At 39.2% G+C, this 288,358-nt stretch overlaps 3 protein-coding genes across 5 annotated transcripts; 2 read left to right on the top strand and 1 right to left on the bottom strand.

Moving 5' to 3' along the window:
• Window positions 1-45,603: 45,603 nt before the first annotated feature.
• Window positions 45,604-69,683, top strand: TSGA13 (testis specific 13). Of its 2 annotated transcripts, XM_071215031.1 has the most exons (9): window positions 45,604-45,692; window positions 49,302-49,475; window positions 49,613-49,726; window positions 56,010-56,088; window positions 58,586-58,657; window positions 59,584-59,790; window positions 65,010-65,152; window positions 65,568-65,695; window positions 69,327-69,683. In XM_071215031.1, exons 2-9 carry the CDS (start codon window positions 49,453-49,455, stop codon window positions 69,494-69,496), a joined length of 936 nt encoding a protein of 311 aa, XP_071071132.1. In that variant the 5' UTR covers window positions 45,604-45,692; window positions 49,302-49,452; the 3' UTR covers window positions 69,497-69,683. The 2 variants fall into 2 exon arrangements, with proteins under 2 accessions (XP_071071132.1, XP_071071133.1); XM_071215032.1 differs by lacking the exon at window positions 49,302-49,475 and having other exon boundaries at window positions 45,628-45,692.
• Window positions 69,684-69,800: 117 nt separating this feature from the next.
• Window positions 69,801-265,333, top strand: COPG2 (COPI coat complex subunit gamma 2). 2 transcript variants are annotated; one of them, XM_058297360.2, is made up of 24 exons: window positions 69,801-69,966; window positions 71,154-71,206; window positions 71,741-71,821; window positions 74,420-74,491; window positions 106,818-106,897; window positions 158,522-158,597; window positions 160,622-160,714; window positions 161,667-161,753; window positions 162,840-162,997; window positions 176,946-177,079; window positions 177,611-177,678; window positions 180,041-180,229; window positions 212,108-212,203; window positions 213,373-213,616; window positions 216,512-216,587; window positions 217,448-217,551; window positions 218,130-218,255; window positions 219,046-219,108; window positions 219,831-219,970; window positions 220,570-220,741; window positions 262,828-262,925; window positions 263,722-263,860; window positions 264,151-264,249; window positions 264,714-265,333. In XM_058297360.2, exons 1-24 carry the CDS (start codon window positions 69,930-69,932, stop codon window positions 264,842-264,844), a joined length of 2,616 nt encoding a protein of 871 aa, XP_058153343.1. In that variant the 5' UTR covers window positions 69,801-69,929; the 3' UTR covers window positions 264,845-265,333. The 2 variants fall into 2 exon arrangements, with proteins under 2 accessions (XP_058153343.1, XP_058153344.1); XM_058297361.2 differs by having other exon boundaries at window positions 69,878-70,377.
• Window positions 265,235-277,920, bottom strand: MEST (mesoderm specific transcript). Its single transcript, XM_058297362.1, has 12 exons — window positions 277,649-277,920; window positions 274,723-274,877; window positions 272,762-272,841; window positions 272,287-272,364; window positions 272,020-272,156; window positions 271,782-271,840; window positions 270,728-270,768; window positions 270,147-270,217; window positions 269,803-269,904; window positions 268,458-268,534; window positions 267,435-267,498; window positions 265,235-266,548 (listed from the first exon to the last, which is right to left on the bottom strand). The coding sequence occupies exons 1-12, from the start codon at window positions 277,672-277,674 to the stop codon at window positions 266,431-266,433; spliced, it is 1,008 nt and encodes a 335-aa protein (XP_058153345.1). The 5' UTR covers window positions 277,675-277,920; the 3' UTR covers window positions 265,235-266,430.
• Window positions 277,921-288,358: the final 10,438 nt, after the last annotated feature.

The following is a 288,358-nucleotide window of genomic DNA, read 5'->3' as shown; positions in this document are numbered from 1 at the left end:
GCAGAGGGAAGAGTGCACTGTCCGGGGCCCAGAAGGGAAAAGTTAAGTGGAGGGTACTACCTAGAGGAAAGCTGTAGAGGTGACTCAGTAGGGAGGGAGTCAGTAAAGTAAATAATTTGCCTTCAATCTCCTCCTTTCCCTTGTCTCCTGGTGGGGCTCCCATCTACCAAACCCAGCCAGAAGCCAGAGGACAAAGGATGTAGATGAACGAGATCAGCATCCCAGGGCAAAGAGCAGGAAATGGGCAGAAAGGCAGAAACGAATGAAAAGTAGATCTGGAAGGCAAGCAGGAGATATCCAGCACACATTCCTTCAGAAAATATTTAACCAGTACACCTAGTATGTGCCAGACACTATTCTAGATTCTGGGGACACAGCAGTCAAAACCCTGACAAAAAAACCCTTACTCTCACAGAGCTCATAAGACAACTAAAATATGTATGTAAAATATATAGTATATTAAATGTTTATGTGTAATAATGAGAAAATAGAGCAGGGAAGGAAAATAGAAAAGTTTGGACAAGGAAGAACATCACTAACTTAAATAATATGGACAGGGAGGGCTTCAGCTGAGACCCAAAGAAGATAAAGAAGTAAGCCTATAGATGTCTGGGAAAAGGAAACCATGCATAGGGAATAGCAAATGGAAAGGCCCCCAGATCAGTGTGTCTGGGCTTTTTGAGGAACAGAGAGGAGGCCAGTATGGGTGGGTGGGTTGAGCGAGAGGGACAGTGTTAAGAGATATCAGAGAGGTGAGGGGTGGAGGAGGCAGGGGAGAGGCCAGACCATGTTAAGTGTTTGTAGGATGTGGTAAGAAATGTGGCTTTTACTCTGAGTGACATGGGAGACCACTGGAGGGTTTTGAGCAGAGGAGTGGCATGACCCGACATGTGTTTTCATTCTGGCTGCGTGCTGTGATAGATGTGAGCGGAGAGGGGAGCAAGCATGACAGAGGGAGACCAGTTAGGAGGAGATTGCAATAATCTGCTTGAGAGACAATGATGGTTTAGGCCATGATGGCAGGAGGGGTAGTCAAATTCTGGATATATTTTGATGAGAAAAGTGACAGTATTTGGAGATGAGAGAAAAGGAGAAATAAAAGTTGACTCCTGGATTTTTTGGCTATGGCTGCAATAAAGTTATTGTTATTTACTGACATTGGGAAGTTTGTAAGAGGTCTGGATTTAGTGCATGTGTATGTGGAGTGGATAAAACTGAGGAGCTCAGTCCTGGACATGTTACATTAGATATTTAAGTGGAGATATGAAGGTGGCAGGTGAATATAGGAATCTGGAGTTTAGGAAAGAAAGAAAGGTTTATATATGCAGTCGAGTGTGCCTACTCTGGAAGCCAAGGTGAGGTTGTGATCAGATATAAAAAGTGCTGTTGGTAGGTTAAGAAGTCATGCCAGTGAACCTTATAAGGGCAGATTTAGAGAAATGTAAGTCAGTTTGAAATGGCCTTAAGAAAAATGAGAGGGGAAGCGGACTTGGCCTAGTGGTTAGGGCATCTGTTTACCACATGGGAAGTCCGCGGTTCAAACACCGGGCCTCCTTGACCCGTGTGGAGCTGGCCCACGCTCAGTGTTGATGCGCGCAAGGAGTGCCCTGCCACACAGGGGTGTCCCCCATGTAGGGGAGCCCCATGCACAAGGAGTGCGCCCCATAAGGAGAGCCGCCCAGCACAAAAGAAAGTGCAGCCTGCCCAGGAATGGCACCGCACACACGAAGAGCTGACACAATATGACATAACAAAAAGAAACACAGATTTCCATGCCACTGACAACAACAGAAGCGGACAAATTAGGAGATGCAGCAAATAGACACAGAGAACAGAAAACCGGGGTGGGGGGGAAGGGGAGAGAAATAAATAAATAAATCTTTAAAAAAAAAAAAACGAGAGGAGAAATATTGGAGAGAGTAAGTACAGAAAAACCTTCCAAGAAATTTTGCTTTAAAGAAGGACAGAAATGGGGCAGAAGGTAAAGGGACAAGTGGGTCAAAAAAAGTTTTTTTTAAAGATAGGAGAAACCACAACCTCTTTCCAAACCCTTTTGTCACCGCTCCTCCAACCATGTTCCTTCCAAGTCCATGACCATGTCCACCTATGAATCAGTGCGAATCCTCTCCTCAAGCCATCATCAATTCAAGCCTATGAATTGGCCGTCTCACCTTCGAGATAGACTAGACAGTGAAATAATGAGACAAAGGGTTGTACTGCTTGAAGTTCCACCCAATGTTCCCCTATTCGTTTGTCCTTCAAAGTGACTCCTGAGAGGGCCTATAATACTGCCACATTTCATTTCTTGCTAGTACCATTGTGAAGAGCCATCTATAAACAAGAGTAGAATTTTGCCATCTTGGTCAACTGTTTATAAACAATTCCTCATGAGAAGAAATAGTATGGGTGAGATAGGGGTACCAGAGTAGCAGAAATTTGTGATACATAGTTAAAGGAGTTCTTAGATGGAACTTGGTAGCTATAAATACATTTATCAGAAAATAAGAAAGGTTCATAATAAAGAAAATATCTAAGTGTCCAAGAAACAATAGACAAGTTGCTCAGATTTATAAGTTATCAAGGGAATGCAAATAAAAACACAGCCAGATGTCACTACAGATTTATCAGAAGAGCTAACATGAAAAAGATGAAAAACACCAAGTGTCAGTGAAGATGTGGAGCAACTGGAATTCTCGTACATGCAGTAGTCATTAAAGCTGAACATATATATAACCTGTAAGGTGGGAATTCTACTCTGATATATAGCTAATATAATTAAATGCATATGTTCATTAAAAACTTGAACTAGAATGTTCATAGCAGGGCACTTTGTAATTGTCCCAAACTGGAAACTACTAATGGCTATAGTCTCAAAATAGAAGACCATAAAGCAATGTGATTGGAGGACATACAACTATACACAAAATATGATTAGTTTTCAAAACATAAGATTGAACAAAAGAAGGCAGACACAAAAGGATCTGTACTTTATAATCTGCTTGTATCAAATGCAAAAACAGACCAAATTAACCTATGCTGTTAAAAGTCAGGAATAGTGGTTACTCTTGGAGGTAGTTAGTAGGAAAAAATAAATGAGCTAACGATGAATTTCAAGAAGTTGACAAAAGAGGAAAACAGTAAATCCAAAGAAATAAGAATAGGAGAGTAAAGATAGGGGTGGAGATGAATGAATTAGAGGACAAAACCATAGCTGCTTATTTGAAAGCATTATTGAGATAAATCTCAATAAATCTGTGGCAGGCCTAACCCAGATAAAAAGACAGAGGATGTAAAAAATACAGAGTAAAAAAGGAGAAGTAACTACAGACATAAAAAATTTTTAAAGTATAATAAATTGTTTATACATTTATTAATTCCTAGTATATAAAATGTCAATATTAGCACAAGAAGAAATATAGACCTTGAATAGATGAGTAAATGTTAAATACATTGAAGTAATAAATGCTCCCCTTCTGTGCAAAAAAACCCACAAATCAGAGTCATTTCTACAAAAACTTCAGAAAATGATTAATCTCTGTCTTTATGTCTGAAATTTTTTCCAGAAAATAAATAAAATCTTACAGTTCACCAGAAAAGTACAGGCCCTTTTCATTCATGAACATAGATGAAAAAAAAATTTTTAATAGTAAAATTGATCTAATAGAATATTTAAAAAATAATACATCATGATTAGTTAAAATTTATCTCAGAAATTCAGATATGATTCCTTATTAAAAAATCTATCAGTGAAATTCACCAATAAATAGATTAAAGGGAAAATGCAGAAAAACAACATACCAGTAGGCAGCAAAAACATTTCATAAGGTTCAACACCTATCTGTGATTTCTTTTTAAGTCTCTCAGAAAATAGAAATAGAAGGAAATTCTTCAGTTTGATCATTTTAAATAGCAAAATTCTATAGCAAACATAATGAATGGAGAAACTTTAGACTAGTTTCCTTTAAGATCTGGAGCAAGGAGGATGTTCCCATCTCTGCTGTTGTTTATGTTCAAGGTCCTAGCTAATTTTAAGAAAGAAAAAGATATAAGAAACTGAAAGGAAGGGAAAGAGATCGAGCTGTCACTACTTGACCATCTACCTAGAAAAAACAGTAAAATCAGCAACCTATTAAAACTATTGTCTCTGAATCAACAATAATCAACTAGGAAAATGTAATAAAAATAAAACTATTCAATTAGCAACAAAACTTATAAAGTAGGGAGGAATATATTTCACCCAAAATACATAAAACGTCTATGAAGAAAACTTTAAAACTCTATTAAAGGATATAAAGAGCATCTAAATAGAATTTTGTGCCCTTGAATGGTACAACTTGATATTATAATGTTTTAAATTAAATTAAAAATTTTTAAAGGAAGTGCTAGGGATTGAATCTGGGACTTCATACATGGGAAGTAGGCACTCAAACCACTGAGCTACACCTGCTCCCAGATAGTATAACTTATTTTTGAACCAAAAACTCTAATAAAGGATCTAAAGAGGCTCTAATAGATAACATTTCATGCTTCTGTATAACACAACTTATATTATAATAATGTTTTTCACGAAGTCATTCTATAATTTTAATATAATCCCATTCAAAATTCCAGGTGGATATTTTGAGAAAGATGATAAACAAACTCTTAAGTATTAAATAAAACTCAACTTTAAAAAACATTAAATCTTACAAAATAAAAGTATAGGATTAGAACTTGCCCTACCTGATATTAATAGACTGTTAGCTCTTAAGGCCTGGTAGTAATAGGTTTTGTCTCAAGAACAAACAAATAGATCAGTATAACAGAATAGAGAATTCAAAGGCAATCTTTTATGTTGGAAATCTTAACATATGCTAAATAGGGCATCAAAAATCCATTGAAACCTAAAGTACTTTTTTAATAGTATATAGTGTTGAGGAAACTGGTTTACTATTTGGAGTAATATAAAGTGGATTATTACCTAACATCAAATTCAAAGGGAAATTCTAGATGGATTAAAGACTTAAAAGTGAAAGAAAAAATAAAACGTCGATAGAAGAAAAAGTCAGAGAATAATTTTATGTCCTAGGAGCAGACACAGACCATTTTAACTGAAATACGTCAGTGAGGGGTGACTCAAATTGAGTCCCCGCCCTCTTGCTGGATCTAATAAAAATGAAGACACACAGATGGGCACAGAGAAAAAGGGGAATTGCCATATTATATCAATCCTGCCATGATGAGAGAGAGAACTGCAGGAAAATAGAAGCCCCCGGAGAAGCTCAAAGCACTGAAGCCCAGGGAGAGATAAGCCGCATGCCTGATAGCTTGCAGCTGAATGCAGGAAAAAAGCAGAGCAACGGAGACTGATAGAGGAGACCTGGAAAGAAACAAGCCCTATGCCTGATAGCTGACAGCTGAGCTCCGGGACCTGGGCTCCGAGAGATGGTAGATTCTGGAGAAGAATTCAGAGACCTTGGAAGAGATTGGAGGCCATGTTTGCCACATGACATCTGACCTTGGTGAGAAAGTATCTCTGGTGGGGACTTGGTTTGATATCTCACAGCCTGGGAACTGTAAGCTTTTACCCAAATAAATCCCCTTATAAAAGCCAACCTGTGGACTGGCCATGAGCCTCAGCAGAGTTGCAAATCCTACTCTCTGGTTTGTTGGACTTGCACAGGTCGGCTAACAGGGAGGTAAAGATGGTCAACCACCACACCAGGGAATCAAGAGTGCCTAAAACTCTAAGCAGGAGAATCACATCCATCAACCATGTGGGATTTAAGCCCCCGCTCGGTATAGAGGTAGAGTGGACATCACCAACCCAGGGTCCACAAGATGGAGGAATAAAATATGGATTAGAGTGAATTTACTGTATTCTACTATAGAAATGTTGTGACTAGTAATGGAAGAAACTATAGCATTGATCTGGAGAAAGTGGCCATGGTAGTTGCTGAGCGCAGAGAGAGGGAAGAAGAGATGAGATGTGGGGGCATTTTCGGGACTTGGAGCTGTCCTAAATGATATTGCAGGGACAGATGCTGGACATTATATATCCTGCCATAACCCACTGAATGTACTGGGGGAGAGTGAAAACTACAATGTAAACTATAATCCATGCGGTGCAGCAGTGCTCCCAAATGTATTCACCAAATGCAATGAATGTGCCACAATGATGAAAGAGGTTGTTGATATGGAAGGAGTGGGGGTGTGGGGTGTGGGGTATGTGGAAACCTCATACTTTTTAATGTAACATTTTTTGTGATCTATGTATCTTTTTTTTAAAAGACAATTTAATGAAATTTTTTTTTTTAAAAAGGCAACCCATTTCTGATACTTTGCATTGGTAACACTTTGAAAGACTAAAACATACTCCATGGAGTTGTTGTTTTTTCATTTCTTTTTTTTAAATATACTTCTAAATTTTTTAAATAAGATACTTAGATTACATAAATACTACATAAAAAATATAGTAGATTCCCATATGCCCTCCTCCGTCCCCTCCCACATTTTCCCACATTAACAACATCATTAGTGTGGTACATTTGTTACAATTGATGTACACATTTTGGAGCATTGCCATTAAGTGTGGATTATAGTTTACATTGTAGTTTACACTCTCTCCCACACAATTTTGTAATTTATGACAAGATAAATAATGGCCTGTATCTGTCATTGTAATGTCATTCAGGACAAACCAAAGTCCTGAAAATGCCCTCATGTAACACCTGTTTTCTTTCTCCCTCCCCTTAGTACCTCCAGTGACCACTGCCTCCACATCAGTGATTAAAGTTCTTCCACTTCTAGAACCAAAATAAATCTATAGTAGAATACCAGTAAGTCTACTCTAGTCCATCATTTATTCCCCAATCCTGCAGGTTCTGGGATGGTGATGCCCTTTCCACCTCTAATTAAAAATGGGCTTGAATTCCATAGGGCAGATGGGTGGAACTATCTTGCTGCAGTTGCAGACTCTCATTCCTTGGGATGGTCATTGTCCATCATCACATCCTTGTTAGTTGTCCTGAGTGAGTCCAAGGAACTGGAGTGTAGGTGTTGCAACTCTGAATCTCTCAAATCTGTTGAGAGTCAGGGCCCAAAATTTAAGTTGGCACATGGACAGCCCAAAATTTAAGTCTCTTGGACGTACATCTATCAACTCTATCACTAACTATAGGTTCAAGTAGAAGGGGCAGAAGAGCCATAGCATTTTAAGCAGAAACCAGAAGCAATAAATTAATGTGTAAGTAGTTAGATGGATGGATCATAAAAAACAATGATGTATGAAAATGTAAGATAAAATTAGCACAATCTGGGTTCTATAAAACATTAACATTTGCACTCATTTAAAAATCCATGCCCATAAAACACAATACCTATTCTATAAGAACACATATCAAAAGATTAACATGTCTATCGTGGGGCAGGGGGAATGGGAGTGAGGTATGGTAGTTAAAAGTATATGTTCACTAGGAATGGGAACCAACTGGGCATATAATTTACTTGGGTCTTTAGAACATGCTTGGTATGAAAATATATAGCACTTCTACTTTAAATGAAACGTTACCAGGAATGTTCAACTTCATAGCTTGATGGATCAGATAAGACCCATATTGTGGCTGAAGCAGTTGAGTGCCTGCTTCCCATATGGGAGGTCCTGGGTTTGATTCCCGGTGCCTCCTAAAAACAAAAAGCAAAAAACAAACAAGCAAACAAATGAAAATATCAACTCAGGGGAGCTGATGTGGCTTGGGGCTTGAGTGCTGACTTCCCACTTACGAAGTCCTGAGTTCAATCCCCAGCCCTGTTACCTCAAACGACAACAACAACAAGCAGCAACAACAATAAATCCCTTATTTTGGTTGCATAATCACTGGTCATCTAGTCCTGTAGTCAATCTCTACCATGGCCTGTTAACATGCCAATAACTGTTTCTAAAATGAAGATTAGTTATTTGCCTACAAGGGCATGGCTTTTTCTAAAACTGTGGGACCACTAATGTGACCATAATCATAATTGGCTTTATATAGGTGCCTTTCATCATCTTGACCTTATAGCATCATTGAATCCGTGGGATCATAAGAGCCAAAGTGACTGAGCTCTCTTTTGTAGCCTGAACCTTTTGACTTTTGCTTTGGGACCAAATCAAATTTGGCAGTTTTTCAAAAGTATCACTGGATGAATATATCAAAACAACATGTCCAAATTGTCATTTGTTGCCTCCAAGTATTCTGACTTTTTCTTAGTGTTAGACAGTACAGTCCTTCACTTTGGAAGTGATATCTTCTTACAACTACAAAACTGGAACTTCTAGAAGATACATGGACGTAAAAGTTCTCATATTCCTCACTTCCTGGCATATATGTGATTACCAAGGCTTTTAGGATACTTCCTGCTTACAAGTCCTCAATGTAGTGGACCAGCATAATAATGTTCTTTGGGATGATGTGATCCTTGTATGAATAAGGATACAGTCAGAAAAGCAGAAGCAATGCTAGGTATTTAAAACAAAAGGCATTTAATAAAGGGAATTGTTTACACAGGGGTTGAAATACTGAACAAGCCAAATGCATACAAAAAAAAAAAAACAAGACAAAAAAAAAAAACCAACAACAACAAAAAATGGAGGTTGAAGCTACCACTCCTAGAGCTCGGGGAACAAAATGGTAGAAGCATATTACTTCTAGTAACTACCTCTAGTCCTTAGACTGCTGAGGGAGTGTAGCCCAGGCCACTTAAGAGCCATAGCCAAATAGGTGAAAGAACATGGTAGGCTTGGCTACCTCTTGTACCTCATTGGGTCATAGTGAGGTTAATGCTAGGAATGCTCAAAAAGCAAGGCTGGAATCATAACTTCTGCTGCTGAAGTATGTGTGGATTCAAACTGGAAACTGGGAGATACTTCTTTCCTTCTCCATTTTCCAATCCCTGAAAGTAGCACCACCTGCCATTGGCAGAACTTAACCAGAAGATTGCTGGCAAGGGAATCTGAAAAATGAAGTTTCCATAATACAATTCCAGATTCAAAGTGCAGAGTATAGAAAGATAATAGGTAAATACCTGAAATGCTTGCAGCAAGCTAGTGAAGGTGTATTGTAGTCCTTGCCAGATGAAAGCAAACAGCCTCTGATATTTTTCATCCTAACCAAGATAACCCAACACTTGCCTGAACTCACCTGTGGCTTCACTAAGCTGCTGTTTGTGGCTGTTATTTTGTTGGGTTTTACCTATAACAGAAATGTCACAGGAAGCAAAGGAGAAGGAGATGGAGGAGATGTAAAAAGAAGAAAAGGAAAGAGAGTAGAACACTCCCTCCTTGGACTACATTCCTTTGTTTTCAGCCATTCTGTATTGTTACATTTTGGATTTAAGTAGGTAAATAGTACATGCTGGCCTTTTTTTAATCCAACCTAAGAATGTCATCTCATAGGTGAGCTCAATTTATTTATTGTAATTATTAATTTATTTTTACTTAGATCTACCACCTTATTTTGTGTTTTCAATTTAACTTGTTTTTGTCTTTCCTTTTTTCCTTTCTTGACTTATATTGCATTGTTTTTTCTTTATTCCCTTATATTTATTTGAAAATTATCAATTTATTTTCAAGTATTTCCCTTTTAAATCAATAATCCTTTCCTGAACTAGATATTCTGTATAAAAATTCTAAACTGGAATGCGTTTCCCATTATTTTAAAATAAGAGAATATTATAGTATGTAACATGTCAACACAAATCTCCCGATCAAGTTCCTAAAACATAACTAAAATACAATAAAACCCCTATATATCATTAACTATGTATTAGGGGGAAAATGCTTTAAAATTTCTTTCTAATTGAAAGTAATTAATACAGTTGTTTTGATGCAATAATTTGGCATCCCTAGTGATGTGCAGTGGCATGCATACTCTTTGTTAATACTTGTTGTGCTTTATAAAATGACTACACATGATTTTGACATTTTGCTCATTTCATTTCAAAGGTAAATCAGATCCTTACTTGCACATCTTTAAAACACACATTGTTAAAGTTGTATGAGTTTTGGGGACACAAATGTAAAATATTCTTCAATAAACAATGGATGGAAAACATTTGTATTGAGGGAATTACTTCTATAAAATTGGCATTGAAAAGCAAGAATAGGGAAGTGGACACAGCTTAACTGATAGAGAGTCTGTCCACTATATGGAGGGTTCAGAGTTCAATCCCCACGGCCTCCTGACCCACGTGGTAAGCTGGCCCACACGCAGTGCCACCGCGTGCAAGGTGTGCTGTGCCAGGCAGGGGTGCCCCTGCATAGAGGTAACCAGTGCAAGGAGCGCACCCCTTAAGGAGAGCCACCCTGCATGAAAAAAGCACAGCCTGCCCAGGAGTGGCACCACACACATGGAGAGCTGACGCAGCAATATGATGCAACAAAAAAGAAACCCAGTTTCCCAGTGCCACTGGACAATGCAAGCAGACACAGAAGAACACACAGCAAATGGACACAGAGAGCAGAAAATAGGGGAGAAGGGAAGAGAAATAAATAAATCTTTAAAAATGAAAATAAAAACAAGAATACATTAACAACATCAACAAGCAAGATATTCTGCAGGATTTATATATTCTTTTAGTAATTACACTTGAAAATCTAACATGTAATGTTTATAAAATTAAGTATATATCGAGAACTACAATGTAAACTATGGTCCATGCAGTGAGGCAGTGCTCCAGGTTATATTCACCAAATGCAATGAATGTGCCTCATTGATGAAAGGGGATGTTGATGTGGGAAGAGCAGGGGTGGGGAGTGGGGTATATGGAAACTCTTATGTTTTTTAACATAACGTTTTGTGTCATCTATTTATCTTTTAAAAAAAAAAGACAATAAAAAAATTTAAAAAGAGTATATCAACCTTCCAAAAAGAAAATGCAAAAATAAAATAAAATCGAGCATTTCATGCTCCTGAATAGATGGAGTTAAAAAGGAAGACTTAAATTCTGAAATCTCCCCTACCATCTTCCCTTGTATTTACAATATTTTGGTCACATTTGGTGTTTTTGGAAACAACTTGTTTGATATAACTTAACACTTATAGAAAAGATGCAAGAATAGAATGTAACTTAACCCAGATTGAACAATGGTGTACATTTGCCCAATTTTCTTTATCACTGGTTTTCAGAAATTTGAGTACAATATGCCTTTGGTAATGTTTCCTTCCTTCCTTCCTTCCTTCCTTCCTTCCTTCCTTCCTTCCTTCCTTCCTTCCTTCCTTCCTTCCTTCCTTCCTTCCTTCCTTCCTTCCTTCCTTCCCTCCCTCCCTCCCTTCATCTCTCCCTCCCTCCTTCCTTCCTTTCTTCCTTCCTTCCTTCTTTCCCTCTTACCCTCTTATCCAGTTTTGGGTTTGATGCGCTTCCTGGATCTATTGGTTGGTATTTTTTTTCAAATTTGGAAACATTTTGGCCACTATCTCTTTAAATATGATCCCCTTGTCATGGCTTCCAGTTACACATAGGTGAGACCACTTGGTATTGTCCTTTGGATCACTGAGATTCTGTCATTTTTCTGAGCTATTTTTATCTATATGTTTTAGTTTGAGCAGTTTCTTTTATTATGTCATTAGGTTCCCTGACATTTTCTTCTTCAGTGTCTAATCTGCCTTTCAGTGAAATCAGATATATACATATATATTTTTACTATGGAACATGTTAGACTCATTAAATTAGGTAATAAAAAAGCAATACATACATAAGGGGTTCCTGAATATTAAAAATGTGGTGGCAGTGAATGTTTTAATTGTGAATTGAAGGAACTGACCAAACGATTTTTAACAGAATGATGTATTCTTTTTCAACTGTGAATGTATCCCCCCATCCTAAATGAGGTTTTGAGTAGGTGAGGGTTTTAATCTAATATAGTATATGTCTTTGATTTTTTTCTTTTTGTAAATTAAGTTATGAAACTGCCCAGGAGAATTTTCAAAAGGGCTCATGAACCAAAATAAAGTCTCCCAGCTCTCCTAAGTGATATCTGTCAGCCAATCCTGGCAACACTTGCAAAATGGACCTTTTTTCTAGAGGATAAAGTCTCAGGTGAAGGTTAAAGTCTGAAAGTGTTGAGTAGATGCCTAAAGCTACGTAGTAAGAAAGAAAAGGGAGTATTATCCCTTACCCCAACCTCCTGGAAATTAATAAGTCTGAAAGACTTTTGGACATATAATAGTTAAAAAGGGCAGGTCTTGGAGAAATAGACTGGACTCTTTGCAGATCCAAATATATAAGTTTCAAATGTAACACTTTTAGTAGCATTTGAGAGGTTATTTGTCACATCCAAATTATAAGTTTGGATACCTAAAAACTTATAATTATTAATTTGATCAGCTTTCTAATTTTCATTTACCCATATTGGTTCCTTCACATCCAATCAATATCTTTTTCCCTTCCTCATGTTTAAACTTGCCCCAAAGCCTAAGATTCCTCTACATCTGCTTAGAGTGGCTGAATTATCCTCTCCCAAAGCTCTTTCCTAGCAATGAGAGATTAACCATACTAATTGCAGCTCCAGTGCCACTAATAAAGACACCTATGGACAATGACTTGCTCAGTTGTGCCTGACTGCCCTCGTCCTGGCATAATGCCAGTGCCAGGAGGCCTGGACCTTCCTAATCCTAGCCTGTACTTATGCATGGCATCAGTGGTCCTTGTCTATAATTTTCTCATTTTTCTGATGAGCTGCTTCCTGAATCGGTTTCATATCCTCTACTTTTCCCTGAGAATAGAGAGGTACTTACCAGTAACAGGAAAAATTTCATGATTTTTCAATTTTGATAGTTTCAATCATTCATTCTGCTATTGGTGCCCTGATCCTGAATTATGTATGATTACTTTTTGTTTTCTACATTTCATATTCCAGGATAATTTTGTTGATCCTTCCACATTGAGCACTATCTTTATTCTTTTTCTTTGAGACCCTCTGATCTGTAAACTACTGGTTATTGTTTATAAGCCTATGTAAGGAACCCTGCTAACTTTCTCTTACTTTCAGGTCCATAAATACTTTTCCTAGCATCATTTGCCAAAACAAGCCTAGTTGCGCTCTGCTGTAATGTGGCAGGTTAAACTGAAATTTCTACCTCACAGTCATTTTTTCATTTCGTCAGCACATATTGAATACCAATTGTGAAACTGAGAACTGTCCACTTATTCATTCTGAGATATGAAATGGTTCAGATAGAGGCATTTTCAGTTAATATGGGGGGCCCTTCACAATTAACAATAAACTGGGAAAGACATGAATATACCTTTAGCATAGTAAGTATAGGGCTTTTATTTGTCAATAAGTAGCGGTAAAGTCATAGTAATAAGAATCTGTTTCTTATATGGATTATATTGGTTGATTTGGGGGGCGGGGAATTTTATTATAATGGTGAACTGTGTTTACCATCAATACTTTAGAAAGAAATTATACCATTTCAGGGAAAAGGCTTCTCATAGTGAGGCAAGTTAGTACAGGGAAACGAGAAGATGAGCCACAACTTGGCCAACAGACAGCATGGTCAACAGATAACATTGCTGTGAGACCCCTGAGAACTTGAGCTCCCATTTGGGACTTTCCAGGGCCAAGAAGAAGCCACAGATATTCCAAACAGGCCTCACCATTGGCCCCACCACTGGTGGGGTAATCAATAACAGCTGGGACCCCTTCCCTTAGCAATAGCCAGGGGAGGAATAATTAATAACTTAAAAGGTAACCACATACGCCGAATCTTGCTCTCTCTACCTAGAGGAGTCCACATCAAATCTTGGTGCCTATTTCCATCCTTCTCTCCCATTTCACAGCAAGCTCAGTTATTTTCCCCCATTTCCCAATAAATTCTTTTACTGGTCTAACTAAACTGGCATGTTCTTAAATTCTTTTATGCAACATAGCCAAAAAACTAGAGAATTCAGCACTTCCCTGGCTTCATTTGGTGAGTCAGCCAGGAGTTCTAAAGGCAGTAACCCTCCTTGACACCCAGCAAGGACTGGTGAGTCTAAACTTTTAATTATAGCCTGTTTATGCCCTCTTTAAAGGGGGTTCCTGAATAGGCTCCCACAGGACATAAACTTGGTCTGCCCAGACTTCTGGCTCCCTCTTCAGAGGTGGGAGGGGTCAGCCCCCACACTATGTGGATCCAAGGAAGTTCTGGGTGGTGGGTGAAGCCATCCTTGAGACCTGACTGGACATGTGGCCTAACTTGAGCAGGCATCTGCTGAGAGTTTACCAGACCCTCTCTGTGAGTTCAGAATGGTTATCACCCATTCTATCATGTCCTTAGACCACTAGTTAACTCCTTTTAATTAGAAGTACCTTTAACGTTCTAACTATTGCTGTCCTCAATTTGGGTCTGTGAGATTTTTTAGAATGGCTTAGAAACTGAAAATGCATTTGTTAGCAAAGTATGAGTCCCATCCTTGGTAGTGACCTGAGGCTTTGTTCCTTCTGAGCCTTGGGAAGTCCCTGAGATTGTCTTGGGGGGTGTGGGGAGGGTGAGGCTATTTGCCTCTAAGCTGTAGATCAGTCTTTGCTTCTTAATTGTCTTTTAATGTCAGGTTTAACTGCGGGATTTGTACCCTGGGAGTCGCCATGAGATGAGCTCACTCAGGGTTAACTCCTAAGAACTCTGCAAAGTAGGCAAAAGAAGGGTCCCCAGTCAGTCCCTTTCCTAGGGTCAGCCTGGCTTGGGAGTTTGGTCTGAGAGCTGGACCCAAACACCCCCAAGACCTCTAAGGCTTTTGAGAATGCCCAGAGACAAAAGGCTCCCGATCCCCAGAATGTGGGGACAGCGAGCAGTTCTCCCTGATTTCCATGACACTGGCTCGGTAAGCAACCCATTCAGTCAGTTCTAGCAGTGGGATGCGCCCAGACTGACGAACACATTTTATCCTGCCTTAGAATAATGGAAGGATCTTCCAGCATTCCAGCTGACTCTCCACTGGGGTGCCTTCTCAGAAATTGGGACAACCTTCCTACTGATAGTCTAAAAAGAAAGAGGCTAATCTTTTCTTGCCATAACACATGGCTGCAGTATGACTAAGAGTGGGCTCTCTATGGGACCCTGAATTGCAGGTAAACATGTGTAAGAGAGAAGGAGAGGGCAGACAGATCTGAGGGCCAGAGTCCACATGGCCATGACTCCTTAAAGGGATGATGAAATGCACTCCATTTGCTAAATCTCTCTACTGTAGAATAAGGAACCTCCTAATGTGCCATTAATTAATATTAAAAGGTTCCTGACTATTCCTAGCTCCCTGCCTATTCCCTTGTAACACTCCAATCCTTCCAGTGAAAAAGGCCCTTGCAAGGCTTTACCCCTTGCCAGTGTGTAACTATTGGGATATAGCTCCCAGAACAGACCCAATTCATGTCTTGTCAGGCGTGTGGCTTCTCTGGAACCCTTGCTCTGAACTTAGCAGCTGCCCAGGGATTTTCCTGGAGGAACTAAGCTGGAGGATCCAGCATGATGTTTCTGCCATGGACAGACACTGGGAGTTTTGCATCTGGGTGACTCTCAAAAGTCATTCCCTAAGCTACGCTAAGTGTGTGAAATTCTCTCTTCTGTTCTAATCTTTGCTTGCTTTAACTTTGTTAGTCTGCTCATGCCTAGAAACTCATAAATCAGATTTGGGGTTTGCCTGTTACAAATTGGATAAAAATGAATCTTTAAATGTCAATACTATTGAAGTGGGCTAGTTAGATAGGAAATCAGTAGATGGATCTGGAACCTGGCCAAAAGTCCACACAGACATCAGTATCCCCAAGATGGCTGCTGGAAGACCCTCTCCCCAAGATTCTGCCATTCAGAACAAGATTTCCTCCAGAAGCTGGGAGAAGCCCAGATATTCCCCAAGGACCTTATCGTTGGGCCCTCAAGGGGGATTGATGGGTGGGGTAATCAGTCAAAACAGCAAACAGCTGGAGCTCCTCCCCTGCCATTAGCAAAGTGGTGGAATAATTAATGGTTGAAAAAGCAAGAGCCTGAAAGCAGCTGCGGCTCCATCAGTTCGGCCCCTGTCTACCATATGGGAGGCCCTGGGTTTGCATCCTGGGGCCTCCTTGTGAAGGCAGGCTCATGGGTGCACTGCAGAGAGCCGCCAGCCTAGGTGCTGCGGAGTGCTACCAGCCCACAAGTGCCACCGAGAGTCAACTCAGCAAGGTGACACAACAACAACAACAAAGGCAGACAAGCAAAAATGCAGAAGAGTGAGTGATGAATGGACACAGAGAACAGACAGCAAGCAAGTTGCAAGAAAGGGGGGGAAATAAACAAAAATAAATAAATAAATACAGATGCAGAAGAAAGCACAGCTAATGGACACAGAGAGCAGACAGCACACACAAAAAAAAAAAAAAAAACCCATGGGGGGGGTGGGGGGGGGGGAGGAAGCAAGAGCCAAGCTTTTTTTCTCTCTTGTCTTCACCCTGACACCTTGTGTGCCAGTCCCAGTGTCAGTCTTGCCCTGTTCCTACCTTCTGTGCCCTGCTCATGCCATGTGGTGAGATCCCCACATGGATCAACATGCAAGTAAAACCTGGGCATTTAAAATCGATAATGGGGAATTGCAGTCTGTAAATCAGCCTGCTTTATCACTCTTCAGTCCCTTTCTCTCTACCTGGGACCCATGATCTGTTATTTTCTCCCATTTCTCTTCCCTTCCTATCTTAATAAATTACTAGCCTAACTCATCCAATGTGCTCTTAAAATTCATTTCTGCTGCATGGTCAAGAACCTAGACAAAACCTGGTAACAATGCTGGGGTTTGGGTAGGACACAGCCCTTCCCAGCATCGTTGTCTGAGGTGAACAGGACAGGACTTATTAAATCCTGCAAGAGCCAGAAGAGAAGGGGCCCACTCAGCTCGTTTGGCCTGGGTCTGGGCAAAGACTGATGAGCAAGCAGTGTTGCTGGGAGGCAACTATTCTGGAAGGCTCTGCCAGGCAGCAAAGAAAAAAGAGGTGCCAGAATTTCATCTATCTGATAGGATTTGTTTTTTCCCCTACAGGAGAAAAACCCAATCACACCTCCTCCCAGTTGGAATATCTGCAATTACCCACCCCAACCCCGTAAGTGGAAAAAGAACGCCAGGGCTAATCAAATGACATCACTCTGGGAACCCAACGCATCCCAGCACCAATCTTTTTGAAAAGCTACAAATTCAATTTGTCTTGTCTAGGGGGAAAGTGAGTTTTAAATATGTTGTCCAAAATGCTATCTTATGTACCAGATATTAGTGATCCAAAACAAACATCTTGGGAGAAAAATTACTCTGCAAACTTCAAGTATGCAGGCTGCCAAAGAATTGGGAATTTATGCCACAATCCAAGCACAGAGAGTCCACACTGGACACCCACATGTTCCAGGCTGGGCCCCAGAAGACTGGGTGCCTCAGGAAGAGCTCTGGTTCCTGAGGGTCCAGCTCGGCAGCTTCCCTCCAGGACACCCCCGGCGCAGCTCCCCAGACCTGCAGTGTCAGCTTCTTCCTCCTGGGCTGGGCTGCCAAGGCCTGAAGAACTGTAACTTGGGTTTGCCCTTGGAGCCAGCCTGGCCGGAGAAAAAGCTCAGTTTCCACTGGGCTTCCAAGCCGGACAGACACTGATGCTGTTAGAAGGACAGCTTACAAACCCTGGAGGGCACTGGATGTTCTCTTCCAGGACAGCCTGGTGGTGTAGAAAGCTCCTGGGATTGGAAATTGGGTTCTAATCCCAACTCTGATGGTAGCTGGCCAGTGCCAAGTGACTTAGGCAAGTCCCTTCCACTCTTTAGACCTTAGTTGATAAAACAGGGAGTTGGATTTAAATGACATCCAGAGTCTCTTTCAATTTTATAACTAATATCGTTGCTCTCTTTCAGGAGTCTGTAAAGCATAGTGAATTATAATAGTCTTTCAAATAAGCTAAGCATTTTCCCACCAGAAGGGGAACAGCAAAAGAGGTGGCTAGGACCCACTTCAACTTAGCCCCTTTGAGATGGTCCATAGACAACCTTTCCTCACCCAGGACCTGCAAACCAGGTTCTGATCAAAATATGGCAAGAAACAAGCCTCACTCTCAATTAGAGCCAAAATGTAAGGAACTTTACTCTGTAATTCTGATTATTCCCATAGCTATTAAAGTTAAATGAATTTCCAGCTTGGTGCACTAATCCTGAGTGAAACCTGCTGCCCAAGGAAGTACCAGCTCACCAGAAGCACCTATGAGATGTACATGTGCTAGTCATGGACAGCCTGAAAACCCTCTTTAAGAGAAAAAGCTAAGTAGTGTTTATGTCAAAGTCAGCTGTTCCCTCTAGCTGTAGCCCAAATGCTTATTGCTAGGGAGAGGGCAAATCAGACATCCCTTTAAGAAACTTTGTCTATTTCAGTCTCTTTTAACTTAACTAAAATGGGCAATGCCTCTTTCATTCCTCTCCTCTACCGTAAAAACTGGGATTGGCCATTTATACCTAACCCCATTGCCTATTGCAGTCTCTCCCTAGAGTTAACCAATAGCATAAAGTAACTGAATGAAGAATACTGTTTCCCATCAATTTTAGGAAAATGCAACCTTTATAGGCACCTGATCTTTTCTACTTTTGTGGTCCAGATCCTCTTAGTAAGACCATATATTGTCAAAATTCTAATCAAGTTTATTTCTTCCAGAATGAACATCTTGTTAGCCAATGGCGACTTCATCCAGCTGTGCCCAAGATGCCGGATCCATCTTCCTCTAACCTAGGTAGAATAGCAGGAGGATTTTACACCTTGTCAGGTAGGACCTACTACCCCAAACCAGCAGGAAGTAGCTACAGAAGAATGATCATCATCCTTCAGCACCCCTTAAAAAATAAAGGTGCAAACTTTCTGAGGGGGAAATGAAGCCGGCTAGTAAGATAAGGAATCAATAGATGGATCTGGAACCTGGCAAGAAGTCCATGTGGACATCAATAACCCCAAGGTGGCTGCTGGAAGACCCCCCCCCCCCCCAAGATTCAGCCATTCAGAACAAGATTTCTTCCAGAAGCCGGGAGAAGCCCCAGAAATTCCCCAAGGACATTATCATTGGGCCCTCAAGGGGAATTTACCAAAACAGCAAACAGCTGGAACTCCTCTCCTGCCTTAGCAAAAGGTGGAATAATTAATGGTTTAAAAACCAGGAGCCAGGCTCTTTTGCCCTCTTGTCTTCACCCTGTCCTGGAGACAGTCCCAGTGTCAGTCCTGCCCTATTTCTGCCTTCTGTGCCCTGCTCTTGTCATGGATCAACACGTATGTAAAACCTGGGCATTTGTAATCAAGACTGGGATATTGTAGTCTGTAAATCAGCCCACTTTATCACTCTTCAGCCCTTCCTTTCTTCCTGGGACCCATGCTCTGTTATTTTCTCTCATTTTTCTTCCTTCCCTACCTGAATAAATTACTGACCTAACTCATCTGATGTGCTCTTGAAATTCATTTCTGCAGCATAGTCAAGAACCTAGACAAAATCCGGTAACATATTCTGTGATATATAAAAGAAAATCACAAGTGAGATTAATTCAGCTGCTGAAAAGTAGAAAAACTTGGCAAATTTGTTACTAATAAAATTGTTTTAGTTGCGTAGTTAATAAATAGAAGTGCCCAAATTGTTTTTAAATGGAAACTTAATAGAAACTGTAACTAAGAGGTAAGATCATCATATAGATGCCTTTATATTATAAAACAGCAGAAGGGTAATATCTAAAATTGCTATAGCTGGGTGAATTTAGCTTAGAACCAACTATTCTGTTGATAATTCTAAACTAAGTTTACCTTTGTTTCTTAATACTCCAGGTCTAGCTACAACCTTGCTTTAACTCACTAGCTTCACCTCCCCTTAGACTTCAGTTATTGTGATGGTAATTACAAACTGAGTTTGCCTATGCTCATGGTTACCTCAGGTCTAGCCTCACCCGTTGCCTTTGCTCCTGGTTTTTTTTTTTTGTTTTTTTTTTAAGATTCATTTATTTATTCCCCCACCCCACCCCTCCGCCCTTGAAGCTTTTTTTTTTTTTTTTTTTGGTGTCTGTTCTCTGTGTCCATTGGCTGTGTGTTTTTTCTGTGTCTGCTTGTCTTCCTTTGTGGCGTCATCTTGCTGCGTCAGCCATCAGCTCTCTGCTGTGTGGGTGGGGGCCATCAGCTCTCCATGGCATGGCCACGGGCCAGCTTGCCCCCACAAGGAGGCCCCGGGACATGAACCCAGGGCCTCCCATATGGCAGATGGGAGCCCAGCTGCCTGAGCCACAGCTACTTCTCTGCTCATGGTTTTTTCATGACAACTTTTGCCCCATTTGGCTCAGGAGAAAGCCAACTTGAGACACCCCTGTCTCTTGTCCTTCCACTGGTGCCAATAATTCTGCTTTCTCTCATGACTCCAAGTATGGACTAAATTGCTGCCTGGTGGAAGAGTGAACGTCCACTCTCCAGTCCAATGGCTGCTAGAATCCTGTTATCTCCAAGAATGGGGGAGGCCTCCCACCTCAAGTGTCAATGTTCCTAAAAGCAGCAATTCATGAGTGAAACCAGTTTCCCTAAGGCTTCAATGACCTCAGTTAGTATATACTGGAACTCATGTTTTTCACCCAGTTCTGCCAAAGTCAAAATTGGAAATAAGCGAAGTTCTGAAGTAAAGGAAAATTGTATTTTAAAGCAATGGAGACAACTTGGTTATAAGCCAAAAATTAAAAGGAACAAAATTCATGTGTAAAACTGCATGGCCATACTACAAATTACAGTAATTAGAAATAGCCTTCAAAGAAATCCTTTAAATGTTACTAAAGCAGGCTAGTGAGATAGGGAATCAATAAATGGATCTGGAACCTGGTAGAGAGTCCACATGGACATCAGTAACCCCAAGATGGCTGCTGGAAGACCCCCGCCCCTACCCCCAAGATTCTGCTATCCAGAACAAAGAATTCTTCCTGAGAGCAAGCAAATCCCTGGATGTTCCCTAGGGACTTTATCATTGGGTCCTCACTAAGGGATTGATGGGTGGGGTAGTCAATCAAAACAGCAAACAGCTGGAACCCCTCCCCTGCCATTAGCAAAGAGGTGGAATAATTAACAGTTTAAAAAGTCAGGGACAGGCCTGAGCTCATGCTGGCTCTGCTCTTGTCCTGCTCTTTTGCCTCTGGACCCGTCCCTTTCCTCTGTGTACCGCCCTCACCATTTTTCCTCTGCCACGTGGCCACGCAAGTAAACCTGGAGATTTATAATCTATAATGGGGAATTGTAGCTTGTAAATCAGCCCTCTTTATCCCTTTTCACCCCTTTCCTCTCTGTCTGGGACCCCTGCTCTGTTATTTTCTCCCATTTCTCTTCCCTTCCTACCTGAATAAATTACTGGCCTAACTCACCCAGGGTGCTCTTGAAAATCATTTCTGCAGCATAGCCAAGAACCTAGATAAAATCCAGTAACATTATTTTACAGTTAAACTTATTTTGTAAAAAATGCAAATTATAAGTAACATCAGTGAGTTGTGTATTTGTATCCAGCTCTATTTGAGTCTGCCTGTTTCATACATTGGAGTGGTAATATCAAATTAACAAATGAAAATTCTTAAAAGAGCTCTATTCAAATTGCTAAAACTTAAATATGTGATTATATCATGAATGAAAATTCCTGAAGCCCAAATTAGGCTCAGCAGGATGGAAAGGTCATATAAAAATCTGAATATAGAAATTATTGGGAAAGGGAAATGATTTTCCTTAGCTCTTTGACCTACCCAGCCCCCAGGGCCTTCTCTCTGCAAGAGCTCTGAGGGAGGGGCTAGGTGTGGCAGATTAAAACTCTGTCTTCAGGAACACAGGGATACATGGTCATGGCAGACGTTCTGGAGCTCAGTACCATGTCAGTGGGCCCTACTTTGGAATTTGTGCCCTCAGTGTGATGGAGCTGGACTCAGATGTGACCTTTCTACACATGCCTCTTCTGTCACTTTTACTGAACCTTTGGTTGATGCTAGCGTTGGTGTATTCTCAGGAGACTTGAATCTCTGGACTGTCCATGTGCCAGTTGGATCTGAGCCTACTCCTACTCTCTGGTTAATTGGACTTACGCAGGTTAGCCAACAGGGAGGTGAAGATGGTTACTCACCACACCAGGGAACCAAGAGTGCCTACAGCTGCAAGCAGGAGAATTGCATCCATCACCAATGTGGAATCTAAGCCCCTCTCAATACAGAGGTGGAGTGGGCATCACCCTCCCAGGGCCCACAGAATGGAGGAATAAAATATGGATTAGAGTGAACTTACTGATATTCTACTATAAAACTTTTGTGACTACTAATACAAGAAATTGTATCATTGATGAGGAGAAAGTGGTCACAGTAGTTTCTGAGGGCAGGGAGCAGAAAGAAAAGATGTGATGAGGGGGTATTTTTGGGACTTTGGAGTTGTCCTAAATGATATTTCAGGGACAGATGCTGGACATTATATATCCAGCCATAACCCACTGAATGTACCAGGGGAAAGTATGAACTACAGAGAAACTGTTATCCATGTGGTGCAGCAGTGCTCCAAAATGTGTTGGCCAAGTGCAATGAGTGTGCCACAATGATGGGGGAGGTCGTTGGTGTGGGAGGAGTGGGGGAGGGGGATGGGGGTATACAGGAACCTGTTATGTTTTTTATAATGTAGCCTTTTTTGTGATGTATGTATCTTAAAAAAATACAATTTGCAAAAATGATTGGGGTGGGGAAGTGGGGTGTGGGTTATATGGGAACCTCTTATTTTTTTTTTTTTATGTAATGTTCTATGTGATCTATTAACTTTAATGAAAAAAAGAAACAGTACAAAAAAATAATGAACATTTAATGCAGTGTGAGAGGATATCCCATTGTCCTTTCTTATTTTTTTTTTCACTTATTTTTATCTTTTTTGGGGGGGATACATGGATCGCATGGAGGGTTGTATTAAAAAATGTGAGGTTCCCATGTGCCCTACTCCCCACAACCCCCATACATCCCATATCAACAACTTCTTTCATTAGAATAAATTCAAGATAGATGACCTTTAAAAAAAAACAGCCCGGGATTGCAAATGAAGGCCAGAGACAGTAGCATTTTGCTGCCCTTTCCAGATCTCAGAGGAAGCCAGGAGCACGTGAGTGAACCCCAACCATCAGGGTGCCGCTGGATTAAATTTAATCCAGAAAAGATATGGGCTCCACTGGAGTCTTCCTAACAAAAATCGAGGGCAATGGAAAGTCTAAAGGAAAATTCTGAGAACAAAAAAGAAAAACTCCGGATGCAGAGGAAGAATGAACACCTTATTAACCATATGAAAACTTCATCCAGTTTTGTCCAGAATGCCAGACCCATCTTCCTCCAGTTAAAATAAAATAAGAGTTTTACACCTTGTTAGGAAATGACTACAGTGCAGGGCCAGCAGGAAGCAGTTATAGAAAAGAGATCATCTCCCTTCAGCACTCCTTTAAGACTAAAGGTGTAAACTCTTTAAGGGTAAAATAAAATTAATAGATAGATCTGGAGCCTGACTGGAAATACGCATGAGTGCCGGTGGCCCCAGGATAACTGCAGGTGGGGCCCGCCCCAGGATTCTACTGTCCAGGATGAAAACTTCTAAAAACAGGATAAACCCTTTAACAGGAACTTTATCTTTAGATCCTTACTGAAAATGGATAAGTGGAGTAATCCATCAAAACAGCCACCCACCTCATACCTCCAGCAATAATTATGCCAAAGCTTAGCAAGTTAAGCTTCAGCATAAGCGGGGAATGATGTAGGCTATGGGGGGCAGGCGGGGGACTGTTCATATATTCGTAACCTGAGCAGTATGTTTTTTGTGCGGTGCATTTGGGACAATGAGAACTGCAGCCCTGCCCTTGGTAACTATGACAACATCTCTAGTCCCCGAGAAAAATTTAAAAGTGCAAACTCTATAGAAATGCACACCAAATATGCTAAAAGCTTATCTAGAATGTATGAAGTCCATGTAAAATCTTACCTAGGATGTGGAAGATATATGCTAATTCAAGCCTATTGAGCACTGAAACAAAAGAGCCATTTGGCCCTTCCTCTCTGTATAAAAGGAAAAATCTGGTTCAGAGCTCGGGTTTGAAACAGAAAGCTCCTGTCTGGCCGGCCATCAATAAATCATTTTTTCCTTCTCAAAATCAAAAACAAAAACAAAAAAAAACCTCAATCTTCTAGGCTGGGGAATTAAGAATTAGTTCGCCTATTCCCCAATTTAAAACTTTTATCAGCTGTATTAGTCAGCCAAAAGTGGTGCTGATGCAAACTACCAGAAATCTGTTAGTTAATACAAAAGGGTATTTATCTGGGGTAAAAGCTTACACTTACAAGGTCCTAAAGAGTTCAACCCAAGGTTTGATAAGAGGTACTTCCTCATCCAAAGTCTGATGCCATGTGTTGAAGCAAGGTGGCAGGCAATGTCTGCAAGGGTTCAGCCTTCCGCTCTTAAGGCTCCATGGGCCCAGCTTCTTCCGATTTCAGCTGTAGGCTGGCATAGGCATCGTCTTTCTTCCCAGGGTTCATTTCTTTCTGGGATCAGTGGCTCTGGTCTCGTCACAATGTCAGCTGTAAACTATCAGGTGAATGGCTCATTTCTCCTCATCTCCTTGATTGTCTGTCCTTATAACCCACAAAGCGGGTGGTGGACTTGGCCCAGTGGTTAGGGCGTCCGTCTACCACATGGGAGGTCCACAGTTCAAACCCGGGGCCTCCTTGACCTGTGTGCAGCTGGCCCATGCGCAGTGCTGATGCATGTAAGGAGCACCCTGCCACAAAGGGGTGTCCCCGCGCTGGGGAGCCCCACATGCAAGGAGTGCGCCCCATAAGGAGAGCTGCCCAGCGAGAAAGAAAGTGCAACCTGCCCAGGAATGGCTCCGCATACATGGAGAACTAACACAACAAGATGACGCAACCAAAAGAAACAGATTCCCGTGCCGCTGACAACAGAAGTGGACAAAAGAAGACGCAGCAAATAGACACAGAGAACAGACAACCGGGGTGGGGGGGAAGGGGAGAGAAATAAATAAATAAAATATAAAAAAAAAAAAACCCACAAAGGGGGCAAGGAGTCCAACCAAGCCGTCCTAATGATGTGGTCTAATCAAAGCCCCAACCCCAACATAAGTTAATAAAAGGCATCTCAGCTAAATCTAATACAGTCAAAGGGTATTGTTACTGGATTTTGTTCAGGTTCTTTGACTATGCTGCAGAAATGAATTTCAAGAGCACATTGGGTAAGTTAGGCCAGGAATTTATTCAGGTAGGAAGGGAAGAGACATGGAAGGAAATAACAGATCAGAGTCCCAGGTAGGAAGGAAGAGGTTGAAAAGTGATAGAAGCCTGATTTATAGGCTACACTTTCCCATTATAGGTTATAAATGCCCAAGTTTTACTTGGATGGCCACATGGTGAATGTTGTAAGTTCGTATTTAATGAAATTAAATTACAGAAGGAAATGTAGATCTGTCCTCTCTTAAATGGATAAAATAAACTTCATTGGTTGCTAAATGTAATTTAATAAGCTTGTTTAAAGGTAAAGTGACTTCCAGGTATAAGTTTGTGAAAACATCTTCTAAACTGAATATTTGAATGGCTAATTAAAGGAAGTCATTATTAATTAGAAATCTAAATTGATGTTAATAACGAAAAAGTAACTTCATAACTGGGAAACCTGTTGGAGGCCACCTCAATCTGCATGTTAAAGTAGTAGTAAGGAAATTTAATCTTGATTCCATTGGGAATCTTCAGTTCTCATAAAATAATTGAGAAAGTAGTTTTTCCTGTACTGCTAAAGTAAAAAACCTATTAATTAACATCGTCACGGTAAAGGTGTAGAAGTAAAATCAAAGTACTAAAAAGTTAAGCTCATTTGATATGTTATAAATTGCATTGGAAGTGTTTAGAAAGTGTATGAAAATCAAAAGTAATAGACTTCAGTATTGTCAAACTCTTGTGCATTCAAATCAGGCCCAAATACCTTGTGTGATGGTTAGCTAATGTGTCAGCTCTGCCAGGTAATTGTGCCCATTTTTTTTGGTCAAGCAAGCACTGGGCTAAGAAATACTAGAACATTTATGGGCTTTAGTCATCTGTGAGTATACTGCATAGATGGCTGATTACATCTGCATCAACCAGGAAGATTGCCTTCAGCAATGAATGATGCTTTATCTAATCAGTTGAATGCCTTAAAAGGGGATGATTTTAGCATTCACAGAGAATTTCCCAGCATGTCTTTGGACAGTCAACGTCTCCAGGAAACTCATCAAGGACCTTCATTGGACTTTCATCTGAGCCCCTGGTTTGCAGCCTGCCTGCGGAACCTGGACTTGTGCACCCCCATGGTCTCATAGGAGACTCCTATAAAATCTCATACTATCTACAGATATTTCCTGTTGATGTGTTTCTCTAGAGAATCCTGACTAATACACCCATGGTGCCTCTCCATTTGAGCTATTGGCTAGGTTGGTCTCCAACCCCTAAAACAATAAAGGTATCTCCTACATCTCTGGTTAAGCTCCTAAAGTGGATGGAGGCTACGTTGCAGTTTCAGTCTCCTGCAGCAGGCATCAATGGCTTGATATGGCCAGAAGTACAATGGACATTGCCTCCAGACCAGCTCTGTTTCATAGGAACAGGTCAGTGAAATGTTGTAGCCTTACCTTCCTAGTCTCTGTCTAGGGTCAAAGGTGCTGCAGCATGCTGGTTGTGTGAAGGGGATACCAAGTGGAGCAACAATTACCAGAGTACTGTGAATAGAACTTAAACACAATTGGCATATTCTGCTCCCACGGAGTGATAACATGTGTGATACTGCAAACCTGAAGCTTAGATCTATTAATTGCAGCTCAAAGAGGAACTTGTACATTGATTAATATTAAGTACTGTACCTGTATGCCTGATGATTATGATGATATCTTTTCTTTTCTAGATCATATGTAGAGGGATACTGAACATGTTTAAAGTCCTGGTAAGCTTCATTCATTTTCTAAGTAGTTAATGAACATAACTCTAAGGTAAAGAATGACTGTCCTAAGTACTGTATTTATTTTGTTTGTCATTTGCTTGTCTTGTTGCCTATACTGTCTTTGTGAGTTTCTCCTAGCTGTCCTAAGCATAACACTACTGCAGGAACTGCAATTGGCGGTTTATACCCAAACCCAACAGTTCTACCACAATCTCTCTATAGAGTTAACCAACAGCATAAAAGAACTCAAGGAAGAATGCTGTTTCCCATCAACTTTGGGAGGATACAGCCTCTGAAGGCACCTGGTCTTTCTTACTCTTATGGTCCAGTATGTTATGACTGGTCCATTTTTGGGCCTACCTACCACCATTGCCTTTATCCTTTTAATAGAATCATGTATCTTCAAAATTCTAATTGTTTATTTCAACACCTTATTAGTTATGTGGGGATCTCATCCAATTCCAATCAGGGTGGCTGGACCTGTCTTCCCTCAAGCACAATAGAATAGCCAGAGAAGTTTGAGCCCTGTCAGGCAGGGACTACTGCCCTAACTAGCAGGAAGTAACTGCAGAAGAATGACTATCACCCCTCAGCACCCCCTTAAGAATAAGGGTGTAAACTCTCTAAGGGGGAGTTGAAGCAGGTTACTACAGGAAAATGAGGAGAAGACAAGCCACAACATGGTCGACAAACAACATGGCAGTGTGACGCTCCTCAAACCTTGACCTTGAGGTCCCAGTTTGGACTTTATGGGGCTGAGGGGAGGATCTGATTATTCCAAACAGGTCTCACCATTGGCACCCACCATTGGTGGGGTAACCAGTGATGGCTGGAGCCCCTCCCCTGAGCATTAACAAGGGAAGGAATAATAAATAGCTTAAAAGGTAAGCACACAAGCTGAATCTTGCTCTCTCTACCTAGAGGATCCTGCATCAAATCTCAGTGTGTATTTCTGTCCTTCCCCATATCTCAGTGAGCTCTGTTCTTTTCCCACATTTTCCACTAAATTATTTTTACTGGCCTAACTAAACTGGCATGTCTTTATATGCAACATAGCTAAGAACCTAGAGGAATCCAAAACTTCCCCAGCTTCCATAGCACATGCTAGTCATGCTTCACCTAAAAAAAAACCTGTCACCTTGAAACTCACCAAATAATGCCTGAAGTGTCATCTGATAATTTTTCCGATATTCTCTTAAACCTGCCTAAATTATCTATAACCATCTGAGGAAGCTGTCCCTATCATCAAGGAAAGTCCCGCAATTTTTCTTTCTCTCTGTCATGATCAGAGGGAGACTTTCAATATTTTCCTGGATTTACTTCCCTCTCAGGGTATAATTCCAAATGCTCTCTGATAACATTCCTTTCTTCTTCCATTAAATCTCTTTGCAATCCAATCATTTTCCCAGACCTACTATCTTAAAAACACCTCCCCAACCCTCTTCTGGCCTAATGTAAAAGCACAGGCAGCTGCTCACATGACATACAAACCCCAAGGGGCCCTGTATCAATTTGGTGGTGTTTATGAATTTCAAAAATAGATAAAAGGATTATGTTTGTAAATTGGTCTGTTCCTATGAACATATTAGATTGTATTAGGTTCAAAGGTTCACTTTTACTTGATTAAGTTAAGATTGGGGTTTTGATTTGTCATCAGCAGGACATGGTATGTGAGGACTCACAGAGAAAATGACATGGCAGAGGAGAGAGTTGGGAGTGTTGATGCTGGAGCCCCAGGGACAGAGCCAGCCTGATAGTTTGCAGCTGAAGAGACCAGAGTCCTGAACAGCTGAAAAAGCCTGGAAAGAAATTAGACCTTTATGCCAGTCTACAGCTGAGAATGGAAGAAGCTGGGACCAAGGAGCCTTAAGAGGAAGAGGAAGGCTGGAACTCTGTAGATATTGGCAGCCATCTTGCTCCGACACATGGCAACAGACTTTGGTGAGGGAAGTAACTTATGCTTTATGGCCTTGTGACTGGAAGCTTCTATCCCAAATAAATACCCTTTATAAAAGCCAACAGAGTTCTGGTGCTTTGTATCAGCACCCCTTTGGCTGACTAATACAAGCACCTTCCTTCTATCTAAACTAAACCTGACATTCTGTATGGGCCTGCCACATGGAAGAAAGGAGAACAAAGAAAAAGGGAACCAGAGTTTGAATAGAGGAGTGAGCCAAACCTATTTATATGTAAAGTGCTTTTAATGTGCAGCAACCTCCCCAAAGAGCAAAGGAAGCCCTATCAGGTACACGAATTTCATCCTTGGGGAAAACCAAAGAGGCTGCCTCTCAAGAACTTCTTCTTCTACATTGCCCCTCCTCACCACCCTAAACTTACTGATATTGATGTTTCCAGAGCATTGGTCAGCATAGAAATTGGTATGAAAATGTAATGTTTGGGAATGTGTGGGAAGATATATAGTTTGGTACAACTAGTTATTATCCTACATCACTGTTGCTGATTATTAAAACATGCAGAATCTGGTGTGATTTGCATGGTTTGACTTGCAAGGACAGAGAAAATAAAGAGTAAGTGGGTCACAGGAAGTCTCTTGGTTTCAGCCTTACCAAGATGCTAAAAAATTAGTGCTAGTTGCGCGAGTCCACCTGTTTTGCTTTTTTGTGGGTAGATTCAATTATGACAGTTGTGATTCAGTTGAGACACAAGGTCTTCCACAATCAGGGTAGAAATCCGTAACAATAACAAATTGCCTCCTTTCTTGTAGAGAGGCATCTGAACTGATCACCTCTTTCCTAAATCTTGGTTTTAGAACTGGGTCCTTGATACCAGGACTTAAAGCTAAGAATCCGCCACCTTCATTCTCTGTTTCTACCAGTAGATTTGGGAAAAGGCTCCAGAAAACAAGAGGATGAAATATGTGTCAGTGGGGTGGGAGGTGTGGTTGATGGGAAAGTACATCCACTGTGGCTTCATTTATTGCCCACCGTACTTGAACCACTTAGAAGGTTGTCATGGTGGACATCTCCGGCCCCAAGTTTTTCCTGACACCTTTTCTATCCTTTGCTATTTTGTGTTTTTAAACCTCAACTTTTTCCTTTTTGTTTTTCCTTTGGTCCCCCTATACCTGACCGTCCAATGCTAAAATAAATGGAAGTTCTGCAGAGAGAGACAGCTTCCATTCATTCTTGGGAATAGATTTAAAAAAAAAAAAAGAAGATAATTTAAGTAATTCACATGGCTGTGGGTAGATCTTCACACAGATACTGTGCTATATGAAAAGTTTAGTTAAACTCTTTGATATTTTGTATAAAGCTTTCCATTCAAGCGCCTTCTGAATAGCAACCTATAAGGCAGAAGTAGTAAAGAATATGAAGTAATGACAATTTTATGATGGCAAGGTTTTTAGGTATTTCAGATTCTATGCACAAATGTATTTGAGTGAAGTTATTCTAAAGTTTTTTGCACATATACTTTACCACATTTGTATTTCCACATTATAATTAGAAATGGTCTGTTTTTACCTAGACAGGCATCATTTTTCAACACAGTGGTCTATTTTCCACAACACTCCTGTATTCTTCATTCTTCATAGCCCATCTTCTCAGAATGAAATTGATTCACACAGGATGCCAGCCTCCCTGAAGCAGCTACTATAGGTGTTCAAGGAAGTATCAGGACCATAATAGGATCCTGTTGAGAAAGCTTAATTTTCCTATGGGAGAAAGATCTTATGATGTATTCAGAACAAACCAAGGAATTCTGGTACTGGTGGTCTTTGCCATGTATCTGTTGGATACGTATCTATTTAAATGAAACCTTATATTTGAAAAAGATACATATATTCACAAGAAAACTTCAGACCATTCTGTATAGTTTTCTGTAAAAAATCAATTTTATTGATACATATTAATAAAACATAAATTCCCCCAAAAAAATATATCTACAAATCTCATGGCCTTGAATTTCACAGATTCCCAACCCCCTGCTTTCTCTCTGTATTTCTGTATTTCTCCATTTCTCCATTTCTGACCGTCTGTAGCTCCCTATTAATGCCAGGGTGACTATTACTGCTGCCACCTTTTCTTCCTCATAAAATTCATTAAGATCTGAGAATCATTTTTATTAATTCATCTCTGAATAATGCTGGCTCTATTCAGATTTGGTATTTGACAACAGATGGGGTGAATGAATATATAAACCCTGGTGTTACTCTGCTCACCAATGGGGAGCACGTTGTTAGGCAAAGCTCCCTACCCAGTCCCCAGCTTCTAGCAGGCTTTAATTTTGACTTTGCTCAGCAGATAACTTCCTGAAATGCCTAATTCCTGGTTCCCTGGTATCTGAACAAATGTAAAATATTAAAATTTCAGCTGCAGTATTCATTGCAACCAGGATGCACAGTATTTGACGTGCGAGTCACATCTCTCCCTACCATGGATTCTGAAGCAACTAATAAAAATATGCAAGAATCAGATAAAATCAAATGATCCATTTTTGTTTTTTGGTTATTTTTGCTAGAAGCTGGTTTGGAGAGTCTGGCTTCCTAATACATCCTCCTGAACTGGAAAGACTTACCTAGTCACTGATAATCTATAGGCCTTTCCCTGACAAAAGAAGAGCCACTCTGGATAACTTACCATGTATTATTGACAGTGTTTGAGAAGGAAAAGCCAAAAATGGGATGAGCTACCCTTGCCTAGCCACTATGTTCTCATTGCAGAAGGAAAGAAGGGTAGATGGTACCACACCAATACTTCCAAAGGGTAGATGTTTCTGTTTTATAAGCAGTTAGAAATGGCAGGAGAGGAAGTAAGTGGTTCTACAGACAGTTCTTCCTCTTGTGCTCTCACCTACTGCTATCTGCTCCTGTGGCCACAGTTCTGAGAAGCATTGTGCCACCTTTAGTACTCATCCTCCTTTGCCACTGTCAGGTGGGCTATGAAGTCTCCATCTGGATGTAGACAGTTGTGGAGGTGAAGGCATGAGGAGGTACTGTTCCTCAGCCCTATCCTAGCTCAACACTCGAGGGGTCAAGGAATGGGAAGACCAACCTATGTTTTAGTTAATGCAGCCCTATGTCCCTAAAGAATACAATCGGGGGGGGGGGGGGCGGTGTGTGTGTGTGATGGTGTGATGTGTTCACATTCTCTTTTATCCGATGGCCTTTGTTTCTTCCAGCAAATCCTGGCTTTGCCATGAATTCAACCCTAGTAGGTTTTTCAATCTAGATTTATCTGCCTTATAATTTGTAGAACGGGAGTTTTAAAAATTAGTCTTTTGGCCATTTTTGTGTGTGTTTTTATCTTTTTCTATACCTTCAAAAGTTACTGATCAGAAGCTACCTTAAGCCAGAAGTTCTGCTGCCTTTTTCATGATACTGTCTCTTCCCAGGATTCCTGTGACTACTTTCTCCTGTTCTTCTATCTCTATGGCTATTCCTTCTCAGTATCCTTTACATGGTCCACTTATGATATCCTTTTTTAAGTGTTTACATAATCCAGGTCTCTGTCCTATGCCTTATTCTCTTTTCAGTCCACCATTTCTCCTCTGTGATCTTATCTTCTGTGGTTTCCACAAGCATATTTACTTGAGGCTGACCCTGAAAAATGTGATTCTATCCCAAACCTCTCTCTCTGGAGCTTAAGACCCATATTTTTTTCCATTAAAAAATATTGGAGTATATCATTCATACATGAACATACATAAACAAAAAGTATGTAGTAAAAGTTGTGAACTTCCTAAACAAATATGAATGAGATCATACAGTGCTCCCACATATCGCCCTACCACCAGTACCTTACATTATTGTAAAACATTTGTAACAAATTATAAAAGAGCATTGTCAAAGTATTACTACTAACTATAACTCATAACTTACATTTGGTATATTTCCCCTCCAACCTACCCTCAATTTTTTTGTTCCTAAACCATACAACTATCTAAAGTATAAAATCAATGGCATTTGGTATAATCACCAAGTTGTGCATTCATTACTTCCTCATATTAAAGCATTTTCATTATGCAAAACAACAACAACAACAAAAAAGACTAACCACTATCATACCCATATGTTAGGGCTACTAATTTCATGATGTGTTTTTGCCATTTCTATTCATTTCCAAACATTTACAAGCAACTTTTTACCAAGTCTTCACAGATTAAACCTCAACCTTTCATTCTCTGGTGACATATTCTAGCTATTAACTCCATGAGTTTGCTCACTATATTTAGTTCATAATAGCGAAATCATACAATATTTGTGCTTTTGTGCCTGGCTTGCTTCATTCAACATAATGTCTAGGTTCATCCATGGTGTCATATGCCTCATGACTCCAGTTCTTCTTACAGCTGAATAATATTCCATGGTATTCATCTACCACAGTTTGTTTATCCATTCATCAGTTGATGGACACCTGAGTTGTTTCCATCTTTTTGCAATTGTGAATAATGCTACTATGAGCATCAGTGTGCAGATGTCTGTTTGTGTCAGTGCTCTCAGTTCTCCTGAGTACATATTCCTAGTAGTGGTATTGATTGCTAGGTCACTTGGCAGATCCATATCTAACTTTCTTAGGAACTGTCAGACTTCCACAGTGGCTTCTACATTCCCACCAACAGTGAATAAGCATTCCTATCTCTCCACATCCTCTCCAACACTTGTAATTTTCTGTTTTGTTAATAGTGGCCATTCTACGTTCTAGTAGGTGTAAAATGACAAAGGAGAAGATGCAGCAAGTAGACACACAGAACAGACAACTGGCGGGGTTGGGGCGGTGGGGGAGGGGGGAGGAAGGGGAGAGAAATAAATAAATAAATAAATCTTTTTTAAAAATGATCTCATTGTAGCTTTGATTTGCATTTCTCGAATAGCCAGTGACGTTAATCATTTTCTCATGGTTTTGTTTGGGTTTTTTTTGCCATTTTTTTTTTCTTTAGAAAAATTTCATTTAGGTAATTTTTTAATCAGGTCATTTGTCTTTTGATTGTTGTAGCATCTCTTTATATATCACAGATATCAGACTCTTTTTGGTTGTGTGATTTCCAAGTATTTTCTCCCATTGAGTAGGCTGCCTTTTTACCCTCTTCACAAAATCCTTTCAGGTGCAGAAGTATTTAATTTTGAGGATATTCCATTTATCTATTTTTTTTTCTTTTATTGTTTGTGCTTTGGGTGTAAGGTTTAAGAGATCCCCATCTACTTCAAGGTTTTGTAGATGTTTTCCTACATTATTTCTATGAGTTTTATGGTCCTGGTTTTTAAGTTTAGGTCTTTGGTCCCAGACCCATATTTCAAACCACTTACTGAGACAGTGGCCTCATCTATATCTCATATTCAATGGGCCAAAAGGCCAAAAACATAATTCATCAGTTATACCCCAGACTTGCTCAACTCCTTTCTTTCGTAATTTGATAAATGACATCTCCATTCACTAAGTCAGGGTTTCTCAACCTTTTTTGTTCCACAGACCCCTTTGCCAGCCATGTGAAAACCACAGATCTCTTAATAAGCCCACACAATACTGTGTATTATTTAATAAATATATCACACTGCACCAATGTGTCCCCACAAGAATAATGTTTTTTTTTCATTTCAATTCAAGCTCACAGACCCCTTATTAAGAACACTTGCACTAAGGTAACCAGGCCAAAAATGTGACTATATCCCTTAGCCAAGTCCCATTAATTTTACCTTCTTAACATCTTTCAGATATCCTTCTTTTATTCCTCTCCACTGCTAAAGCCTATATCCATTTAGGTTTTTTTTTTTTTTTTTGGTTGTAAACAAGAGAACCAAACTTTGGTTATCATAAGCAAACTTTGGCTAACATAAGTAAAATAGGTGGCCTATTTGAAATAATATTGGGAAAGTTCACAGAATTGAAGGGAAAAATGAATAACCATGTTCCACAGAGGACTAGATCTAGGGCAGCTCTGAGGACTTTGGTAGGTAGTATTCAGAATCCTACTAACTAGAACAGTGCATAAGATGACTCAGCTATAGTAATCTTTCATCTCTATGTGTTTCTATAAACTTTCAAATTCTTAGTCAAGAGATTCTGGTTGGCCGCCTTTCAACCAGTCATCCAGTGCTAGGACAGTAATGAGCGGCACAAATCTGTGACTACTACAAACTTTCATCATTTCTTAATTATTACTCCACTATTGCCATAGCCTTCTCATGGGCCTCTTCCCCTACAGTTTTGCATTTCCAATCTATAGTTCACACTATTATCATTTTCTTATTTCTAAAATACATATTTTTCATGTCATCTCCTTACTTAAAATCCTTTGGTAGCACTTCATAACTCATAGAATAACCCACAAATCCTATCAGGGACTTCACTTTAGGATTTGGATTCTCTCTAACTCCCTAGTTTCACCTCTTGCTACCCTTCCCTTAAATCTTGTGTCCCAGTGTGGCATAGGTAACTTAGCATCCCCCAACTCTTACTGGCCTTTCCTTAAATTAAAATGCAAGCTAGATTCAACTAGTCATAAGACATGCCTCAGGAAACAATTGCCTGAGAATTAGTAGATCTTAGAGTCAGTAAAATTATAACTATCTGACCTTTCCTTCCATGCATAAACAATACAAACATCTGCTTCTTTGATTGTTATCAAAGCATTCTGTAGAAGTCAAATGCACCACCACATGCCTTGAAAAACATCTTTAAACATGTGTACCTTTAATTTTAAGCAAAGTGCTGCATTCTTTTTATTTATGCTTATGCCCCCTCTACACATGGACATGTACTATAAAAGACCCTTCTCGTTTTGTGGTAAGGGCGGACGATCAAACTTGGAACTGTCATCTCTCCTCCCATTGCTGAGGATGAGAACCCCAAAGAAGACCTAAGAAATGCCCATTTACCCACCAAGTTGTACTTGTCTGAGTCATTCTTTGGTCTGATGTATACTCACAGTTTGGTAGGAAATTGTCATTTTATATAGCTACTTGCTATACTCAGAACAATTGGCATGGAAGGCAGGATACATCAGACCAAAACATGAGTTAGGATGGGGAATCTGCAGGGTAAATCATGGGGTTGTCAGCTGCTTCCATGTGGGGTGGGGTTTCCCACTTGCTTAACTGTTGTGGACCTCCACCGGATAAAATTGCAGGAACAGAAGATTATGAAATTCAGTAAAGATAGCAGGCACGCTGCCACAGCAGTCACTTGGCCATTATTATGGGCAGTACAGTTAGCCACAGCAGATTGTCTCTATAAAGACAAAGAAATCTGCCATTTGAGGGAAGAGTTACATGTATATCAGAATATGTGGATTTCCATCTCACTTTAGTGACTGGTCTCTCTGAGCCTGTCTCTCTGAAGACATAGAGATGCTATCCTGTCATGTCTTAAAATAAAGGTTAAAAGCAAACATGACCAAGGGTTCAGGCTTGGTAACTAGGAAAGGTTGAGATCTGAAAACATGGAACCCTTGGGAAGATGAAGATAGTGATGCTGATACAGAAGTTATTGAAGATGAGACCCAAAATCCATGGGTCCAGCCTCTTATACAAAATATAGCTAAATCCTGGGAACATCCAGCACAAGAAGGAGGGCTAAATCGTGGACCTATTAATAAAACAATAATTATTAGAAAATATTCTGCCAATGAATTGATTGAATTAGGAAAAACCTGCTGGCCACAACCTAAGGAATCCCTAAAAACCTGTGTGGTATAGTTATGGGACAGCAGGGTGGATGGGATCAGCTTAACCATTGGGGAATCAGAAAAACCACCAATACCACCTTAAGGCAAAACTCACATAATTTACAGAACACCCCAGGGACATATTCCCTCATGAATGGCTGACTCTCGCATGTTGAGATATTTGGATGACACCAGAAGAACTCCCGAACCCACCCACTGGGTAGAAGATTATAGAGGAGAGCTAAACCATGCTATGGGAATTAGGAATTACAGAAGCAATTTATGATCAGACTTTTACAGGGCCTGATCATAGCATGTTTGCAGAAGAAATTAGGAAGAAAATTATAAATTCTGGTCCTTGGGATTGGTATGGCCCTCAGGTAATCCTTTTAAGCCCATAAGTGACCCAAGAAATATATGTAGTGGGTGAAGCATAGCTGATTTGAGTGATTTAGGCAGAAATAAAGAGCAAGTAATAAAGATAATGAAATGACAAAAGATAAAAGACATGAAAGGAGAACAGCCCTTCTTGGGATTCACATCCATGGCTAAGATTCCCATTAAAGGAACTCGAAAGCAACTGTGAGCTGATCTTTTGAAAGCAGACATTGCTCAGGAGAACACAGGTAAGAAACCAAATGTTGTGCCAGTTGGTTTATGGAAAACCTTAAAAATTTGAACAGTAATTTACCAAACTAGCTATCCCTGAAAATGGGGTGACCATAGTACTGTAGGCTCCATCAGAAACTAATCTCAGCCCCTCCCAGCCCCTTCTCTGATGGGGAAGCAAAGGTTACCTACATGTCTGAGCCCTACAAGGTAACTGGAGGCCATATGTGGAGCTCATTATTTATTGCACACCCCATAACAAACAAAAAACATGGGCATTAGTAGACACAAGAGCTGAATGCACCCTACATTCATTGGTTGGTATTTTTACCAACCCTATAAACCCACAGGGGTGGGACTGATAGAGGAAAAATGGTTTGCTAAAACAGCAGATAAGGAAACTCACTTCAAACCACACATTTGTGGGGTTGGAACTTGGTGTTAACTTACTCTTTTGTGCATTTAAACCAGGCCCCAACTACTGCACATGGTGTCTCTCCATTTGAGTTATTGGCACAGTCAGTCAATACAGCCTCTAAAATAATAAAGGTATCTGCTACATCACCTGGTCATGCCCCAGAAGTGGATGGAAACATGCTGCTGAAGACTCCTGTAGCTTTACCAGTGGTGATGGCTCAGTCTCTTTAGCCCTACAGTGGATATTTCCTCTATTTCATAGGGCTGGAAGGTGCTATGCAACAGGCTGGCTATGCAACCAATGGTACTAAAGTATGTAAACTGCATGAAAGGCATACCAAAGGGCAATAATTGCCATAGTGATGTGGATAGAACCTAAAGAAACACAACTAGTCCATGGCCTGCTCCTACGGAGGGTCAACATGTACAGTATTGTAGGCCCAGGTCACACCCACTCTCAGCAAAAGCCCTGGGACCTATTGGAGAAAGTTCCACTGTTATTTTACTCACCAGAGAAGGCCTTCCCCTTCAAGTACCTACTAAACATTTGTGCTTGTGCTCTAGGCTTCTCTTCCTGATTCACATGACTTCATCACATGTCTTTCTTGACTGAACCACCACCGTGGCAATAATCCACAATTAATCGAATTGTTGGGTATACAGATACATGCCAGTGAACAGCAGCTCCAGTCTCCCCTGGAATATCCTTCCCTTATCATTGATGAATTGGAGTCATTGGCTAAAGACTGCACATAAGAGCTGTCCTTGTAAGTGGCAATTCCCAGAACCCATGACTCCTACAATTACTAGTAGTTATTTGCCTGTCTTCTTGTTTATATTGTGGCTGTGGCTTTATATCACAGTACCACCATTTATAAAACCCCCATTCCATGCTCGGGTCTTCATGAAAAAATTTGGTGGAAAGATTGTTAAGAGTTATGGGATAGGATTGTGGCATAGGTAACTTAGCATCCCCTAGTTTTTACTGCCCTTTCCTCAAATTAAACTGCAAGCTAGATTCAGCTAGTCATAAGACATGTCTCAGGAAATGATTGCTGAGAATAAGTAGATCTTAAAGTCAGTACAATCATAACTATCTGACCTTTCCTTCCTTGCATAAACCATAAGAACATCTGCTTCTTTGATTGTTATCAAAGCATTCTGTAGAAGTCACATGCACCACTGCATGCCTTGAAAAACATCTCTAAACATATATATCTTTAATCTTGAGCAAAGTGCTGCATTCTCTTAGAGTCATGCTTATGCCCATCTGCACATAGATATGCACTATAAAAGACCCCTCTCGTTTTGTGGTGAGGATGGACAATCGAGCTTGGAACTGTCATCTCTCTGCCCACCATTGAGGACAAGGACCCCACATAAACACCTTAATAAATATTCATTTACTCACCAAGCTGGACTTGTCTCAGTTACCCTTTGGTCTAACATATTCCTCTCATTTCAGTGGGAAACTATCATTTTATACAGCTCCTTGCTATTTTCAGAACACCCAGCCATACTGCCATTATTTGCAATTCCCCTAAACAAGCCATGTTCTATTGACTTCTCATGTGTTTGCTTGTGCTGCTCCCTCTTTCTCAAATGCTCGTTTTCTCTTCTCCTCCCTGATTAACTCATACTTATCTCTCTAGGCTCAGTTTATATGTTACTTCCAAATCTATTTGGTCTTTTCTTGGTCTGGGTTCGTGCTCTTCCTCTTTGCTTCCAGAGCATCCTGAACTATTGTCCAATATATCCATCACAGTCTGTTGCAAGCTATTCTTTTCTTGTCTCTCTTCCAAGCTAAACTGTGAGCATCTTGTGATTGAGGACAACATCTAATTATGCTTGGCTTCTACTATGGATTGAATCATGTTCCATCCTCCACAGATGGAGTCCTGTGTATATGAACCCATTTGTAAATGGGATCCTTGTAGATATTATTAGTTAAGGTGATGCCAGACTGAACCAGGGTGGGCTTTAATCCGTTACGGCTGTAGGTAGAGGAAATTTGGATACAGTTGGTAGGAGATGAAGAGTGAGACAGCCATGTAATGGAGGCAGAGATTAAATTACAGATAGCCTAAAAGCCACAACCAGAACACTACAGACATCAGAGAAAGCATGGAATGCTGATACCTTGATTTTGGACTCTGGCCTCCAAAACTGTGAGATAATAATTTCCTATTGTCTAAGCCAAGTTGACTGTGGTGCTTTGTTATAGCAACCCTGGTAAAATAAGATGATTCCCATCACCCGGGATGGTGCTTAATAAATCATAAATGTTTGGCTAAATATATTGAATTAAACAAATACTGATTTTTAAAAAAATATTTTACACAAATATTTATTAGTCAACATATATTTTTATATAGTGTTGATTATAATATTATGCTTTAAAAGTGTATCTCTTGTGCCTACAGCTCCAAGCAGGAGAATCACATCCACAACCATGTTGGATCTAAGCTCTCTCAAGTTAGAGGTGGAGTGGACATCACCAACCCAGGGTCCACAGGATGGAGGAATAAAATATGGATTAGAGTGAACTTACTGGTATTCTACTATAGAACTATTGTGACTAGTAATGGAAGAAACTGTAGCATTGATCTGGAGAAAGTGGCCACTGTAGTTGCTGAGGGCAGAGAGAAGGAAGAAGAGATGAGATGTGGGGACATTTTCGGGACTTGTCCTAAATGATATTGCAGGAACAGATGCTGGACATTATATATCTTGCCATAACCCACTGAATGTACTGGGGGAGAGTGTAAACTACAATGTAAACTATAATCCATGCTGTGCAGCAGTGCTGCAAAACATATTCACCAAATGCAATGAATGTGCCACAATGATGAAAGAGGTTGTTGAGACGGAAGGAACGGAGGTGTGGGGTGTGGGGTATGTGAGAACCTTATATTTTTTAATGTAACATTTTTTGTGATCTATGTATCCTCAAAAAATTTTTTTTAATTAAAATAAAGAGAAAAAAGAAAAAGAAAAGAAAGTGGATCTCTTATTTTCTCCTCTCACTTTTTGTGATGTGTGGACAAAACAGGAATCTCTTCAATCTTACACACATTTTATTTTCACATACATTCATAGTTTGATAATAATTTTAGTTTCCTTCTCCAGGTTCTTTTAGAGTAACTGCAGTGCCTGAATTTTTCACAGGACAGATACTCAAGGATATTTGAGTATATTTTTAAAAATTTTGATTTTGAAGGGGCAAAGAATGGACACAGTCACTCAGACACAGAAATTTTGGAATGTGAATATATGGGATCCATCATTCACATTGTAAAAAGAAATGATTTCCATGTCCATATCCAGGAAAATCCCCACTTGGGTAGATTCAGGGTTCACTCAGAGAGCAGTGTCTGGAACAGTGCTTGCAGAGGAGGTATCATTTCTTAAACTGACAGTCCAGAATCCAAGTTCTGAAGACAGCTAGACCCTCCCTTTTCAATTAGCAGATTCTTTGCAAATACCCAGCGTTCATTCTTTACTGGTTCCCATATCCACCTTCCAGTGATGGTGGCCAGAGGTGAAACAAGAGGCGCCCAAGACACAAAATGAATGGTTGAATCTATCTGCATGGTTTTGCTGTTTTTGTATATTATCAATTTGTACAATATGAATGCTCCTCAGGTCATCAGAAATGATGAGGAATTCATTGGCTGTGTCAACATCCATGGTCATATCCACTTGAAACTTTAGCATCCTTGGGTTGATCTGGAGAATCCCTGTCAGTTGTGGTTTCATTTCCTTGACCTTGGAAACCAGCTTCCCAAGGTTCCAATTGGGCTTTATTTCATTCTCCCGAGAGATCTCAGAGCATGTGGGGCACAATACAGAACCCTAATGATGGTTTTCTTCTTCTTCTTCTTCTTTATTTTCTTTTAAATGTTACATTAAAAAATATGAGGTCCCCATATACCCCCCACCCCAGCCACGCCACCCCTCCCACATCAACAAACTCTTCCATCATTGTGGCACATCCACTGCACCTGGCGAATACATTCTGGAGAACTGCTGCAGCACATGGACAGTGGTCCACATTGTAGTCCACACTCTCCCCGACCCAGTGGGCCATGACAGGACACACAACATCCAACATCTGTCCCTGAAGCACCACCTAGGACTTCAAATCCTGAAAATGCCCCCACACCATATCTCTTCTTCCCTCTCCCGACCATCAGCAGCCACCATGGCCACCCTCTCCATATCACTACTACAATTTCTTCCCTTACTAATCACAATATTTCCCCAGCAGAACACCAGTAAGTCCACTCTAATTCATACTCTATTCCTCCATCTTGTGGACCTGGGTTGGCTATGTCCAGTCCCCCTCTACATCAAGAGGGGGTTTAGATTCCACATGGATGATGGATGTAATTCTCCTGCTTGCAGCTGTAGGCACTCTTGGCTCCCTGGTGTGGTGGTTGATCCTCTTCACCTCCCTGTCAGCTGGCCAGGGTTAGTCCAAGAAACCAGAGGGTAGGAGCTGCAAGTCTGCTGAGGCCCAGGGCCTGGCCATCACATGGACAGTTCAGAGATTTAGGTCTCCTGAGTATACACCAACCCAAACTCCAACCACAAGTCTGGTAAAAGTAACAGAAGAGGCATGTGTAGAAAGGTCATATCCAAGTCCAACTCCATCACACTCAGGAACACAAACTCCAAAGTAGGGCCAACTGACATGGCCCTGAACTCCAGAGGCATCTACCTTGACCATAGAACCTGTAGGTCTCTGCAGCCCTCAGGAGAACCAGCACCTGGGTTTCCATCTACCTTGGCTGTCTCTGATATCCTGCTGAGGCATGCATAAGCATCACCCTCTGATGACCTCCTGACTCTTTTTTCGAGACTCATAGCCATAAAAACTCATTTGTCTTTTCCGTTTCCCCTTTTATCAAAGGTCAAAATGCAGTTTGTAACACTTGATATTACATGTAGGCTGAGATATTCGGCTGGTCTGAGTTGTCCTCTTTGTTCATGGTCTTTTTGTAGTTACATCATCAGCTGATGCTTGGTAGTAATCCCTTGATGCCAGGGAGGCTCATCCCTGGGAGTCATGTCCCACACTGGGGGGAAGGCAATGCATCTACATGCTGAGTTTGGCTTCGAGAGTGGCCACATTTAAGCAACATGGAGGCTCTCAGGAGGTAACTCTTAGGCCCCCCACAGCTATAGGCCTAGTTCATATTTAAGGCACACAGGCTCATAATCGGAGCCATTAGTATCAAGGGCTCATAGTTGGACCATCCATCTTTATTGGTCTTTGCCATTGCACTTGGGGAATTGTTGTTCCATTGGGGAATATGATAGAGCTCCCCTGGTCAGGAATTCAGTACTCTCTCAACTGTCATTTCCAACTGAAACCACTATGAAAATATCCAAACCTTTCTATGTACCCTGTACACATGCCCTGGAGGACTCCCTCCCAACCATGTGCCCCCAACTAATGACACCCCACACAAGTGCTCCTTCCCCACCATAGTTGAACCTCTCTGTAGTCCAAAACATCTTCAAAAAGAAACCCAATATATTGCCAGGTTCCATTAGTAGAAAAATGGAATATAGTGATGGGTTTAAAGATTAGATATAGGATACATAGAAATTTAGAAAAATTAAATAAAGGAAAAATTAATTGGGTATCAAAGAAATGAATAAATGAAAAAGCTTTGTTTTTGATATTTTGCCTTTCATCACTGCTATTGGTGTTGCCCTGTATGTACAGTGGCAAGGCAATTTCTTCCATTTCTTCCTCAGTGTCTACCTCCTTTCTTTTTTTTCCCCCTGATATTAAATTTCTCTTGACATAAGTTTTAGGTCACAGTAATTCACATATACAATATATGGTGCTCCCACATATCCAACATCAAACCCTTTGTCCCTTCCCCAACAGTGATCTTTTTACATGTTCATATAATATTTGCTGCAGCTAATGTACAGATATTGATATGATAGCTTTCAAACATGGTTCCATTTGAGTTTACATCATGGTTTATATTTTAGACTATACAATTTCCTAAATTTTTAGTTATCTTATGTTTTAAATTATGTTTTACATTTTAGCCTATAGACTTTTATACATTTTTGGTGTAATTTAACATGACCTATATCCATCATGGCATGATCCTGTGGAACACTTCCATTGCCCCACAATTACCCTGATTCCATGTATTCAACACCTCTTTCCCCCTCCTCTCAGGGCCCACCATGACAATCGATCTTCATTACCTGAGGGACCATATTCAGAGATACTTGCAAAAATGTTGAGGGCTTGACATACTTGACTGCCCTGACCCATTGGGAGCCACCGATTCTCTCAAGAGATACAATTCCCTCTGTTTGAGAACATCAGTCCTCCCCAGGATGTCGGTATACCTTCACTCCCGTTGTATGGTTCTCCACCCAATGATATAATCCACTATGACAAAATGAGCACTCACATACTCCCCAGAAGCTTGCCCTATGTCAGATGCCCCCCCTTAAGCATCCCAAAAATGCAACCTTCCATATTACATTCTCTAAAGAATTTTCTCTGCACCACAATTTCAACCACATACCTGACAATCTCCCATGATGAAATGTTCCCCTCACCCTCTCCCCAATTTCTTGGGCAATGTGTCCCATCCTCCCATCTCTAGCGCCCCTAAAGCCCATGCAGCCCCACCCTTATCCCTATGCCCCCATTTTATCCCTTCCCTGTACAAATACTTACCTCCAGCTTATCGTAGATTTCACCCAAATAGCTGTCAGCTCACAACCTTCCTCTGATGGTTTTTAGGTAGCAAATCAATGCATCAGAGATAACACATGTCCACATTTTAAGACTTTGGGTTTCTCAAGATAGGACAGGCAGACAGAGGACATCTGCTCAGTTTTAGAAATTGTTCAGCCATGGCCACTGTCTTTCCTGCTCATGGATTCTCTGATTTCCTAACATTATGCAGGTATCTTAGTTCTGGTCTGAAATACACAAACATTTAGGCTTTTATCCAAATACTGATTTTTCTTTTTTTTTTTTTAAGATTTTCTTTATTTTTATTTTATTTCTCTCCCCTTCCCCACTCCCCCTCCCCCACCCCAGTTGTCTGTTCTCTGTGTCCATTTTGCTGCGTGTTCTTCTGTCTGCTTCTGTTGTTGTCAGCAACATGGGAATCTGTGTTTCTTTTTGTTGTGTCATCTTGTTGTGTCAGCTCTCCATGTATATGGCACCATTCCTGGGCAGGCTGAACTTTCTTTCATTCTGGGTGGCTTTCCTTACGGGGTGCATTCTTTGCGCATGGGGCTCCCCTACGCGGGGTACACCCCTGCGTGGCAGGGCACTCCTTGCACACATCAGCACTACACGTGGGTCAAGGAGGCCCGGGGTTTGAACTGCGGACCTCCCATGTGGTAGACGGACGCCCTAACCACTGGGCCAAGTCCGCTTCCCTAAATCCTGATTTTTGATCTAACATAAAGAAGAGTGACACAAAGATGTATAAAATTTGTATTTTCACTTTCAAGGAGATTACTGATTAGGATGCAGAAAAGACCTGCACATAAAAAAGTACAAGCAGAAATACAAGATACTACATGTTACATGCATTAAAAAAAAACAATGCCTAGGGTTTGGGGTTAGGTTGATCTGGAAAGCCTCTGAAGAGGAAAGACCAGAGTAGGACCATAAATAAGGAAGAAGTTTGAATGTTTGCAGACATTGGGAGAGTGTTTTAAGTATGGCAAATAAGAGAGAAATCCTGTGTTTGAGAAATGGTGTGAAAACACTGGCTAAGGTAGAGGTTGATTAAGGGATGATGAAAAGGTCAGAGTGTATAGAGAAGTCATTGGTTAGAAAAACTAATTGGGTCAGATCATAGCAGACTGGAATATCCAAATATCAGGTTAAGTATGTCTTTGTGCTTTTCAGTCTCTGTTGCCAACATAGAACACCTCAGCATTCTAGATTGCCTGATCATCACAAATCTCTTTCATCTCCTTCAGAATCAAGAGAAAAACATTAGGATATTTTCAAATGGATCATTTCCATACTGAGGAGTTTCTCCCTTCTTCCCTGAACTATGGCTGATATTCTGATGTCTTTAAAGGTATTGTATACCAGAGCTTTCCATTCTTATTTTTTTGTTTGTGTGAGTTTTCTTTTGGCCTAGGCTACAAACAAACAGCACAAAACCTGGACCTCCCAATTTGATGTCTCCTTCTTATTTTAGTTTCAATATATTCATGAAATGGACTCACAATTCTAGAAATATTAAAGGTAATAAAAGGGTGAAGAAAGCCCATAAGTCTATTTCCCTGTAAGAGAATTTTCAGCATGTAGCTCAATCTTGTCAGAAACCATAGCAATCATATTTAGAGTTCATGCCTAGACAATCAAACTAGACGTAAGCCCTAAACCACAGGTTCTTAACAAGGGGTCCATGAACTTGAATTGAAATTCAAAAAAACATTATTCTTGTGGGGGTGTATTGGTATGGGTGTGATATATTTATTAAATAATATTAAATAATACATGGGATAGTGTGGACTTAATAAGGAGTCCGTGGTTTTCACCTGGCAAAGGGGTCTGTAGAACAAAAAAGGTTAAGAACCCCTGCCCTAAACAGTCATCTTTCAACACTATCAATCCTCACACAGACCTTAACTCCAAACCAGTTGATTTCACAGGAATATGAGCTGGTAGGCTTTACCAAAGTTCTACCTAATTTCAGGGCCCCCCAAAACTAACCGCATTCTACCTATCTGTTTTTATTTCTTACTACATGAAACAAGAACAAGAACAACAAATAATTTCCCTCCAGATAGGCCACTTCACACAACATCCCGTAAGATCTGGCCCAAGCACCACACACTTTAGGAAATATCTTCCCAAAGACTCACTGGTCTTTCTTTTCTCTAAATGGTGGGTTCCACCTCATCAACATTTATCTACCGTTTGTAATTTTCTATATCAAACAGTGTAGCAACTCTCCTTCATTCCCTTATCCCCAATACATACACACAATTTTCCCAGCTTCTCAGGCTTAATCTATAGACAAGCATGGTCAGTTGAAAGGGAAGGGGAAATAATATATGGCTATTCCTCATCGTTCTCCAACTATTGCCACTTTCCCAGCCCCAATACTACTTTTTCCTCTACCCAATTATCTCTTTAACCTTTAGATTAAAGGCTGAGGAAAGCTTAAATCTGATCTGACTTTTCTCTGAAATGTAACCTGAGAGTGTGGCAGGGTTTGCTTTTTCAGTCCCTCAGGGCATGAGAAGGAGGGACATTGCTACCCTATAGGGGTGTTATAATCTCTCTTTTTTTGGGGGGGGTGTGACATAAGCTAGTCTGTAGGCTTCTCCACCTAGCTAGTTCATGAGGGGGAGGGAAAAGTCTTAGCCTGTCTCATAAGGAGCCTCAAGATGACCTTGAAAATAAGCAGGAAGCCAGAGCTGTGCATCTTTCCTCAGAGTACTGTCAAACTTCTTTACGAGGTGAAACATATTCAACTCTGGTTGGTGGAGGTTTAAATAGAACTTTGTTCTCTCATCAAAGAGTCAGATAAGTATCCCAAATCAGAATTAAGTGGCTCTCAGAATTATGATCTTAGCTAATTTTTCATGTGTGTTTGTCAATGTATGTGTACTGGGGCAAAGACGTGGAAGGAGAGCATCACAGTTTAGTATTGCCCATTCTTCAAGTACCCCTTCCCATAGCAAAGTCAACCCAACCCAGCCACCCACTCACTGGCCTACTCACATGAGAAAGTGGGCTTTTTAGCCCTCTATCCTTGGGTTCTGACAAGTTAACAATGAAAACTCTCTTTTAGCCAGGCTCTACTAACTACAAAGTGGAAGGGATGGGCATTGGGTCACTGAGTTAAGGTCAGAACAGATGCTGCTACAACCAATCTCCCTTCAGATTATCTGTGAGCAAACTGAGCTCACCATAGAGGCTCTTAGTCTTTTCAGAAAGACAATTGCAGCCTAGTTTCACGTTAGAAAAGCACATTTCTCCTGATAACATGGGTTGATATGGTTTTTACGTAATAATAAGCATGCATATTTGAGTCCTTTTTGAATCAGCTTCCATTACTAAAGGCCCTCATTTTCTGAGAAGAGTGCTAAGGCACTTGGAACAGATGGATATTGTATTTTTCCCAAATAGAATCTTTGTTTCACAAATTTATATTCCTTTTTTAAAAAAAATGTGATTTTTTTTTTATATCAAGCTACAAATTACTCAGTTAACACAAGATAATGAAGCTAGGGAAGTGTTGGATTCCTCTAGGTTCTTGGCTATGTCTCATAAAAGAATTTAAGAACATGCCAGTTTAGTTAGACCAGTAAAAAGGATTAGGAAATGGGTGAAAAGAACAGAGCTTGCTGAGAAATAGGAGAGGACAGAAATATGCACCAAGATTTGACACAAGTTACTCTAGGCCGACAATGAGATTTGGTTTGTGTGGTGACCTTTTAAGTTGTTAATTATTCCTCCCCTTGCTAATGCCAAGGGAAGGGGCTCCAGCTGTTATTGGTTACCCCATCAATGATGGAGGCCAATGGTGAAGCTGGTTGTGATATCTGAGGCCTCCCCTAACCCCAGAAAGAATGCCAACTGGGACGTCAAGGTCAAGGTCTCAGGAGGGTTTCACAGCCATATTGTCTGTCAGCCATGTTGTGGCTCACTGTCTCCTCTTTCCCTGTGCTAACCTGCCTCAGTAATAACTACAATAACAATAAACCCACTTTAGTCAGCGGTTACACCTCCTCAACCGCCTTATTTTTGTTCATTCCTCAATCTTGAGGGATTTGGGAAGATGTGCACTCTCCGCTTTAGGCTGAGAAAGGATGTAGATATTGTGGGGCAGAGGAATGGAATTGTTTTGCTTGTGGTTGGAGATATTCCTTGCTCTTGGGAGGGGCTCATTATTAGTTGTCAGTTTGTTAGTTGTCAGGGCAGCAGGCCCAAAGAACTGGAGAGTGGGAGCTGACTGCAAACTTGCTGGGTTTTAGGGTTCAGCCAGCATAGGAACAATCTGGAGGCCTTAAGTCTCAGAGAAATAAACTTAACAAGTAGAATAAAAATTATAGGTTGAAATGAAAGAAGTAGAATTATGGTTAGGGGATTTATAAATGAGTATAACAATATTATATTGGGGAAATAACTTTTAATATAGTCCCAGATAGAGCCTGCTGAATGGATGCCTATTTCATGTAGCCTTGTGGCTTGCCTATGGTGTCCAGACTTCACAAATTTCTTCCCTTATAAAAAGGGGTTTTAGAGAGCAGATGTAACTCAAGTGGTTGAGAACCTGCTTCGCACACGGGAGGCCCGGTTTCAGTCCCTGGTGCTTCCTAAAAACAAAAACAAACAACAAGCAAACAAATGAAAAAACCAACTCGGGGGAGCTGATGTATCTCACTGGTTGAGCACTGTCTTGCTGCATACAAAGTCCTGGGTTCAATTTCCTGCCCCAGTAGAATGTCACCTTTAAAGCCTTTGGTTAATTCCATTTAACAAATGAGGAAATTGAGGCCCCAGGAAATGAATATATTAGCATATATTTGTCACTATCATTTCACATTTAATAATCACTACTCCTCCTTCCCCATTTAACTACTAATTTCTTGTGGGGAAGGGTCATCACATCTTGTGTGTTTTCTACATCCACAACAGCACCTATCAGTCTTCTTTTTTTCCCACACAGGACTAAGGACGGGGCTGGGCACAGAGAATGTACTAAGGAAAGAATGCTTGGATTGAATTGAACCCTACAGAATGTGGACTATTTAGAGGCATCACGTTTGGCCTCTGGGTGATTACCTGCATTGGGTTGACCCACTTAGCAGTGAACAGCAATGGGCCAAAAGAGACAGGCCAAGTATGTAGCCTTTTTTGCCCAAATAAGTTATAAATATCACTTATTCTAACATTTTGTAGCCTATAAAGCACTTTGAGCAGTACCAGTCACAGAACAGACCCTCATTAAACACATTTTGATTGACTGACTGTCCCCAGATCAAAAACCAGAACTTTGTCCATGTTTCATCAAGGAACAAAAGTAGCTTTGCCAAGAGGAAAGCACCAGGCCGTCCAAGATGGGCACTCATGTGTTGACAAAACACATTCCAGGTAACTCTATGCTTTACCATTGGCCTTAAAGAAGAGTATTTGGGTCCTGTGCTACTTTTTAGATATCAAAGTACTGCTATAAAGATTATATTATACCATTAATTATTAGATAATGTAAGGTAATAGGACACATCAAAAGAACACAAACTTTTAAGATGTTCAGTTGGGATGAATTTATTTTGGACTATCCACATTATGTCACCTGCTTCCTTTGTGACCATTTTTAGGACCTCTGACTTGAGATAGGGTGCAGGTGGTGCACAGAAGCTAGACATATGTTAGGATTTGATCCTAGATTTGGGACTTTTTTTGTACCATGCTATAGCCAGCAGACCTACCAACTACATGACGGGCTATTTCTACTTTCCTTATTTTGGTCCTTACTCTGCCACCTTCTTTTTTTTTTTTTTTTAATTTATGGAAGTATATTTTTACCAGATTTTATCAAGGTTCTTTGACTATGCTGCAGAAATGAATTTCATGAGCATGTTGGGTAAGTTAGACCAGGAATTATTCAGGTAGAGAGGGAAGAGAAATGAGAGAAAATAATAGATCAGGGGTCCCAGGTAGAGAGGAAGGGGCTGAAAAGTGATAAAGAGGGCTGACTTACAGACTACAATTTCCCATTACAAGTTATAAATGCCCAGGTTTTACTTGCATGGCCACATGGCAGAGGGAAAATGGCAAGAGCCATGCACAGAGGGCAGGAACGGGTCCACAGATGAGAGAGCGCATGAGACAGAGAACTTAGACCAGGCGCCTGACTTTCAAACTGTTAATTATTCCACCCCTTTGCTAATAGCAAGGGAGGCGTCCCAGCTGTTTATTGTTTTGATTGCTTATTTCTCCCATCAATCTCCCATAAGGGCCCAATGATAAAGTCCTTGGGGAATATCCCTGGCTTCTCCTGGCTTCTCGAGAAAGTCGTCTTCTGAGTAGCAGAATCTTGGGGAGGGTTTTCCAGCAGCCATTTGTGGGTTATTGATGTCCATGTGGACTCTCGCCAGGTTCCAGATCCATCTGTTGATTCCCTATCTTACTAGCCGGCTTCAATATCACTCATACATCAACATACATAAACAATAAGTATATAGTAATAGTTGTGAACTTCAAAAACAAACGTATATAACATCATGCAGGACTCTTATAACTCACCTTACCACCAATACCTTGCATTGTTGTTAAACATTTTTAACTAACAAAGAAAGAACACTGTCAAAATAGTACTACTAACCGAAGTATTTTCCCCCAACACGCCCTATTATTATCTTTACATCATTTATATATGAACATACATAAACAATAAGTGTATAGTAAAAGTTGTGAACTTACAAAGCAAAGATGCATAACATCATACAAGGGTCCCATACATTAACCCTCCACCAATATCTTGCATTTGTGAGATGTTATTACAAATTATGAAAGAATGTTGTCAAAATCTTACTACTAATTATAGTCCTTATCTTACATTTGGTGTATTTTCCCCCAACCCACCCTATTATTATTTTTTAAATATATTTTTTATGACAGCAGTTGTAAACTTATAAAACAATCATGCACATGTGCGGAATTCCCAAAAAACACCCCTCTATCAACAAACCACACTGTGGTGGAACTTTTGTTACAGATAAGATAGTATCACCTGATTGTTACCATGTCCATGGTGTACATTTGGCACACATTTTCCATACTTCCCCATTATTAACACAGTACATCTTTGGCACAGATGCAAGAATATTATATTATTACTGGTTACCACAGCCCATAATTTACTCCAGTTGTATTTTTCCCATGCTTTTCCACATTCCCACCACCCTGCGATAGTGATGTACATTTGCTCTAGCTAACAAAGTACACTCTTGCATCTCTAACATCAACCACAATTCTCATCCACCTCTTGGTTTACTGTGCTATTCAGTTCCTCGATTATTCTCTAGCATTCTGTCAATTAGCATTTAGATACCTAGACTACCATTTGCAGTCACATCTCCATTTATAAACTAGCTGTTACTCACTGTGTGTTACCATCCACTCTATACATTTCCACACTTATATGGTAAAGCTAATTGAAACTCCTACATACGTTAAACATCAGAGGTCCATCTCAGTCCTCCTTATCTCCCTTAAGAATCCACTACCTATTACTAGGTCTTGAAGATATTTTCCTACAATTTCTTCTAGGAGCTTTATGGTTCTTGCTTGTATTTTTAGGGTTTTGATCCATTTTGAGTTAATTTTTGTATAAGGTGCGAGACAGTGGTCCTCTTTCCTTCTTTTGGCTATGGATATCCAGTTATTTCAGCACCATTTGCTGAATGGACTGTTCTGCCCAAGCTGTGTGGGTTTGACAGGCTATTCAAAAATCACTTGACCATACATGTGAGGGTCAGTTTCTGAACCATCAATTTGGTTCCATTGGTCTATGTGTCTATCTTAATGCCAGTAGCATTCTGCTTTTACAACTATAGTTAGGTAATATGAGTTAAAGTCTGGAGATGAGGGTTCACTTTTCACTTTTAAGATGTTTCTGGCTATTCAGGACCTGTTGCCCTTCCAAATAAATTTGATAATCATGTTTTCAATTTTTCAGAAAAAATGCTGGTGGACTTTTTATCAGGATTGCATTGAATCTATATATCAATGTGAGTGGAACTGACATCTTACTGATATTCAGTCTTCCAATCTGTGAGCATGGAATGTTCTTCCAGTTATTTAGGCCTTTTTAAATTTCTTTTAACATTGACTTGCAGTTTTCTGAATGTAAGTGCTTTACATCATTGGTTAAGTTTATTCTTGACTATTTGAGTTTTAGCTGTCATATTTTATTTTCACCAATTTTTTGGTACTTTTAGTTATTTTTATTGATATAATCTTCATTTCTAGACTCCCTTTCAGGCCTCTCTCTCTTGTCTTTTCTTTTCAGGCTCCAGCACACCCTTTAGTATTTTCTGAAAATCTGGTCTCTTGGTTGGAAATTCTCTCAGTTTCTGTTTATCTGTGAATATTCTAATCTCGCCCTCATTTTTGATGACAATCTTGCCAGATATGATTCTTGTCTGGAAGTTTTTCTCTTGTAGTATCTTAAATACATCATACCACTGTCTTCTTGCCTCCATGGTTTCTGGTGAGAAATCACTGCTTAATCTTATTGGGTATCCATTATACATTATGCATTGCTTTTCTCTTGCTGCTCTCAGAACTCTTTGTCTTCGGCATTTGACATTCTGATGAGTAGGTGTGTTGGAGTTGGTCTATTCAGATTGTTTCAGATGGGAGTACATTGTGTTTCTTGGTCATGGATATCCACATCCTTTAATAGGGTTGGGAAATTTTCCACCATTATTCTTCAAAAATTCCTTCTGCCCCTTTTCCTTTCTCTTCTCTTTTTGGGACACCCATGACATGTATGTGTGTATGTCTTCTGCTATCATTTAGTTCCCTGAAACCTTGTTCAAATTTTCCCACTCTTTTCTTCATCTGTTATTTTGTATGTTCACTTTCAGAGGCCTTTTCTTCAAGCCCACCAATCCTTTCTCATGCCTCCTCAAATCTGCTATTATACGATTTCAATGTTTTTAAAATTTCATTTATTATACCTTTCATTCCCATAAGATTTGCTATTTTTCTATATATGCTTTCAAATTCTTCTTTGTGCTCATCCAATGTCTTCTTAATATCCTTAATCTCTTTAGCCATCTCATTGAATTTATTAAGGATATTTGGACATCTATGATTATTTCTCTCAACTCCTTTATGTCACCTGGAGGCTTATATCTTATCTTGTTCCTTTAACTGGCCATATGTTCCTGTTTCTTGGTGTGGATAGTAATTTTTTGTTGGTGTCTTGGCATCTGGCTCACTAGGGTATTTACTCTGGGTGCAGTATTTCTCTTTAGTTTAGGCTTCCTGCCTTTCTCCCTTGCTGGTTGTGCAGTAGTAGCCAAGGATGTAGTTGGTAACATAACTTGAGTCAGTGGACACTCAAGCTGCCCTAATTGCCCCAGATACGGATGTAGCTTCTCCCAACTTTCTCCTTTGCTGAGGTAGAGACAGTCACAGCTGTGTGAATAACGCAAGTCATGCAAGCCTCGGTTGTCATTGCCCAGAGAGACTGATGAAGCTTCCTCCTCCTTTCTCCAAGCCTGGGATGGGGATGGAGCTGCAGGTGTGGGCAGCAATCTATGTAGGGCGGGTCCTCAATGATTGCAGTTGCCCCAGTAGACTTCTGATTATTCAGTCTGTGCCAGCCAAATGTACCTGCAATTACCTGGATAGGCTGGCGCAGGGCCCACCAGCCTCCTCCCTGCCAGAGGTGGGGCTGAAGCCTAGGCTAGGGCTGCAGGCCCATCTGGGTGAAAGAAACTGGTTCCTACCATCACTGTGATTTTCAGTCAGCCTGGCTACTTCTCATGCTGGGGGCAGAGGCAAAATGGTAGCCACTGGCCTTTCTGCAACCTGGACAGGTTCATACTCTAGCTGTTCCTAGGGCTATACTCCAGCCAGCTGAATTCACCAATCAGTAGCTGAAGCTGGTGCCCAACTGTCTCTTCCTCCCTTGTTTTGGGAAGTGGAGCTTTCAATTCCAGCTATAGAACAGTTCCTAAGATGGCTTGTGTCTCCAGTAGAGGATGGGCACTGGTCTTCATGGCTTGGAGCACTCTACTTCCTGCAGATGGGCTCTCTCTTCCTTCCATTCCTTCAAGGATGTTGCAGGATGCTCTTCTGGTCTCCTGGAGTTTCCAAACAGGTGCTTCAGCTAGCTCTGGGTGTTTACTAACTGCCCTGTAGCAGGAGCTGACTCTAGAAGATCCTTACTCCCCGCCATCTTGCTAATTCTGCCACCTTCATTTTTAAAGGAAAGAAGTCTAATTCGTGTGTTTGCAGAATCCAACCTCATTTACAGCTGGTTTAACCCTTAAAATGGAACTCTCTCCAAGGAAAAAGCAGGTCATTTATTTTCATCATTAACTCAATCTTAGCCAATAAGCATCTTTCACTATGTTCCCACAATAAATGTGTTTAATAAAAAACATTCAGTGAGTCTAAAATACTTGTAAATATTGTGATTTCTCTCCATTCTCCTCTTTTCCCCCCAAGGAAAATGGTATCTGGTGGTGGATGGTAAAGTACATGAAAGAGCAGTATATGAGAATATTTGCCATTGATGATTATTTTTACTTCCCTAGGAAATTAACATTTTAGATGTGGTTAAGAAGATGAGGGGGCCATAATCCAAGCATGGTCAATAAGATTTGGAAATTCAGCTGTAAAGTTCCACTAGCTATATTCCTTCTCACGGAGACCAGTGCTTATCATTGGTGAAGTCAAGGCCATCTTCATTTGTATTGAGAGATGGCAAGTAAAGAACAGTAGGTGTTCTTTAGGGGTATCGTGAGGGTCCAGCTGCCCATAAGAATGCTCTTAAGCAGTCTACCAAAGCACTTCTTTAAGTAGTCTAAAACCCTATTGTTAGTGGAATGCTCTGGATTTTGGGTTTCTAGGTTCTTGGCTTCATCACAAGAAAGAATTCATAGATGTGCCAATTTAATGAGGCCAGTAAAAGGGTTTATTGAGAAATTAAGAAAAAGGAAAAAGTAAATACCCGAGGCATGGGTACAGGCATGCTACAGGGTGAGATGCTCAACATGGGGTCCCGTAGTAGGTCTTTTAAGGCCTTTCCTCCTGCCCCCTCCCCATATAAAGGTGGGATCTCAGCTATTTGCTGTTTTGATTAGTTGCTTTTCTACCTTCACTCGTTAGCTTTCAGGGAACCAATAGGGAGGCCTTTCTGTTTGGATTTATCAGAGCTTCTTTTGAGCCTGGGCATTTCAAATGGGACCTTGTGACCAGGGTCTTGCCTGACTTTTCGAGTGTAATGGTTATGGCTTTGTTCTCAAGCATTTGCCTTCCTCAGTGGGTTTCCAGGTGGGGTCTTGGCTATGGTCTGATCAGTGGGGTCTCAAATGTTAAGGCTTTGTTCTGATCAGCCGCCTTACCTCGTTTCCTATAATAACCTGCCTCACTATTTTAGAAGAAATTAGCTCTCCAGATGTCATCATAATGGTCCCAATTGCTTAACGCTTCAAGTTGAGGTTTTGTTTTCTCCCAGCAGGCAGTTAGATAATGCATCCTATTCTTTGCTACCATGCATGTTCAAATAATGATCATATAAATTGGGCTACTTCTAAGTCAGACTTCCAAACATTGTTGAGGGTTTGAGAACATGCAGAAATCTAGGCCTCTGAGTCAGAAAATGCAACTGGCTGTTCTACTTCTTTTTCAGGTTTCATGATAACAAACCAAAGACTTCAGGAGTCAAATCACCTAAAGTTGCAAAAGGAATAGCTATCGATAGTGAAGAGGTGAGGAACATTAGCAAATGGTCATTTGTAATCTTTCTTTGGAGTTGCTTAGGGCACTTCATAAGCTGGGTCTCACAAACTACCCATTGGAAAGCAAAATGGGATCAATGTTTATATATGGAGCCAGGACAATTTATCTAATTTCTTGAAAGGGAAATAGACATATTGAAGAGAAGAGAGGGGGATACACCAGTAACAAATGAGGGCATGTATCTCAGGAACCAGAAGTCTATCTTGGGACATGAGGGAGTGTGAAACTCCAACGTACCTAGACTTTGCTGCTGTATCTTGCAGCAAAACTCTAAATTGGTTGTTTTCCCAGGTTTATTATATTTGTGTAAATTTTCCAGGACAACTTTTATGTTATAAAAGTTATGTTATGGAGATAGTACAATTCAACATACCAAAACTAAAAACACATTCCAATTGGACAGTCTTCTGGGCTTAGTTAATTACTAGAGACTAATTTGGAATAGAGATGCAATACCTCAGAAAATTACAGGAGTAAAAACATTTTCCCCAAGGACTTCCCCCCTAAAAACATGTATTTTAAAATCTATAAAAGAAAAATGTCTTCACGCCTTTCCCCTACATACATTTCTCCTAGACTTCTATGATTCTAAATATATAATACATGTTATATCTGTGAAGCAGGTTTTCATAATATATTTTGAACACTTAGACTTCAGTTTTCCAAAAGGTAGTAAAAATTAAATTTTCCTGTCTTTGTATTTGTCCTATATTTCATACCATCCTCTCTAAAAGAATGCATGGAGTAACTGTTATTCTACCTCCTGGTCCTTTCCCATCCCTCCAAAATTGCCAATGCCTGTCATTTTCCTCCTAGAGCATAATAACATCTCTCCACCTCTACTGCTGTATCATTCTGTACCATTCTTAATACTTCCCTCTTCTCCCTTCACCTTCTAGTTTTATTTACCCTTTCAGAGCATGGTCCCTTTCCTCTGTACTTCTTCACCACCTCCTTGGAGGAGGGCAACCTTTAGAAATGCTGATCCGAAGATTGGATGTGTTCCCTTTCTCCCATCCCTTTTCTGAGTTCTTATTTTGCCAAACCCAAAGAGCTTTCATCTCCTTGTGCTCTTACTCTCTTTGGTTCATCCCTGTATAGCCTGGCAAGAGGATAGGCAACAATGCAGGGGGCAGCAGGAGTGGAATGAAGAAGTTTGGCTCCTCTAGTACCAAATGTGCCACTTAAACAAGGCACAAATAATTGGCATTACCACCAGCTTAAAAATTAATTTCAGAGGAGCAGGTATGGCTCAGTGGTTGAGCACCTGCTTCCCATGAATGAGGTTCTGGGTTCAATCCTTGGTACCTCCTTTAAAAAAATAAATGAGTTATTTAAAAAATTAATTTCACTTAATTGTGGCAACATTTCTGGAAGAATCATATACTGCAGAAATACCCCAAAATGCAAAAGACACAGTTTCTTCCTCTTTCCTCTTTGAGTAAAGACAGAACCCTTCTACTCACAACCCTAAAATTATTGCCCTTTTGTAACTTGCTTTTCTTCTTAAAGATTTTCCTCTATGTTGATATTCAGCCTGATTTTACTCTGATAGAAAATGAAAAGGCAGAAGAAAGGAGTGTGCTGCCTTGGAATGATTGCCCCGGTCTCAATGGTGATGCCCTTTGTTTACGTCAGTCTCTAACACTTTTTCTGACATTTCTTAAGGCTGTCCACATTGCAGTTTACAAGTTTCGCTGGCAGGATGTCTCAGAACCCAGTCTTCCTCACTGAAACCCACACTCTTGAAACTCAGAGTGATACTGAGCAAAAGTGGGTTCTTTTCTCCTGATGAGTCTTTAAAGTCAATTTCTGAGATAACAGAGTTTAAAGAGAGGAAAAGTTTATTGGTTGTGCACGCAAAGGATTTCAGTCACCTTAGATAGCCCCAAAACTGCCTTCCTGATCTGCAGATGTTCTAATATTTTATAACATCAGGGTGTTAATGAATAATTGGGGTGGAACTGGACACAAGTTCCTTCATTAATAAATGAGGGGGTTGAGCAAGCTGGGGGTGGACCTTAACCAGGCAGAGTTACAAAGTTACAATCAGTTTAGGAGATCAAGCTTCTGAGATTGGAAAGTCAGAGTAGAAGTCAGTTGCAAGGGTTTCCATATGCATATTAAACAGAGGAGGGTGGAGCGGTTACCAACCCAACAGTAAGCATACGAAGGGTGAGCTTAAGTCTAGAGTAACCAGAAACAGGGGTGGAACCACTCTAGTCAGCTTCAGCAATTTCAGGTATTAACCTTTTGCTATTTTATAATATAAAGTTATCTATATAATGATTTAATAATCATGACTATTAATTCTTAACCCTCAGTTACAACGTATAAAACACGAAGCATAATGTCCTTCTCACTTAATTTAAACCTGAGACCAGTTTTTAGTACGGTGATGCGAGTCATTGAGTACTGTATAGGAAGGATGCAACTTGAAACCACTAATTTTGTTATTGTTTCTAGATGTTTGATGCAGGTGGGCAATCAAAATTTGTTCCAGCAAACCTTCAGCATTACATGGTCCATCCAAATTTGGTAGGTGGAATAAAACACTTCCCCTAGATCTCCAAAGACAAGTTTCAGCAGCAGTGCCGAGGCCCACTGCTAAATGTCCAAGTACCCCTAACTTCGGGGTGTGTATTCTGAGGAAAGGAAGGCAGAGGGGTTCTTTGGGATGCTCTATCCAAAGCAGCTCTGGGAATAGTGGTGATAAGAGGGAATGTGGGGTGGGGGTGCTGGGAAGATGGTGGTCCCTATAGCTTAACATTTTTTTTTTCATTTGGTAAAACATATTTATGATAAGAGATATTATTTCTCTCCCTTTCCCTTTCTCCCTCTCTAACCCTTTGCCCTCCTCCTATTGGCAGAAAAGTAAATTCAGCGAGACTGCCCTTTTCCCATCCATACCTTAAACGTCACACTGTCTTTGGTAACTGTTTTCCCTTTTTAAGGTTGTGCTTATCATGCGTTTTAACGGGCTTGTGCCTACATAGAAACCTTGCTGGATGGGAGGCTATAGATAAGACTTGCCTTGGCCTCTGCATACTACTGAAGAACTCCTTGAGTAAGGAGGTTTGGTCCCTGGTAGTTTTCCTTCTCTTCCTCAGAGAGAGTTGTAGAGAAAACCTCAGCTAGGTTTTGCCATATAGAAAACTAGTGGCATTTTCAGTTTCTTTTACTATATTGGACACTATGTTATGCTTTTCTTAGAAGAATTTAGTCATCTTGCTCCTTTTATTCTGGAAATCTTTCAAGCCCATTAGTCTACTTGTAAGAAATACTCAGGAGGAAAAAAAGGCATGGAGAGCTTTAGACTTTTCTGATAAACAAATTTTGGAGTTGATTTATCCACACTATCCTCTCTCCCTACCCCGAAGAGGTAAAAGATTAGCCCATTGATTGGTTACTCTTTTCTACATCTAATCCCTCTGTCTCTTCTGGAAACCCTTCTGTCTGCTCAGGCCCAGTACTATGAGTCTTCAAAGCCTACTGCGCTGCAGATATTCCTGGCTCGAAACAGGAGAATCACAAGCTTCATGTTAAAAGTAACTGAGTATGATCAGGATAAGACCTTACTGATCATGACTAACAACCCACCTCCTTGCCCAACTGACCAACATGGAAAGGACTTCACACCAAAATTCTTTCCCAAGGAGTTACTGCTCGAGGTAATGGCCCATGGGAAGTTTTCTGGCACCCTAAGTATGGAGCATAAAGAGTTAAAGGTTGGTTGGGAGAAGGGAGACAACTTAACAGGGAGAATGGTATTCAGGAATTCACCTCTTCTTTTTATTCCAAGTCATCTGCATTACAAAACAGAATCTAGAGAGCCGGAGAAATACTCAGAGTTCTACAAGCCTGGTCTTAAAACCTCAATGCAGGAAGAAAATGAGGTCTTAATTGGAAGTTATCCCTCTTCAGCTGAAGATATTTAGTTTGTAATTAACTAAGGTTAAACCATCCATTGGCTTCCTAGTTGAAAATAAAGTCGTAAAAGATGAATCAATAAATTAGGAATAAGAAACAAATGAATATCTAAATAGGAAAGGGATAAAGGGTTATGCTTTACATCCGTGGCTCATGGGTGCCAGGAAAAGGAAAAAGGAACAGAGCAGGGAATTTACTATCACAGCAGCCACATACGTATTGCTCTGTTATAAACTATACAAGTTCAAATTACATTCAATAAACAATTACTGAACATACACTAATAAAGATATTATGAGATGATTTCTTTCTTGAAGGACAGATAAGATTATATAAAATTAATCATAATATATAAGAATATATATATATATAGATAAGAAGAATATGCCAGAAACAGAAATAATAAAAAGTAGAGACCATATCTCTCTCTGTTGGGGGTAAAAGTGATAGTCAGGGAAGACTTTTCAGAGGAGGTATCACCTGACAAAAGAAAAGGAGAATATTCTAATCAGAGGAAAGTGCAAAGGGATAGAGTATAAGAAAAATGATGTGCATACAGGGAAATTTAAGAGAGTAAATGGCAGGAAATAAAAGGTTATCATAAAACTTTCATTTTAGAAAGACCATTTTGAAGGTTGAGAGGAGGTACACTAGTGGTGAAAGAGATGAAAACCAGAAAGATTAGTTATGATATAAATGTCAAGGTGTGAGATACTGAAAACTTGAACTAAATCAGAAGCAGAGGAAGTAAAGAAAATTTATTTGAGATATTTAGGAATCAGGATCCAAAAAGGACCCTGACAGCCTTGAGAAAGGACCTAATTAATGAAAAGAAATTAAATGAGTGAAAGTGCAAACAAATTTAATTATAATAGAAATTTGATGCTAAGAGTGGGATTAGGCAAATTAGATCCTTATAATAAAGTGGTGAATTTGCAATTAATTTTTGCTTAGTTGCTAGAGGGAGGACAGTGAAAGAGACCTCTTTAAACGTAAGATAAAACGTTCATATTCAATGGTATATTCTGCCAGAGGAGTTAATTGCCCATTATCTCTTGGGTCTCGGATTTTGTGGCCTTTGAAGGTAAGCTTTTTAGGATATTGCCAGAGAGTAATTTTAATAGGATACATAATATATGAACAAAAGCAGTCAATGGTTGGCGCTTCTCATGGAAGTTGGCAATATACATTGAGAGAAGGATTAATACCAAGCCAGGATTGCCTTGCTTAAGGTGGAGAAGGAAATACATGGCTATCATGTAATCTTGGTTCAGGAAGAACTCTCTTCCAACAGCTAGTGCTTTGTGAGCCCTCAAGATCAGGTGCAGGACTTGACCATATTCATCAGCAAATTATGATATTAACCATTTTGCATTAATGGACAGAATTAAGGCTCTAGTTGTCAAAGACTGGCATCATGGTATTTTTAGGGCGCTATCTGGAACAAGCCCAGGAAGATGGAAATGTCCAATAGCTATGGTGCCTCTTTAATATTCATACTGTATCTCTTCCTTCTTTTGCTGGACAAATGTGGCAATCTCTCCTGAGTCTAGGATCATATGCATGAAAAGAATCCTTCTGGGGGAAACGGACTTTGGCCCAGTGGTTAGGGCGTCCGTCTACCACATGGGAGGTCCGCGGTTCAAACCCCGGGCCTCCTTGACCCGTGTGGAGCTGGCCATGCGCAGTGCTGATGCGCGCAAGGAGTGCCGTGCCACGCAAAGGTGTCCCCTGCGTGGGGGAGCCCCACGCTCAAGGAGTGCGCCCGTGAGGAAAGCCGCCCAGCGTGAAAAGAAAAAGCAGCCTGCCCAGGAATGGCGCCGCCCACACTTCCCATGCCGCTGACGACAACAGAAGCGGACAAAGAACAAGACGCAGCAAATAGACACCAAGAACAGACAACCAGGAGAGGGGGGGAAATAAAATAAATAAATAAATCTTTAAAAAAAAAAAACAAAACGAATCCTTCTGCTATGCTGAGGCATGTTCATACATAAGAAGAATGTGGGTACAAGTAGTCAAGTTGTGAAATGAACCAGGCATGTCTGTGAGAGTGATTGTATACTCACAGACTCTTCTCAGTGAAACTGACCCAGTCACAGTCTCCTGATGAAGGGGATGCCCTAAGAGGTCCTACTTTGTACAATTTGATCTTGTCCTTTACTACTAGCTGGGATCAGAGGAGAACAATGGACAACAGAACAAGTAAAGGCAAAGTCATAGGATGGATAGTGACCTGTGGTATAAATTGGTAACCCCCTCCCAACCTCAAAAGACAAAAACCAATCCCAGATATAAACCAATCAACCAACCAATCAACAATCAAAATTCCTGAGCCAATGAGATTCTTGCTTTCAGACATCTGAATTGAGAGATGAAAAGATTCAGGCAGTGGGAATTGAAGCTGAAAGGATTAGAGAGAATATAGAAAGGAGCCATAATAGAATCAAACCATGAGAAAAGAAAAATAGAGTAGGGACCAAAGAAGTACAGTAGGAGCAGATTGTAGTTGTGAGGATTAGCAATATATAAGCAGAAGTCAACTTTAGGAAAACATATATACAGAGTTAAGGTATGGAGTAAGCAAGGTAGGGAGAGAAGAAGGAAGCATGCAGAAGAGAGTAGAAAAATGTATGCAGTACTAGGTGCCCATAGCTAGTGCTGTCTTTGATTCCAAATAACTTTTCCATTCCTGTTTTTCTACTTTGAGGACGATTTCTGCTAAGATTTATGCTTTTTTGGGGGGGCCATATTGTTTAGCTATATCTTAGTTCCCATGCACATATGCTCTTGCAGTAAAACCCCTATTATTTGAGGTAACTTAAATGGGCTCCTGTTCTCCAAACTGGGAGAGTGAGAACTAGTTCAGAATTAGAAAGACATGATTCAGCAGCAGCAAGTTTTTGTTTTGTTTTTTGTTTTTAAGGCCTTAAAGTTTTGGCAGGAAAAGCTCAATATGTGTCAGTTTGGTCTTTTTTGTTGTTAGTGTTATTCATTCACTCTTCGTTCTTTCATTTGGCAAATATTTATTGAGCACCTATTTTGTGCCAGTCTCTGTTCTGGGTGCTAGGTTATACCAGTGACTAAGCCAAAGACTTTGCCCTAATGAAGCTTATCTCTACTTAGGTAGACAGAGCATAAGCAGGTAAGTAATCACACAGGTAATGTATAATGTGATTAAGTGCCATGACAAAGCAGTATAAGGGGATAGAGCATGATAGGGTGAAATTGCATTTGAGGTAGCATATTTAGGGAAGGCTCCCAGAAGAGGCAATAAGATTTGAATAGAGATTTTAATGGGATGAGGGGATATGCCATGCAATTATGACACCTGGCATACTGTTTTCATTTCAGGTTGCCACACATTAGGAGGAATATAAATTGTAACTTATTCAAATGAGATAAATCAGGAGAATTAGGGAAACCAAAATCATGTCATATGAAGAAAAGTTCAAGATATTGGCAATGTTTAGCCTGGAAAAGAGAAAACTTGGAAGGAATGTAATGGACAGTTCCAAATTTTTAAAGTACTCTTATGAGAGAGGGCTAGGTTTGTCCTGTTTAGAGTAGAGCAGGAAAGTAAGAGGCAGATAGTTATTGACTGATCAAAGATGAAGTCATTTAGGGTTTTTAGGTATAGGAAGATTAACCAGTAGATAGCAATATTGTAGAAGAGATATGAATAGTTAGACTAGATGACCTTTAAGATTCTTTATGAAAGTCTTTGATTCCAAGACATTTAATAATGATGAAATTATTACCTCACAAAATATCCCATTTCATAGACAGTTTGGCAGTGCCTCAGAAAGTTAAATATAGAATTACCATATGACCCAGCAATCCCACTACTAGGTATATACCCAAAAGAACTGAAAACAGGGACTCAAACAGATATATTCAAGCCGATGTTCATAGCAGCATTATTCACAATTGCCAGTAGATGGAAGCAACCCAAGTGTCCACCAAGCGATGAATAGATAAACAAAATGTGGTATATACATATAATGGAATATTATTCAGCTCTAAAAATGAATGAAGTTTCAGTACATGCAAAAACATGGATGAACCTTGAGGACATCAGGTTGAGTGAAATAAGTCAGACACAAAAGGACAAATATTGTGTGATCTAATTGATATGAAATTATTAGAAAAATAATTTCTATCTAGAGATAGAATCTAGAATACAGGTTACCAAGGGGCAGAATGGGGTCAGGAATATTGAGTTAAGGTTTAAAATGTACATGATTTCTATTTGGGATAATGGAAAAGTTTTGGTTTTAGATGATGATGGCAGCACAATATTGTGTTATTTATAGCACTGAATTATATATTTGAATGTGGTTAAAAGGGGAAATTTTGGATTGTATGCATGTTACTGGAATACATTTTTAAAAAATTCATGGAACTGCAAAACACATACAATGAATGCTAAGTTAAACCATGAACTATAGTTAATAGTACAATTATAAAAATATACTTTCATCAATTGTAACAAATGTACCACACCAATGCAAGGTGTTAAATAAAGGGTGACATATGGGAATGCTGTATTTTATGCACGATTTTTCTGTATACCCACAAATTCTCTTTAAAAAAAACCAAAACACCCCATTCCATTGCCTTTTCACTGCAGGTAGAGAGTGGCATATGGATGAGGCAGCTTCTCTGAGAAAGCAAAGTAGAGCCCCATGGATCCACTTCCCAAATTGGTTTCCCAAGCAATTCATTGGCTGAATCCTCAAAAATGCCATTCAATCAATTACTTAGGAAACTGACCAAGCTTTGGACAAATCATCTGGCAATGAAACAGATAGGAACTAGCCCACTCAAGAAAAGGCTTTCTCTTGTTCTGGTTTCTGAGTTTCCACTTCACTATCTGACATGTTTTGTTGCATCATTTTAAGGGAATTGGAACTTAGTCCAGGTACTCCCTCATTTGCTGCTCTTCCCTCTGCTACAGGACAGTCAGTATCAGCACAAACCCACTGAAACCTTCTGTCTGCCCCTGATGCCTCAAAAAGAAAAGTTAAGACCTGAGCTGAAACCAACCTTCCCTGTGACAATGTTGGACAATTCTACATCCAAGGGAGAACAATGGTTTAGGTGAAATGCTCTTCATTTACTCATTTTCTTTTTTCATTCATGTTACTCTTTTCAATATAATTTAATACTTTTTGATTGCAGGAAATATGCACAACTGTATAACAGTAAGACACAGCTTCCTTACGTGACCCCCAACCTCATGCTCTAATGAAAGAGAAACAGTAATGCAAGGCAGACCAGATTATAGCTAATTTGGAGAAAAGAAAGGTTTCAGAGTTCCTCCAAAGGTTTTACAGTGCTAAATTTTAGAGCATCCCTTGCTAAAGAACAGTACTTTCGCTCTGAACCAATCAATACCCTGTAGTCATTGTCCCTTCTTCTCTCCCCAGAATCATAAGAATGTAGCTGATTGTAAAGTTACTGGTTCCATTGACCCCATCCCCTAGGATCTACTAAATGAGCTTTCTTTGTTAAGGTTTTCCACCAACGAGGACTTCAAGAGTGAAGGGAAGTATTCAAAGCTGTATGCTATGAGAAAACAGAGCAAAATGTACCCTCAGCTCACCTTTGTTCCAGTCTGTAAAAGAGATATGAGGAAAGATGGTAAGCTCCTCTCTTTAAAGCAATGGTTTACTGGGTTGAGATGTGGGCAGGAGGTAGAACCTATGGGGCCTAGAGATATAGGAAAATCAGCATCTCATGGTGATCTTGAAGCCTATTTTTTCCTTGTAGCATGGAGCTAGGAACTGAAGGTGCTCAAGTGGTGGTAGGCTTTGGACCCTGGTTATAGTCTCAGGCTTCGAGAAAGCTGTTGCATACTGTTTATCAAACTATATTACCTACATTTTAATAGGTTTTAACATATCAATGTATTATTTATTCCATTACTTAGTACTTTTTTTAAGGATTTTTTTCTTGATTCTTGTCCTAAGCAATACTGTAGGTTTGGCATCATAGGTCTGACATATTAATTATATGCTTTTTTCCAACACACATTAAATCAAATTCATAATAAATTAAAAAATGTTTATCTAGGTATCACCTAAAACCATTCAGTGGTGTACATATCACATTTTGGGGGAACTGAACCAGAAGAGTCAAAGGATAAGTTATGAGTCTCAGATTCACAGTCTTTTTGGGGTAAGGGGAGGGCATTGGGTGGAAAGGGTTTGTGATAAGGTTGTGTGAAAGAAGATGCAACAAGGATGGTCCTCACATATTACTATTTCAACTTTTTTTTTTTTTTGGAGGGGGGGATAACTAATAGGCCTTGGATACCTGCCAAGCACCGGTAATAGAACTTTCAACACATGAAATAGATAAACCAGATCATGAAGGGTCTTGTATGTTATGTAAATAAGGGCTTGGGTTTTATGCAGTAGGCAACTGAGACCCACTGAAGGATTTCAGATACTGAATACATATTTACTAGAAGAATGATTGATGGGTTTCCAGACCTCACCAATTTATGACTTCAAGATAAAGTCCATTATTTCGTACTGGATCTCTCAAACAATTTCTGAGACTCCCTAAGGCAAAACTATCTTAATGATGACCTAACACCTTTTCCTGCTTTTCTCAGTGTACACAGTCACTGTTCCAAAGGTCTGAGTCACAGTGTACCATTGCTTACTGGCTTCTTCAGGCCTCTCTGTTCCTTCTGTTTGCCACTGCACCCCATCCTCAACCACTTTCTCTTTTAACTTACCTGTATACAACTAAAAGCAAGCTGTAGTCTTAAAATTTCATGGGTATGGAGAAAACTTAGAGAATAGCAGTGAGTGATTTATCTTGCATTAAAGGGACTACTCTTAGACTCAGTGTCAAACCCAACCTCAGTTCCTTTGTATTTCCCAGCAGGCTTTCAGCACATTTCCTGTTCTTGGGACTCTCCTAGTTATGCCTAGGTTCCTGTGACCCTTTTCCCAAGAAAGAGGAAGAGGTTTTTCCCCAAAGCCTGATTATTTTCAGTCCCAGAACAAATGACAGTGTTCTATCCACTTCTTTCAAGGGGAACTCCATCTGGGAAGTATGATCTGGATTTCATAAGCTAGATAAGGCAAACATATTGATGGTACATTTAGTAAAATCTGAGTTAAATCTTAGATAATACCATTTAGGATATCAACAATTTAGCTTAAATCCATACTTGGGGGAAAGTATTTCTCTATTTTTGCAAGGTCACACTCTTATTACATCCAATTTACATTCAAAACAGAACACTTAGTATCTCAGTCTGCAGGATCTATTAGATTTATGGTGACTTTACAGTTTCCCTAAAGAAAAATGAGTGCATACTTGCCTTACTTATTTACCTAATGGGCCCATTATAGTGCTTTTCCTAAACAAAGACAATCTGTGCAAAGTTGAACTAGTCTCTACTTCTAGAAAAGAGATTGCTAGCAAACCATGTTTACCAGGCATGCAAATAAAGATTACATAGAGAACTGTTTAGATGGGGGCTGGGAAGTCTGGTGAGGAAGCTGTCCAAAAGACAGATGATGAGAACCTGTACTAAGGTGATAGCTGTAGAGATAAACGGTAGAGATCAAAGGGGGATATTTAAAAGGCATAGTGCAACAAAAAATGGGGGAGGCCCTTTCAATTAAGAGGTGGAGTGGGCATCTAGTGATGGAGTTGCGCCAAAGGTCAGTGGTGGAGAAGTGTGCAAACCGCTGAGGGATCTGTGGGTGGCGGGTGGAATGAAGGAGACTTTGGAGCAGCATTTGGAGGACACAATGTAGAATCCATTCATTGTTGGAGTCCTTTGCACAGATTCACAAGGACTTAACCTGGGTTGTCGTGGGACCTTGTAGGATGAGCATGCTGGGGTGATATCTGTTCTAGTCCAGCAAGCAGCTAAGCTAACCTCTGACCCCACGGATACTCCTGTGGTATGTTTAGAATCAGCTAATGGGAATATTATGATCCAGAAACATGATGGCATCACAGTGGCAGTGAACAAAATTGCCTCCTGATGCCTTGTACCAGTTCTCCAGCCTGTTACAGGGACTCAATCCTACCTGTTAATTATCTTACAGTACTATTAAAGCTTCAGTGGTAGGCAATTCATTTAATATGCATCGGGCATTTTTCTATTTATTTTACGGTAAGCTGCTTTTTGACACTCTATGGATTGACCTATTGAAATATTGGTAAGAAAGGATCATATTTTGAAGCAGCAGGTCCAGGTCACTTTGTATACAGAATTTTTGTTCAATAAATCTGGTTGAAGAAAAAAAAAAAAGAGGTGGAGTGGGCATCACCATCCCAGAGTTCTCAGGATTGGGAATAAAATATGGACTAGAGTGGACTTACTTGTATTCTACTATTGAATTATTTTGACTCTATCAATGAAAGAAATTATACCACTGATGTGGAGACAGTGGCCACTGGAGTTGCTGAAGGCAGGGAGAGGGAAAAAGAGGGGTAATATTGGGGCATTTTCAGGACTTGGAGTTGTCCTGAATGGTATTGCAGGGACAGATGCAGGACATTATATATCCTGCCCTAATCCACTGAATGGACTGGGAAAGAATCTAAACTACAAAGCAAACTATAATCCACGCTGTGTAGCAGTGCTCCAAAATGTATTCATCAAATGCAATGAATATACCACACTAATGAAAGAAGTCGTTGACGTAGGAAAAGTGGGGGTGTGGAGAGTGGGGTATATGGGAATCTCCTGTATCTTTTAATGTAATATTTTGCGATCAATGTATCTTAAAAAAAAAAAAAAAAGTGGGGGAGGGTCTGGTGGAAGAAAATCCACAATGGAAGTTTCCAAAGAACCGCAGAAATTGAAAGAGAATCTAGATAAAAAGTGATGTCACTGAAGCCAAAGATAGAAAATTTTCTTACACTCTCAGACAAAAGAACTGGAAACCAACATATACTTTAGGAAAAGGCTGAAAGAATCATGAATATACAGGTGAACGCGTATTAACCTAGTAAGAGTTGCATAAGGTCGATATGCTTGAAGATGGGATAATTTCAAAGGGGAGGAATAGAACAAGAAGTCTAAACTGCCAGTGTGTTTAACCTAGGTTTTTGATGAAGTGAAGGAATCCAGAATTACAAAGACTGGGAGAGGTAGTCTACAGTCCGAAATCTACCGCTTCGCTAAGAGTAAGGGCCAGCTTTCTGGCCCATCCAAGTCTCTCTCATGCTTCACATTCCTTGTAGACCCTCCGGAAATCCGATTCACCTAAAGGTGCCCTTTGCTTTGTTGCAGTTTCCAAAGAGTCAGACAGTGATATTCCGACTTCCAAGGTGATTTGGGAACCACTAACACTTTCATCGCTCCTGGAACAGAAGCCCACCAGAACCGTGCCAGGGAACCGCTCCTTCCTCAACGGAAGGGTCCAGCAGTGGATTATACAAACTGCCACTGCCACTAAGTGAAGAACTCTTCAAGCCCCCCCACCGCGCACTCCAGAGACTGAGGGGGCCTACAAAGACGCCACCGAGGGCATGCTAACTCAAAAAAAATCACATTCCTGTCCGTTCCGAGCGCGGGCTACCGGGTCGCTGACAAGGTGGGCGGCGGCTAGCCCCTAGCTCCAACTTCTCGGGCTCCGGCGGGGACGCCCGCCCCTCGCCCCGCCTCCGGCCGCCTGGGAAGGGGGAGGGGGCGTGGCTGCGGGCCGGGTCGGGTTGGGGAGAAGAGCGGCCTCTGACAGCTTGGACGGGAGGGCGGGCCTTCTCCTGGAGTGACGGGAGAGCAGCCCAACAGGCTTGAGATCACGGGGCCGGCCTTCCTGCAGCCTCTTCCGCTCGCCGGCTGCGGCGCCTTGATCGGTTGCGGTGGGGTTTGGGCGCTGGGAAGTCGTCCAAGATGATTAAAAAATTCGACAAGAAGGACGAGGAGTCTGGTACGCCCCGGGCTTCTTACGGCCTCCGTCACCGTCGGGGGGAAGGGCCTTCCTCCGCCTCCCGCCACCTGCTTTCTGGGACTGCGAACCTGGGGGCGTGGGTACCCGTGTGAGAGGGGCCGGAGTTGGAGCCCAGCCTCTCCCCGCGGCTCCCGCCGGAGAGCCCTGCCAGTAGCCCCTCCCCCGGGCGCCGGAGCCTCCCCTTTGGTGGCGGAGTCGCGCGCTCGCTGCCCTGGAGCCCGCTCGCATCCTTGTGCGCGGTTGGCTGCCGGTGCGCCCCTCGGAATTCTCAGCGGCCCCGCCCGCGAGTGCTCGACTCCCTGCGGCGAAGCCCCTCAGAGTCTCCTCCGCCGTGCTCCGCGGGCTCGAGTTGCCAGGAGAGGGGGCGGGCCATGGCAGGTGGCGGAAGGAGTGAGTGTGCGCGTTTGAGAGGCTGGGGGTGCTGGTAGTTTTGGGCCCAGAGTCGAGCACCTTGTTTTTGGGTCTGGGATCGACTGCACAGTGTGTGTATCTGAAGCCTGAGGTGCTTTACACCGTGTAGTCTTCCCTGGGACCTTTCCTGTGTCCGCTTCCCAGGACCAAGACAGTCGCATAGTACACAGCTCACTCCATGCTCTGGCACCCAGAAATGAGTTTGGTCTTGGTACCGGTTTTTGATCCAGTGGAAACGCGAAAGAAGCCAAGCCACTTCAAAACCAATATATTCAGTGTTGGATATCCGCTCTTAACAAAGCATGGTAGAGGGCTGGGTTAGCTAACCTTCATAGACCCTTCCAGTTTTAAAATTTATATGATTCTCTATTAAATGATTCGTTTCTGTCTCTCAGTAAATGTTTTAAGTAAATAAAGTAGTGCTTGTCTTAGGGAGCTCAAAGGGCTCTACCATACTCTCAGTCTTGTGAAATTGATAGATATTTGTCACATTCATGTAAAAATAGGGCAAGGAAAGAAGACACTTTCTACAAAAGAGAAGTCCAGTATCCTTCAGTAGAGCAAAGCAGAGCTAGTCAGAATCAAAATAATAATATTCTATTTATGTGCACATTAGTAACGATTTTCACTGCGATATTCAAGTGATCGCCTCTTAGGTTAAAGGTGCGATTTCCCAAGTACTTAATTTATCCTCCTGTCAAATGTAAGTTTGTGTAGGACAGTTATTAAAGACTTTTTTTTTCTTTATCATGTAGGTAGTGGCTCCAATCCTTTTCAACACCTAGAGAAGAGTGCTGTCTTACAGGAGGTATGGCTTAGAACTGTATTGTGCTCCTTCTTACCTATTCTGTTTTAGAATGGTGGGTATATAACCCCTCGGATATTGTGACCAGGACATCCAAAATAAGACGGAACTGGGGATTGTAACTGAGTTCACAGATTTTAGACTTGAAGGAAAAGCAAGAGGTTATTTGGCATGGGAGAGTCTGGAGCTTATTGAAATGCACAGGGTTGCAGGTTCTGCTACATGTTGGGAATTTAAAATAAAATGTCAGAAGTGTTTGGAGCAAGGTTATTGAAGGAAGTTATAGGTATTAAGCTTGTTGTAGCCATATGAAGTAAACATTGTGATTCTTACTTAATGAATAAAGCTCATAAAGTTAAGTAGTTGACCTAAATGAATGAATTCGAAGGTATAGAGTGGAAAATCAAGGTCACATCAAATAATTGATCGTATTATCATAATAAATTGAAAACTATAGGCCACTAACATTATTTGGACATTGTAATTAAAATATATAATCTGTTTTATTAAAGCTGGTTTTTTTAAATGTTTCCGTAGGCTCGTATATTCAATGAAACTCCCATTAATCCAAGAAGATGTTTGCATATTCTTACCAAGATTCTTTACTTACTCAACCAGGTAAATTATTTTGATTTTCTTCAGATTTGTGTCTTGAAATAAAAATATATGCCATGTACTGAATTACTTTCTGGAAAGTAATTTTTAAGAATCCATTTAAGTTTTAAATCTGCAGTGTTTGATTAACATACTAATATATAAAATGTCTTGAGTACAGGACATTTCTTTTGTATTCATAAGATACTAAGCTAGCTAAGCATATAGTAGATGCTCAATAAATATTGATTTGAATTTAACAAGTATTAATTAGTGTTAGAACATGTTGTTTACCTTTGTGCAGAGGTCTTTATGTCCTTCCAGAAATATAGTGCAAAATTTTAGAAAATTTCAGACACACATTTTGCTTTTTTTTTTTTTTTTTTGTAAATTAGCCCATACCTTTGATTCTAATATTTAGATTTTATATTTATTATCTCTACTTCACTGCTAACTAGTAGTATGATTCTGGGCAAGTACTTAACTGTTTTGTCCCTTAATTTCCTTTTCTGTAAATGGGGATCATAGTAATATCTGTTTTATAAAGTTATAAAAATTAAATGAGATAATAAATGTAGAGCACTGAGAGTAGTGCTCGACATATAGTAAGTATTCAGAAATAGTTCTCATTTGGTCATTCAGCAAATATTAATTGCATACCTGCTATGTTCTATGTATTCTAGGTACTGGGCACAGAGCAGATAAAACCAACACAAAATTGGCTCTCATGGAACTTAGATTCTGCTTATTATTTTTGTTAATTTTATTTTTTCTTGTGGATTTTGCCTCAGACTAAAAATCTCATGAAGTTACTAGGTACTTAGAAAATGTGATTTTATTTCTTAAATGCATACACAGACACATATCTTGGGTGGTTTACACATGGTGCTAAGAAGACTGTGGTTTCCAATTTGCATTCCTTGTGAATGTTTATCTTTACTCTGAATCATGACTAAAGATATCATCTAGAGATTTAATAAATTTTTGTTTGCGAATGGAGACTGAACGACAAACATATTTTTAAATAAAATGTATCTGTTTACTGACATCACATCCTGCAGCATTTTAAAAATATTTAAGGCAAAGTCAGTTTAATTTCACTTTTTATAGCACACATTGTGCCCAAGTTGGCTAAATCCATTTTATAAGCAGTATTTTGAGTTGTTGAACTTGGTTCAGAGTAGAATATATTCTTATATTGGCTAGTACCTCTCTGATGGGATAATTCATGTCGAAACAGTTAATTATCTTGATAAGGAAATTAACAAGCACAGTCTGAACTATCAACACAGTTAAGTACATAAATAGTTTGGGAACCTTAGTTTTATCTCTTTCCCTAGTTCTTGGTAAAGCTTTATGGAAAAATGCGTTTTTTTTTAGGAGGTACTAGGGCTCAAACCCAGGACCTCGTGCATGGGAAGCAGGTGCTCAACCACTTGAACTACATCCGTTCCCCATGGAAAAATACTTTCAAATTTTTATCATAGTTGACATATCTGTATGTTCACTGAGTTGAAAGTCAGAAAGTAGGGATTTAGGATTTACCAACATGACTGAAAATTGTATGAACTGGTAGGCGTTCAGTAAAATTTTTATGAGAGTAAAAAGAGAATCTCTTTCTGATGAGTGAGATGGATTCTCTGATTTAAATAATTTAAATAACTCCTATTTTACTTTGCCTTTCACCTTAAACTTGCAAAGTTTTTCATCAAAATTTGTTTATTCTTACCATTCTTACATAGATGATAAATAGATTGAGGACTAATTATATTTTATGTGAAATCTGAAGCTCTGGAAAGTAATAGAGTCTAACATAGGATTGCTCACAATGAAGAAATTAAATATTGAAATGGTAATATTTTAGGAAGTCTATGGTCTATAGTTTTCTTAATGTTAATAGAAAAAATTATCCAAGACCTCGCTACTCAGAATTGTGGTCCCTGGATCCAGCAACTTTTGCATCATTGGGAGCTTGCTAGAAATACAGAATCTTAGGCTTTATCCCAGAGCTACTGAATCAGAATCTGCCTTTCAACAAGAACTCCAGATGATTTGCTTATGAAGCTGTGATCTAAAACATGTTTTTAGGGGTCCTAGCTGTTAGTGTGAGACTGTTACCTGCTCTTTAAAAGCCTTATTTTGTATATGATGAAGCTGTTTGCTCCCCTTTTGGTTGGGCCGTTTTTTGCTAGGATCTTTAATAGGTAGTTCTTTGCTGTTTAATATATACAATGCTCCTATGATATGTCAGGCATTGTGGTGGCCATTGGGTTATAGAAATGTTAAAGTATGGTTTCCTGTTCTGATGAGAAACTACGTGCCATGATTTTTTACTTCCTTGCAATTCACAGTTCTTCAGGGAAACTAAAACAGTTCTGGCTAAAAGGTTAGAAATCACTATCCTGTAACTTTCATAGCAAGATTTGTTTTACTGAATTATTTTAAATGAGTGGATAAATAGACGTGTGTTTATAAATTGAAAACCAGAAAAGTAGTAAGGAGGCAGAAAGTTTATAAATAGCTTTTCCCCTGAGTTTTAAAAGATTTTTGCAGAATTATATTAAAGAGAAAAATCCCTTTTTTTTTTTTTAGCATTTTAAAAATTGTTTTAAATTTTACTAGGGTGAACACTTTGGAACTACTGAAGCCACAGAAGCCTTCTTTGCAATGACTCGATTGTTTCAGTCTAATGATGTAAGTCTTTTTTATTCTTTTAGGCTGAGATACTCTCTTTTATTTGTTTTCCTCAGGGAACTTAGAGTGTTGTAAATTATGAAGCGTTGCTTGAAATGCTGAAAATTACTTATAAATGCTCATTAAAGGACATGTGAAAATGAAGACATATAAAATAAAGCTTTTAACCCATAGATCTACCATCCAAGCATAAAAAAACAATATCTAGCTTTTGGCATGACACTGCAAAGACAGGCTGGCAGAGAGGTCAGTCATCATAGTTACTAACCTCTAAGTTCTTAGTCAAGTTTGCTGTTGGACAGCAGAGCTGGCAATTGAGAAGATCCAGATGTATAGTGGAGAGGAGGACATGGAGCAGGGAAGAAGAGTGAAGACAAACTGGAAACTGCTAGCACTTCTGCGTCTGTCTCCCATGACCTCTAACCACCCTGACTTTCAGAGCATAATGGCTACTACTTTATGTCTGTCTTCTAGATATCAAACATATTTCTCTTTTGCATACTTGTAACTCAGACCTTATAGGGAGAAGGATTCTGGGAAACATAGGTTCAGTTTAGCCAAAATGATGTTCAAAACTACCCCATCCTACTCTTATCAACTTGGTATCCATGAACATCTCTTTTAATCATATTTAACTTCTAAATAATGATGCTAATAAAATCACGTTTCTACCTATCATCATGTGTCTCTCATTGTAGACCTAAAACATGCTTTCCTCCCCCAAAGAGGATACAAAGTTTTATCTATCTTTAGATGATGTTCTTTCTTCTAGCTGAGACACATGCCTCTTCTATATTCCTTAACTTAAATACTGATATATAAGTATATATACTCTTAATATATCTCATTTCAACTGGGTGGGGAAATAGGAGGGAAAGAAAAAGAAAGGAAAATTATTGATCAGTTTATAAATATAATCATTTCAAAATAAAGGAGGAAAATTCATAATGATAATAGTTTTCATTGCCTATTCCCTTTACTATCAGCAAGCTCCTCAGCACATTCCTTGCCTGGGAAGGTGACCCAAACTTTTATTTTTTGAATGTTAATACAGGCCTGCCTGTATTAACCTTTCCATTACCCAATTGTAGTTTTTCATGATTTTCACAGGACATGGGAATACTAAGGGGTATCATAGAGGATTGCCACCATGTTTCTTTTTATCTCCATTGTGTATTAATATCTCACTTTCTCCTTGTTAATCTGGATCAGTCATCCCAGCCTTTACAATAACCTCCTTCTTTGCCTATTAGCTCACTGGCGTGAGGACCCCAAAGTGGCAAGGTGGCAGTCTCAATTTTCAGTTTAGTGAAACTATTTCTCTGTCTCTTTGTAGGAATGAAAAAAGGTTCAGGGGAGGTGTACAGAATTTTTGCTGGTTTATCATTAGGGGTGATAGTGAGAGGAGCCACTTCCATTTCAAAACTTGATTCCTGGAACCATGAATTCTGACTATGGGAGGCACATGTATTGGTTGTTGATTTAAAATATATACTCCATCGTGCCCTGTAAAGTGTTGTTACCCAACTGGCACCCTACTGTAAATAAGTCTTCAAAAAGCCATTCCTGTTCTAACAGGCCACCTGCTTAAGGGTCATGGGGATTTTGAGTTTATTATTGCACTTTACTTGCCATAAAATGAGTTCTCTTGTCAGAAGCAGTATGGTGCAGGATAACATGATGGTGAATAGGGCATTCTGTAAATCCATGGATGGAGTTTTGGAAGACACATTATGAGCAGGGATAGCAGAATAAGTATTTTGGGTAGAACAAAATGTTATTCCCTTCATATTAGAAGTGGTCTGGTCTCTTGTAATCAACCTGTCACCATGGGGGCTGGTTGATTTCCCCATGAATTGTCTGTGTTAGAGGCTTAGTGTTTTTGTTTGTTTGCTTGTTTGTGTTTTGTTGCTGGCAGGTTATATATTCAACAGTGGTAATAGTCGTATTAACCTTGGTGAGTGGAAATCCATGTTACTGAGTCCATACCTAACCTCCATACCTGCTACTATGGCCACTTTGTTTATGAGTTTATAGGACAAGAACAAGGATGATTGGAGAAAGTGAGTGTAGAATGGGTCATCTTGTCCACCTTTTATTAAGGTCCTATGTTGCTGAAGTTGCTCTTTGGTGAGAATTCACATACACAAGTATCTTCACACTTTGTACCTATTCAGAGGGATCTGTCCACATACCTCCTCCCCAGACATCCTTGTCACTAATTTCTCCTTGTATTTCTTCCAAGTCCCTAACCATCTACCCAAACCATTATTCACTACCCATGAATTAATGTAGATCTATACCACTTGCCATCACACCTTCTCAGCAAAATTACCAACCAGGTACAAGTCTTTGGAGTCTGCCCACTAGGAGGATTCTCTTAACCACTGTCTTTCAGGGCCATCCTGGAGTAGGTCTAGTCTACTTTTGGATGGTATTGCAGAACCATCTGTAAACCAGGCCTTAGTCAATTGGTCATGGGTGCAGGTTAAATAGGAGGCAATGTAGTAGGAGTAGCCTTTTGCTTGTGTAACTTATTTGTGCTCTAACCTGATCTTTTATTACCACTTCCACTTGATGATGGGGTGCTGCTGTGCATATTCAACTTTATGATTTAATGCATCAGGTAACATCTAGTTCATGATGGGCAATTTAGGTCACATGGTAGCTTAGTGGCCCATGGTTAAGCATTAAGTCTCTGCTCTGATCCAGTAACATGCCAGACACTGTTTCTCGAAAGGAGAAAAAATTGGTATCTGCAGAGGATGGTGTACCATAACTCCATTTCAAAACCTAAAGGTCTGCACTGTAATTCACCTCTAGGAATCTACCAAAGGTTTCATCTGTCATAGATGCTTCAAAAACCATCACTCTGCTGGATCATGTGGCCCAAGTGGCAGAGCAGCTTACATGGCAGACTGTTTCAGTTGCAGAACCTGTTCTTATTCTGGGCCCCACTTATAACTGGCAGTTTTTTGAGGTTTTTGAGTAGATAGGTTGGAATAGCATGCCCAAATAAGGTATGTATTACCTCCCAAACCAGAAGGCCCAATAGGCATTGTGCCTTTTTTCTTGTGCTGTCTAGTGACAGCAACTTATCCTTTACCTTGAAAGAGATATCTCTATAGTGCTAGACATCAAGAAATTGCTCCAAGGTGAGTGGCCTCTGAATTTTTGTGGGATTTACTACACTAAAATCTAATACACAAGTCTGTTACTAAGGTGTCTAGGGTTGTTGCTAACTCTGCTTAGGCCCAGTTAGCCTGATATCATTGCTGTAGTGAACCAGTGTGATATCCTTTGGAATAGAGAAGTGATAAAGACTTTGCAGGCTAGATTATGACAGAAAGTTAAGGAGTTGATTTAGGCCTGGAGGTAGGACAATGAAGGTATACTGCTAGCTAAAAATAAACTGCTTCTAGTGGTCTTTGCTAACAGATAAAGAAGGGAAAAATATTTGCTAGATCAAGAGCTGCGTATCAGTGCCAGGGGATATGTTTTTGTTCTAATAGTGAAATCACACCTGGAATAGCAGCTGTAATGGGATTCACTATCTGATTAAGTTTATGAAAATCCAGTGTCACTCAGTGAAAATCCATCTATCTTCTGTATGGTCCAGATAAGCAGATTGAATGGAAATGTGTTATGAATCACCGCTTCTATGTCTTTCAAGTCCTTGGTGGTAGCATGAATTTCTGCAATCCCTCTGAAGGGTACAGTATTGTACCATTTTGTTCAGTAGAGGCAGACCTGGTGATCTCCATTTGTCCTTTCCTACCACAATAATTCTTCCATTGGCCAGGGATCCAATGTAGGGATTCTACCAGTTGTTGAGTTCTCACTATACCTACTTGTGCCTAATTATGCTTTGCGAAATTTGGAAGTAACATAGGATAAGTTTGAGAACCCACTGGGCTCACTGTGAGACAGACCTGAGCTAAAATTCTGTTGATGCCCTTGCCTCCATATTACCTACCCTGATTAGTGGACCACAGTGACATTCTGAGTCTTCAGGAATTAGGGTTGGTTCAGAGAATGTTTCCAGTGATCGCTGAAAAGTTTGGGGTTGTTTTCACTTCACAGTACATAATCACCCATGTTGCAGGTCATTTATGCAGAAGTATATGGTATAAATATCCACTTACGTAAGTGTATTCCTACACTTTTATTCAAGAAATTCTACATCTGTGTACTAGCTCACATCTGGCAATTAGTTAATGGGCTACAACTTTCTGTTTTGGTGATTCAAGTCAAACTTCCATTCACCAGACCTGAAGCTGAGACTTTTATAGGCTACCAATGTGTTTCAGTCCTAGAGATACCACAATCAATTAGCCAGAGCCAAATATATATGTGAGTTAAAGCATTTTGATTGCTGCTTTGGCTCTGCTGCCCTCTACAGTAACCACACCGAACTTGTCTCTGGCAATTAAGTGCCACCATTTGGCCCCCACCACACCAGGATGTCACTATCCCCTTTGGATTCAGAGTACCCAGTTCTATAGTAGTCCTTCTTTCCTACAGAGAATAGCTACTTCAGAACTCTTCAAGGATTGCCTGCTCCAAAGTATTCTCAAAGCTGGTGCTCTGGGACCCTCTTGGGAAACAGTTAGGGAATAAGTAAGCCAGTCTTACAAAATAAATCTACTTTACCATTCCAATCTCCCTAATTATTTGGATGTCTCCCTCTTATGTATACCAAGGAAGCTCTAGTATTTCAACTTCTTTCAGTGTAGACTACCTTTGGGTCCAGCTTTCAGTCAACCAACCAAGCAAATTGTTAGATCCATTTCTAGCCACTCAAGCTAACACATAGAATCTAGAATCTTTGCTTAGTCTACCTTTGTCAGCAAATCTATCTGATCCAGCACCCCTCAGATCTGTTCCCATACTTATCTCCCAGCTTTTTGTTGACATAAATTGGTCAAATCTTGCCATTCTTTTGCATATCATCACAGGTCATATTTTGGACCTGACTCCCTGATTCTCCTGGGATTTGAGTTTGATTATGTGTTTAGATAATGAGAAGTTGTAGGAGTAGGTCCTCAGAAACACCAGCAATCCCCTTACAGCAAATATCCCAAAGGAGGCCATTTTACATTCTTCAGGCAAAGGGTGACTGATTTTCTCAGTCATGGGATACAGAATTACTTCCACTCACAAGGGAGGCTTTGCAGAATTTACAGATTCAGGCTATTCCACTTCATCAGAATCTGTCTACAAGTCCCCATCCCAATTCTCAGGGTCCCACTCCTTCCTAGTCAATGTCCTAACTTTAACATAAGATGCTCTGCAAGGTTACAAGTTGAATTTGCATTGTAATTCAGGCACCTGCAGGGTATGTTTTTCAAAAATCTCAGCCCTGTGACCGCATGAAGTATGACTTTCTTTTAAAGTAGGAATAGGCAATTTCTGGTCCCTTACTCAAACTTGGGCTGGGAATTTAAAACTAAACTCATCACTTTATTTCCCCAAATTCTTCAGTACATTTAAAAAGAACCAATTAACCCAATGTACAATTTGTTTTCACTAAAATATTCTATGATAGCAACTACTTGGTTACCTGGAGTCTTGTCTTCTATAGGACCTTGATTGCACTTGTCTTACAGGTGATAACTTAAATAACTATTTTGTCATGGCATGCCATGAACTGCCAAGTGTCCTTTTTACCACTGGAAACAGGGTCATTAATGCTTTTAATCAAATCAAAGAACCAATTTCATAGTCCCCTCTTTTAGGTCCTCTTTCCCTTTAATCACTTCCTATGGCAATAATTGGAGGTTCAGTCAAGGAAGTAGAACCTCTAGAACATTATGGAATAAGGTAATTATTAAAGGAAGTAGATTAGAAAGCTAGGCATTTCTAGTTGCAGAGTGGAGCCACAAATGGGAGCTGGGTATGAAAGTCAGCAAAGGCTGTTGCTTTATTGTAGCTCTATGATACTGCAGCCTAAGTATCTTTGGGTGGGCTCAAGATGATTGTTGATCAGAGGGCTGGCAGTTGGGAAGAAGGGCAGGGAAGAGGACACAGAGGAGGGAAGAAATAGAATGAGGACAAACTGGAAACCTCTAGCACAGAGGTTCCCAGTGGGAGTTAATTTTGTTCCCCAGGAGACATTTGGCAATGTCTGGAGATAATTTTGATTGTTTCAAATGAGGGAGGTGGTGGTGGTGGTGGTGATAGTGGCATCTAGTGAGCAGAGGCTGGGTATGCTGCTAAACATTTGCAGTGCACAGGGCAGCCCACCACAACAAATAATTATCTCATCCAAATGTCAGTAGTATTCCTCCAGCCTCTTAACTTTCAGAACATAATGGCTGCCACTTCATTTGTAGCTCCCAAATGCCATGTAAATTTCCCTTTTGGCCATTTAACTTGGAACAAAACAGGGAACAGGATTCTAGGAAACAGTTGTAGTCTAGCCAAATTGACAAAGTAGTAAACCACTAGAAGAGATGTTTTAGCACCCTTGTATACTAATGTGACTGTTCAGAATAAAGGGAAATGATGCCAAAGAGGAAGTAATAATTGTTGCAACTGTGTCCATGAGCAGGCAAGAGGGATGGATTCCAATGTATTAATGGCAGGGTTGGCTTTAGTTAGTAGGGCAGAATAGTTCATTCAAGAATAGGACAACAGGAACATATATCAGATGTAGTAGGTTGGCAATTTTTGAGGTGGGAGATGTGGAAGTTCTTTTCCGACTGTTTCATTTCATCATGAAGTGGGAAATGAGTTTATCAGGGAGTGAGTATGGGGGGTAGGATTTGTAGGTTTGTAAGGAAAATAAATCATGAAATAGTTTTCTAGGAGAATGGGAAAGTAAAAGGATTAGGAAAAAAGTAAGATTGTTGGATAGCACTAAAGGCCATTTGAAATTAGTGGTCATGAATTTAAAGTATTACCAGGCAGCATGGCATGTATTTTTCTCCAACCACAGGTTGCAGGTTAAAGGATAGAAGGGGTAGTGATTGGATTTAATCAAGTTTGGGGTTTTGCCAGATTTGTAAACTGAAAGGAGTAGGAGCAAGGAAATTGAGTGATTGAAATACTGACTGGAATCTATGCCTCATGAGAAGTGAAGTAAGAACAGGAGGCTAATTGAGAAAGTAAAAAGTTGGTAGGATCAATGATTATAGGTGCTAATAGAGTGAATAAAATTTCAATGTCAAGGTATTAGAAGGATTTGTGGTTGGAGAGTAAGATGCTTGGAAATGAAATTTGGAAAGTGGTGCAGTAGTTGATGTAGAGTGACAATGGAAGTGAGTGATTGAAGTAGAAAAGACGACAAGATCATTGGAGATGAAGAGGTCAAGGAATGGAGAGGTCAGAGTTTTAGAAATATCTGTATGGATATGAAAGTCATTAATAATTATCAGGGTAATATTGGAGAGAGTGACAGTGAATAAGGCATTGAAAATAGTATTAAATATTACAAGGGAAGCAATAAGGAATGGTGGCAGGTGATACAGTCTAATGGCACATAAGCTTTAAAGACAGAGTATTTTAGGGAAAGAAGGAGGTGCAGTGATTTTCATTTACAAAAATTTTTTTTGATGTACCGGGGCTGGGGATTGAACTCAGGACCTCGTATGTGGGAAGCCAGCACTCAACCACTGAGTCACATCAGTTCCCCTGAATGACACAGAAAGTAGAATTCCCCTCTCATCCACAGTTTTCCTTATTATTGACATTTTGCATTAATGTGGTATTTTTGTTACAGTTGATGAAACAATATTATAATTCTGCTATTAACTATAGCTTACAGTTGGCATTAGGGTCCACTCTGTGTTGTACAGTTCTGTTTTTTTATTGTGTGTGTGTATATGGTAACTTACATAAAACCTAAAATTTCCTTTTTATCCCTTTTAAATATACAATTTGATGGTATTAATTATATTCCCAAAATTGTGTCTCCGTCACTATTATCCATTGACAAAACTCCTCTACTCTGAACAGAAACTCTGTACCAGTTAAACTTTCACTTCCCGTTCCACTCCTCCCCAGGTCCCTGGTAACATGTATAAGCATGCCTTATTGTATTGTGCTTTGCTTTATTGCTCTTGGCAGATTTTAAAAAAATAATAAATTGAAGCTTTGTGGCACCCCTGTACTGAACAAGTCTGTCAGCACCATTTTTCCAACAGCATGTGCCCACTTTGTTTCTCTGTGCCACATATTGGAAATTATGTATTTCAAACTTTTTCATTATTATTACATCTGCTCTGGTGATCTGCAATCAGTGATCCTTGATGTTACAATTGTAATTGTTTTGGAGTGACATGAACCAAGCCCAAATAAGATGCCTAACTTCATCAATAAATGTTACTGATGTTCTGACTGCCCCATCCACTTGCTATTTTCTTGTCTCTCTCCCTCTCCTTCACTTCAGCCTCCCTATTCCCTGAGACACAATAATATTGAAGTAAGGCCAATTAATAACCCTACAATGGCCTCTAATTCTTCAAGTGAAAGGAAGAGTTGCATGTCTCTCACTTGAAATAAAAAATGAGAAATAATTAAGCTTACTGAGGAAGGAAGGTTGAAAGCTGAGATAGGCCAAAAACTAGGCCTCTTTGTGCCAAACAGCCAGGTTTTGAAGGAAAAGGAAAAAAGTTCTCAAAGGAAATTAAAGTGTTGCTCCAGTAAACACATGAATGATAAGAAAGCAAAAGAGCTATATTGCTGAGTTTTAATGGTCTGGATAGAAGATCAAACCAACCACAACATTCCCTTATTCCAAAACTTAATCAAGAGCAAGGCCCTAACTCTTTAATTCTGTGAAGGCTGAGAGAGGTAAGGAAGCTGCAGAGAAAAGTTTGAAGCTAGTAGAGGTTGGCTCATGAGGTTTAAGGAAAGAAGCTACCTCTGTAACATAAAATGCAAGGTTAAGCAACAAATGGTGATGTAGTAGCTATAGCAAGTTATCCAGAAGATGTAGCTAACATCACTGATGAATTTGGTTACACTAAAAAACAGATTTTCAATGTAGACAAAACAGGCTTCTTTTGGAAGAAGATACCATCTAGGTCTTTCATAGCTAGAGATATCAATGCCTAGCTTCAAAGCTTCAAAGGAGAGGCTTACTCTCTTGTTAGGGGTTAATGCAACTTTAAGTTGAAGCCAGTGCTCACTTACCATTCCAAAAATTCCTAGGACCTTTAAAAATTATGCTAAATCTACTCTGCCTCTGCTTAATAAATGGAACAACAGAGCCTAGACGATAGCACATCTGTTTACAACATGGTTTACTGAATATTTTAAGCCCACTGTTGAGATCTACTGCCCAGAAAAATGATTCTTTTCAAAATATTATTGCTCATTGACAATATACTTGGTCACCCAAGATCTCTGATGGAGATGTAAAATGAGATAATACAATGTCCATTCTGCAACCCATGGGTCAAGGAGTAATTTTGAATTTTAGATCTTATTATGTAAGAAGTACATTTCATAAGGCTATAGCTGCTGTAAATAGTGATTCCTCTGATGAATTTGGGCAAAGTAAATAGAAAACCTTCTGGAAAGGATTCACCATTATAGATGCCATTAAGAACATTTGTGATTTATGGGAAGAGGTCAAAATAACGACATTAACAGGAATTTGGAAGAAGTTGATTTCAACCCTCATGGATGGTTTTGATGCGTTCAGGACTTTAGTGGAGAATGTAACTGCAGATACATTGGAGATAATAAGAGAACTAGAATTAGCAGTGGAGCCTGAAGACATGACTGAATCTCTGCAATCTTATGATAAAACTTGAATGGATGAGGAGTTCCTTCTTATGGCTGAGCAAAGAAAGTGGCTTCTTGAGATGGAATCTACTCCTGGTAAAGATGCTATGAACTTTGTTGAAATGGCAACAAAGGATTTATAATACCACATAAACTAAGGTGATCAAGCAGTGGCAAGGTTTGAGAGGATTGACTCCAATTTTGAAAGAAGTACTACTGTGGGAAGAATGTTATCAAATAGCATTGCATGCTACAGAGAAATCTTTTGTGAAAGGACAAGCCAAATGATGTAGCACATGTCATTGCCACAGACACCCCAACCATCAGCATCCACCACTCTGATCAGTCAGCAGCCATCAACACTGAGGCAACACCCTCTACCAGCAAAAAGATTATGACTTGCTGAAGGCTCAGATGATGGTTAACATTTTTTTAGCAGTAAAGTATTTTAATGTGTGTTGTTTTTTTAAAAAAACAATGATTTTGTACAGTATAGTGTAACCATAACTTTCATATGCTCTTGGAAACAAACAAACAAAACCCATATGACTCATTTTATTGTGATATTCGCTTTATTCTGGTGGTCTGGAACCAAACCTGCAATATCTCCAAGGTATACCTGCATTCTAGTGTCTGAGTTTATGACTTTGCGTATTCTTATTTCATGTAGGTGATATCATACATTATTTGTCCTTTCATGTCTGACTTATTTACTTAACATGATATCTTCATGGTTCATCCACATTGCAGCATGCATCAAGACATCATTCCTTTTTTACAGCTGAATAATATTTGATTGTATGTATATACCACATATTGTTAATCTTTTATCTGTTGATGGACACTTGGGTTGCTTCCAGTTTTTGGCAATTGTGAATAAAACCACCGTGAACATTGTTGTGCAAATATCTGTTTGAATCCCTGCTTTCACTTCTTTGGGGAATATACTTAGAACTAGGATTCCTGGGTCATATGGTAATTCTGTATTTAACATTCTGAGGAATTAAAAACCATTTTCCACAGTGGCTGCACTATTTTACATTTCTGCCAGCAATGTAGGAAGGTTTCTATTTCTCCACATCCTCTTCAAAACTTGTTACTTTCCTTTTTCTTTTTTTTTTAACAGTAGCCATTCCAGTGGATGTGAGATGGTATCTCATTTTTTTTTTTTTTTTTTAAGATTTCTTTCTTTCTTTCTCTCCCTGACTCCCCATGCTCTGTGTCCATTCACTGTGTGTTCTGTGTCTGCTTGTATTCTCATCTGGCGGCACTGGGGATCTGTGTCTCTTTTTGTTGTGTTATCTTGCTGCGTCAGCTCTCTGTGTGTGTGGTGCCACTCCTGGGCAGGCTGTGGTTTTGCCTGGGGCAGTGCTCCTTGCTCAGGGGCCGCTTGTGTGTGTGTAGGGGGCACCCTTATGCAGGGACATCCCTGCGTGGGCCAGCACTCCTTGTGTGCAGCAGCATTGCGCGTGGGCCAGCTCACCACATGAGCCAGGAGACCCTGGGCATCGAACCCTTGGACATCCTATGTGGTAGGTGGATGCTTTATCTGTTGAGCCACATCCACTTCCCTCATTGTGGTTTTGATTTGCATTCCCTGATGGCTAATGATGTTAAATTTCTTTTCCTTTTCCTGTATTTATTAGCCACTTATATATCTTCTTTGGAAAAGTGTCTATTTGAATCTTTTTCCCATTTTTTAATTGGCTTATCTTTTTATTGTTGAGTTGTAGGAGTTCTTTATATATTCTGTATATTAAACCCTTATCAGTTCTTTTATCCATTGTAAGCTGATTTTTGTATATGGTATGAAGTAGGGATTCCACTTTAATTATTTTGCATATGGCTATCCAGCTCCCTAACACCATTTATTGAAGAACCTATTCTTTCCCCATTGAGTAGACTTGCCACCTTTTTCAAAAATCAGTTGGCCAAAGATGTGAGGGTTTATTTGTGACTTTCTATTTGATTCCATTGGTCTACATGTCTGTCCTTGTGCTAGTACAATGCTGTTTTGTACGGAGTTTTAAAGCAGGAAATGTGAGTCCTCCAACATTGTTCTTCTTTTTCAAGATGGTTTTGGGTATTTGGGTCCGTTTGTCTTCCATATGAATTTCATGATTGGCATTTCCATTTCTGCAAAAAAGTCTGTGGAATTTTGATTGCGATTGCATTGAGTCTGTAAATCACTTTGGGTAGAATTGACAACAATATTTGATCTTCCAATCCATGAGCATGGAATGTCCTTGCATTTATTTAGGTCATCTTTGATTTCTTTCAGCAATGTTTTAAGTTGTCCAGGTACATGTCCTTTACATCCTTGGTTAATGTTATTCATGGATATATGATTCTTTTAGTTGCTAATGTAAATAGAGTACTTTTCTTAATTTCCTGTTTAGATTGTTCTTTACTAAGGTATAGAAACACCACTGATTTTTTTTTATTTTTAATATTTTATAGATTTTCCTTTCCTACTATGCAAGAAGATTTGTGTCTTATTAAGTGATGTTTATAATTTTACACTTGCTTTTTAATTATTTTATCAGAAATATTTTACAGATTAACACATAACTTTGTTACATTACTATGTACTCTAAGTTTTAAAACCATGATAGGTGTTTATATTTTAGTTTTCTTCTCTGCTGATAAGGATAATAATATCCCCTGCCTGGGGTTTTTGTGCATATGGATGACATATATGAAGTCCCTCCTCAAGGCTTGGCACTTATGAGGCACTACACAGTAACTGTTTTTTTGTTTTGTTTTAATTTTTAAAAAATTTATCCCCCCCCTAGTTGTCTGCTCTCTGTGTCCATTCACTATGTGTTCTTCTGTGACCGCTTCTATCCTTATCAGCGGCACTGGGAATCTGTCTCTTTTTGTTGTGTTATCTTGCTGCATCAGCTCTCCGTGTGTGTGGCGCCATTCCTGGGCAGGCTGCACTTTCTTTCATGCTGGGCAGCTCTCCTTACAGGGTGCACTCCTTGTGCATGGGGCTCCCCTATGTGGGGGACACCCCTGAGTGGCACGGCACTCCTGTGTGGCATTGCACTCCTTGGCACGCATCAGCACTGCGCATGGGCCAGTTCCACACGGGTCAAGGAAGCCCGCGGTTTGAACCGCGGACCTCCCATGTGGTAGGCGGACGCCCTATCCATTGGGCCAAGTCTGCTTCACCACAGTAACTATTTTTGAAATAATTATAGCAGTAAGCAGCTTTATTAAGGATTTGTACCAGTTTGCAGTGACACTAATAATGGATGAAGTTACTTATTTAGCGCCTCTAGCATTTGACACCTAATAATTTCTAAAACACCTTTTCCAATTTAAGTGAAAATGCTACCTCATTATTGTTCTAATTTGCATTCTATTATTAGTGAGAATGAACAGTTTGCATGTTGTAAATCAGCTACTGTTTTATGAAATGCTTTTGCCTCTTTTTCTATTAACGTTTAGTTTCTTATAAATTTTTTAAACAAACAGTTTTATTGATTAATAAAGCATACAGTCCATCCAAAGTATACAATCAGTTGTACTTGGTATAATCACATAGCTGTGCATTCATCACTTCAATCATTATTAAAGCATTTTCATTACTTCAATAATAGTAATAAACAAACACAAAAATTCTTCACCTCTCAATCTCTCTCTGCTTCCCCTGCTGTACATAACTGCTATTTCTGACTATTCTTACACATTTATTTATTAAGCAGTTTTATTGGGCTATATTTGTATACCATATAATCTACCCCAAGTATATAATCAATGGCTTTTAGTGTAATCACAATGTTGTACATTCATCACCACAAAAAATTTTAGAACCATTTCAGTACTCCAAAAGGGAAAACTCCACACCCCTTAGCAGTCTTTCCCCAGCCCTACATAGCCATCAGTTAAATTTCATGTTTATAAATTGATTTATACTTACATTTCTTATAAATAGAATCATACAGTATATAGTACTTTGGGTCTGTTTTCTTCCACTTAGCATAATGTTTTTTTTGGTCTGATATTAACATCTTGTAATAATAATATAAATTTGTTCAGCTTCAAAGAAAAAAGGTCTTCTGTATGCAATCGTCCATATTCATATTTCACCTGCAGTTTTACTATGCTATACAGTTCTGTGTTACATGTTTTAGTTTTCCTTTTAGTAATATATGTGACCCTAGACTTCCCCTTTAAAACACTTTCATACTCACATAAACATTATGTTGGGCTTTCACCTTTTAGAATTCATTTTCAAAGATTAACACACATCCTTTTTACCAATTCTGCACAAGTTAACCCTCAGCTTTCCATTCTCCAACCTCATTTTATTTTATGGTGACCTATATTCTAATTATTAACTCCATGAGTTTACACAGTATATTTAGTTCATAGTAGTGCAGTCATACAGTATTTGTCCTTTTGTGTCTTGCTTGCTTCACTCAGCATAATATCCTCCATGTTCATCCATGTTGTCATATGCTTTACAACTTCATTCCTCCTTACAAATGCTTAATAATCCATGGTATAAATACACCATTGTTTGTTTATCCATGCATTGATTGATGGACATCTGGGTTATTTCCATCTTTTGGAAATCCTGACTAATGCTGCTTTGGACATTGGTGTACAGATATCTGTTCATGTCACTGCTCTCAGTTCACCTGGGTATATACCCAGTGGTGGTATTTTAGGGTCACATGACAAATCTATATTTAACTTTGTAGGAACTGCCAAACAGTCCTCTGCAGTGGCTGTACCATTGTACATCTCCACCAACAGTGAATAAGTGTTCCTATCTCTCTACATCCTCTCCAACACTTGTAGTTTTCTGTCTTTTTAAGTGTCCATTCTTATAGGTATGAAATGACATTTCTTTGTAGTTTTTATTTGCATTTCCCTAATCGCCAGTGATGTTAAACATTTTTTCATGTGTTTTTGCCATTTGTATTTCTTCTTTGGACAGCTGTCTATTCAAGTCTTTTGCCCATTTTTGAATTGGGTCGTTGTCTTTTTATTGTTGAGTTGTAGCATCTCTTTATATATCATGGATATTAAAATCTTATTGGACATGTGATTTCCAAATATTTTTCTCCCATTGATTTGGCTGCGTTTTCACCCATTTGACAAAGTCCTGTGAGGTGCAGAATTGTTTCATTTTGAGGAGACCTCATATATCTATTTTTATTTTATTATGCATGCTTTGGGTATAAGGTCCAAGAAACCTCCACCTACCAAAATGTCTTCAAGATGTTTCCCTGTATTATCTACTAGTAGTTTTATAGTCCTGGCTTTTATATTTATGTCTTTGATCCATGTATACTTGATTCTTATATAGGGAGTGAGAAAGGGGTCCTCTTATATTCTTTTGGTTATGGATATCCAGCTCTCCCAGCACCATTTGTTGAAGAAACTGTTTTGTCCCAGTAATGTGGACTTGGTGGGTAAAAAACCAGTTGGCCATAGAGATAAGGGTTTATTTCTGGACTCTCAATTCTATTCCACTGATCATTGTGTCTATCCTTATGCCAGTACCATGCTATTTTGACCACTGTAGCTTTGTTATATGTTTCAAGGTCAGGCCATGAGAGTCCTCAACGTTGCTCTTCTTTTTTAGGATGCTTTTGACTATTTAGGTACACTTTCCCTTCCAAATGAATTTGGTAATTGCCTTTTCTATTTCTGTAAAATAGGCTGTTGGAATTTTGATTGGTATTGCATTGAATCTACTCATCAGTTTGGGTAGGATTGACATCTTCACGGTATTTAGTTTTTTTCCAGTTCTTGAACACAGAATATTTTTCCATTTGTTTATTTCTTCCTTGATTTCTTTTAGCATTGTGTAGTTTTCTAAATATAGGTCCTATTTGTCTTTGGTTAAATTGATTCCTAAGTATTGAATCTTTTTGTTGCTATTGTAAATAGAATTATTTTCTTGAGTTCCTCCTTGGATTGTTCAGGACTAGTGTACAAAAACATTATTGATTTTTGCATATTGATCTTGTATTCTGCCACTTTGCTGAACTCATTTATTAGCTTAAGTAGCATTGTCATAGACATTTCAGAATTTTCTAATTATAGAGTCATGTCATCTGCAAAAAGTGAGAGTTTTACTTCCTCTTTTCCTCTTTGGATTCCCCCCCCCCATTTTTCCTTGTGTAATTGCTTGCACTAGAACTTCTACCACAGTGTTGAATAATGATGGTGACAGTAGGCATCCTTGTCTTGTTTCTGATCTCAGAGGGAAAGCGTTCAGCCTTACCCATTGAGTACAGTGTTGACTGTGGTTTTTCATATATGCTCTTTATCATACTGAGGAACTTTTCTTCTATATTTCTAAAATATATATATTCCTATATTTTGAAGTTTGTTTGTTTTTCAGTCCAGAAAGGATGCTGCATTTTATTAAATGCCTTGTCTGTATCCATTGAGATGACCATGTGGTGTTTTTCCTTCAATTTGTTAATGTGGTGTATTGTGTTAATTGATTTTCTTGTGTTGAACCACTCTTGCATACTAATAATAAATCCCATTCAGTCTTGGTGAGCGAGTCTTTTGATATGCTATTGGGTTCTATTTGATAGTATTTTGTTGAGAGTTTTTGCATCTATGTTCATTAGAGTATTGACCTGAACTTTTCTTTTCTTGTAGTATCCTTAATATGGCTTTGGTATTAGGGTGATGTTGGCTTTATAAAATGTGTTGGGTAATTTTCCCTCTCTTCAATATTTGGAAGAGTTTAAACAAAATCGGTGTTAATTCTTCTAGAAGTGTTTGGTGGAATTCACTTGTGAAACCATCTGGTCCTGAACTTTTCTTTGTTGGGACATTTTTGATGACTGATTCAGTATCTTTAAATGTGATTGGTTTGGGAAGTGGACTTGGCCCAGTCGTTAGGGCATCCGTCTACCACATGGGAGGTCTGCGGTTCAAACCCCGGGCCTCCTTGACTGGTGTGAAGCTAGCCCATGTGCAGTGCTGATGCGTGCAAGGAGTGCCGTGCCACACGAGTGTCCCCTGTGTTGGGGAGCCCTATGCGCAAAGAGTGTGCCCCATAAGGAGAGCCACCCAGCGCTAAAGAAAGTGCAGCCTGCCCAGGAATGGTGCCGCCCACACAGAGAGCTGACATAACAAGATGATGCAATAAAAAGAAACACAGATTCCCATGCCACTAACAACAACAGAAGCGGGCAAAGAAGATGACGCAGCAAATAGACACAGAGAACAGACCACCGGGGCGGGGTGGGGGGGCGTGAATGGGGAGAGAAATAAATAAATAAATAAATCTTTTTTAAAAGCTGTGATTGGTTTGTTGAGTTCTTGTATTTCTTGTAGAGTCAGTGTAGGTTATTTGTGCATTTCTAGGAATTTGTCCATTTCACTTAGCTTGTCTAGTTTGTTAGCATATGGTTTCTCATAATATCCTTGTATGATCCTTTTTATTTCTGTGTGGTCAGTTATAACTTCCGCCCTTTCATTTCTGCCTTTAGTCATTTGCATCTTCTTTGTTTTTTTCTTTGTTAGTCTAGCTAAGGGTTTGTCAATTTTATCGATCTTCTCAAAGAACCAGTTTTTGGTTTTGTTGATTTTTCTCTTTTTTTTAATTCTCAATTTCATTTATTTCTGTTCTCCTTATTATTTCTTTTCTCCTGCTTGCTGGGGATGGGCTTGCTCTTCTTTTTCTAGTTTTTCCAGTTGTTCAGTTAGGTCTTTGATTTTAGTTCTTTCTTCTTCTTTATTATAGGCATTTAGGTCTATAAATTTCCCTTTCAGAACCACCTTAACTTTATCCCATAACTTTGGTTTTTTTTAGGAGGTACGAGGAACCCAGCACCTCATACATGGGAAATAGGCACTCAAACATGGAGCCACACCTTCTCCCCCCATAAGTTTTATATGTTGTATTTTGTTTTCATTCATCTCAATATATTAACTAATTTCTCTTAAATTTATTTCTTTGACCCACTTCATTATTTAGGAGTATGTTATTTAGCTCTACACATTTGTAAATTTTCCCTTTTCCCATCTATTATTGGTTTCCAGCATTCCATTATGATCTGAGAAGGGGACTTGTATAATTTCATTATATTTATATTTATTTAAACCTGCTTTGTGATTATTGGGAGGGAGGTTGTAAAGGCCAGCGAGTGCCTGCCTTTCTTAATTTCTTCAAGATGGCACTCTTCAGCAACCCTTTCGTTTCAAAACCTGGTTGGGGTATTTAGCTACCTCAGGCTATTCAGAGCCTCGCAAATCAAACTTCCTCAGAAGCTGTTCTCCAGCCTTTGCTGGCAGCCCCTTCCCTTTTCTTGGGTAGGAAATAATTCCATTCCTCTCTGCATCCTCCACAACCACACCTGGTCAGTAGGGAGGGTGTTTGTGGGAGTTGGATCTCTTTATTCTGGTCCCTGCTCCCAAAGCAAACAATGGTGAGGGCCTACCTGGCATGGACGTGCTCATGGGACACAGCAGACCAAATATGTTGGCCAAAAGCTGATTCAGCCTTTGGCTGCATCCATTTCTCTCTCATTTCCTGGAGAAGTGGATTCCTGTACCCCTTGTGTTCGTAGCTACTAGCCAGAGGCTGATGAATTCAAAGCTGTCTGCTCAGAGTGGGGGGGGGAAGGGTGCTAGCCTTTCTTTGATGGCTTAAACCTTAGACACTTTTCCCCCAGGCCATTTCTGCCTGTCCTCCTGCTATTTTTCTGGGTGACAAGTGAGTCTTCTGTCTCTTTAATTTACCATCTTCCTGGAAGTTTCACTCTAATGTTTTTTATCTCACCTATTGTGTGTTTCATTCCCATAAATTCTGCTATTTTTCTTTTCAGGTCTTCAAATTCTTCTTTGTGCTTGCCCAGTGTTCTTTTTTTTTTTTTTCAGTAGGTACTGGGGCTGGAGCTTGAACACCAGACCTTGTACATGGGAAAAGCTGGAGCTCAACCACTGTCAACCACTGAGCCACACTTGGCTCCCCTGAGTTGGTTTTTTTTTTCCCCCACTTATTTGCTTGTTGTTTTGTTTTTAGGAGGCATCAGGGACCAAACTTGGAACTTCCCATATTGGAAGCAGGCACTCAACTGCTTGAGCCACATCCACTCCCCCAGTGTCCTCTTGATGTCCTTTATCTCTTTAGCCATATTGTCTTTCACTCATTGATTTGATTTAATAGATTGGTATGAACCTTGTTGATTAGTTGTCTCAAATCTTGTGTCTCATCTGGGGCTTTGATATATTCCTTTGCTTGGACTATTTCTTCCATTTTCTTAGTATGGCTTTTGTATTTTGCTAATGTCTAGACATCTGATTATGATGGTGAGTTTACTCTGATGCTCAATTTCTCTCTCTTGCTCAGGATTTAGTGATAAGAGGCTGCAGGTTCCTGCTGTTGTTTGACTCTTTGTTCAGCCTATTCTAGGTCTTTAGGATTATCCCTGTTTAATTGCTTAAATCTGAGCCATGGACCCAGTAATGGGTTGCATACCCACTTACAAGGGCCTTTGCAAGGGCAGCTGTAAAGGCCGGAAAAAGCCCCTCTCGTTTACTTTTAATTTCCTCACATGCACTTCTTTGATCTGCCAGCAGATGGCGCTCTTCGACTACCATCTCAGTTCAAACCCTGGTGGGAGTGTGTTGGCTGCAACCCTGACAACAACAGTGTGACAGAGGATCTTGCCTCAAAGCTATTCAGAGGCTGGCAATTGAAACTTTCTCAGAGGCTGTTTTCCAGCCTTTGTTGGCAGCCCCCTCCCTTTTCCCTGGTAGGAAACAATTCCACTTCCCTGTGTGCTCTCAAAAACCAGTCCTGATCAGTATGGAGGGTTCTTGTGAGAATTGGATCTCTTTAGTCCCCTGCCAGGGCATGGCCCCACTTGGCCTGGAAGGGCTCCTGGGACACAGCAGACCAAATTTGTTTGCCAAAAGCTGAATCAGCCTTAGACTGCATCCCTGTCTCTCCCCTTCCCTGGGGAGGTAAATCCCTGCAGCTCCTCCCCACCTTAGGTGCTGGCCAGAGGCCAGAGAATTCAAAGCTTTCTGCCCAGAAGGTGGGGAATGGGTGCCAGCAGCTGTAACTGTAGCTTTAACTCATAGTGTTGCCATCAAGATTCTTTTCCTTTGCCCCTCTCTCTTCTGGGTGGTGTTCATCCTTCCCCTGGTGTCCTAAACCCTAGAACATATTTTTCCAGACCATTTCTGCCTGTCCTTTAGCTATTTTTCTGGGAGAGAAGTGAGTCCAGTGTCTCTCTAATGCACCATCTTCCCAGAAGTTCCTTCGTATCTTATCAATTTGTTTGAACTGTTTATACAATAAATAGTTTAATCCTTTAGTACATATGCTGTCTTATGTCCATTTTTATAATATATATTTTTTATTTTTATTAGAGAATTTGTAAGTTTACAAAACAATCATGCATAATGTGCAGAATTCTCATACATCACCCCACCACCAGTACCTTGCATTGTTGTGTAGTATTTGTTACAAATGAAGAAAGAACATCATCAAAATATTACTGCTAACTATAGCCTCAAAACTTATATTTGGTGTATTTTTTTCCATAAGCCACCCTGTTAACACCATGTATTGTTATTATACATTTGTCATAGTTCATGAAAGAATGGTCCCATATTTGTGCTGTTAACCACGGTCCATCATCAACCACAGTTCACTGTGTTACACAGTCTCATGCCTTGTACACTCAATTCAAAGTGTACACTCAGTGGCTCTCAGTTTTGTCACAGAGTTGTGATGTCATTGCCTCAGTCAATTTTAGAACATTTTTTCTTACTCCAATAGAAAAAAATCCCATCCCCCCCTATTATTGACCCTTAGCATTGATATAGTATCTTCCTTGCCATTGATGGAAGAATGTTATAATAGCTGTTAAATAAACTCCATAAGTTACATTAATTGTGTTTTTCCCATGTATCTCCATATTCTTAACACCTTGTAATAGAAATGTAAATTTGTTCTATTTCACAGAACATTCTTGAATTTGTACTATTAACCACAATCTGCATCCACTACTGAGTTCACTATATTATACATTCTCTAGATTATTCTCCAGCTTTCTTTCAGTTGACATTTATGTCCCTAGACTGTCCCTTTCAGCAGTCACATTTATAAGTCACCAGTGTGAGTTACATTCACTATAATGTATTACCATCAACTCTATTTCCATACATTTGCAATCAACCTAATTAAAAATTCTACATACATTAAGCCTCAGTACCCTTTCTCAGCCCTCATCGTATCTCCTAGAAACCTATACTCTAGATTTTTAACTCCACACATTTTCTCATAGTTTTTAGTTCATATTAATGAAACCATACAATAGTTGTCCTTTTGTGTCTGGCTTATTTCACTGAAGATAATGTTCTTGAAGTTAATCCCAAACACCACTGATTTTAGTATGTCAACCTTGTATGCTGTTACTTTGCCAAATTTATTAACCCTAGTGGCTGTGTTGTGGATTTTTCAGGATTCCCTATGTATAGGATCATGTCATCTGCAAATAGGGAGAGTTTTACTTCTTCCTTTTTAATTTTGGTGTCTCTTATTTCTTTTTCTTGCCACCTTCCAGTACAACGTTGAGTTATAGTGGTGACAGTGGGCATTGTTGCTTTGTTCCTCATCTTTGGGGGAAAGCCTTCAGTCAATGGTGACATTGAGTATGATGTGAGCAGTGGGTTTTTTATATATATCCTTTATTATGTTGAGGAAGCTTGCTTCTATTGCTAGTTTTTCTGAGTATTTTTATCAGGAAGGAGTGCTGGATTTTTTCAAGTGTCTATTCTGCATCAATTGAGATGATCAGGTGTATTCTGTGAAGGTAGTGAGGTACAGTGCTTTTGAACAAACAGTGAGGATCCTCTTGGATACCTTCCCTACCTCTAGGCCTGGTGTGAGAGGATAGTTATAGGAGAGAAAACAGTCACCATTTGAGAAGGTTCCAGGGGGTCCTCGGGGGAGAGCCAGGCTTCAGTTAGAGAAAAAGATGGAGAAGAGTTTGAGGATATAGGGGATTTTGGTAATGAAAAGTGCCAGAAAATTTGATGGAAGGGTTTGGGATTTGTGGAATGATGATTTGAAAATGGAGTCAGATTAGGTGATGTATCCAGCTGAATGGCAGTCAGTGTCCAGGTGATGAGACATGACCAGAATATTTTAGGTTTCTTGTAATGACTGAGGTTAGTAGCCATGTACAGCATGATGTGATGAGTTTGATGGTCCCTTAGGCAGAATGCCCAATTCGCTGCGCGTTTTTTGGGAAAGGAGAGGTAGGATCTTACCTGCAGCATTTGGGCTTTCTTCCGTTCCCAGCTATCCTTTACCAGAGGTAACTACTATCTTGAGGTTGATATCCTCTTATCCATGTTTTCATACATGTAGTACATATGTTTGCATCCATAAATATTAAGTATTTTCATTTTTCATATGTTTTAAAGTGTCATATAAATGACATCTTCATTTTATTTTGCAATTTTTACAAGTTACTATTATATTTTTGAGATTTACTCACTAGTTGTATGTACTTTTACTTTATTCATCCTCACTGCTGTATAGAATTCCAGCGTGTGAGTATATTCCATACTTGTGTGTGTATCCATTCTTCCACTGATGGACATTTACGTTGCTTTCAATTTTTTGCTGTTAAAAATATTGCATGTAATGTTTACATACATTTCTTCTTTGCACATAGTAAGAATTTTTCTGGGGTAGGTACCAATGTGGAATTTCTAAATAACGTTGTTATTTGATCTTGTCAAATTGATCTTTAAAGAGGTTGCACTAATTACACAGATGTTGCTCCAAATCACCAACATTTCTTATTATTAGACCTAAATATTTGCCATTTAGAAGAATGTGAAATGGCATTTCATTGTGGTTTTAATTTGCATTTTGATGATTACTGCTAAGGTTGAAACTCTTTTCATGTGTTTTAGTAGCCATTATACTTTCCTTTTCTGTACTATTCTTTGCTTGTTTATATTCTTCCTAATGACTTATAGGTTTAAATTTTTCTTGATTTTAAAAAATATACTTTATTGAATAATTAATACAATAAAATTCACTAATTTTAAGAGTACAATTTAATGAGTTTTTGCCTATGTATTGAGTCATGTATCTGCCACTAGAGTTATGATACAGAAACTTTTCATCAACCCTGAATGTTCTCAGATATTCCTTAGTCGTCAGTCTTCTCCCATCCCCACTATCTGGCAACCATTGATCTACTTTCTAAAGATATAGTTTTGTATTTTCTATTTCATCATATATTTAATTATATGTAAATAGTCTTTTATTACTTTTACGTCATGCTTTTCCACTTGGCTTATAGCTTTTTTGATTGGCCCAAGTTTTTATGTGTATTAGTAGTTCATTTTGCTGACTATTATTCTATGGTATGGAAGTAGTTCAATGTATCCATTCACAAGTTGCTGAATGTTTGGGTTGTTTCTAGTTTATGTATATTATGAATAAATCTGCTAAGAATATTCAAGTACAGGTCTTTGTGTGAACCTATCTTTTTTTCTCTTTGTGATTTTTACTTAGCAGTTGGATTGCTAAGAATTCATATCACTAATGATGAACGATGGTCAGCATCTTTTCATATGCTTACTTGCCATCTGTATATCTTCTTTGGTTTACCAAAAAATTTTTTTAAATCAGATTATTTGTCTTCTTATTGAGTTGTAAGTCCTTTATCAGGTAAGTGTTTTGCAAGTTTTTCCTCCCTGTCTGTGGATTGTCTTTTCATTCACTTACCAATGTATTTTTACACTGTGGTTTTACATACATAAAATTCACTCTTTTCAGGATACACTTCTGTGAATTTTGACAAATGCATACAGTAGTGTAATCACCACCACTGTGAAAATTTGGAACATTTCATCACCCCAAAAATTCCCTCGTGCCTCTTCGTGTCATCTCCTTCCCTGATGCTCAGCCCCTGGCAAACACTGATCTTTTTTCACTTATATTTTGTTTTTTTCTAGAAAGCCATATGAATAGTGTTATATCATAAGAAACTTTTTGAGTCTTCTTTTCAGTTACTTAGCATAATACATCCATGCTATTGTTTGCAATGTGGTTTATTCCTTTTTATTTCATTGTAGTATTCCATTGTTTGGATATACTTCAGTTTGTTTATCCATTTACCAGTTGAATGATATTTGGATGTTACCAGTTTTTGGTGGTTATGAATAAAGTTGCTATAAATATTAATGTACAGATTTTTGTATGAATGTAAGTTTTATTTCTCTTGGGTAAATACCTAGGTGTGGGATTACTGGGGGTCAGATGGGTATATGTGTATTTATAAGAAACTGCCAACCTGTTTTCCAATGTGGTTGTACCATTTTGCATTTCCACCAGCATTGTATGCGCATTCCAGTTGCTCTGCATCCAGACCAGCACTTCTTCCACTAGTATTGTCAGTTATTAACATTCTTTTTTAAGATTTATTTATTTATTTATTTCTCTGCCCTTCCTCCCCCCACCCCGGTTGTCTGTTTACTGTGTCTATTTGCTGTGTCTTCTTCTTTATCCGCTTCTGTTGTTGTCAGCTGCACGGGAATCAGTGTTTCTTTTTGTTGCGTCAGCTCTCTGTGTGGGCAGCACTATTCCTGAGCAGGCTGCACTTTGTTTTGCGCTGGGCAGCTCTCCTTACGGGGTACACTCCTTGCGCGTGGGGCTCCCCTACACGCGGGACAACCCTACATTGCAGGGCACTCTTTGCGTGCATCAGCACTGCCCATGGGCCAGCTCCACACGGGTCAAGGAGGCCCGGGGTTTGAACCATGGACCTCCTGTGTGGTAGACGGACTCCCTAACCATTGGGCCAAGTCCACTGCCAGTTATTAACATTTTTTCAGCCATTCTAACAGGTACGTAGTAGTATATCACTGTGGTTTTTAGTTATATTTCCCAAATGGCTTATGATCTTGAACATCTTTTAGTGTGTTTTTTTGCCTTCCATATATCTTCCATGGTGAAGAATCTAGTCAAATCTTTTGCCCATATTTTTTAAAATTGGGCTGTTGGTTTTCTAATTGTTAGTTTTGTTTTTTTATTTTTTATTTTTTTAATCTATTTTTTTCTATCTGGTTGCGTCATTGTCTTTTTGGTGTGTTGCTTAGCCGTGTGGGGGCTGTGCCTCTCTGCACCACGCACGTCTGGGACACCTTTTTTCTTTTTTTACCAGGATGTCCTGGGGATTGAACCCTGGTCCTCCACATGGTAAACAGGAGCTCAATTGCTTGAGCCACAGCCACTTCCTTAATTGTTAGTTTTTGAGAGGTCTTTATATATTCTGGATACAAATCCTTTATCAGATATGCTTTGCAAATATTTTCTTAGTCTGTGGCTTGTTTTTTCATTTTCTTAATAGTCTTCCAAAGTGCAGAAAAGGATAAGGAAGAGGGGAGGAAAGAAAGAAAGCGGAAAACAATAAGAAGAAAAATAACATCAGAACATTTAGTTTTGTTTTGTTATCTGTCATGTCTATTCTTATTCCATAACTACACTCTTCTAGTGCCATACTGTCTTGATCTCTGTTAGCTTTATAGTAAGTTTTAAAACAGGTAGTACAAGTCTTTATATGTTTTTCTTTTTCAAAATTGTTTTGCATCTTCTAGGTCTTTTGCATTTCCATCTGAATTTTAGAATCACCTGTTCCATTTCTATAAAATTTTTGATGGAAATTGCATGATTCTAAAGAGCAGTTTGAGGAGAATTGATATCTTAGCACTGTTTGCATCTTCTGCTGTACCAACATAGTATATATCTCCCTTTGTATAAGTCTCTTTAATTTATATCAACAGTATTTTGTAGTGTTCAGTGTACAGATTTTACACATATTTTGTGAAATTTATCCCTAAAGTATTTAATATTTTCTGATGTTATTGTATTTGAATTTTTATTGGTGGTCTACAGAAGTTAAATTGATATTTGTATGTTATCCTTGTTTCCTGTGATCTTACTAAATTCATTTATTAGTTCTAGGAGTATTTTGAGGGGTTCCTTAGAAATTTTTACATAAATGGTCATGTCATCTTCAAAAAAGAGTTTTACTTTTTCTTTTCTAATCTGTATGTATGCCTTTTATTTCTTTATTTTACGTGTTGCCTTCTTGTGCTTATTGAACAATGTTGAATAGAAGTGATAGCAGATTACAGACCTCATGTCAGGGATGGCATCCTGAAGAGGAGCCCAGCTATCTCTTTGAGTTGAGAAAACAAATGCAGTTTGGGGAAGCCAAGAAAGCTTGAATTTATGGGACAGAGTGCCAGAGAGAAGAAAGCTTCACAGGGAGAGAAAGACTATAGACAACCCTTAAGTCTTTGGATAAGAACTATTTTATACATATATAAAAGAAAACTGCCCATGGCCAAGGAAAAAACTATCAGAGCACAGGGGTGAGGATAGTTCATATTCCCACCAGTGAGAGTAGAAATACAATGTAGTGCATAAGACATTTGGTATAGTTCTTAGAAAGATTTCAACTAAATAAATAAACATTAGTCTTAGATAAAGGATTCTCTAGGTCTGACTACAAAAGCTTAAAAAGCAAGCCTCAAAAGTGAAAAAACTGGTTCCAGGTAACCTCATTCTAGAATAAAATATAACACTATGTAAAATAATACAACAAAATCTAGCACCCAGCAACATAAACTTCACAATGTCCAGCATCCAATAAAATATTCTGCCGGAAAATATGATCCTAAACCAGGAGAATAGACACAGATCTGAAAATGATAATGACGGTAGAATGAACAGACATGACATTAAAACAATAGTTGTAAGCGTGGTTATATGCTTAAGAATGTATAGAAAAACATAAGAAGAATGAGTGAAAGGGAAGACATACAAAGAGACCCAAATGCACCTTCCAGAAATTAAAAAAAAGAGCATTATGTAAAATGGAAAAGACATTGCATGTGATCAGTAACAGATTAGAGACTGTAGGAGAAAAATCAGTAAACTTGAAGACAGGAAAAGAAACTATCCAAAATGAATCAGAAAGAGAAAAGAGACAGCGTAAACATGAACAGAGCATCAGCAACATGTGGGATAATAGTTTGGATAGTATATTATTGTTTTTCTCTTCTTTTATTATTTACCCTGGAAATTGCAACATGAATTTTTGACTTACTAAAATCTAATACTTACCTTTACCTTCTCCCTGCTCATGGAAAATTCAAGAATCTTAGAACACTCTTATTCCATATATATGTGTGTGTGTGTATATGAACATAAATATGCATATATACACACATGCATATCATTTACATATGTATCTCCATATATACCCATATATATACATATACATACATTTTCTGTTGAATTTTTGTTCTTGTTGTTTATTGATATTTACCCATCTCTCTACTACTTTTTTTATTCTAGATATATTTTTATACTCCCGTTTATTCTGAAAACATTCTTTTCTGATACATACCCAAATGAATTTGAGATTACATTTATCTCAAAATATACAGAAATTACTGATGTTTTTCTATAATTGAGACACTGATAAAAGAACATCTAACATATCATTATTTAAGGACTTGAACATAATAGAATTCTCTTTCTCAAGTTTTTTTTTTTAGGAGATACCAGGGATTGAACCCAGGACATTGTACATGGGAAGTAGGTGTTCAAACCACTGAGCTACACCCACTTCCTTTCTCCTACTTTTTAAATTATTTTTTCTCATCTAAGCCAATATATATCCAATATTTGAGGTATATGTGCATATAAAAACATCTGTTTGTCAAAGTGAGTAAAATTGAGTATGAAACAGCATTCAGTGTCTGGCAGTTTGATATTATTTATGAATTCCAGAAAGAGATTATGTTTGTAAACTGGTCTGTTCCTCTGGGCATGATTAATTTAAATCTGAAGACTTTGATTGATTTAAATCCAAAGGCTTTACTTTTACTTGATTAAATCAAGATTAGGGCTTTGATTCTACCACATCATTAAGGTGCCTTAGTTTGAGTCCCCACCCCCTTTGTGGGCTATATAAATGGATACTTGATCAAGAAGACAGGGAAGCAAATACACAGAGAAGATAAACGGAGGAAGAGAGACAGCTCTATAAACATGGCAGGGGCCCTGGGAAAGAGAGATGAGTCATTTGCCAGATAGTTTATAGCCGACCTTGTGAGGAGACCAGAGCAGCTGAGCTGGAAAGAAATTAAACCCTGGGAATAGAGATGAGCATAATGCCAGCCCACAGCTGAGATCAGAAGAAGCTGGACCCATGGAGTCTTAAGAGGGAAGAGGAAGGCTGAACCCTTGCAGAGGTTGCCTGCCATTTTGCTTCAACATGTGGCAACAGAGTTTCGTAAGGAAGTAACCTTGAGTTAGACTCTTTAGGGCCTTGTAACTGTAAGCTTTTACCCCATATAAATACCTTTTATAAAAGCCAATAGATTTCTGGTACTTTGCATCAGCACCCCTTTGGCTGACTAATACAGTGTCCTTTCTGGATATAATGAAATTTTCATTGGCAAAGTGATCCAAATTGGAGCAAAAGAGCTGACTTCCTTATGAAATAAACTAAATAAACACAAAAATTAAGAATAATAAAAGACACTAAAGATTAATTCCATAAATCATTCTTTCCCATCCTTTTAACATAGAAGTGTGCACTATAGGTATGGGTGAGTTAGAATACTTCAGGATTGTGAACTCCTATGACTGGGCATGTATCATTCAATAAAATGCCCTGGGTAGAAAGAAGAGAAGGTGAATGGGGCACATTTGTCCAGCAAGTTATCCATATCAACTTGTTGTAGAATTTGAGAGAAGTTCAATTATTTGAGTATAGAGAAGCCAGGACTCAGGAATGATTTTGAGAAGGAAAAATGGTTTATTGACGGACGGCCGGACTCGGGAGCTTTCAGTTTGAATCCCGAGCCCTGAACAAGATTTTCAAATGTCTTTTATACCACGAGGAAAGGCCAAATGGCATGGCTGCTTTGTTTCAGTTCTCAATAGGCTTCAATTAGCATATATATCTTCCACATCTTAGGTAAGCTTTTAGCATGGACTCCAGATATTCTAGATAAGCTTTTAGCATATTTGGTTTTTGCATTTCCCCTAAATACTTAAAGTTTATAGCCCTTGCATTGTTAAACTGTTTCCTGGGACTGGAGCCTGTTGCCATTGTCCCTAAGGGCAGGACTGCAGCCTCTTACCGTTCCACACCCACAGCCTTCAGCTTAGGTTATCTCTGAAGAGACAAAGAGCCTTCCACCCATAGCCCACATCAAACTTACTGAAGAGGTGGGTTATTTAAAAGTCTCAATGGGCTCAGATACTGACTTTGGCCTTAAAGTGATGTTTATTTCATTATTTATTAAAATCATAATTAAGCATATTAGAATGCTAGTTGTCACTGAATTAGTACCTTACGGTACTGGAAAGAAATTATTGTGTTAAAAAACATGCACAAAACATATTTTGTGACTCTCCTATTCCATTATTTTTGTAATAGGAAAAAAAGGTCCAATTTGTTTAAGAACATTTAATATACTCCATAAACTGCCTGAATCAAAGATTTTTATTAATTCTTCTGCCAAACAGAATACTGATTTCCATCTAATAAAAAATTATTTTTTAAGATAAGAAATAGTAAGCCAGTTGAAAAAACAGTTGTGGCCTTGAGTTATGAAATATTACACTTTAACACACTGATTGATTGAAAAACCTAACACATCACTGTAAAGATGTTAATCATTGTTGGCCTTCAGCAGTGAATGGATGCAGCTTTACTCTGACTTCTCCAACAATGCAGCACCTAACATACTGCTGGCAAACAGCCTCAAATTCAGAGTCATTCCCATAATAGGGAACTTTTAATAATAAATTGTTTTTGTGGATCGTAGCTCCCATGTAGTTCAATTTTAGCTTTGCGCTTTTTAATTTGATTACTTTTTCTATTCAGATCTCTCAGATTGCTTTCATATATATATATTATATAATCAAAGTCTTTTGGCAACCTGTGGGCAATGTGATTCATAGGGATATCATGCTACTTCATAATAATCAGGAAGGTTTTCTCTCTCATGTGTGCATGTTGCAGTACTCTCTATCCTCCAATTATCTGAAATATTTTGCTTATTTACAACTTTTCTGAAAACTACTTCTGCAGTGGGTGATTGACAAATATTACCCAGACATGCAGACAGCACCTACTTAGGTGCCAACTCTTGCATCTCAGGCACAAAGAGAGGGACGGTGTCTCTTTACCACTTTTTCAAACTCTTCATTACTTGCTGTTTCTGAATTGTCATCTAGAATAGTTTACCTTGTGCCTGATGAATATACCTTTTATACTCCCATTCTTCCTAGACTTCAGTGGACTATATACCATGCTAGTAAGACCCACAGCTTATATATCTTCTGTGCCTATGAGTTTCCTTTTTCATTTCTGGCACCTGTGAATTTTCCTTTTTTTTTGCCCATATTTTATTAAGCATTTCTGTGTGTGTTTAGGCAGTATGCTTTAGTGGCACATCTTTGTTAACATTTTGTGTTATCAGTCTTTTTAGTTTTAGCTTGTTTCATAGGTGTGAGGTGGTATCTGAAATGTGGTTCTAGTTTGTGTTTCCCTGAAGACTAATACTATTGAGTCTTTTTCTGTGCTTTAGCTATTTTTTTTTACATTTTCCAGTTTTCCTCTGCTTCATGGGAGGTTTAAAAATTGTTTATTTTATTTATTCATTTACTAGAGAAGTTTATAAAACAATCATGCATAATGTGCAGAATTCCATACATCACCTTTTCACCAACACCTTACATTGTTGTGGAACATTTTTAGAGATGATGAAAGTATATGATCTGACTATTACCCCTAACTATGGTCTATAGCATATACTTGGTATATCTTTTACATACATCCCCTATTATTAACACTGTTTTAGTATTGTACATTTGTTACAGTTCATGAGAGAACACTCTCATATTTGTACTATTAACCACAGTCCATCTTCCATTTTCCACCATATGGTTTCATGGTAGGTTTTTTTTTAAAGGAGGTACTGGGGATTAAACCCAGGACTTCGTACATGGAAAGCAGGTGCTCAACCACTGGGCTACATCTGCTCCCCAGAGTTGATTTTTACATTTATTTGTTTGTTTACTTTTGTTTGTGTTTAGGAGGTACCGGGGATGAACATGGGATCTCGTATATGGGAAGCAGGTGTTTAACCACTTGAGCTACATCTGCTCCCCTTCGTGATAGGTTTTGAATTTGGGGAAGAGGGCGGGCAGGACAAATTTTCTTCAGCTCTTTAATTTTAATTCTTATTTTCTATTTTTGTCTCATAGTAGCTTTGTTTAGGTGTCATCTGCCACTTTCTGTTCATTCTTAACTGCCCCCCCATCAGCAATAATAATTGTATACAGATAGGAATGAAGGTTGGGTAGTAATTCATTTGGTTCAAACATTCCCTTTTGTACAGATATAGTAAAATGCATATTTATTAGTCTTTTTTAAAATTGCATATGCTTCTATTGGGGGCTTGAAGGGGTTATTTGATCTTCTGAATTTTGTGATTCTCTCTTGTATCTATAAGACCTTTAATTTTTTCCCTATTGTATTTTCCTTTTCCTTCATCACCAAGTCTCCAAAGGTCATCCTCTTTCTCATAACTGATGTCTTTCTGAGGTTTACTGCCTTGCCTCCTATGTGCTCTCAAGTCCTTTCCTTTTTATTTCTCAGAGGTCAATAATTTGATCTGCCAGATCTCAGATCTTTCCTCAATATTTTTTTCACTCAGTTTAGGACTTGCCCTTTTTGGGAGTGATTTTATTTATGTTTAATCACCATCAGGATTCTCACTCTTTTCTTTTCTGAATGGACTCAAGAGTCTCCAACAGTTTCTCTCCATCACTTGGGCTCTGAATTGGTATCTTATATATTTAGGTTTCTCTGTTTGCAAGAAATTTGAAGTCACTGGGTAGGGAGTGAGGCTGAATAGGCTAGAGGAACTTGGTGTCTGACTATTGCCAAGAGGTAAGTGAGTAGGGAATGGGTAGGTGAAACATTATTGTTTGCTCAGCTCTTCTTTTGAATCCAGATTTCCATCTAGAAATCTCGATAATTGAAAATGGAAGTTGGTTATCCAGCCAGAAATGTTTTAGGGTTCAGAAGTGTCAGTGTACACTGAACTGAGGAAAGTGCAGAGAGTCTATACATCTCTCCATACATATTTTAAAAGACTTAAAAAATACGTTTTTCAGGACAAGTCTTTAACACTGAAGAAACTCTGTGCTTAGACTCAGTATATTGCTCTAGCTCTCAGAATCCAAATTTGGATCTCTCTGAAGAAAGAGCCATATAATTAATTGATTTTTAAACTTTTCATGTAGATATTAACCAGTACATTAATGAATCAATGGTTGTGTTTTGGAAATAATATCATTCTAAGTATTTTTGCATCTAGCTATTTTTAAAAATTGGGGGGTGGGGATAGATGAGAATCATTTTAAGAATCACTTTCTAAATATGCGGTCTTGGGGTCTTCACTTCTAACAGTTTACAAAACCATTTCCTTATGAATAACTTGTTGCCTTTTACAAATAATTTCACAGCAAACCTTGAGAAGAATGTGTTACCTTACCATCAAAGAAATGGCTACCATCTCTGAGGATGTGATAATTGTCACAAGCAGGTATGTGAACAATCAGAACCTAAGATGGGACACATTTGTAGTAGAATATTTGCTGTTCTCTTTTCTACTAATTTTCCTTTTGATTGTAAGGAACGCAAAAGAAATGTAAAAGAATATAATATCTTAAAGTATTCTTTTAAAAAAATATGGTTGTCATCATGTGAAAACCATTTCTATGTGTTAAAGCAAAGAAAGAAATCATAAAGTATAGTGCTAATAGAATTGATTGCATTAAAGTTTAAAAATGTTTATAAACATAAAAAACTCAAAAGCAAATGATACATTGAAATAAAATACATCAAAAGGCTAGCATCCATAATGTGTAAAGAACTAGCAAGTGATAATTTAAAAAATAACCAATATAAAAGACCCTAAATATCTTAAGATAGTCATTCTCACTAATGATCAATGGGATACAAATTAAAAATGCAAGAAGGAATTACAATATTTCTGTCTATCAGGTTGCCTGCATTAGTCAGCCGAAGGGGTGCTGATGAAAAATAACAGAAATTGTTTGGTTCTTATAAAGGGTATTTATTTGGGTTAGGAGCTTACAGATATCAGGCCATAAAGCATAAGTTACTTCCCTCACCAAAGTCTATTTACACATGTTGGAGCAAGATGGCTGCTGACATCTGCGAGGGTTCAGGCTTCCTGGGTTCCTCTGGGCTCAGCGTCTCTGTTTTCTCCACAACGTCAGCTGTAGACTATGAGGCTCTCTAAGCTTTGCCTCTCTCCACAAGGTCAGCTGTAGACTATCAGGTGAATGGTTCTGTCTCTCTCCTTTGGGCTCCAGCTTCAGCATCAAACTCCAACATCAGAACTCCAACAATGAAAGCCCCCCAACTCTGTCCTTTGCCGTGTCTTTTATCTGTGAGTCCCCACCCACTGAAGGGCGGGACTCAATGCCCTATTGGCACAAGAGGTTTACCCGATTACTTAATCAAGTAAACCTCTGAATCCAAAATAATCTAAAGTGGCATTGGTGGTTCAGTGGTAGAATTCTCGCCTCCCCTGAAATAATCCAATATGCCCAGAGGAAAAGATCAGTTTGTAAACATAATCCAATATTTCTTTTTGGAATTCATCAATAATATCAAACTGCTACATTGCCCTTTCCTTTCCCCCCAGAAAGGGATTATCAGTACTTGTAAGGGTGTGAGGAGAGTTCACAGGAGGCAGAATTATAAAATTGATTCAGTTTTTTTGGAAAGCAGTTTGGCAGCATTTCTTGAATGTCTGAAAAAGTTGTATCTGACCCAGTAATACCACTTCTATGGAACTATCCTCAGAAAATAATCAGAGATGGCATAGAAAGATTTCGGTGCAATGGTACTTGTTGCAATGTTTTTCATTTACACTAATGGAAAAGATAAACCAACTGAAGTATCTACTATTGCTAAAAATTTTATTTTAAGCTTCTGAAAATATCTTTGAAGCATGTTTAATGACTTTGAAAAGTCCACAATAAAGTGCTGAATGAGAATTGGATTCAAGACTATGTATTCCATACAGTCTCACTTCAAAAATTATTTTATATATGTATATTTAAAAATATGGATGGAAATAACACTGATGTATTACCAGTAGGTTATCTCTGGGTGTTTGGGATTGTGCCTATTTTCTTTACACTTTCTGATAAGTTTCAAATGTCCAAGAATGAGTATGTATAATTTATAGTTTTAAAATTTATAAAAAATGTTATTTAAAAAACATTTGTCTTCTCGATTATTAATTACAGCTCATTTAAGTGAATCAGATTTTTATGTAATTGTTTTGGAGAAGGGTGCTTATGTTTAACCAGCAGATGTATCAACTGTAGTTTCAATTAGGAAAGCTTTCAGCTGAAAATAAAAAACAAGATGTAAACAGTGACTTAAACAAAATGGAAGTTTATTTTCCCCTTGTAACCAGAAGTTTGGAGGTAAACAGTAGCTGGTGTTAATTCCAGGAGTTCAGAAGTGTCAGGACTGGTGTTTCTTGAGTACTTTTGGACATTCTCAGATTTTTGTAAAATAAATGCCTGAACTCCTGGTAGTGTACTGCATTCAAAGCAGGAGAGGAGTGGGAAGAGGGGCAGGGGGACCAGCACCATCTGTCTCTTTTATCAGTATCTTTCCCCAAGGCCATTACAAAATTTCATTTGGCAGAACTGTGTCATAGTTCTTATTTGCACAGGAGGCCTGGAAAGTGAGTATTTAGCTTTTATAACCCAAATATTAGCAGCACACAAAGGAGAATGGAATCAAAACTGGTTATTGGATTTGTCAGCTAACAGTGTCTGCCACAAGTAAGAAACAGAAAATCTATAGTTACATTGTTAAATTCACTTAAGATTTGGGAAAAAAAAAAGATAATAGATTGGTCAAGTAATGGTAAATACATATGATGTTAACGCCCCTCTTTGGGTCCTGTTAGGCCAGCTTCTAGTTCATTTTATTTTTAAAAAAATTTTTTTATTTACTACCCCCCAGCTTTACCCTGTACTTGCTGTCTGCTCTCTGTCCATTCACTTCGCATTCTTCTCTGCCTGCCTGCTTGTCTTCTCATCTTCTCGTTAGGAGGCACTGGGAAGCAATTCTGGAACCTCTGACGTGAGAGCAAGGCGCTCAGTCACTTAAGCCACCTCAGCTCCCTGGTCTGCTCACTGTCTCTCCTCTGTGTCTCCCTTTATTGGATCATCTTGCTGTGCCAGCTCTCCATGGTGCGGGCCATCAGCTCTCTGTGGCATGGGCCAGCTTATCTTCACCAGGAGGCCCCAGGAATCGAACCTAGGGCCTCCCATATGGTAAATGGGAGCCCAGTCGCTTAAGTCATATTCCCTTCCCTTCTAATTCATTGTATGTGACTTGTAGCTGTAATAGGCAGAATAATGGTCCTCCAAATATGTCCAGTCTTATTCCCCAGGACCTATGAAATGTTAGGTTTATGGCAAAGGGGAATTAAAGTTACTGATGAACAGTTAGGGAGAGTACCCTGAAATTATCCACGTGGGTGCAATGTAAAGATAACGTCCTTAAAAGTGGAAGAGGGAGGCAGAAGAAGGTAGTAAAGAGAGGTGAGGATGGAAGCAGGGTCAGAGAGATGCAGTGTTGCTGGCTTTGAAGCCAAGGAATACAGGCAGCCTCTAAAAGCTAGAAAAGGCGAGGAAACGTTCACCCAGAGCCTCCAGAAATTAATGCAGCCCTTCTAGCACCTTGGTTTTAGCCTAGTGAGACTGTTGTTGGACTTCTAACTCAGACTGTAAAATAAATAAATAAATGGTGTTTTAAGCCACTAAATTTGTGGTAATTTATCACAGCAGCAATAGAAAAGAATTACAGATTTTGGTTCCTGGAAGTGGAGAGCTGCTGTCATAAATTCCTAAAAATGTGGAAGTGGCTTTAGAATTGGGCAACAAGCAGTGGCTAAAAGAATTTTGAGGAGAGTGACAGAAAAAGCCTAGATTGTTGTGAACAGATTGTTAGTAGACATATGGATGTTAATGATTCTGCTAGAGGACTAAGCCCCATTTTGACTTTGGCAGATCTTGGATGCAACACTTATTCCAGTATACTCTCACTGAGGTCATTGAAGCCTCAGGGAAACTGGTTTCCCTCATAAATTGCGGCTTTTTAGGAATCCCAAATTTGGAGGTGGGAGGCCCCCACTCCCAAGTCCTCCACTACCAGCCTGGAAGAGTAGATGTCCAACCCCTACAATTTCACCAGGCAAACACCTGGAATCACAAGAGAAAGAGGGTCATTAATACCAGTGGAAGGACAGGAGACAGGTGTGTCTTAAATTTTCCTTCCTCTGAGCCATAGGAGGTGGAATTTGTCATGAAATAACCATAAGCAAAGGCCGAGGGGTGAGGCTAGACCTGAAGTAACCATAAACAAAGGCAAACTCAGTTTATAATTACCATCACAATAGCTTGTATAATTAAGGGTGTGGTTAGACCTGAAGTAGCCTTAAACAAAGGTAAATTAGTTGAAGAATACTATTATAATAGCTGAAGTCTAGGCTAAATCCACCCAGTTATAACAATTTCAGATATAATTCTCATGTTTTATAATATAAAGGCATCAATGTAATGATCTTAACTTTTAGTTACAGTTTCTAGTAAATTTTGAGTTTAGAGCATATTGGGCATTTTTATTAACTAAACCACAAGAATTTTATTAGTAACAACTTTTCTAAGTTTTTCTGCTTTTCTAGCAATTGAACTCACTTCACTTGTGATTTATACATCAAATGCAATTTTAAGACAGTATTGACTTTTTTAAAGATTTATTTTTATTTATTTCTCTCACCTTACCCCTGGGCCCAAACTAGGTCTTAGGAGATGCCTGAACCCAGAATTCAGACCCCCCAACTGAAGTACCCAGAACATGAGATTCTTCCTAGGAAAAGGGGCTTGAAACCTCCCTCCTTTCACTGCCCCCCCCTCCTGTTCTTACAGAGGTCTTAGGAAGCAGTCTCATTTTATGGCTCTACCTGGGAGTTTCTCAGCTATACCAGACATTAAGAGCCTATTAAGCATTAAGAGATTAGAGATCAGTTGTTCCAGCTCCCAGCCTTGGGGCCCTGAAACAATAACCTCCCCCTTGCTGTGGATGGGACCAAAACTTCACTAACAAATGCATTTTCAGTTTCTAAGACATTCTAAAGTATTTAAAAACCTGAAATGAAAACTTCAGTAGTAGGAAGATTAAATGTGGAGTTGAAGTGAATTGTGGATGCAGCTGCCTGGTCTGTGATACCCCTGGGAAAGGGAACATGGGCCACCCCACGGCACCGAACTCGGCTCTGCCTGCCACTACTCTCCCACCCTGTCCCAGACCAGGGAACCAGGTGGGGTTGATAGGAAGGTGGACTGGCAAGGTGTAGGGAGGCTGGGCTCCCCAGGAGGGGTACAAGCTCCCAAAGCTAAAAAGTCTGGGACTTTAGAATGGAGACGCTCCATCCACACCGGAAAAGGCAGCTCCGCTGCACCTGGAGCTTGACCCCATCTGCCCCATCCTCTGCACCGCACCCTCCTGGCCGGGGTCAGGACCAGCAAGCCTGGGCATGTAGCGTGGATGCAGAGGGGTCCCGTACCCAGCCCCAACCCCTCCCTCAGCCCAGGATTATGTCCTCTGGGGTAACTCATTTAAAATGGATAACCAAAAGAGGGCATTAAACAGACTGTAATTCATAGATCACAAGTCCTTGCCGGGATTGAGGAAGATTACCTGCTTCTGGCTGGCTTGCCAATATTTGTTGCTGGATTTCCTCTAGATTCTTGGCTATGGTACATAAAATAATTTAAGAACATGTCAGTTTAGTTAGGCCAGTTTATTAAGGAAATGAGAGAAGAGAATAGAAATGGGAGAAAATAACAGTTTATGGGTTCCCAGGTGTGATTGTGGGCGGGTCCAGGCAGAGAGGGAGAGAAAAATTTAGCTTGTGTGGTTGCTTTAAACCATTAATTACTCCTCCCCTTGTTAATGTTCAGGGAAAGGGCGGTGGACTTCCCCCAGTAGTTAGGGCGTCCGTCTACCACATGGGAGGTCCGTGGTTCAAACCCCGGGCCTCCTTGACCCGTGTGGAGCTGGCCCATGCGCAGTAATGTTGCGCGCAAGGAGTGCCCTGCCACTCAGGGGTGTCCCCCACGTAGGGGAGCGCCACGTGCAAGGAGTGCGCCCCGTAGGGAGAGCTGCCCAGCGCGAAAGAAAGTACAGCCCAGGAATGGTGCTGCACACATGGAGAGCTGACACAACAAGATGATGCAACCAAAAGAAACACAGGTTCCCGTGCCGCTGACAACAACAGAAGCAGACAAAGAGGAAAGACGCAGCAAATAGACACAGAGAACAGACAAGGGGTGGGGATGGGGGGTGGGAGAAATAAATAAGTCTTCAAAAAAAAAATGTTCAGGGAAAGGAGTCCCAGTTGTTTGCTGTTTTGATTGATTAACCCACCATCAATTGAGAGTATTCAGTCACACAAAATAGTCTTTGAAGAGCTTAGGGGTGTGATTTATTGATCCCCTTAGCCATCTAAACAGAAGTCAAAAATAAAGATGGGATTATCTAGGAAAGATCAGCGGGGGAGCATTGTCTGATGGAGTGAACCTTCATACATACACAGGAGACCCATAAGGTTCTTGAGAATTTTGTATCAGCAGAAACCCTGCCAGCTTGTACTTAGAAATGTCTAAGCTATTATCCTATGCCTGTCCCACCATTGTATTATATTTTGGGAGCATATAACTTGTTTTCTAGTTTCATAGATCCATAAATGGAGAGGAATTTTACCTCAAGATAGATACCCAGAGTCTCACCCATACCTAATTTAGATGATTTGATGATAAGATTGAGGCTTTTGAGTTGATGCCTATATAGGTTGAGACTTTTGGGGATATTGGCATGAGGTGGATTTTGCATAGGGTATGGATGCAGCCTTGCTGGCACAATGATTTTAGCTCAGGGAGACCATGTCTAATCTTCTAACCTACAGAACTATAAGATAATAAATTTGTGTTGTTTTAAGCCAGTAATTGTAATTTGTTACAGTAGCAATTGAAAACTAATATTGTAGATGACCATTCTATAGATATAGATACTATATTAGCTTGGGAAGAAATCCAGGAGATTAAGACAATCTGAAAGCAGATATGTCACAAAAGAATATACAAAAATGGGTGGTGGGAAGTGGATGTGGCTCAAGCAGTTGGGCGCCCACCTACCACATGTGGGGGGTTCCCAGATTTGGTTCCCGGTATCTCCTAAAGAAGACAAGCAAGAAAGTGAGCTGATGCAATGGACTGGTGAGGCAAGATGATGCAGCAAGATTATACAGTGAGATTATGCAACTAGATGATGCAACGAAGAGACACAGTGAGGAAACACAATGAGAAACACAACAAGCTGGGAATGGAGGTGGCTCAAGTAATTGGGTGCCTCCTTTCCTCATGGGAGGTCCTGGGTTTGGTTCCTGGTGCCTCCTTAAAAAAAAAAAAAAAAAACAGAGCAGAGAGCAGACAGCATGCATGAACAACAAGGCGGGTTGGCAGAAATAAATAAATCTTTTTAAAAAAAGGGTGGTAAGTACATGGAAATATGCTCAACATTATTAGTTGTCAGGGAAATGCAAATTAAAACCTCAGTGAGATATGTTTTAGTTTTCCTGCTGCTAAAACAAATACCATGCACTTGGTTGGCTTCAACAATAGTAATTTATCGGCTTAAGGTTTTGAGACTAGAAGTTCAAAATTGAGGCATCAGCCTGGTGATGCTTTCTTCCTGAAGCTGTGGCATTCCAGGGCTGGCTGCTGGTGATCCTTGTTCTTTGGCTTTCTGACACATCACAATGTACATAGCAATATCTCCTGGCTTCTCCTTTCTCTTCCAGGTTCCACTGACTTCCAGAATCTGGCTGCACCCTGTGACTTCTTTCTCCATATCCAATTTCCTTTGCTTACAAGGACATCAGTCATGTTGGATTAAGGCCCACCCTTATTTGGTTTGGGCACATTTTAAGTAATATCTTTAGCGATCCTGTTTATACTCCCATGGGACCAGGAGTTGGGATTTACACATGCCTTTTGTGGGGGAAATACTTCAGTCTCCCCAAAAATATCATTCCATAATCACTAGAATGGTTAAAATAAAAAAATTTAATAATACTAAAGCAAAAAGCTTGTTCCAAGGTCTTAGAGCAGTTGAAACTCTCATACGTTGTATGTGGGAATGCGGAATGGTACAACCACTTTTGAAAAGGCTTGGCAGTTTCTTATAAAGGTCAACATTTCCAGTTAATTTTGTTATTTGTGATAGTTATGTTCTGTAAAGTTGCCATCAACACTGAATTAGTGAGTACTGAACCACTGATCCCAGGGGAGACAGAGAGAGGTTTCTGCAAGTCTCTGGTCACAGCATTTCTGCAAACAATCAATATATAACTTTGTCTTGTATGTGTTTCTATTTAAAGACATGTCATTTAGTATATATTGTTGTTGATTCATTAACATTGAACTCACAATGCAAAGCACTATAACTCATGCCTAATGAAGCTTATCTAACACATGAATTTTCTCTGTGAGGAACATTACAGCCTTCTTGTGCTTAGGAACACTAGACAGCACTTCAGCACTATGTTTGGGGACTATTTTACACAGCAAAATCACCAAGAAAAAGCACAAAAATGTGAGGTCTGTTAACAGACCTTCAGAATACATGAAACAAAAATGGAAGGAACTGAAGAAAGACACAGATAAGTCTATTGTTATATTAGAAGACTTCAACCTTTCTTTCTCCCTATAATCAGTAGAAAAAGCACACAGAAAATGGTCAGGGATATAGAAGATCTGAACAATAACTACAATCATTTGCCGCATATCTATTAAACACTCTACCCAAAAATAGTAGTTTACACATTTTTTTCATGACCACCTATTTTTTAAGATAGACCTATTCTAGGCCATAAAAGAAACCTTAACCAATTAGAAGGAATTTATTTCATGCAAAGAATGTACTCTGAACATAAGGGAATTAAATTAGAAACTAATAAGAAAAATATAATCTGGAAAATCCCCCAATATTTGACAATTAAACAATATACTTCTAAATAACCCATTTATTAAAGAAGAGGCTTGAAGGGAAGTTTGAAAACATTTTCAGTTGAAAATATACCTTATCAAAATTTGTGTAGTACAGCTGTAGCAGTGCCTAGGTGGAAATTTATAGTACTAAGTGTATGTTAGAAAAGAAAGGTTTCAAATCAGTCATCTAACCTTCCACCTTAAGAAACTAGAGAAAGAAAAACAAAGCTAGCAGAAGGAAGAAAATAATGGAGATAAGAGCAGAAATCAATGAAATTGAGAAAAGAAAAACAATAGAGAAAATCCCTCAAGCCAAAAAGTGGTTCTTTGAAATGATCAGTAGTTGATAAAACTGTGGTTGGACTGATCAGAAAAAAGGAAAGAAGATACAAAGTCCCAGTATTAGAAATGAATGAGGGGATATATATATCTCCTTAAAAGGATAATAAGGGACGTCTAGAGTTTCTCAATAGTGACACTATTGATTTTTGGGGATGGATAATTCTTTTACTGTGTGGAGATACCCTGTGGATTGTATGATGTTTAGCAGCATCCCTTGCCTCTACTGACTAGCTGTCCATAGAGTGCCCCCTTCAGTTATGATGACCAAATTTTTCTTCATACGTTGTGAAATGTCCCCTAATGGCATAATCAGGTTAAGAATTCCCACTGTAGGCCCATAAATTTAGAAACTTACATTGAATGTACAGATTCCTTGAAGACACAAACTACCAAAACTCACTCAAGAAGAAATACCCAACTTAATTGTCATATCTGTTGAAGCAACTTCATTTGTTGTTAAAAACCTTCCAGAAAAAAAAAAAAAAAAAAATACAGGCTCAGATAATATCACTGGTAAATTCTACCCATCATTTAAGGAAGAAATAATAACAACTCTACCCATCCTCTCTCAGAAAATAGAAGAATGGGGGCCATTTCCCAACTCATTTGATGAAACAAGTATTACCTGATATCAAAACCAGACAAAGACATTACAGGAAAGAAACTACAGTCCAATATCACCCATGATTATAGATCTAAAAATACTAAACAACATATTAGGAAGTCAAATTGAGTAATATATAACAAGGATAATCTATGTATCTATCTTGGGAATGCAAGGTTTGTTCCTCATGCTAAATTACCCAATGCAATTCAACAGTAAACATGCTAAACAAGGAAAACTACATGGTCATATCATAGTTGCAAAAAAAATCACTGACAAAATATCAGTTAATGATAATGTAAGCAGATTAGGTATCAGAGGGATCTTTCTTGAACTGATAATGGGCATGTACAAAAAACCTACAGCTAACCTCATATTTCATAGTGAAACATTGAATGCTTTCTCCTTATGATTAGGAAGAAGATCAGGATGTTCACTCTCATATTTATGTTCAACATTGAACGGGGAGTTCTAGTAATAAAATAAACAAAAGCCATACAGATTGGAAGAAAAGAAATAAAACCGTGTTTGCACATCACATGATGGTCTATGTAGAAATCCAGTGAAATCTACACACACACACACACACACACACACACACACACAACCGTTAGAACCTAGAGTCATTTGGGCAAGGTCAGAGGATAAACGGCCAGTGCATTAGTCAGCCAAAGGGGTGCTGATGCAAAGTACCAGAAATCCATAGGCTCCTATAAAGGATATTTATTTGGAATAGAAGCTTTGAGTTACAAGGCCCTAAAGAGTCTAACTCAAGGTACCATAAGAGATACTTCCGAAGTCTTGCTACGGGTTGATTCAAGATGGTGGGTGACATCTGTGAGGGTTCAGCCTTCCTTTTTCCTCTTAAGGCTCTGTGGATCCTGCTTCTTCTGATCTCAGCTGTAGGCCGGCATAGGGCTAGTCTCTCTCCAGGGCTTGTTACTTTGTAGGCTCATCTGCTCTGGTCTCTTCACAATGTCAGCTGTATACTATCAGCTGAATGACTCATCCCTCTTCCCGGGGCCTCTGCTATGTTTGTAGAGCTGTCTCTCTTCCTCTGCGTATCTTCCTCCAGTGACTGCCTGGTGGGGACTCAAACCGAATAGCCCTAATGCAAATTAAAGCCCTAATCTTGATTTAATAAAGTAAAAGTGAAACCTCTGAATTTAATACAATCAAAGGGTACGCCCAGAGGAACAGACCAATTTACAAACATAATATCTCTTTTTTGGAATTCATAAATAATATCAGACTGCTGCAGTCAATATTACATAAATAAAATATATTCTATACACTAGGGTCAAACAATTGGAAATTGAAATTAAAAATAGTACCATTTAAAATAGCACCAGAAAGTGAAATACTTGGGCAAAAATATGTGCAGGATTTGGGATCTGAGAAAATGCTTGAGAAAAGAAATTAAGAATATTAAAATAAATGGAGTGCTATAGTGTGTACATGAACTAGAAAACTCATTGTTAATATGTACTTTTCCCCAAATTGATATATAGATTCAACTCAATCCCAATTAAAATCTCAGTGGGATTTTTTTGTATCATTTGACAAGGTGATTCTAAAAATTATATGAAAAGGCAAATAAACTAGAAGAGCAAAAATTATTTTAAATCTGAAAAACAAAATAGAACTCACACTAATTTCATGATTTACTATAAAGTTACAGTATAAAACTACTATAAAGACTGTAAAGTATTGGTGAAAGGATAGGCAAATAAATTAGTAGATCAAAATGAGTCCAGAAGTAGGCCTATACAAATGAATTTTTGAAACTTTTTATTTAAAATATGTATTTATTAACCAGAATATAGAATTGTTTTAATTATTTTGATGTCTAAATAATTTTTTTAGTGAACGATTTAGTGGTAATACTTATATTCATGGTGTTTTACGACCTTTAGCACCATCCATTACCAAACTTTTCATCACCCCAAACAGAAACTCTATACCTATCAAATAGTGCCCCCTTATTCTACCCCCCCCGCCCCTTAATCTCTAATTTGCATTCTGTCTCTATGAAATTACTTATTCTAGATATTATATATAAGTAAATCATGTAAAATTTGTCTTTTGTATCTGGTTTATATCACTCAGCATAATATTTTCAAGGTTTATTCCTCTTGTAGCATGCATCAAACCTTCATTCTTTCTTATGGCTGAATCCATTGTATGGATATGATATTTTATTTATCCAATCATCTGTCAATGGATACTTGGGTTGTTTCTATCATTTTTTAAAAATAGAGCAGTTGTAGGTTTAAAGAAAAATCATGTAAAAGTATAGCATTCACATATACACAAACTTGACCTCACCAAAGTTTTACCTATTATTAGCATTTTGTATTAGTTATAATTGAAGAAACAATATTTTTATATTATTTATATAATTATATTGTAATATATATTATATATTAATAGTTAAGTAGTTATAATTATTATAATTACTATTTTTTCAGTTTCAAAGAAAAACTGTCTTATATATGCAATATTACCCATATTTGTATTTCACATGAAGTTTTACTATGCTATATAGTCCCATGTTACATTTTTTAGCTTTCCTTTTATTAATATATACGACCATGGACTTTCCCTTTAAACCACTATCATTCCTATATATTACTGCTAGTTAGAAACCTTATGTTGTACTTTCACCTTTTCTACTCATTTCCAAAGATTAACACACATCTTTTTTTACCAATTCTGGACAAGTTAACCCTCACCCTTCCATTCTCTGTTCTCAGAGAATGTTTTCTGGTGACCCATATTCAAGTTATTGACTCCATGAGATTACACAATATATTTAGTTCATAATAGTGCAGTCATACAGTATCTGTCCTTTTGTGTCTGGCTTGCTTCGCTCAACATAATATCCTCCAGGTTCATCCATGTTATCATATGCTTCACGACTTCATTTCTTCTTAAAGATGCATAATATTCTATCATGTGAATGTACCACAGTTTGTTCATTCATCGGTTGATGGACACCTGGGTTGTTTCCATCCTTTGGCAATCATGAATAATGCTGCTATGTACATCAGTGTGCAGCTGTCTGTTCGTGTCACTGCTCTCAGTTCACCTGGGTATCACCCTGTAGTGGTATTGCCAGATGGTGGGGCAAATCTATATTCATCTTTTGGAACTGCCAGACTGTCCTCCACAGTGGTTGCACCAGTCTACATTCCCACCAACAGTGAATAAGTGTTCCTATCTCTCACATCCTCTCAACACTTGTAGTTCTCTATATTTTTTTATTTTTTATTTTTTTAGGAAATACTGAGGATTGAACCCTGGACCTTGTACATGGGAAGCAGGGGCTCAACCACTGAGCTACATCCACTCCCATCTTTTTTTTTTAAACAAATCAATTTTATTGGTGCATATTAATAAAGCATACAATTCATCCAAAGTGTGCAATCAGTGGTATTAGGTATAATCATATAGTTGTGCATACATCACTTAAACCATTATTAGAGCATTTTCATTATTTCAATAATAATAATAAACAGAAAACATTCAACAAACACAAAAATTCTTTATCTCTCAATCTCTCTTTGTTTCCCCTGCTGTACATAGCTGTTACTTCTGGCTATTCTTGCACAACTATTTATTTATTAAGCAGTTTTATTGAAATATATGTACATACCATATGATCTATCCAAAATGTATAATCAATGGCTTTTAGTTAAATCACAGTATAGTGCATTCATTCATCACCGCAAAACATTTTACTTTATTTTTTTATTTTTATTTTATTTTATTTAATTCTCCCCCCTCTCCTGGTTGTCTGTTCTCTGTGTCTATTTGCTGCGTCTTGTTTCTTTTGTCCGCTTCTGTTGTCGTCAGCGGCACGGGAAGTGTGGGCAGCGCCATTCCTGGGAAGGCCACACTTTCTTTCACGCTGGGCGGCTCTCCTTACGGGCGCACTCCTTGCGCGTGGGGCTCCCCTACGCGGGGGACACCCCTGCGTGGCAGGGCACTCCTTGTGTGCATCAGCACTGCGCATGGGCCAGCTCCACACGGGTCAAGGAGGTCCGGGGTTTGAACTGCGGACCTCACAAAACATTTTAGAAAACCATTTCATTACTCCAAAAACAGAAACGCCTCACCCCTTAGCATTCCTTCCCCAGCCCAACGTAACCACTAATTAATTTCATTTATAAATTGATTTATGTTTTATATAAATTGGAATCATACAATATGTTACACACTATATTTAGCTCATAGTAGCACAATAATGCAGTATTTGTCCTTTGTGTCTGGCTTGCTTCACTCAATATAATGTCCTCCAGGTTCATCCATGTTCTCATATGTTTCACAACTTAATTTCTTCTTACAGCTGCTTAATATTCTATTGTGTGAATACACCACAGTTTGTTTATCCATTCATTGGTTGATGAACACCTGGGTTGTTTCCATTCTTTGACAGTCATGAATAATGCTGCTATGAACATTGATGTGCAGATGTCTGTTCATGTCACTGCTCTCAGTTCACCTGGGTTTATACCCATTAGTGGTATTGCAGGATCATGTGGCAAATCTATATTCAACTTTAGGAACTGCCAAACAGTCCTCCACAGTGGCTGTACCATTCTACATTCCACCAACAGTGAATAAGTGTTCTGTCTCTCTACATCCTCAACATTTCTAGTTCTCTCTTTTTTTTTTTTAGGAGGTGCTGGGGATTGAACCCAGGACCATGTACATGGGAAGCAGGCACTCAACAACTGAGCTACATCCGCTCCCCTGTTTTTTTTTCTTTTGTTTTCTAAAGATTATTTATTTATTTATTTATTTATTGCAGCTTGTTCCTTTTCTTTTGCTGTCTCTTCTCTTTGTCCGTTTGCTGCACATTTTTTCTATATCTCTTTGTCTCCCTTTTGTTGCATCATCTTGCTCTGCCAGCTCTCCACAGAGCATGGGCTGTCAGCTCTCTGTGGCACACAGGCCATCCACTCTCTGCAGCACATGGGCCAGCCTTGCCCTCACAAGGAGACCCTGGGACGCGAACCTAGAGCCTCCCATATGGTACATGGGAGTGCAACTGATTGAGGCATAGCCACTTCCCTCCGTTTTTTTGTTTTGTTTTTGTTTTATTCAAAAAAGATTTATTTATTTCTCTCCCCTTCCCCCCTGTTGTCTGCTTTCTATGTCCACTCTCTGCATGTCTGCTTGCACCCTCGGTGGTGCCGAGAAACTGCGTCTCTTTTTTGTTACATCATCTTGCTGTGTGGCGCCACTCCAGGTCAGGCTGTGCTTTTTTCACACTGGGCATCTCTCCTTGCAGGTCACAGTCCTTACGTGTGGGGCTCCCCTGCATGGGGGCGCCCCTGCACGGCATGGCACTCCTTGCATGCAGCAGCTCTGCGTATGGGCCAGCTCACCACACAGGTCAGGAGGCCCTAGGTACCAAACCCTGGACGCTCCCATATGGTAGGTGGATGCTCTATCAATTGAGCCACTTCCGCTTCCCATCCCATTTTTTTAATAGTGGCCATTCTAATAGGTGTGCAATGATATCTCATTGTAGCTTTGATTTGCATTTCCCTAATTGCTAATGATGTTGAAAATTTTTTCATGTGTTTTTTTACCATTTGTATTTCTTCTTTGGATAAATGTCTATTCAAGTCTTTTGCCCATTTTTTAAATTGGGTCATCTGTCTTTTCATTGTTGAGCTGTAGCATCTCTTTATGTATCATGGATATTAAACATTGGACATGTGATTCTAAATACTTTCTCCCATTGAGATGGCTGTCTTTAACCCAAAATTTTAATTTTGAGAGGGTTCCCATTTATGTATTTTTTTCTTTTGTTGCTTGTGTTTTGGCTATAAGATCCAAGAAACTACCACCTACCACAAGATCTTTTTTTTAATGATTTAGTTATTTATTCCCACCCCCGTCATTGTTTTGTACTCTCTTCTTTATGTGTCCATTTGCTGTGTATTCTTCTGTGTCTGCTTGTCTTCTCTTTAGGTGGCACTGGGAACAGATACTGGGACCTTCCAGAGTAGGAGAGAGGTGCTCAATCTCTTTTTTTTTTTTTTAAAGATTTATTTTTTATTTATTTCTCTCCCCTTCCCCTCCAGTTGTCCACTCTCTGTGTCCAATCGCTGTGCGTTCCTCTGTGACCACTTCCATCCTTATCAGCGGCACCGGGAATCTATGTTTCTTTTTGTTACGCGTCATTTTGTTGTGTCAGCTCTCCATGTGTGCGGCACCATTCCTGGGCAGGCTGCACTTTCTTTCGCGCTAGGCGGCTCTCCTCACGGGGCGCACTCCTTGCGTGTGGGGCTTCCCTACGCGGGGGGCACCCTTGCATGGCACGGCACTCTTTGCGTGCATCAGCACCGTGCATGGGCCAGCTCCACACGGGTCAAGGAGGCCCAGGGTTTGAACTGTGGACCTCCCATGTGGTAGACGGACACCCTAACCACTGGGCCAAGTCTGCTTCCCGCTCAATCTCTTGAGCCACCTCAGCTCCCTTACCACAAAATCTTTAAGATAGTTTCCTACATTTTCTTCTACTAGTTTTATGATCCTGGCTTTTATATTTAGGTCTTTCATCCATTTTTAGTTAATTTTTGTACAGGGAGCTGGATAGAGGTTGTCTTTTGTTGTTTTGGTTGGATATCCAGTTCTCCCAGCACCATTTGTTGAAGAGGGTGTTTTGTCCCATTAGCATGGATTTGGTAGGTAGGATCCTTGCTTGCAGTTCTTCTGAATATATTCAGCTTCTTGAGGTACTGTTTTCCATTCCTGCCATAGGAGTGTTCCTATTTCTCCACATCTGCTCTAGCACTTGTAGTTTGTGTTTTTAATAATGTCCATTCTATAAGGTGTGATATGATATCTCATTGTAGTTTTGATCTACATTTTCCTAAAAGCTAGTAATGTTGAACATCTGTTCATGTGCTTTTTGGCCATTTGTATTTTCTCTTTTGAGAAATGTCCATTCAAGTCTTTTGCCTATTTTTTTTTTTTTAATTTTAAAAAAGCTTTAGATTACATAAATGTTACATAAAAAATATAGGGGATTCCTCTATATGCCATCCCTTCCCCTCCCAAACTTTCCCACATTAATATCTTTCGTTAGTGTGGTACATTGGTTAAAGTTGATGAACACATACTTAAGCATTATACTAGTCAAGGACTGCAGTTTACATTATAGTTTACACTTTGCCCACACAATTTTATAGGTTTTGACAAAATGTGTAATGACCTGTATCCATCATTGCAGTGTCTTGCAGGACAATTCCAATGTTCCAAAAATGCCCCCATGTTCCACCTATTCTTCCCTCTTCCTCCCCTCAGAACTACTGGTGGCCACTGCCTTTATATCAGTGATACAAATTCTTACATTTCTAGAGTAGTAAGTCTACTTTAGTCCATAGTTGCTTTCCACCCTTATGTTTGTTCATTCCTCTGTCTTGAGGATTTTTGGATGGTAACGCCTACCCTGTCTCCAACTGAGAGTGGGCTTAGATCCCGGGGGGCATGTGGATGAAATTGTACTTTTTGTAGTTGCCAGCACTTTCTGCTTCCTGGGATGGGCATTTCCCTCATCATCTTTTTGTTAGTTGTCCTGGGTGAGTCCAGTGAACTAGTGAGTAAATGTTGCATCTCTGCTGAGATTTAGGGCTCAACCAGCATATGAACAAACCAAAGATTTAAGTCTCTAAGATATATATTTAACACTGTGCTAATTATCAATTCATATGAAAGAGGCAGAAGAGCCATGTGTAGGGAAATTATAAATGAGACTTGGGCTGCTATCTTTTATCGTTGAGTTATATGATCTCTTTATATAACCTGGAAATCAAACCCTTATTGGATACATGGTTTCCAAATACTTTCTCCCCTTGAGGAGGTTTTCTTTTTTACTTTCTTGACAAAATCTTCTGAAGAACAAATGTGCTTAATTTTTTTCTCTCCCTCCCCCCCACCCTTCTGTTTCACTGTCTGTGTCCATTCGCTATATGATCTTCTGTGTCTGTTTCTTTTTGTCTTCTCGTTTTTGCTCCAGAGTTCACCAGCATTCGATCTTGGGGACCTCTGATGTGGAGAGAAGTTCCCTATCACTTGTGCCACCTCAGTTCCTGGTTTCTGTTGTGTCTCACCTTGACTCTCCCCTTCATCTCCCTTTTGTTGCATCATCATCTTGCTGTGTGGCTCACCGTGCAGTCATGTGTTTACCAGGAGGCTCCAGGGATTGAACCTGGGTGCTCCTATATGGTAGATGGAAGCCCAGTCACTTGAGCCACATCCGCTTCCTAAATGTGCTTAATTTTGAGGGGGTCTCATTCATCTATTCTTTCTTTCATTGCTCATGCTTTGGGTGTAAGATTTAAGAAACTACCATGTACCAAAAGATTTGATTATGTTTTCCTACATTTTCTTCCAGGAGTTTTATGGTTGTAGACTTTTTATTTAGGTCCCTGATCAATTTTGAGTTAATGTTTGTATAAAGTGTGAGATAGGGGACCTCTTTCTTTCTTTTAGATATGAATATCTAGTTCTCCCAATACCATTTGTTGAATAGACAGTTTGGCCTAGTTGGATAGGCTTGACAACCTTGTCAGAAATCACTTGACCTTAGATGTGAGGGTCTGTTTCTGAGTTCTTGATTTGGTTCCATTGGGTTTATGCCAGTAGCATGGTGTTTTCACCACTGTAACTAAATAATATGATTTAAAGTCAAGATGGGGGACTCCTCTAGCTTCTTTTTTCTTTTTTTAAAACTTTTTTTGCTATTCGGGGCCTTTATTTTCCAAATAAATGTGATAGTTGGATTTTCCAGTTTTGCAAAAACGGCTATTGGGTTTTTATTGGGATTGCACTGAATCTGTGAATCAGTTTTGGTAGAATTGACACTGTAAGGATATTTAGTTTTCCAATCCATTGATATCAAATATCCTTCTATTTGTTTAGGTCTTCTCTGGTTTCTTTTAGCAGTGTTTTTTAGTTTTCTGAATATATGTCCTTTATGTCCTCAGTTAAGTTTATTCATAAATATTTGTTTCTTTAAGTTACTATTATGAATGGATTTTTTCTAACTTCATCCTTAGATTGCTCATCAGTAGTGTATAGGAACTACTGATTTTTGCATATTAATATTGTATCCTGCCACTTTGCTCAACTCATCTATTATTTGTTGTAACTTTGTTGTAGATTTTTCATGATATTCTAGATATAGGATCATATCATCAGTGAATAGCAAAAGTTTTACTTTTCCCATTCCTAGTTGGGTGCTTTTTAATGCTGTATCCTGCCTAATTGCTCTATCTAAAACTTCTAAGGGAGATGGCTTGGGCAGTTGAGTGCTTCTCTCCCACACCAGACGTCCAGGGATCAGTTCCCAGTGTCTCCTAAAGAGAAAGAAGAGAAAAAAGACAAGCAGACACAGAAGAACACACGGTGAATGGACACAGAGAACAGAGAATTAGTGCAAAAACAACTGTGGGGGCAAGGGGATTAAAAAAAAGAAAAAGTATCTTCCTTAAAATTTCTAGCACAATGTTGAGTAATAGTGGTGACAGTGGACATCCTTGTCCTGTTCCTGATCTCAGTCAGAAAACTTTCAGTCTTTCACTGTTGAGTACAATGCTAGCTGTACTACAATGTAGTACAATGCACTTTACCACATATATGCACAATACTTTGAAGTGTTATCAAGAACGGATGCTGTATTTTGTCAGATGCCTTCTCTGTGTCAGTTGAGAGGATCATGTGATTTTTCTTAAATTTATTAATGTGTTGTTTTTTTTTTTTTAAAGATTTATTTTTCTCCTCTTCCTCCTGTGGTCTGTTCTCTGTGTCTATTCGTTGCATATTCTTCTGCATCCACTTGCATTATCCAGTGGCACTGGGAGACTATGTCTCCTTTTTGTTGCATCATCTTGCTGCGTCAATTCTCAGTGTATGCAGTGCCATTCCTGGGCGGGCTGTGCTTTTTTCACACAGGGCGGCTCTCCTTGTAGGGTGCACACCTTGTGCTTAGGGGGTGCCCCTGCATGGCAGGGCACTCCTTGTGCAAGGCAGCACTGCACGTGGGCCAGCTCACCACATGGGTCAGGAGGCCCTGGGGATCGAACCCTGGACCCTCCATATGGAAGATGGAAGCTCTTTCAGTTGAGCCATGTCTGTTTCCCTATTAATGTGGTTTTTGACACTAATTGATTTTATTGTGTTGTACTACCCTTGCATACCTGATATAAAATCCAGTTGATTGTGGTATATAATTCTTTTAATGTGCTTTCAGATTGGTTCTCAAGTATTTTGTTGAAGATTTTTGCATAGATATATTCATTAGAGGAACTGGTCTGTAATTTTCTTTTTTGGTAGTATCTTTATCTTTATCTGACTTTAGTATTAGCATGATGTTGGCTTTATAGAATGAGTTTGATAGTGTTTCTTTTTAGTTTTTTGGCGGAGATTGAGCAAGATTGGCATTAGATTGTCTTTGAATGATTGGTAGAATTCTGCTGTGAAGCTATCTGGTCCTGGGCTTTTCATCTTTGGGAGATTTTTGATGACTGTTTAAATATTTTTCCTTGTGATTGGCTTGTTAAGGTCTTCTGTTTCTTCTAGGGTCCCTGTAGGTTGTTTGTGTGCTTCTAGGAATTTGTCCATCTTGTCTGTGTTGTCCAGTTTTTTGACGTACAGTTTTTCATAGTATCCTCCTATGATCTCTCTTATTTCTGCTGGGTCAGTAATGTCCCCCCACTCATTTCTGATTTTATTTATTTGCGTCGTTTTACTTTTTTCTTTGTCTGTCTAGCTAAGGGGTTGTCGATTTTGTTGTCCTTCTCAATGCAATGACTTTTGGTTTTGTTGATTCTATTGTTTTTTTGTTCTCAATATCATTAATTTCTGCTCTGGTATTTATTATTTCTTTCCTTTGGCTTGGTTGGAATTAGTTTGCTTTTCTTTTGGTAGTTTCTTCAGGTGTGAAGTTAGATCTTCAATTTTAGCTCTTTTTTTCTTTTTTAATGTAAGCACTTGTGGGCTATAAATTCCTTCTCAGTACTGCCTTTGCTGTAATACACAGGTTTTGATATGTTGTGTTCTTGTTTTCTTTTGTCTCAAAATATTTACTGATTTCTCTTGCAATTTCTTCTTGACCCACAATTATTTAAGAGTGTGTTGTTCGGTCTCCATGTATTTGTGAATTTTCCCTTTTTCCATCTGTTACAGAGTTCCGGCTTTATTCCATTATGATCAGAAAAAGTGTTTTGTATAATTTCAGACTTATTAATTTTATGTAGACCTGTCTCATGACCCAGTAGATGGGCCATCCTGGAGAAGGATCCATGAGCACTTGAAAACAGTATATATATATCCTGCTGTTTCAGGGTGTAATGCTCTATAAATGTCCTTAAGTCTAGTTCATTAATCATTTTCTTCAAACTCTGTTTTTTTTCTTTATCCTCTGTCTAGATGTTCTATCCCATGCTGAAAGTAGTGTAATGAGTCTCCAACTATCATTGTACAGATGTCTGTTTCTCCCCTCAGTTTTGCTACTGTGTGTTCATGTATCATTGGGCATAAAGGTTAGGTCCATAAATATTTATTATATATTAGGTCTTGGTGAATTGCCCCTTTTATTAATATATAATGAACTTTTTCACCTCATATAACAGTTTTATGTTTAAAATCTATTTTGTTCAATATTAGTATTGCTACTCTACATCTTTTTTGGTTGCATGGAATATCTTTTTCCAACCTTTCACTTTCAACCTGGTTGTATCCTTAACTCTGAGGTAAGTCTCTTGTAGACAGCATATAGATGGCTCATTTTGAAAATCTTTTTTGTCAGTCTATATCTTCTGATTGGGGAATTCAATCCATTAACGTTTAATGTCATTATTGTAAAGATATTATTCACTTCATCCATTATATCCTTTGGCTTTCTTTTGTCATATCTTACTATTGTCTGTCTTTTTACCCTTTAAGTTACTCTTATTAATAATATTCATTTGTACACTCTTCTCCAAGTCTCTTGCTATTGTTTTTTACTTTCAGGCTGTAGCACTCCCTTTAGTATCTTGTAAATCTGGTCTTTTGGAAAGATTCTTACTCAGAATCTTTGCTGGGAGACTTTTAACTCACCCTTATTTTTGAAGGAAAGTTTGCCAGCTAAAAAATTCTTGATTGGCAGTTTTTTCCTTTCAGAACCTTAAATACATCATACCACTTTCTTTCACCTCCATGGTTTCTAATGTGAGATCAGCATTTAGTCTTATTGAAGTTACCTTATATATAATGCATTGCTTTTCTCTTGCTGCATTCAGAATCTCTGGTATTTTTCATTCTTACCAATGTGTATCTCAGTGTTGGTCTATTCAGATTTATTCTGTTTGGGGTACGTTGTCCTTGGATATTGATATTTACATCAGTTTATGTTTGGAAGTTTTTAGTCATTATTTCCTTAAAAGTCCTTTCTGCACTTTTTCCATTCTCTTCTCCTTCTGGAACACTGATAGCGTGTATGGTTTTGTATTTCACATTGTCATTCTGTTCCATTTTTTCCCATTATCTTCTTTTTCTATTTTCCTGTTTTTCTTTATTTTAAATTCAGATGTTCTGTCCTTGATTTAACTAATTCAGTCCTCCATCAATTCAGGTCTGCTGTATATACCTCAAGTATATGTATATATTTTTAATGAGATAGGAGAATGAAGCCTGGACCTTGTACATGGGAAGCTGGTGTTCAACCACTGAACTACATCCACTCCCCAGTGAGATCTGCTTTTTTTTTTTTTCTTTGTTTTTGTTCTTTAGGAGGTACTGGGAATTGAACCTGGGACCTCTCATGTGGAAGGGAGGCACCCAATCTCTTGAGCCACCTCCACTCTGTGCTTGTATTTCTTATTGTATTTCCTTGTTGTTTCTTCTTGTTGCCTTATTTTCTTGCATCATCTTGTTGTATCAGCTGCCCATGGCAGCCTGTTGCATCAGCTCACTTTCTTTAGGAGGCACCAGGAACTGAACCCGGGAGCTCCCATGTGGTAGGGGGGTACCCAACTGCTTGAGCCACATCTGCTTCCTTCTGCTAATGTATTTTTAAAAAAAGATTTATTTATTTATTTATCCATCCCCCCACCTCATTGTCTGCTCTCTGTGTCTATTTGCTGTGTGTTCTTTCTGTGTCTGCTTGTATTTTCATTAGGTGGCTCCGGGAATAGATCCTGGGACCTTCCGGAGTGGGAGAGAGGTGATCAATCTCTTGCGCCACCTCAGCTCCCTGTTCTGCTATGTCTTTTTATTGTCTCTCCTCTGTCTCTCTTGTTGTGTCATCTTGCTGCACTAGCTCTCTGTGCTGGCCAGCACTCCTGCGTAGGACGGCACTCCTGTGTGGGGTGGCACTTCTGCATGGGCTGGCGCTCCATGTGGGCTAGCTTGGTGCATGGGCCAGCTTGCCTTCACCAGGAGGCCCTGGGCATTGAACCTTGGACCTCCCATATGGTAAACAGGAGCCCAACTACTTGAGCCACATCCGTTTCCTGTAATGTATTTTTTTTTAAAGATTTATTTTATTTATTTATCTCCCCTTCCTCCCTCCCCCCCCCCATTGTCTGCTCTCCATGTCCATTTGCTGTGTGTTCTTCTGCTTCCACTTGTGTTATCAGGTGGCACTGGGAAACTGCTATCAGGTACATTTATAATTTTTGGTCTTCTTGTTGATGACCCTTTTATCAGTATATAATGACTTTTTTTCTTATAACACTTTTTTGACTTAAAGTCTATTTCATCTGATATTAGTTTATTCACTCCACCTCTCCTTTTGTTATTAATTGCATGGTATATATTTATTTCCATCCTTTCACTTTCAACCTATATATATCTTTGAATTTAAGGTTATTTACTTGTAACTAGCTTATAATTGGGTCTTGCTTTTTTATTCATTCTTCCATTCTCTGCCTTTTCACTGAAGAGTTGAATCCATTTACATTTAAAGTCACTACTGATAATGCAGGACTTTTCTATGCTATTTTGTTAATTAGTCTTTGTAAGTCATACCTTTTTTGTCCTTCAATTCTTCTGTTAATGCCTACTTTTATTTTTATTTTTTTGTATTTTTTACATTATTGAGTCCCCTTCTCATTTCTTTTGGAAGTTTTTTTCATATATTTTCCTTTTGATTACCATTGAGTTAACATTGAACATCCTAAAAACATAACAATATTTGATTTGATAACAACTTGATTTCAATGGAATACACATAAACTTTTCCTATACCCTTCCATCACCCATGTAGCAGTTTGATATGGTTATGAATTCCAAAAATAGATATTGGTTTATGTTTGTAATCTGATATGTACCTGAGTGTGATTGGGGCTTTGATTGGGCCACATCATTAGGGCATTGAGTCCACACCCCTTAGTGGGTGGGAACTCACAGATAAAAGGCAAGGCAAAGGACAGAGTTGAGGGTTTTCTGATGTTGGGGTTTGATGCTGAAGTCTTAAGCTGGAGTCCCAGGAAGTCAACATGCAGAGGAAAGAGAAGCAAGCCCCCGGAAGAGAGGACCTGAGCCAGGAGAAGAACACAGAGGAATAAAGACTGCTCCTTAGACACGGCAGAAACCCTAGGGAGAGAGACAGAGCCATTCACCTGATAGTCTACAGCTGACCTTGTGGAGAAAACAGAGGAGCTGAGCCCAGAGGAACCCAGGAAGCCTGAACCCTCGCAGGCGTCAGTAGCCATCTTGCTCCAACATGTGAAAATAGACTTTGGTGAGGGACGTAACTTATGCTTTATGGCCTGGTATCTGTAAGCTCCTACACCAAATAAATACCCTTTATAAAAACCAACCAATTTCTGGTATTTTGCATCAGGACCCCTTTGGCTGACTAATACAGCCCCCTACTTTTTCATGTATTTGGTACCACTTGTATCTTTGTACATCATGTGTCTAAAATCATAGATTTATCATTACTTTTTTGGTTTGCATTTTAGCACCTATAGGAGGTTAGAAGTGGTGTTATATACCAAAAAGTGCAATACAGTAGTACTGGCATTTACAGTTACCTACATGGTTACCTTTATGGGAAGTCTTTATTTCTTCATGTCAATTTTGACCACTATCTACTGTCCTTTCAGTCTAAAGAACTTCCTTTAGCATTGCTGGTAGGGCAGGTCTAGTGGTAACAAACTCACTCAGCTGTTGTTTATCTGGGAATGTCTTAATCTCTCCCTCATTTTTGAAGGAAAGTCTCACTAGATGTAAAACTCTTGATTGGGAATTGTTTTCTCTCAGCTTTTTATGTATTTCAGCCCACTGCCTGCTTGCTTCCATGGTTTCTGGTGAGAACTCAGCAGTTAATCTAATCAGGGTTCCCTTGTACATAAAATATGGTTTTTCTCTTACAGGTTTTCCTTTTCCTTTTCATTCAACAGTTTGATCAGTATGTGACTGGGTGTATTTCTCTAAAAGTTTATCCTGTTTGGTGATGTTTGAACTTCTTAGACATCTATATTCATGTCTTTTACAAAGTTTGTGAAATTTTCTGTTATTATTTATTTGATTTTTCCTTCTGCCCATTTCTCTCTTTCTACTCCTTCTGGGGCTCCCATAATGTGTAAATTGATATGCTTAATAGTGCCCCACAGGTCTCTTAGTCTTTTTCCTCTTTTCATAATTTTTTTTTTCTTTCCACTCAGCCTGACTCATTTGTCAAGTTTTCTTGTCTTCGAGTTCACTGATTCTTTCTTCTTTTTTTTTTTTTTTTTTAACGATTTATTTTTATTTATTTAATTCCCCTCCCCTCCCCTGGTTGTCTGTTTTCTGTGTCTTTTTGCTGCGTCTTGTTTCTTTGTCCACTTCTGTTGTCGTCAGCGGCACGGGAAGTGTGGGCGGCGCCATTCCTGGGCAGGCTGCTCCCTCCTTCGCGCTGGGCGGCTCTCCTTATGGGTGCACTCCTTGCGCGTGGGGCTCCCCTACGCGGGGGACACCCCTGTGTAGCACGGCACTCCTTGCGCGCATCAGCGCTGCACATGGGCCAGCTCCACACGGGTCAAGGAGGCCCGGGGCTTGAACCGCGGACCTCCCATGTGGTAGACGGACGCCCTAACCACTGGGCCAAAGTCCGTTTCCCAGATTCTTTCTTCTTTAAGCTGCAATCTGCCATTGAAACCCTCTTGGGAATTTTTCATTTCAGTTATTGTGGTCTTCAACTCCAGTTTTCTATTTTGTTCCTTCTTAATATTTCTCCTTCTTTATTGAGTTTCTCATGTTGTTCATTCATTGATTTCCTGGTATCGTTTAGTTCTTTCTCTGTATTTTCCTTCATATTCTTGAGAATATTGAAGATCGTTTTTAAAAAGTCTTTGATACGTCCACATTCTTTGTTGATATTTTCTGAATTTTGTCCTCTTCCTTTGGATGGGCCATCATTTTCTGTTTGTCTTGTAATGTTTTAATATTTTAAAATAATAACTTTTGGTTTTATTCCCTGGGATGTCTGTTTCTTAAGTTTATATCCAACTAGTGGTATGACTGGTTTTTCTTGAGTACCGGGAACTAACAAAAGCTAGTAAATGTATGCAAAAAATAAATTTCACCATCTTTGCAAATTGGCTTTGCATTGCTCTGCTCTCCTTCAGAGTTCAGCCCTCCTGTCAGGAGGGTCAGCCCAAGGCAAATGCAAAGTATGGGGTCCTCCCTGTCTTTCTGCATCTGTATCTTATCCTGGACTTCTGCTTGCTAGTGGCCTTAGGAGTTCCCCTGCTTATAGATGTTTTGAATTCCACTGTACTTCCCAGGAAACAGATCTTCTGCCTCTTCTGTGTGCTTCACAGCAGGACTTAAAGCAGGTAATCTTTTACCCCAGGCTGCCCGCCTCAGTTGTTTCTTATACTGCTTTCCTTGTCTCAAGCTGCTTTTGTCTGGAGGGCAAATTCTGGAATTGAGAATGGTGGTGGTGAGGGGAGCATGTCTGAGAAGAATTTCCCAAGTCAGTCTTTCCCACATGGAACAAGGCCTGTGTTCCAGTCAGCCAAAGGGTTGCTGATGCAAAGTACCAGAAATTGGTTGGTGTTTATAGAGGGTATTTATTTGGGGTAGGATCGTACAGATACCAGGCCATAAAGCATACGTTTCTTCTCTCACCAAAGTCTATTTCTGCATGTTGGAGCAAGATGGCTGCTGACATCTGCAAGGGTTCAGGCTTTCTGGGTTCCTCCCTTCCTGGGGCTTGCTTCTTTATTCTCTGTGTGCTTACTTCCTGGGGCTCCAGTTTAAGGCTTCAGCATCAAACTCCAACATAAAAAATTATTAACTTTGTCCCTTGCCATGCCTTTTATCTGTGAGTCCCCACCCACCAAAGGGTGGGGTCTCAATGCCCTGCTGGCACAAGAGGTTTACTTAATTACTTAATCAAGTAAACCTTTGAATCCAATATAATCTTATATGCCCAGAGGAAAAGATCAGTTTACAAACATAATCCAATATTTCTTTTTGGAATTCATCAATAATATCAAACTGCTACAGCCAGGGACCCACAAAAGGAGCTCTGCTGGCTCCAAACTGCCCTGGGGAGGGAATAACAGAGTGGCCAGGAAGGGCACCAGTAACTTCTTCCACAGCTTCCCAAAGCTGCACTTTCTTGACTGGCACCTGCCCAGCAAATGCAGCGCGTCAACTGTCCTCCACAGTTTTAGTTAATTAAAGCTTTTAATTTTAAATTAAATTCATCAAACTTTAATCCCCTCACCCTTGTATGGAGCAGTTTGGAACAATAGCTACCCTCAGAGCCAGACCCCCAGCAATTCAAAGGAGCTAATCAGAACAGTAGATCAGTGATCAGTTAGTGCCCCACTTCCCCTGCCTCCTACAGAATCTTGGAGAAATAGGTTTTTATATCCCTCTCTGGTACCAGCAAGGTATGCGAGGAGGTGGATCCCACTGCTGCCTGCTGTGAGAGTAAGGGATGGGTAATGATAACTGTTGTGTGGAGAAAACAGTTCACTGGTATTTACCATTTTTTACCAGACTCTTCTGCTTTTCCCTGGGTGCTTCACAGTGGTCTTCTGGACTCTAGAATTTCAAATTGGTCGATTCAGACAGTTCCTGCTTGTTTAATAGTTGTGTTGGTGGAGGGACTGATTCCAGGAGTTTCCTTCTCTACCATTTTCCCATAACCTCACTGTGGTTTTTAATATATGCCCTTTATCATGGTGTGGAAGTTTCCTTTATTCCTGGTTTTCTGAGTGTATTTATCAAGAATACACTCAGTGTTGCTGGATTTTGTCAAATGCCTTTTCTGTATCAGTTGAGATGATCACTTGATTTTCCCCCTTCATTCTATTAATGTGGTGTACCATGAATATTGGTATACAAATCTGTTTGATTCCCTGTTCTCAGTTCTTTTAAATATGTCTCTATAATTGGAATTGCCTAATTATGTGGTAATTTTATGTTTGAGTTTAAGGAACTCAGACTTTTTCCCACAATGATTGTATCACTTTATATTCCCACCAACAACATATGAGAGTTCCATTTCTCTGCATCCTCATCAACTTGTTATTTTCTGGTTTAATCTTATTCAAGTCATTCACAATATATCTAGGACCTAAATGTAAAGTGTAAAACTATGAAACTTTTAGTAAAAAACATAGGATAAAAACCTGTGTGATCTTGTATTAGGCAAAGAATTCATGGATAAGTCAACAAAAGCATAATCTATAAAAGAAAAAAAATTTGATAATTTTTACTTCATCAAAATGAAATTTCTTTGCTCTGTGAAAATACTGTTTAGATTTTGTAAAGACAAGTCACAGATTGGGAGAAAATATTTTGCACATCATACAACTGACCAAACACTAGTATCCAGAATATTTTTAAAACTCTCAAATCTTAACAATAGGAAAACAAAACAAAAACCTATTTAATTAATAGGCAAATGATTTGAATAGCCCCTTCACCAAAGAAGATAGATAAATGCCAAATAATCACATGAAAATGTGGTCAAACTTCATTAGTCATTACAAAAATACAAATAAAAACTGCAATGAGATATCACAAAATAAGAGAATGGGTAAAGCAAAAAGAAACCCAACAACAGTATAACCCTGACAAGACCAAATGATGGTGTAGCAGTTTGATATAGTTATGAATTCTTAAAATAGATATTGGATTATGTTTGTAAACTGGTCTGTCTAAACTTTCACATTTACTTAATTAAATTATGATTAGGGCTTTGATTGGACTACATCAGTAGATAAAAGACATGGCAAAAGAAGAGAGTTAGAGTTTTGATGCTGGAGTTTTGTGCTGAAGCCCTGGGAAGAAAGCACACAGAGGAGCTTGGTTGTGAGGAAAGAGAAGCAAGCCCTGAGAAGAGGAACTCTGACCCCGGAAAGAAGCAAGCCCCAGGAAGAGTGGAACCCGGGAAGCCTGAACCCTGGGAGACTTTGGCAGCCATCTTGCTCCATCGCGTGGCAATAGATTTTGGTGAGAGAAGTAATTTATGTTTTATGGCCTGGTAACTTGTAAGCTTCTATCCTAAATAAATACCCTTTAAAAAAGCCAACAGATTTCGGGTATTTTGCATCAGCACCCCTTTGGCTGACTAATGCAGATGACAAAGATACAGAACAGATGAAATTCTTGAGCATTACTAGATAGAATGCAAAATGGTTCAAGCACTGCTGATAGTAGTTCAGAGGTTTTTGACGGTGTTCCACTCTACCATAAGACCCAGCATTCTCCTTCTTACCCATTTATTCAAGAGAAATAAAATGCTATGTTCAACACAGACACCTCTATACAAATATATATAACAGTTTTATTTGTAAAATAAATAATATCCTTCAAGGTGTGAGTTGAGAAACTATGCTATACAATGTTATACAATGAAATGTTTCTCAGCAATAAGGATGGACAAATTATTGATACAGCAATATGGGTGAATCTCAAATGCACTAGGATAAATGAAAGAAGCCAGATATTTGATTCCATATATATGATATTCTAGAAAAGAAAAAAGTAGGCAAATGGAGAATAGAGCAGTGGTTGGCAGGGATTAAAATAGAAGGAGGGTTTGCCTAAAAAGAGGTAGCTTGATAGAAGTGCTTTGTATGTGGATTGTGGTGGTCTTTCATTGCTATATATTTGTCAAAACTATATAGTTGTACACCAAAATGAGTGAACCTTACTATTTGGAAATTAAAACTAAATTTAAAATATTAATGAAAAGTGAAGCCCAGGAAAGTAAGTAAACAGCACTAAATAAAGAGTGTGGCATTACCTTAAAAAGTGACATTAAATAGCTAAATGGATAGGTATGTAGTGAAGCCAGGTGCCTGCATTTAAATGTCAGAGATAAGGGAGACATAATTATCATAATGGACAACTAGGCTGCATTATAATGAAAAAGCTCAAGAACTGACAGTTGGAAGGCTGATATTAAGTTCTATGATGGCAAATTGAGTTCCTTTACCTAGTTTTCAAATGTGGGCTTTTCATAGTAAATAAGGTAGAATTTATTGGTAGTGCTGCTGAGCCGTCTCTAGGAAGGTTTTTGCAGTGCTACTGCAATTACGTATGATAAACATTTCTAATCTCTTCTCAATTACCCAAGTGACTAAACTGGGGGAAAAGAAGAATAACGAGATTCTTTGAGATCTGTTGGATTAAGGGCCTTAACTGACACTGATAATATTTGACTCAAAATGTTACTAAGATCCCCAAGTTAGCGGTAGGGAGTCATATCTGGTGACAAAATGGTTGTTCTGGCACAAGTCCTTTCATTATCACAAAACTCAAATGTGTAATTGCTTTGGATATACACAGCGGTGTATTATATTGGGTCCCTGATTTATGGAGTAAGAATGATAATAGTGAGCAAGACACGTTAAAACCCCTGAAACCACTGTCTCTTTGCCAAGATAGGGATTGCATCCTGGAAAGAATTCCTAGATTATTGACACATTAAAAGACATAAAGGATGCAATGGTAGTAGTCAGTTCATAGTCCAGCTCAATCTTCCTTTATAGGCTTTGCCAAAAGCAAATGGAAGATACCCTTTTCTGCTTTCGGATACAGAGAGCTGGAAAGAGCGTTGCTGTAATGTTACAGTGAAAAAAGCCTGGAAAAACAGCAAGCTCACCAATTTTTTGACATGTTCAGTGTTGACGTCTCAGGAAAACTAACTGGTTCCTAATCTTGAAGCTGATGAAACAGTAGGGAAAAGTGGAAAAGAGTTGATTGACCCTCAAGAAAGAAATAGAAGGAAAAAACAAAAATATCTCAGAAATGTTCCATGTAATAAAGGGAGAAAGACTCAAATAAACTGTAATAAAAAGCATTGAAGAAAGGAAAACAACCAAAGGAGAGAAAGAAAATGAAACAAAGAAAGAGACAATAAAAGTCAGAGAGAAGTAGGGGAAATGGAAGATATACACTCATATTTTTGGAGTCTATGAAGAAGAAAAACAAAACAATGGAACAGAGCTAATATTTGAAACTATGATCCAGGAAAACTTTCCAGAAATAGTAAAAGAACCGATTCTACACATTGAAAGGTTTTATCAGGTAACTGGGAAAATCAACCTTGAATGATCAGCTCTGAGACATCCTAGTAAAACGATTAAAATTTAAGATAAAGTTAAAATCTTTAACCCATTCAGGTTAAAAGACCAAATGATTTGAAAAGGCAAAGGTTAGACTAGCCTCACTCAGACTTACTGAAATCATCATACAAAGCAAGGCAACAATGCAGCAGCATTTAAAAAAATACTGAATCAGGATTTTATATCCAGTCTATCTGTCCTTCCAATATCAACAATATAGTAAAACACTTTCCAACATACAAGAACTCAGAAAATTCTGCACCCATTAGCTCTTCCTGAGGAACCTGCTAGAAGTTGAGCTTCATCCAACCAAATGATGACTGGAAAACTTCATTGAAAAGACAGATGGTGAGCATTTAAAATATGTATATAAAAGATATATAAGAGTAAAATATATATAAGAGAAAAATTGGGAATGAACATAGAAGATTAATGGACAAATGGTATATGTTGTAACAAAGAAACAATGGAAAAGGGAAGTGGATGTGGCTCAAGTGATTGGGCTCCTGTCAACCATGTGGAAGGTCCAGGGTTTGATTCTCAGGGCATCGTGGTGAAGGCAAGCTGGCCTGAGTGGAGAACTGGCCCATGTGGAATGCTGGCCCATGCGGCGAACTGGCCCGAGCAGAGAGCTGGTGCAGCAAGATGACACAACAAAAGAGACACAGAGGAGAGACAATAAGAGATGCAGCAGTGCAGGGTGCTGAGGTGGCGTAAGAGTTTGAGCACCTCCCTCCTACCTTGGAAGGTCGCAGTGCTGCCTAAAGAGAAGACAAGCAGACACAGAAGAACACACATCAAATGGACACAGAGAGCAGACAATGGGGAGGGGGAGATAAATAAATAAATCTTTTAAAAAACAAAAACAAGAATACTTTTTTTAAAAAAAGAAACAATGGAATTAAAATATAGGAGGAAAAGGTAGAAGGAAAGAATAAAATCTCATTATAAAAAACATTAAACATGACAAAAAAGGGCATGTTTCTAATGCCAAAACTAAAAATTCACAATAAAAATGTAAGATATTAATATTTATGCATGAAATAACACTGCAACAGCTTTTGAAACAAAAACTGTTGAATATGCAAGGAGACAGATAGAAACACACAAATAATAGATTTTATTACACTGCTTTTGATAAGACAGATCAAGCTGACAAAAAATAAGACACTCTAAACAGCAAATCCATAGGATAGATCATGTGGTGTATGTATGATCAAATACCCTGATAATAGAGAATACACATTCTTCTCACATGCCCTGAGCATATTGACAAAAATTGATCAGGTGGCAAAGAAAACATCAGTAACTTTCATAAAGTAGAATATTACAACTCTGATCACAGTGCAATAAAACTTGAATTTATTAATAAAAACAGACCCTTCTATCAAGAGACTTAAAAATCTGTTAAATAACAACTCAAATTACAGAACTTTTAAAAATATGACAAAGAAATCACTACGTATCAGAATATGTGAAATGCATTTAAAGTAGTAATTAGAAGAAAATTAAACTGAATACTTTCTATCAATGAAAAAGAAAGACTAAAACTGAATTTAAACGAATTAAATTCCTAGCTCACAAAACTAGATAAAGAACAATAAAGTTAACCAAAAGAAAGCCCAAGGTAGGATATAATTATAGATATTAGCAGAAATTAATGAGAAGAATAGAAAAATATCTAATTACTAAACCCAAACCTCAGGTATGTTTTTAAATATTAACAAAATAAATAAACCACTCAATAAATTGATCAGGATAAAGGAAAAAAACACATGTACAAAATAAAAAATGACAAGGGGGAAATAATCACTAAAATAGAAGAACTTTTAAAAATCATAAGACTAATTTATAATCTCTTTGCAAATAAATTTGAAAACCTAGATGTAATGGATAATTTCCTTAGGAGATACAGATTACCAAAAATTACCCCATTTTGAAAAATGTTTATTACAGAAATTGTGAACTTACAAAACGAACATGTACATGTGTGGAATTCTATATACACCCTTTCATCAACACCCCACAATATTGTGGAACATTTGTTACAGATTATGAGATAATAATATCAGACTATTACCACTAACCTATAGTCCATAGTGTACATTTGGCATATTTTCCCCATACCCTCATATTATTAACACCATACATCTTTGTACAATGTACATCTGTGGCATTGATGTAAGAATATTACAGTATTGCTGTTAACTATAGTTCATAGGTTACATTAATTGTATTTTTCCCATGTTTCTCCACATTCTTACCAGTCTGCAATAGTAACATGCATCCACTCTAGTTCACAGAAGGATATTCTTGTATTTTTGCCATCAATCACTATTCTCATCCACCTCTGGCTTCACTGTGTTATTCAGTCCCTAGAATATTCTGTAGCTTTCTTTCAATTAACATTTTCATCCCCAGAATACCCTTTTCAGCCACAATCCTATTTATAAACCAGCTGCTACTCACTATAATATATTACATCAACTATGCATTTCCACACTTGTATAGTCAAGTTAATTGAAACTTCTATTTACATAAAACATCAGTACTCCTTCACAGCTCTCTTCTTATCACCTAATAACCTATACTCTAGGTTTTTATTCCATGTATTTATTTTTCATATTTAGTCCATGTTTAGTGAGAACATGCAATATTTGCCCTTTTGTGCTGGCTTATTTCACTTGGATTAATGTCTTCAAGATGCATCCATGTTATCGTATGTGTCCCAATTTCATTTCTTACTGTGGCATAGTAGTCCATTTTATGTATTTACCACATTTTGTTAATCCATTTATTGGTTGATGGACACTTGGGTTGTTCCCATCTTTTCACAATTGTGAATAATGCTACTATGAACATTGGTGTGCAAATGTCTGTTCCTGTCAGTTTTCAGTTCTTCCGGATATATTCCTAGTAGAGGAATTGCTGGATCATATGGCAATTCTATATTTAGCCTCCTGAGGAACCACAAAATAGTCTTCCACAAAGGCTTCACCATTCTGCATTCCCACCAATAGTGAAGGATTATTGCTATTTCTCCATATCTTCTTCAGCACTTTTTGTTTTCTGGTTTGTTTTTTTTAATAATGGCCATTCTTTGCAGTGTGAGATGATATCTCATTGTACTTTTGATTTGCATTTCCCTAATAGCTAGTGATTTTTTAGTGTGTTTTTTGGCAATTTTTATTTCCTGTTTGGAGAAATGTCTATTTAAGTCTTTTGCCCATTTTTAAATTGGACTGCTTGTTTTTTTGTTTGTTTGTTTGTTTTTAATTATTTATTTTTAAAAATTACATTAAAAAAATATGAGGTCCCATTCAACCCCACCGCCCCCAACCCCCACTCCCCCTACAGCAACACTCTCTCCCATCATCGTGACACATCCATTGCACCTGGTAAGTACATCTCTGAGCATCACTGCACCCCATAGTCAATGGTCCACATCATAGCCCACACTCTCCCACGATCCATCCAGTGGGCCCTGGGGGGATCTACAATGTCCCGTAATTGTCCATGAAGCACCACCCAGGACATCTCCTCATCCGGAAAACGCCTCCACATCTCATCTCTTCCTCCCATTCCCCAAACCCAGCAGCCACCATGGCTACCCTTCCCACACCCATTCCACATTTTCTCTGTGGACATTGGATTGGTTGTGTCCATTGCACATCTGTGTCAAGTGGGGGCTTAGATTCCACATGGATACTGGATGTACTCCTCCTGCTTTCAGTTGTAGACACTCTAGGCTCCATGGTGTGGTGGTTGACCTTCTTCAACTTGATGTTAGCTGAGTGGGGTAAGTCCAGTGAATCAAAGTGTAGGAGCTGAAGTCTGTTGAGGCTCTGGGCCTGGGTGTCATATTATCAGTCCAGAGATTCAAATCCCCTAAATATATCTAAAACCCCAGCACCAACTACAATTCCAATAAAGTAGCATGCAAGTCTTGTGAAAAGAGATCCCCTCTGAGTCCAATTCCATCACGCAGAAACACCAGCTCCAAAGAAGGGCCATCTGCCATGGCAGTGAACCCCATCTGCCATGACCATAGAACCCGTGAGTCTCTTTTTTCCTCAAAAGAACCAATACCTGGGGTTGTATCTACTTTATCTGTCTCTCAGACTCTGCTCAGTTGTGCATAAGGGAATTCCTTCTGACAACCTCCAGACTCTATTTTAGAGACTCATAGCCTTATAATCTCATTTCTCCTTTCCATTTCCCCCTTACATTAGGTCAAACAGCATTTTGAAGTCATGTTATTATATGTAGACAGGGATATTCTGCTGATCCGTGTTGAACCTTTAATTCAAGGTCCTTATCTAGTTGCATCTTCAGCTGGTATGTGGTTGTGATCCCTCGGTGCCAGGGAGGCTCATCCCTGGGTGTCATGTGTGTTTTTATTGTTAAGTTGTATGATCAATTTATATAGCATGGGAATCAAACCCTTATTGGATACATGGTTTCCAAATATTTCTCCCAGGGAGGGACTGCATTTTCACATTCTTGATGAAGTCCTTTGAATCACAAAAGTGTTTAAGTTTGAGGAGTTCCCATTCATCCATGTTTTCTTTCACTGTGCTTTCTGTGTACGGTTTAAGAATTCACCACCTACTACCAGGTCTTGAAAATATTTTCCTACATTTTTTTCTAGGAGCTTATGATTATAGCCTTTATATTTAGTTCTCTAATCCATTTTGAGCTAATTTTGTATAAGATTTAGGGGCCCTCTTTCTTTTTTTTGGGTATGGATACCCAGTTTTGCCAGCACTATTTTGTTGAATAGACTATTCTGGCCCAGCTGGGTAGGCTTGATGACCTTGTCAGAAATCACTTTGACCATAGATGTTCCTGAACCATCAATTCTGTTCCATTGGTCTATATGTCTATCTTTATGCTAGTACCATACTATTTTTACCACTGTAGCTATGATTTATGTGATATGATTTAAAGCGTGAAAGTGAGAGTCCTCCATCTTTATTTTTTTGAAGATGTTTCTGGCTATTTGGGGCCCCTTTCCCTTTCAAATAAATTTGGTAATAGTGTTTTCCATTTGTTTAAAAAATGCTGGTAGAATTTTTATTGGGATTGCATTGAATCTGCATACAGTTTGGGTACTAGCTTTGTTATAGATTTTTTGGGACTTTCTAGGTATAGGATCATATCATCTGCAAATAGCAAAAGTTTTACTTCTTTCTTTCTGATTTGGATGCCCTTTGTTTCTTTTTCTTGCCTGATTTCTCTAGCTAGACCCTCTAGCAGTATATTGAACAATATTGGTGAAAGTGGGCATCCTTGTCTTGTTTCTGATCTCAACAAGAATGCTTTCAGTCTTTCATCACTGATTACAATGTTGGCTGTGGCTTTTCACAAATGGCCTTTATCATTTGAAAAAGTTTCCTTCAATTCTGTATTAGTCAGCCAAAGGGGTGCTGATGCAAAGTACCAGAAATTGGTTGGCTTTTATAAAGGGTATTTATTTGGGGTAAAACTTCCAAGACCCTAGAGAGTTCAGCTCAAGGCTGCTTTCTCACCAAAATCTGTAGGCACTTGTTGAATCAAGATGGTGGGTGATCTCTGCCTGGTCTCTCCTTCCTTCTTCCTCATAAGTCTCTGTGGATCCAGCCTCTTCTGATCTCAGCTATAGGCTGGCAAAGGGCTTGTCTCTCAGGGCTTCCTGTATCAGCTGCAAACTGTCAGGCAAACGGCTGGGGCTGCAGGATCAAAAAATGACAAAACTCTCTCCTCTTCCATGTCTTTGGAGCTCTCTCAAAAAGCTTGTTGGTTTAGGTGCAGGAAGCAGGGGTCAAGCCATCAGACAGTAAAACTTTCCATAAGTCTTTCCTGGATAACTGCATTTTCTATCTGAGCTCACAAGTTCCAAGTTTAGTTAATTCCTCAAATGGGGCACTATCATCTGGGGGCTTGATTTCCAGAGGTGTGGAATTTCTAGAATCAGTTTCGGATTTTTTTTGTGCCCAACAATTCAGTTATCTGCTTATCTCTTTCCTCTAACATTTTGCTATAAGTGGCAAGGAGAAGCCAGGCTTCATTTTCCATACATAGTTTTGAAATCTCCTTGATAAATGGACAAGTTCATAATTTTCAAATTCTGCTTTCCATATAACATCAGGAGTCAATCTTGCTAGGTTCTCTGCAACTTTAAAATACAGATCACCTTTCTTTCACTTTCCTATAATAGTTTCATCATTTTCTTCTAAGGCATCATTAAAAGTCTTTAGTATTCATATTCCTACCAACAGTCTCTTCAAAGCAATCTAGGCCATTTCTATCAAGTATATCACAATTCCTCCAAAAAATGGAGGAATTTTAATGCTTAGTAGAACTCTCTGGTGAAACCACATTTGAGGGAGTTGTTTGATGACTGTTTCAATCTCTTTACTTGTGATTGGTTTGTTGTGGTCTTCTATTTCTTCTAGGGTCACTGTAGGTTGTTCATGTGTTCGTAGTTTGTTGATGTACAGTTCATAGTATCCTCTTATGATCTCTTTTATTTTTGTGGGGTAGTAATGTCCCCGTTTTCATTTTTTATTTTATTTAATGTATCTTCTCTCTTTTTTTGTCAGTCCATCTAAGAGTTTGTCAATTTTGTTAATCTTCTCTAGGAACCAACTTTTGATTTTGTTAATCCTGTTTTCTTTTTGTTCTCAATTTCATTTATTTCTGCTCTGGTCTTTGTTATTTCATTCCTTCTCCTTGTTTTGGGAATAGTTTGCTGTTCTTTTTCTAGTTCCTCCAGCTGTGTAGTTCAGTTATTGATTTTAGCTTTTTCTTCTTAAAATGTAAGCATTGAGGGCTATGAATTTCCCTCTCAAAACTGCCTTAAATGCATTCCATAGATTCTTATATGTTGTGTTCTCATTTTCATTTGTCTTGAGATATTTATTGATTTCTCTAGAAATTTCTTCTTTGACCCACTGATAATTTAAGAGTGTGTTGTTTAATATCCATATATACGTGAATTTCCCCTTTTTTCCACCTTTTGTTGATTTCCAACTTTATTCCATTATGATCAGAGAAAATGCTTTGTCTAGTTTTGATCTTGTTGAATTTATTGAGATCTGCTTTGTGACCCAATATATAGTCTATCTTGAGGAAAGACCCATGAGTACTTGAGAAGAATGTATGTCCTGGTGTTTTTGGGTGCATTGTTCTGTATTTGTCTATTAGGTTTAGTTCATTTATCATTTTATTCAAGCCCTCTGTTTCTTTATTGATCTTCTGCCCAGATGTTTTCTCCAATGCTGAGAGTGGTGCATTGAGTTCTCCAACTATTATGGTAGAGACATCTATTTCTCCCTTCAGTTTTGCCAGTGTTTGCCTCATGTAATTTGGGGTATCCAGGTTAGGTGCATATACATTTATGATTGTTATTTTTTCCTGGTGATTTGCCCCTTTTATTAATATATAATATCCTTCCTTGTCTCTAATAACAGTTTTGATTTTAAAGTCTATTTCATTCAATATAAAGTATAGCTACTCCAGCTTTTTACTGCATGCATGGAATATCTTTTTCCAGCTTTTCACTTTCAATCTATTGGTATTCTTTGGTCTAAGTTGATTCTCTTGTAGACAGCTAATAGATGGCTCATGTTTACTCATCCATTCTGCCAGTTTATGTCTTTTGATTGGGGACTTTAATCTATTAACATTCCATGTTATTACTATAAAGGCAGTTCTTATTTCACCCATTTTGACCTTTGTATTTTATCTGTCATATTTTATTTTCTCCATTCTTCTTACACTTTTAGTTACTTTTACTGATATAATCTTCATTTCCAGATTTTCTTCCAAGCCTCTCTCTTCTTTCTTTTCTTTTCAGGCTGTAGCACTCCCTTTAGTATTTCCTGCAAAGCCAGTCTCTTGGTTATCACTCTTTTAGTTTCAGTTTTTCTGTGATTATTCTAACCTCACCCTCATTTTTAAAAACAAATAAAATTTTATTGATAAATATTAATAAATTCTACGTTTTTATCCAAAGTATACAATCAGTGGTATTTGGTATAACCACATATTTGTCATTATTATTAGAGCATTATTTCAGTCATTATTAGAGCATTTTCATTATTTCAGTAACAATAATAAAACAGACAAAAAATTTTTTTGGTTTCAATATAACACCTTTATTGAGCTAAAAAAAAATTATATACCATACAATTAAACCTTTGAAAGTTTGCAATTCCATGCATTTTAGTACACTTAGAGATTTATTTTTTCCTGTATTCCCCATTCAATCTTGGCTGCCACAACCAGACAGATAAAAAGTACGAGGAGGGAAACGGACTTGGCCCAGTGGTTAGGGCGTCTGCCTACCACATGGGAGGTCTGCGGTTCAAACCCCGGGCCTCCTTGACCCGTGTGGATCTGGCCCGTGCACAGTGCTGATGCGCGCAAGGAGTGACCTGCCACGCAGGGGTGTCCCCCCCGTAGGGGAGCCCCACGTGCAAGGAGTGCACCCCGTAAGTAGAGCCGCCCAGTGCAAAAGAAAGTGCAGCCTGCCCAAGAATGCGCCACACACATAGAGAGATGACACAACAAAAAGAGACACAGATTCCCATGCCGCTGACAACAACAGAAGCAGACAAAGAAACAAAATGCAGCAAATAGATACAGAGAACAGACAACCGGGGTGGGGGGGGGGGCAGAGAGAAATAAATAAATAAATAAATCTTTTAAAAAAAAATTAGGAGGACCTCTTTTTTCTTGCATCTATAGTGGAAACCTTAGTAGCAGACATTAACTGCTCCAGGTCTGTCAGAGATGCATCAAAAAAATTCTTTACCTCTCAATCTCTCTCTGTTTCCCCTGCTGTACATAGCTCTATTTCTGGTTATCCTTGTACAATTATTTAATGATTTATTAAGCAGTTTTACTGAGATATTTTCACATATTTCACGTTTGGATATGATCTATCTAAATTGTATAATCAATGGGTTTTAGTATAATCACAGTGTTGTGCATTCAGCATCACAAAAATTTTTAGAATTATTTCATTACTCCAAAAAGAAAAACTCTACACCCCTTAGCATGCCTTCCCTAGTCCTATATAACCTCTAATCAAATTTCATCTTTATGAATTGATTTATATTTACATGTTATATTAGTGGAATCATACAATATGTTATGAAATGTATTTAGTTCGTAGTAACACAGTATTACAGTATTTGTCCTTTTGTGTCTGGCTTGCTTCACTCAACATAATTTCCTCCAGTTTCCTCCATGTGGTCATATGCTTTATGACTTCATTTCTTCTTATATCTGCATAATATTCCATCTTGTGAATACACCACAGTTTGTTTATCCATTCATTGGATAATGCACACCTGGGTTGTTTCCAACTTTCGGCAATTGCACATAATGCTGCTATGAACATTGGAGTGCAGATGTCTCTTTGTATCACAAATACTGTATTTGTATTACTATGAACTAAATATATTGTCCAACATATTGTATGAGTCTATTTATATAAAATGTAAATATAAATTGCCCTCATTTTTTAAAGAAAATCTAGCTGGATATAAGATTCTTGGCTGATGGTTTTTCTCTTGCAATATCTTAAATATATCATACCATAGCTTTCTTGCTTCCATAGTTTCTGATAAGAAATTGGCACTTAATCTTAGTGGGTATCCCTTGTATATTATGTATCACTTTTCTCTTGCTGCTCTCAGAATGATCTCTTTGTCTTTCTCATTTATATTCTGATTAGTATGTGTCTCAGAGTTGGTCTATGTGGATTTATTCAGATGGGAGCACGTTGTGCTTCTTGGACATGGATATCCATGTCCTTCAGTAGGTTTGGGAAATCTATAACCATTATTTTTCAAATATTCCTTCTATCCTTTTTCCCTTCTCTTCTCCTTCTGGGACACCCACAACATGTATATTTGTATACAGTTTCTTGCTACCATTTTGTTCCCAGAGATACTGTTCAATTTTTTTCCATTCTTTTCTTTATCTCTTCTTTTGTATGTTTGCTTTTGGAGACATTATCCTCAAGCTCACCAGTCTTTTCTTCTGCATCTTCATATCTGTTCTTTTATGCCTCAAGTGTCTTTTTAAAATTTCATTTATTGTGCCTTTTTTTTCTATAAGATCTTTTCTTTTTCTGTGTATGCTTTCAAATTCTGCTTTATGCTTACCCAGTGTCTTTTTAATATCCTTAATCTCTTTAGCCATCTCATTGAATTTATTAAGGAGATTTGTTTGAACATCTGTGATTAATTGTCTCAATTCCTTTATGTCATCTGAGGGCTTATCTTATTCCTTTGGGCCGTATCTTCCTGTTTCTTAGTATGGATTATAATTTTTTGTTAATGTCTTGGCATCTGGCTTACTTGATGTATTTATTCTGGACACAGTTTCTCTCTTTAGTTTAGGGCTTTATTGCCCTTTTTCCCTTGGTGGTTGCATAAGAAGCGCCAAGGATGTGTTTGGTATTGTAAGATGTGGAGGCTGAAGCTGCCCGCATTGCTCCAGGAACCGATGAAGTTTCTCTCACCTTTCTTCTCTGCCAGGGGTAGGGAAGGAGCTGCAGCCATGGGTAGTAATCCAAGCTGTGCAAGCCAAGACCATCTGTAGTTGCCCAAAGAGACTGATGAAGCTTCATACTCCTTCCCCTACCTGGGGTGGGGATGGAGCTGCAGGTGTGGGCAGCAGTTTATGCTATGTGGGTCCAGAATGACCACAGTTGCCTAGGTAGACTGAGGTAGCACCAGTCCCCTCATTCCCTGCCACGGGCAGGGATGGAATCTCTGGTGTGCCCAACAATCTAATCCATGTGGCCCAAATGTGCCTGCAGTTTCCCTGAGAGGCTGAGGGAGTGCTCTCCCTTCTGCCCTTTAAGGGATGGGGATAGAACCATAGGCGCCCAGCAGTTCAGTCTGTTTAGGCTGAAAGTGCCTGCAGTTGCCCAGAGAGGCTGAGGATACACAGCTCTCTTCCTGTCCTATTGGGGGTTGGGGATGGAGCTGCAGGTGTCCAAGTATCCATCCTTTGTGGGCTGAAAGCACCTGCAATTGCCCAGAGAGGCTGAAGAAACACTAGCACCTTCCTTTCTTATGGAGGAAGAGAAGTGGAAATGGAATTGAAGTTGCTCAACAACCCAGTTCACATGGGCTGAATGTGCCTACAGTTTCCAATAGTGTCTGAGGAAACACAGCTCGTCTCCTCTCCTGTTGGGGTATAGGGATGGAGCCCAAATCTGATTATTCAGTCTGTGCTAGCTGAAAGCACCTCATTTCCCAGAGAGGCTGGTGCAGGTTCCCTCAGCTTCTTCCCTGCTGGAGATGGGACTGGAGCCTAAGCTAGGGATGCAATCTGATATGGGTGCAAAGAAGCCGGTCCCTACCATCAGTGTGATTTTCAATCAGTCCCACTTCCCCTCATGCCAGAGGCAGAGATAAAATGGCGGCTACTAGCCTCTTTCCAACTTGGACAGGTTCAAACTTTAGCTGTTCTTAGAATTATACTTTAACCAAATGAATTTACTAATCATTAGCTGAAGTTGGTGGCCAACTATCTCTTCCTCCTCCATTTTTGAAAATGGAACTTCCAACTTCAGCCATGGAATAGATCCCATGGTGGCTTGCATCACCAGTGTAGGGTGGGCACTGGCCTCTGGCATGGAGTCCTCTAGTCATCCAACTTCACTGCAGATAGGCAATCTCCTTCCATTATTTCAAGGATGTTGTAGTATGCTCTTCTGGTTTCTTCAAGTCTCCTGAGTCTTAACTCCAAAGTACAAATGCACTACCTTCTTTCGACCCAGTAATACTCTTTTAGGAATCTCTCCTGAAGATATACCTCCCACGATATGAAAATACACCTGCACAATATTATTCATTGCAGATTGTAATTTCAAAATATTGGAAATATCTTCAATGCCTATGCATAGTGGAGTGGTTGAATACAGCTGTATAGCTACACAATAGAGTATTGTGCAGCTGTAAAAAAGAATGAGGAAGAATAAATAGATATGAAGTGATTTCTAGAACATACTATTAAGTGAAAAAAGTAAAGTGAAAAAGTAACTACCATTCATTAGAAGAAAGGGGATATAAGAAAATACACATTTATCTGCTCATTTGTGCTAAAGAAATACAGAAAAGGAAAAGAAGAAACTAAAGAGACTGGTTGACTTTGGGTGTGCATGGAAGGGCATGGGAAAAGAGAGGATTGGGATCAGGGTAGCAAGATGAGGAGGAAGTAAAATTTTGCATTTATCTCTTTGTGTACTGCTGATTTTTAGAACTATAATAACTTACCCTTTACATGCTGCACCCCCCCCCCACCCCCAGAAGATAGATGTGTGTGTATATACATGGGCTAGGATACATGTTTTTATTTTCCAATTCTGACTGCTGAGAGGGCCTAGAAGCAATGACACTCCAGTAACAGTGTGCACACCTAACACCCAGACCTTGGTTTATGAACACCATTCTCCAATAAAAGGAGTTAGGATTCCTTGGAGAAGCGGCTGATTTTAGTACTAGCACAGGAAAAATACAAGATGAATCAAGGGATTGTAGCAGTTCTAAGTTACTGCTTAATTTATTATTGTGATATCCTGCATGATATTGCCTCCAACCAAGGGACCCATATTATGGCAAAAGCGATGTGACCATGAACTCATGACTGTGTGATCCAATAGTTGTATCATATTCTGCTTCACCTAAGTGTAGCCAGCCTAATAGGATGATGCAATGTTCACCTGAGCTTTTCTGTTGGAGACAGGGCCCTGTAAGGGGGAATTCTCCCCCAGGATGCAGTAGATGCATTGAACAATGTCCATTATGTGGCACTGTCATCAACAAATAGATTGCATGGGTTCAGGAACCAAGAGTTAGAAGTAGGAGTGGCCTCTCTCACCCTCATTCCCAAAGAGCCATTTGGAGAAATTATGTTTCCTATCCTCACCCTGAATGTAGATTAGAGGTCCTGATAGATTCGAATCCTGCTTGATTAGAAGTTCTGGTTCCTGAGGGACAATGTTCCCTAGGCATGAAAGGGAGAAACATTTACCCATTGGCTTCTGGTCCTCACCGGTTGAATATTGACCCCAGCAGAGACACACTTCGCCCCCCCACACACACACTTTTGGGTTATATATACCTACCTAATAAGTCGGCAGTCATAGGCTTTCCCACAATGTGAGGTAAGAAATGACTCAGTTTAAATATTTGGCTCACTGCTGTCAGGTCACTTTGTATTCATTCTTCTTGCTAGTGGACCAGCAGGTAAAGAAAGGAGCTACTGTATTGGTGGGGGTAATTGACCTTGATTCCTATCATGAGCTAGGTTGTTCTTATACAATGTGATAGAGAGGACTATACCTAGAATTCAGGGGCTTTGTTTGAGTGTGTTTTGGTGCTTTCATGCCTGTGACAGTAGTGGATGCAGAATAGAAACATTATAACATTCCTAAATCCATCAACCCATTACAGCATTATCAAGACCAAAATCTCATCTAAATATCATATATTCAGCTCAGAAGTTCCAAATCTTATCACCTAAATTATTTAAAGTGGTATGGGTGAGACACATCCTGGGACAGAATTCTTTTCCATCTGTGGACCTGTGAAACTAGAAAGCAAGTTATCTGCTCTCTAAATATAGTGGTGGGACAGACACAGGGTAAGAGTTATAGACATTCCCATTCCAAACAGAGAGAAAAAGGAAGGAAAAAAGGAGTCACTTGTTCCAAACAATTATGAAATTCTGTCAGGCAAACTGTTAGGTTTCAGTTAGGTTTCAGTATCTGAGACTAATCTGTGGCTTCTGGATCTGCCCTCTGGGCCCAAGGCTGGTTTATGTATAGATGACAGCTTTTGAGCTTTAGTGACAGAATTTGGTAGTTGTGAGGGGGCCTTATAGCCTACCAAGCCCAACATATTTACTAACTGGTCCTTTTCAGAAAAAGTTTGCCAGCCCCTGGTATAGAGGAAAGGTTTGAGATAACCACAGTTATTGTCCCCTATTAGAATATAAACTTGATGAGGAAATCGTTGTCCCTTTTGGTCACTAAAGTATCCTAAGTGTCTGGAACAGTACCTGGCATATAATAGGCATTCATTGAAATATGGAACAAAAGAGACTGATTAAAGCAATTTAGTAGAGATAAGAAAACAAAGACCTTTTAACTTGCTGAAGCTTTTGGGTAAAGACAAAATATTCAAAGATAATACAGAAGAAAAATTTCCTGACATAGGAAGAATCAAATCTTCAAATTGAAAGACCATATTTTAATCCAACAAAAGTTGTAATCATTATCAACACCAAAATGCATCCTGGTTGACTTGTATTTGAGAGATAAACCAGGAGTTCTTAAGATTTCAAGCAGCTAAAGTTTGTTACTTAAAAGTGAGACAAACTAAGTTTGGCTTCAGTCATTCATAGCAATTTGCAGTTTGAGGAAAGAATGGGGGCACTGTCTGCAAAGTTTTAAGAGAAAGAACATGAGATCCAAGAAAAGTATAGCTAATCAAGTTGTCATTCAAGTACAGGAACAAAAAGCAGACTTTCAGACTTGAAATTCAGAGACTATAACACCTATAAGCTTTTCTTAGAAAAATAGATTTAAAATTCAAATTAGAGTCATCTAGAAGTTAAATCAAAATGGAGAGGTTGTAAAAAAATGAATTGGCAGTGAGCGTTGAATTTATTAAGTTACAGAAGTAAGGTTAAACCCCTGTAGGAATTGTGGTTAAATATGGAATATATTAATACATGATAATGCAAAAATAATGTATCTTAAAAAATGTCAGAGGTAGAGGGGAGGACAGATGAAGGAGGAGAAAGTTTATGTGTATTAATTTTCTTAGTTTTCATAGCTCAACTGTTTTTTCTAATGTTTTCCACAAAAGAACTAAAATAAGGCTAAAATCACTTTCCGTATTTCAGAAGAAAAGTACATACACAGAGCAAAACAAAATACAACCCCTGTAGCTTTACTGTCCAATAAGGAAATGATTAACCTCCTGTGGCTACATAAATTAAAATAAAATTAAATAAATGTAGAAATTTAGTTCCTTAGTCTTATTATCTGCATTTCAGATGCCCAGTAACCACATGTAGCTTGTGGCTACTGTATTGCATAATGGATATATGGAACCTATCCATCACTGCAGGAAGTTCTATTGGACAGTGCTGCCCTAAAGAAAAACAAAGAAAACATTAAAAATAAAGATTTAAAACAGAAGAAATGGACAGAACTAACACCAAACTATTGCCTACTAAAAGAAGTATAGAATAAGGTAAAAATAAGATACAAATATCTATATTCTGCATATTGTGATACATATATAAATAAGGTGATTCAAAGTCTGAAAGTGAAAGAGTGGGTTTAAGCATACAAGGCAAATAGCACGAAAGGAAGCTGGGCCATGATATTAATATTAGAAAATTGAATTCAAAACAAAATGTTTGGAATGAGACAAAAAAAGGCACACTTTGTAAATATCCAAAATGAAGATAAAACTGTCATGAATCATTATTTATTAATTAGTATAGCATCAAAGTACATAGACCAAAAATCACACAAAAAATGTAAAATAGAAGCAAACAAAATAGTATATGCCCTTGTTAGATAAAGAAGGAAAAACCTAAGGGTTTTGAGGGGTATTTTTTCCCTCTTAAAGGAAAGGTCAGAGGGAAAGGAGGATCTCAGCAAGCCTCCAAATGAATCTTGGGAGTAGATGAAAGGCAAAAGGAGAAGGCCAAGGGCCTAATTCTCCCTCTCCCCTCTGGCCTCTGCCTTTCCCCCTTCTAATAGGAGGAGGAGGAAGTGGGAAGTAGTTTGGTAACTGGTTTGTCCGCATGAACTTACTCATTGTTCCTTGGCCCACCGTCAGGGCAGAGCCCTGGCTGGGTAAGAGGTGGGCTTGGTCCAGCAAGGGATCTTGAAGGAACAAACTCCTTTCCTTTTGGAGAGAGAGTACTCCTACCCTTTCTCTCCCCTGCATGTAGTTGAATACAGACTAGGAAATCCTCACACCTCTTCCTCTAACAGAAGGCTTTGTGGGTTTCAATAACTATCCTTTCCACACCAGCTTCTTGTTATACTGTATCCTATCATGTATCTGAGTGTGTGTGTGGGGGTTCTGTACTAATTTCTATAGCTGGTGCTTTTTCTTTCCATGCATCGTCCCCCCTTCCCCCCCTCCCCCACCCATCCCTTGCATGCTCAGGGGCCACCCACCTCGTATTACCTCATGCTGGGGTCATTGGGGGAAGAGGGTGAGGGTCATGCTATCCTGTGGTCTTGAGATTTTTATTTTTGCATATGTAATCCATCCAATACATGTAGCTAACTTTGTAAATTCCCCCTGCCCGCATGGCTGCTGGTATAAATAAAACTTCATTTCCTGTTGGTTTAAACAAAAACCCAATAGTATAGAGGATCTGAATAATATACTTTATACAGATGAATTAATATTTGTGAAAACTATACCTTTAAAATAATTTACTTTCGGGGGGAAACGGACTTTGGCCCAGTGGTTAGGGCGTCCGTCTACCATATGGGAGGTCCGTGGTTCAAACCCCGGGCCTCCTTGACCCGTGTGGAGCTGGCCATGCGCGGTGCTGATGCGCGCAGGGAGTGCCGCGCCACGCAAGGGTGTCCCCCGCGTGGGGGAGCCCCACGTGCAAGGAGTGCACCCGTGAGGAGAGCCGCCCAGCGTGAAAAGAAAGAGCAGCCTGCCCAGGAATGGCGCCGCCCACACTTCCCGCGCCACTGACGACAACAGAAGCGGACAAAGAAACAAGACGCAGCAAATAGACACCAAGAACAGACAACCGGGGGAGGGGGGGAAATTAAATAAATAAATAAATCTTTTTAAAAAAAAATAATTTACTTTTATAAGCATTCATATAGCACTTAAAAGGTAAATTCTAGAAAGTAGAAATGTAATAGAGGCCATATCTCTCATTACATTGCAAGCTATAAATTTATTTTTAAAGGAAAAGAACAAGTAATCCCTAGAAACATTGAAATGGAAAAAGAAAAAGAAAACCTCAATTTTTGGGTCAAAATGTAAATAAAAATGAAATTGAAGAATATTTTAAAATGAGAGTAAAAGCTATGCTCAGTGGAAAAGTCATAGCCATTAATTCCTAAATTACAAAATAGTGCATTGTTCAGGGTTTCCATTGCTGACAGTAGAATCTAATTCACAGATTCTCTTGGATGTCCAGAGAACTAAATCTGCATGCTGCAGAACCAGAAAGAATACCTCAGGGTAAAGTGCTCATACTGTAGAACTTTTCTGCCAAAACACTCTTTCTGTCACCACTTGCCCTGATGCTTAACACCCAGAAAAAGCAGCTGTCTCTGTCTCAAGATACTATTTTCCGACATATTACCTATTTCTCTATTCAGGGGTCACTTGAGTATACCTGTGTCTGTATGGTAACTACAGAAAGCCTAGAAATTTGATCATTTTTCAGCCTCTACAGAAAAAAAGCAGATGGAAAAAGAGTTGGTTGGAAAGTGTTTTCAGTGTTCCAACCTACATTGAGAAATAATGAAACTAAATGAATTATGTATTCTATTTATGAAGTGAGAAAAGGTTGTAAAATAAGGCCAAAGAAAGGAGAATAGAGAGAATAAAAAAGATAAAGCAGAAATTAATAAAATGTAATGTAGAAAAAAAATAACATTGATAAATAAGTCAAAGAACTGTTTCTTTTTACCAAAACAAAAAAATAAATTTAATTGAAAGAAAAGGTAAATTTGACACAAAATGAGAAACATGAAAAATGAGAAATAATAAGTATGGGGAAAATTCAGTTATTGTCAAATTATTTTATAACATTTGATGCAAATAAATTTGAAAACATGTTTGAAGTAAATGGTTTTCTATGAAAATATAAATTTCCAAAACTGTCCCAGAAGGAAATAGAAAATCTAAATAGACATATCTATAGGAGAAATGGATTCTACCTAAATTATTGTCTTTTAAAAAATTACTGTAGAGAAAATACAGAACAATATTACAAGTGAATTCTAATAGAAATAATCATGACTAGAATTTTTGCAAATAGAATGCATCATAATCAAGAAGCTTCATCCCATGGATTACTTATTATGAGGAATTTTTTCATATACTTTCTTATATTAATAGATTAAAGGTGCAAGCTACATGATGATCTTTATATGTTCAAAAGGCATTCGTCAAATTCAACAACTGCTCTTATTTAAAATTTTTGAGAAACAGAAGAAGTGATAATTCTTTGACATATTAAAAGAAAAGTATGCCTTAAGCCCAAACTCAGCATTAACTGGAAGCATGCCTGTTAAATCAGGAACAAGGTAAAATGTCTGGTGTTGCCTTTGTTCTACAAGTATTAGCTAATGTAATTATGGTAGAAATAAATAAAAATATAATATTGGAAAAGAGGGAGCAAAATTATATACCAGATTGCTAGATTTGAATCCATACCCTACTATTTAACAGGTTTTTATTAGCTATTCTGTGCTATGGTTTCCTCTTCTGTAAAATAGGGATGTTAATCCTCTTTTCATAAGTATTTTGTGAGGATTAAATGAATAGTTTTCCTATATGCAAACACTTACTAGAATGTATAATGAAAGAAAAGGCCCAATTTATAATGGCATACAAAAAAGATTAAGTATTGAAAAATAAACCTAATAAATGTATAGGACCTACCTGAAGAAAACTTAAAAACTGTTGAAGGATACCAAGAAAGCTTTAGGAAAAAAAAAGGAAAATTTTCACTTTGTTAGCCTATATATAAATACTGTGCACTTCCAAGTAAAATATTTGTAGTCATTGATGAAATGATTCTAAATGTCTTTTGAAAGAATCTGTGTAACCATAGAGTCATTCAAAATCATGAGTAGGAACCTGTTCTCTAGATACCAAAAGAATTGTATAATGGTATAGTACTTAAAATGAATTTGTATTGAACAGGGAAAATGGAGAATACTGTAATGAAAAAGTGCAGAAAGAGACCCAAATTCACGTATCAGTTTAGTATACAATAATGTGACATTTCAGATCATTGTAAAAAGTACAAAGAGAATCATTAAGTGGTGATGGTGGGGCCATGGCTACTATGTGAGGTGGAAAAAGTCCTCACGTGCTTCCTGCCATACTAGTTTCACTAAAATCAACTTAATATTTTGCTTTGAGATTGTGAATATTTATTTCCCCAATGATCTTTTACCCAATGATTTTAGCAATTGTTGATAATGTTTGCCTGAATTAATTATTACTGTGATGGTTGAAAATGGTAATATTTTTCCTATTTCTATAATTATTTCAACATTTATTATTTGACATTCCTACTTTAAAAAGAATTTTCTCTCCTTTTTAAAATTTTTACTTTTTAGTATTGATCTGGAATGATGGACTTTTTAATTCTTTGTGTCATAAAGCATTCCTATCATTATTTATTTTCATGTTCAGATTTGGCTAGGGAAAGTCCCAGTTTTTTATCTAATTAGAAAAATACAAATGTCTCTGAAAAAGACTGGTTAGGAAATTATTTGTACCCACACAATGGAAATCAGTGTTACCATTTTAAAAAAATTTTAGCTATATTTAGATTTATTTTTAAGAAAACATAAAGTGTTCACAGTAGTCATCTCTAGTTAAGTGGCACTAACGGTTAGGGTAGGTGAGAGGAGGCTTTAGACTTTTCATTTTACAACTTTCTGAATATTTTGAAAATGTATTGTTACATGAATGAATTACTTTTATATTGAAAAAAGAAAGAAATTGGAAGTTATTCGCAACTTTTCCCTCTTGTTGTCCTGATGGAGTGAGTCAATGTTGCAGGCCATTTGGGATTATGTGAAGGCTGTTAAGCAAGGGGGACCCTGGTAGTCCATTTGGGGGTACCATAAATGCACAGGGGATAAGAGAAGGAAGGGTAAAAGAGTAAAAAAGCAATATAGAGTTTAAAAACCTCTCTAAAGGACGTGGGCATGGAAGTTTGTAGCTCAGTCCACACTCCTCTGCCTTATTTTGAAGCTCAGCAGAAATACCTGAAGCCTTTGGTGATTGTCATTTTAGAAAACTGTGCCTGAAAGGGAAATGCCTCATGAGTTAATCATTTTAGGTAATTTCCTTTAAAGAGTTTTATCTGGTCTGATTGGTTTTTAGGATTTTCTCTCTTTTGGGGGTGGGGGATTTCAGCCTAGGGCTCTCTATATCATTATCCTTATTGTATTTTTTATGACAGTTCTCACTACCTAAAATTATATATATACTTTTTGTTTGTATAATTATCTCTCTCTTCCCACTAGACTGCTCCATGAATGCAGAGGACTTGATTTTTTTCACCACTGTATTCTTAAGATTTGGAAAAGCCTTTTAGCCAGTGGTTTTAGCATTTATACAAAGAAGATGCACAATAAATATTTCTTGAATCAGTAACTGTATTATGGTAATTATGGAGGCAATTGGGAGTTAGCTGAAGATGGACTCTGCAGGAGAGAAGACTTTAATTGCTCTCATGTGAACTAATTTTATTTTTCTCAGTCTGACTAAGGACATGACTGGAAAGGAAGATGTGTACCGAGGTCCAGCCATCAGGGCTCTCTGCAGAATTACTGATGTAAGTTCTCTTTGTTTTACTGAGGCATTTAAGGGGAACACTGGCTACTGCAAGTGACCATGTAGGTTCAGTAGGATTCCTTAGCCGAACTTTGAGTCTTTAGAATATGAGTAACATGACCAAAAAGGCTTTTGTGGCTCCAGGCTTTTTTCTTTCAGATTTTTTTTTTTTTTCTTTATTTGTATGAACTGTTGTCACAGGGCACATTGCTTTATCACAGGACATAGATCTCTCAGACTTCGAGGTAAAACTTACATCCAGACACCAGAACAAGAAATAGGATGGTTCAAAGGTACTGAGTAGCAAGATTTCTCAGACATTTACTATTGTGATCCGTAATTTACCAGACTCAGGCCCTGTTGTTCAGATTTTTAAGATAGAGAATTTGATTAGCCACTCGCTAGCTAGGAAGTGGCTTGTATCCATTTGGGTCTGATTCAGGTGTTTAGCCTTGTCCTGGTCTATTGTATCCAGAGGTCATATAATAAGACTATCTCTTTCTAGAAACTGTGAGTAGGAAATGTTAAAATGGAAGGTTGGCAGGGAATGGCCAAGTGAGTTGAATAATATCTCAGTTATATTCATGCTTGGATATATTTTACATGTATGTTTACAATTTTCTCAAGCTTTAAAAGTTATGCAGGGGAGCATGGGCACCGCTTCCCATGTATGAGGCCCCAGGTATGATCCCCAGTACCTCATAAAAATAAAAGAAACAGGCGGCGGACTTGGCCCAGTGGTTAGGGCATCTGTCTACCACATGGGAAGTCCGCAGTTCAAACCCAGGGCCTCCTTGACCCATGTAGAGCTGGCCCATGCGCAGTGCTGATGCGCACAAGGAGTGCCCTGCCACGCAGGGGTGTCCCCGCGTTGGGGAGCCCCACACACAAGGAGTGCGCCCCCTAAGGAGAGCCGTCCAGCACAAAAGAAAGTGCAACCTGCCCAGGAATGGCACCACACACACCGGAGAGCAACAAGATGATGCAACAAAAAGAAACACAGATTCCCATACCGCTGACAACAACAGAAGGGGACAAAGAAGAAGATGCAGCAAATAGACACAGAGAACAGACAACTGGGGGGGGGGGGGGAAGGGGAGAGAAGTAAATAAATCTTTTTAAAAATTTAAAAAATTTAAAAAATTAAAATTCAGCTGTCATTGGGGAGCAGATGTAGCTCAGTGATTGAGCACCTGCTTCCCATATGTGAGGTCCTGGGTTCATTCCCTGGGACCTCCTAAAAAAAAAAACAAAACCAAAAAAAAAGTTAAACAGGATCAAATAAAGTAGAAATGTTTCTGAAAAATCTGGATCCTAGAAGGTGTAATAGAAGTAGTTTGCTGCTCTGCTGTTTGTTGTTTTTATGTTTAACATTAAATCAGTGGCATAAGACTTGGCCATACCAAGGTAGCAATAAGACACTCTTCTTCTGAGTATTGATCTTGGTCTCATCTATATGATACTAACTTCCCAGTGCTAAGCTTTCACCAGTTAAAGCTAAAAAGAATTTTATTTCCAGAGGATTTCATATTGAGGTATCACTGTAGTAGTTTCATACTTAATATTTCATCTATCTAAGATAATTAGGGATTACATTTGAATTCTATGTAAATTCCATATAAAATGTGTATGTCTTCACAAAGAGGTATCTTCAGGACATCAAAAGCAACCATCAAACCCATTCAGGAATTTCTTTTATAAAATCCCTGTTATGTCTGGCTTATACTTTTATATTTTCTGCACACTGGTATTCTGCACTTTCAGATGATATGTTTCATTGTTGAACTGTTGCTCTTCTTACATGTAAGCTCAAATGTAAGCCTCAAGGAGTGAAGCTTCCACTTAATTGTCTTGCTTCTGCCCTCTGGGATATTATTACTGTATTACATGTAATGTAATATTTTAATGTGTTCTTAATATTTTCACAGAAACAGAACATGTGATTGGTTTTTATAAATTGTTTTGAAGTAATAATTTTACATGAAAAGTTGTGCTTCAACACCATTTCTTTATGATCATTATTAGGGAACAATGTTGCAGGCCATTGAAAGATACATGAAGCAGGCCATTGTGGATAAAGTCTCCAGTGTATCCAGTTCAGCTTTGGTATCTTCCTTAGTAAGTAAAGAAGTAATAGCTTAGTTTTTATGCATCTTACAGTTTCTAGATGCTAAAACAAAGTATCCTATGACTCACTCACAAATGAAACCCTTAAAAAATATTTTTACATCTCTATTTCTTTATCCAAGAATGTTTTATCTATCAAAGGAATTTTGAGCAATTAAAATGGGCAGGATAAATGCATAGCCTTTTCATAGCAAGGAGTGCTGTGCTGTGTAGGAGAGACCGATGTGCAGGGAGAGCTGCCCTGCATGAAAAAAGTGCAGCCTGCCCAGGAGTGGCGCCGCACACATGGAAAGCTCACGCAGCAAGATGATGCAACAAAAAAGAGACACAGATTCCCGGTGCCACTGACAAGAATACAAGTGGACACAGAAGAACACACAGTGAATAGACACAGAGAGCAGATGACTGGGGGGGGGGGGGGGGGGGGGGGAGAAATAAATAAATAAACAAATAGTTTTTATAAAAATAGCAAAGAGAAACGAAGTCTCCTGTCCCACTTCGAAATTTCTTCCAAAGAAGTGGTCTTTTAGTAACCTTTTTCTTTCTCTTTTTCATCAAAGCAAAATTTATTCCTTAAAGCCTGCCACATTACCATTAAAAGGATTACTAATGTATTAGTACTTCAGGGCATTTGAATCACAAAAGAAGTGTTCCTCATTCTGGAATATAATTGCTTGAGTTTTACAGCAGGGGATATATTGGTGCTCTGACTCTTCCAGGTGAGTTGCCTGGAAGTAAAACCTTTCTCAGGCTGCAACCTTATTCACCTTTGCAGAGGGATCTTAGAGTAAGTGTTGCTTGCTTATTAGTTGCCCCAGGAGTTAGAGATTTGAAATAGACTTATAAAGCTACAAAGTTGTTTCTTTCTTTTGGAAATGTCAGTTATTGATTTTCCAGGAAAACTAACCAGGCATTATCTGTGCTCAATGTTTTCTGTATTTAGCACATGATGAAAATAAGCTATGATGTGGTTAAGCGCTGGATTAATGAAGCCCAAGAAGCTGCTTCAAGTGATAACATCATGGTCCAGGTATTGTCATTAACTTAGGGCTGAGGATCAGCTTTCTTTAAGCCTATATTTTAGGGACAATTTATTGATTCCTCAGATGATCATCCACTAAAGGCTAATTCTTTGGCATATTTAAGCAGCCTATTTATGCATATGTTCAAGTATGAATCCCACTAATTATGGCCACTGCTATAGGCTCTAGAAGTATTTACTACGTGTTAGATGACTCCCTATAGTTATGTTTGGGCAATAGTGGTAGGTTCAGTGGTAGGTTGAGATGCTCATGCCAGAGGTCCTTCACAATGCATTCAGTCCTTTATTTGAAAAGTAATTTGTATAAAAGGATGTTTAATTCCAAATTTCTCAGACCTTGATTATAGACAGTATAAAAATTATGAAGAACAGTTTTTACTTTGTGAAAGTTTGAAGCCACTTCAAGAAGATCTCCTTTTGATATTAGTTAGGCTATCCCCTATTAAAAGAAGCACAATTAAATTTTCAGTTGGCAAGCTTATGTAAAGTACTCCATTTGTATTTGAGAATATACTTATTTATCTTCTTTCAATGTTTATATCTTCTCATGTTAGCATTTTTCAGTTATGAGGAAACAGAATAGTAATTTTTCCCTTGGAAAACACTCCCACTCTCCTAACTCTGATTATGATAATGACACTTAAGCCTACCATGTGGTATTAATCCTTTAACTACTAGATCAATCCTTTCATCTGCAGGTGGCTGCAGATGAGTTAAGGTCACTAAAAGAGATCAGTACACTTGGACTTTTGGACCTGATATCTTTTGTACTAAGAGTATGTGGGAAAATTCTGACCCTGTGAGAGCCTTCTTCACATTATGTCATCTCCTTAATACTTGTTTAGTCTGAATTTACAACTTCTGGGAGTAAATTAGAAGGTGTTATAGCCTGTCTCTACATTTCAATCCTGATCATGTTTAGTTAAGCATGAAAAATATATCCCTTTTCTATACATTCACCTTAGGTATCTTTTATTAAAAATCTTTAATCTAATTCCATATCATTTGTTCTCATGTAAGTGTTTTGTCCTGTTTCTGATCAACTTTCTGTGTATGTTTTCTCTTGTTCTTTAGTACCATGCACTAGGAGTCCTGTATCACCTTAGAAAGAATGATCGTCTTGCTGTTTCTAAGATGTTGAATAAGTTTACCAAATCTGGACTCAAGTCACAATTTGCTTACTGCATGCTGATCCGAATTGCTAGTCGCTTACTGAAAGAAACTGAGGAGGGGTAAGTATCTTTGTTCACATAAACCTGAGTTATTTTCTGTTTCAGATTAATATACCTTGGAGTTTATTTCCTTCGTGGGTATCATTTGAGAACTGCTTATTTTACAGACGAATTTGTTAATTCAGATAACAAAAATAGGGTTACAAGTAACACAATTTTTTTAACTTTAATGTATGCTCTGGTGTATATATTTAAATAATACAATGACAAACTTATATTAAACAAAAATATTTATAGATCATAGGATATACAGATAAATAAATGTGAAATCTGGATAGGACATTGAGTTTATCTCTTTGATTTTTATAAAAGGGATTGTTAATTTTCTATTGCATTTAATAAGCAGCTCCAGATCATTCTGCTACTTATTTGCAAATCTGTCTAGAGCTCAGCCATCTGACTTCTAATCATCAATGCTGTTAACTGAGTGACATTGTTCATTACAGGTTTGGGCTAGGTTTTAGGACACACTGAATTTTTTATTTTCCTTGTCTTTCCCATTGCCTATAAAATAACCAGAATTACTTTGGAAAAATATGAATTTAATTAACATTACAGAAAAAGGTAATAAACATTTGAATACATCTACAGCTCTACTTTTTTTGTATCTTTGTCTGAATAAACATATATTAATATCTTAAATTTACTGAATATGTGTTTTATGCCAGATACTATGCTTAGCACTTTACAAACATTTTTTTTTATTTCATAGTCAAAATATTCCTTTATAGTAGATAATATTTTGTAGATGAAAAAACTGGTGTCTAATGAAGTTAAGTAAAATATCAGATAGGTGGAATCAGTATACATATTAATCTAATTATTGTATATGTACTAATCTAATTATTGTCATAGCATAAATAGTATTCAAAGTTATGCTAAAATCTTTCTGCCCCACAAAGTCACAGAAATAGTAGAAACAATAGAAGGAAACTCTTCATGGCCCCAAGAAGTAAGCAAAAGGAAAACTTCAGTGATGAGGGTATAAGGCCCAATACCAAGTCTACAGAACTGATACTGACATTCCTGTGATACTCTCAGAACCCCAATATGCACAAGAGAGTTTTCCCAGAAAGGAATAAGATTTACGAGCAAGCGAGGAAGGCCATTACCATGAAAGATAACAAACTCAGTAAATGGAAGAATTTATACTTGAAGAAATAGAGAAAATGACTCAATCTGAAAGGACTTTATAGTATTTTTCATAGCCTCACAAGAGAAATTAATCTATAAAACAAAAATAATGAATAGGGAAAGAAACAAACAAATTTTGGAAATGTAAAAATATAATTCCTTTGCCAAGATAGAAAACTTAACAGTTGGGATGAGTAACAAATGGGGAAAAAACTGAAGAGCAAGAGTTTACTGAAAAATCAAAATAAGGAATCCTCTCAGAATGCAGTATAAGAAAATAAAAAGTATAAAAGAAAAGTCAAGAAATATGGAGGATTGAGCCAAGACTTCCACTATTTATCAAATAAATGTTCCAGAGAGAGAGAGAGAGAATATGAAGAATGGAGGAGAGAAGCTATGCAAGAAATAATGGTGAGAGGTTTTCTCTTTTAACAATGACCAATATTCCTGGAATAATAACTAGAGAAGTGGAATTTTAAAAAATTAAATCTGTTTGGTGGCATGTATTTGAAGTTTTCTATACTTGGTGCTGCTTTTTTTCTTGAGAAATTTATTCTTTCAAAATTTGTGCCTGGGAATTGTGCTTCTGGTTGTGATGTAGAAAGCCTCAAGAGATCGTCACTCCCAGTGTAGCAAGAAAAAGCTAGAAAACCTACAAAATCTTAGCTTATCTTTTTTTTTTTTTTTAATAATAAGCTTTCTATTTTGGCATAATTTTAGATTGACAGAAAAGTTACAAAGATATTTCAGAGAGCCCCCATACCACCCTTACCCAGTTTGTTACCTGTAATATTATCTTCCTATATCTCTGTGGCATATTTGTGAAATCTTAGAGATCAACACTGGTACATTATTGTTTTAGTTTGCTGACCTGTGATTACAAATTCCACAAAGTGGTTTTGGGTTAAATAATGGGTATTTGTCTTGCTGTTTGAGAGGCTGGAAGGCTTGCTTCCTCCTGGGGGCGGTAGTGTTCAGCTTGCCACAATCCTTAAGGTTCCTTTTCTTGACTCTCTTCCCTTTGCCACATGGCAGTATCCTCTCCTTTCTCTTCTGGGTACCTGTTGATTCACAGCTTCTCCCAGTGATCTTTTCTTTATAAGGCCTCCAGTAATCTGAATTAAGACCCATCCTGCTTCAGTTAACCACACCTTAACTAAAAATAACATCTTCAAAAGGTTCTATATACAATGTGTTCACACCCACAAGGATGTGGATTAAGGACATGTCTAAATTGGGGTATATATGTCTAAATGTGGAGGCCACATTACTATTAATTAAACACCAGATTTTATTATGATTTCCATAAATGTCCTTTTCCTATTCCAGGATAGAATCAAGCATTTAGTTGTCATGTCTCCTTAGTCTTCTCTGGTATGTGACAGTGTTACACCGTTTCCTTATTTTCCATGCGCTTGACAATTTTAAAGAGCACTAGTCAGATATTTTATTGTCCCTGAAACTGGATTGTTGGATGCTTTTCATATGATTAGACTGGTGTTTCAGCTTTTAGAAAGAATATTGTAGGGGTGACGTGTTCTTCTTATCATATCAGGCCCCTGATACCCACATGACATTGCCAGTGATGTTACCTAAATCACTTTGTTAAAGTAGTATCTTCCAGCTTTCTCCACTGTAAAGTTACTATTTTTCCCTTTACATATTCTGTTCTTTGGAATACAGTCACTAAGTCCAGCCTAAACTCAAAAGGGGGACCAAGAAGTAAACTCAACCTCCTGGAGGAGGGAGTAGCTATATATTTTATTTGAAATTCTCCTGTAAGGAAGATTTATCTCTTCTGCCTCATATATTTATTTATTCAATAATTTTTTTAATGTCAGTATGGACTTATGTATATTTATTTTATACTTTGCTTTATAGTCCAATACCTTGTTATTTATTTTGGTGCTTTAATTTTTCTAGCCTTAGCCACTGGTAATTTCTTCAGTTTGGCTTCCTTCATTTTATTTATTTATTTATTTTAGGAGGTACTGAGGATTTAACCCACTACTTCATACATGGGAAGCAAGGGCTCAGTCACTTAAGCTACATTTGCTCTCCCCTTCATTTATTTTTAAAACCTATCAGAGAGCTGAGGATACATAGAAATCTAAATAAACTATATTTCCAGAAAGGATCAAGCCTCTTCTGGGAGGGAGTAGGCTCACAGTTACTTTCATTTCTGGGGAGTGACATGAGGAGGAGGAAACCTACCTAAGATGGGGGAAAGGAGAAATCTGCCATGCTTTGAGTATGTGTTGACTGGCATAATGAATTGTAATCCAAAGGAGCACCAGATACTGAATGAGTTTACACCTACCTACTTTTTTTTTGCCTTGTGGGACCCTCACTGAGGGCATGGCAGTAATGCATCAAAGGCTAGGGCCAAGGAAAGAAGGCTGAGAGAAACACTGAAGCAGATAATGTATTAGCCAAAGGGGTGCTGATGCAAAGTACCAGAAGTCTGTTGGCATTTATAAAGGGTATTTATTTGGGGTAGAAGCTTAAAGTCATGAGGCCATAAAGCATAAGTTACTTCCATCACCAAAGTCTGTTGCCATGTGTTGGAGCCAGCTGACTGCTGGTCTCTGCAAAGGTTCAGCCTTCCTTTTCCTTCCAAGGCTCCATGGTCCCAGCTTCTTCTTTTCTTAGCTATAGGCTAGCATAAGGCTTGTCTCTCTTCCTGGGGCTCACCTCTTTCTGGGCTCAGCTGCTCTGTTCTCTCCACGAGGTCAGCTGTAGACTTATCAGGCTCATCTCTCTTCCTGGGGCCACAGGATCCTGTCTAATGAGCTGTCTATCTTCCTCTGTGTTCTCCTTCTCAATGTATTTACTTTCAGGGGCTCCAGCATTAAAACTAAAAACTCTCTCTTCTGCTGTGTCATTTTCTCTTGTGAGTCCCAGCCCACCAAGGGGGCAGGGACTCAATGTCCTACTGACATGGCCAAATCAAAGCCCTATTCATAATTTAATCAATAAAGTGAAACCTCTGAATTTAATACATGACCAGAGGAACAGACCAGTTTACAAACATAATCCAATATCCCTCTTTGGAATTCATAAATCCCAAACTGCCATACCAAGTATACTGCAGCAGCCTTTAGGGGAAAGGCAGGAAGGGGAGAGAGCTCTTTTGTATATATTGAGGAGAAAGTAGAGCTGGGGAACAAAGAAGATGCCTTCTTCCAGCCTAAAAGGCTTATAGTTGAGCTTTTAAACAGAGATTTCTCATGTGGCATGGAAAGCTGAACTATAACTTAGAGAAAGATCTCTAGAATCTGCCACTGCTCAATTCCAAAGCCCTGCTGAGAGGCCTGATCTCTCTTTCACTACATTTGTGTTTTTGTTTTTTTTCCTTTTTAAAGATTTAATTTTTATTTATTTCTACCCCCACTCCCCCAGTTGTCTGCTTTCTGTCCGTTTGCTGTGTGTTCTTCTGTGACCACTTCTGTCCTTATCAGCGGCACCAGGAATCTGTGTTTCTTTTTGTTGTATCATCTTGTTATGTTAGCTCTCCGTGTGTGTGGCGCCGTTCTTGGGCAGGCTGTACTTTCTTTCATGCTGGGTGGATCTCCTTACAGGGCACACTCCTTGTGCGTGGGGCTCCCCTACACAGGGAACACCCCTGCATGGCAGGGCACTCCTTGTGTGCATCAGCACTGCACATGGGCCAGCTCCACATGTGTCAAGGAGGCCCGGGGTTTGAACCGGTGACCTCCGATGTGTTAGGCGGACACCCTATCCATTGGGCCAAGTCCGCTTCCCATCTTTCAGTACATTTGTAAACAGCGTAGAACTGAATCTGAAGCTGCAACAAAGCCTAGACCCAGCTCAACTACTAACTGTCTTACAAAAAGCAAACAAAAAACCCCAACAATATCTGCACTTTTCTGGTGGGATTAATTACATGAGCCTCTACCATACCTTATAACCAGTGTCTAGCAAACAATGAAAAGTTATAAGATGGACAAAGAAGCAGAAAAACAAGACTCATAATCAAGAGAAAAAACAGTTACTAGAAGTAGGCCCACAGATCACCCAAATACTGGAATTAGTTGGCAAGGTTTTTAGAACAATTATTGTGCATATACTAAAGGATTTAGTGGAAAAGGAGGGCAAAAATGTGTTACTGGATAAGGACTTTAGCAGGAAATAGAACTGGAAAAACCACAAAAATATCTTGAACCAAAAAATATCAGAAATAAAAGTTTATTCGAGGGCTTTACCAGCAGATTGAATCCAGTGGAAGAGAAGATTAGAGAATTTGAAGACAGATCAATAGAAATTGCCCAAACTGAAGCATAGGGAGACAAAATAATGAAAAAAAAAATTGAACAGAACTTCTGTAGCCTGGAGAAAATATTGAAAGGTCTAACATGTAATGAGAGCCTCAGAAGGAAAGGAGAGAGAATGGAGCAAAATAAATATCCAAAGGAATGATGGATGAGAATTTTTCCAAAATAAATGACAAGCATCAACACATAGACCCAAGAAGGTCAGTGAGAGTCAAGTAGAATAAATGCAAAGAAAATCATACATAGATATATATATCATAATTTAAAAGTTGAAAACAAAACAAAAAATTAAAAATAAAAACTAAAAAAAATATAAAGAAAATAAAGATGAAAAGAAAGAAATCATAATAGTAGCCAAAGAAAAAGTGGTCTATTAGATTCAAGGAAACAAAAAATAAGAAAAGTGGTTGACTTCTCATCAGATAAATGGCTACTACTATAACAGACATTTTTAATTTGTTGGACAGATACACAACTATCAGTCTAGAATTCGACTACCTGTAAAAATATCCTCCCAAATAAAGATGAAATAAATACATTTTAAGTATGCATTATAAAAGATGTATAAAGAAGTTTTTCAGGATGAAGAGAAATGGTGGTAGATGGATGCCTGTGTCTGTAGGGAGGAATGTGGAACAACAGAAAAGGTAAATAAAAAGACCTTTGGAAAATTTATAAATATAAAAAATTTTGACTAATAATATGACAATGGATTTTAGGACTTATATGTAGAAGAAAAATATGTCACAATAATAATACAAAGCATATGAAGAAGAAAAATAAAAGAATACGTTTGTAACATTCTTATATTGTCCATGAAGTACTATTATATTATTTGAAGGTATACTGTGATAATTTAAGGATGACCATTGTAATCTCTAGGGTAAACACTAAAAAACTAGAGGATATAGCTAAAATGTCAAGTGAGAGGACGAAATAGAATATTAAAAGATACTCAATTGAGTTTCCATTTCCAGTAACAGTGAAGAAGCTTGGTCAGATTAACCGTCCTAAAGTAATGATTATATCATTAGTACAAAAATATAACTTTCCAAAGCAAAGAAAACCCACAACTATTTGAATGTATTGGTAGGTCATGAAAAGCAGGCAAAAACGAGGGAAGTCGACTCCTGAAAGACAGAAACTGTACTGGGTGAGATTTTCATATTTCTGGCTTTTTTCCTGAAGGAACGGTACTATCCCTGGGCATGGGATGGCAGAAAGCTACAACATTTACTAGCTAGAGGAGTTTGAGTTGGGAAAAGTGACTGGAAAACAGAAAATTTTGGATAAGAAAGGAGCCACAAAAAGGATGAGCCTTGAAATCAATTTTAAACACTGCAAAAACCCTTGGCTGTCCACGCTGAATTATGCACAAGCAGGGGAAGAGTCTACGAAGTATGGACTCTCTGTCTCCTTGCATTTGGGCACCTACCTTTCAGAGCCAGCACTCTGAATCTCTGACATGCCCTTCTACTGCTTCTATTCTGCTTCTTCTGCCATATCTCTTTTTTAAGGGCTCATTGATAAGACTGAGACCACCTGGCTAATTCAGGTCTATAACCTTAATTCTATGTGATAAGTTCCTTGCCATGTAATGTAACATATTCACAGGTTCCAGGAATTAGGGCATGAACATCCTTGGGGACCATTCTGCCTGTCGTAAGTAAAAGAACTAAAATTATAATTTGTTTGATTAGCTTAGCAGCTGATTAGAGATGGCCAATGAAAGAGTAAAAGAGTTAGAATTAGTGAATTTGCAGGATACAGCAATGGAAAGTAAGTCCTTTGACGAGCAGAGATGAAAGAAAAATAAATAGAGCCTCATAGAAATGTGGGGTAATATTAAGGAGCCTTAATATTCCAGAGGGAATTCCAGAGGGAGAAGTGGAGAGAATGGACAAAAACTCTATATGAAGAAATAGTGGCCAAATATTCCAATGTGTGTTTATTCTAGGAATACAGGTTTGATTAGATATTCAGATATCGGGAAGCAGACTTGGCCCAATGGATAGGGCGTCCACCTATCACATGGGAGGTCTGCGGTTCACACCTCCGGCCTCCTTGACCCGTGTGGAGCTGGCCCATGCACAGTGCTGATGCATGCAAGGAGTGTCGTACCACGCAGGGATGTCTCCTGCATAGGGGAGCCCCACGTGCAAGGAGTGTGCCCCATAAGGAGAGCCGCCCAGCTTGAAAGAAAGTGCAGCCTGCCCAAGGATGGCGCCGCACACACGGAGAACTGACACAGCAAGATAACACAACAAAAAGAAACACAGATTCCCGGCGCCACTGATAAGGATAGAAGCAGTCACAGAAGAATACACAGCAAATGGAAACAGAGCAGACAGCTGGGGGAGGGGGGGAGGGGAGGGGAGAGAAATAAATAAAAAATAAATCTTTAAAAAACAAATATCAATATATAATATTCTGCAAAGTTGGAGGCTACAAGGCAAACACAAAAATCAGTTGTTTCTGTATACCAGAAAAAAGTATTCTCAAATGGAAATTCCATTCAAAATAGCTTCTAAAATAATAGTGAGGAATAAATTTAACCAAGGAGGTAAAGGACTTGTACATTGAAAACTTCAAATCACTGCTGAAAGAAATAATAGAAGACCTAAATGAATGGCAAGATAATCCTGTGTTCATGAATAGGAAGACTTTATATTATTATATCAGTACTACCCAAAGTCATGTACAGATTCAGTGCAATACCTATGAAAATTCTAGCAGCCTTTTTTTCCCTCCCCCGGAAATGAAAAAACTGATCCTTAAACTCATGTGGAATCACAGGGGGCCCCAAATAGCCAAATCAGTATCGTAAAGGAAGAACAAAATTGAAGGTCTCACAATTCCTGATTACAAAACTTACTAAAAATGCACAACAATCAAAACAGTGTGGTACTGGCCTAAAGATAAACATATAGACCAATTAAATAGAATTGAGAATTCAGAAATAAACATGTACATCTATGACCAACTGGTGTTTGATGAGAAGGGTGCCAGGTACATTAAATGGGGAAGACTGGTCTCTGCAACAGATGATGCTGGGAAAACTAGGTATCTACTTGCAAAAGAATGAAGTTGGACCTCTACCTCAGACCAGAAACAAAAATTAACACTAAGTGTGCCAAGGGCATAAACACGAGCTAAAACTCCTAGAAGATGTAGGTGGAAACCTTCATAACTTTGAATTTGGTTGTGCTTTCTTAGATATAACACCAAAAGCAAGAACCAAAAAAAAGAAAAAAAATAGATAAAACAGACTTCATCAGAATTTAAACTCTTGTACATCAAAGGACACTATCAAGAAAGTAAAAAGACAGCCTACAGAATGATAGAAAATATCTGTAAGGGCTTAATACCCAAAGTATATAAAAAACTGTTAGAACTCAACAACAAAAAGATAAATAACCCAATTTAAAAATAGGCAAAGGATTGTAATACACATTTCTCCAGAGAAGATATACAAATAATCAATAAGCACATGAATAAGTACTCAAATCACTGGTCATTAGGGAAATGTAAATCAAAACCACAATGAAATAGGGTAGTAAATGAGAACTTGATAATGCATGATTTTTCTATAAACCTACAAGCTGTCTAATTAAAAACAAAGCACTGCACAATGAAATACCATCTCACATCCACTAGAATGGCTATTATTTTTTTAAAAAATAATAGTAAGTATAAGGATGCAAATAAATTAGAACCCCTCTACATTGTTAATGGCATTGAAAATGGTACAGCCACTGGAGAAAGCAGTTTGGTGGTTCTTCAGAAAGTTAAATATAGAATTATGTTAAATAATTTTATGCTGGGTCAATTCCATATGATCCAGCAATCCCACTTCCAGGTATAGACCCCAAAGATTTCAAAGTAGAGATTCAAACAGATACTTGTACACCAATGTTTATGGCAGCATTATTCACAATAGCCAAAAGGTAGAAACAATCCAAGTGTCCATCAATCAATGAATGGATAAACAAAATGTTGTATATACGCACAATGGAATATTATTCAGCCATAAAAATGAAAGAAGTTCTGATGCATGCTACATGGATGGACCTAACACATAATATTGAGTGAAATACGCCAGACACAAAAGAATAAATATTATGTTCTTACTTATATGAAATAGCTAGAAGAATCAAATTTCACAGAAACAGATTGTAGATGATAGGTTACCAGCAGCTGTGGGTGTCATTTGTACTTAATAGGCAGTGAAAAAGTTGGGGTAATGAGTATTGGTGATTGTAGCACAATATTATGGATGTAACTAATACTATTGAATTATACCTTGAAAGGAGTTAAAATGGGATATTTTGAGTTGTATGTATGTTGTTATTATATAAAAATATAAAATCAAAATAGTATAATAAAAGAATAAAAAATCTTAAAGTTTAATGGGTAAATAAAAAGTAGTTGATAAAATTCAATGGCATTTTTTAAATTTAAAAAACTAGGAATTTTATTGCAAACTGGAGGCCATGAGGATTGTGATTAATAATACAAATATAAAAATGTTCCTCTTTGAACTAGAACAAATGTACATCACTATTACAAGATGGTAAGACTGTGGTGATGCATGGGGAACTACTATTCATGTAACTTATGGACTTTAGTTAACAGCGATATTGTAATATTCTTGCATCAAAGTCAAAGAAGGTACTATATTAACACTAAGGGGCAATAAAAGGGGGTATGGGATTTTTTCTTTTGGACTAAGGAAAACTTCCAAAGGTGTACTGGGGTGATGACTGCACAACGGGATGAAAGTGAGAGCCACTGAGTGTACATACACTTTGGATAGGCATGGAATTGTATAACACAGTGAACCATGTGGTAGAAGATGGACTGTAGTTAATAGTACAAATATGAGAGAGTTCTCTCATGAATTATAACAAACTTAGAATGCTAATACATAGTGTTAATAATAGGGGGTGTATAGAAAAAATATACCAAGTGTACACTATGGACCATAGTTAGTGGAAATAGTCTGATGATGTTTCATACTCTGTAACAAATGTTCCAAACACTGTAAGGTGTTGGCAGAGAGGTGTTGTATGGGAATTCTGCACATTATGCCTGATTGTTTTGTTAAGTTCACAACTTTTCTTATAAAATATAAACAGACTACCTGCCCATGTAAAGGTAAACAATTGCATTTGATAAATTGTTTTTGACCTGGCATCCCCATTTTCAAGCAGTTATTCCATTATCAGTGGAGAGGGGGCTAACCCTAATGTGAATTGACCCTGGTCACCCCCAGTCTGTCTGAGTGCACTGGGCAGTTTCTCTGGTCATTTTGGGTGTGGCTGTCATTCACTGGGTGTAGTTTATCATCTCTTTTGGTGATCCATACCATTCTTTCTGTTGGCCCTGGGACAATCATTTCTACTAAATATAAAAAATTGTCATAAGAATTAGTATTGGCCATTCAGCCTTTAAACCTGGAGAAATCTGGCAATACTTTAGGAATGGGAAGAGCAGAGGCACCATCCTCTAGTGGATCCTGTAGTAGTGTATGTGGAAGTCTCTTAGAACCACCTGTGAAAATTGGGTCATAGGATACTATCCGCCTTTGGTCAGGCTGCCAGTCCTTATGGAAGGTCAGAATGATCAAAAATTAGAAATGTAAAGGAGAGATGGTAAGGTGGTGGAGATAAGGATGGAGTTGTCGTGGACATGAAAGATCAAGCTTGCCCTTCACCACTAGTAAGGGAAGGCATGGAGGTTTGAGGTAGTTATAATGGGCATCTTAAGGCCCAAAGGTCTGGTGTTTAACAAAAGTAAAGCTTGTAGAAAGACCCATTTTGTAGACCATTTGTGAGTTTGGAGCCTGGAAGGTAATTCTTTGAGGAAGCCATTGTGTCTCTCAATCAACCTTGATGGAGGTTGGTTGAGGATAATAGGGCAGGTGAAAATTTCAATTTCTGTCTTGTTCTGATGCCCAGGCTTCAACAGTTTGTGAAGTAAAGTGGGAGCCTTGGTCAGAGTCACCACTATCAACAGAAACAGAGGCAACTGATATGGACTTAGTGAGGCCTTGAAAAGTGGCATCCCTATTAGTATGTCTGGTTGGATAAGCCATCATTAGGGTAGTGTAGGTATCTACCACAGTATGAACATAGCAAATGGGGCCAGGGAAGAGGGGCATTGGGCTTGTGAAATCAGTTTGCGATATGGAATAAGTTAACTAGCCACAGGGAATTGAGTGCCATCTAGCCAAGCTCCAGTGCTTAGTTTTATCACAGAGTAGACTTATCCACTGGTTTAGCCAGCAAGCACCTGAAGGGTAGGCCTCACCACCTGGCCTGATCTACCTGGGCCTGTACACCTTGGTGTCCTGAGGTTTCATATGCCCAAATGTCAAGTAGTAAAGGCAGAGTCGGGGACTTCGTGGACTGGGCTGATTATTATTATTACTACTAAGAAGAGGGTCTGGCATCCTGGATAAGTGGTCAGGAAGAGCATTAAAATGGGCCTCTGGAGTGAGAGCCTGAGTGTTTGCAGAAACATGTGTAACCCAAATAGGAAGTGAAAAATCTGTCAATACCAGTCAAATTTGGGCATTCCAGAGCAGTTTGCCTTGTAGTAAAAGTTTGTCCTTTTTCCATTGGCCTGACCAAAATGCTGGGCTGTTAGCGGCTACCCTTGACTCAGTGAAACTGCAGACCTTGGAGGAGCCTCTGTGTTGGGCATCTTGGAGGGCCAGACAGATGGCTTCAGATCAGGCAGCTGGACCAGTCCCCATATGCCATCTCAGATTAGAGATGTACCTGATGTGGGGTAGATGGCACTGCCCACCAGCATACTCCATTACTAGTAATGGTGCTACCATTGGTGAAATATACCAATGCCATTTACATATCAGACAGTTGAATCCAAGGGATTCCCCACTGTGCTCAGGGAACAGACAGAGGGGGTCCCTCTAGTTCTGCCTCAGAGGTAGGCAAGGAGCTGAACATGGGGAAGCCACATTCTCCTGGTCCTAGAAAGGCCCAGCATGTCAGACTTAACCCTGTCTTGAAGGTACCATTTCCATTTGACCAGAGAGGCTTCTATGGCTATGCCAAGCTGCCCAGGAGAGGGATCTCAGACCCAGGGCATATAGGAACTTATGAACCTAGGCCAACTGTCTCAGAGCCAGTAAGAGCTTCCATTTCCAGCAGGGCCTAGTAGGCAGCAAATATTTGTCTCTAGGAGAGAGTTCCTTGAGGTCACGTTATGGCAGTTGCTTAATCTAAAAACCCATGAGGGGAAGTAGATTTGGCTCAATGGGTAGAGTGTCTGCCTACCACATGGGTGGTCCAGGGTTCACACCCAGGGCCTCCTGACCTGTGTGATGAGCTGGCTCATGCGCAGTGCTGATGCACACATGGAGTGCTGTGCCATGCAGGGGTGTCCCCTGCGTAGGGGAGCCCCACATGCAAGGAGTGTGTCCCATAAGGAGAGCCACCCCATGTGAAAAAAGTGCAACCTGCGCAGGAGTGGTGCCGCACACAGGGAGAGCTGATGCAGCAAGATGATGCAACAAAAAGAGACAGATTCCTGGTGCCACTAACAAGAATATAAGCAGACACAGAAGAACACACAGCAAATGGACACAGAGAGCAGACAATGGGACGGGGGCGGGGAGTGGTTTGGGGGGGAGGGGGGAGAAGGGGAGAGAAAGAAATAAAAAATCCTTAAAAAAATAAAAATAAAAACCCACTTAACAGCATGCTTGATCTGTAGATTACAAGAAGTGTATCCATGATGGCCAGAGCCTCAACTCAAAGTCAGACCCAGGGACACTAGAGGCAAGGCCTGCTGGGTTGATTCTGGTACCTGCTGCTGGGGAACCCCCCACTGAAAAGTGGAGGACTCTTACGTAATATGATGAATTAGCTGGAGTAAATAGACAGATGGGGAATAGGCTATCTTCAGCCCAAAAGATGCTGAGCTTGTTTTAAGGTTTGAGGAGGCCATATTAGTAAAAGCTGTTGTTTAATGGCCTCCGGAATTGTGTGACCTGAGCTCTGAGATGGGTCAAATAAAAATTAGCCCTGTGAGCTGCCAGTCAGGTCAGTAGTGACAGTTCTCTGGGGATAAAGCTTTTAGGGGAGCTCCAAACCCATCTTCCCTACAGTGGCTGCTAAGCTGTAGGTTTTCACAGCTGCCATGGTTCTGAGGCTGCTGGTTTCCAAGGCAACCATGGAACTGGGGAGAAGGGTATGGAAATAGAGGGAGTTAAACACCAGAAAGCCCACCACCCTTACAGAGGTTTAGCTATTTATCTTGAATGAATGCTCCTAGGATTGTTATAAGCCTTTGGTTAATTTACAGACTTCTGAAAAAATTGAGTTTAACAATTCTTGCCAGTGTTCTCATTGCTTTTATGGAAGAGATTTTCAGAGATCTTTCTCCACCATCCCAGAAGTGCTTCTCAATCTCTCTGCTTTAAACTGCTGTGCATATTGCCCCTGTGCTCTTTGATATCTAAATTATGAACTATATATATTTACTGACAGCCATGAAAGTCCACTCTTTGATTTCATTGAGAGCTGCTTGCGAAATAAACATGAAATGGTTATTTATGAAGCTGCTTCAGCTATCATCCATCTTCCTAACTGTACTGCACGGGAGTTGGCACCTGCCGTTTCAGGTTAGTTGTGTATTTGACGGTGGCTTTATATTTAAGTTTCATAGGTCTGCGGGATAGGTATTAAGAATGATTTCTGAACCATAACTATGTGTATATGGCCTTTGCATTCTAGTAGCTTATAAGCAGGTAATTTATATTAGTTGTTCTTCTCTTTTACCTTTTTCTCAAGTTACTATTTCCCTGTATAAAACTTCTGAAATTTCAAAATTTAGAATGCAAGTCATTTTAATGCCGTTAAGTTCTTCTGTTTAAAAGTCCATTTGCTCTCATAACTATAAATATTTCTACCTTTTAAATTCAAATATTAATGGGTATATTAATTCTTTCACAAAAAAGCAAACTTTGATAGGTTTTACAGCTAAATAAAAAGTGCTTTTTCTGTTTTTCTTTTATGTGAATTTTTGATGCTGTGATATAATTTTCTTATGCATGTTTTGAATACGACTCTTTATGTACTGTATTTTAAGTTATAAGATAAATGATGAAATGAGCTATATTCACTGATTTTTTAAAATTTTTTAAATTTTTTAGTTCTTCAACTTTTCTGTAGCTCTCCTAAGCCAGCTTTGAGATATGCAGCTGTGAGGACCTTGAACAAGGTAGGTGACCCTTTCCTTTTAACTTATAGTAGTTGTATTAGTCAGCCAAAGAGGTGCTGATGCAAAATACCAGAAATCTGTTGGCTTTTATAAAATGTATTTATTTGGGTAGGAGCTTACAGATACCAGGCCATAAAGCATAAGTTACTTCCCTCATCAAAGTCTTTTTCCACGAGTTGCCAACATCTGCCAGGATTCAAGCTTCCTGGGTTCCTTTCTTCCTGGGTCTTGCTTCTTTCTGGGCTCACAGTTCATCTCTTCCCAGGGCTTGCTTCTCTTTCCTCTGTGTGCTTATTTCCCAGGGCTCTAGCTCAAGACTTCAGCATCAAACTCCAACATCAAAAACTTCTAACTCTGTCCTTTGCCATGTCTTTTATCTGTGGGTGGGGACTCAACACCCTACTGATGTGGCCCAATCAAAGCCCTAATCATAATGTAATCATGCCCAGGTACAGAGCAGTTTACAAACATAATCCAGTATCTGTTTTTAAAACTTGTAACTATATCAGACTGCTACAGTAGTGTTTGATTGAGTAACATAAAATGTTAAGCATTTGGTTTCTCTCCAAGATAGTAGATATGATTTATGGGCATCACTTCTTTAACACCTTGCTTGTATTTGTGGCCTTAGGTATGGCCATTTTTCCCATTAATCAACTGAAGATTATGATTCATTTCTTACTTCTAAGCATTTTATAGTCAAGTATTACATTGTCTAATATAGTGGTCATTAGCCACATGAGGCTATTTAAATTTATTAATTTATTTGGAGGCACCAAGGATGAATCCCAGGAACTTATAATGGGAAGCACATGCTCAACCACTGAGCTATACCTGCTCCCTGTTTAAATTTAAATAAATTAAAATTAAAAAATCATTTCTTTAGTCACACTAGCCACATTTCATGGCTCAGTTATCACATGTGATTAGTGAATATCATACTGAACAGTGCATTTATAGGATGTTTCTGTCATTTTCAGAAAGTTCCTTTGAACAATACTAGTCTAAAGTAGCCCTGTTCAATAGAAACATAATCTAAGCCAGGGGTTCTTAAGGGATCCATGAGCTTGAATTGAAATTCAAAAAACCATTATTCTTGTGGGGATGTGTTGGTGCAGGTGTGATGTATATATTAAATAATACACTATATAGTGTGGGCCTGATAAGGGGTGCATTGTTTTCACCTGATTGGCAAAAGAGTCCGTGCAACAAAAAGGTTAAGAGCACCTGATCCTAAATCATACTTGTAATTGTAAATTTTGTAGCAATCGCATTAACATTTTTTTCAAAGATGACACTAATTTTAATATTTTATTTAATATTAATATATCTAAAATGTCAGTATAAAAATCATTAAAGATATTTTTAAAAATTAAGTTTTTGATACCCAGTGTAGTTTTAATACATACAGCATGTTTCAATTTAGACTAGCCACATTTCAAATGTTCAGTAGTCACATGTGGTTATTGGCTCTGTATTGACCAGCATAGGGTCTAGAGGATACAATATGGAACACAGAATAAATTAAATAGCTATAAATTTTTAAAATAAAGATTTTATAATCATAAGGCAGTACATTTTAATGACAAATTTTATGAACAAGTGGATGAAAGAAAGGTTTAGAGTAGCCATGGTAAAGCCTTTATAGAATTAAAATTTGAATCATATCTTGGTATTTGGGTCCACAATCCCTCATCTAAAATCTTAGAGCCAGATGTATCTTAGAATTCAGTTTTTCTGGGAAATTTTATAAAGTAATGTGGTATAATCTCTTATGTAATAAACTAACCCCAGTTGGCTTGAAGAAGCACCCGTCATTAGGCACATTGATATTTCTGCACAAAACATATGACTGTCTTCACTAAGTGGGGTAAATTAAAACTTAGTTTTACATCAGTGCAGGTCATGTTTTGCTATTAAATACATTTTAATGCCAATACTTCGCTTTGCAAAATGTTAGGGATTCAAAGTTATGGGTAAGAGATTATGTACCAATATTGGGATAGGCAGAGAATTGGAACAATGTGAAAAAAAAAAGCAGGGAAGCAGGAGAATGACAGACATGTCTTAGTGACCATGAATGATCTAGTTTGGCTGGAATTTGCTTGTTTAAATACAGAAGTATTTTCTAAATGATACAATATTAACAGTCTTTGTTGAGCAGTGTTTACTATGCTAGGTTCTACTCTCAGTGAAGTAGACAGGCATATATAGAAATAACTATAAGGAAAACAGGTCAACCTTAATAATAAAAGTAACTGTGATATTATTATAAAGATTATAGGAACTAATAAGAGAATGTTTTGTTGTGCTGTGGTGATAACAGCAGTTTGCTTATTCTTTTTTCTTGCCCTTCCACAAGGTGGCAATGAAGCACCCTTCTGCTGTTACTGCCTGCAATCTGGACTTAGAAAACTTGATCACAGACTCAAACCGAAGCATCGCTACCCTGGCCATTACTACACTCCTCAAGACAGGAAGTGAGAGCAGTGTGGACAGGCTTATGAAACAGATATCCTCTTTTGTGTCTGAAATCTCAGATGAGTTCAAGGTGAGAGTTTAAATATGACCATGTTTTTCTCCTAGTCTGTGGCTTGCCTATTTACTTTCTAACAGTATCTTTTGATGAGCAGAAGTTTGTAATTTTTATATATCATTTTCTTTCTTCCATATTTACTGCTTTCTGTGTCCTAAGAAACTTTTTTCTACCTCCAAGTCATTATGATCTCTTATGTTTTATTATATGCTTTATGGTTTTAGCTTTTCCATTTGGTTTGTGATCCTTGAATTAATATTTGTGTATTGAGTTGTATAAATTCAGTTTTTTCCATATGGATATCATGTTATTCCAGCATGATTTGTTGAAAAGACTTCCCTTTCCCCATTGGAGTGCTTTGTCATCTTTGTCTGAAAAGCACATAACCTATAATTATAGATAATATTTCTGGGCTATCATGTTTCATTGATCTATTTATCAATCATTATGCCAGTACCACCTGTATTGATTGATGTAACATTTATGGTACCTCTGAAATGTCAACTAGTGGAGGTTTTCTAGCTTTGTCCTTTTGCAATATTAACATACTCCTTTGCATTTCCATGTAAAATATGTAACCAGATTTTTAATTTCTATAAAACAAAGCCTGCTAAGATTATGATTTGGCTAGTGATGAACCAAAAATCAATTTGGAGAAATCTGGCATCTTATCATTGTTTTTCCAATTCATGAATATTGTATATCTCTTCCTTTATTTAGGTCTTCTTTAATTTCTCTGAGCAGAGTTTTATAGCTTTTACTCTAGAAGTCTTGCAGATCTTTTGATAAATTTATACCTCAGTATTTTATGCTATTTTATTCTGTATTATTAGAGTTTTTGTTTCATTGTTTGCTGCTAGCATACTAAAAATACTGGTTTTGTTTTTTTCTAATACTTTTTATATACATTCCTTAGTTATTGCTATATAAGTAATCATGTCATCTGCAAATAGATGTTTTTCTTCTTCATTTCCAGTCCAAATGCCTTTTTTTCTTGCCTGACTATATTGGCTAGCACTTCCAGTACATGTTGAATATTAATAGAATTAGTGAGATTGTATCAAAGATAATCAAAAGAACAATAAATTTCATTTGGAAGAATGAAAGGAGGAAGGTTTTGTTTGTTTCATTCTTCTTTAGTTCTCAGCTACTAAGTATGACTGGTCCTATTTACTTTGTACTTACTATACATGTAGACTTTTTAAAAAGTAAACTCAGCCTGTCTATTCAAACAGATATTTAGACTCTTTGGGGAATCTTGGAAGGTTATGAAGGTCATCTTTGCAGCTGTTTCTAAAATAAATTAGAATGATGGGGAGAATAATTTTGGTAAAGATTGACAAATTTTTTCTATGAAAGGCCACATAATAAATATTTTAGGCTTTTTGGGCCACTACAGTATTTGTCACATATTCCTCTCTGTTTAGGTTTTTACAACTACATTTTAAAATGTAAAAATCATCTTTGCTCTCAGGCTGTACAAAAAGAGGCCTAGGGCCAGATTTGACCTTTGGCCTGTAGTTTACTGACTTCAGTTTACCCAAAAAACATGCAAGAAAAAAAATACATACACACACACACATATATATATATGCGGGGAGAGAGAGATGAGGATGTGGATCAGTGGAAACCCTTATATATTCCTATGTACAACTATTTTTGGAAACAATGCGGTATTATCTAGTAAATTGGAAAATGCAATATTTTAGAAACCCCGCAATTCTAACTTTTGGAAACAGGAGATAATTTCAGTCATACATTACATTTCACAAATATCATGTTGAACAAAATAAGCAAGTTGCAGAAGACTACATACAACATGATAGCATTCATATAAAATCTCAAAAGAAACAAACTAAATGTTGTATATTGTGTGGGGATATATATATACACACACACACACATAAATGGTAAAATTTTGAGGAAAAACAAGGAAACAAAGACATTCAGGATAGTGATTATCTCTGGGAAGGAGGACAAAAGGGGTCAATGGCACAGACAAGAGCTTCAAAGAAAATGGAGATGTCCTTTTTTAAAAAGCTATATAGTGAGTGCACAGAGATCTGTTTTTATCATTTGCTAAAATTTATATATAACAACTACCACACCAAGGAACTGAGAGAGTCTACAACTTGCAAGCAAGAGAGACCCATCCATCAGCCTTATGGGGACAGAATCTCCCTCTCAACTAGAGGTGGAGTGGACATCACCATCCCAGAATCCTCAGGATTGGAGAATAAAATATGGACTAGAGTGGACTTACTGGTATTCTACTATAGACTTATTGTGACTCTAGTAATGGAAGAAGTTATATCACGGATGTGGAGACAATGGCCTCTGGAGGTGCTGAAGTCAGGTTGAGGGACAAGGAGGTGTATTATGGGGGCATTTTCAGATCTTGGAGTTGTCCTGCGTGACGCTTCAACAACAGATACGGGTCATTATATATACTGCCATAACCTGCAGAATTGAGTGGGAAAGAATGTAAACTACAATGTAAACAATCCATGCTTAGTGGCAGTGTTCCAAAATGTGTTTATCAATTGCAATGAATGTACCACACTAATGAAAGAAGTTGTTAATGTGGGGAAGGGTGGGAGGTGTAGGGAGTGGGGCATATGGGAATCCCTTATATTTTTTTAATGAATATTTTATGTAATCTAAGTATCTCTTAAAAATAAAAAATATATATTTAAAAAACATAAAATAGCATTTATGTATATACATTATAAAGGAAAAGAGTGAAAAGGCCAAAGATTAAAACCATTTAAAAGTTGTTAAGCTAAACTTTTTCTACATTTGGCAATATCTCTTCCTTTATCATTAGCTTTCCTTTTTTTTAAACCTATAATAAAGTAAATCCTCACCAAGTTTTGAAAAGGCAAGCACCCATCTAATATTATCTGCGATTTTCTATGAGTTTTTTAGTTCTTGTTTTCTGGGACTAATTTTACAATACAAAGTGGTGGAGCGTAATTCAGTATCATTAAGTGTGTTATATTTCACTGGATGTGATGCTACCTTTAGCTCTCTTCTGGGTTTTTAAAGTTTATTCCATTCTTGAGAGCTTTCTAAAGAGAACATCTCTGTAAACACACATCATCATTTAGAAGGGAAACAAAAAAGTAAAATACATATTGTTGGAAAGCAAGCTTGAGGAGTCAGGGATGTACCCTAAAGTTTGTTATATCAAATATCAGGTAAAGTAAATCTATAGAGAGGGGATGCAAGATGACAGCCAAGTAGGGAGCTCTAAGATTCAACTCATCCTACAAAGCAGCTAGTAGTCAGCCAGGATCTGTCTAAATCAACTGTTTGGGGGGCTCCAGACACCAGAAGAACACCATACACCATCCAGGGAAGAGCAGGAGGAAGAGACTGTCAGTCTGCAGTGAAGATCTGTGAGTAGTTCCCTCCACACTCTGGAGGCTGGTGCCCATCCAGCACTGACAGGGTGGGCCACCTGGGTAGCCACTCCCTGGCTGGAAGTAGAAGTTCCCTTTTGCATAGCTGGGGAGGGGTACTTAATACAATGGCTATTGATTAGCAAATTTGGCTAGCTGGATTCCAACTCTGAGCATAGCTAAAGTCCAAACCCACCCAAGCCGGAAAGAAGCTGGCAGCCTTTGTTTTAATTCTGCCCCTGGCAGGAGTGGAAGTGGAGTTGATTCCATCCCTGGAAAAGAAGGAATCAGTTTCAGTCACCTAGGGAAGGAATTCCAGCCAGCTGAGAGATGCAGTGACTTCGTGGGACTTTAGGGATCGGTTTCAGCACACCCAAGTTAGAAAGCCACCAGCGGCCACAGCTCAGGTGCCCATGCCCAGCAGGAGAGGAAGTTGGGCACAGGTTGATCACTCTTGGGCACTATGGACAGTTTCAGCCTGCCCACCTCAGGAAACCATGGCAGCATCAGCTCCAGCCCTGCTCCTAGCAGGAGAGGAAGTTGGGTGCAATTTGATCAGTTTCTTCAGGGAGAGTAGACAGTTTCAGCCTGCCTACCTCAGCTGTGGCGGCCTCTGCTCCAAACTGCCACTCAGCAGAAGTTGAGCAGAGTTTGGTTGCTTTCTTGCTGCAGTGCAGACAGTTTCAACCCACCCACCTCAGAGAGCAGGGCAGCCTCTACACCAACTCCACCCTTGGCAGGTAAAGGAGTGAGGCTGATTTAGAGACATGGTAACTTTTTGGGCCAGGGCAGGAAAAGTTTCAACCCACTGGGACAGAAAGCAATCAGCAACTTCTGTTTCTTTTTTTTTTTTTTTTTTTTTAAAAGATTTATTTATTTATTTAATTTCCCCCCCTCCCCTGGTTGTCTGTTCTTGGTGTCTATTTGCTGCGTCTTGTTTCTTTGTCCGCTTCTGTTGTCGTCAGCGGCACGGGAAGTGTGGGCGCGGCGCCATTCCTGGGCAGGCTGCTCTTTCTTTTCACGCTGGGCGGCTCTCCTTATGGGGCGCACTCCTTGCGCGTGGGGCTCCCCCACGCGGGGGACACCCTTGCGTGGCAGGGCACTCCTTGCGCGCATCAGCACTGCGCATGGCCAGCTCCACACGGGTCAAGGAGGCCTGGGGTTTGAACCGCGGACCTCCCATATGGTAGACGGACGCCCTAACCACTGGGCCAAAGTCCGTTTCCCAGCAACTTCTGTTTCAACCCTGCTTCTGGTAGAGGAGGTAGTGGAGCTGATTTGGAGACACTGCCTTCTTGGAATAGCAGGGAACAAATAGCCTATTGAAAGGTGGCCCTTTCCCAAGAAAACGGGAGTGGACAAGGCCCAATTGTTGGGCCTTGTTCTGATTATGGTGGTTGTTTAAAGAATACAGATCGCAGGGTCTGGGATCTGTGCAACAGTTTCACCCCATTCTGGCATGGCTGGCATCCTCAATCTCAACCATGTTCCTGATAGGAGCTGGGTTGGCTGAGAATTAAAGGTGCAGCAACACCTTAGGGTTGTGGAGAACAGCTGACTGAAGCGTGCCATCTGCTAGATCTATCAGGAAAGTACAGATTCAGGGAGTGACCAAAGAGAAGTCTGGAGGCCTTTTGTGTCTCCTACCTATGGCACATTGGAAACAATCTACACTGTCAACTGAGAATTCTATACTTGGCAAAACTATCCTTAAAAAATGAGGAAGAGTTTTAATTTATTCACAGATAAACTAAGCTGAAGGAGTTTGTTGACAAGAGGCCTGCCCTACAAGAAATACTAAAGGGAGTCCAGCAGGCTGATAGGAAAAGGAGAGAGAGGTCTGGAAGAGAGTCTCAGAAAGAGGTTATCGTTAAAAGTAACTAAAAGGATAAAAAGAGTGATATAAATGAGTGTGACATATAAAAGCCAAAGGATAAAATGGGTGAAGTAACTACTGCGTTTACAGTAATAAAATTGAATGTTACTGGATTAAACTCCCCAGTCAAAAGACATAAACTAGCAAATGGATTATATATATGCAAATGGATTATATATGTGTGTGTGTGTGTTTTTATGACTAAGAGATTTCAAAGTGAATTAGGAGGTCATTCCAGACGTTACACTTATGTATGGCTCAGCAGGATCTCATTGACTACTATAGTAAACAATGCCTCAAACACTAGGGCTCCTGAGGGTTTTAGACATCTGGATACTATAGTCAAGGCAGACAATCTCAGGAATTTGACACCCTGTCAGTGGGCCTTACTTTGGAATATATTCATCCAAAGTATACAGTCAGTGGTATCTGGTATAATCACATAATTCTGCATTCATCACTTCAATCATTAGTGGTGCATTTCATTATTTCAATATTACTACTACTAAACAAAAATCAGAGAAACTCCTTTACCCCTAAATCTGTCTGTTTCTGCTGCTGTACAGAGCTGCTATTTCTGACTATTCTTGCACAAGTATTTATTTGTTTCTTTATTTACTAAGCAGTTTTACTGAGATATATTCACATACCATACGATCTATCTAAAGTGTATAATCAGTGACTTTTTGTATAACACAATGTGTGTATTCATCATCACAAAAAGTTTTAGAATTATTTATATTTCAAACTCCAAAGAGAAAAACTCCACACCCCTTAGCAAGCCTTCCCTAGCCCTACATAACCATAAATCAAATTTCATCTTTATAAATTGATTTATATTTACATTTTATATAAATTGAATTATACAATATGTTATACAATATATTTGGTTCATAGTAATGCAGTCATACAGTATTTGTCCTTTTGTGTCTGGCTTGCTTCACTCAACATAATGTTCTCCAGGTTCATCCATGTTGTCATATACTTTATGAATTCATTTCTTCTTAACAGCTGCATAATATTCCATTGTGTTACTACACCATAGTCTGTTTATCCATTCATTGGTTGATAGACACCTGGCTTGTTTCCAACTTTGGCAATCATGAGTAATACCACTATGAACATAGCAGATATCTATTCGTGTCACTGTTCTCAGTTCTTCTGGGTATATACCCAGTAGGGTATTGCAACATCAGGTGGCAAATCTATATTCAACTTCTTTAGGAACTGCCAGACTGTCCTCCACAGTGGCTGTGCGATTCTACATTCCCACCAACAACAAATAACTGTGCCTAGCTCTCCACATCCTCTCCAGCACTTGTAGTTCTCTGTCTTTTTAATAGTGGCCATTCTGATAGGTTTGAAATTCTATCTCATTGTGTTTTGATTTGCATTTCCCTAATCATTAGTGATGTTGAGTATTTTTTCATGTGGGTTTTTTTTTCCTCTTGTATTTCTTCTTTGGACAGATATCTATTCATTTCTTTTGAAGGGTTGTTTGTCTTTTTATTGTTGAGTTGTAACATCTCTTTATATATCATGGATATTAAACCTTTATCAGACATGTGATTTCAAAATATTTTCTCCCATTTTGAATCAGCTGACTTTTCACCCTTTTGACAAAGTACTGTGAGGTGCAAAAGTGTTTAATTTTGAGTCCCATTTATCTATTTTTTCTTTTGTTGCATGTGTTTTGGGTGGAAGGTCCAAGAAACCACCACCTACTACATTTTCTTCTAGTAGTTTTATGGTCCTGACTTTTATATTTATGTCTTTGATCCATTTAGAGTTGATTCTTGTATAGAGAGTGATATAGTATAGTGGTCCTCTTCATTCTTTTGGTTATGGGTATCCAGTTCTCCCAGCACCATTGGTTTAGGAGACTGTTTTGTCCCATTAACATGGACTTGATAAGTTTGTCAAAAACTGGTTGACCGTATAGATGAGGATTTATTCTGGACTCTCAATTCTATTCCACTGATCTTTATGCTAGTACCATGCATATGCTAGCTACAAAGCACTGTAGCTAGCTTTGTAATATATTTCAAGATCAGGCAGTAGAATTCCTCCTATGTCGCTCTTCTTTTTCAGAGTGCTTTTGGCTATTTGGGTGCACTTTCCCTTCCAAATGAATTTGATAATTGCCTTTTCTAATTATGTAAAGTAGGCTTTTGGAATTTTGATTGGTATTGCATTGAATCTATAAATCACTGTGGGTATGGGAGTCCCCTATAGTTTTGATGTCACATTTATGTAATCTAAAACTTATTTTTTTAAAATTTTTTTAAATTAAAAAAGATGAGCCATCTGTATGCTGTCTATAAGAGACTCACCTTAGAGCCAAAGGTACAAACAGATTGAAAGTGAAAGGCTACAGAAAGATAGTCCATGCATAAAATAACAACAGCAAAAGCTGGGGTAACTATACTAGTATTGGACAAAATAGACTTAAAAGAAAAGGTATTATAAGAAACAAAGAAGGACATTATATATTAATAAAAGGGACAATCCACCAGGAAGAAATAACAATCATAAATATTGATGCACCTAACCATGGTGCCCCAAAATATTAGGTTGGTGCAAAAGGAACTGTGGTTTTGAGCCATGCATTTTAAATCATTATAACTAGGCTCAAACACATCTTTATTAATCAAAAGAGCAACCATTACAATCAACACATTTTTGCCAATGAGAAATAAGTTTGTTTATTCCTGTAGCATAAAAATCCGTGCTTCAGAATTTGACAAACTCTTGGAAAGCATTTTCTACATCCTTCTGGTTGTGGAAGCACTCTCCCTGCAAATAGTTGTTGAGATGCTTGAAGAAGTGGTAGTCGGTTGGTGAGAGGTCAGGTGAATATGTTGGATGAAGCAAAACTTCATAGCCCAATTCGTTCAACTTTTGAAGCATTGGTTTTGCGACATGCAGTCAGGCGTTGTCATGGAGAAGAATTGGGCCCTTTCTGTTGACCAATGCTGGCTGCAGGCGTTCAGTTTTAGATGCATGTTGTTGATTTGCTGAGCATAATTCTCAGAGGTAATGGTTTCACCGGGATCAGAAAGCTGTAGTGGATCAGACTGGCAACAGAACACCAAACAGTGACCATGACCTTTTTTTGGTGCAGGTTTGGCTTTGGGAAGTGCTTTAGAGCTTCTCGTTGCAACCACTGAGGTGATCATCACCGATTGTCATCTAAAATCCACTTTTCATTGCACATCACAATCCTGGCCAAATGCATTGTTGATGTTGCAAGTTGTCTCCACTGCTTTACGACCCATTTTGAACTCAAATAAGAAAATCACTCAAATTTGCTTTTTTTCTAACATCATTTCCATAGTCTAAAATAAATATAAAATAAACAGCAAGTAATAAGTCACTAGCAAAAAAACATAGAGCGAGAAATGCACATTAAAATGATGTATAATAAAACTACATTTATTTAAGGATGCAAGCCAATATCAAACAGCAAATTTCAACAGTGCAAAACTGCAATTACTTTTGCACCAACCTAATACATGAGGCAAACACTAGCAAAACTAAAGGGAGAAATAGCTGTCTCTACAATAATAGTTGGAGACTTCAATACACTACTCATATCAACAGATGGAACATCTAGACAGAAAATCAATAAGGAAATACAGAACTTGAATAATTTGATAAATGAACTACACCTGACATACACAGAATAGTACATCCCAAAACAGCAGAGTACACATTCTTCTCAAGTGTTCATGGCTCATTCTTTGGGACAGATGACATGTTAGGTTACAAAATAGGTCTAAAAAAATTTACAGAGATTGAAATTATGCAGAGCACTATCTGATCATAATGGAATGAAGCTGGAAATCAATAACAGGCAAAGACCTGGAAAATGCACAAATGTGTGGAGGCTAAACAACACTATCTTAAATAATCAGTGAATCAAAAAAGACTTTGCAAGAGAAATAAGTAAATATCTTGAGAAGAATGAAAATAATAACACAACATATCAAAATTTATGGAATCTGCAGAAGCAGTGCTGAAAGGGAAATTTATAGCCCTAAATGCCTGCCTTAAAAAGGAAGAAAGAATTAAAAGAAGTATCTTGTAGAGGAACTAGAAAAAGAACAACAATCTAACCCCAAAGCAAGTAGTAGGAAATAAAGATGAGAGCAGAAATAAATGAAATTGAGAGCAACAATAACAAAAAACAATCAAGAAAACTAAAAGTTGTTTCTTTGAGAACAGCAACAAAATTGACAAACCCTTAGCTACAGTGAAAAAGAGAAGATGCAAATAAAATCAGAAATGAGAAGGGGGACATTACTACTGACTGTACAGAAATGGAAACAATCATAAGAGGGTTTTATGAACTGTATGCCACCAAACTAGACAACTTGGATTTCCTACAAACACACAAACATCCACTGACCTTAGAAGACATAGAAGACTCCACACACCAATCACAAGTACAGAGGTGGAATCAGTCATCAAAAACCTCCCCAAAATGAAAAGCCCAGGACCTGGTGGCTCCACTGGTAAATTCTACTAATCATTCCTAGAAGATTTAATACTAATTCTGCTAAAACTCTTCCAATATATTCAAGAGCAGGGAACATTACCTAACTCATTCTTTGAAGCCAACATCACCCTAATACCAAAGCCAGATAATACTGTGAAAGGGGAGACAATGTAACTCAAGTGGATGAGCACCTGCTTCCCATGTATGAGGTCCCGGGTCCAATTTCTATACCTCCTAAAAACAAAGAAAAAACAAACAAAAAACCCAACTCTCATTGGGGAGTGGATGTAACTAAATGGCTGAGCGCCTGCTTCCCATGTATGAGATCTTGGGTTCAATTCCTGACACCTCCTTAAAAAAAGATACTACAAGGAAAAAAAATGCAGGCCAATCTCTCTAATGAATATACATGCAAAAATCCTCAACAAGATAATTGGAAATCAAATCCAACAGCACATTAAAAGAATTATACACCATGATCAAGTGAATTTTATCCCAAGTACGCAAGGGTGGTTCAACACAAGAAAATCAATTCATGTAATATACCACATTAATAAAATGAAGGAGAAAAGTCACAAGATCATCTCAATTGATATAGAAAAGGCATTTGCCAAAACACAGCATCCTTTCTCGATAAAAACACTCGAAAGATAAGAATCAAAGGAAAGTTTCTCAACATGATAAAGGGCATATATGAAAAAACCACAGTTAACATTGTACTCGATGTTGAAAGACTGAAAACTTTCCTACTGAGATTGGGAACAAGACAGGATGTCCACTGGTACCACTGTTATTCAATATTGTGCTGTAAGTTCTAGCTAGAGCAGTTAGGCAAGAAGAAGAAATAAAAGGCATCCAAATTGGAAAGGAAGAAGTGAAACTTTCATTATTCACAGATGACCTGATCTATCTAGAAAGTCTTGAAAAATCTACAACAAAGCTACTAGAGCTAATAAATAAGTTCAGCAAATTGGCAGGTTATTAGATTGAAACACAAAAATCAGGAATGTTTCTATACACTAGTAATGAGCAATCTGAGGGGGAAATCTGGACAAAAATTCCATTTACAATAGCAACTAAAGGAATCACATATTTAGGAATAAACTTAACCAAGGACATAAAAGACTTATATTCAGAAAATTATTGATAAAAGAAATAAAAGAAGACCTAAATAAATGAAAGGACACTCCGTGTTCATGGATTGAAATACTAAATATTGTTAAGGTGTCAATTTTACCCAAATTGATTTAGAGATTCAACATAATCCCAAGCCTACTTTGCAGAAATGGAAAAGTCAGTTAAATTTATTTGGAAGGAAAGGGCCCTGAATAGCCAAAAATTACTTCAACTGTAAGAACAAAGTTAAAGGACTCACACTTCCTGACCTTGAAGCATATTACAGAGCTACACTGTTAAAAAGCGTGTACTGGCAAAAAGATAAGACATACTGACCAATGGAATTGAATTGAAAGTTCAGAAACAGGCCCTCACATCTATCGTCAAGAGTTTTTTTTCCCAAACAAATCAGTTTTATTGATACATATTAATAAAGCATACAATTTATCCAAAGTGTATAATCAGTGGTATTTAGTATAATCACATAATTGTGCATTCATCACTTCAATCATTATTTTAGCATTTTCATTATTTCAATAACAGTAATAAACAAAAAAGACAGACAAACAAGAAAATTCCTCACCTCTCAATCTATTTCCCCTGCTGTACATGGCTGCTATTTCTGGCTATTCTTGTACAATTATTTGTTTACTAAGGAGTTTTATTGAGATATATTCACATACCATATGATCCATCTAAAATGTATAACCAATGACTTTTTTTTTAGCTGTTAAAAAGTCCTTTACTGTAAAATAATTAGAAAAATAGATGGAAAGAAATAATAAATTTTAAATGAGAGTGCAAGGCTAGGTTAAATATAATATAATCAACTATAAAAATAGATAGCATAGCAACAGACATTTATAAATGTGAATAATAATTTAAATATTATAGAAATTGACTATAACATAATTCTAATTTTTATATTACAGCTCTAACTATTAGACATTATAATCTCTAAGAATGAAATAAATTATTGGTTTAGTTATTTATTTCATTTAGGCCATAATTCTTTCTAGATAATCATATTCCTATTTGGGAATTCTTCACATCTTATTAGAATGAATTACAGCAGATAACAATTTGCAAACTCATAATTTTATGAGGCAGAAAGACCCAAAATCTTGTTCAACAGTAGTCATACTAAATCGTTATTGATCCAGATAGATTATTTTAATTAAAGAGATGAATAAGAAAGGGTTAAAGAAAAATGAAGTATCCATTAATAATCTTCTCTCCAGCCCTCCTCAATTAAAAGCAAGTATTTGTTTTGTATGAAAAAAAATAATAGACAAAATTTCATAATTGTATGAAAAAAATATATAGACCTATGTTCCTATTTGAACATAGGAACAATTTGCCACCTGCACTGTGTAATTATTGTTCATATACTATAATGTTGTTGTTATTTTACATTTATCTGGTCTACTCCAGCTCTTTTTTTCTCCATTCTATCAATCTTTGTCTTTTGTGGAGAGTTCAGTCCATTTATATTGAGTGTTATTACTGTAAAGGCATTATTTACTTCATCCATTTTGTCCTTCAGATCTCTGTTATCATATTGTTCTGCTGTTTGACTTCTTATTCTTTTGTTTACCCTTTCTAACAATCTTCATTTCTAAACTCTTCTCCAAATTTCTCTCCCTCATTTTTTCCTTTCAGGCTGCAGCACCCCCTTTAGTATCTCCTACAAGATTGGTCTCTTGGTAACATAGTCTATCAGTTTTTGTCTGTGAAGACTTCGAACTCACCCTCATTTTTGAAAGTTAGCTTTGCCAGATACAGAATTCTTAGCTGGCAGTTTTTCTCTTTCAATACCTTAAATACATCATACCACTTTCTTCTCTTCTCCATGGTTTCTGATGAGAGTTTGGCACTTAATTTTATCAAGTTTCCCTTATATGTGATGCTTTGTTTTTCTCTTGATGCTTTCAGAATCCTTTCCTTATCTCATATTTGTCATTCTGAATAGTAGGTGTCTCAGGGTAAGTCTATTTGGATTAAATCTGTTTGGGGTGTGTTGTCCTTCTTGGATATTTTTTTTTTTTTTAAAGATTTATTTATTTATTTAATTCCACCCCCCCTCCCCTGGTTGTCTGTTCTTGGTGTCTATTTGCTGCGTCTTGTTTCTTTGTCCGCTTCTGTTGTCGTTAGCGGCACGGGAAGTGTGGGCGGCGCCATTCCTGGGCAGGCTGCTCTTTCTTTTCACGCTTGGCGGCTCTCCTCACGGGCGCACTCTTGCGCGTGGGGCTCCCCCACGCGGGGGACACCCTTGCGTGGCACGGCACTCCTTGCGCGCATCAGCGCTGCGCATGGCCAGCTCCACACGGGTCAAGGAGGCCCGGAGTTTGAACCGCGGACCTCCCATGTGGTAGACGGACGCCCTAACCACTGGGCCAAAGTCCGTTTCCCCCTTCTTGGATATTGATATTTATGTCCTTCATTAGGAATGGGAAGTTTTCAGTGATTATTTCCTCAGATAATCTTTTTGCCCCTTTTCCATTCTTGTCTCCTTCAGGGACACCAATAATGTGAATGTTTATATGTTTCACATTGTCATTCAGTTCCCTGAGACTCTGTTCCATTTTTTCCATTCTCTTCCCTTTCCGTTCCCCTGTCTTTTCCAGTTCAAGTGTTCTGTCTTTGAAATCACTAATTCTGTCTTCAAGCAATTCAAATCTACTCTTACATGCCTCTAATGTATTTTTAATCTCATTAAAATGAGATTTTTAATCTCATTCATTCGCATAAGGTCTGTTGTTTTTCTTTGCAGGCTTTGAAATTGTGCTTTATGCTTTCCTAGTGTCTTCTTAATATCCTTTATTTCTTTAGTCATATTTTCTTTAAATTCTTTGAAGTGATTTGGACAGTTGTGTGATTATCCCTGATTAACTGTATTAAATCCTATAACTCTTCAGGATATTTGGTTTGTGCTTTTGGCTGGGCCATCTCTTCCTGTTTCCTCCTATGGCTTGGAGAATTTACTCTGATGGCTAATTTCTTTCTCTTGCATATTTTTTTTTCCACCAGAGCTCTTCTTTGAAATCTGGTTCAAGTTATTCTTACTCTTTAAAATTGCCCAACTTACATTTTCAAAATTGGGCCAGGGACTCACTATTGGGGTACAGACTTTCTCCCAGGGGTAGGATACAGAGCATGAACAGTTTTTGGCCATGCAATTTCCAGACAGGCCATCAGACGGCACTAGTCAGCATACCTTTCCATAGAGGTGTTTTAGTCTTGGCTTTTCTGTGTTCCTGTGTTGAATCTCCAGATTGGAAGTTCAAAGTGTGCACTTCTGGTTGAATTCACTGAAGAAAAGCATCCCAACCTCTGCTCCCTTTTCCCTTGAAACAGCTGACAGAAAGGAAGATGTCTGCTCCCCTTTCAGTAAGCCAGGTGTTTTAACCAGCTAAATATCTTGGGAGTGGGAGACGGAAGACCTTTCTAGCCACCATGGGGCCTTGGTAACTCATGTTTGTCATTTCAGCTTCTTCTATCTGTCTCTCACTCTCTGGGAAGTTTTATAGCACTGTCCTGGTCTGCTGATCCCCCACAGCATGTCCCTCGAATAGCTTTTGGCGCTTTCTCTGTTGCTTTTGTGAAAGCATTCAGCTCTGCCTGTTAGTCTGATGCCATCTTCCTACAGTCCGTCAAGTGATTTTTGACAAAGCTGTCAAGCCCACCCAGCTGGGACAATACAATCTCTTCAACAAATGGTGTAGGGAGAACTAGATATCCATTTCCAAAAGAAAGAAAGGAGACCACTTTCTCACACCTTATACAAAAATTAACTCAAAATGGATCAAAGGTCTAAATGTAAAAGCTACAACCATAAAACTCCTAGAAGAAAACGTAGGGAAATATCTTCAAGATATTGTGGTAGGAGATGGTTTCTTGAAGAAAAAATTGTAAAGTATGTGTTCTTAAAGGAAAAATAGATAAATGGGACCTTGTCAAAATTAAATACTTTTGTGCTTCAAATGAGTTTGTAGAGAATGTAAAAGGGCAACCTATTCAAAGGGAGAAAATATTTGGAAACCTCATATCTGATAAGGGTTTAATTTTTAGGATATATACAGAGATCATACAACTCAATGTAATTTTTACGATATATACAGAGATCATACAACATACAATGCCCAATTTAAAATGGGCAAAAGACTTGAATAGACATTTTTCTAAAGAGGAAATATAGATGGCTAAAATGTACATGAAAAGATGCTCAGAATCACTAGCTATTAGGGAAATGCAAATTAAAATTACAATAAGATATTTTACTTTATAGAGTGGCCATTATTAAAAACATAGAAAGCTATAATTGTTAGAAAGGATGTGGAGAAATAGGAATAGGAAAACGCCTTCACTGTTGGTGGGAATGTAGAATGGTGTAGCCTCTGTGGAATACAATTTTGTGGTTCCTCAGAAGGCTAAATAGAGAACTGCTATATGATTTGGCAGTCCCACTGCTAGGCATATTTTCAGAACTGAAATCAGGGACACGAGCTGACCTTTGCACACCGATGTTCATAGTGGTACTATTCACAATAGCCAAAAGATGGGAACAACCCAAGTGTCCATCACCAGCAAATAGATAAACAAATGAAAGTTGAAATGAAAGTTGAAATGAAGTTGGATACATATGACAGTATGGATGAACTTTGAGAACATTATGTTGAGTGAAATAAGCCAGACACAAAAAGGACAATATTATAGGTATGAATAATATGAACTAATTGCGATGAGTAATTGCATAGAGTTAATATCTAGAGTATAGGTTACCAGGAAATAGAATGAAGGGTGAGAAGGTGGAGCTGATGCTTAATGTCTGTAGACATTATAATTAAGGTTGATTGTAAATGTTGGGACATGGATAGAGAACATGGTAACAATATATAGTGAGTATAATTAGCAGTGCATATTTATAGACATGATTGTGGATGAAAGGGGATGTCTAGGGTTGTAAACGTCACTCGAAGAAAGCTAGAGGATAAACTTAGAACAGTATAACATAATGAACCCAGTGGTGGATAAGGATTGTAGTTAATAATACAAAAATATTCTTCCATGAACTGGAACAAATGTACATCACTATTATAAGATGTTAATAATATGGTGGTAACAAGGAAAATATAACTAATGTAAACTATAACCATAGACTGTAGTTAAGAGTAATATTATAATATTCTTTAACCAATTATAACAAAAGTTACTATATCAATGCTAAGGGTCAATAATAGGGGAGTATAAGAGGTTATGGGATATTTCTTCTTGGAGTAATAAAAATGTTCTGAGATTGAGTGTGGTGATGAATGCACGACTCTGTGATGATACTGAGGACCATTAAGTCCACACTTTGGATGGATTATACAAAATATGGTACTATGTAACACAGTGAACCCTGTTGTGGATGATGGGCCATGGTTAATAGTACAAATGTAACAACTCCCAGCACTTATATTAAAAAGAAGAAATAGGGGAGAATCAGCAAGATGGTGGCAGAGTAAGGAGCTCCTAGAATTAGCTCCTGCTACAGGGCAGTTAGCAAATACCCAGAGCTCTCTAGAGCCAGCTGAGGTACCTGTCTGGGGGCTCCAGAAGATCAGAAGAGCATCCTGCAACATCCTTGAAGGAGTGGAAGGAGGAGACTGCTCATCTGCAGAGAAGACTCATAAGTAGAGCGCTCCATGCCACAGAGGCTGGTGCCATCCTCCACTGGAGGCACAAGCCGCCTTGGGAGGTGTTCTGTGGCTGGAATTGAAAGCTCCACTTACCCAAAATGGGGAGGAAGAGACAGTTGGGCACCAATTTCAGCTATGATGAGGAAATTCAGTGGGCTACAGTATGATCCTGAGAACAGCTAAGGTTTGAGCCTGTGTAGGTCAGAAAGAGGCCAGGAGCCGTCATCTTAACTCTACGCCTGGCATGAAGGGAAGTGGGGCGGACTGAGGATCCCAGTGCTGGTGGGGACCAGCTTCTTCCCATCCAGATCATATTGCAGGTCTAGCCTAGGCCCCAGTGCCACCTCCAGCAGGGAGGATCTGCGCCAACTTCTCTGGGAAATTACTGGCCAAGCCGCAGAGGCTGGTGATTATCCTACTCTGGCGGCACAAGCCATCCCAGGAGCTGTTCTGTGACGGGAATTGGAAGTGCCATTTCCCAGAAACGGGAGGAGGAAATGGCTGGTTGCTGATTTCAGCTACTGATTGGGAAACTTGGCTGGCTAAGAGATAACCCTGGCAACAGCTGGGGTGAGAAACAGCCCAAGTCAGAAAGAGGCCAGTAGCCCCCATTCTGACTCCACCCCCAGCCTGAGGGGAAGCCAGGCTGACAGTTTCTTTCTCGAAGATCAGCCTGCAGCCCCAGCCTAGGCTTCAGACCCGCCTCCGGCGGGGAGGAATCTTAGGAGCCCACAGGTAACTGCAGGGAACTTTGGCTGGCATAAACTGAAAATCAGAAGTCTGCATAGATTGCTGCCCACACCTGCAGCTCCATCCCTGCCCCAGGTGGGGGAGAAAGGGATGTGAAGCTCCATCAGTCTCTCTGGGCAACTACAGTCTAGGCCTGCATGTGGATTATTCCACATAGCTGTGACTCTGTCCCTACCCCTGGCAAAGGAGAAAGTTGGAAGAAGCTTCAGTGGTCCCTGGTGCAATGAGGGCAGCTTGAGCCTCCACAGCTTACAGCACCAACTACATCCTTGGCTCCTACTGCATAACCAGCAAGGAGAAACGATAGGAAGCCCTAAGCTAAAGAGAAAAACTGCACCCAGAAAAAATACTCTAGTAAGCCAGATGCGAAGACACCAACAAAAAATTACAATCCACACCAAGAAACAGGAACATATGGCCAGTTAAAGGAACAAGATAAGCCTCCAGATGACATCAAGGAGTTGAGACAACTCAACAACTCAAATCAAACAAATCTCCTTAATAAATTCAATGAGATGGCTAAAGAGATTAAGTATATTAAGAAGACATTGGATGAGCTCAGAGAAGAATTTGAAAGCATACATAGAAAAATAGCAGATCTTATGGGAATGAAAGGTGCAATCAATGAAATGAAAAAACCGTTGGAATCATATAATAGCAGACTTGAGGAGGCAGAAGAAAGGATTGGTGAACTTGAAGAAATGCCCTCTGAAAGTGAACATATAAAGGAAGAGATGCAGAAAAGAATGGGAAAATTTGAACAAGTCCTCAGGGAACTAAATGACAGCAAAAGGCATGCAAACATACATGTCACAGGTGTCCCAGAAGGAGAAGAGAAGGGAAAAGGGGCACAAGGAATATTTGAAGAAATAATGGTAGAAAATTTCCCAACCTTATTGAAGGACATAGATATCCCTGTCCAAGAAGCACAATGTACTCCCATCCAAAAAAAATCCAAATAGACCAACTCCAAGAAGCATACTCATCAGAATGTCAAAGGCTAAAGACAAAGAGAGAATTCTGACAGCAGCAAGAGAAAAACATGTAAGGGATATCCAATAAGATTAAGAACTGATTTCTCACCAGAAACCACGGAGGCAAGAAGACAGTGGTCCGATATATTTAAGATTCTACAAGAGAAAAACTTCCAACCAAGACTCTTATATCTGGCAAGACTGTCTTTCAAAAATGAGGACGAAATTAGAATATTCACAGATAAACAGAAACTGAGAGAATTTCTAAGCAAGAGACCAGATTTTCAGGAAATATTGAAGGGTGTGCTAGATCCTGAAAAGAAAAGACAGGAGAGAGGGGCCTGGAAGAGAGTCTAGAAATGAAGATTATATCAATAAAAGTAACTAAAAGTGTCAGAGAGTGGTGAAAATAAAATATTACAGATAAAACTCATAGTCAGGAATAAAGTTAACCAATGATGTAAAGCACTTATATTCAGAAAACTGCAACTCAATGTTAAAACAAATGAAAAAAGCCCTAAATAACTGTAAGAATATTCCATGCTCATGGATTGGAAGACTAAATATCATTAAGATGTCAATTCTACTCAAATTGATATACAGTTTTAATGCAAACTCGATAAAAATTCTAACAGCATTAAAGAAAAAATTGAAAACACGATCATTAAATTTATTTGGAAGGGTAAGGAGTCTTGAATAACCAGAAACATCATAAAAAGGAAAAGTGAACCCTCATCTCCAGACTTTAAACCATAATACATACCTATAGTGGTAAAAACAACACGATACTGGCTTAAAGACAGACACAATAGACTAATGGAACCATATTTATGGTTCAGAAACAGACCCTCACAGGTATGGTCAAGTGATGTTTAACTAGCCTATCAAACTCACACAGCTCGGGCAGAACAATCCATTCAACAAATGGTGCTGAAAGAAATGGACATCCATAGCTGAAAGAAGGAAAGAGGACTCCTATCTTGCACCTTATCCAAAGACTAACTCAAAATGGATCAAAAAACTAAAAATAAAAGCAGGAACCCTAAAACGTCTAGAAGAAATTATTGGAAAATATCTTCAAGACCTGGTGGTATGTGGTGCGTTCTTAAAGGAGATGAGAGAAGGACTGAGTGGACTACTGATGTTTAATGTATGTAGAAGTTTTAATTAGCTTCACTGTAAAATTGTGGAAATGTATAGAGTGGATGGTAACACACAGTGAGTAACAGCTAGTTTATAAATGTGGCTGTGACTGAAAATGGTAGTCTAGTTATGTAAATGTCAATTGACAGAATGCTTGAGAATAATCTAGGAACTGGATAGCACAGTAAACCAAGAGGTGGGTGAGAATTGTGTTTGGTGGTAGATGCAAGAGTGTCCTTTGTTAGCTAGAACAAATGTATATCACTACTGCAGGGTGTTGGGAATGTGGAGAAGCATGGGAAAAATACAGCTGGAGTGACCTATGGATTGTGGTTAGTAGTAATAATATAATATTCTTGCATCTATGCAAAAGATGTTCTCTGTTGATACGTAGGCAGTATGGAAAATAGGAGCCAAATGTACACTATGGACATGGCAACTGTGGACATGGAAATAATCAGATGATATTATTTTATCTATAACAACATACCACATTGTGGTGTGTTGACGGAGGGGTGTTGTTTGGAAATTCTTCACATGTGCATGATTGTTTTATAAGTTTACAACTTCTGTCATAAAAAAATATATTTAAAAAATAATAATAGGGTGGACTGGGGGAAAAACACACCAAATGTAAGATAAGAACTATGATTAGTAGTAAGATTTTGCCAGTGTTCTTCCATAGTTTGTAACAAACATCTCATGACAATGCAAGGTGTTGGTGGAGGGTTGATGTGTGGGACCCCTGTATGATGTTATGTATGTTTGCTTTGTAAGTTCACAACTTTTACTATACACTTAATTGTTTATGTATGTTCATATATAAATAATATAAAGAGAATCGGATTGGTTGGGGAAAAATACTTTGTTTAGTAGTAATATTTTGACAATGCTCTTTATTTTTTTTTTATTGACTTTGTAATAATATTACATTAAAAATATATATGTGAGGTCCCATTCAACCCCACCCCACACCCCCCCTCTCCCCCCCCCAACAACACTCGTTTCCATCATCATGACACATCCATTGGATTTGGTAAGTACATCTTTGGGCACCTCTGCACCTCATAGACAATGGTTCACATCATGGCCCATACTCTCCTCCATTCCATCCAGTGGGCCCTGTGAGGATTTACAATGTCCGGTGATTACCTCTGAAGCACCATCCAGGGCAGCTCCATGTCCCAAAGACGCCTCCACCTCTCATCTCTTCCTGCCTTTCCCCATACCCATCGTCCACCATGTCCACTTTTCCCAATCCAATGCCACCTCTTCTATGTGGACATTGGATTGGTTGTGTCCATTGCACCTCTATGTCAAGAGGAGGCTCAGATTCCACATGGATGCTGGATGCAGTCCTCCCATTTTCAGTTGTAATCACTCTAGGCTCCATGGTGTGGTGGTTGTCCTTCTTCAACTCCATCTTAGCTGAGTGTGGTAAGTCCAATAGATCAGATTGTAGGTGCTGGAGTCTGTTGAGGCTCAGGACCTGGCTATCACATTTGACAATGCTCTTTAATCATTAGTTAAAAAGGTTTAAAAACAATGCAAGTTATTGGTGGTAGGGTGAGATGTTATAGATGTTTGTTTGATGTTATATGTTTGTTTTGTAAGTTCACAACTATTATATATTTATTGTTTATGTGTGTTTATTGTATGAGTGATAAATTTCAATAAATTAAAAAAAAAAAGACCTAAAATCAAAGATCAAACTGGAGGAACTAGATAAAGAATACATACCAATCTCAAAGCAAGCAAAAGGAAAGAAATAATAGAGTAGAGCAGAAATAGATAAAATGGAGAATTAAAAAAATAAACAATAGGGTCAACAAAACTAAAAGTAGGTTCTTTGAGAAGATGAAGAAAATCAATAAACCCTTAGCTAGATTAACAAAGAAAAAAAGAGAGAAGATGTGAATAAATAAAATGAGAGATGAGGAAGGGGTCATTACAACTCACCTAGCTGAATTAAAAGAGACCATAAGAAGATACTGTGAATAACTTTGTGCTAAGACACTAGACACCCAAATAGGAAAGGAAGAAATAAACCCTTTGTTATTCACTGATGATATCTTTTACTTAGAAAATCCCCAAAAAATCCACAACGAAGTTAACTAGAACTAATAGATGATTTCAGTAAAGTGGTGGGATACAAGATTAATATGCAGAAATCAGTAGTGTTTCTATGCACTAGTAATGAGCAATCTGAGGAGGAAAAAAATTCCATTTACAATAGAGACCAGAAGAATCAAATATTTAGGAAGAAATTTAACCAAGAACATAAAGCACCTGTATTCAGAAAACTATAAAACATTGCTAAAAGAAACCAAAGATGATCTAAATAAATGGAAGGATATTCCATATTTGTGGGTTGGAAGACTAAATATCATGAAGATATCAATTCTACCCAAACAGAGCTACAGATTTAATGCAATCCCAATAAAAATTCCAATATCCTTCTCTGTAGACTTGGAAAAGCCAATTATTAAACTTATTTGGAAGGACCAGGGCCCCAAATAGCCAAAAATTATCTTTAAAAAAAAGAACAAAGTTGGAATACTCTTGCTTCCTGACTTTCAAGCATATTACTTAGCTACAGTGATAAGAACAGCATGATACTATGGCATAGACAGATTGACCAGTGGGATTGAATCAAGAGTTCAGAAATAAACCCTCACATATATGGTCAAGCAATTTTTGACAAGGGTATCAAACCTACTCAATTGGTCAGAACAGTCTGTTCAACAAATGGAGCTGGGAAAACTGAACATCCCTATCTAAAAGAAAGGAAGAGGGTGCCTATCTCACACTTTATGCAAAAATTAATTCAAAATGGATCAAGGACCTACATATTAAAAACTAGAACCATAAAACTACTAGAAGGAAAGGTAGGGAAACATCATCAAGATCTTTTAGTAGGTGGTGGTTTCTTAAATCTTACATCCAAAGCACAAGCAGTGAAAGAAAAAAATAGATAAACGTGACTTCCTCAAAATTAGACTTTTGTATTACTTTTTTCAAAAAATTTATTTATTTATGAATGACAGCTCAGAAAAAGAACTATTTTGTATTTTGGAAGATTTCTTTTTTCTTTTTCTTTTTTTACCTGCATTTAAAGTTTCAATGAAGTTTGTTTTTGTTTTTGTTTTTTTGCATGTATATCATGTTTATCCCATTTCATTGCAGATTAGTACTCCATTATGTGGCTAATTTTTTATCCATAATCCTGTTGATGAATATTTAATATGTCTTCAGTTTTACTATTTAAAAAAAGCTGCTGTGAACATTCATTTACAAATTTTTGTGGATACATTATTTTCCTAGGAGAGGATTTGCTGAATCACATAGGTATGTGTTTACAATTTTAAGAAACTGCCTAAAGTTTCAAAAGTGTTTGTGATAATTTCAACCTCTATCAGCATCAATGAGGATTTTTACTTCTTATCATTTTGGAGGAGAGGTAATTAGCAAATACCACTGTTAAGAGTACATTCTGTTAGACTAAGCGTTCATCAATGAATTCCTTGATATATCTCACCCCATGCAGAACGGACAAGTCTCTGTGCTGCCTTCACTTGTACCCAGTTTCAGGCAAGGTATCTTTGCCGTTTTATGTTTTTCTGCCCCTGACACCCACTAGTTCCAATAAACACACCAGGAGTGTCACTGGGTCCTGTAACCAGGGCCTAGCAAGGAGCCTGGTATATAATAAGTGCACAAGAAATGCTTGTTGGAAAAAAAAAAAAGAATGAATGAATAAAGAGACAAAATCAGGGCTACAAATTGTATGTCACAGTAATTGGAACACATTTTACATTTTAGATATTCTAAATATGGCAATATTGAAATAATAAAACCACAAGTTCTTAAGCATAGTCTCACATTACAAAGAAGACTAAAAAAGGTTGAAAGAAAGGATCAAGAAGATAATTGTGGCTTTCTTTCCTATTCTTTCTGATTCTCATGTAATATTTTTCTTTTCCTTTGTAAACTCCTGTCTTAAATTGTTGCAAAGGTGAAAAAAAAATCTTCCTCTGCTAGCACAAGTACTACATGCTAATTTCACCTGCCCTGGGAATATGGCCTAATTTACATTCCCTTTTCTTGATCCATCTTCTTTAGGCCAATACAGGTAGAAAAGTTTGAAGCACTCACAGTAAAATTATTTAGATTTTGTTTTGTTTCGCCATTGATTTTTTTTCATTTTTTTTTTTAAAGATAAATAGATCACACAAAACGTAAGTTTAAAAAGCATAAGAGGTTCCCATATACCCTACTCCCCACCCCATCCCCCAATTTTGTACTTCAAAAGACTTTGTCAAGAAGTCTTTGCCTTTTTAGGCAATGTACTCAGTGGGAGAAAATATTTGGAAACCACATATCCGATAAGGGTTTGATATCCATGTTATATAAAGATATCATACAACTCAATGATAAAAAGACAAGCAACCCAATTTTTAAAATGGGCAAACGACTTGAATAGATATTTTTCCAAAGAGGAATATAAATGGCCAAAAAAAGCACATGAAAACATGTTCAATATCACTAGCTCTTAGGGAAATACAGATCAAAAGTACAATGAGATACCATTTCACTCCTTTTAGAATGACCATTATTAAAAAAGCAGAGAATTAAAAGTGCTGGAAAGAATGTGGAGAAACAGGAACACTTCTTCACTGTGGGAGTGTAGACTGGTGCAGCCTCTGTGGAAGACAGTTTGACAGTACCTCAAGAAGCTGAATATAGAACTGCAATATGATCTAGTAATCCTGTTACTAGGAATATATTCAGAAGAACTGAAAGCAAGGATGTAAACAGATACTTGTATACTAGTGTTCCTTGTGGTATAATTCACAATTGCTGAAAGATAGAAGCAACCTACATGCATATCAACTGATGAATGAATTAACAAAATATGGTGTATATACACATGATGTAATACTATTCAGCTGTAAGAAGAAATGAATTAGGGAAGCACATGACAACATGGAGGAACCTTGAGGACATTATATGGAGTGAAATAAGCCAGACAGAAAAGGACAAATATTGTATAGTCTCACTAATATGAACTAAATAAGATCAGTAGACTAGTTGGACTGTGGTATATAGGTCAGTGGGTAATGGGATGTGGGTGGAGAAGGGGGAGCTGATGCTGGATGTATGTAGAAAGTTTAATAAGGTCAGTTGTACATATGTGGTAATGTATGGGGTTGATGATAGCATATTATAATGAGTGTAACAAATGTCGCTTTATGGATGTGATTGTGGCTGAAATGGTTAGTCTAGGGAGGTCGATATTAGTTGGAGGACAACTGGAGGATCATATAGGAAATGTATAACAGTGATTTTGGTGGTAAATGAGAATTGTGGTTAAAAATATAAATACAGGAATGTTCCACTTCAGGGTGTTAAGAATATGGTGATACATGAGGAAAATATAACTAATATAATTTATAGACTATAGGTAATAATATTGTGATATTTTTTTTTCTATTCTTATCAATAGCATTTTTTTAATTGACTTTGTAATAATATTACATTAAAAATATATATATATGAGGTCCCATTCAACCCCACCACCCCCACCCCACCTCTCCCCCCCCAGCAACACTCATTCCCATCATCATGACACATCCATTGCATTTGGTAAGTACATCTTTGGGCACCTCTGCACCTCATGGTCAATGGTCCACATCATGGCCCATACTCTCCCCCATTCCATCCAGTGGGCCCTGTGAGGATTTACAATGTCCGGTGATTGCCCCTGAAGCACCATCCAGGGCAGCTCCATGTCCCAAAGACGCCTCCACCTCTCATCTCTTCCTGCCTTTCCCCATAATATTGTGATATTTTTGTCACAAAAGCAAAGAATGTACTATATCAATCCTAAAGGTAAAAATATATATATATATGGCATTTAGTTTTAATGAGCTATTTTATAATTAAGCTTTTTTTCCTTTCCTTCATTTTCTTCATTAACAAGGAGACCTTGATCATGTCATTTAACCACTATGTGCTCATCTGTGTTTCTTTCTGGACACTGGAGGAACAATCAAGTTTGTTTTTAGGATTGGAGGAGATAAAAGTGCCTTTACAGAAGTTTTGTGGAATAATGCGTCTATAACTTGTTGAACTGCCTTTTGCCTGTTAATTTAATTTTTTAAATTTGAAATATAGTTTGAAAAAAAAAAAGATGACTAACTGGGGTGATGGCATGATGTGTGAATGTAATGAACACCACTGAACTATATATTTGAACATGGTTAAAATGGGAAAATTTAGATTATATTTATGTTATCAGAATAAAAATTTTAAAAGATTCTAGAACTGTACAATAAACAGAAAACTGTAATGTCAACTATGGGCTATATTTAGTAGTAAAATTATAATAATACTGTTTCATCATGTGTAACCAAGTTACCACACTAATGCAAAATGTTGATGATAGGGAAAACTATGTATGAAGAGGGTATATGGGAGCTCTGTACTTTCTGCATGATTTTTCTCTAAACCTACAACTTCTGTTTTTAAAAAGAGCAAAAGAAAATTTTTTAAAAAATTACTGAGTTATCTAAGGTCATACGGTGAATTAGCATCAGTGCTAAAACTAAACCCTAGATTTCTAATTTCAAATGCATGTCTGTTTTTCTGCTACCTGACATATCTATATTAGTTATATCTTTGAGTTCAGGTATTGATTGTGCTAGTTAAGATTTAAAAATTATGGGAGGGAGAGAGGTTCAGGTATACGGGAATCCCTTATATTTTTGATGTAACATTTATATAATCTAAAGCTTCTTTAAAAAATAAAAATTTAACACAAAAAGAGTTATCATAGAAGTTCACCAATAGTATATTCATATGGAAAAATATTAATCTTCACCCTTACTTCATGCTACACACAAACATCTATTCCAGATGGATTGCAGATATAAATGTACAAAGCAAAACAATAAAGATTTTAGAAGAAAACATAGCAGAACCTTAGAGTAAGAAAAATATTTCTTAAACAAGTTATATTAGTCAGCCAAAGGGGTGCTGATGCAAAATACCAGAAATTGGTTGATTTTTATAAAGGGTATTTATTTGGGGCAGGAGCTTACAGATACCAGGCCATACGCATAAGGTACTTCTCTCACCAAAGTCTATTTTCACATGTTGGAGCAAGATGGTTGCCAACATTTGCAAGGGTTCAGGCTTTCTGGGTTCAGGGTTCCTCTCTTCCTGAGACTTGTTTCTCTTTCCTCTGTGAGCTTACTTCCCAGGGCTCCAACTTAAGGCTTCAGCATCAAACTCCAACATCAAAACTCCAACATCAAAAACCTTCAACTCCGTTCTTTGCCATGACATTCCGTAATGACATGACCCAATCAAAGCCCTAATGATAACTTAATCATGCCCAGGTACAGACTAGATTACAAACATAATCCAATATCTATTTTTGGAATTCATAACCTTATCAAATGGCTGGCTACACAAGCCATAAAGGAAATTTTGATAAATTGATCCTGATTAAAGTTAATAATTTTAGTTGCCAAAAGAACTATAAAGAATAAAAAGGCAAGCCTCAGAGTAGATGTTTGGAATATATATACTGAGAAAGCACTCAATTTGAGAATGTATAAAGAGCTCCTATTTTTAAAAAAAGGCAATTGAAAAAAAATGGGCAAGTCTTGAATAGACCCTATATAATAAAGGAAATCCAAATGGCCACAAACATATGAAAAGTAACTCAATTTTATAATCATCAAGGAAATGGAAAAACAAACAAATAAAAGCTTAATGCAGTTAATGAACCAGAAAGGCTAAAGTGAAAATGTTAAGAAATACCCAGTGTTGTTAAGGAGGTAGAAAACCAATCCTTTCATACACTGTGAGTGGTAGTACAAATTGAACAGCCATTTTGGAAAACTGGGAACATCCACTAAAGCTGAACATATGCATATCCTGTAACCCAATAGTTTCACTACTCTGTATAGTCCCAAGAGAAATGCATACACAGGACCAATTTCAAATGTCAGGCTAAGGAGTGAAGGGTTTGGAGCAGTCTGTGTGGTGTTTACGAGAATTAACCTCTGAAGTCAGAATCCCTGGCTTTAACTCCTGGTTCTACCGTTAGTGGATCTGTGACCTCAGGCAAGCCACGTAAACTCTTGCTGCTTCAGTTTCCTTAGCTGTACTATGGAGATAATAATAGTCCCTACCTCACATTACTGTGTAATAAAAATGAAATTATACTTACAGAAGAGCTAAGCCTAGAATTTCAGTGTCAGTTATATTATAGTTGTTTGATGTATGTTTAATATGAAAAGAACCTCTTGTCTAAAATTGATCTTTTAAAATCTGTGCACACAAAATACTCAAATACTGGCTTTATAAGTTATTTGGATTAATTCTTTCTTCCCCCCACCTCCCCACTGTGGTTATGTGATTCTTTCAAAACACGGATTCATTTGTTTTAGTTTTCTTTCAGTTTTAGTATTTTCTCCTTTCCGATCCTTGTTCATCTAATTTTATCTTTTTAATTTGTAGAATGTTATGAATGCATTAAAAAGTCAAAACTATGCAAAAAAGTATACTCAAAAGTGTGTTTCTTTCATATCCCTTCTACTGTCTCCCACTTCAAACTTCTCCTAACCAACCAACTTTATTAAAGATTTCTGGTTTATCCTTTCTGTGTTTCTGCTGGTGAAAATATGAAATACATATGTATTTCTTATATTCTCCCTTTTTTTTTTTGTACATGATAGACAATATACTGTATATGTGCTTTTGTACTTTGCTTTTGTACTTAACAATATGTACTGGAAATCTTACTTAATCAGTTCATAGAGGTAGTGCTTGTTCTTTTTTGCAGCTGCGTAAGTATTCCATCCTGTGTGTAGCATAGTTTATTGAACCAATCTCTCACGCTTAGATAGTTAGTTTGCAATTACAAATAATGCTGCAATGGATAACCTTGTGCAATTGCTTTTTCAAAATGTTGGAAGTATGTTTATCTTCAGGGTAAATTCCTAGAAGTCGGTATACTGGGTAAATGAATAAAGTTTTATAGAGAAGGCTAATTTCTTCTAGCAATGTATGAGAGTGCAAGTCTCCCTTTAGCCTCATCATTGTTAAGCTTTTGTAGTTTTGCTAATATAATGGATAAGAAATGGTATCATAGTGTAGTTTTAATTTTAGTTTCCCATATTTATGAGAGAAATTAAACACCTTTTCATGTTTTCAAGAGCCATTGAATTCTTTTTCTGTGAATTGTCTGCTCATGTGTTTTGCCTATTTTCTAAAGGATTTTTGGCCTTTTGTTTCCTTAATTATTTATTTAAAGTTTTTTGTATATTAGGGATATTAGCCCTTTATCTGTGAATTATGTTACAAATATTTTCTCTCAGTTCCTTTGTCTTCAGACATTGCTTATGGTGTCTTTTAACATGCACAAATTTAAAATGTTTATGTAATTAAATTTATCAATCTTTTCTTTCAGTGCTTTTGACTTTTGAGTCATGATTAGAAAGCCTCTCCACTCAGACTATAGAAGAATTCACCATGTTCTCTTCTAATACATGTATAGTTTTATTTTGTACATTTTTTTTTCAGTTTTCCTATAATTTTAAAATTCTTATTAATATACAAATATTTCATGATCAAAACAATCAAAACAATTACAGAACATAAGTGTAAATAAGTAATATTTTCCTGTACATTTAAATCTCTGATCCATTGGGGCTCTATTATTGTATATAATGTGAGAAATGGATCTGATTTTAACTTTTTCCAGTGACTATCTAGTTGTTCTAAAAATTTTTACTTGAAAGTCCGTCTATGACCCAGTGATTTGAGAGATCATCTTTATCATATCCTAAGGTTCCTCTGCACTTGGGGCTCATTGTGGGCTTCGTTAGGCTATATTAAGACCTGTTAGCTCCTCCCTAGTTGCTCTTTGTTTTCAGTATTTTCTTAGCTATTCTTGCCTATTTATTTTTCCTTGTGAACTTTAGTATCAACTAGTTTAACTTCATAAAAAATCTCATTGTCTTTTTTATTGTGATGCTATATAATTTATAAGTTAACTTAGGGAAAAACAGACATATGGATGTTGAAACATCCTTACCAAGGACAAGGAGTGCTTTTTATTTGTTCAAGTCTACTTTTGTGTCTTTCAAGAATGCTTAATATAGTACTATTTTTATACCAGTTCTGAATGTTTTCAAAATGCTAATCATTTTATCGTTTATGTTGTTGCTATTATAAATTGGATTTTCTCATCCATTATATATTCTAACTGGTTATTATTCATGCATATGAATATTCATGTATATGAAAAAAATATTTTTCATATTAATTTTATATTATGCTACCTTGCTGGGCTCGTTTTATCACTGATACTCTAAAGATTCAAGGTATACTGTCATGTCATATGTAAATAGAGGAAGGTTTGATTTTTCTTTTCCATTTCTTCTCTGTTTTCTCTTGTCTAATTGTATCAGCTGATATCACCAGAAATAACGTTAAATAATGATAGATATAATGAGCATACTTACTTTCTTTATGACTTTAATGGGAATGCCTGTTGGGTTTCTCCTTTATTTTATTTTATTTTATTTAATTTTTTTTTTTAAGATTTATTTATTTATTTATTTCTCTCCCCTTCCCCCCCACCCCAGTTGTCTGTTCTCTGTGTCTATTTGCTGCATCTTCTTTATCCACTTTCTGTTGTTGTCAGCAGCACGGGAATCTGTGTTTCTTTTTGCTGCGTCATTTGTTGTGTCATTTCTCTGTGTGGGCGGCTCCATTCTTAGTCAGGCTGCACTTTCTTTGGTGCTGGGCAGCTCTCCTTACGGGGCGCACTCCTTGCACGTGGGGCTTCCCTATGCGGGGACACCCCTGCGTGGCAGGGCACTCCTTGTGCGCATCAGTACTGCACATGGGCCTGCTCCACCCGAGTTAAGGAGACCCAGGGTTTGAACCGCAGACTTCCCATGTGGTAGGCGACGCCCTAACCACTGGGCCAAGTTCGCTTCCTGGGTTTCTCCTTAAAATAAGGTGCCAACATTAGATTGAGGCATATATTTAATCATGTTACATTAAGTATACATCTGGTCCTATTTTCTCAATAATTTTTACAAGCAGTGGGTGTTAGATTTAGTCAAAGATTTTTCCACGTCTCTCTATATAACCCTATAAGTTTTCTCTTTACACTCATTAATGTGGTGAATTATATTAAACAATTTTCTAATATTGAACCATCCTTGCATTCTTGGTATAAATCCTATTTCATCATGGTATATTATTTACTTAATGTAGGGTTGGAATCTGCTTGTTAATCTTTAACTTAAAATTTTTGCATCAATATTCATCAGTGATTTCAGTGTGTACTTGTTCTTTTTGTGTGTATATCATCTTTATTACATCTAGGCATATCATTACTTCATAAAATCAACTTGGGTTTTTCCCTTCATTTTCTATGCTCTGAAACAACTTATGTAGATTTTGGGGCTCTCTGGTTGTCGGCAGTAAGTCTAAATTTTCCATGGGTGTCATATTTCTGCATATCTTGCATGTTAGGTGTTAATTTTCCTTTGTTCCTGAATGTCCCAACTTGGTCCCTTTGTGTAGCGTGAGATCTCTTCCAGCTTTGAAAGATGGAGAGAGTCACCCTCAAGAGTAAAGGACATGTTTCCTTCCAACCCTGGAAGTTATAGATAGTGTCTCCCTTTGCAGCAAAGGACATGCTTATTGTCCAGTATAAAATAGATTGTGTTTCAGAACAAAGAGCAAGCTTGCTTACTGCCTGTTTTAAAAGATTCAAGTTCCATTGGTCAGGATTCTTCTCCTATAATACAACCCACTGTGGGTACAGATCTCTTCACATTATCTTGTGGGAACTGGGGCTCAGGGAACTAGCCCCACAATATGGATAGTGTGGCCACTTTCATTGCTTTCAGTTTCAGAAACTCTTTTATTTCTGACCCAGAAGTCTCATGTTTTCTACTAGCATCCATGAAATTGTGGCAGGCTATCTTGTTAGACTGCAAGTACCATAAAGTCTCATACCCTTCACGGTTCTTGACATTGGTCTCTAAAGTTTTGATAAACCATTCCCCTACAAACCATTTGTGCCCTGGAGATTTTTTGTGAAGTAGTTCCTTGATAACATTCATTATTTCTCCTATGGAAATCAGTCTGTTTAAGCCTTTCATCTTTACTGTTCACTCTAAGAATTTTACAGGCTTATTTGCTTGAGCAGAAAGATGAACTCTCTTGAGTGAAATTCATTTTTTACATTTAAAAATTTTTTCTTTTGAAGTATTCTCATTCATATTTCACGAAGAACCACTTTTGTCATTTTGGTTCTCCAGCATGTCTTTGCTTGAAGTAAATAAAAGGAAAGTATTCTTAGTAGCTAAAGTTATAAAGATGAATGTCCTTTCTGTTTGTTTTTCTACAGGTGGTAGTTGTACAGGCAATTAGTGCTCTTTGTCAGAAATATCCTCGAAAGCACAGTGTCATGATGACTTTCCTCTCCAACATGCTCCGAGATGATGTAAGTGTTCTGCTTTTTAATCATTGAAGTTGCTACCTTAAATTCTGATGATGCCTACTAAAAACCAATTTTGTTTTGTTTTTTAAGATTTATTTTTTATTTCTCTCCCCACCCACCCCCCATTGTCTGTTTTCTTGTGTCCATTCACTGTGTGTTCCTCTGTGTCTGTTTCCATTCTCAGCAGCACCAGGAATCTGTGTCTCTTTTTGTTGTGTCATTTTGCTGCGTCAGCTCTCTGTGTGTTTGGTGCCACTCCTGGGTGGGCTGAACTTTTTTCACATGGGGTGGCTTTCCTTGTGGGGCGCACTCCTTGCACATGGGGCTCCCCTATGTGGGGGACACCCATGAGTGGCATGGCACTTGTTGCATGTGGCAGTACTGCGCGTAGGCCAGCTCACCACATGGACCAGGAGGCCCTGGGTGTGAACCTTGGACCTCCTATATGGTAGGCAGATGCTCTATCAGTTGAGCCACATCCACTTCCCTGTAGTGTTTTAATCACTATCTCAGTGTGCCTCTCAATTATTGTGCTTAATTCTGGTTGCTCTGTTATCATTAATAAACATGCTATTTCATTGGCTTTCCCACTTGGAGAAAACACACTTTTGATTCCTTCATAAAGGGTGGTATTAGGGTTTGATTTTTGTACTCCAAAGAGATAAGCTGAAGTCCTCAACCCCAGTGACTTAGAATGCAACCTTATTTGGAACAGGGTTCTTGCAGATATAACTAGTTAAGATGACATCATTCCAGAGTATGCTGGACCCTTAATCCAGTATAACTGGTGTCCATATATGAAGAGCAGAAGAGACACAGAAGCAAAGACCCACAGGGGAAAAGTCTATGTGAAGACGGAAGCAGAGACTGGAATTCAGTTACAATCCAAGGATGGCTGGCTCCCACCAGAAGCTAGGAGACGCAAGGCAGGATTTTCTGCTAGAGCCATCTCACAGAGGCTGGACCAACTGAGTGCCTTGATTTTGGAACTGTGAGAGAATAAGTTTCCGTTGTTTTAAACCACCAAGTTTGTGGTAATTTGTTATGACAGCCTTGGGAAACTAATACAGGAGGGAAATAAAATCTGAATATTATAAGCACAAGCCTTGGAGTATAAGCATTTCTCCAAAAAGTTTCTTCGAATGAACGGCAGTTTTATCTTCTTTTGCCAGGGAGGCTTTGAATACAAGCGGGCCATTGTAGACTGCATCATCAGCATCGTGGAAGAGAATCCTGAGAGTAAAGAATCAGGTTTAGCTCACCTTTGTGAATTCATTGAGGACTGTGAACATACTGTTCTGGCTACTAAGATTCTCCACTTGTTGGGCAAAGAGGGTCCCAGAACGCCTGTCCCCTCCAAGTATATCCGCTTTATTTTTAATAGGGTCGTCCTGGAGAATGAGGCTGTCAGAGCTGGTGAGTTATTGAAACACTGACAATTATTTATCTGCTCATCTTCTGAAATGCATAATTCAACGGGGGTGGTAATGAAATTGGAAAATGAAGTTGCAAGGTCCATTTGGTAGTGGAATCTTGGAGCACCCTAAACCCTAGACATATCTCTTCCTCTATACTCCAATTTCCATCCTAATTTCTGTCTTTGAAGTAGAACCAAACAACCCTTGACTTAAAATATGATAGAAATACTCTGATGGCACTATTCAATTTTTCAGAGTTACAGCCCTAAGTATGTGTATGTGGAGTGTGTGTGTGGGTGTGTGTATATATCTCTAAGTACTTTTAAGTGACTTTCTAAACTGATTTAGGAATTTTTTACTTTGTTCTTCTCTAAAGTTCCTTCCCCTTGGCATATGAATAGGTCCATGTCTTTCCCATTAAAAGTATAATCCCACCTATATATAACATAGTGATTTTGGTGGTAGGTGAAGATTGTGGTTTATAGTAGAAATAGAAGAATGTTCTTTTACAAAGTGTTAAGAATATGGTGATACATGGGGAAATTATAACTAATGTTACTGATGGACATTAGTTAACAGTAATATTGTAATATTTTTTGCAGCAGTGGCAAAGAAGGTATATCAATTCTAAGGGACAACAGTAGGGTGATAAATAGGGGTATGGGTTTTTTCCTTTTGGAGAAATGAAAACATTCTAAAATTAACTGAGGTAATGACAGTACAACTTTGATGAAGATGAGAGCCAATGAGTACATACTTTGAATGGACTGTACAAAGCATGGGAGCGTATAACACAGGAAAGCCAGTGGTAAAAGATGGGCTATGGTTAACAGAACAAATGTGAGAACACTCTCTTATGAACTATAGCAAATGTATAATATTGATACAGAGTGTTAATAATCAGGTGGTTTACGGAAAAATACACCAAATGTAAAATATGGGTTATAATTAGTAATAATATTTTGACAATGCTCTTTCATAGTTTGTAGCAAATGTTTCACAACAATGGAAGGTGTGAGTGGTAGGGTGATATATGGGAGCCCTGTATGATAATATGCATGTTTGTTTTATAAGCTCACAACTTTTACAATATCCTTATTGTTTATGTATATTCATATATGAATGATATACTTCAATAAAATTTTATTGAAAAATTAGTTTACACACACACACATACAGTATATATATAAGCGCTCCTTTGATCCCGTTGTCCCTCACTAGCTGGAGACTCTCTATACTTTCCTTTCCCTCTCAGATAAATTTGAAGTAGCCATTACTAGTTACATCCATGAATTTATTTTTCATTTTCTTCTGAACTCACTATAATCTAGCTTTCTCCCTTAAATGTTCTCTGAAACTATTCTTTTTAAAATCACTTATAAACTAGTTGGAAAACTGAAGTAGACTCTTTAATGTTATCTTTGTTCACCTTAGTCAGTTTGATGTACTATTAATTAACAATTCATGAAACTCTCTTCCCTTGCTTTCCACAAGAGCCTCCATTTTTCCATTCACTCCTCAGTCTTATTTATAGGGCTTCTCCTCCTAGGCCACTCCTTAAAATATCAGTTTTCATTGGGGTTTTTTTGTGTTCTCAACATCCACATTGCTCCTGGTGGATCTTTTTCAGAGCACTGTTGATATTTTATGGCATTCTAGTCCATATCTCTTTCCTGAACTTGAATGTCCAACCACCTAAGACACTTCAGATTCAACTTGAAATTCAAGCTAACTGAAACTGAAATCCTCATCATTACCATCTTAGCATCCATTCATTTGCTAAGACAAGAACTTATCCCTCTGTTTTACAACCTCCATCTCTTCTGTGACAAAGTTCAATCAATTCTGTCTCCTTAATGTTTCTTGAGACCCTTTTTTTCTCTCATTTCATGGGTACTGCTTTAGATTCTCATTCATTTCAGATTCCTCACTAGTGTGACTATTTCTAGACTCACACATTCAGTCTATTCGCAACACTGTACTTCAAAAATGGTCTTTCATTGCACAAATTTATCCCATATTTAACATCCTTTAGTAGTAATTTGAAGTTAACTATGGCTGTCTCTAGTCTCTTCACTTATCTCCTGCTCTCAGGTTTGGGTCCTATGCTTCAGAGAATTGCTAAACTGTTTACAGTCCCTGTGATATATCATGTGTTCTACTCTACAAGGGCTTCTTGCCTCTGATACTCATTTCCTGCCTTTTCCTTCTGGCTAAATATTCCTTCTTCAAAATTTAGCTGAAGTACTATTAATTCCTTGTCTTTCTTCTCTATCAGTTCTGATTTAAGTTCCCTTCTCTGTCCTGACCTAGCATCTACCATGGACTTACTATGCTGTATTGTCATTATCTCTTTCCTTACGTGTCTCTCCCACTGGAGGCTAGGGACTACTGCTTTTGTCTTTCTTGAGGCCAGGGACTGTAACCCTATGACTGCCTTATCTCTCTTAAGGTCAAGGACTATGGCTTTTATCTTTCTACCCAGCCACCTAGCATAATTCCTCACAGAAGATGGTGAAAATAAGTCTTTGTTGAATGAAGTGAACTTTAGTAACAGTTTCTTTTTGTGCTTGGGGCTGATTGTTTGAGATGAGGGTTTAAGTACCTCCTTGTGATATATAAGGGAACGTGGTAGAGGTAGAGGATAGGAAATATTATCTTTCTCAATGCATGGAGGATTTTCCTATTCAGAGCTGCCTTGGGCCTGGAAAATTCTATATATGCTTAAATGCATCCAAGAAATAAGATTAAGAAATATGCAATAATAAAAAGTAAGAGTATATCACAAATGAATATGGGGAAGCTTCTGGTTTATTTTTTAATTTTTTTAATGATTATTTCCTAACTCTGAGATACCAACATTTTTGTTTTTTAATCTTATGCTTCCTTATAGCTGCTGTGAGTGCTTTGGCTAAATTTGGGGCTCAGAATGAGAATCTTCTTCCAAGCATCCTTGTACTCTTACAAAGTTAAGTAAAAGATACCTGGTATTTTTTGTTTGTTTTTTTGTTTTTTTAATTAGAACTCCATATGGCTGAATGGAGAATTCCTCATTGTACCTTATCAAGTGCATTGCAGAGCCTAAGAGTAAAGCAGATGGAATAAGCCAGGGACAAATGGCATTTTCTTTCTCTTTCTAGAAATTATGTATTTTCATTTGCTAGCTACATATAAAATTTTAATTTCTCTTGTAAAATTTTGAAAAAGTGACTTAAATACGTAAGCCTCAGTTTGTTTAATAGGGGCTGATTCCAAAGGGACCTTAGGTGATTGATTCACTACGCAGCATAGAAAACAGCAGCTTTTCATTGTCTCCATGAGTCCCTATATGATGAGAAAAGACTTGCTTTAGCAAACATTCTGTGATTGCATCTTGGAATTGAAGCACATAAATTTCAAGCCAAACGTTAGCTGGTTTAAATAAAACAGATTTGTCTTTTGAGTAGTAAGTGTCTGGATTCTGAATGCTATTTATCTTTTTAGTATCCTTAGAAAGTATTCCCATTCTTAGTTATAGAAAAGTCTAAATCTTTACTAGGGTCATATGTTTGCAGATCCAAGAATAGACTCCAGACTGCTATCTGTTGTAATTGTGTTCTTCCTAGTTATTGCTATGCCTTCTTACATAGACTTCTGATTCATAATGACACTATTTCTTTAGTAATTGAGGATCTTACCCAGGATTTGTAGAGGCTTTAGGATCCACTATTAGCCATTGTTGAACTCTTATAAAAGTAGTATCAGATGGCTTGAATCATGTCCTTTAATTATGGTGGTAAAGCTATTGGGAACCTTTGCAGTATAATGGCATGGCTATTTCTGATTCCAGGTGTATGATGGATACTGACGATGAGGTACGGGATAGAGCTACCTTCTATCTGAATGTACTGCAGCAGAGACAAATGGCACTGAATGCTGCATATATCTTCAATGGTCAGTGAGAGTCAATAATGTAAACAGATACACTTTTGTTCCCCAAATGGTGTCTTGGAAACATAACTCATGGTGAACTGCACATGCATGACTTCACTAGGCAAAATGCTTGGATTTTATCTTTGAATGCACTTCCAATTTTAGGGAACAGCTGTATTCACAAGGATATTTTCTAATTTGATATTGATAATTCATATGAAATAATTGTAAGAATATGTTTCTTAAATTATGTAAGGTCCCAAAAGATACTGTTTGTTCCTGCTTTTCCTGGAGTTCCCTGTAGATTGTTTATCTTTTCTCCCTTTTCCTATGCTGTCATGGTTATCTATGCCTAAGTTTCTTTCTTCCCTGGGAAATACTTATTTTGTTAAAAATTTTTATGCTCTGTACCCATGATTCCCTGAATGAAATAACTGCCTTATAATTAATAAAATAATGACCTTTAATTATTTAGGTTATAAAGTATGTCGTCATATTTTTATCTTCCTTCAGGAAGTCAAGATAATTATTACAAATATGGTCCTATTTGGATCCTAGGATTTCCAATAGGTAATGATACTGAAATTTCTGTTTCTCAGGCCTGACAGTCTCCGTACCAGGAATGGAAAAAGCTTTACACCAGTACACATTAGAGCCTTCAGAAAAACCCTTCGATATGAAATCTATTCCTCTTGCAATGGCTCCTGTCTTTGAACAGAAAGCAGGTAATGGGAACAGTTACCTCTGGTTTGTTTTCTGTGTATAAGTAGCTTTGTACGAATAAAACTTGCTAATGCTTGTTTGTTTAATTTTGTCACTCCTTCTAATACTTTCAGATCTAAAATGGACCAACTTTTTTTATTAGGGGTTTAACAAATTTTTCTGGTTCTTGCACAAAATCAAGAATATGAAATATGACTCAGGTTTTTTTTTTTTTTAATCTTAAGTGTTGTAGAATTTGAAGTTAGTTCCCACCATATAATTCAGAGTAGTAGTTCTGTCACCTCCTATTTTTATTTCCTGAGGTTAGTAATCTCATAATTTTGCTTTTGGAGGGTCACCTTGAAAGAATATATTGGACAAGATCATAAAAAATATTCCCAAAGAATATCTAACTTTTAAAACTTGGAAAAAATAAAAAGAAAACTAAAGAAAGGAAGGAAGTGATTAGTGGTTAGAACACAAACTGGGAATGAAAGATCTCATATTTAATGTTTTTCCTGCTTGGAGGACGAGATTTGTTTTATGAATTGTTCCTCCTTTTATAAGTAATTTTTTGGGACATTTTAGTTCATTTAAAGCAGTCTTTATTTTTAGTGCTTATATCACAGAATGTTTTCATTAAATACATTTTAATTTTCGCACCACCCAGAAAACGGTGGCAGAGAACCTATTGGCATGATTTAGCAAGAGCTCATTATATATCTGCTAGAAATTTTCCCCTCATCTCTATCTGCATTTTTAGCTTTATAGTGTGATGGAAACTCACTTGATTCCTCGTATCTGTCTTTATAGAAATCACACTTGTGACTAATAAACCAGAGAAGTTGGCTCCTTCCAGACAAGACATTTTCCAAGGTATGATGACTTGATGGGTAGAAGTAATAGTCTTGCATCCTGGGAAATGTAAATATAGTAAAGTCTACTACTTTTATTCAATTTCATTAATCATCACTAAAGGAAATTTTTGTGTGGCTGAATAAAGGACTTTGAGTTATTGTCATAGGTTGTTTTGCTGGGGCTACTCAACATCTATGTGCCTTTCCAATTACAAATTTTCTGGCTTACTAACTGGGAATGTTGTTTTGACTCTGTCTTATAAGCTAACAGGGGACTCAAAAAATCTAACAAAATGGGAATTCAGTTTCTTTTTTGCTTTTAGTAAATAAGTATCTAAATTCATATAAATGAAATATTTAAAGATTATTAACAGGGAACGGATATGGCTCAAGCAGTTGAGCACCTGCCTCCCACATGGGAAGTCCTGGGTTCAGTTCCTTGTGCCTCCTAAAAAAACAAAAGCAACAAGCAAAACAAATAAAACAACTTAGGGGTGCAGATGTGGCTCAGTGGTTGAGCACCAGCTTCTCATACATGGTCCCAGGTTCAACCCCGGTCCCTGGCACTTATTAAAAAAAAAAAAAAAAAAAAAGATTATTAAAGCTTGGGGACATTTTAGTTGCATTTCAACTATTAGGAAAACTATGGAAACAAAAACATTTTAGGGATCCAGAGTTACATCTTTCCCTGTCTTCTGAGTATTTTACTTTCTTCCTTCTTGTCTTTTTTTTCCTCACTAGAACAACTGGCTGCCATTCCTGACTTTATGAATATAGGACCCTTGTTCAAGTCTTCTGAGCCTGTTCAACTTACAGAAGCAGAGACAGAATATTTTGTGCGTTGTATCAAGCACATGTTTACCAATCACATTGTGTTCCAGGTGAGATTAGTGCCACAGTTGACTCTACTAGGGATTTGGTGTAAACTGATATGTTCGAAGACAAATATTAATTCCCCTTTAGTTTATGATTCTAATTCTTTTAAAGAAATAACTTGGCAGAATTCCTCTTTTCCTTTCCTGACTCCATAGGTATTGAGATCACTTCATATGATGGGTAATCTTTTAAGGTTAGAATCTAAAAGTACATAAAACTGAAATGTCCTTTAAAGAAGTTAGACAAAATGTAAAGTGTAACCTTTTTTTTTTTTTAAATCATCCCTTACCACGGTAAATTATGTGGGTTGTTCTAAGAATGTGGGTTTCAAATTGATTCTCAACCATTAGACCACTACCACCATGTTTGGTTGAGTTTAGTCTCAGGAAAGAGAGAAAACTGATGTGTAATATAACCAAAAAGACTTTAAGAAAAAGATTATCCCCATTACCTAAAGAAAAATCTTAGGAGGAAACCTACAGTGCTGTTTAGAGGCAAGATATAGCTAGTTCAAGAGTTGAGCCATGGGTTATGGTGGGAAGGAATAACTTGTGTGAAAACGGTTGTTAGCCTTCATTAACCTTTCCATTTACTTACTTTTCAGTTTGACTGTACCAATACTCTCAATGATCAGCTCCTGGAGAAAGTGACAGTGCAGATGGAGCCATCAGATTCCTATGAAGTGCTGTGTTGTATCCCAGCCCCCAGCCTCACTTACAATCAACCAGGAATATGTTACACTCTTGTTCGTTTGCCTGATGATGATCCTACAGCAGGTACTAACCCATAGAAAGGAGGAGATGCTTACACAATTAAGAAAGCATTACCACTTGAGCTCTTAAAATGTCTGGACAAATGTTCAGACTTCAAGAATGCAATTCTTTTCCAGAATTTAATATAATCATATATACAACGATTTATAAAATTAAATGCTGCTACAGAAATACTCATTTTGAAACTAAGTCTCCAAGTAAAATTTGCTAAACATTTAATCTTTTAAAAAAAGACACTGAATATATATAGTGGCAACCCATAAAAGAACTCAGGCTTTCTGAAGGGAAGCCTATGAGGGTTCATATACCTGATGTCTACTGTGAAGGATCGTAGCCTACTTCTCCCTGATGTTTCTTTCCAGGGTATCATAAGGACATGGCCATTCAGTAGATCATTGGCATTTGAGAATATATCATTTCTTGAGGGTCCTTAGCATAAGGCTGAGTGTCTGAGAGTAAGTTCAAGTCTAATGAATGGCATAGCCAACCACTGTGTATCCACATATGAGAGAAGCTTGTAATGCTGTATTTGACCGATACAGTTATTCCAATGAAGTGATTAAAATTCTTTGTGGAAAAATTTAAAAAATTAAAAAAACAAGGGAGAAAAGGCCCCCAAAAGAAGGCCAACTGCTGTGCCAAAAGAAGTATTTGTAGATTTGGGGAGTTGAAGTCTTGTGATCTGCCTCTTGTGAATAGCAAGTATTTGGTGTATGTGATTTCTTTTTCCCATTTTCCTGCCTGAGTTCTTCTCTCCCCAGATTCTTGCAGAATATTCACAACTGTTACTCGGTTTTCACAGAAATAAGCACACACATCACATTTTGTTTTGAAGAATTTTTACTACTTCCTAGCACAGGAAAAACAGATTAACAAAATTGACAAAATATTGGGGAAGTTACAGAGTTACAAGAAATCGTAAAAGCACTAGTAAATAGTTATCCCTGGTCATCATTCTGTTACACCTGGGGACTTAGCTTGCTTTCTTTTAGCCCCTCTCCTAACTCCCTTCTTAGATGTTGGATCCTGGGAGTCCCTGCCCAGTCTTGTCTGTGTTGGACAATAGACCAGGCTACTCAGACTGGAGCACGAGGTAGATTCAAGTTGGCACCATTGCTGGGTCTGAGTCCCAGGTTGTTCCCTCTGACCCTGGGCTGAACTGCATGTCTCTTGCGCAGCCACCCTGGATCCATTACCCCGTGGGTAGGAAGGCACTTTCCTATCTGGCCTCCAATAGTTCTCCTTTGAGCATTAGGCCATTCTACTTTACCTTCAGTTACCTCCTATTTATTCTCTAGTTCCATTTCCTTGTAGCTTTACTTTCTTTCCAGATAAGTTTTTCTCTCTGGTTAGATTTGTCTGTAGTGTGTCCACTAGCTGGTAATTAAACTGGCTGTACCATAAGTAAAGCTAGTTTTATTTACCCTTGTTCCAAACTAGTATCTGGACCCAGTCTTAATGTTAGCCCTGTGGTTTTTACCATCATCCTGGGACACTGCAGTTTATCAGTTTTTTTAGAAGCTATCTCTCATTATTTCAAGATTCCTGCCCCTATTGTACTTTAAGTATTTTTTAAGGGATGCCATTATTTGCTGAGCCCATTGAATAATCTTCCAGTTGAAAATGCTAGTTCCTCCCAGTCCCAACCTTCACTTTGATAACTGGTAACTCAGGTGCTGTGCACCCCAGGGACTGATCTAAACAGAATCCAACAAGTACAATTTTACAATACCAAAATACATAAAACAATAATATTGTAATTACAGAAATTACATATAATGCACAAAACATTTCCACCAAGAGAGGAAGAATAGGGGAGGTTTTCTTATCCCTCTTTAACTAAGGAGTTCACATCTTTTTAAAACAGTTTTTTACAAATTAGCCCAGAGGTTTCAACCTTTGGTCTGCTGGCTATGGACTCTTACTTGTTCGTTGGTTTGGTTTTTGCTTATAAAAATTTGGCATGTGGAAAATTTTCTTTATTTTTTTGTTAAATTCACAGGATTTCCTGATTAGTTCTAAAACTTATTAAAAAAAAAAAACTTTTATCATTGCATCTTGGAGAAAGGAAATGGAATTTTGTCTCAGTGTTTGGATTCTAAAAATTTGTTACTACTATATTTATACTTGACCCAGCATATATCTGCTTAAAAACAAATTCCTTTCTATTCTTTACTTTTTGTCAAAAATTTAAAAATCTTTTATTCACGGCCAATCCAAAAGTTTTGCTGTGCCTTGAGAAGGGAAATACCAGGGCATGGATGGTAATAAAGCATTTCTTTCTTTTCTGCATTTTTCCCATCCCAGATAATTTATATACATCATCTCTACTTGTCTCATTTTAGAAAATATTTTTTCCTTATAATTACAGGAAAAAAATACAAATGATTTTATTGGTTGTGACTTCCTTCAACTTGAAAATAGTATATAGCATAAGAGAAAAGAATACAGGTTTTTGGAGAAAGATCTAGATTTGAATTGTGACCCAGCTGACAGAGTGATCTTAGACATGTTATCTGCTCTTTGGAAGCCTTTTAGGATTGTTGTAGGGATGAAATGAAGTAAGAAAAGTGCTTAGCATGGTATCAGACACATGAAAAATCCTCAATAAAGAGAAGCTATTATTGTTTGAATTCTGGAAACACTCCCTTAGCTCTCTGAAATCAAGTCTTCCATAGGTTCAAAAGACAATCTCTCTAATCTCCTTTAGAAAAATGTTATGTTAGTTATTCTTTTCTTTCCTATATCTTTAAATTTTTCTTTTCTGGCTTTTTACTTTATAAATGTACAAAAATCTATCTCATCTGAAAAAACGTGCTTTGACCCATCATCAAAATATTATAATATCTTCTTCCCTCAAATCACAGGCAGTTTCTTGAAAAGAGAAGTCAACATCAAAAGTCTTGGTTTAATTAGTTCTATTAGTCCTTTCCTCTTCCAAGATTATTCCTTTATTAAATAAAACATTTTTAGAAAAGCTTTCAGAGCACTTCTCCTTCTTAGCAACATTCTCATTCAGAAACTTTCCTCTAAATGTTTACTGCATCAATAACCATGTGTCTTATATGTGCAACATTCTACCAATCCCTCCCTCCCACTTTGGATCTCTATAACACTCTACCTATTTAACTTTTTGTTCCACTAACATACCCAGAACCATTCTAATCTATTGCTTTTATTGTTGGGCTATCAGATTTTTGTAGCATCATATTTCTCATCATCTGGAACCTTTTCAACAAAAGTAAGTAACTCATTTTCTTTCATTTTTAATTCAATTCTTGATTTTCTCCTACTTCTTTATACCCCCACCTTAATTTAAGCCCCTATAGCAATCTGGTAGATTGAGAAGTTTTCTTTGAAGCTGTAGTCCTCCCTTAATTTTTTGTTCAATATCAACTCCCAATATTCTTTACTGAATCCACAACTGCAAGATTCATTTCAGAGTTTTTAACTTTGGCTCACCTCTACCCACTCACTGGGATCCATATAAATGATTCCTCATGAAATGTCATATTCTTCCATCCTAACTATTTGAATTATCACTGAAATGCTAAAAAGGCAGAACTGATAGAATATTATTCTCAAAGCATCATTTATCACAAGGATTTTTTTGGTCTGGCAATAAAATCATCATTGTTCCAATTTGACCCACTATGGGATCTTCCACAATTCTCAGTCTAATTCCTCCTGATTCACCTATTCATTTGCCTTGAGCCCATTTTGCCTTTGCTCAATCACACTGAAATTTCTGTCATTCTCTTTGTACCTAATTTAAACCTGTCTTCCTTTTCTGTTTGATGCTCCATTTTGGCACTGTCATCATCAGTATATGATCACTTTTGCTACCTTTCTGTAAATGAACCCCTCTCTGTTGAGCACAACTTATCCATGGCATATCCATTCATTTCCTCCTTTTCCTTTGGAGAAACACCCTCATCATGCTTCCACGTTCTTAGTCGTTCACATGAATTGAGTAGTAGTCTCTTCTGAATATGTTCATCCTCCTTCTTTGACCTATTCTGTGAGTATGCAGTGTACTCTCCTGCATGCCTTTCCTTTCGGAAGTACTGACTTTCTGAGGAATCCTCCTGATAATCTATCTTAAGATTCCATTTCATAAAATTATATTTTTTGTAACTTTTTATCTTCCTGACTCTACCCCTTTATTCAGGTGGTTATATCATAGTGCTTTCAAGAAGCCACCCAGGATCACAATGACAATTTCTAATTATGAACTTCTCCCCTTGACTTCTATTACATTGGTTGGAGTCAAGCATAATGAAACACACCCAACTTACTCACTCTGATTTTCCTCAATAAATCCTGAATATTTAAAATGACCACTATCCCCTCAAATCAAATATATTTAGTCCTTCTTACCCACTATTTTCCTCTACTCCTTTAAATTCAGACAATAATAAACATATAATTCAGCATATGATCAACTCTGATTTTCACCCAAGTATCTCAGGAATGCATCATGGACCTTCCTTTGACTGTGACCACCACAGCCACTTTAGGGTCCTTTCTAATTAGCCACTCTCACTCTAACCTTTCTTACTCTTCTCTCTTTGCTCTTCTGTTGATTTCTTGACTCCTGTTACTTCCATTTATCCTATTTTTGGGAATCATATTTCCCTTTCCCCTTTAATGAGACCCTCCCCTCACCATATTTACCATTTTCCCTTTTGACAACACTATCTTCTTAAACCTATATACCAATGATAGTCAGACCCTGTTCTTATTATTTATGTAACATACTCTCCATCCTATTTTGCTTTGCCTCCTCTGTTATCACCTGACTCAGGCATCCTCAGCAACAACCATCCCACATTCCTTGCCCTCTCACTAGTTACCTATTTCTGCTGATACTGTGTCCTTGCCTTGGACTTCTGCAGTCACAGATTTGCAACATTTTCTCTCTTTCAAATAGTCCGTGGCAGAACTTATTGTCACAAACTGTACTTATCAACTCTTACAGAACACCCTCCACATCTTCCCTTCCCTGACCTTGTCAAAATATCCCTTTTCTATTAGCTGCTCCCTTCCTTAATCTGCTCTTTCACATTTGCTACTCCTTGCACTTGAAGAAGTGCTCTATCATCCTCTCCCAAGTATTGGAAACTTCTCACCTCATCTCCTTAGACCCTCTTTTTCATTGCTCCTACTCTTCTCTCTACTGCCCAGCAAGTTGCTCTCATACCTTAACCACTGCATTTCTTTCACCTACCATCTGAGATTTTCTGCTGGATTCAGCAGCTTTCTGTACTGCCTCCTCCCTTATTCAGTCCCCATCCAGGTGCTCTAGCATCAGTCACTATTGCCTCAGACATGCTATGCTGAATACATATGCTTTGCTTGTTGACTCGTGCTCTTGTCCCTCAGCGCCCAGTCTCTGGTCTTATACTGTGTTCCCACAAATTATGCTTAAACTAACCATTCTTTTTTCCAGTCAGACCTTTGGTATCACCCTCCTTGGTCAGCATTCTCAGATAGGTCATTACTCAGATTCTCCTCCTTTTTGAATTTCACCACACCATTGTTCTCTTCTGCCCTCCCATCTTTACTCCCACAACTGCTAACCCTATGCACCAACACACCCTTACTGTGGTATTCAGTGAAGATCTCTCTCCTGCTGGGTTCTCCAGTCCTTCTCACTTGCTTTTCTTCTCCCTTCTGCTTGACTGCTGCCTCCAGTCCCCTTATGCCTCTCCCTTCAGCATGGACAGCCTATCCAGTGCACTCTCCTAACATCCCACACAGCACATCTTCCTCACCATCACCACCCACATCTCTCTTAGCTTTACCCTGCCCCCTTCTCAATTCAGGGACCAGCTTGATGGCCTTCCACTCCCTGTACTGACCACTCATCCCAACTCAGCAGTTATCTTTCCAGGGGCCTACTTGGCTACATTCATTTTCTCGCTGTCCACCTTGTCTTGGGGACTCTTCTCCCACACCTGACAGTCTTGACGCTGATGCTTCCATCTACCCCAACTCAGTGCATCCTTACACTGCCTGTCTCACCCCAGCTCTGCATGTTCCCCTTCCACCAGTGATTCCTACCTGAGGATGCATGACCCCCAAGGTAGACTACTGAAATCATCTTTCAGGGCAGTTTTTTATTTCTGTTAGCAGAAGGCTGCTCACCCCCTCAGATGTTTCAACAGGCCTACCTTGGGGTCCATGCCCACCCCCCTCAGGTGAAATCCACCCCCCATCCTCGTTAAGAATCACTGTTTTGAAACACCCCTCTGTCCCCTTTGCCTCACTTTCCCATTGCAGCCTGTCTCTAGCATTCTAGGGCTTGCTCTTTACCATCTTTCCTCAGAGATCCCTGCATTTGCCCAAATGCTATAAACCTGGCAATATCCCATTAGAACCACCTCATGAACTTCTATATTTACTTTTTGACACACGCCACACCCCAAACCACACTTCGGGAATTCTTCTCTCTGTCTTTCACCAGCCCCCACACCATCAGTACATAGGGATTCAGTCAGTAATCTTGGCCCACATGTGATCCTCCTCAGCTCTGATAATTGTCCTAATCGCCCCTCTGTCTTGGGTGTCCAGGACAATGTGCCCCTGCAGAGGTCTCCTCCTTTGGTTCTCTTGGCCTCCAACATTTGTGGCAAACCAGATATTACCTTCCACCCAAACTGAAGTTACTCTGTTTTGCCTCTCTGCATGGATGCAGTAGTCTTCCCCCACCCTTGCCTCAATGGATATTCAGAAGGCTTCACACTCAGTATGTAATCAGTGTGCAATTCAATTATTTAAGAATTTGTCCTGATCCGTGGAGCTTTGCCCTTCTCCCATTTGCAACCCAACACAATTCCACCCACCCTGCCCATCCACCCAATTCACTTATCAAAGATCCCAACCTTTGCCCCCACTATGATACAAGCCCGGCAACCTCCTCTTGGAGCCACCTCAAGAACTTCCTTATTTCCTCTCTGAGGCATGACACACCCCAAACCACACTTTAGGAGAATTCTTCTCTCATCTTACACTATCCCCTACCCTATCAGTACTGCATCATTCAGTCAATATACTTGACCCACATCTGATCCTCCTAAGCCCTGATTATTGTCCTTTGTCTTAATGGCCCATCTTGTCTCACGTGTGGTCCAGGACAATGTGCCCCATGGAACTTCTCCTCTTTGGTTCCCAAATTCCTTAAGATTTTTGAGAAGCCAGTCCTTTACCTTCCATCTTACCTGAAGCTACTCCCTTTGTTCCACTCTGTGGATTCAGTAGTCTTTCCCCACCCTTTCCTCAATGGGTGTACATTCTCCACACTCAACATGTAATCAGCACCCATGCTCAATTATTTAAGCGTTTTGCCCCTCTCTCTTTGCGAACCCAACACAATTCCATCCAACCCATCAAACCTTACCCTGCCCGACATTCCCACCACCCACCCTTCCCTGCTGGGTCCTTAGTAAAGATGAGAGCCTGGCCAAATTTGCACGATTTCAATGACCAGCAAGGCTTTAAGAGTAACCATTGATCCCTGAATATTGTTGCCTACCCTTTCCCTTCTTCCTTCCCCACCCGGCTTCCAGCAGGCTGACCTTTATCCTCTAAGCACCTTCCAGACAGCACACACAGATTTGACTGGATTCCTACTTTGGGACCTCCCTCTTGTCCTGACTTTCCCTACTGGTATTCAGCCTCCCTTCCACCACACTCTCTTTTCTATAATTCCCTGGGTGCTTGCTGTCACCATCTTTCCTGTGTGAACCTCCCATTTCACTACATTGTCAACACCCCATGCCTTTCCTCAGGTGACACCTCTCTTCTTATTCCATCCTTACCTAGAAAAACACACTGCCTCTTCCACATGACCAATATTTCTCTAAATGACTGCCTACCCGTTGGCAATGGGTGCAGACATCTTTTCCCCACAGACTGCCTTCTTTGACTGCTCTCACTGCTCAAACCCTTTGCATCCTCATGGGTTTCATCTTCATTCCATGTTCTCTCCTGAATCCATTTGCATTTAGAGATTTGGAACTTCCCTTGATTCTGCTGCCTCCTTCCTTTTCGACTCCCTCTGTGTTCACTTCTCCCTCTCCATCCTATCATGCTCTCCTCTCTCCCCATTGAATCAAGTGCTTTCCGACCATATAACACATGCTACACTCCCACTTCCTCCCCTTCTCCTTATGTCTCATCCATCAGTTCCTTTTGCTCTGACGGCACACCATTACTAATCTTTGCCAATCACATTTTCCTTCTTAATCCCCAGTGAGAGCCTCCCCTCTATCATTTGCCTCTTTCTCTTTTGGCCACACTACTTTCTCTGACCCATGTACCACTGATAAGACCCTCTTCTGACAAATGTACCATGCTCCATCCTCTTCTTCGGTCCCTGCTCTGTTATATCCTGAAGGAGGCCTCCTCAACAATGACTCTCCCTTCCTCACTTCCTTCTCTTGTTCTGGGCCACTTTGCTATGGATAGTGTCTTCTTGGAGGAGACATCTGTCAGCATACTGGGTTTGCAACATCTCCCTTCCCACACTAGTTTCTTCAACAAAATCTTTCTGCCTCATGCTCAGTCTTCACCCTTTTACACACCATTTCATAGCAAAAGCCTGTACTCAGCAATCTTTATGAAATGTCAGCTCTGCATTGGTTACCATCCACTCCTCCACTGTCTGCAAGCATCTTTGCTACCCATGGATGGAATGCATCCATGTGAAGCTGTTCTATGGTTCTTAAGGTGATTTGCCAGTGCTTTGGTTTGGGTTCTATCTTAGTGTGCTACCCTGTCCCTTTCTCTCTTGGGAACAAAAATCACTATGGCTTGACGACTTACTTTCTTTCACATAGAGTCCCTGGGTCTACAAGCACCCCAACCAACTCCTCCCTTCTCTTTCTTCTCTTCACTTGTTATTCCTCTCTTATCTGTCCTTATTCTTAGTTCTCTCTCATCCCATACATTCTGGCCTAAATACTGCTTGAGTCACCCTTTTATCTTGTGAGCTCCCTATGTTCCCAGTTTAGGAATGCATTATTCCTCTTTCTTCTCTCCTTGGACCCTCTGCCTACTTGTAACCCCTTGCAAATTCCTAAGGTTTCTCCTCTCTTACTTGCCTCCTGGGTCCTTTTTCTTTTGCCATCAGTATCCCATACTCACTCCTCACATAGAGCTCCTGATGTCTGCCTGCCTCCCACACTAGACAGGGAGAATTTTCCTCCCTACTCTTACACCACCAGCACCCACCCCATAAGAACTGTTAGGCATTCAGTCAATATCCTTTGTCCTCATTCAGTCCTCCTCAGCCTTGTTTATTGTCCTATAACCTTAATCACCCTTCCTGTCTCAGATGTCTCGACAATGTGCCCTTGCAGATATTTTCTCCTTCGGTCTTCACATCCCTCAGGATTTTTGCAAACCAGATATTTGCCTTCCACCATACCTGAAGCTACTCTCTCTTGCTTCTCTGTATGGATTCAGCAGCCTTCTCCCACCATTGCCTCAAAGGGTATTCATCAGCGTTAACACTCCACATGTAATCAATACACAGGATCAGTTATTTAAGAGTTTCTCCCAATACGCATCCCCAACCCAATTCTGCCCACTCAAACTGCACCCCATCTCCCATCCCCACCACCCGCCCCTCCCACCTACCTTTCCCCGCTGGATCTGTAGTAAAGATAAAGAGCCTGGCAAAAATTGGCACACTTTCAATGATCATCAGGGCTTTAAGAGTAGCCTTGTTCCTTTGTTCCCTGCCCATTGTTGTCCACAACTCTTCCTTCCCCACCCAGCTTCCAGGAGGCTGGCCTTTACCTTCTAAGCACCTTCCAGTTGGCATATAGGTATCCATCTGAATATCCATGACCTCCCTCTTCTTCTTTCTCCCCATTTGTGTCCAGCCTGCCTGCCTTCCACCACACTCTCGTTTCTAACATTCCCTCAGTGCTGGCTGTCACACTGTCTGTCCTATGTGAGCCTCCCACTTTGCTACATCCTTATCACCCACCTTTTCATTCTTTCTTCCTACCTTTCCTCAGGTAACACTTTTTCATCCTTTCCCCTCCTTGCCATGGAAAAACACCCTGCCTCTTCTCCAGTCACATATTTCTCTAAACCATCAACTGCCTGTGGTGGTGATGAATGCAGAAGTCTTCCCCTCAGACATGATCTCCCTTCTGTGATCAGCTCCAACAAATCAAACTCTTTCTTCTTGCTTTCCCACATTTTCTCCTGAATACATTTGCTTCTGAGGTCCCAACGTTCCCATGATTCTGGCCACCTCTTCCCTTTCATATCCCTTTGCTTTCACCTCTCCCTCTCTATCTTATTATGTTCTTCTCTCTTCCCATTGAATTATGTTTTTTCCCACCATACCTGGCATGCCATACTCCCATTTCCTCCCCTTCTTCCTTGTGTCATCTCTGTTAGTTCTGTTTTGCCTTGATGGCAAACCATAACACAACTCTGCCAGTCACAATACTTTCCCTCCTAATCCCCCAAGTGACAGTGTCCTCCACCATTCACCTCTTTCCCTTTTGGTCACATTACCTTCTAAACCCATGTTCCATGGATAAGATCTTCTTCTGATTTACATATCAAACTCCTTCCTCTTCCACTTTCCCTCTTCTATTGTGCCCAAAGGCAGGACTTCTCAACAATGACCTCCCTCCATTCCTTCTCTCACACTGGTCCACTCTGCTACTGATATCGTTATCTTGGATGGCACATCTGTCACTACACTAGGTTTGCAGTGTCTCTCCTCCCACTGGTGTCTTTCTCCTTCTTGTTAAACCTCCTTTCTTTCAGCCACCATTTCATGTTAGAATTCCACATTCAGCACTCTTTCCAAAACGTTGGCTCCGCATTGTCACACAGTCCTCCATCTCCAAGCATATTTACTACCCATGGATGAACTGCATCCACATGAATCCATCCTGCAGTTCCTGAGGTGACTTCCCAGTGCTTTGGGTTGGTGTTCCATCTCAGTGCAACACTGTCCCTTTCCCTCTCTGGAGCCAAAATCACTATGGCCCATTGACTTACTTTCCAATAAGGATCTTGGGTATAAGCACCCAGGCCTGGCCTTCCCTTTCTCTCCTATCTCTCCTCTTCATTCCATCTTCAACTCATCTCCCCTCCAGCACTCCAGCCTTAATACTGCCTGTGCTGCCCCCTTTACTCTTTGAGATCTGCCTACAATTCCCAGTTTATGAACTTGTTATTCTACTCTCTCCTCTTCTTCCTTGGACCCTCTACCTACCTATAATCCCTCACAAATTCAAAAGCATCTCTCCTTTCTTCATGCCTCCTATCCTCTTTCTTTGGCCATCAGTAATTCTCACTACACACCCCACATTTCACCTCATGTGTCTGCCCAGCTCCAGCTAACTCTATCCCCACTGGGTGCAGGCATAACATTGCTCAGCTGCACATCCACATTTTGTCCTACACCTGTCAAGAGACACTCCACTCCATCTTAAGCATCCACCTGTCATTCCCAACCCATCTTAGGCCAGGTGATGGATTCAGTAGTATTTTCTGGCTCTCTCCTCCTCTCTTGACTTACCCTAATTATCACCACCATTTTTAGCTTCTCTGTCCCCAACCTGCTGGACTGAATCCATGTTCTGTCTGCATTCATCCCTCACCATCCTACCTTTACACTTCTGTCATTTTGGGGACCCTCCTTTTGTATTTTGGGTCCCTGATATCATCTGTCCTCTTATCAGACCCCTTCTTTCACATGCTGGTCTCCCAAGTTTCCCAGGAACCATATCTGCAACAAGCCCATTCTCCTGTGGCCTTATCCCACCTCTCCCTTATTCCTCACCCCATCTTAGATACGTAATGCTCTTTTACCTGCATGGTCTTCCATGCACAAGTTGCCCACTCTAGGTGGCAGAGCCCCCAGATTCCCATTTCATGCACCACTTTATGTTGTTTGCCATGTCTGTCCTGGAGCAACACCTTCCCTGAACTCTCAACATGCCTCTCCTCTCTCAGCTGCCAAGCTCCATCATTTGCTCTTTCACATTTGCTACTCCTTGCACCAGCTCTCCTCCACCATCCACTCCCAAATTTTGGAAACTTCTTGCATCATTTCCTAGGTCTTATGTTTCATGTTCCTGCTCTTCCTCCTCTACTGTCCAACAAATTGCTTTATAACTTAACCACCCAAATTTCTTTCACATAACCAACTGTGATTCTCTCAGCTGGATTCAGCGGCCTTCTAAGATGCTTACTCCCTTCCTGATCTCCTACCCATATGCTCTATCAAATCAGTCCTCGTTGCATCAGCCTTGCTGTGCTAAATGCACATGTTCTTCTTGTCAACTAGTGCTCCTGTCCCTCAGGGCCCAGTTTCTGGTCTTATTCCAGGTTCCCACAAATTACACAACCACTAACCTTTTGTTTCTCCACTCAGACACTTAGGTTTGACAGAGGTCTCAGATAGTTTGTTCTTCAGATAACCCTCTTTCGAATTTCACCACACCATTTTTTCCTCTTTTACCTGCGCACCTTCTCACTCTATGCATGACACCATCACACTTAACCTTACTGCAGTGCTCTGCAGAAATCTCTCTCCTGCTGGGTTATTCAGTCCTTCTCACTCACATTTCTTTTTCTCCCTCTTTAGCATTCCTCTCTCTATATATGCCCTCTTTCACTGCTGCCTCCAGGTGCCTTTGTCCCTCCCTTCAGCATGGACATACTATCCTAACATCCCATATAGCACATCTTCCTCTCTGTCACCACCCTCATAGCTCTCAGCCTCACCCCTGTGCCATTTCTCAACTCAAGGACCAGCACAATGGCCTTCCACTCTCTCTGCACTTGACCATTCATCCCAACTCAGCAGTCATACTTTCAAGGGCCTACTCAGCTACATTCATTTTCTCGCTGTCCACCTCGTCCTGGGGACTCTTCTCCCACATCTGACAGTCTCGACTCTGATGCTTCCATCTACCCCAACTCAGTGCATCCTTACACTGCCCACCTCACCCCAGCTCTTCATTCTCCCCCCTTCCACCAGTGACTCCCACCCGAGGATGCATGACCCCCAAAGTGGCCTATCTAAATCATCTTCCAGGGTCATTTTTTTATCTCTATTAGCAGAAGTCTGCTCAACCCCCTCAGATATTTCGACATGTCCTCCCTCCTCGGGTGAAATCCACCCCCATCCTCGTTAAGAATCACTGCTGTGGAAGTCCCCTCTGTCCCCTTTGCCTCCCTTTCCCATTGCAGCCTGTCTCTGGTATTCTAGGGCTTGCTCTTATTCTCTTTCCGAAAAGATCCCCTCATTTGCCCCATGATGTAAGCCTGGCAGTCTCCACATAGAACTACCTCATGAACTTCCATATTTATTTTTAGATACATAACATATCCCCAAACCACACTGTCCACAGGAGAATTCTCTCCCCTCTCCCACCAGTCCCCACCCAGTAATACTCTTATTCAGTCAATTCCATTTCCAACATTTGGCCCTCCCTGCCCTCACTATGTCCTTTTGCTTAATTGGCCCTCCTGTCTACAGTGTCCAGGGCAGTGTGCCCCTGCTTAGCCTTCCCCTTTGGTCATCACCTCCCTCTGGATATCTTGCAAACCAGATATTTGCCTTCCACCTTACCTGAAGCTGCTCTCTTTTGCTTCTATGCATAGGTTCAATAGTCTGTCCCTACCATTGCCTCAGCCTGTACACTTGACATCTTATTAGCACCCAAGCTCAGTTATTTAAGAGCTTATTCCAATGCCTGGAGTTTTACCCATTTCCCCTCATGCCCTCAGCCCCATTGTACAAAGCATACCCAATCCACTCAAACCTCACCCTCCCCTCTGTCCTCACCACTCATCAACCACTCTGCATCCAGAGCAAAGATAAGCATCCCTGGCCAATAATTTCCTGATTTCAGTGACCATCAGGGCTTTTAGAGTAGCTACTGCTCCCTGCCCATTGCTCTCCACACTATTTCCACTTTTCCTTCCCCACTTGTTTTCTGGCAGGTTGGCCAGCACCCTCTATGTGCCTTCTTTTTGGCAAAATAAAGATCTGTCTGACCTCCTACTTTGGGACTTCTCTCTTCTTCTTGCTCCTCCAATTGGTATCCAGCCTGCTTCCCTCCCACCAAACCTTCATTCTATCATTCTCTGTGCCTGCTTCCTGTGCACCTCCCATTTTGCTACATCGGCATCACTCTATGCTTTTGTTCTTAATTTTTACCTTTCCACAGATCACACTTGTCTTCTTCCCTCCTCCTTTGCTACAGAAAACCACCTGTCTCTTTAACATGGCCCATATTTCTGTAAATGATCAATTGCCTTTTGGCAATGGATGTAGAACTCTTTTCTATATGGTATGTGTTCCCTTCTTTGACCTGCTACCACTGCTCAAATTCCTCCTCTTCTTCCTTTCCCAGGTTCTCTCCTGAATCCACTTAACTTTCAAGGTCGCTGTGTTCCCTTGACTCTGGCCACTGCCTTCCCTTTCATCTCCCTTTACCTCTCCCCTATCTTATCATGCTCTTCCCTCTTTATTATATCAAGTGCTTTCCCTCTATTCTTGACACTCTGCTTACCCATTTCCGCCCCTTCATCCTTGTTTCCCCCCAGTAGTTCCATTTTGCCTTGATGGTGCACAGTGATGCCTCTTACCCAGTCATACTTTCCTCTTCTGCTCCCCAGCAACACCCTCCCCTTCAGCATTTTCCCTTTCTCTTATGGCCACACTACCTTTTCCTAACCCATGTTCCACCAGTAAGACCCTCTTCTTATGTACCATGTTCCATCCGCTTCTGCTGTCCCTCCTCTGTTATGCCCTGGAGCAGGCCTTCTCAATGACTCTTCTCTTGCTCTGGGCCACTTTGATGTCAACATTGTCTTCCTGTACAGCAAGTCCTTCACCACACTGGATTTGTGAAGTCTCGCCTCCTTCCCTAGTTGCCTCGGCGGAGCATCTTTACTTCATGCTAAACTTCCATCCTCTCACACACCATTTCATGTAAGAAGACTGCATTCAACTATATATCTAAAATGTCAGCTTTGCATCAGTCCTCTACCAGCTACAAGCATCTCTGCTGCCCATGAATTAACCACATACATGTAATAAGGCCATCCTGCAATTCCTGAATTGACTTGCCAGTGCTTTGGATTCAGTTTCTATCACAGTGTGCAACACTGTTCCTTTCCCTCTCAGGAGCTGAAATCACTACTGCCTTTTGACCTACTTTCTCCTAAGGTCCCTGGGTCAACAAGCATAAAGGACAGGCCTTCCCTCCTCTTCTATTTCAAGCCCTTCCTTTCCTTCACTTCCTATCCCTCCCTTTCTCCACTTGTATCCTGGCCTTCAGTCTGCCTTATTACCACATGAGCTCTCTATCCCTTTGCCTTTTGAGGTCTGCCTACGTTGCAAGTTTAAGAACTTGTTTATTCCGTCTCTGCTCTTCCTCCTTGAACCCCTCTGCCTAATTGATAGCCCTTGCAAATTCATAAGGTTCTCTCCCCTCTTACTTGCCTTCTGTTCTCTTTCTTTGGCCATCACTACTTCTCACTACACTTGATCCCCACATTTCACACTTTGATGTCTGCCCACCCCCACCTATCTCTGTCCCCACTGGGTGCAGATTTGTTTTTCATTTCTGTCAGCAGAAAGCTGCTCACCCCTCAGATGTTTCGAGAGGCCTACCTTGGGGTCCATGCCTGCCCTCCTCAGGTAAAATCCACCCCCGTTGCCATAAAGAATCACTGCTGTGGAAGGCCACCTGACCCCTTTGCATCCCTCTCACATTGCAGCACACCTTTAGCATTCTAGGCTTACTCTTTATCCCCTTTCCTCAAAAATCTCTGCATTTTCCCTATTCTGATAAAAACCTGGCAATTTCCACATGGAACCACCTCATGACCTTCCATTTTAACTTTTAGATATAGGACACACCCCAAACTGCATTTCGAGTGGGAGAATTCTTCTCTCTCCTCTCCCACTTCCCCCACTCCAACAATACTCTTCGTCTTAAGTCAATATTCTTGGTCTGTCTCTGGTCCTCCTCAGCCCTGATTATTGTTCTGTGGCCTTAATGGCCCCTCCTGTCTCAGGAGTCTAGGACAGCATGCTCCTGCAGAGCCTTCCCCTTTGGGCCTCACATCCCTCCAGATTTTCTGCAAATGGGACATTTCCTTTCACCTTACCTGAAGTTACTCTCTTTTACTTCTCTGGATTCAATAGTCTCCCACCATCCTTTGCTCAGTTGGTCCTCATTAGAGTTTACACTCGACATGTAATCAGCATAGACTCAATTATTTTACAGTTTTCCCCAATGCCTGAAGTTTTGCCCATCAACTCTCACACCCACAAAGCAATTCCATGAACCTGACCTATCCAATCCCCATTTAAACCCCACCATGCCCCTATTCCTGCCACCCACCTTTCCCCTCCAGTTGCACAGTAAAGATAAAGAGCCTGACCAGACTTCTGCACGCTGTCAATGACCATCAAGGCTTTTAAGAATAGCCATTGTTCCTTGCACATTGCTGTCTACCCATTTTCCCCTTTTTCCTCCACACCAGCTTCTGGCAGCCTGCCCTTCACCCTCTAAGTTCCTTCTAATTGGCACATAGAGATCTGCCTGGATTCTTACTTTGGGACCTCCTTTTCCTTTCTGCCCATTTTTGTCCAGCCTGCCTCCCTTCTGCCACACTCTCACTTCTGTCATTCCCTGGGTTCTTGTTATCACCTTTCTGTTTTTCCTGTATGAGCCTCATATTTCACTACATTATCATCCACTCATACTTTCATTCTTTTCTTCCTGCCTTTGCTAAGATGATACTTTTCGTCTTTTTCCATGCTGCTGTAGGAAACACCCTGTCTCTTCCACATGGCTCTTATTTTTCTAACTGACCAACTGCCTTTTGGCCAGGATACAGAAATGTTTCCCCACTGGCATGTGCTCCCTTCTTTGACCTGCTGCCACCAATCAAACTCTTTCCGTCCTCTTGCTTTCCCAGATTCTCTCCTCAATCCATTTGCTTTCCAGTGCTCTATGTTCCTTTGATTCCAGGTACTGCCTTCTCTTTCAATCCTCTTTGTGTTCTATCTCCATCCTTTTATGCTCTTCTCTCTTCCTATTGAATCAAGTGCTTTCCTTCCATACATGATACACCAAACTCCACTTTTTCCCTGTCTCCTTGAATGGCCTCCATTAGTTCCATTTCACATTGATGGCGCACCATGACTAATCTCTGCTAATTGTGATTTCCCTCCTACTTTCCAGTGAGACTCTCCTTTCCACCATTCATCTCTTTCTTTTACAGCACACTACCTTCTCCAAACCCATGTGCCACTGGTAAGACCCTCTTCTGATATATGTTAACACACTCCATCCTCTTCTGATTTCCCTTCTTTTTATGCCCTGGAGTAGGCCTCCTCAACAATAATCTTCCACTGTTCCTTCTTCTCTAGCTCTAGTCCAGTTTGCTATCAACATTGTCTTCTTGTGACAGCACATGTGCCAGCACACTGAGTTTGTAACATCTCCCTTTCCACACTAGGTCCTTCAGCAGGGTCTCTGCCTCGTGTTCAACCACCATTTCATGGCAGAAACCTAGAATCAACAATATTTGCAAAATATCAGCTCTGCATTGGTTACCACCATTTCTCCCCATCTGTAAACATCTTTGAAATCCAAAGGTAGAATGTATCTACATGAGGCCATCCCTGAGATGATGTGTGAATGCTATGGTTTGGGTTCCATCTCAATGTGCAGCATTCTCCCTTTCCCCCTTAGGAGACAAAATTACTATGCCCTTTGATCTACTTTCTCCAGTGGGCCATGGGTTTACAGGTGTAAAGGCCAGGCTTTCCTTTCCCTTCCTTCCTTCCCTTCCTATCTCCTTTGTACCCCACTTTTGGGCTGCCATATTATCACATATTGCCTCTTTGCCCCTTGAGATCTGCCTACGTTGCCAGTTCGAAATTTTATTATTCCATCTCTCCTCTTAGTCCTTGGACCCTCTGCCTCCCCAATATCCCTCATAAATTCATAAACGTTCTCTCCCCTCCTACATGCCTTCTGCCCCCTTTTTTATCACCACATTCAATCACCCTCTGATATTTGCCATCTCCAACTCACTCTATCCCCATTGGGTGCAAGCATAATGTCGCACTGCTGTGCCTTAGTAGTTTATTCCACTCCTGACCTTGACCTATAATCACCTTCAGCTTCATCATCCATCTTGTTCCCAGCCCATCTCCAAGTCAATAAATGGATTCAGTATTATTTTCCTGGGTTTCTCCTTCCCTCTTGACCTACCCTGTCTCCACCATTTCCAGCTTCCCTATCTCCAACCTGCTGTACTGAAACCATGTACTGTCTGCATTCACCCGATTCACCCCTCACCATTCTTTGTTTACACTTCTGCCATTTTAGGTATCCTCCTTTTGTCTTTTGTGTTTCCTGTGATCATCCAACTTCTTTTCAGACCCTCCCTTTCGCATAGTGATCACCCATTCTTGATTCACAGCTGTGCAACCATTTTCCTGTGGCCTCGACACACTTCTTTTTTTCCTCACCTGTCTTTTACTCACAGTGCTTTTACCTCCATGGGCTTCCTCATACACGTTGCCCCTCTTGGCAGCAAAGCTTCCATATTGTGTATTTTATGCCTTTTTGTATGTTGTTTGCCATATTCTCCCAAAGCAAAGCCTTCCCTGAACCTTTCAGCATTCACTCCTCTTTTAGCTGCTTGGCTCTTTCGTGTGTTCCTTCACATTCACTACTTCTTTGCACTACCTCTCCTCTATCACCCTCTCCCAAGTTTTGAAAACTTCTCACCTCCTGGACCCCCCCTTTTTTTTTCCATTTTTCCTGCTCTCCTCCTTTAATGCCCAGAATGTTGCTCTCATACCTTAACCATCTGACCTTTCACCTATCATCTGTGATTCCTTTGGCAGGATTCAATGGCCTCCTAAAGTGCATACTCCCTTCTTGACTCCCCACCCAAGTGCTCTACACCAAGTCAGTCATCATTGATTCAGATACACTGTGCTGAATACACAAGCATGCTGCTTGTCAGCCCTTGTCCCTCAGGACCCAGTCTCTGCTCTTATTCCAGGTTCCCAACAACTGTATTCCCACTAACCTTTTGTTTTTCTGTTCATGTCCTTGATACCACACTTTTCCATCAGAGCCCTCAGGCAGGCTGTTCCTTGGATTCCCCTCCATTTTGGATTTCACCACCCCATTTTTCTCTTCTGCCCGCACTCTTTTACCCCCATACCTGCCATCTGCACACATGACACCAACACACTCAACCTCACTATGGTGTTCTATAGAAATCTCTCTCCTACTGTGTTATCCGGTCCTCCCCACTCACTTTTCCTCTTCTCCCTCATTAGCATTCCTCTCTCACTAGATGCTCTCTTTCAGTGCTTCCTCCAGTTCCCTTTACCCCTCTCTTCAGCATGGACATCCTATCCAGTACACTCTCTTAACATCCCACACATCCTTTCCTTCACCTCCCCCATCTCTCCTAACCTTACCCCTGCCCTTCTCAATTCTGAGACCAGCTTGATGGCCTTCCATTCCCTGCACTTGACCATATATCCCAACTCAGCAGTCATCTTTACAGGGGCCTACTCAGCTACATTCATTTTTTTGCTGTCCACCTCATCCTGGGGACTCTTCTCCCACACCTACTGTCTTGACTCTGATGCCTCTATCTACCCCAACTTGATGTGTCCTTACTCACACTGCCCATTCATCCCAGTTCTTCATGCTCCCGCTTCCATCAGTGATTCCCACCTGAGGATGCATGACCCCCCAAGGTGGCCTACCAAAATCACCTTTCAAGGTCATTTTTAAATTTCTGTCAGCAGAACCCTGCTCACCCTTCAGATGTTTTGATAGTCCTACCTACAGGTTCATGCCCACCCCCCTCAGGTGAAAGCCACCTCCATCCCCATTAAGAATCACTGCTGTGGAAGGCCACCTGATCCCTCCGCTTCCCTTTCCCATTGCAGCATGCCTCTAGCATTCTAGGGCTTGCTCTTTACTCTTTTCCTCAAAGATCCCTGCATTTGTCCCATTCTACTATAAGCCCAGAAATCTCCATATGGAACCACCTTATGAAATTCCATATTTACTCAGACACACGGCATGATCCCAGACCACACTCTGCTTGGGAGAAGACTTCTCTTCCTTTTCCCACTAGCCTCACCCTCTTAGTACTCTTAGTCCTCTTAGTCTGTCAACATCCTTGGACCATTTCTGGTTCTCCTTGTTCCTGATTATTGTCCTTTTGTGTTATAACTGCCCTTCTTTTCCAGGTATCTGGGACAAAGTGCCCCTGCAGATATTTTCTCCTTTGATCCTCACATCTCTTGGGGTTTTTTTCCAAACCAGAAATTTGCCTTCCACCGTACCTGAAACTATTCTCTTTTGCTTCTCTACATGGATTTCAGTAATCTTCTCCCACCTCGGCCTCAACGGGTATTCATCAGCCTTAAAACTCAATATGTAATCAGCACAAAGCTCAATTATTTAAGAATTTTTCCCAATGCATGGAGTTTGCCCCATCACTCCTCATGCCCCCACCCAATTCCACCCACCCCTCCCCCCACTAACCCCACCCCACCCCCACCCCCATCCCCACCACCCACCCTTCCCCGCCGGATCCGTTGTAAAGATATAGAGCCTGGCCGGAATTTTGCATGCTATCAATGACCGTCAAGGCTTAAAGAATAGCCATTGCTCCTTGCCCATTACTATCTACCCATTTTCCCTTTTCCTTCCCTACCCAGCTTCCAGCAGGCTGGCCTTAACCTGCTAAGTGTCTTCAAACTGGCACACTAGAGATCTGCCTGGGTTCCTACTTTGGGACCTCCCTCTTCTCCTGGCTCACTCAGGCTGTGTGTCCAGCCTGCCTGCCTGACTGCCTTCTACCACACTCTCATTTCTGTCATCCCTGGGTGGTTGCTATTGCTCTATCTTTCCTATATGAGCCTCACATTTCACTACATTGTCATCCACTCATGCTTTCTTTTTATTCCTCCTTTCCTAAGGTGACGTTTTCTTTTTTTTCCTATTTGCTGTGGAAAACACTCCGCCTCTTTTACATGGGCCACATTTCTCTAAACAACCTACTTTCTGTTAGCCATAGATGCAGCATTTCTCCACTGGCATGTGCTCCCTTCTTTTACCTACTCCCACTGATCAAACTCTGTCCTCTTGCCTTCCCACAGTCCGTCTTGAATCTATTTCCTTTCAGTGGTCCCTATGTTCCCTTGATTCTACCCTGCCTCCTTCCCTTTCATCTCCTTTGCATTCACCGCCCTCTCTCTATCCTATCTCTTTCCACTGAATCAAGTGCTTTCCTACCATACATGACACACTGCACTCGCACTTCCTTCCCATCTCCCTGTAGCTCATACATTAGTTCCATTTTGCACTGATGGCATACCATGATGCAATTCTTCTCTCTTGCTCCCCATTGAGACCCTACTCTCCATTCACTTCTTTCTCTTTTCACCATACTTCCTTCTCCAAACCCATGTTCCACTGGTAATACTGTCTTCTGGTTTATAAACCATGCTCCTTCCTTTTCTTCTTTTCCTTTTCTGGTATACCCTGGATCAGGCCTCCTCAATAACAACCCACCCTCTGTTCCTTCTTCACTCACTCTGGGACACTTTGCTACTAACCTTGTCTTCTTAGATAGCATGTCTGTTACCAGACTGGGTTTGCAACATCTTTCCTCGTGTTCTAGTTATCTCAGCGGAGCCTCTCTGTCTCATGTTAAACCTCCATTCTCTCACTATTTCTTGGCAAAGGACTGAAATCAACAGTCTTTGGGAAATGTCAGATCTGCATTGGTTGCCACCCACTCTCCAGCATCTATGAGTGTATTGCTACCCACAGATTAACTGCATCCATGTGAATCCATCCTAGAGTCACTGAGATGTACTCCCAATGCTTTGGGTTGGGATTCTGTCTCAGTGATCAACCCTGTCCCTTTCCCTCTATAGAACCAAAATTATGATGGACCTTTGAACCACTTTCCCTTGAGGGACCTGAATTTAGAAGTTTCTGGTCAAGGCCTTTCCATCTCTTCCTTTCTTACCCCTTCCCATCTGTCCTCTCATTCTCTCTCCCTTCCTCATCCACACCAGCTTTAATATCACATGGACTACCCCTTTACCTCTTGAGACCTGCCTCTGTTCCCAGTTTGAGAACTCATTATTTTGCTAGCTCTTCTTCCTCCTTGGACCATCTGATGCCCATATATGCTCACACATTCATAAGGTTCTCTACACTCTTACTTGCTTCCTGTCCTTGTTCTTTGGCCATCACTACTCTACACACACTCTGTACCTTTCGCCCTCTGATATCTGCCCACATAGAATTAACTCTAACCCCACTGGATGCACTTTTAACACTGCACAGCTGTGCCACTGTATATTTTCCTGCTTCTGTTCTCAAGAGACATTCTGATTGATCTTAAGCATTTATCCATCATTCCCTCACCATCTCCAAGTCAGTCAATAGTAGTGTTTTCCGAGATCACTCCCCCTTCATGACCTACCCTGTCTCCACCATTTTCAGCTTCCTGTCCCCAACCTACTGTACCCAATCAATGTATTGTCCACGTTTGCCCCTCACCATCCTACCATTACTATCTGCCATCTTGGGGGCCCTCCTTTTGTGTTCCTGTGGCCATCTATCCTTTTGTCAGAACCTTTTTTTCACATGCTTATCTCCCAAACTTCCTAGGAGCCACAGCCTCCACAATCCATTCTCTTGTGACCTCACCCTACCTCTCCTCTATTCCTCACCTGTCTTAGGCACACATTGCTCTTTCATCTCCATGGGCTTCCTCACATGCTTTGTCCCAGGTGTCTTATTTCATGCAATACTTCGTGTTGTTTGCCATGCCTCTTCTAGAGCAAAGCCTTCCCTGAACCTCTAGACATATCTCCTTTCTCAGCTGTTATCCTCCTTCATCTGCTATTTCACATTCACTACTTCTTTGCACCACCTTTTTTCTTCCATCCTCTCCAATCCTTCCAAATTCTAAGAACTTCACATCATTTCCTGGGCCCCCTTTTTTCTTTGCTCCTGCTATCCTCCTCTACTGCTCAGCAATTTTCTGTCATAACTTAACCATCTAAACTCCTTTCACCTACCATCTTGATTTGTTCTGCAGGATTCAGCGGCCTTCTAAGGTACATAAGCCCTTCCTGCTCTCTCACCCAACCGCTTACAAAGTGACCCATTGTTGCTTTAGACACACTCCCTAATGCACATGCTCTGCATGTCAACTGATGACCTTTTCCTGAGGGCCAAGTCTGTAGTCTTATTTCTGGTTGCCACAAATTATACTCCTCCTGACCTTTCATTTTTATACTTAAACCCTCGATAACACACTCTTCACTCCAAGCTCTCAGGAAGATTGTTCTTTGGTTATCACTCCCTTCTGGATTTTTACTAACCATTTTTGTCTTCTCTCTCTACTCTTTTATTCCCATACCTGCTAACTCCATGCAAGACACCAACATACTACTCTTACTGTGGAGCTCAAAAGGCAGCTGTCTCCTGCTGGGTTCTCCTGTCTTTCCCACTAGTTTTTCCTTTTCTCCCTCCTTAGTATTCCTCTCTATCTATATGCCCTCTTTCAGTGCTGCCTCCAGTCCCCCTTGCCCTTCCCTTCAGCATGGACATCCTATCCAGTGCACTCTCCTAACATCCCACACAGCACATCTACCTCTTCATCACCATCCCCATCTCTCTCACCCTTACCCTTGCACACTTCTCAACTTGGGAACCATCTTGATGGTCTTCCACTCCCTGCACTAGACCATTCATCCCAACTCAGCAGTCATAATTCCAGGGGCCTAGCTGGTTACATTCATTTTCTTGCTGTCTACCTCATCCTGGGGACTCTTCTCCCACACCTGACTGTCTTGACTCTGATGCCTCCATCTACCCCGACTTGGTGTGTCCTTACTCATACCATCTCACCCCAGCTCTCCATGCTCCCCCTTCTACCAGTGATTCCCACCGAGGATGCATGTACCAGTGATTCCCACCGAGGATGCATGACCCCCAAGGTGGCCTATCGAAATCATCTTTCAGAGTCATTTTTTATTTCTGTCAGCAGAAGGCTGCTCACCCTTCAGATGTTTTGATAGGTCTACCTTGAGATGCATGCCCGCCCCCTCAGGTGAAATCCACCCCCATCCCCGTTAAGAATCACTGGTGTTGAAGGCCCCCTGACCCCTTTGCTTCCCTTCCCCATTGCAGCATGTCTCTGGAATTCTAGGGTTTACTCTTTACCCTATTCCTCAGAGATCCCTGTGTTTGCCCCAATAATATAAGCCTGGCAATATTCTGTTGGAACCAGCTCGTGAAATTCCATATTTACTTTGAGACACATGACCCCCCAAACCACACTTTGGGAGATTCTCTTCTCTTGTCTCCCACTAGCCTCCACCCCATCATTACTTAGGCATTCAGTCAATATTCTTGGTCTACATCTGATCCTCTTCAGTCCTTTTTCCTTAATCGCCCCCATCTTGGGTGTTCAGGACAAAAAAATGCCTCTACTGAGGTCTTCTCCGTTGGTCCTCATGGATTTTTGGCAAACCAGACATTACCTTCCACCCAAACTGAAGCTACTCTCTTGCCTCTCTGTATGGATGCAGTAGTCTTCCCCTACCCTTGCCTCAATGAGTATTCATCAGGCTTCATACTCAGTGTGTAATCAGTGCACAATTCATTTAAGAATTTGTTCCAATACCTGGATTTCTACCTATCTTCCCTTGTGACCCCAATCCTATTCAGCCCACCCTGCCTATCCACCCAACGCACTTACTCAGAGATCCCAACTTTTGCCCCACTGTGATATAAGCCCGGCAATCTCCTCTTGGAGCCACCTCATGATCTTCTATATTTCCTCTTTGATACAACACATGCACACAAACCGCACTCTGCATGGGAGATTCTTCTCTCGCCTCTCCTGCTAGCCCCACCCCAAAGGTACTTGTTCAGTGCCCTTGGCCCATGTCTGGTCTTCCTCAGCCCTGAATATTGTCCTTCTGCCTTCACGGGCCCTCCTGTCTCAGGTGTCCAGAACAACATGCCCCTGCAGGGCCTCTCCCTTTGGTACTCATATGCCTCAGAATTTTTTGCAAACCAGACATTTGCCTTCCACCTCATGTGAAACTACTTTCTTTTGCTTCCCTGCATGGATTCAGTAGTCTTCCCCCACCCTTGCCTCAATGATTATTCCTTAGCCTTCACATTCAACATAATATCACTATACAAGCTCTGTTATTTTAAGACTTTTTCCCAATTCATGGAGGTTTACCCACCTCCCTCCAGACCCACCCAATTCCACAAACCCTGCCCCCACTCACCCAAACCACACCCCACCCACTGTCCCTGCCACCCACCCCTACTCACTGGATCCGGATCCTTAATAAAGACAGAGAGTGGCCAAAAATTTGCATGCTTTCAATGACCATAAAGGCTTTACAAGTATCCAGTGCTCCCTCCATATTGCATCCCTTTTCCCCTTTTCCTTTCCTACCCTGCTTTCAGTAGGTGACCTTCATCCACTAAGTACCTTCTAGTGGGCACAGAGATCTGACTGGATTCCTACTTTGGGACCTCCCTCTTGTCCTGACTCCCCCTACTGGTGTCCATCCTGCCTTCTACCACACTCTCATTTCTATCATTCCCTGGGTGCTTGCTGTCACCGTCCTTCCAGTTGAACCTTCCATTTTGCTACACTGTCAACACCCCATGCCTTTCCTCAGGTGACACCTCTCTTCTCATTCTCTCCTTACCTGGAATAACACCCTGTCTCTTCCACATGGCCTGTATTTCTCTAAATGACTGCCTGATGGTGATGGGTACAGATGTCTTTTCCCCACAGGCATGTGCTCCCTTCTTTGACCTGCTCTCACTGCTTAAACTCTTTGCATCCTCATAGAATTCATCTTCATTCCATGTTCTCTCCTGAATCCATTTGTATTTAGAGGTCCAGAAACGTCCCTTGATTCTGCTGCCTCCTTCCTATTCCACTCCCTTTGAATTTGCATCTCCCTCTCTATCCTTTCAGGCTTTTCTCTCCTCTCATTTAATCATGTTTTCCCACCATACTTGATGTGTCATGCTCCCACTTCCTCCCCTTCTCCTTGTATCACCTCTATTCATTCCATTTCACCTTGATGGCACTCCATGACACATCTCTGTTAACGGGACTTTGTTTCTTACTCCCCAGTGAGACCCTCCACTCCACCATTCACCTCTTTCCCTTTTGGACACACTACTTCTCCAAACCAATTTAAGGCCCTCTTCTGACTTACATACCACAGTTCATTCTCCTCAGCTTTCCCTTTCTGTTATACCCAGGATCAGGCCTCATCAACAATGACCCTCCCTCCATTCCTTCTTCTTTTGCTCTGGGCCAATAAGCTACTTCCATTGTCTTCTTGGATGGCACATCTGTCACAACACTGGGTGCAACATCTCCCTCCCCACAGTAGTTTACTCAGTGGAGTGTCTCTGCCTCATACCAAGCCAACATCCTCCCACTAATTATTTCATGGCAGGAGCCTGGAATCAACAATATTTGTAAAATGTCAGTATGCATTGGTTGCCACCCATTCCTCCACCATCTGTAAGCATCTTTGCAAGCCATAGGTGGAGTTTATGAAGCCATCCTTCAGTCCCTTAGGTGACATGCCAATACTATGATTACGGTTCCCTCTCCACGTGCAAAACTGTCCCTTTCCCCCTTAGGAGTCAAAATCACTATTGCCCTTTGACGTACTTTCTCCAGTGGGCCGTGGGTATACCAATGTTAAGACCAGGCTTTCCCTTCCCTTCCATTCCCACTCTTCTCTTCCTAGCTCCTATCCATTGTACCCCACCTTCAGTCTGCCTTATTACCACATGTGCTGCCCCTTTGCCCCTTGATATCTGCTTATGTAGTCAGTTTGGGAAGTTATTATTTGGTCTCTCCTCTGCCTCCTTGGACCCTCTGCCTACCGGACATCCCTCACAAATTCATAAACGTTCTCTTCTCTCTTACATGCCTCCTGTCCTTTCTCTTATCACCACATTTGCTCTCTACAATCATCCTCTGGTGTTTGCCACCTCCAGCTTACTGTATCCCCACTGGACGTAGGCATAATGTCACACTGCTATGCCTCAGTAGTTTGTTCCACTCCTAACCTTGAGACTCTCCTTCAGCCTCACCTTCAGCTTCATCATCATTCCCAGCCCATCTCCAAGTCAATAGATGGATTCAGTGGTATTTTCCTGGATCTCTCCTCCCCTCTTGCCCTACCCTCACTTTCACTATCATTTCCAGCTTCCCGTCCCCAGCCTGCTTTACTGAAAACAATGTTCTGTCTGCATTCGCCCCTCATCATTCTGTCTTTATACTTCTGCCCCTCTGGGGACCCTTATTCTGTCTTTTGGGCTCCTCATAACCATCTGTCCTCTTATCAGACCCTTTCATTCACATGCTGGTCTCCCAAGTTTCCCAGGAGCCACTACCACAAGCCTGTTCTCCTGTGGCCTCTTTTCATCTCTTCAGGCTTCCTTGTACCTGTTTCTCATTCTTGGGGGCAAAGTCCCAAGAGTCTTATTCACCCAATACTTTGTGCTGTTTGCCATGCCTATTCTATAGCTGGGCCTTCCCTGAACCTTTAGGCTATCTCTCCTCTCTTAGCTGGTAGCCTCCTTTGTCTGCTCTTTCACAATCATTACTCCTTTGCACTACCTCCCCTCTACCATCCTTTCACTCCAAGTATTGGAAAGTTCTCACATTATCTCTGGTTTGCCACTGCTCCTGCTCTCCTCTATATTGCCCAGCAATTTGCTCTTACACCTTAACCATCTGACCTTCTTTCACATATCATCTGTAATTCATTCATCTGGATTCATTAGGTTTCTAAGGTACATACATACTCCCTCTTGACTCTCCACCCAAGTGCTCCTCTTCGTCAATCCATGCCCTTGTCCCTTAGGGCCCACTCATTTGGTCTTATTCTGGGCTCCCACAAATTAATGCTCCCACTAACCTTTCATTTATCCACTCAGATCCTTGATACCTCACACTTCAGTTACAGCCACTGAGGACGTAGTTCCTCGGATTCCCCTGCCTTTGGTATTTTACCACACCATTTTTGCCTTCTGCCCTCACTCTTTTATCCCCTACCCTATGCACAACTCCAATACACTCACTCTTACTGTGGTGCTCAGCAGAAATCGCTCTCCTGCTGGGTTCTCCAGTCCTTTCCACTAGCTTTTCTCACCTTCCTTCTCTTTTAGTGCTACCTCCAGTCCCCTTTGCCCCCCTTTTCAGCATGGACATCCTATCCAGTGCATTCTCCTAAAATCCCACACATCCTCTCCTTCACTAGCCTCATCTCTCCCAGCCTTAGCCCTGCATACTTCTTAACTTGGGGACCAGCTCGATGGCCTTCCACTCCCTGTACTTGATCATATATCCCAACTCAGCAGTCATCCTTCAGGACCTACTCATTTTCTCACCGTCCACCTCATCCTGGAGAATCTTTTCCCACACCAGACAGTCTTGACTCTGATAACTCCATCTACCCCAACTTGGGTGTGTCCTTACTCACACTGCCTATCTCGCCCCAGCTCTCCATGCTCCCCCTTCCACCAGTGATTCCCACCCAAGGATGCATGACCCCCAAGGTGACCAATCGAAAACATCTTGCAGGGTAGTTTTTTATTTCTGTCAGCAGAAGCCTGCTCATCCTTCAGATGTTTCAACAGGTCTACCTTGGGGTCCATGCCCACCCTCCTCAGGTGAAATCCACCCCCCATCCCTGTTGAGAATCTCTGCTGTGGAAGGCCACCTGACCCCCTCTGACTCCCTTTCCCATTGCAGCATGCCTCTAGCATTCTAGGAATTCTCTTTATCCACCTTACTCAAAAACCCAGCATTTGTCCCACTCTAATGGAGCCTGGCAATCTCCACATGGAACCACCTCTTAAAATTCAGTATTTACTCTCTGACACGTGTCAAGTCCCTAAACCACACCCTGGTTGGGAGAATTCCTCTCTCCCCTCCCCCCTCTGGCCCCTACCCTGTCAGTACTTTTAAGCATTCAGTCAGTATCTTTAGCCCACATCTAGTCCTCTTCGTTCTGATTATTGTCCTTTTGCTCTAATCACCCCTCTGTCTTAGGTGTCCTGGACAACATGCCCTTGCCAAGGTCTCCTCCTTTGGTCCTCATGTCCCTCAGGATTTTTGGAAAACCAGACATTGCCTCCCACCATACCTGAAGCTACTCTCTTTTGCCCCTCTGTATGGATGCAACTAGTCTTCCCCCACCCTTCCCTCAAGGGGTATTTATCAGCCTTCACACTAGATATGTAATCAGTACAAAATTCAATTATTTAAGAATTTGTGCCAATACCTGGAGTTTTGCCTATCTCCCTTCATGCCCTCAACCCAAGTCCATCTACCTTGCCCACCTGCCCAACCCACTCAAATTCCATCTTGCCCCCTCCCCTGGGGATCCATTCTAAAGATAGAGACCCTGGCCAAAAATTTGCATGTTTTCATTCACAATCAAGGCTTGAAGAGTAGCCATTGCTTCCTGCCAATTGTTGCCTATCCCTCTTCCTTCCCCACCCGGCTTTGGCTTCTGGCAGGCTGGTCTTTACCCTCTAAGCACCTTCCAATTGCCTCATCTAAGATGTCCCTGTGTTCCTTCTTTGGGACCTCCCTCTTCTCCTAGCTCACCCTGCTAGTGCCCAGCCTGCCTCCCTTCCACCTCACTCTCATTTCTGTTATTCCTGGGTGCTGGCTGTCACCCTGTCTGTCCTATGTGAGCCTCCTCTTTTGTGGCATTCTCATCAACCCCATGCTTTCCTTCTTTCTTCCTGCCTTCCTTAAATGACACATTTTTCCTACTTCCAGCAATCTTTTCTTGGAACCAACTCATTCTTTTCATATTTCCTCTTTGAGATGCCAAATGCAGTCTGCATTGGAGAACTGACTATCCTTACTCTCCTTATTCTCCACCTTCCAGTATCACCTGCTTTTGGCCTATTCACTATTTTTAGAAACCATCTTTTTTCTCTTTAATTTTCATGCACATTTCAGTTCTTGCAGTTTAATATCTTACCGAGAGATTTTAGCATTTTCCCCGTCTGTTATAACAGCACTGTCTTCTCTTATTATCACTCATTGTTATCTAGCTTTATTTTTCTTCTTGACATTTACCCCTTCTTCTACTCCATTTGTATATTCAGACTGTTTTAAAAGTTATTTCCTGAAATGTTCGGCTGAAAACTTGTCCTCCTCAAAAAAAAAGGGAAAACAAACCTCTAGCATTTAAAATAATCTATCCTTTTAATCCTCCTTGATATTTAATTCCATTCTCCTCCCCATTCTACTCAATGGGTTCTATTCTGCCACTGAACTACATGTTTTATACATTTGCACGCTCTTGACAAATTTGACAATATTCCACATTTGCGACCTCCTAAATTTACCTACTCCTTTACCTCATGGTTCTTGTGCCTTTATTTTACTTTTATAATTTTTTTCATTGTTTACATATATACTTTTATTCTACATCTTTCCTTCCTTTATTTCTCTTTTGTCCCCATTATCATCCACAGTAGTTTCACCTTATTTCTGTTGTTTTTTTTTTCTGAAGGACCCTTTTACTCCTGCAAGTAGCTTGATTTTGCCATATTCTTTGTCCTTCTTAACCCTCTTTGCCTTTAAGGAACTTCCTACCTCACCCACCCATCCCCAATTCTTTTGTTCCATCTCTCATGGAGTTAGTAGTACTATCTATATACATAGATGTGCATTTTTCATATTGTTTGCATGCATCCATTCACCCATAGTACCTCAGTTACACTTCAGCTATTTAACTTCTCTCTACCATTCTTTCAAATTGTTTAAACATGCAGCTCAACCTATATTTTCCTTCTTTCTTGTTATATTCCCCCATAATGCTTATGGCCCCCTTCTGATTTGCTTCTATTTTGCCTGCACTTTTTTTTCATATATATTCTTGGTACATCTCTAATCCTATCTCTTTTCTTGATTTTTGCACTGCTTCTTCTATTGTCCTCATTGTTTCTAGGTCTCCTTATTATGAAGGTTATTTGCCATATCTTTACTCTAGTTACTCTGTTTTCTAGCCCACACAGTACTCTTCCAACTTAACTTTCGTCATCTGTCTTCTTCCTTATTCCGTTGTATTTAGTGTTGTCATGGTGCCAAATCTTGTTTTTTAATATCTTCATTCTTTACATGACTTTCTTGTTTAATGGTAAATTTGAAATTTCTTTTCTATACTTTTTCTTGTTTTCCTCTATTCTACTGTTAAAAATATATTTTTTTATTAACCATCCATATACTATGTATCATTCCTATGCATTCATGAATATCTTGTTAGAGCCTCTCTTTGTTCAACATGCATTGCTCAATTCATTTTTGTATTTCTTCTTTCCTACAAACTGTACTGAATTGCTCTGGACTCTATTCCTTGGTAGGATTCCTGTCACTTACCTTTCTTCAATTTCACTTCACTGAACTTCTTTCTAACCTTATTGACTATACTTTTTTTCCTGCACAAATACTTTCTGGACATTATCCCTCTTATGTCTAATTTCTAAAGTTATCACTTTTATCTCCTCCCTTTTTCTCTTCCTTTGTTTAAGAACTCTCTCTTACCACACAGTTCTCTCACCTTCCTGGCTTAAATGCTTTATAATTACAAGTAGTTTTCATTATACGTCGCTTAAAATATGCCGAATAACAATTTTTAATAATAAAATCTTATACAGCATTATAGTAAATTTGAAGAATAAACTAAGCATTGTCCATCTCCTTTTTTAAAAAAACCAACAGATTTTATCAACATCACTAAATGATACTTTCTAATAACAAAATTTATTTCTTATAATATAAACCATTTTAAATGGCAATTACCTAATTATCTAATGTGTAATTCCTTCATTAGTGACCATGTTTGTGTGTAGTACAAAATGGTCCCATACTGCAATAAAAGACTATGATTAGAATTTCCTTTTACACCACAAGGAACAGTGAAATCTTTTCAAGATAAATAACAAATCCATACATATTTTTTAATGAAGTAAACAAATAAGAAATTTCTTGGAAATGGTTACTGGCTGATTGGTGATTAAGTTGCCAAGTTGCCTGCTCATATTGTGGAAAGGATGATAAGAATAATGCAAAACATATTTGAAAACCTTAGGCATAGAAGGTGAGCCTTTAAATAGAGAGCTGAGATGACTAGAGCAGAAATATACCATCTCAAACTACCTGTGTGCAAACTAAAAGTTCTTTTAGCACAAGAATGCCAATTCTCTGTATCTAAGTTTCCCAGTCACCTAGTGATACATGAATAAAAGACCTTTCACATTAACATAACAAGTATTTACATAGTATAAGTAGACAGCTGGTGAGACCCACATTCCTCATTCTGGCCATCTGTATTGATTTGCCACTTTGCACCTGGCACTTTCCAAAACCAGCCTAATTCAAACATCCCTTCTCCAGCCAGCATCATCTTGTCTTCCTCCTCTCTCTTCTCTATACAAGCATTCTCAGTTGCTTCTCTCACTTTCAGCCAGTCTTAGCATAATTCCTTAACTTCTCAGCACAGACTTTATACCCCTTTTATGGGCAGATCTTCCACAACTCCATTTGAATGTTTACCCTGCCAAATTGTAAATATTCTATTTATCTTTCACTCAGTGACTCTATAATAAATCATTGAATGCAGGATTACTCTCTTGAGGTTTACCTCATTATCCACAGCCATTCATAAATCAATAGCAGTCATTTTTCTGTAGAAAAAGTATCCAATCAATACTTTCTAAAAGATCAATACTGATGTTTTTTAAGGTTTCTACAACCTTAAAGTTTCTTATCAGGGTTTATCTTAATCCATGCCCTTCCAGCCTCCCCTATCAACCTATCACTTCTGTCATAAATATCCCAGTAAGACTTTTAAGAGCCAGCCTACCCCAACTCCTATTCTTCTTCAGGCCCCTGAAGAAGTTGCCCTTCCATTCTATATACAGTTATTCTGAGATCTGCCAGTTTTCCCATTCTGTGTTTCTTTCATTCACACCCGATTTACCTTGTTATCATTCCACCTCCTCAAAACTACTCTCGGTAATTTATACACAGGTCTTCTTATTTACATGCCATCTCTATTTCTTTTTCTTCCATCATGACCTTTGGTCCTAAGTACAGAGTACTAGCCATTTCTCCCATCAATATCTGTGATTATTCAAATAATGCCTTTCCATTTGTAAGGAACTTAAACATTGCTCTTATACTCCTTTTATCCATTTCTTCCTTCTTTTACTGAAAACTCCCTCCAGATATTTGCTCCAACATTCCTTTTTCTTTCAGCTATATCATCCTAAGGATATAATCATCTCTCTAGGATATGTACCCTCTTTGTATTCAGTACTCACTATTCATCCTCTTCCATCTTCCTTATTTCCTACACTTTATACCGAATCTGTTCCTATTCTCCATTCGGTCTGGGCTTTTCCTAGGATTCCTGCTCTGATCTGTTCTAATGCCGTCATATTTAACCTCTAACCTCTCATTCTGAGGACTACACACATTCCTTCAAATATTTTTCCAATAAAAACTTTCTGGAAAGCAGCATGTCATTCTTATTTAGCCACATTCTCAACTATGCCTTTCCTCCCTTGGTTATTATTTGGCTTAACATACAATTCTTCACCAAACTCCAATCTGATATCCCTCAGTGTTCCTCCTGCAGGCCCTCTAATGACATTCCTTGTGTAATATTTTGCAAAACTGCTCTTTACACCAACTTAAATCCTACATATCCTCTCCTTTTTTAGATTCCAGTCTCAAGTTTTATCTACTTTTTCCTCCTCTCTCTCTTTTTTATACATTATCTCTTAAGTAGTTTTTCTCACTTAGAGCCAGTTCTAATTCCTGAGCAAACTTGATCACACAGCAATTTCTTTCTGATTTCCTTTGATTATTCACACTGCCATATATAGTAAATATCTATAATATTTTCCATCTCTAATCATAGTAATAGGTACAGTATCCTTCTCTTGAAGTATACTCCCTTAAGTATACCCACCCACTTCTCACCAAATACAGACCATCCTCTCTCCAGATAAACTACTCACCCACCCATCCTAATTGGTAAACCAGTGTCTTTCTGTTTGCTAAAATGGTTTTTGAAAATCAAGATTCATCCTAATCTTCCTTCTCTAAACTCTATCAAACAAGCCCTTTAATTTAAAACGCCTCTACACCACTCTCAATAATCATTTAACTCTCTTCCTTCCAAGGGAAAAACACTGAACAAATTAGATACTTATCCTCATACATACCCATAGATAATAAATAAGGCAATCTTTGAGGATTTCTAAAATGTCTATAAATTATGTCCTTTAACAACATTTTTCCCATCAAGACTTCAAGAGCTAGTCTACTTTCTATTATATGTAGGCCTGTGCTTCTCTCTCATTAGATACATCACTCATTGTTCTCTCTAACATCAAACACTGGACAAATTAGACCCATTTTGAGGTCCAACAGATTTCTTCTGCATTCTGGGTCTCTTTAATTCACACCTGATCTTCCTCTTTGCCTATCTAACTACTTAGAACCCCTCTGTAACTCATGCAGTCCTCCCATAACTTAGATTAAAACCCCTGTCTCCTTTTTCATTCTATTTTACTATATCTTACTATCATTTTGGCTACATTTACTATATAGCAATAGCTATAGTACTTTTCTCCTGAGGTTTACTTTGGTCATGAGTCCTAACCACTCAAGAAATACCAATAATCTTCTCTACAGACAAAACATTCACCCCATACTCCCTAATTGGTCAATCTGTGTCTTTTAAGGTTGCCAGCAATATCTTTTTAGGAGATGTATCTTAATAAAATACCTTTAAACTTTCCTATTAACCAAGATTTTAATTAAAAATTTCTACATAAGGCTATGAATAGCTAGTCTACTTTCTATTTCCCATTCCTACCAAGGCCCTTGAAACTTTTCTATTAGATACAACACTCGTAACCATTGACCCTTCTCATCCAATCTAACCAGTTAACCCATTTTGAGATCTTACAGGTTTCTCCATTTGGGCCCTCTTTATTATACATCTGATGTGCCTTCTTGCTACTCCATCTACTCTTATCTCTTCTCTAAATCATACAGTGTTCCTTTACTCAGCTAAAAATATATATATATATTCTATCATAACCTTGGCCAAAGTATAGTCCTATAACTCAATAGTCAATATCTGACATTCTTCAAATGATCCCTTCACATCTGTAGATCCTTCACTCTGTTCTTCCATTCCTTTCCTCCTTGTTCCTTATTTTGTTTCTTTCTTTTCTTTCTTTTACTTATTATTCCTACAGATTCACTATCAGCTGATAGATTCCTCTTCCTTTTGAGCACTCACTGCTCAACTCATTCTTGTCTCTTTACTTCATCTCAGTTCAGCCCAGACATTCATAAGATTCCTGCCACTGGTCCTTTTAAATACATCCTATTTAGCCTTTCTTACCACTCACTCTATCAACCATATGCATTACTTCCAACATTTTTCCAGCAAAACTTCCTGGACAGCAAGCCCCAATTCTTACTTTGCCACTTCTTACCTCACTCTCTCTCCTTGTTAATCTACAACTAATTTCCAACTCCCATTCCCCAATGTTCCTATTTGGCCCTCTTTAATGCCCTTCCATATTTGTTGTTTTTCTACACCACATGTTATGTACCCCAGCCTAATTCACACATCCCCTCTCCTTATTTTGCTTCCAACCTCCATCTTTTTCTCTCTTTTCTATTTTTTTCATACAAGTGTCCACTCAGTTGCTTTCATTTTTGGAAAATTCTAATGTTTCCTTCATTTCTGGGTACATCTTTAATATCCCTCTTAGAGAACAGTCTTTCCAACTTCCCTTTGGAGATTTGCCCTGTATATCTTAACCTTTCATAGTGAAGGATGCATATTCTTTTGGAAGTTTCCTTCCCCTGAAGATCCCTGCTCTCTTCTTCACTCAAAACCAATTTTCCACTCTTTAGACAAGCCTTCCCCTAGTTAGCTTCTAGCTTGTCTTTTCTGTCATGACCAATGGCCCTATTATGTTGCCACATTATTCTAGTCAGTATCAGTGACAATTTCTGGTCATTATTAAATCAGTATTTGCATCTTGTAGCAGTTTTAACTTCACTCCTGTCTTTATTGTCTTACAAAAAACTTGACCTTATCTTCAGTACCCCTCCTTCATTCAGACACTAACTATATATCCTCCCATATATTCAGGAGTCTCTCCTGAACACCTCATATTCAGCACTCACTGTTCAGAGTCTGTGGGAGGGATTTAAGTCCCTCCCATTTAGACTTTTTCTATCCTCCATTTTGCAAAGCTTCCTGAACAGTTCCCCTTATAATCTTAATTCTTATTTAGCTACATTCTCTCCTTCCTTTCTTTTAGTTAAAACCTGGATTAACATAAAATTATTCTGCTAAATCTCCTACTCTCCCATTTTACAATACTGTAAATTCTGCACCCTAGCTTAATATGTCATCTTTCCTCTCTTTAGCTCTACTTTTTCCATTCTTTTCTCTCCCATCCTTTCAAACAGGTCCCCTCAGTTGCATCTCAAATATTCAGCCAGTCTTAACATGACAGGTTGCTAGCAAAGACTTTTTATCAGAATTACTGTTATTCTGCCTTCTTGTAAAGCAGTAGTTCTCCAACTGTAACTTGTTAAAACACAAATTACTGGGCCCCACTTTCAGTTTCTGATTCAGTAGGTCTTGGGTGAAGCCCAGGAATTACTATTTCTAATAAATTCCTACATGATGCTCATGATCTTTTTAAGAAGCAATACTCTAAACTTCCTCTCAAACCAAGCACTTTAATTAAAATTTTCCCAAGATATCAAGAGGAGTCTCCTCCTGACTCCCATTCCCACTCAGGCTTTTGCTTCTCTCCCATAATATATATACTAATAATTGCAATCTGCCTTACATCCAACATATCTGATCAGTGAGATCCAGTCTGAGATTTGATAGGATTTCCCATTCTGGGAATCTTTATGGTACATACGGTCTTTCTTACCACCATGCCAGCAACTCAGAATTGTTCCCTAATTTATACAGTGTTCCTCTTAGCTTTAACTCCTTTCTTCTCCCTTCTCTTTTGGTCAACTTCCAGTCAGTACCTGCCCTTCTTTCAAGGACCCCCTTTCCTTTCAGGCAACTTTATTGTTGCTCTTCCATTCCTTTTCTCCTTGCTACCTAGCTTGCCCTAAAGAAATATGTTACCTTATCTTCAACCTCCCTTCTTCTTTTAGGTACCACTTATATTTCATTCAAGTGGACTCAGGTCTCTTCCTGAACAGCACTCCTTAGCCATTTCTATCCCCAGTAGCTCCCTCTTGTTTCAGAAAATCTTCAAGTGACAGAGGAATGTCTAAGTATAACTTTAATGTAGCATTTACGTAATATTCATTTATATCTCCCTTTGACAATTTGCCCCCTCCCATATCTTTATTACATGTAGACCTTTCATCTACCATATGTACATAGAAATAACAAATGAAGTTTTACTCTTGAGTTGGTTTCCCAACATGATCTCCAGCACTCACCTCCCGATACTAGGCATCCACTCTACAGACAAACTACGAAGTCTGGTATCAAGATCCAACATTTGATCAGATAGATCCATTCTAAGATTTCACCAGATTTCCCATTGTGTCTCTTTTCCTCATCTTAGCTGCTCCAGTGTCACCTCACCTACTCTTAGCTACTCTTCATATTCCACTGCCTTTACTTAATTTCCAGTGTCTTTCCTTAGTCTTAATCAGTCTAATCTGTGGTCCAGGTATTGAGCTATATCACTCTTCTCAATGTCTGCCAATTTTCTAATGACCCCATCTCTTATGTAGGCTCTTCCACTCTTTTCCTCAGTTTACCCTAGAGAAACATGTTATCTACACAATCTCATTTTTTTCAGCTACCATCTTTATATCATTCTCATAGATTCAGTTGTCTTTTCTTCCACCTTTGTTTCCTCCATGATGTTCTAAATATTACATTTGTATTCTTATTTCAGTCCAGGCTTTCAGACAATTCCTGCCAGTGGTGCATGGCTCAGGTCCATCCCATTTATACTCTTTTCTTTCACTTTATTGATCACACTCATTGCTTCAAATATCATTCAGGCAAAGATTCCCAGATAGCACTGTCTTATGACACCAATTCTTATTTAGTTACTTTCTCTTTGCATTCTTTCTCCTTCTTTGGTTGTAATCTAGCTTAACTCATACTTCTCAACTGAACAGGCATCCAGTGTTCCTCGTTCTAGACCTCATTAATGCCCTTCATTAGCCATACCTTGTATTCTGTACCCCAGCATAACTCCTACCACCTTTCTCCGTTTTTTGTTTTTTGTTTTGTTTTTTGTATCCAGCCTTCATCTTCTCTTCTCTTCTTTTTCTCCCTAGGAAAATTCTGTCACTTCTAGCCAATACTCACATGGCAAGGGAACTTCTAAGAGCAATTCGATGGCACACTACTCCTTGATGTCTTAATTACCCATCATTCTTTCATTTACCATCTCTCTATAGAAGGACTAGATGCAGAATTCCTGTCTTTATATGTGCCTCCCACATAACTTTCACACATTTCCCATATAATAGCAATAATGCATTCTCTGGACAAACTACTCTGACCCTTTCATAAATCAAGCCTAATACCGCTAAAGTTGCCAACAATAGTTTATCAGCATTTATTTTTATCAGCTTCCTTTTAACCTTTCCTATTAATCAAGTCCTTTAACAATTTCCCTCCAAAACTTTAAGAGCTAGCCTACTGCTGCTTCCCATTCAAGTCCTTGCTCCTTACTCATTCTATATACTTCTCATTACAATATGGCCTTTACACTTTGGGATGTGACCAATTAGACTTCTTTTGAGTTCTGCAACAATTCCCCATTCTAGATCTTTATTCCATATTTTCCCTTTCTTGCAGGCACTCTACCACACAATTCTTCCTTTCCTTAGCTTCTGATCTCTCCTTTCTTTCCCATTCCATCACGACTTTGCACCCAGGATGGTGCCTTATCCTTACAATTGATGTCTAACATTTCTTAATGACTCCTTTTCATCCAAAGGCAACTTCATAATTGCTTTGCTGTACATTTCCTCCTTTCTCCCCTATATTTGACTTAAAGAAAAAGCTCATCTTCAGGCTCCCTCCTACCATTTGTATTCTGTTCCCATGAATTCACCACTCTTTTCTAGTTGGGTATACTCCTCATTTTTGCCATGTACTATTCAACTCATTTCCATCTTCCTTGGTTTTCTACACCATAGACTGCATCAATTCCATCTCAGTTCCATCCAGACCTACCTGAATTGCTGCAGTTAGCCTGTTTCAGATCCATCCCTTTTACTATATTGCTAATCTTTTGCCCTATTGACCACATCCTTTTCTTTATTATTCCAGCAAAGCTTTCTGGAATCTTCTCATAACCTCATTTCTTATTTAGTCATGGTCTCTCCTCCAGTGGTTGAGATCTGACAACTTAACAAATTTTCCACTCTGGTACTTGCCACACTGCATGTTCTGTACCCCAACCTAATTCATACATTCTCCGTACTTCTAGCACCCATCTTTTTTCTCATTTTCAGACAATCTTCACAAGCAAGCCTCATTTCTAAGGACAACTTTAACATAGCTCTTCAGGCCATTTATTCCTTATTCCCTTTGGTTATTTGCCTCAATTTGTGACGCTCTCATCTTTATGACAATGGAGTCAGTATTGTTCCCTTGCCTTGAAAGGACTCCTTTTACCCTTTCTCCTCATCATTCAGTGTCAGTCATCCACCCCAGCAATATTGATAGATTGGAGTTCATCTTAAATTCCCTGTAACCTCTCAATATACCAACCAAATCATTTAATTAAAAATTTGCCACAAAGGTTTCTACACCATTATCTCTACTAATATCGTTCCTATTAACTTCCTTAATCTTTTACTCTGTATCACTTACTTATGTAAATGTCTTTCTTTACTAATATGTAAACTTCAACCAGTCTGCAGTAGTCTGTGATCTATCATTGTTACCAGTTTTCTATCTCCTTACTCCAGATCCTCATTTGCCTGTAGCCTCACTGCTTAATCTGAACCACGCTGGTATTCATATAATTTTCTATTACATAAGTCTTTTCTGCCTCTTCATTCTTATTTGATCATGACCTTTTTTCCTACAATAATCCCATCTCTCCCTTCATTTTTTAAAATACTGCACAGTTGGCCCATTCTGGGTCTGTGTTGACTTCCACATCTTTCTTCTTCACTCTGCTTTCACCCTGCAGAAAACTAATTTTTCCATAATCATTCATCAATCCATTTTATAGCATAAAAATTCTATTGTCTGGATAGGTACACTGAGATGATGAGATGATGACTATCATCTGTTTCTAACATACTCTATTGAATTTGTTTGCTCTCTGAATTCAGACATGTGTTCTTCATAGGAATCCCACTGGTGGCTTGAATTAGGCACCATCTAATTTAACTCTAAACTTTCAATCTCCTGACTGTCTTGGCTTACCAGAGCCTATTGGAAAATGTCTGGTATCTGTCATTTGAAATACAAGATATTTCATAATTTGTTCCTAAACAAATCCTCTTTTCAGAACCCGGGCATTAGCAATACCTCTTACTGTTTCCAGACTGCCCCATGGCTTTTCTGAACTCTCCCTTTGTTCATGTAATTTTCTCTGCTTACAAAACTTTTTCATCTTTTGAGATCTAATTAAACTATTTTTTTTTCAGAGATTTTTATGATTTTCTCAGGCAGATCTAGTGTTAATCCTGCGCCTTCACACATCACTCTATTAACACTTGTATTAAGGAACCTATGGTTTTGAGTTGTGATGTCATAACTCTTAGACAGTCAGCTCATGGAGACTGAGGTCATGTCTCAGAGACCTTCTTATCTAAGTGTCTGGCACATTAGCTTATATCCTTTACATGTCAAAAAATGTCAACATGTATTGAAATTCACTATATATTTGGATGGATGGATGGATGGATGGATGGATGGATGGATGATGGATGGAGAGTTTAATGTCAACGCTGACCAGATGAAAGTTTCACTACCCAACCTGTCATACATGGTCTTTATATCCAAGTTTTTTCTTCCTTCTCCTTGCCCATTCCCCATATAATTTTCTGAATCCTCAATTTCTAAGAATTAATGTACTGATAAGCCTTTTCCAGACCATGGATTAGACACTACGTGCCTTTTCTTCACCCATGCTTGCTAAGTTCCCTCCTTCAGACACTCCAGAAAATCCTATCTTCTTCATGAAACTTCACTTTCTAAAAATGTGCCTTCCACCTTCATTTATTACTGCCACCAGTCATTTGAACACATAAAATTGCCCACTTGATTTTTCATTCTAAGACACTAGCTTTACCTATATTAGGACCTCATTATTAACCTACTTGCTGTGGATTACAATTTGACATAAAGCAAGTTCATTCTGGTGATCTGTGGAGCCACTGCCAGTCTACAATCTAAAGACAGTGTTGATATTAAGACTTTAACGTACTTGGTCAACATTAATCTGATGATCTGTGTTACTTTTTTATAACCTTTTTCTCTTTTCTGTTTGTCAGCTTCTAGAGCAGCGGTTCTCAAATTTTTCAATATATAAGCCCTTTGACAGGCAAGCAAAAAGACTCCAAAGTATCTCCCCTGCTGATTTCTTCAGACCAGTACTCATGTCATCTCTTCTGTACTAGTCTAGCCCACAGTGGAGGATAAATTTTTAAGCCATTCTGTGTGAAACTGTCTTATTGACCAGCACTTTACTACCACCGTAGAAAACAGGGCCTGCATCTGTTTAACGTGATAATGTAGAATAAGGTATCAAGCACAGGCAGTACTTTCCTAAGTCACTGATGGAACTTTGTGCTTATGCTACCCATTGCTTCAGACTTGTCTGCTCTTTCCCCTCCAGTTGCATGCACCTTTAGCTGCACCATGAAGTTCACAGTCCGGGACTGTGACCCTAACACTGGAGTTCCAGATGAGGATGGATACGATGATGAGTATGTGGTAAGTTTTCCTGAAAAGAAATTTACTTTGATACCCTGGAACACTGAGTGATTTCTGCCTTGAGATTGAATTTTCCAAGGAATATCTGACACAAACCTGTGGACTTTTTAGTCTTCTCAAACAGATTGCAACAGAGAAGGACCTGGACTAATCTCCCTCTGTAATGGGACTGCATCATGCTAATTACAGAGTTGAGATTTAACACTTCAAGATTAGTTAAAGCAAATATGCTCACCTTTTTTTCCTTTATAATGGGGATAATTAAGAGATGAAAATAATTACATGGTTTTCATTAAGGTCAGTTTTATTTAAAAGTGGGGTGTTTTGTTTTTTCTTTTCTTTTCCTTTGTTTGATTGGTTCAGCAATTTTTAGTTTCCTTATAATATAGACAGAGCATGAACTGAAAAGTCTTCACATGCTAGAGGGAAAATTTTAAAAATAAAAATAAAATAATCATAACAATAATAAAATAACCTATGAGTGACTGCTAAGCTCAGAAGGCACTGTATAGTCTGAACTCAGTGGTTAGCTATGACAACATGACTACTTTGTATCTTAGGGCTGCAGGTGTTGATTGATCTAAGTAAAGCTCTTTCCAGATGTCTTATTTTTATGTGTCCCTTTGCTAATAAGGCCTAGAGCATTACGCTTATCTAGACTACAAAACTTGAACTTTTGTAGCAGAGTTTTTCTAAGGTTCCTGCAAAGGATGTAACACAGAATGGTAAAACTGTCTTACTTCATTCTGTCCTACAAGGGCTTTTATTTACTGATCCCCTCCTTGTTACCCACTAGCTGGAAGATCTTGAAGTAACTGTGTCTGACCACATTCAGAAGGTACTGAAGCCTAACTTTGCTGCTGCCTGGGAAGAGGTAGGAGCCACCTTTGAGAAAGAAGAGACATTTGCCCTCAGTTCTACCAAAACCCTGGAAGGTAAGAACAATTTTGCTATCAGTATATTGCCTGTATAAAAGCTAACAGACAAATTTATCCCAGGAGAACTCCCTTTTTAAAAAAATACCTCATAACTCATTTTTCCTTAATAGGCCAAGTCCCTATCTTCATCATCTAATTGAGTCAACCAGTTTCCATTCCAATAGCTTCCCTCTATACACCACCACCCCACCACCCCACTCTCCCCTACCTCCCAGAATGTACTGGTGGGAAGGCAGATTCCTACACTTAACTTTCCTAATACTGTTACATAAAACTTCCCAACACAGAAGCTGTCAACAACATCATCACATTTCTGGGCATGCAGCCATGTGAGAGGTCAGACAAAGTACCTGAGAACAAAAACTCTCATTCTCTGTATCTGGCAGGTAAGAAGCTTTATCAGATTTTCCCTGTCTTTTGTTTAACAGGAAGGGATGTGGATGGGTATCTCATACCCTATTGTCATATCATCCCATTATGAATTACGATTTGAAGTCCTGTGAAAATGAATGCTTTCTTTTAGCTGTTTAATTAATTTGCATGCTATTCTTAAGTTATTCTTTTAAGATATCTATTTGGCCTAAAATACTTAATTCACTCCCACAGATACCAATACCAACCCCCACTTTGAGTATTCCTAATCAATATAACTGAATACCTTCTATGCACCTGGTATCATGGGATTATAAAAGATTATTCAGAATTTTATGTAGGATTCAATTCCCACCATAAATGCAAATCTCCAGAAAAGCTTAACGGAAAGGAGATGTAGGCAGAACATGAATAAATTTCATTACCCAGAGCTTGTTTTGAGTTCTTAGTATGGTTTTCCTTACTTTTTCCCTCTCAGGTATATACAGAGGTGGCTATGATTTATTGGTGAGGTCCAGGCTGGCCTTAGCAGATGGAGTGACCATGCAGGTGACTGTCAGAAGCAAAGATGGAACACCTGTAGATGTTATCTTGGCTTCTGTTGGTTAAGTTTTTTCTCGGCAAGATGAAACTGATATACACTTCACCGACAGTGGGCTTTAGGCTGGTGGCATGAATTTCCCAGAATCACATTTTTAAAGGTTAATGCTTTCAGAGAAGCAAATTAAATGTTTGTCCCTAAGCCAGCAGATCAAGCAAATGTCTGTTCTTGTGCATGGTTGTTTTTGTTTGCTTGTTTTTGTTTTTTCCTTTTTACTATACTTGTTCAACTTTGGTATGATAGTGCAGCTTTGGGTGACCTTGCAAATTAAACACTATCCTCTCCCCAGCTGCTTAACTTCATTATAGTCTTCAATTTAATGTGTGTCTGAAAACTCCTGGCAATGTTGAAAAATTTTTATCCCAAAGGGTTGGGTGGGAGGGGAAGCCAGAGTCCACTTTTGTCAAAATTCATTTTTATTAATAGAAAATAAACACTTATTCCAGTTTCAAAGTTGTTATACTCGAAGTTGCTAATAAAAAATGAATTTAAAAGAATCATTTAATAATCCTGTTTTGATTAAGACAATGAAACTGTGGCTTAAAAAAAAGAAAGTATTCAGCACCATTTGCTCCTAAGTCTTTCAGAATTTGTTCTTAAAATTTCTGGAACTTTCCTGTCTGAAAGTACAGGAATTGCTGAGCTTCATGAGAAAGCCTCTCTGGGACAACCAATGAGAAGTTAAGCAATCATCGTCAAGGAATCAGTGTACATTCAGCATGGTAACTTGGACTATACAAAGATCCCCTCCCCTCCACTTGAGCTCAGGAGGGACATGCTTCTAAGCACTGAGGTATGAATAGTCAAAGACTGTTATTTGCTCTTAGAATTGGTCTTTCCAGCTAATAACAGTAAATCTCTGGCACAGATTATTGGTTCTTAGTGTCTTGAGATTTTAGGAAATTCTGAAAATAGTTTGGATTTAGTTCAATTTATTCAGAAAGTAAACATGTTTTAATAAGTTTCCTTACTCTGTCAGAGTAAGTGTCTGCTGGTTTAGTATAAAATATGTGTACACATGTAGGTAAATCATAGTCTAAAGCATACTTAGAATATTGCCTTATTTAAAACAAAATCTGTTTTAATGAAATGTGTATAATTAGAAGCAGCTGGTGAAACTAAATCCAAAGTTACGACAAGGGAGACTCACTCTCACTTGAAGCTGTGTTGCTTAGAGCCATTCAAAGGCAACCTCTCTCCTCAATCTTTACTATATGGTTTCAATTGGGGTTAGGCCAGAAATTAACATTTCAGAAAAATCCATAGAAGTGTCTAAAACTGTTTTTGAAAAAGAATGTCTGCCTCTTTCTACATCAGTGAGTAGTAGTGCTCAATCAGAATTTTATAACACAAAGACAAAGTCAAATCCATACACTTGGTAGGATGTTAAAGGAATTGGATGTGGAATATTAGGTCAACCCTTAGAGCTTCTGCTGGCTTTTTACAATATACTGTTCACCAATGTGAGTAAGTGGACTTTTGTGAGAGAATAGCATTTGGTGGCCAGGACCTCTTTTGGGCATTTCTTCCTAAGTGGAATACACAACAGATAAGGAAGTAGGGGAGGCAATACAGGGATGCTACTCTTTCCAGCTCAGAAGGAGTTGATGAAGCCCATATATGCATTCAAGAAGCCCATGGGATCCTCTAGCTGTGGATAGTGGCTAATGTGGTCATCCAGAATCGACATTGTGGACCGCGGCAGCGTTTTCCTAGTGGAAGAGAACAGCATGTAGGTGAACTTGAGGCTGGAGGGAGGGGGAGAGATGTAAGCCAGTGGGAAGCCCCAGTAAATGCCTCTACAGATATACCACACTGAAAGGAACTAATAAAGGGCTTATTCACCTTCTACTCTAGAATTGTATTTTAGACAGATAAACTTACCAATCATTTATGATATGTAAAAACTAGTTTTTAAATGTCCAGGATCAAACAGACAACAACATGAAAATACGCTTCTCTACATTGTAAATGTGTTATGAGACATCAAACAAGTGGGTTATGCAGTAACTCACTGCCCAAGAATAAAGGTAACAAAGGACCTTCCTTACTTCCAGGAAGAGAAGAAAAACAGTATTTGTTTAAAGTTAAATGCAAGCTGTTTATGGCTGGGTTGTTTCCACTAGGGTATATGAAGGTATGGGAACATGCCTATGTGACATAGTCAAGATTTCATATTCCAACACCTTCTGAGTAAGTTCCTAGAGAGAATAAAACAGATTTTTCTCATTCTCTCCTTGCAGTTTGCTCAACTTAGGTCAGGAGTTGGTATTACAATCAGACTAAAGCAAAAATTTCTAAAAAATATATCCCCTTTCATTCCTTGGCTCACGATAGCCTTTTCTTACCAGTACACCTAGGACTGCAGTAGCCATCACAGTGGAAACAGGTTGTATAAATCAAGAGAATATATAACTGAATTACTTGATCTTTACATTTATGTGAAAATAAGATTCCCCAACTCATCCTTTTATGTTTCCTGATTGAAAAACCAATGAGGTCAGAGATGGTGGCTATAGCAACAGCCCAAAAGATGATTCTGTTTACCACTGCCAGGATGATGTCCTAACAAAACAAAGACCTCTGAGGAAGACTCACCTGTACAGCTCCAAAAACTCTGGGTAAGGATTAACAGGATCCAATGGCCCATAGATAAAATGAACTAGGAAAGAAAGAAATGAATTACCAACAGCAATCGCATCCATTCTCCTACCTCCAACTTAAAATTAACTCCCCCTCCAAAAAAAAAAAAAAGGTTTTCTGTAAGTAAACTATGAGAGAAAAACCTATGATAGAAAACCTAGCTTCTTTTATTAAGTGGGCTACAAGGAACTGCTAAGAATAAGCCAGTTTGTTCATTTGGCACATTTTCACCTACATAGAGCCATTCAGTCCTTCCTGTAGCTCTTCTGTGCCCTGGAACAAAAGGAAGAAGCCCTACTCTCAAAATTCTCTTTCTGTAAATCCAAGAGACTATCATTCTGTGAGTCATTTTCTTCAACTATGATTGACCTTTGACATTTTAAATCAATCAATAATTTCTGAGCACTAACTACTATGTGTGGGACACAGGCACTGATTTTCTTTTTTGATCTTTAAGAATGAAGAGACAAATGAGAAGAAACTATCTATGGTTGTATCTTGATTAGTAATGTAAACAGACTTCTATCCCAGCAATTCAGCATTTACTGTGGCAGTCACTGACAATGCACACCACAGATACCAGTTAACTCCCACTCCTAACAGTAATGCCAACTGTCCTTTGCAGCACTGTCACAATGTTCTATACTCTATAACATATGCTACCCCTGTCCCAGATTCGGAATGGGATTGCCAGATAAAATACAGAATGCCCAGTTAACTTTTAATTTCAGATAATTTTTAGTGTAAGTATGGCCTGTGGTATAAGTATGTCCCAAGTATTACTCATATTAAAAAAATTAAAGGTCATTTATCTGAATTTCAAATTTAACTGGGTGCCCTGACTTTTTATTTTTATATTTTTTATATTATTATTTGCAAAATATTGCAAATAAACACTAATTAGGGGTGATAGGAGTTGGAATTTTAGCCCCAGAGTCCTTCAGTTTTCCCATGAAGACATAATGTAGACATACTCACTGGGAATAGTTACAGAGGCAAGAGCTCCCACCCAGCGTCTCCTAAACTTCTTCCTCTGGTTGATGTACTGTAAGAGACTACAGGACAGATAAGTCAGCAAGAGTAGAATCTAGAAACCTTTCAATTATAAGGATTCAAAGACCTGACATGGGCCACAAGGCACTCAATATAAGTTTTCTTAAGCCAACAGCAACCTGAAAAGTGCCCACCTATTTATCATGATTCATATTGCCACTGCCAGGAGATGTACGAACCACCATGTAACTTTGACAGCGGTCACGCCTACTCTCTGTGTACAAATGAATGGCTCTGAGTGTTTACGAGATCTAAGAAGCCTGAAAGTTTATGTGAGTAAAGCCCAGATATGGCTCTACCACACACACCCACACACACCTTTTAACCTGTTTCCTCATCTTTAAAATAAGAGGACTGAACTAGATGATCTCTAAGTTGACCTCTACTTCTAAAATCCTAAATGTAGAAGTTCACGAGCACAAAGCTTTATTCTCCACGCTTCACCTTACCATAGACAAAATGAGGAAAATTCCTCTTCCTAGTGAAAGATGTCATAGCCACACTTTAGAACTCAACCTAAAGTATTCTAATTATTCTGCCTGGCACTTCCAGGACAATTATTTCTGTGAAACATGAACACTCTTAGAATTTGGTATTTACTTTTCAGAAAGGAATATGTGAGGACATTTTAAAAGGGGTGTTAGTTTCTTTTTCTATTTTTCATATTAAAATGAATCTTTGGGGATAATACAGAGGGGTGTGGAAGTAGGAATGGTCTCCTCTAACCCATAGTTCCCAGCTGGTAAAAGGACAGTGCTTCAACTCAAATAATTTTGGATATCACCATATCTGCATTGTTCTGTGAAAACTACATTCTCCTTTGAACCACAGCATGGGGATTCTTTATCCAAGAGAAAAGTTTCCCTTTCCCAGCCCCTGTTACAGCAGGAAAGATAAACAAAAGGAAGAAGTTTATACTTTCAGGGAGATACTAGGCTTCTTTCATGACTATGATTAAACATTTTAAAGCATTTAATATTAGCAAAAGGCCCAAAGAAAGATTTGCAAGGTCAACTGGCCAGTTACAAGCTGTGAGAGCATTAGAATTTGCAGCTATTTATCCAATTTTTTATGCCGTAGGCTTAGGTCAGGGCTCTCACTCTGTTCTTGATTTCTTCTTAGAAAGTACAGGGCATGACTGTTTTTGGTTCAAAAGAAGGACTAACCTTTAGACAGGGAACAAGCCAGTATGAGCATAACAAGCAATTCCTCCTCTTTCCCCATTCCAAAAAAGCCTCTCCAGAAACCAAAGTAAAGGGGTATTTCTTACCTGTCAATGACCAAGTTCCCATCATTGTTGCGTATCCCTGCCCACATGTCCCACAGCTCACTCTCAGAGGGTCGTGTGTATGGCCCAAAGACTGGGGTGAGACTGAAATCAGAGTCCAAAAAGCAAAAAGGTAAGTATAAGCAGAATTCAGAATGTCAAATATGATTGAAACCTCAGAGTAGACAATCCTTCATGGATTTATGGATTCCTTCTGCTTCCCTCGAAAATGCCCAACACGTTTGCTTAAAAATATCAAACCCTAGAATTTGGTCCAGAATTTTAGTGGTAGCAATTTTTCACTCCATGTTTCCATGCCTTCGTCACAATCTTTGACAAAGACTTACCCTCGAGAGAATACAAAGAAGTTCATTAAGCGTGTGAGGATGGGTGACAGCATGCCTCCATCTTTGAGCAGCTATGAAGTAAATGAGGGAAAGTAAAAATCAAGAATCCAGAGAAAGAAGACAACTCATCAAAACAAAAGATTTTATACCAAGAACCAAAAAAAGGGCTTTAGTCAAATCTTTCTCTAATGAAAGGTTTGGTTGTTGGCTTTGGTTTTTTTTTTTTTACTACCTACCTACATTCTTCTCTCATGGAAGAAAAACCTATTTCTAATTCTCTTTAAGATTACATTTCTACAGTTTGCTAACTTACTAAGTTTACAGTAGGATCCCAGTTTGTTCAAACATCATGCTTATCTCACAGATCTTTACAGAGCTGTATTTCTCCAAATACTTGTTGCTCTCTTATTCTAATAGATAATTTTAGGCTTTATATAGAGTCACTTACTGCTTTACATGCATAAGAAAGGAAAAATTAACTTTGTTAATGTAAATTAATGAGGAGAAGGATTATAGCTTAAGATATTTCTTATGTCAGCTCAAATCTTACAACTAAAGATCTATTCAGTGTAGTAGCCAACCTTCTGGAGAAGAAGAGGACGGTGAGTCTCAGGAAATATACCTATAAAAGAAGAGACGCATCTTAGCCATTTACAACAATTTTAAGTCAAACACAACAACTTTACAACTTTAGGTCATTATTCATGACTCTTCATGCTATTCACTGTCACCCTTGGGGCCTTTACTACAAAAAAAAAAAAAAAGAATTACAAATAAAACTTAGCTCTGTCATCTAATTACTTCTCCCAGGAACTCTGTTTTTAACAGATGAAATTATATCCATTTAAATATATATACCATTGGGATTACTTTCCCCATTTCAGAGGTAGAGAAAGGGGAAAAAATAATTTGTATGGTCATCCAGAATGCTAATGACCAGGCTGACTCCCCTTAGCATTTCCTGCCTTCCCTCAAAACAAAGTGTTGTTAATGATTCAGGCTGTGAAAGAAAGCTGAGATCTTTGAGGAAGTGTACGTCCCAAAAATGACCTAGAGTTCTCCTTTTCCATTTCTCTTGAGTCAACAGGAACATCTACTGGGAAAGGGATAGAAGAGTCCTCTCCTAGGAAACAGCTGATCTGCTCTCATGATATTTAGGGGACATTTGGATATGTGTGGGTTTACAAATGGACTCAATGGCAGGCAAAGAAAAAGAAACATCTCCAAAAGGTCTAATGAGGGGTTTGCTCATTTTTAACTGAAATTTAGCATTGCCATCAATTGAGAGTTTAGGAAACAAACCACAATAGTATTAAAAGCCCTGTGACTGGCTTGTCTCAAATATTTTCCTAACATATTGCAGTTGTTGCAGATATCAACTCTAAGTCAATATCACCAGTTTCTTTCATAATCCTCTTTACTTTATTGTTTATATTGAAAAACATTATTCTGAGAAAGGGTCTGTAAACCTCTTCAGTCTACCAAAGGAGTTATGGTGCAAAAAAAGTAAAAAATCCATTCATTTAATTGCTTCTGCTTGCAATATCAATAGATTACCATTTAGATGTCCCTGTGATACCTAAGGGCAGCCCTTCTAGGTTTTGCCCTGCTTTTTACTTTCTGTCATGCAATTACCTCCATTTGAAAGACAAAGACTCTTTATGGTAAGCCGACCAGATCGATTCTGCTTGTACCTAGAAAAGCGGAATGGAGAGACACACGTAACTCAGAGGACTTACACCAATGCAGCAGCAAAGATAAATTCCCAAGAGGGAAAAAGGCTAGAAAGATCCCAGGATCAATTTACTTTTCTCAGGGTTTCAAAAGCTAATGAAACTTACGAATGCTAAAAAAAGTCTATGGCTTCACTAACCTATAGAGCAGCTCCTGAGCAACGATATCTCCATAATCATGAGACAAAAGATTGATCCTACGGTTCTGGAGCCCCAGATGCCGCAAAAGCGCCTCCACAATGCTAGCTTGCTCAAATATGGAATAGTGATGTGGTCTCTAAGGAAAGAAAGCCCGGATATAGAGGGTGAAATCAGGAGTGCACAGCTCTCTGCCACCCTGACCCCTCCATCCATGTCCACCCCCACTCTCACTCCTCAACACTGATCCCCGTGTAAACGCTACTTACCGGTTTGTCACTGAAGCCAAACCCTAAGAAGTCAAGAGCAATCACTCGATGAAACCTCAAGGTCAGACCTTCCCAAATCTACAGGAAAGAAAGGGATGATTTGAACTTTCTGCCCCTGACTCCCACCCCCAACCCTAGCAGTGTAGGAGTTTCATTCCATCTCAGCTTAACAGACTTCATTAAAGGGAACATCTCATGAAACCACCACAGGCCCCGCAGATGATCCTCTAGGAAAGTGTTTATTCCTAGTAATTAATCTCTATTGAGGGAGGGACTTCATCATCTTTAACTTGGCAAATATCTTTTCCAGATTGCAAGAGTTTTTACACCCTTACAGTAAATACGAAACAGTTCTACATTAAATTCTATTTTACTAAACAATTCAAATTTGTAAGAATCTTCTAGGGCTGATGGCAAAATCCTTGGTTTTGGATTTTTTAAGACATAGTAGGAGTTTAAAATCTGATTTTATTACCTTGTACCAATCATAGCTGGAAGTTGGAAAGCCATGTAAAAGCACAACTATTTCTGGACTTCCAACCACACCCACTGAGTCTGGGAAGGAAGAAAGATATTAATTAGGCCAAACCCCTATAACAATAACAATAACAATAGATATTAAAGTCTAAGTAATTTGGTGTAAAGGATAGGAAACCCTGACCACATTAATGAAATGAAAACAATAGATTTCTTTTTAAAATGTAAGCTTATTTTTGTTTTAGGAAAGAACAGGCATTTGATTCTTTATTTTTTCCTTTTAAAATGGATATATATATATCTAAATAGTTGTAAATAGCACCCTTTATGTAAATATATCCCTAAAGTTATTTTGAAAATACCTGAAGGCTGTGTGTTTTCACCTAGGTTTTTTTTTTAAAGCATTTCCCCATTTCTCTCTTTGTTCTGCATTATTACCAATACTAATATGCGTGTTATTTTTCGCAATTAAAAGTAAACTTCAGCGCACTATACCATCACAAACATATAAACTACAAATTCTCTAAGATTATAGCTCCTCTCAAAAATTCTCTTAACATACAGCTCCTCTTCCTACCCTGATGAGCACCTTAACTTATGCTGTTTGCCCACCAATTTTATTTCCAGCAGAGTCCCAATCCAATATCAAAAATATAATACAATTTTTTCAAAAAAGAGTTAATATAGGTATCAACATTTTATGAATTTATAGGACAATACAGGATCATTATATATCTTTTAGATTAGCCAAACTTTTAAACAATAAAATACCTTGCTAATGCTATTGGATTAAAATTCATATACTGTCAGTGGCATGAAGATTTAATAATAAGATTTTCAGAAATAATTTAGTTAGAAACAACTAAAAGGTTTATATATTTTAACCTATGGAATATTATTGAGAGTCCAAACAAATCATTCCATTTATAAGTAGTAAACTTTGAAAATATAAGGAAAAATAAACTACATTCATGAAGATTACTCCACAATGTTAACTCTTTAAAACACTGCAAAACTGGAAACAATGTAAATGACCAACATAAAGAAAATTATATACTCACTTCACAGAATACAGCAAATGAGAGAAGGTCAGGAGCAATAATGAAAAACGGTTTATGACAAACATTTTTCGTTATTGCTCTTGATCCCCGCCCAAAAAAAATCTTTCCAATTTTCCATCTCTCAGTTTCTTCACCTGTAAGATGAGGTTAATGGCACATATTGCCAAGTGCTAGTGTAAAGATTAAATAAAATAATGAAGGTTGAAAACAATATCTGGTATATGGTAATTTATAATTAGCAGTCACAGTAATTATAATTAGCAAATTATTGTATACAAAGGTATAAGGTGAATCACAGTTATGCATATAACAAATGATCTTTATAGAAAACAATTCAATAGAATGAAATTGGCTTTTGGGGAGAAAAAACCATCAATGGTAGTTAATATGAATGCTATATATATTACTTGACACTAGGGGCGCTCAAAAGAGAAAACCAATATCTATGAATGTAAATCAGGCTACAAAGAAAAATTGTATAGAAAAGTATAGTGCTTTTAAGTATTTTTAAGTACCAAGTACTTTTTTAGTATTTTTAAGTGTGAAAAAGTCAGTCTCAATTCCACCTTCCACTCCCATTCTCTTACTAATTCTCACTGAGTTTCCCTCCTATCAAGTTAATAAGGTTACCGTATGGTTGCATTACTATGAACCTAATATATTGTGTAACATATTGTATGATTCGAAAACAAACAAAATTTTATATGTAACCAGTACCAAAAAAAAAAAAAAGTTAACAAGGGGAATTAGTCTATTCCTTCAAGCACACTGCATGGGAAAAAGGGGTCTATCCCCCCATCACCAAAGGACAAAAGAGACCAATGGATGCAAAGTAAGTACCTCAGCCGAAACCTATGTGATCTATATGCAAAAGGTCTTCCAACACTCCTGTTCTTACCTTGGTAGAAGATGCGCAGTCCCTTGTAGGTGAAAAATTTGCCTGAAGACTTCCAAGAGTGAAGAGCAGGGGAAAGCTGAGGAGGTGGGATGTGCAGATACGCAGCAAGCAGGGGCACAGCCAGTAGCCCTACCTGGACCCACCACTCCCTCATCCTGTGGGAAAATCAGAAACCCAGGGTTAGCAGTCAGAGTGAGACTACACTCTTCAACAACAGAAAAACTGGTAAGAATGGGTGGGAAATTTCTGTACCACCAATGACTATCTTGTTCTCATACGAATCATGACACAGAGTTTACCAAAAGAATGTACTTGCATCTTTGCCTGCTAAAGCAATTGCCGTATTTGCTCACCCTTTAATTTTAAGAAAAAACATTATTTTAATATGTAATCTTCCCCCCTCACCCCCACTTCAACTCCTCACCATCTCACCTTGTGCACTTCCCAGTGTCTGCTGAAGAGATTTTTTTTAAAGTATAAAGTAAAAGGTACTGTATACACTTTCATTGACTTGTATCAAGACTTGCAAGGAGAAAAACAATTTCCCTCATATTTTTAACAGCTGTACCACCTACCGATTTCCAACAGTAAAATGTTTAAAAATTTTAAATATATGTATATATTAATTTATCACATGACATTACACAGAGAGCTGCCTTTCTTTTTTTTTTTAAGAGGTACCTGGGATTGAACCTAGGACTCATACTTACGAAGCAGGTACCCAACCACTGAGCTATACCCCCTCTGCCATTTTTAATATTTATCAACCTTCTGACCTAAGTGAAGCTCCATTTAGAACTGCTATCTATATTTGTGCTGAGAAATTGCTCAGGGTAAAGAATCTGTGAAAGTAAGAAGATAGCTGCACTGTACACTCCAAGGTAAGAGGCTTTGTCATGACCCTGGCTAATCCCTTGAAATCAGGGCAGGATAGTACATTTCTGCTTTTCTTAGTAGACTCTTGAGGAAGTTCCCACTTATTCAATTTCTTAGGATTCTTCCCCCTCTAAATAAGTAAATAAATAAGGCAGCACTCATATCCAACATCTTTGGGGGCAATGTGAACAGACAGCAATGGTTTGTTCACCCAACCTTCCCATGCTCAGGACTTCAAAGGTCCAAGTCAATTTACCCACAATGACAAGTGCTAAAAGAAATTTAGAAATGGTTCCTTCTGTTACTAGTATATAACTCTTGAAGGTCACTAAGGAGAGAATTATTCATTGAATGGAACTTCTCTCAAAACAGCCAGAATGGAAATAATACCCTCCAAAACTAATATTAGAGCTGTTAAGGAAATTAGGCTTTATAGGAATAAAGGAAATTAATTTTCAAAGTCCTAGTAAAATGGCTTTGTCCGCATACACATGCTTCCACCATAATATCTGTAGCCTGACCACAATCCCTACACATCATAAACAAATCCAATTCACAAAATACTTTTTTTCTATCTTAAAATAAATCTGTGATTCCACAGTGACAAAATACCCGTGTCCTTTGAAGAACGTCAGCTTCTCTGCTACTTTTTAAGGCATCCACTAGGGCAGTTTTTTTTTCTCCAAGGTGTCGGTCTATAAAACAGACCCAATGATTTGGTTCTACTTTTCCAGTAGCACCAGAAATAATTAGAATGTTGCAGTCTAAATGCAAAAGCTGTATCACAATTTTCACTCCATAATACCTGGGCTACATACCAATTCCTCCTTGAAAGGTGGAATGACAAAAAGCATTAGGTTTGCAATATCACTTTCTCGGAGCTATCTGTCCTATAATGCAGTTCATGCACCTTCATGTTTGCATGGCGCCACTCTTTATCACCTCATTCATTCAGCACAGGTTCCAACGACACAAAATCTGCAATGACTCAGCAGAGAGCCAGGGAGGGGCTACTACGGGAGCACAGCAGGAGGAGCCCCCCGCCCTCATCCCGGCTGGTGCTGGGGAGAAGGGATGGGGAGCCAGCACACACGCCGCTCCTGGACAACCCCCGCCCTCCACACCTTCCCTCCCTTTTATACAAGAACAGGCTCAGGTAGCCGAGTTCAGCTTTAATTATTACCTCGGTAAAAATGCCCCTAACAGCATTTTGGGAATTTTAGTAAGGCAGCAATCTGCAGTCGGCAAGCAAAATGGATTAAACCAGCTTTTTTTTTTTTTAACCAAAATCTCCATTATATGATGAACCATGAGTCAAGGGTAAAAATTCAGCAAACCTCAGTAACAAACCTTCTGGATATCAATCGACCTCTCTAAACTTTAATTTCTTCATCGTGTAAACGGGAAAAATACACTCATCTAATACCACTAAACCCGCCTGCAGAGACGTTACTAACTTCTCTGTAAACTCGCTCGCTATACCAATGCAAAACATTCCTGTGTAACATTGTGGGATACATCGGTCACATCACCCTCCTCACTGGCGCCGCCCATCACCAAAGTATGAAAAAATATTTACGCCTTGTTGATAAGGCACTGCAAATTCTAATCACACCTATGCGATCACTCACGCCAGAGCGATCCCGCGGTCCACAAATCCTACGTCGCGTTTGGGCGATACCAGGGTCCGCAAATCCCAAGTCGCACCGGGGCGAAACCAGGATCTGAAAACCCCAGGTCGCACCAGGGCGATACCGGGATCTATAAATCTTAAGTTGCGCGAGGGCGAGAGTGAGTTCTGAGCGTTCTAACGCAGGAGCAACGGGGCCCCAAGGAGGCAGAGCCTTCCTTTCGGTAGAAAGGAAAGCACACTCCAGGTACTGCGCGCCGCGCACCCCACTGGTTTTCCCTCTACCGCGGGGTCGCCCGTAGGGCGGTCCCGGCGCGGGCGCGCTGCCTTCCCTCTCGCCAGCGGGCACCGCCGTCTCAGGACCGCCGCTCCGAGCCAACGCCAGCCGCGCGCGCCCGCCAGCCGCAGGCGCGCACCCACCTGCGCAGGCGATCTCGGCGCACCATGGCCGGGTCTTATCCCATTCCGCAGGCGCACCGATCCAGAGCGGCAAGGACCGCCGCAGCCCGCAGCAGCGCGGGGCCGGCGGGCTGCGGTGGCGGCAGCCCACGGCCCAGGGAGGGCGGCGCCGCGGCGCCGCAGCCACCCGCCCCCCGGGCGTCCGCTGCGGCTCGGCGCGCAGCTGCCGCAGAGGAGGCGCCTCGTCCGCCGCCCGCGGCAGTGCGCGGGGATGTGCTCGTCGCCTCCGCGGCGGTCTGGCGCCGAGGCGCCGACTTTAAGCCCACCCGCGCTCCGCCCCCGCCCCGCCCACCGTGCCGCAGAACCTTCCAGCCTGTCGCAGCCCGCGCGCCTCCCGTAGCCCCGCCGGAACCAGGAGTCGGGCGCCCCCTCCCACAGTAGCTGCTTCTACTGGGGCATCGCCACAGTTATCAACCCCCACCCAGGACCCCCTCGTTCCGCTCTCTGGTCCCCAACCCTTTTACAAAGATACTCCTCTAGCAAGTGAACACCAAGAGAAAAAACGACAGACCCTCGATACTCCTGACCGTCTCCCACCAGATAACCCTCCATTCCCGCTTAGACCGCCCACAGGCTGCGTAGCCCCGAGGAGCTGCCCCTGAGCCGAGGTCTGCGGGGCTCTGAAGCCTGCTCCAGTCCACCGCAGCTGCCTGGCTTCTTAGTACTATGAGTCCCTACTACTCGTGGGGACAAAGCAGTTATCCACGAGCACTTGGACCCTCCTAAAATCCCTAAATACCGGTAACAACCAAAGATACAACCAAATCGGGAGAAAGCAAGCTCTGTTGGACCTACCAACCGATCCAATTGGCAAATTCATGGAATGGCCGCTACGACGGATCAACAAAGGCAAAAACTTAAGAAAAAGTCTGACTTTTTTTTATCTGGGACCCTCGGCCCGCAGTCTTCATGCCAGGCACGTTTCCTTTGCAGCAGCGCTACGTGGTCCACATGCTAGAAACCACACAGCAGCCCTCATGACACCCACTCCCAGCAAAGAGCCAGTCCTGGCTCCTTTATTTGATTAAAGTGATTATTTAAGACTGAATCATAATGTAAGGGCCCAAGCACTGCAGGAAAGAGGGAAGGATTTTTCTTTTTAGTCCATAGTCCTTTAAAAGTCATCTAGTACGCCTGTGAAAAGAAGAGTGCAGAATATTACACTGTGTCTGGCACATTCTATGGCTACAAACTGAAATTCTAATGAACACGCGCGGGCACAGGCTGCTCTAGCCAGCAAGCCAGCGTAGAGCAGTGCCAGCTCCCACCAGCGGGGGCGCTGCAGGCCTTTTTTCCACTGCAGACTCGACCAGCCGCCTCCGGGGCCTCCCGACTCTGTGCGGCCACTGAGTCCGGAGAGCGCCGGCCCGCACCGACCCCGCAGGCCTCTACCAGTGCTCCTGGTCTCTGAGCGCCCGCCACCTGACAACTAGAGAAACCACCACTGATGAACGTGTCAGCGAAATGCGTGGCAGAATACAAGATGGGAGTTCCACTGGTGTCTGATTAAGAGGGTCATTAAACAAATGCTTCTTGTAGCGCACGACGGTGCGTGCCCCACGATGAACTGGGATTCACAGATGAATAAGAAATGGTCCCTGCCCTAGAGCAAGGTGCTTGCTATCCGGTGAGGAAGGCAGAACTGACGACTTTTTTGTTGTTGTTCCTTTAATTTCCTGCCAACATTTTGTGACAGGTTGGCCTCCACCCCCTAACGTGTAACAAGCCCAAGGATCCTTACCTTTGTACCCCCAGGGCCCGCTGTGGTGCTGGCCACAAAGCAGGCCCCTAATAAATACTGCCTGAATAGGTACAAGAATTTGAGGGCACACAGGGGAGGAAGTAATTAAGGGGAGGGGGGAGAGGTTGTCTAGAATGATGAATAGACATTTACCAGAGACAAAGAACATTCCAGCCACAGGGGACGGCTTTCGCCATTCGCAAAGCAACAGCGGAGGTACAGAATCGCGCAAAGCAAGTCCTGTGGGTTGGAGCGCGGACAGGCCAAAAAATGAGGGTAGAAAGGGTATGACATCCTAAGGAGTTTGGAATTTGTCCATCTATCCAGAGATGTGTTTAAACCCATTATGGCCTAATTGGTTACTTAAAATTTAAATTAGTCCCTTTACAGTCAAGGATTACCTATTTTTAAGTAACAACCAGCACCTTTTAAGGGCTGAATTACTTAAAATTTAAATCAGTCCTTTCAATGCAGTAAAGGATTTCTTACTTTGAAAACAACAACAACCTTTTCATTATGTATTATTCATATTGTCAATGGAACCTGAGCCCTACAAATAATTCCTCCCTTTCCTTCCCACCAGGCCAGAACAACAGCATCCAAGATGAAGGCAATTTTCTATTTAATGAACTGGGCACTGCACAAAGGATCTTATTCTGAAAGTCACAGAACAAGCAAGCAGGTAGTCAGGAGAAAACAGTTTAAGAACTTGAGGATAGGAGCCTGGAGTAGAGGGGCCAGGGAGAGACCTTGAAAAAAAGGGAAATTTTAAGTCTGGCACACATGGGAAACCCTCCTGGGCAGAGTGGCAAGGAAAAACTTCCTTTGAGGAAGGATTGAGGTTGAGATGGGCCTTGAACCCAGAATTCAGTTAGGCAAAGAAAGCAGTCCTGTCTGGAAGAACCTCCAGCATTACGGCAAAGGGTCAGAAAAACACAGACGATACTGAGAGATCAGTTTGGCTAAAGCCAGGAATTTGCTTTCAGAGGAAGAAAATGCCTCTCTTAGGAGCCAAAGAGTTAATGAATCTTGTAAATTTGCCTTACTTATTAACAAAGGAGCTTCCTCCACAGGGAGAATTTCTGGCCCAAAGTATAAAACACTTGGCCAGCCAGAGAAAACACGTAACCATACATAAATTCAAAGTCTGCCTCTGGCTTGCTCTCAATACACAGAAACTACACGTGACCAACAGCACATGCAGCAGTGTTCCTCTTTATCACACATTCCTAGCACATCCCAACACTAGCACAGTTCCACATGAAAATAAAACCTCAGATTTGTGCAAAAATCAATGTCAAAAGCTCTGCTTTTATTATCTCACTGACGCACAACAGCAGTGTGAGATCAGTGGGGCTGGTACCATGGGTTAAATATTCACATTTTTTAACCCCAATTTGAGATCTATAACAGGACAAATATAAGGAATATTTATGGGACAACAGGACTGAACTGGTACTACCACTTTCAAAAGCAGTAACTAGAGATTCAAATAAATTCAAGTTTAGGATGGGAGAAACTTAAACGGCAGCACACGTTAAAATGACTTAGAGTTTTAGTTGACAAACTCAGTGAATCAATGTGATGTGGCTCCAAAAGCTAATGCGATTGTAGACTATAATTACAGAAGTACCCAGAATAAACTAATCCTACTCTATTCTGCTAGTTAGACCTCACAGAAAGTATTTATTCAGTTCTACAGAGCAGACTTCAAGAGAGACAAAGACAAGGATGAATTCGCTCAGAGAAGACCAACTAAAATGAATTGCAAATTATGTTACATCCTTGAAAGTACAATAGCTCCCATATTTTAGGCTCCTACCACGAGCATGGCTCTTCACTCAACTTTTCCCTAATCCTCACAATAACCCAGCTAGATAAGTATTTTCATTCACATTTTTTTCAGAGAAAAATACAGCAGCTCAGAGCGGTAAGTGCTTGGGATGTGAAGAGATTGAGAACTGAATGCAGATGTGTCTGGCTCCAGAGCTGGCATTCTTTCCACTACACCACACTGCCTTCCTGTTTGAAATAACGGGGCATATTTAGCTTGAAGAAAAGAAGCCTTGTGGAGTGAGTGGAGGAAGGAAATGTGTTAGCAGTCTTCAAATATTTGTGGAAGCGGTATTAGACATTTTATTCTGTATGGCTCCAATGAGTGCAAATTATAGAGAAACAGATGTTGATTCAACATAAAGAATTTTCCAACAGTAGGGCCTGTTTTGAAGGACTGGGCAGCTCAGCCACTTTGGGACGTGACATATTCTCTGTCACTAGGGGCTGGAAAACCCTGTGGCAAGTTTGCAAGTTCTGGATATGTGACTGAATGAAAGATTTTTAAGGCATTTTCCCATCTGATAGAAACTAAAGCTCAGAGGGATCTTGGAACTTGGCCAAGGTAACCCCTTTACTGTGGGATGAGTCCACAGCCAAGTCTTCCCTAGGTCTCCCTCAGCCCAGAGTTCTTTGCACAACAAAGTGTTTCATGCTAAGACTAATTAAAGAAAGTATCAATACAGTCAGGTCAATTTCCCTCTCAACCATATTTAACCAAAATATCCCAAAAGCGTTGTCTTCCTCCTTCTTCAGACTGGTTTTTGGATAAAATCTTTGACAAAAACTCAAAAGATAAGTGGTAAAGAAGCAAAGGAACTGCATAATCCATTAACCAGATAAAATAAACCTAAATGACAGGTAGTTGTTTTATAGATGATATTTCTGGGCACCCCTAAAGTATCTTTACACACCCTCTGCATTACTGCACACATCCCATAATCCCACACTTGGTGCTCCTGCACCCATTGTTCCATACCTAGAGTACATCTAATCCACCAATGCAGAAAAATAGGTTGAAAGATTCTAAATAAAATAACAGTTTCTTGCATTTTTATAGCTCTTTATCCTTTCACATATCCTTTCTCATCTGATGCTCACCATAGCTCTCTAAGGAAAACAGCTACTATGTTTTAGACCAGCGCCCAACCAATTTCCAAGCTGCCTGGGGAAGAACCACACAGAAACTCTTTTCTTCCTCTCCTTTTTCTTTCCACATTAGATCAGTAGATGAGTCAACCCAGCAACAGGTGTTTCACTTTTCCTCGAATGCTCTCATCACCTCACAGCTTCTTCAGCTGTCCTCCCCCTCCATGCCTTCCTCATATACCCTCGTTTTCCACCCACACGGCTGCTGCAGCTCTTCTTCCCTTACAATCACAACACCGAATTCCATTCACACAACACCTGCACAGCAGCAACTCGCACTCTCCACTGCTACTCGAACCTCGAATGAAAACACCCACCCTGCGCAGTGCGGCCGTGGTCACCCGCGGCCCCCCCCCCCCCCCCCCTCCGCTGCCACCCTTCTCGGCCGGCAGGTGTGCAGACGAAATTTCTAACGACCGAGGCTGTCCCAAAGTGGGAAGGAACGGCCTCCAAAGAAACCTAGTCCCAGTTCCCTGGAGGGACGGTGAAACCAACTGACAGAATGAATAAATGTATGGGAGCCAAGCACAGGGCGAAGGTTAGATGACTTTTATGTTCTCGTTCGACGAGAGGTGGGAGGTGATGACCAAGTGCACCATTATCTCACCCACGTGGCCTGCGCATGAGCGTGGCGGTGGCGATACACCTCGTGCGGACGCTCACAATCCTGGGAAGTACCACACTCACCACCATATCATTCAGAGCTTTGTCCCCAGGATGGTGGGATCCAAGCACACTGCCCACATACTCCAACTGTGGCTACAACCACTCTTGGTGTGGGCTGGGTGAGGATGAGGGACCCATTCCTTCCCCACCCAGCCTCTTACCTGGGCTACTAGACTCCAGGGTGGGGGGAACAGGTTGCGCATGCGCTCCCTAGGACCAGAAGTCCTAGGCCTTAACCCAGTCTCCCGCAAGCCACCGAGTACCGGGTTCTGGCTAGAGTGTCGCCACCTCCGCGCGCGAACCTGTCCTGCGGGTTCAGATGCCTCTGCCGCCTTTTCTCTGCCAGGCGCCAGCGCCACCAATTGCAAAGGGTATGTAATGGCAGGTGGTAACCCTGTCTTTGAAAACAATTAAATTGGATAAATGAGAATAAATTTTTATAAAGTCTGATCTGAATACTTTTAAGTAATAAAAGTGAAGGCCAGAGAATTGATATTTTGATAGTTATTTACCATGTAGAGATCTTGATGAGACTTCCATATCTCAGTCATTCCTCTAACTTCATAGTTACCCTAAAGACTTCCAAATAAACATCTTTTGCTCTATTCAATACCCCAAACTCTTGATCCCTATATTTACCTACCTTCTGTATATCTTCATATGGATGATCCGCAAACATCTCGTGTTCAACAAATACTAGATTAAATTCATTACCCTTTCTTTACCTCCTCTTTCTCTCACTCCAAACCAGGACCTCCCACTTCACTCCAAAATCTTCTATGTTCTGTTCCTTCTATATTCTTTATCTTGGGTAGTGGCGTTAACATCCACCACCCCCAGGCTCCCACACACCATCTCCAATACCTGTGGCATAATGCAATGAGGCTAAGGGGTCAGGCAGCCTTGGGCACAGATCCCAGCTTCCCTTTTCCTCCTCCTACAGATCCCTGCTCCCCTTCCTTTACATCCTACCTTCTAAGAATCTGCTGAATTCATCTTGCTCCCCGCCATTTCCACTTAGTCAGGCTTCATTATCTCTCACCTGGGCTACTACCACCGAATTGGTTTCCAGCTCTCTCCTCATCACCCCTTTCCAATCTGTCTTTCACACATCTGACAAAGTAATCTTTTTAAAACGCGACTCAAATCACATCTTTTCTTCTTAAAACTGTTTACCTCAGGGGTTCTTAACAAGGGGTCTGTGAGAGTGAATTGAAATACAAAAAAATATTCTTGTGGGGATGTGTTGGTGAGGGTGTGATATATTTATTAAATACTACACAGTATAGTGTGGGCTTCATAAAATGTCTGTTTTTCACCTGACTGGCAAAGGGGTCCATGGAACAAAAAAATTTAAGAGCCCCCGGTTTACTGGCTCCCTGTTGCTAATACTAAATTCAAGATCCACATCTTGTACGCAAAACACTTCAAAATCTAGTCTCTGCTTTCCTCTACAAGCTTCTCTCCTACCACCCCCACCTCCCACAATCCCCCAAAACTTCAGACTCAGACCAAACATTTCAGTGGTAATTCCTCTCCAAACACCATGCAATTTTCTTTCTCCAGGCCTTTACACATATTCTTCTCCGCTACTAAATGTTCTTACTCACTAGGCTGCCTGAAAAATTCCTATTTTTTCTTCAAAACTCAATGAAGTTGTCTCTTCCTCTGGCAAGCCTTCCAAAAGAAACCAAGTATCTTTCGTTATCCTCTGTGCTATCTTTGCCCCTTGTAAGCAGTTAAATAGTTGCATTTAGCACACTGTATTGTGATGATGTTTGTATATCTGTTTGTCTCTCCTACCCACATTGCTGAGCTCCTTGAGGACAGGGACGTCATGTTATTCATTTCTGTGTCTCCTGAGCCAATCCAGCATTTGAAGAAATACAGATTACTTTTTAAAAACATTAGTGTTTGCAGAGCTAATTAACTGTTTAAAGGGAAAATGCATAGTTATTCTACTCTAGTGGATGCAAATTGAGTATTCTAATTTAAATGATTAGCCAGAGATGATCTTTGCTGGTAATGAAAGCCAAGTAAATGCCCTTGATGTCAGGCTAAATGAGAAAACAATCCCATTATTTTATATAATCTGTGATTATATGAATATTACAAATATTTTTTTACTCAAGATCAACATATTGTAAACCAATGAGTAGATTGTTTTTCAACCCAGTCTGGCTAAGTAGAGGGAAGAGAAATCTCAATTGAAAGAGTTAGAGAAAGAACTCATAGAGAGAACAAAGAATGCTCAAGAAGTAGACAGAGATGGAGATACCAAACATTATGAGGGTTTTTTGAAGTCTGAAAGAATTAATTCGTGTAAAGCAATTAGAAGAGTACCTAAAATATTGAAACACTACATTATTGCTATTACTACTACTGTTGTTGTTATTAAGAACTTCAATCAAGTAGCTCCCAATGGTAGAGATAAACATATAAGTGGATTACAAGCAATGTGATAAATGATATATGTAGCTATGAACAAAGTCTGTGGGAGTTCCAAGGGGCAGAAAGCTGTCAGGGAATAAGGAGAGGGGCAGGGAAACAAAATGGCAGCCAGAGTCACATGGCTGGGGAACAACCAAGAACTGGGAAGCAACAACTGTCCACCTAGAACTATCTGTAACCCACCTGACTTCTGGTCTACAAAAACATTTTATTTGTTGGCAAATCTTTTACTATTGGAGGCTCTATTTCTCAGAATCCACAATGTTTAAAATTTCCACACTGTTCCAACGATTGCTTTGCCTCTGGCACCAAGGCATGGCCTTGGCCACTAGGCAAAAGAGCAGAACTTCTACCAAGATGGTAGAAGAGTTTGGAGGAACAGGTAAGAGATAACTGAAACCTATGATGGCATGGTCCAGTAAACAGAGGAAGTTGCCTTCACTCTATGGCCCTATCCAGAAGTCGAGCTGGGGTAATCAGACTCAGGAGGCTAAAGGACACTCCCCATCTCCCTGGCTCCAGTCCCCTCTCCTAGCAGAGAAGAAACAGTTAAACACAGACTTGGTGATGTGTGCATTGAGCAAGAGGGAAGGGGTGGGCAGAGGCTGTGGTCCAACCTGGCAGGCACTGCCTCAGAAGACCCGCCTTTCCCCCCAAACCCATGCCAGGTGTCTAACACACTCACCCAGTGTTCCCCAAGCCTGACAACATGGAAGGCTGCTGAAACGTCTACATTCTTTACCACAGGCCATTAACTTTATGTAGGCAAAACATATTTATGTTTCTCCAGTTCTTCAATAAACAGAGTAAAGAAATTTTCTGTGAATAGTACACTTTGAGCTAGAGAAATGAGGACAGCTATTCTGTTGAGAATAACTGAGGCACATACAGAAAAAAAAAAAAAAGGTTAAAAATTAAACAGAGAAACACTGTTGGTAGAAATTAAATAGATACAACTTTTTGGCAGGCAGTTTGGCAATAGCTATTAAATTGACCTAGGAATTCCACTTTGTCAGATTTATCCTATGTGTATATTCCCAGAATCATGTCCAAGGATAAAAAACGCTGCCTTATTTGGAAAAAATTTGAAGAAAAACCTTGGAAACTAGAACCTAAATGTCCATCTATAGGGTACTAGTTATGAGGAAATCTAACATGCAAGCTTTCCAAGATATAATGCTACATGAAAAAGCAAGGTTCATAATATGTATTTATGGTCCCTCTTATATAAAACAAATATACCATATATATAAGTATCTATATCTGTAGTTACAATATTGATCTATTTATGTATTAGAAATACCTGGAAAGATCCAGATGTGGCAAATTTGCAGCCCAGGGACAAATTTGGTCTGCAGGGAGATTTGTTTATTTGGGTATTTTTGTTTGTTTTAAGTTTAAATTTGAATGCCTTGGGAGGGGCCACCATAAAGTCCCCATTATTCCCTATAAACTTACACCTTTTTCTTCCCTCATACCACCTGCCTGGGCATGCTTTTAGTTTGGACTTTCCACTTCTATACTACCTTTTAACCAAATATTACTTTTTATAATTTAAAGAAGGATGGAAACTACTGGTATAGTCCAGATAAGGAGCAATGAGATTCTGAACTAGCCAGTGCCAGCTAGGATGAAACGTGAAATCCACATTTTAAACTTCTTTTTAAACCTTTTATTGGCCAATGTAGTGAATAGAATGCACAGACTCCTGGTTCCTACCCTTCCCCCATCAAAAATTGCAGCCTGTGGTTCATCACAAGGGCCACTGGGCAGGATTCTGTTAAACTCTGTGGGAGCCCAACTCTGCTCATAACACCCCTGGAGATTTTCACTCTCCAGTGCCTGTGAGTTCATTTCTATCTCTTCACTGTTCTGTTACCAGCTGTACAGGAAGCAGGAGTCATCAGCACCAAAGGTACAGTGGAAATCAGATGCAAATGTCCTGGGTGAAGGTCTACCAGATAGCCCCCCTTGTAGTCCAACACGTTGGATCAGAAGTTTCCTCAGTTAACTTCAATATTGAAATCCCATAATCTGAAAATAAGAGTAGGGATTTATCTTACAATAAGAGTAAAGAACACTTCTAAATGAGACATTCTCTTGTTTTTGGTAGCTGCAAAAAGACAGACTGGTGCGAGTCCTGGGTGGCCTACTGTGAAATTTTGTCTGCTGGAAGTTCTTCAGTTGAATGAAATTATTTATTTGATAAGATTTCATTGAGTTTAGGCTGGTATTTCAGAGACTTTCTTTTATGTAGTCTGAAGAGTGGGGAAAACAACATGCAACTAAATTAGGGAGACTGGGCCATGAATAAAGTCAGATGCATGATCTACTCCTCACCTTGGTTGGTTGATTTCTCAAAATAAATACATAGATAAATAAAAGTGTTTCTACAACCATAAAAGTGGTTACTTCCCATCTGTAAGTCACCTTACCCTATTCCCACAGTCTGTCACATGACATTATGCCTGTCAGAGATATCCAAGTCTTTGTGGAAAACCCACTGAGTTCACACAAGTATCCATGATAATTACTGTTGGAGGCCAGAGGCCTTGAGGAGCTTATAAGTATTGCTCTAGCCCTTGCTGTCCAACTCATTGGATCAGAGGTTGAAGAGGTAGAGATATGTGTAACAGAATACCTGATAGAGGGCAATACATCCTATAATCAAATTGATAGATGCTGTGAGAATTTTAGGACCAAAAATAGGGAAGGGAAGCCTTCATTATTACTAGAGTGCTCAGAGAAAGGGCTACTAGATGACATGGCACTTGAGTTGGGTTTCAGGGATGAGCAGAATTTTGGCATGTCAAGAAGGTCTGAAAGAACAT

The sequence above is a fragment of the Dasypus novemcinctus genome, chromosome 5, assembly GCF_030445035.2.
Source record: "Dasypus novemcinctus isolate mDasNov1 chromosome 5, mDasNov1.1.hap2, whole genome shotgun sequence".
NCBI lineage: Eukaryota > Metazoa > Chordata > Mammalia > Cingulata > Dasypodidae > Dasypus > Dasypus novemcinctus.
This window is presented reverse-complemented; position numbering and strand designations above follow the sequence as displayed.

What these genes read in the sequence shown, in the direction of transcription:
- TSGA13 (XM_071215031.1), top strand. Translation starts at nt 49,453, where the DNA reads ATGGGCCAAAAGAGACAGGCCAA. An exon ending in GGCCAAAAGAGACAGGCCAA is followed by an intron (nt 49,476 to 49,612) that starts GTATGTAGCCTT and finishes GACTGTCCCCAG; the next exon opens with ATCAAAAACCAGAACTTTGT. An exon ending in ACATGGTCCATCCAAATTTG is followed by an intron (nt 58,658 to 59,583) that starts GTAGGTGGAATA and finishes CTGTCTGCTCAG; the next exon opens with GCCCAGTACTATGAGTCTTC.
- COPG2 (XM_058297360.2), top strand. Translation starts at nt 69,930, where the DNA reads ATGATTAAAAAATTCGACAAGAAGGACGAGGAGTCTG. An exon ending in CTCTCTGCAGAATTACTGAT is followed by an intron (nt 158,598 to 160,621) that starts GTAAGTTCTCTT and finishes GATCATTATTAG; the next exon opens with GGAACAATGTTGCAGGCCAT. An exon ending in CTGAAAGAAACTGAGGAGGG is followed by an intron (nt 162,998 to 176,945) that starts GTAAGTATCTTT and finishes ATTTACTGACAG; the next exon opens with CCATGAAAGTCCACTCTTTG.
- MEST (XM_058297362.1), bottom strand. Translation starts at nt 277,674, where the DNA reads ATGGTGCGCCGAGATCGCCTGCGCAG. An exon ending in TCTTTGTCTTTCAAATGGAG is followed by an intron (nt 270,769 to 271,781) that starts GTAATTGCATGA and finishes CTTCTTTTATAG; the next exon opens with GTATATTTCCTGAGACTCAC. An exon ending in TGCCTCTGTAACTATTCCCA is followed by an intron (nt 267,499 to 268,457) that starts GTGAGTATGTCT and finishes TTTCTTTCCTAG; the next exon opens with TTCATTTTATCTATGGGCCA.